At 27.4% G+C, this 288,358-nt stretch overlaps 28 protein-coding genes and 2 long non-coding RNA genes across 40 annotated transcripts in view; 24 read left to right on the top strand and 6 right to left on the bottom strand.

Moving 5' to 3' along the window:
* LOC107071670 (uncharacterized) overlaps positions 1-51,457 on the bottom strand; it is a 91,337-nt gene extending 39,880 nt beyond the window's left edge. The window contains exon 1 of the mRNA XM_015330857.2: positions 50,149-51,457. The gene's annotated coding sequence lies outside the window, so the exon portion shown is untranslated. The remainder of the gene's footprint in view (positions 1-50,148) is intronic.
* Positions 51,458-73,774: 22,317 nt separating this feature from the next.
* LOC149031198 (uncharacterized) lies at positions 73,775-76,310 on the top strand. The gene is made up of 5 exons (XR_016177875.1): positions 73,775-73,828; positions 73,916-74,629; positions 74,779-74,940; positions 75,074-75,161; positions 75,312-76,310. It is a non-coding gene; the product is annotated as an uncharacterized LOC149031198 (long non-coding RNA).
* A 23,106-nt stretch (positions 76,311-99,416) lies between these two features.
* On the bottom strand, positions 99,417-101,865 carry RfC3 (replication factor C subunit RfC3). The gene is made up of 9 exons (XM_015333889.2): positions 101,707-101,865; positions 101,572-101,636; positions 101,349-101,476; positions 101,100-101,262; positions 100,875-101,034; positions 100,577-100,788; positions 100,407-100,484; positions 100,190-100,335; positions 99,417-100,000 (listed from the first exon to the last, which is right to left on the bottom strand). The coding sequence occupies exons 1-8, from the start codon at positions 101,742-101,744 to the stop codon at positions 100,193-100,195; spliced, it is 987 nt and encodes a 328-aa protein (XP_015189375.1). The 5' UTR covers positions 101,745-101,865; the 3' UTR covers positions 99,417-100,000; positions 100,190-100,192.
* Positions 101,866-102,055: 190 nt separating this feature from the next.
* On the top strand, positions 102,056-104,471 carry LOC107073295 (26S proteasome non-ATPase regulatory subunit 6). Its single transcript, XM_015333887.2, has 2 exons — positions 102,056-103,340; positions 103,721-104,471. Exons 1-2 carry the CDS (start codon positions 102,071-102,073, stop codon positions 104,392-104,394), a joined length of 1,944 nt encoding a protein of 647 aa, XP_015189373.2. The 5' UTR covers positions 102,056-102,070; the 3' UTR covers positions 104,395-104,471.
* spd-2 (spindle defective 2) lies at positions 104,396-110,801 on the bottom strand. Of its 3 annotated transcripts, none has more exons than XM_015333884.2 (19): positions 110,223-110,801; positions 109,958-110,085; positions 109,763-109,891; positions 109,529-109,683; positions 109,124-109,440; positions 108,887-109,056; positions 108,321-108,806; positions 108,042-108,242; positions 107,743-107,951; positions 107,407-107,667; positions 107,206-107,326; positions 106,755-107,115; positions 106,484-106,654; positions 106,215-106,419; positions 105,962-106,141; positions 105,690-105,873; positions 105,263-105,603; positions 104,987-105,171; positions 104,396-104,908 (listed from the first exon to the last, which is right to left on the bottom strand). In XM_015333884.2, exons 1-19 carry the CDS (start codon positions 110,318-110,320, stop codon positions 104,548-104,550), a joined length of 4,263 nt encoding a protein of 1,420 aa, XP_015189370.2. In that variant the 5' UTR covers positions 110,321-110,801; the 3' UTR covers positions 104,396-104,547. The 3 variants fall into 3 exon arrangements, with proteins under 3 accessions (XP_015189370.2, XP_015189371.2, XP_015189372.2); XM_015333885.2 differs by having other exon boundaries at positions 109,982-110,085; XM_015333886.2 differs by lacking the exon at positions 104,396-104,908 and having other exon boundaries at positions 105,029-105,181.
* Positions 110,802-110,929: 128 nt separating this feature from the next.
* Positions 110,930-112,270, top strand: Sec13 (nuclear pore and COPII coat complex component secretory 13). Its single transcript, XM_015333883.2, has 3 exons — positions 110,930-111,302; positions 111,414-111,801; positions 111,876-112,270. The coding sequence occupies exons 1-3, from the start codon at positions 111,061-111,063 to the stop codon at positions 112,182-112,184; spliced, it is 939 nt and encodes a 312-aa protein (XP_015189369.1). The 5' UTR covers positions 110,930-111,060; the 3' UTR covers positions 112,185-112,270.
* Positions 112,271-112,484: 214 nt separating this feature from the next.
* Positions 112,485-118,710, bottom strand: tst (superkiller complex helicase subunit twister). 2 transcript variants are annotated; one of them, XM_089176574.1, is made up of 12 exons: positions 118,467-118,710; positions 117,884-117,996; positions 117,463-117,772; positions 116,739-117,396; positions 116,407-116,638; positions 115,931-116,184; positions 115,635-115,755; positions 115,239-115,517; positions 114,244-115,160; positions 113,652-114,010; positions 113,166-113,350; positions 112,485-113,048 (listed from the first exon to the last, which is right to left on the bottom strand). In XM_089176574.1, exons 2-12 carry the CDS (start codon positions 117,887-117,889, stop codon positions 112,719-112,721), a joined length of 3,651 nt encoding a protein of 1,216 aa, XP_089032700.1. In that variant the 5' UTR covers positions 117,890-117,996; positions 118,467-118,710; the 3' UTR covers positions 112,485-112,718. The 2 variants fall into 2 exon arrangements, with proteins under 2 accessions (XP_089032700.1, XP_089032701.1); XM_089176575.1 differs by lacking the exon at positions 118,467-118,710 and adding an exon at positions 118,157-118,359.
* Positions 118,711-119,689: 979 nt separating this feature from the next.
* Positions 119,690-123,464, bottom strand: LOC107073290 (uncharacterized). Its single transcript, XM_015333882.2, has 2 exons — positions 123,085-123,464; positions 119,690-122,345 (listed from the first exon to the last, which is right to left on the bottom strand). The coding sequence occupies exons 1-2, from the start codon at positions 123,307-123,309 to the stop codon at positions 121,233-121,235; spliced, it is 1,338 nt and encodes a 445-aa protein (XP_015189368.1). The 5' UTR covers positions 123,310-123,464; the 3' UTR covers positions 119,690-121,232.
* Positions 123,465-123,673: 209 nt separating this feature from the next.
* On the top strand, positions 123,674-131,570 carry LOC149031197 (uncharacterized). Its single transcript, XR_016177876.1, has 2 exons — positions 123,674-126,825; positions 126,924-131,570. It is a non-coding gene; the product is annotated as an uncharacterized LOC149031197 (long non-coding RNA).
* Positions 131,571-133,447: 1,877 nt separating this feature from the next.
* LOC107073289 (mitochondrial import inner membrane translocase subunit TIM14) lies at positions 133,448-135,072 on the top strand. 3 transcript variants are annotated; one of them, XM_015333878.2, is made up of 3 exons: positions 133,448-133,604; positions 134,301-134,435; positions 134,531-135,072. In XM_015333878.2, exons 1-3 carry the CDS (start codon positions 133,602-133,604, stop codon positions 134,741-134,743), a joined length of 351 nt encoding a protein of 116 aa, XP_015189364.1. In that variant the 5' UTR covers positions 133,448-133,601; the 3' UTR covers positions 134,744-135,072. The 3 variants fall into 3 exon arrangements, with proteins under 3 accessions (XP_015189364.1, XP_015189367.1, XP_015189365.1); XM_015333881.2 differs by lacking the exon at positions 133,448-133,604 and adding an exon at positions 133,613-133,751; XM_015333879.2 differs by lacking the exon at positions 133,448-133,604 and adding an exon at positions 134,070-134,220.
* Positions 135,073-135,159: 87 nt separating this feature from the next.
* On the bottom strand, positions 135,160-137,449 carry LOC107073288 (growth hormone-regulated TBC protein 1-A). The gene is made up of 7 exons (XM_015333877.2): positions 137,291-137,449; positions 136,666-136,867; positions 136,356-136,586; positions 136,113-136,273; positions 135,853-135,961; positions 135,580-135,765; positions 135,160-135,483 (listed from the first exon to the last, which is right to left on the bottom strand). The coding sequence occupies exons 1-7, from the start codon at positions 137,308-137,310 to the stop codon at positions 135,376-135,378; spliced, it is 1,017 nt and encodes a 338-aa protein (XP_015189363.1). The 5' UTR covers positions 137,311-137,449; the 3' UTR covers positions 135,160-135,375.
* Positions 137,450-138,092: 643 nt separating this feature from the next.
* eIF2A (eukaryotic translation initiation factor 2A) lies at positions 138,093-143,653 on the top strand. Its single transcript, XM_015333890.2, has 12 exons — positions 138,093-138,242; positions 138,789-139,052; positions 139,136-139,235; positions 140,023-140,198; positions 140,423-140,511; positions 140,584-140,728; positions 140,833-141,003; positions 141,113-141,287; positions 141,678-141,841; positions 141,927-142,025; positions 142,106-142,350; positions 142,454-143,653. Exons 1-12 carry the CDS (start codon positions 138,176-138,178, stop codon positions 142,577-142,579), a joined length of 1,821 nt encoding a protein of 606 aa, XP_015189376.2. The 5' UTR covers positions 138,093-138,175; the 3' UTR covers positions 142,580-143,653.
* A 2,164-nt stretch (positions 143,654-145,817) lies between these two features.
* Positions 145,818-164,218, top strand: faf (ubiquitin carboxyl-terminal hydrolase-like faf). Of its 2 annotated transcripts, none has more exons than XM_015333872.2 (34): positions 145,818-146,266; positions 147,922-148,134; positions 148,272-148,536; positions 148,607-148,832; positions 148,921-149,055; positions 149,136-149,292; positions 149,374-149,697; positions 149,789-150,046; positions 150,141-150,239; positions 150,316-150,587; positions 150,705-150,906; positions 151,002-151,331; positions 151,438-151,772; positions 151,858-152,113; positions 152,214-152,345; positions 152,429-152,698; positions 152,783-153,401; positions 153,492-153,772; positions 153,857-154,108; positions 154,234-154,323; positions 154,403-155,004; positions 155,102-155,275; positions 155,343-155,484; positions 155,588-155,892; positions 155,965-156,215; positions 156,658-156,833; positions 157,017-157,213; positions 157,293-157,420; positions 157,500-157,666; positions 157,758-158,008; positions 158,093-158,322; positions 158,437-158,639; positions 159,013-159,284; positions 159,549-164,218. In XM_015333872.2, the coding sequence occupies exons 2-34, from the start codon at positions 148,069-148,071 to the stop codon at positions 159,691-159,693; spliced, it is 7,812 nt and encodes a 2,603-aa protein (XP_015189358.1). In that variant the 5' UTR covers positions 145,818-146,266; positions 147,922-148,068; the 3' UTR covers positions 159,694-164,218. The 2 variants fall into 2 exon arrangements, with proteins under 2 accessions (XP_015189358.1, XP_089032639.1); XM_089176513.1 differs by lacking the exon at positions 145,818-146,266 and adding an exon at positions 146,741-146,897.
* Positions 164,219-164,369: 151 nt separating this feature from the next.
* On the top strand, positions 164,370-173,843 carry LOC107073286 (uncharacterized). Its single transcript, XM_089176515.1, has 6 exons — positions 164,370-168,420; positions 168,580-168,792; positions 169,437-170,437; positions 170,523-170,823; positions 171,459-172,070; positions 172,460-173,843. Exons 2-6 carry the CDS (start codon positions 168,598-168,600, stop codon positions 172,715-172,717), a joined length of 2,367 nt encoding a protein of 788 aa, XP_089032641.1. The 5' UTR covers positions 164,370-168,420; positions 168,580-168,597; the 3' UTR covers positions 172,718-173,843.
* An 86-nt stretch (positions 173,844-173,929) lies between these two features.
* Positions 173,930-179,871, top strand: LOC149031196 (uncharacterized). Its single transcript, XM_089176520.1, has 6 exons — positions 173,930-174,689; positions 175,175-175,377; positions 176,004-176,932; positions 177,013-177,310; positions 177,879-178,493; positions 179,229-179,871. The coding sequence occupies exons 2-6, from the start codon at positions 175,192-175,194 to the stop codon at positions 179,484-179,486; spliced, it is 2,286 nt and encodes a 761-aa protein (XP_089032646.1). The 5' UTR covers positions 173,930-174,689; positions 175,175-175,191; the 3' UTR covers positions 179,487-179,871.
* An 854-nt stretch (positions 179,872-180,725) lies between these two features.
* LOC107073285 (uncharacterized) lies at positions 180,726-186,549 on the top strand. Of its 4 annotated transcripts, none has more exons than XM_089176434.1 (7): positions 180,726-180,933; positions 181,405-181,521; positions 181,659-181,865; positions 182,041-183,035; positions 183,130-183,427; positions 184,397-185,011; positions 185,105-186,549. In XM_089176434.1, the coding sequence occupies exons 3-7, from the start codon at positions 181,677-181,679 to the stop codon at positions 185,384-185,386; spliced, it is 2,379 nt and encodes a 792-aa protein (XP_089032560.1). In that variant the 5' UTR covers positions 180,726-180,933; positions 181,405-181,521; positions 181,659-181,676; the 3' UTR covers positions 185,387-186,549. The 4 variants fall into 4 exon arrangements, with proteins under 4 accessions (XP_089032560.1, XP_089032558.1, XP_089032559.1 ...); XM_089176432.1 differs by having other exon boundaries at positions 180,726-181,031; XM_089176433.1 differs by having other exon boundaries at positions 180,726-181,035.
* Positions 186,550-187,995: 1,446 nt separating this feature from the next.
* LOC107073281 (protein toll-like) lies at positions 187,996-191,267 on the top strand. 2 transcript variants are annotated; one of them, XM_089176518.1, is made up of 3 exons: positions 187,996-188,967; positions 189,124-190,121; positions 190,211-191,267. In XM_089176518.1, the coding sequence occupies exons 2-3, from the start codon at positions 189,516-189,518 to the stop codon at positions 190,469-190,471; spliced, it is 867 nt and encodes a 288-aa protein (XP_089032644.1). In that variant the 5' UTR covers positions 187,996-188,967; positions 189,124-189,515; the 3' UTR covers positions 190,472-191,267. The 2 variants fall into 2 exon arrangements, with proteins under 2 accessions (XP_089032644.1, XP_089032643.1); XM_089176517.1 differs by having other exon boundaries at positions 187,996-190,121.
* Positions 191,268-212,145: 20,878 nt separating this feature from the next.
* LOC107073480 (uncharacterized) lies at positions 212,146-215,635 on the top strand. Its single transcript, XM_089176516.1, has one exon. The coding sequence runs from the start codon at positions 213,283-213,285 to the stop codon at positions 214,150-214,152; it is 870 nt and encodes a 289-aa protein (XP_089032642.1). The 5' UTR covers positions 212,146-213,282; the 3' UTR covers positions 214,153-215,635.
* A 2,266-nt stretch (positions 215,636-217,901) lies between these two features.
* Positions 217,902-221,015, top strand: LOC107073625 (uncharacterized). Its single transcript, XM_089176570.1, has 2 exons — positions 217,902-218,087; positions 218,222-221,015. Exons 1-2 carry the CDS (start codon positions 217,902-217,904, stop codon positions 219,218-219,220), a joined length of 1,185 nt encoding a protein of 394 aa, XP_089032696.1. The 3' UTR covers positions 219,221-221,015.
* On the top strand, positions 219,589-220,763 carry LOC149031195 (protein toll-like). Its single transcript, XM_089176569.1, has 3 exons — positions 219,589-219,675; positions 219,778-220,396; positions 220,510-220,763. Exons 1-3 carry the CDS (start codon positions 219,589-219,591, stop codon positions 220,761-220,763), a joined length of 960 nt encoding a protein of 319 aa, XP_089032695.1.
* Positions 221,016-221,882: 867 nt separating the features above from the next.
* LOC149031194 (uncharacterized) lies at positions 221,883-228,668 on the top strand. Its single transcript, XM_089176568.1, has 7 exons — positions 221,883-222,065; positions 222,195-223,189; positions 223,343-223,634; positions 223,733-224,347; positions 224,437-224,623; positions 226,545-226,741; positions 226,876-228,668. Exons 1-7 carry the CDS (start codon positions 221,883-221,885, stop codon positions 227,872-227,874), a joined length of 3,468 nt encoding a protein of 1,155 aa, XP_089032694.1. The 3' UTR covers positions 227,875-228,668.
* On the top strand, positions 228,063-229,354 carry LOC149031193 (protein toll-like). Its single transcript, XM_089176567.1, has 3 exons — positions 228,063-228,320; positions 228,418-229,036; positions 229,158-229,354. Exons 1-3 carry the CDS (start codon positions 228,063-228,065, stop codon positions 229,352-229,354), a joined length of 1,074 nt encoding a protein of 357 aa, XP_089032693.1.
* A 1,870-nt stretch (positions 229,355-231,224) lies between these two features.
* LOC149031192 (uncharacterized) lies at positions 231,225-232,672 on the top strand. The gene is made up of 2 exons (XM_089176566.1): positions 231,225-231,413; positions 231,608-232,672. Exons 1-2 carry the CDS (start codon positions 231,225-231,227, stop codon positions 232,604-232,606), a joined length of 1,188 nt encoding a protein of 395 aa, XP_089032692.1. The 3' UTR covers positions 232,607-232,672.
* A 37-nt stretch (positions 232,673-232,709) lies between these two features.
* On the top strand, positions 232,710-233,769 carry LOC107073720 (protein toll-like). The gene is made up of 2 exons (XM_015334414.2): positions 232,710-232,967; positions 233,040-233,769. The coding sequence occupies exons 1-2, from the start codon at positions 232,710-232,712 to the stop codon at positions 233,664-233,666; spliced, it is 885 nt and encodes a 294-aa protein (XP_015189900.2). The 3' UTR covers positions 233,667-233,769.
* A 1,761-nt stretch (positions 233,770-235,530) lies between these two features.
* On the top strand, positions 235,531-237,899 carry LOC107073739 (uncharacterized). Its single transcript, XM_089176565.1, has 5 exons — positions 235,531-235,980; positions 236,055-236,257; positions 236,392-237,386; positions 237,530-237,816; positions 237,892-237,899. Exons 2-5 carry the CDS (start codon positions 236,072-236,074, stop codon positions 237,897-237,899), a joined length of 1,476 nt encoding a protein of 491 aa, XP_089032691.1. The 5' UTR covers positions 235,531-235,980; positions 236,055-236,071.
* LOC149031191 (protein toll-like) lies at positions 237,355-240,298 on the top strand. Its single transcript, XM_089176519.1, has 2 exons — positions 237,355-238,506; positions 238,590-240,298. Exons 1-2 carry the CDS (start codon positions 237,925-237,927, stop codon positions 238,851-238,853), a joined length of 846 nt encoding a protein of 281 aa, XP_089032645.1. The 5' UTR covers positions 237,355-237,924; the 3' UTR covers positions 238,854-240,298.
* A 16,943-nt stretch (positions 240,299-257,241) lies between these two features.
* Positions 257,242-258,159, top strand: LOC149031190 (protein toll-like). The gene is made up of 2 exons (XM_089176541.1): positions 257,242-257,791; positions 257,881-258,159. Exons 1-2 carry the CDS (start codon positions 257,375-257,377, stop codon positions 258,127-258,129), a joined length of 666 nt encoding a protein of 221 aa, XP_089032667.1. The 5' UTR covers positions 257,242-257,374; the 3' UTR covers positions 258,130-258,159.
* Positions 258,160-261,990: 3,831 nt separating this feature from the next.
* On the top strand, positions 261,991-263,711 carry LOC149031189 (protein toll-like). The gene is made up of 3 exons (XM_089176564.1): positions 261,991-262,567; positions 262,725-263,336; positions 263,463-263,711. Exons 1-3 carry the CDS (start codon positions 262,310-262,312, stop codon positions 263,709-263,711), a joined length of 1,119 nt encoding a protein of 372 aa, XP_089032690.1. The 5' UTR covers positions 261,991-262,309.
* Positions 263,712-265,415: 1,704 nt separating this feature from the next.
* On the top strand, positions 265,416-268,247 carry LOC149031188 (uncharacterized). The gene is made up of 5 exons (XM_089176563.1): positions 265,416-265,598; positions 265,729-266,723; positions 266,863-267,160; positions 267,262-267,876; positions 267,966-268,247. The coding sequence occupies exons 1-5, from the start codon at positions 265,416-265,418 to the stop codon at positions 268,245-268,247; spliced, it is 2,373 nt and encodes a 790-aa protein (XP_089032689.1).
* Positions 268,248-271,351: 3,104 nt separating this feature from the next.
* LOC149031187 (protein toll-like) lies at positions 271,352-272,738 on the top strand. Its single transcript, XM_089176529.1, has 3 exons — positions 271,352-271,630; positions 271,731-272,345; positions 272,436-272,738. The coding sequence occupies exons 1-3, from the start codon at positions 271,373-271,375 to the stop codon at positions 272,694-272,696; spliced, it is 1,134 nt and encodes a 377-aa protein (XP_089032655.1). The 5' UTR covers positions 271,352-271,372; the 3' UTR covers positions 272,697-272,738.
* Positions 272,739-288,358: the final 15,620 nt, after the last annotated feature.

The following is a 288,358-nucleotide window of genomic DNA, read 5'->3' as shown; positions in this document are numbered from 1 at the left end:
CTCTGCGAGATGAGATTTAATCGTAAATGCGAGACACTATTTTAAATATAACCTACAATGTCGGCCATTTTGTTCATGTGGAATGCGATGCGATGCGGTGTGGTGCGGTACGGACCTTGAGTCAAAGACCGAGAATAGGAAAAACTGTACAGCTATATTCTGTCTCATTCTTTTGCAGGCTCAATACTATATGTTTGTCTCTTTTTCTCTTCTTATTTAGTATCTTAGCCGTTTCATAGACGCCCGTTACTCTGTTACATCGCCGCCTACCGCTCCGTTACATTGCCGCCTACTGCTCCGTTACATTGTTTCAAATCACACTCATTCTAAAGAAGTTTTCACTTGAAAAATAATTGAACGAATGAAAAGAATAAAACATACGTGATTTAATAATACGCGTAAAAGTAGCCATTTTCTTTTTAATTCGCCATTAAGTAACGTTTAATGAGGTTATACAATTTCTACCGATACAAGTTTTGGTTCATTTGTTTTTTTTTTTTAGACATTCGAAATGATAAAAGTATGTCTGTCGACCAATTAAAAGAATTTGTTTTTAAATTAGACTTTAACACGAGGGTGCATGTTAAGGAGCAAGTTTAAGGGTACTTTTTTTAACGATCGCATATCAAAATCAAACGAGATGGGGGTTGTGTTCGAGAAACACACGCCTGGTTGCCATCCTTGACCTGATTTCAAATCGAATTGACCAGTGCACCGATGGCGACCAAGAGAAAAAAGAGAAAGAGAGACAACACACAGAGAGAAAGAGAATTGGGATTCCAATTGGAGAGGTGCTTGCATTTACAAGTATTCCTCTTTTTCCAATGCAGCAATACCAATTGCGTAGATGAATTTTTATCTCGACTTACAAGGGAATACAACACATCGATACGAATCGATATCCGGATTTTCTTGAAAATCGTTTTGAAGTTCGAACGAAAGAGAAACACGTATAGAAAGAGAGAGAGAGAGACAGGGAGAGAGACTACTCACATACAAAGAATGAAAGAGGATTGTGCGGTTCGTTGGTGAGTTCTATCATTGTCAGGCGAAACGAAAGTGAAAAAAAAAAGAAAAGCAAAAAAAAAAACATGTGATTGGATAGGTTTGCGTCGAATTGCTTGAAACTATTGCAAACGTACAAATATTATTGACAATTCTAGGATCGTCACGAACGCGTACACGTATGTTACAATTGTTTTGCAAATTTTTTTGGTTTTGTTTTTATTTCTTTTTACTTTCTTTCTTTCTTTTTCTTTTTTTTCTTTCTTTCTTTCATTTTCAGTATTTTATTTTGATCAATATTGTCCGTAGCCAGAGCCAGGTGACTGAAAGTTCAAACATATACGGAAAAAGTATTCTTTCAAAAGAATAAACTTTATTCGGTTATACCTGGGTATATTGATTTTTGTAAATAATAAAATTGTACGTTGTTTATGTATATATATATATATATATTATTAAAATTATGATCAAAATTGATTAATAATTATAATATAAAAATTTTCATTTATTTTCTAACTAAAATAACACATTTGAAAATCTATTAAAAAAGAAATGAAATTATTTGATACAAAAAACAAAAACAAAAAAACTACATCAAAGTGTTGAATAAATTTGTTCAAACTTTGCATACTACGTTTGGCAATAACTCGCGCGAACGGTTAATATTGACCACGTATAATTAAATTAATAAAAAATATATACATATAAATATATATATATTTTATGCAGTGTATAGAAATAAAAAAACTCCCCTATAATATTATAATAATTAGATTGATCAGTAATATATGATCAATACATCAAAAAGTAATAAAAAAGAAAAAAGCAATTTATTAAAATAATGTATTTCTATATTATTAAAATATAATTATAATAAATAATAAAAATTAAACAATATACTGTTTAATAATCCGTAAAGTAACAAAAGCATTATTATTTACCTTCATCTACAATCATTTTCCATCACGTTTTCTCACATTCTCTCTCTCTCTCTCTCTCTTTCAACGTCTGTTAGTCGAACAATTGGCCCTTAATCCATTAATCGACGTTCAGATAATCGACTTCCTACCGTACTCGCGTAATCGTTTTAACGTTTGTCCTCGACAATCGAGATAAGCTATCGCGGTGACTTCGTTTCCGTGTAAACTTTCACACGAGTCTATTGACCGTACCTTATTACTTAATCAGATTCTCTCCAATGTGCTCTAGTCTGATAGGTGTAAGCTCTGTGTTATCTTGTTCGTGTGATCAGCCATTTTCCTGGTACGTGTGCCGCATACAACCAATACGAATATACACCGTACACAACATCAAAACTTTCTTCCTATGAGAGTATCATCGTTAACTAAATATAACATACACATATATGTATATATGTATTTATATTTTCATGAAAAATCAATTAAATGAATAAATTAAAAAGAAATAATAATAATAATAATAAAAAAAAAACAAAAAACAAAAAACAAAAATGAAGTAACTTTTTTTCAAAATGAAGTATTTCGAACGAATCGAAATAACAAATTAAAAACATTAAATTCAATTTGGTCGAATACTCCGGCTAAGTCGTAGAGCCCAGGGAGAGATAGAAAAAGGGGGCGGGGAGGGAGGGTAGAAAGTAGAAGTGGGTGGTTGGTAAAAGGGTGAGTTAAAGGGGTATAAAGAGAAAAACGTGAAAAGAAACACGGAAACGTTCGTGGAGTTGGTCGTTGCCATCGTAATGGCAAGAAAACTTCCGTAGTTCACGCTTCCACTGAGGAAAGTAACGAAACGAGAGACAGAGAGAGAGAATGATAAAAAACAAAGTGAAAAAACAAAAGGGAACAAAAAAAAAAAGAAAGAAGATGAAGAAGAAGAAGAAGATGAAGAAGAAAGGAAAGATAGGGTGTAAAAAAGTATATACACTAGTCGCGATTTTTTTTGTCTTTTTTTTTTTAGTGAAACAGAGACGATCAAAGGAGGACGGTTCCTTGATTTAGTATTGCGCTCGTTAAGCAAAGAAATATTTCCCGTTAGCTTAACGATCGAATAAAGTAAACCAGGAGAGAGCAGCATCAGCTTTTTCTGTGATCAAGAAAAAAAAAGAAAAGAAGAAGCTCAAAAAGAAAAATAAACAAGAAAAAAGAAGAATACGTGTAGGCTCGTGCATGTCATTTTATATACATGTGTGTTTATGTGAGAGAAAGAAAGAAAGGGAAAAAAAAAGAAAAGAGGGGAAAAAAAAATATCTTTCATGCAGCAACCTTTCATTCTCTTTCTCTCTCTTTTCCCTACTCCTGGTTTGAACGTAGAGCCACGTATGACAAAAGGTGCATAGGATGCACACCGGGGGACTGCACACAGCAGCAGCAGCAGCACGTGTGCCTGGAAGGCGTACCGCTTTTCTTTTGTACTCCTCGGCGAATCGATATTTCTCGTTATTTCGGAAGATGGAGGACAGAGCTCATCCTACCTACCTACCTACCTACCCGTTTTTCTTCTACTACTCACCCTCCTCCTTCCCTTAGCTGTTCAACTCTTTCGGCAAACTAACGTCGAGCGGGTCAGCTTCCGTTCAAGCCCGTGACACGTTTGTTCGTTGCCATCCTCAACTCCCACCTCAAGCCAAACCGTTCGGAATAATTAAGAGAAGCAAATCTGAGGACACATTGGAGAAAAGCTGAGTAATGAAGGAAGGGGGTGGGTTGTTGGGTTGGGTTGGATAAAAGATGGTGGAAGTAATAGTGGAAACGAGATATCCGATCGTACGAAACACGAAGTGTAGTCGAGTAGAATAAGTAACCTTACTTTTTTTCTTTTTTTTCTTTTCGTTTATCAGAAAGAGACTCGACTCGACTCGACTCGACTCGTTGATAGAAAATATAAAAAAAAGGAAAAAGAAAGAACGTGAAGGAAAAGGGGAACCGAGACTAGGGGTCGGTGGATTGAAGTACAACCCGAAGAAGAAGAAAGCAAGCAAGCCAGCAAAGAGGAAGAAGGTGGGGGAGGATAAAAAATATATATAAAAGAAAAGATAGAGAAAGAGAGAGAGAGAGAGAGAGAGAGAGAGAGAGGGTTGAAAGAAGAAGAAGAAGAAGAAGAAGGTAAGGGGGTTGGTCTTTGCAGAGCGTGCCAGTATATTTGCCGAGAAAGAGAGAATGGAAAAGCGCAGCGTCAGCCGTAATCGTCGTAAGCCGGATGTCGCTCTTGTTGATCCAGCGGTATACGTTAACGACGATCTACCCCTCTCCTACCCTCTCATCTTTCACATTCTCATCCAACAACAACAGCAGAAGCAGCAGCAGCAGCAGCAGCAGCAGTAGTAGCAGAAGTAGCAGTTGTAGTACAACCACCACCACCACCACTACCACTATTACCATCAGCACTCATCTACTACTCACTCACCCCCCATCTTTTGGGGGTGTCTCTAGAGAACTTTAACCCCTTACCCAAGAACTTGCTGTAGCTAGTAACAAGGCTTATTATGTGTAAGTAAGTGAAACGAGTTTCTTATGTGTTCAGACTTGTCGTGGGGTTGTCCGAGATATCTCGTTATTATTCCTTTTAACCAAGAAGTATAGTTTCCGCTAGTTTGCGATAAACCTTAGTTCATCTTATTTGAGGAAAAGGGAGGGGGAGAAAAAAAAACATACGCAAATTGAATAATTCATCCGGTGACCAAAATATGCACGTGACTGTTCGTTAATATTCCTGCTGACATCGGATTACTAAGGGTAGTTTTACTTCTTTTTCATACTCCCATCCCCTTTCTTTTTGATTTCTGGACGAATTTGGTAGCAGCCATGTTTAATCGGACAACTTTTCAATTTGAAAATGTCATTATTTTATGGATAAAATTTGCAATGTTGTAATAAGCATCTGTATTATTTGTTATTACGATTATATTATTCAGTCGACAATTGTATTTTTCTTTTTAGACCAGGTTTAATATTTCTACATATTCCTATGATTATATGTATGTATGGATGTATGCATGTATGTATGTATGAATATAGGTATTAGGTTAACGTATATAAGTTCGTATGTGGAAAACAGGGTCAATCAAGGACGATGGAATATTCGATTAACCACAAAATACGATTAAGCCCATCGGTAATCAGCTTAAGTATTGGTGCATTGAATTGCCAGTCATCGGGGCTTGTTTATTCGAAATACTTTAATGTAAAAGGGGCATCAATTTGTATGTACATATGTATTCGTAATGCATTTAGAGACATTTTTCAAAGATATTTATCAACAAACAAATTTTAATAATTTATTTCTAAAGAAAAATATATATCTATAAAATATTTTATGCATAATCCCGTATCTATTTACAATCTTTCACTGTATCCGATAAGCTTATAAAGACAACGTGCATGAATTTTGTGAAATAAAATGAAAACTGTTACTCTTCTCCGGTCGTACGTGCACGAACGTTTCATTGCAACTATTAGAGAGAGAGAGAGAGAGAGAGAGAGAGAGAGAGAGAGAGAGAGAGAGAGGAGAGAGGGAGACGAAAGTTTTGCAATTTTCGTTGCAGAATATCCCCGCTTAATAACCACCCGTCGTCCATTAAAATACGACGGCGATTCGCGACACCTGCGTGTTTAATATAATCTGCGTGCAAACCGCCGACGAGAAGATGAAGCTGCACTTTACGCCGAAAAAGATATCTCGCAACATTTGTTACAAATAAAAAAAAAAAGAAAAAAGAAAAGTTAGTTCAAATTATTCAACAATATTTTTTACCATATACGATAAATTCAATATATATTATTTATTTTATTATGTAGTTAACATATTCATTTGTAAAGACATCTGTAACGTCAAATAGTGGTTGTATGCATGCATTTATCAGATTGATCTTTAATAATTACCTGTAATGTATGTAGAATGTATTAAAATATTAAAATAATGGTTAATTAATCGAAAAGAATGTGTATTATTATTTCAAAACACCAAGTATATGATCGGAGTACTGTCTTCCTCGAAATTCACCTTCAGACTGATACGTTGACATCTGTCAAAATACTTTTATTCAATGTTGCTGTATATGACTTTCCGAACATTGCGCATGTGTACAATTGTAATAATATTTCTAATAAAGCTTTTTTGTGTTCTAATGTAATTTTTTTTATCGTGATTACTACAAGGGTTAATCCGAAATTACCCGAAGTTAGTAGACAAGTTACGCCTACTTTTATAAAAGCTAATCAGTCAGTCTGAATGTGAATCTTGAAGAGATAATAATTATTAACAATTATTTTAATACTCTAATGCACTTCTATATTTATATTAGAACAATTATTATACACGACTTATATACAAGGTGTTAAAAAAATACCCGTTCAATATTTATATGATATTATCGAACTAACAGAGCTAATCATGACTCTTTGTTAATAAACAAATAATATTGCGATTATAAATTGAGATATAAACTATCCTATCTTTCAAGTTGGACTAAACTGCACACAGTGTGTAAAATTTTGATTAAAATCGATTCAATAGTTTAAGAGTTCATTGCTAACAAACAACGTGACACATAATTTATATATATTAAGAAGATGTACACGTATCGAATAAAAATATTTTATCAAATATATAAGTCGAGAAATCAATTGTTTCTGAAATTGAAACATTTTATATTACATATATGTATATAGACGAAAAGGCAAGGTGTAAAAATGGTTGATGAAAATAAATGACCATTAATCTAAGAAGATCAATTGCAATTAAGAAACTTGCGCACTAGTGCTTGTAAAAGTTAAGGATGAAAATATAATAAGGGCAAATCTCTCGTTGACTGTCAAATGTAGATCGATGACTGAGATAGCAAAATGAAGGAAGGAATAATTAGTGTAGATGGAAAAGCAACTAGACAAGAAGAGAGATAGAGATGAGTATGAGAACTAGAATGAGAGAGAAAGAGAGAGAGGGAAGTAAAGAGGTGGAGATGTAGGATCAAAGGGCCGACAAAGAGTACTTATTTTTAATCAGATGCAACGAAGGAGACTTTCGCGCTCCATCCGGCCGTAAATTGGATACCAAACGGGGTTGCATCGAGTTTCCCGTTTGCGAGCAACTTCAGATATTGGGTAGTCGATAAATATTATCGCGATTGGGGTGGTGGTCCTACCAGTTTGAAATAATCGAGATCAACTAGTCGAAGAAATTTCAAACTTTTTTACTACGGTTTTGCGATCATTTCCCATTTCCCAGTTTTCCCCTTAACCTTCCTCCCCTAACCTTTCCTCTTCCTACCCTACTAACTTTTTTTCATTTTTCTCAATTTCGTTATTTCTTTCATTTTTCTTTTTTTTTTTTTTTTTGCTTTTCGATAGTAAAATAGAAAAGTTTTTAAATTAACCAAAATATTGTTCTTACAGTTTTCATGATTATCAATGATTTTTCATAAATTACAACATTTATTATATTATTGGAATATTTTGTAATGTTCATTGTTTGAAATTCATTTTTAACGTATGAACAATTTGTTCATTTTTTACAATTCGTATAGAAACCAAAGGAATATGTATTTTACAATTTTTTTGTGCAATATTTGCAAAAAGAAAGAGAGAGAGAGAGAGAGAGAGAGAGCAGTATTTTATTTCTTTATTCTTCGTTTATGAAATTTGGATCTGTCGACGAATAAAATTGTTCGTTGCTATGAATTACGAAGGAAAAAATTCTATAAAATTTCTATAAATGAAATATTAATAATACAATATAATATAATATATAATATAAAATATAATAAAAAAAAATTATATATATATAGATATACAGATTTATATATAAGGTATCTAACTACTATTTATCTATTTAACTATATAAATTATATTTTAGGATATAGTGAAAAATAGATATTTCCTACCTTTTTTTTTGTTAATCTCATTCCTAAGGGATAAGAATCTTTTAGACGTTCGCGAGATATAAAAAATTACGAGCAAATTCGTTGGAGAGTGGCACGGTTCCTACGATAAAATTAAGTTCGATCGTTTTGGTTCTTGGCTTGAGGCAAACCTTCTCTCTCTCTCTCTCTCTCTCTTTCTCTCTCTTCTCTTACTTGGTTCTTTCTTCCCTAGAGAACCTAGAAATACCTATACCGATTATGTATCTTCGGTTAAATCGCTCGGTATCCTGACCCAATTTTAAACTGCCTGGAAACATGTTTCAGTTATATTGTATAAGGCTTTTAAAGTCTTCTTTTTTTACTTCTCTACCTTTTCTTTCTTCTAGATGGTTAAATATCGTCAAAGAAAATCTCGTTTTCTCTCTCTCTCTCTTTCTCTCTTTTTCTCTTTTTTTTCATTTTCTCTTTTTGTCTTTTCTCTTTGACTAGTTTGCCTCGACTTCGATTATAGCTCGATTCTTTTAAACGTCGAAGTGCTTCTTCACTACGACAGAAGGTGGATGTTCCGTTCACCTGATCGATCACGAAAATCTCTTCACCAAAATTACACTCGCTCGACAATTATCGATGGAATTCTCGAATGCGGGTTTTACTCATTTTGTTTTCGAATCTGCACAGACTGACTGAGAAAAAGAGAGAGAGAGAGAGAGAGAGAGAGACAGAGAGACTTATCGAATCTTTTACTAACCATTTTAATGTTACTATCTGTGTGTGTACATCTATTTCAGTCATCTTTCTCTGATGATGGATTTTTAACTCCATGTATTACCTTAATTAATTTTTTATATTTAAGATAAGAAGTTTGATAGTTTTTTTTTATTTTTTTTATTATTATTATAATAAAAGTTGATAATAGTTAGATGTAATTAAATATATTTGAAATATATATATAAAATATTTGAAAATAGAATAATTTTAGTATTTATTTATTAAATATTTATACATTTATAATTTGATTAAAAAAGAATAAAAAAAAAAAAAAAACAATATATATTTCTTTGAAAATAATTTTTCATTAAATTTTGATAAATTATGTAAAAGCGAAAAGTGAATAGAGGATTTTATTCACGACAGTTTCAAGCTCTTTCTAAAGTATTCCTTCCATCATCTTTTAAAATGATCTAGCGAATTTTCATCCATTTTGTATAAATTATACATACATATATATATATATATATATATATATATATATATATGTATATGTGTCTGCATAAAAGGAAAATTCAAATAATTTTGAATCCGTCATGAAATTAACTTGGACGACGTCCTGAAACCTTTTAACTATTCACATAATTTAATCGTAAAATATTATATAAATTTATCTCTTTCACATATGCAAAATTTGGACTTTCTAAAGGAAATAAAGATCACCGATAATATTCGCGAGTTTCTGATTTCCGTTCTTCCATTTTCTTTCCTTTCTGAACTTCCAACACCATTTCACCATACACACACACACACATATATATATATATATATATATATATATATATCTTCGTTCTCGAAAACGCTTCGCTAAACTTTCCAGGAATTTCGTGTCGTCCACAGGATGTCCTACACCTTTTCGAGCGAGGCTGAAATTTCTCGGGACAAAAAAGAAATAAAAAAAAAAAAGAAGAGGATAATAAAAGAACGAGAAAGAGTGTGCATGTGTACGTATATATATATATATATATATATATATATATTGTTTGGCCATGTAATAGAAAAAGATAGATAGAGAAAGGTATAACGATCCATCACAAGAATGAAATTCTTTACGATTAAAAAGGACCACCATCAACCCCCTTATATATTACCTTTTATCATAATTATAATATATTAATCATGATAGAAATTGTAATACGTTGTAATAATATGATATTATATTATATCCATATTACGATAAAATATTAATTTTACCAGAGATAATGCGATAAATCATCCTACCGTGTTATATGACAAATAATTATACAACCACAAATAAATTCTAGAAACAGATCTACATATATATATATATATATATATATATCTCATCGTTATGATAGATTTGCATAAAATATCTACCGTAATGAACCAAACGTAAAGGTTCATCATGAATAATCCACGATCGTGAAATGGATCAAGAATTAAAACGAAAAGTAACATAAAAATACATAATAATAATAATATAGATAAAATAAACAAAATAGTATATAAAAATAAAAATTAACATGTGACTATGTGTGTGTGTGTGTGTGTGTTGAGTGTGCAACGTCAGTCATTAATGACAGACACCGAATTTCCAGTTAAGGCCATGTCAAGCATATATGCCTGACGTTCAACTACGTTTTGCTGCACGTGGCCTGACAAAGATTTCCGAAAGAATTCGCGTTGAGGTTCAACGTGTTAAAAATAAAGAAAGAAAGAAAATAAAAGAAAAAAGAGACCTATAAGAAGAACAGTGGTACCGGGGATATGATTGGTTGGAAAGGGTTAGAGCTAATATCCCGGAGGCGGTTGTGAGAGTTGATGCACCTGTGCGAGTATGACAGCGAGTATGCCCTTGGCATAAAGGAAGGCAGGCAGGCAGGCAACATTTAGGTCGGTGGCTTTTACAACATTGAACCACATATCGAGAATAATGTGTGGAGGATTGGTGAAAGGATTAAAAGAGAAAGAGAGAGAGAGAGAGAGAGAGAATGAGAGAGAATGAGAGGAAGAGATAGGGAAACTAGATTATAGCAAACCCTTCAAATGTCGTCTTTGTCCTGTGTTATCAACCACCCAATAACCACCCCTTTCACTCCTCCCATCAAGTCCCTTCCGTTCAGTCATTTAGCTTCTATCGCACTATATCCTTACTATCGTACTCAACACCGTTGGGCTAACGTTACATGGTCATGCATTAGTCCGTACTATTATCAGAACCATTGGCTGCCATCGGCTACGAAATTCGGGCATACGTAAGTGACGATAATTTGACGACCGTTTCCATATAGGTAGTACTACCGGGTTAGAAACACATACTCTTTACCCCACTATCCTCCCACCACCACCCACCCATCCCTACCCCAGGCCCAATAATAGTAGACTAGTATAGTACTACTTTACGTAAGTACTAATATGTGTATCCATGTATGCATACGTAGATACATACATTCAAACAGATATATGTACATATATGGATACACACATACAAACTTACATACACACACACACACATGAATATACTCGTTCATTTCATGCATCACACCTATCGTGAAATATCAAGTTGAGGAAAGCTGTCAAGTAGTAGGTACGAGCTAATGGAAGAAACTGTATTCCTGTAACGTCAGTACTCTTCTTCTCGTGGGAGAACAGGAGAAAGAGGAAGAGTTGGGGAAAGAGGAGGGAGTGGTGATGAAGGGGGAGGGAAAAGGTGAGAGTAGTCTCTCTTTCGACTCCTGTAACTTCAACCCGTCGATACACTCGGGACCAATGGGGAAATGGTTTGGTTTCGTAGATATATATATATATATATATACATGTATGTATTTTTGTGTATGTGTATGTGTGTGTGTTGATTCGTAGATGTTTCAAGTTGGAAGAAGTTTAAATCATTCTAGGATAAATCCGATCTGTTATCTCTTCGATATGCCTGTCGATAACGTGTCATTATTGAGATTGTCATAACTGTTGTTACTTTTTCATAGGTTATTCAAAAATAAAATGTATGGTTGGTATTATTATATATATATATATATATGGATGTTGATATTGATTGGTTATTTTTAGATTGTGTTCCAATAATTATTAAGATAACTTTTCTGTGAAGTTCTCAAGTGAAATAATATCGTGAAAATGTATTTCACAGTTTTTTTCTAATATAAATAAAAAAATAGATGTAAAAACAAAGTTAAACAGTTAACTGTTGTTACCAAATTGAAAAATATATATATATATATGTTTTGTCTTGAAATATATTTAAAATATCTTCAAATTTACAAAAATATATTTCGAAATAATTCTTACGATGAAATAATTTTCAAGTAACATAATAAAATAATTGTTTTATCATTGAAAATGAATATATCTATCACCTATCCTTGATAATACATTTTGAAAACAAATACAAATCAGATCTAGGAATAATCATCGAACTAAAAGACCCCATTTAAACTATCTAGTTATCTAGGAAGCAAGTAAGCTAGCGAGCTAGTTTACTAGGCACCTCGGTCGTTATCCTAATCGATAACCGTCCTCTGAAACGAAGATAGAGAGAAAGAGAGAAAGAGAGCGAGAGACAGAGGATAAGATAGAGAAAGAGAATGTCCTCTGGGATTGATATGCTCCAAGTATTTATCTCTGGTACTGCACAAAGACCATCGCATGAACGAACAAAAGGAATTCAACTGGGTAACTAGGTACTTTGTTAAATTACGAAAGAATCTCGTAACTTCTCGATAGGCCTTCTTTCTACTCTTTCACTTTTGAAGAGAGTCAAGTCAAATGAACAGGATCATCGGCAACGAATGAGAGTAAAGAAAGGTGAGATAGACATTTAAACGTTTCATTTGAACACGTATAATCACTTATACAAATTACTTTTTTGCATATGTCATTTGAAAGTTGTGAATTTTCTGAAATATTTCAAACAGAAAGTATAATAATATATCGTTGAATTATATTTCAAATATTAATATTTCTTTGACCTTTTTTTTTCTTTTATTTCTCATTAAAATTATTTCATTTTTGTTGAAGTTAAAACTTCTTTAGAATGGGTGTGATTGGAAGAAATGAAACGCGTTGATGTAGTGGGGAAAGGTAACAGACGATCTGTGATTCTAAAAATATGCATAAATTAATTACAATATTTAGAGTTCAATTTTTATCATTATTTAGAAAAATCTTTGATTTGCAAACCTTTTTTTAAAGTGTTTCATTATTTACTTTCTTTGTAATTATTATAAAAATGCGCGCCTGTAAGAATGTAACCCGCCAGACACACTTTGAAAATGTTACTTGCGAGTGCCATCTGTCGGAGCGGAATTTTTGTTCTGCCCGAAAGATAGGCAACCTGTCATACATTCGTGTATAAACAGTTTTGACTGCAAAAAAAATTCAGTCCCAGTAGATGGCGCTCGCAAGCAATATTTTCAAAGTGTGTCTGGAGGGTTGCATACGAAAAGGCGCACATTTTTAAAAATTAAATTGATAATTAAATAAATAATTACAAATTAAAAGTACAAATAATATTATATAATAAATTATCCTGAAAACAGCACACATGTTTTTCTTTTTTAAAATTATTGTATTTGAATATTGGGGAATTATCGATTATCTTATTCGATATGATGGAACATCATTTCTAACTGAATTTATTCTTCTCGAAGGAGATCGTTAAACCCTCGTAGAAGCATCACGTTGAAACTTGTTACAAGCAAGCCTTCTAACCCAGACGAAACCTGCTTGAATTAACAGCTCTGAGTTCCGCATATCTTTGAATATATATATCTATATATTATATATATACATATATATATGTATTTATATGCATGTACATTTGCAGCAGACTTTATCCAAGCTCTATGTCAGAAACAGAATCCACTAACACTCTCTTCCTAATCTTCCAACCGGTCTACTACTGCTTCTATTTCATGATTAGAAAAGTGAAGAATATATATTCACTATTTATTCCTTTTTTTTTTTTTATAGAAATGTATTTTTACAATACGATTATTTGAATAAATTAATAAAAAACGAATTGAGATCGATTATGATGTAGTATTGATTTTAATTTTTGAACAATTTTAAAACAAATTCTAGAAATAAATATTTCTAATTTTATTATTTTTTTATTCTATTATAATATTATAGTAAGATTTGTTATAAGATAAATAATTATATGATAAATAATTAACTATTAATTCACGAGATAAATGTATTTCGAAATATTTATTATGAAAATATATAATAATTATTTAAATAATAACTAAAGTTAACTATTAGGATTTCTGACAGGGGTGTGGCGTAGCAATTCGACCTATCTATTCTAATTTTGAATTTAGCCACCAGATAGCGTATTCAAGTGCTAAAAATCCCAATATTGGGGTTGGTAAATAAATAATTGTGGATTTTGTCGATAGGTGGCTTTTTAAAATCAGCATTGACTTAAGTAGTTGCCAACCCAATGTATGTGTTATAGTTTGTTACAATTTATTCATGAAAAAATATTCATAAATGATATCAGAATGTATTTTCTTTTTCTATCTTTTTATTGTAGATTTGTTTGACAAAAAGATTGTACAGGTTTTTTCTCAGACTAATAATAATAATAATAGAAAAAAAGGATATTATATAGAAATTTATTGCAAAATGAATGCGTTCGAATAATTGAAAGACTTTATATTTGAAATAAATCCAACCGTGAGACAGATAGCGAAAAAAGTTAACTTTGAGACCTGAATTCTTATTCTTTCTTTTTCTTCTTTTTCTATTCAACGTTTCTTTTATTCCACTATCTAAGTTTAAACTCATAAAATTTTTCACCATAACTCGAGGCTACTACCAGAGTCAAAGTTCTTTGATATTTTCCTGTACCTCATTAGGCTACTCTTTTCGATTATTTAGACATTTTGTTTCTAATACTTTGTGACTAAATTGTTGAAATATATTTTCTAAATTTTTACTTTTTTCTTTTTTTCACATTTTATATGAACAATTAAAATTAAGAATGATAATAATAGCTTGGAAAATGTTGTATCATGCATGAACATTTTAACATTAGATTAACCTATCAATCAAAATAATAACTATTTTTAATTTTATATATATATATATATAGTTTTTTTTTTTTAATTTTCTAAATTTAATAAAAAGAAATATTTTTCTAAACACAAATACCCAAACGATTAATTTTTCTGAAATATATTTGAAGTAGAAGTTTTTAATAGGTTATGTTATCAAGGTATTATTAAATTGATAGAAACTTTTTGACATGTTTCATACCCAAATATATTATAATAATAATAATAATAATAATAATAATGAAAATAAATCATTAATTAATAATTTACAATTCTATTCAAACGTAATTGCTTAGTGGAAAGCGCCAACACACGCAAATAACAGTAGTACATTGTTTACGCGCAGTCTACGTCAGATCTTATCATCCGGCTATATAACTTTGCAGCCAATCCCAGCATAGTTAAGAGGTTAATTAAACGCAAATTATAATCGTTCATTTTCACATCAAAAGTCACATAATGATTTTCGTTTATTATTGTTGGTTACTCAATTATCGATAAACGTTAAATATAAATAACGTTTTACGAATATTCATCGAATTTTTACAAAAAAGTACGTTTTTTCTAACCTCCCCAACAAAAAAAAACCAAGATGGCCACTTCGAAGATAGACTCAAATATCGCGTACTACGAGATTCAATGTTAATTTTCAACAAAATAATGAAATAAAAATACCAGATTTAAGACAATACACAGTATTGTTAATAACATATTACGAAAATTGTTTGTTAATTGATAGATTTACTGAATTTTCGATTGTAGATATCGATTGTATCTTTTTACAATAATAGAGAATCTAATCGATTTTCTAGTATTTTATACACAAACTGTATATTAATGATCGTGCTTTGAAGTAGTCCTCAAAGCATTAAAACCTTTCTCTGAATGGTACCCCATCTCATTTCGTTTTACTACCAATAAGCTTCAGCCGCCATATTGGTATTTAGTTGTTTCTCTTCCTACAAAATACTGTATAAAAACACACACAAACATTTGTGATAATGTAAGATACATAAAGAACTAAAAAATACTAAAAAAAAAGAAACAAAAATGAATCAAATAACAATTAGTAAAATTTTTTAATGAAAAAAAAATAATTGAGGTTAAAATATGAAATGGCGGGAAAATTTGATTGAAAAAGAAAAGATGGATGTTATCTGCTAACAGTAATCTCAGTTTTACGTATCCTTTGGAATAATAGTACTAACTTTAGAATAGTAAAAACAAGAGAAAGAGAGAAAGTAAATAGAAAGGTTCAAAGGATGTTTAAAGCAGTGGCTAGCATTGTCCGTAATCAAACCATTGCAGCTTTTGGAAGTCAATAGGTTAAGTACGCCTATTCCACCTCTATATATATATACATAGGTATATACGAAAATATACTGGGTGAATCGTAAAAAATAGAAACCACAAAGTAACTTTGGTCTAATTTCAATAAAATAATATTAAAATATTTCAATGAACAATGTAACATTTAAAAATGGTTGATATATTACAAAATAAGAATATTATTTTTGTATTTTAAAATATTAAATAAATAAATAAATATATATATATATTAAAATATTAAAAACATAGATTGAAAATATTTGTAAATAAATAATAAAATTTAATTGCATCGAATAAAAATAAAGTTTCTATCGTAACAAGTAACCAAAGATATTTACGTTTCTTGGTTTTTCTATTTATTTATCTCACCTAGTATATATATATATAAGTATATATTGCAAGAGAGCACGTAGTGCACGGCGATTTTGGCATTTCGGAGCACGAATGCCAGGAAGCGTTATCGACTTCGTGCTCTCGCCGACACTCAAAGGGTTAAATACTTTTCAATTACACGCAACTAGTCTCCCGTTGAAACCCTTTGAGTGGCAGGCCATTATGTGTACTACCTATGGCAAAATTGCCGTAGGGTTTTTCCCACCACCACCACCACCTCCTCCTCCTCCTCCTCCACCACCCCCTACCTCACTTTATTGAGCCCCGAACACACGGTTGAGACAAATTAACAAAAGCGAAGAACGAACTTTCCAAAACAAAATTGAAAGCAAAGTTTTCAATCTGTTGTTCACGTATACTATCCCCCACCCCACTCCACCCCACTCCACCCCACTCCACCCCACTCCACCCCACTCCACCCCGTTTCTATTGGTTTTCGACAATCGTAATAAACTTTACACCTATTTTTTAGTATTAAGTATTTTAGTATTTGTAAAAGATTATATTAATTACCTTAGAAATACTAATTATTATTATTATTATATATATATAATTGCTATTATATTATTTATAATTAATATTATTATTTTTAATAAGAGATTTGTGTTTTTATCGTTTAACCTTTGATACTACCAGGATGTATAGATGTTTACCTCACCAGCAGGATTCGTTTTTTCTGCTCAAGTGATAAGCAACTCTTCTCTCTCTCTCTCTCTCTCTTTCTCTGTCTCTCTCTCTCTGTCTCAACGTGTTCTCAATGTAAAGGTAGAAAACACCTTTACAACTTAGTAACATTCTCTAAAGTCTTTAGTGCCCGCATCCTTGCGTTCCAGCTTGACCGAAGGTTCTCCTTACACCCTTCTGACCCTTTATACAACCCCCTCTCTCTCTCTCTCTCTCTCTCTCTCTCTCTCTCTTTACCTTTCAAACATTCTTCCTTGCTAAGGTTTTATCGGAAAGTCGAAGGTGAAAAGTTTAAACGACTAAACTCTAAATGTTTTATCTCTAACTAACGTGTTTCCTATGATTGCCAGTAAAATTACTTTTCTTTTGTTACTTCTTTTATTTATTTATTTAATTAATTATTTAATTATTTAATTATTCATTGCTTAAATAAATATTATTCATATATAATCTCTCTCTCATTTTTTAATTATTATGTAAATAATAAATTATTATAAATATCTTAATATTTATATATATAAATTACGTGTCACGTTGTTTGTCCGCAATGGACTCCTAAACTACTGAACCGAATTTAATAAAATTTTGCACAATGTGTGCAATTTCATTCAACTTGAAAGATAGGATAGTTTATATCTCAATTTATAATTGCAATATATTATTTTACTGCGAATTATGACTTAAAGACGTGTGTATCGGACTGATTGTGAGCAACAGCAACGTGTGAAGGGACACCCCTTGTTTTATATATAAATATAAAAATAATATATCTTGATAATTGTATAAAACAAACATTTGCTTAACAATAAAAAAACAACATACATAGGTGATGTTATAATATTTTTTAAAAATATAATGCACAAAAATTGTACGTATTTTTCAAATTTTTCTATATTTTCTCGGGTATAATTTCAATTCAATTGAAAGATTATTTAATCTAATAATCTAATAATTTAATCATCGATTTTTTTTTCTTTCATTAAATGGAACATCTTAAATAAATAAAGAAAGAAAAAAAGAAAAGAGAAATGGGATAATAAAAAGTGATTATAGTTTTTGTTGTTTAAAGCTATCAGAGAAAGCTGAAAGCTTCTCTTGGACGATCAGTGCTCGTTAAATCCAATAAAAAAAAAAAAAAAAAAAAAAAACAAAAAAACAAACTAGAAAAGAAAAAAGAAAAACTCCGACCACTGAGAATGGTCGATTTCTCAATAGGGGAGAATTGGAAATATAACTCCCTAGATGATCTAGTACATATGACTGTGATTGGTAAAATCGAATCATCTCGTTTAAAGAGACAACCCGTTAGAACTGATGACAGTAAGTCTGTTCGATCAGATTGGAATTAAAGAATCAATACTTCATAATCTTCGTTTAAATAATAGAAAAAAAAAATAATAAGAAGCAATTACTTTTAACTTACAAACAAAGTTAAATAAACAAAAAAAAAGACAACAATAAATAAAATATAATATTATTAAATAATTTGTACAATATTACAATTGTTTTATTATACTATTAATAATCCTAATATAAATATATAAATTACGTGTCACGTTGTTTGTCCGCAATGGACTCCTAAACTATTGAACCGAATTTAATAAAATTTTGCACACTGTGTACAGTTTCATTCAACTTGAAAGATAGGATAGTTTATATCTCAATTTATAATTGCAATATATTATTTTATTTGCGAATTATGACTTAAGGAGACCTTCTACTCTGCAATTTAAAAAAATTTTTTTTTTTTTTTACATTTTTCGAATGTATATATATGTAGAAATATTGTGTTAAAATTTCAAAAAGATCCGATGTCTCTAACTACATTTTTGGTGCCTGAACGTAACTACCTCGGACCGTTTTCCTGAGCGTTCGGCGCCCACGGACGACTCTTATCTTGTTCAATCCCTTTCTCTTTCATTGTTTATTCAAGCAGTTTTTTTTATTGTAATCTGTATAATCCTTCGTATTGTCAGGTATATTTTTCGGGGGATCAGACATAGAGAAATATATAACTGTCTGAAGATGATGATATATAGATTATTAACCCTTTCGGCCCGAGCGGTGACTATAGTCACCCAACGCCCAACGCTCGCTCTGTACGAGCGGTGACTATAGTCACCCAACATTTGACGCTCGTTTGCCGCGGCTGCTCGGTCAGCGGGGACGGCGCGACGCAGAATGCGTCCGGACCGAAAGGGTTAAATTATGATGATGTTAATGGGCTAATAATTTGAATAAAACGTGGCCCATTGCTGGGCCCATTAATCGGCCAATGATCAACTACTATTAATGGGCCGATAATAAATGCCGGTACTGGGCCGATAATAAATGCCGGTACTGGGCCGATAATAAATGCCGGTACTGGGCCGATAATAAATGCCGGTACTGGGCCGATAATAAATGCCGGTAATGGGCCGATAATAAATGCCGGTACTGGGCCGATAATAAATGCCGGTACTGGGCCGATAATAAATGCCGGTACTGGGCCGATAATAAATGCCGGTACTGGGCCGATAATAAATGCCGGTAATGGGCCGATAATAAATGCCGGTACTGGGCCGATAATAAATGCCGGTACTGGGCCGATAATAAATGCCGGTACTGGGCCGATAATAAATGCCGGTACTGGGCCGATAATAAATGCCGGTACTGGGCCGATAATAAATGCCGGTACTGGGCCGATAATAAATGCCGGTACTGGGCCGATAATAAATGCCGGTAATGGGCCGATAATAAATGCCGGTACTGGGCCGATAATAAATGCCGGTACTGGGCCGATAATAAATGCCGGTACTGGGCCGATAATAAATGCCGGTACTGGGCCGATAATAAATGCCGGTACTGGGCCGATAATAAATGCCGGTACTGGGCCGATAATAAATGCCGGTACTGGGCCGATAATAAATGCCGGTACTGGGCCGATAATAAATGCCGGTACTGGGCCGATAATAAATGCCGGTACTGGGCCGATAATAAATGCCGGTACTGGGCCGATAATAAATGCCGGTAATGGGCCGATAATAAATGCCGGTAATGGGCCGATAATAAATGCCGGTAATGGGCCGATAATAAATGCCGGTAATGGGCCGATAATAAATTTTATTAATGGTCTTTTGAATTTCAGGTAAAAACCTGAATTTTATAATTCAGGTAAGCCATTCTCAAGTTCTGATGGAGCTACCAAAGCACTAAAGTTTTAAGGTGTTTTTTTATACTACTGTTTTTGCAATAAAAAATTAATTAAAATGAAAAAATAAAAATTCATTTATATAGTTCAAGACTCAATTTAACAAACCTAACAACTTTTAGATCGATATCTTTTATAGTTTTCTTGGAAAAAATTCGCGAAAATAGCCTTTTTTTTAGGTGCTCAGAGTAGAAGGTCCCCTTAAAGACGTGTGTATCAGACTGATTGTGAGCCACAGCAATTATATTATAAATTAAATTAATATATTTTATACAATTATCAAAAATAATTAATCTATGATATTATTTGTATGCTTATCAATTGAATTATATTTTTAATAATAATAATAATAATAATAATTATACTTTTAACTTACAAATAAAGTCATACAAAAAAAAAAAAAAAGAAATATAATTAAATATCCGATATAGAATTTAATTATCAAAAAAAAAAAAATTCAAATCTTCCAGAAATCAAAATCTATTCAATTTCAAATCACACACACACACACACACATACACATACACACACTAAAATGTAGAAATAATTTTCTTATATAATATCAATCCAATAATACTTTTTTTTTTTTTTATTGCACAAATTATTATCTATCATTATATCAATCGAAATGAACAAAATAATATTCTAATAATAAGTGTCATTTGGAATTCCACTTCTATTCTTAACACAAAAAGAGATAAAGAGAGATAAAGAAAGGGAACGAGAAAGAGAGAAAGAGAGAAAGAGAGAGAGAGAGAGAGAGATGATAGGAAGGGTAGAAAATGGCTTATTCAATAACTGTAATTCCATGGAAAATTACTCGCATCTGGTGAAGCTGGATTTACCTGCCGCGGCGCATAATTACATCCGCCCTACCGTTAGTTTCGGTAATCATTTCGGCCGGATTTAAGTTATTAATTGTCTACTTGCCATGGTGAACGCTTACGATCCAACTCTACGTTTCAACACACACTAATACACATTCCAACATATCCCTAACATATTCACACATTCAAATATCTCTTCACATATACACAAAACACATATAAACATATATAAACTTACGTTATACGTGTTATATATATATATATAACAAAGTATATACAAGTATATGCATTTACAGGTACAAATGTGTATATTTATGTGTGTATTAGTAATATATATAGAACAACTGAGCTTTACTTTATTACCATTTGATTTATACCATTCGAAAAGCGTGAAACAATGGGGGTGTGTTATGTATTATTTGAAAGAGATTGTCGCACGACGTTTATAATATGACTTTACGATCTCCTATCTTTCACGATGGTGAAAACTCGTAAAAGTATTTATAATGGAGAGTGAGAGAGAGAGAGAGAGAGAGAGAGAGAAAGAGTGGTATGCAGTATACAATGATGAGACATTCGATACTAAAGTAGAGTATAAAAAATAAACAAAAACCACCTCTCATTCCAAGGGGAAACAACAACAACAAAAAATAGGATGAAAGAACGTATGGGTTATTGGAAATCGTTAACTCTTCTACTGACAAACAAAAATGACAAAAATCAAATTACACACTGATTCTTCTCTTCTCTTCTCTTCTCTTCTCTTCGTGTTTTTTTTTTTTTTTTTTTTCATACAACTTTTTGAACCTTTCGATGATGTAAAAGTGAAAAATAATGTTTAATAGAAATTCGATACGTTTTTTTTTTTTTAATTGAAATAATTAGTTAATGTATTTTTGATAAATAAATGTAATTTGAATAGTTAAAATTAAATCTATAACGTGATATTAAATAATCGTGTTTTGTAATTTGTAAAAATTGTTTGTAAAAAAAAAAAATGTGATATAAATAAAAGGTATAATTATTTATTATTAAATAAATAAATTAGAAAAGAAGATACAAAAATAATATTATAATAATATTATTTTATAAATTATCCTACTCTCCTAATACTATGGCATTTTCGAAACTTCCTGTTTTCTTTTTTTTTTTTTTTTTTTTTTTTGAAGATTTCACTTTTAACTTGTGTGATCTTTTTTTTTAATCTTCTTTATTTCTTTTTTTTTTTTTTATTTGTAACTATCAGTCCAATTTCCAACTCAACTATGACTACGAATGGAATAAAGTTTTCGATATGTGTGCATAACTCTTTTTTTCTTGCTGTTGTTTCCTTTTTTTTTTTTTTTTGATTTTTCACACCATATATATTTTTGTTTCTTTCTCTTTCTCTCTTTTAGGACATTCCTGTTCGTTTACAGGAAACGATTGAATGATATCTCTCTCTCTCTCTCTTGTTTTAATTCTACGAACTGTTGTTGTATTTCCCTTTCAATGATTTCCTATAGGATTTTATCGAACGTTTCATTCATTTTTAATAAATCATTTTGTTTATCGAAATACTCTTACGAGTTGTGTTATTTCTGTTCAGTTGTTTTACAATTTTTCTGTCTTTTTTTTTCTAATTAAAATTTACGAGATTTACGTTATGGGAAAGTATTGATTGTAATTATACAAAATTATTGTTTTCAACATGAAGCAATTTAAAGATAAAGATTAAATTCCTATAGTTTGATTATCGTATGTGTGTGTGTGTGTATCCCTTCACCATTAATGTGAAACATTGATTTTATGTTTGTATTTTATATTACAATTATTCGTAGTAATTAAATACATTTTTTGATCAATTTGTTTTTTTAACTTTATTTACCGTTTCGTTTTGATTTACGTGCACATATTTCAATCGAAAGGTCTGATTAGTGGCTGACTTCGACTACTTTTCATCGTATCACTCATACGCTACAATTCTGAATGTTATTTAACTAATGGTTATATCGTTTAAAATTAATTAACGTTTGAGAACGATACGAAGAAATGAAAACAAAATTCGCGGATATATTTTTTTACTCTGTTTGAACTTCATTTAAAAAAAAAAAAAAAAAAGAAAAAAAGGAGAAAAAAGGATTACGAGGCTCGGTAAGCGACAAAATGGCGCGTCATAATTTCAAGTTGTTTCTTTTTCGATTTGATTTTCTTTTCTTTTTGTTTTCTCCTTTATTCTTCCCCCTCTTTTTATACATATTTTTTTTTTCGAAGGTCGTTATCGTGCATGTTGCACTATTAATCATGAACGAAATCGATTAAGCGATATTTCCACTCGCGGTTATTTATACACCTTTGTTTTTTATCTTCCGTTGTGTTGTTCTTTGCATGTTTTTTTTTTTTTTTTTTTTTTTCTATTTCAAATCTCTTGACAACCCTCTACCCTTCCAATCATATTTTATTGTTGTTGTTGTAGTTGTTGTTGTTGTTGTTACAAAAGTGCATCAATCTGCATTGATTGCTATATCCGACGACTAGTATTTACCTGTTTTACCGATAACTTATCATCAGTTCGATAAATGATACTTTTGGGGACCACCATTATTATCCGTTTTTTACAATTGTCAACTTTTGCCAATACTCGTATTTGCGTATATCATGCGTATTCACGCTTATTGTTCACCTATTTGTAATCGTCTAGCTTTATAAATCATTCGGTTGCATGAACCACTTGTATTTTGATCAATATCAACATCAAATTGTTATTTCCATTTAATTTACAACTTATATTCCAATTAATTTACAACAATATTTGAATTATCTTAACACATTTAGGTTTGATAACTAAATTTGTAATTCAAATATTATTCATGTAATTGAAATTTTCATAGTATTGATAAATCATTCAATAACTTGCTATTCAATTATTTCGTAAGGATGGTTGGAAAGTAAATAATTAATAATTATAAAAATGTGCGCCTGTAAGTATGCAACCCTCCAGATACAGTTTCAAAATGTTGCTTGCCAGCGCCATCTTTTGAAACGGAATATTTTTTCTGCCCGAAAGATAGGCAACCCGTAATACAAGCGTGTACAAACAGTTTCGACTTCAAAAAAATTCCGTCTCAGTAGATGGCGCACGCAAGCGACATTTTCAAAGTGTGTCTGGAGGGTTGCATTTCTACAGGCGTAATGTTTATTATAAATAATGATAAAAATTGAATTAGTTATACATATTTTTAGAATAATATGATTGACATTTAACTCAAGAAACGTTTAACCCTTCATTAATATAATCTTTATTATATTATATACGTATAACAAATACAATTATATTAAACGAGATACATTCGATATTGTTAATAGGTATTATGAAAATTAAACAACAAATGAAGTATATTAATCTATTCGTATTAAATTCGTATGATCAAGTTTGAATATTATCCCGTTTGCTATGACAAATAACAATCGTGTTGATTTTGATATTTGATAAATATTATTATTATTATTATTATTATTAATAAATTAATACAAATTGATCGGTTAGTTTATTAAAATATCGATTAGATCTACTTCATTTCTATCAAATTAAATTACGTCAGATTTATATTTTATTTTATTTCATTTTGATTATTTTACTTTTTTTGTTCTTAATCTAATCTGTCAAAGTACACTTTTTTGCATTTCTTTAAAAAAGAAGAAAAAAAAAAAGGAAATAAAAGGGAGGGAAAGAAAAAATTAAAAGAACATACAAAAATAAAAAAATAAAAAGGTTTAAGAATAGGTAAAGAGTAGAGGCAAGCTTGTTTCTTCGAGACAAATGACTTTATTCGTAATGCCTTAGGGCGATCAGCGAACCATCAAGAAGAAGAAAAAAAGGGGTGAGAAAGTGGGTGGTAGAATGAAGAAAGAGAGAGAGAGAGAGAGAGAGAGAGAGAGAGAGAGAGAGAGAGAAATAGAAAAGAGTAAAAGAGAAAGAAGAAGAAGAAGAAGAAGGAAAAATCGACGTGAATTGTTACGAAAATGGCTCACGGTATAACGCTTTACCTTTTTTAAATATTACAAGAGTTTGAAGTATACATAAACGACGATTAAATATCGATCGCTGTTACGTTCGAATAAGAAATAGAAATAATATGAGAAAAAAATATATTTAAAAATTAAAAAAAAAAAAGAAAAAAAAAGAAGAAAGGTGAATAATAAAAACTTGGTTTTAGTATGTCAATTGAAATATGTGATTCTTCAATATGTAATAATTATATATATATATATATATATTTTTGTTTTTTAATTGGAGAAAAATAAAACTACGACGATTTTATAATTCGAAAAAAATAAAAATAAAACTTTGATACACGAGTATTGGCCAATTATAGTACAAAGGGTTTTTAGATGTTAAATAATTTTTTTTTTTTTAATTTTTATATTTTGTTATTTAACTCGTAAAAAATAATATAAATCAAACACACAACAATTATTCGATAATTAAACTAATCCAATAATCTAATAATTTTTTCGATACCTACTTTTCGTATCTAATCTCCCAAAAAAATTCAAATATAATTAAATAAATAGTAGAATATTGGCACAGGTAGTTGAATTACTACAACTACTACTACTACTACTACTACTACTATTACTGTGTATCGTCTGACCCATTTCGATATATGGCAATTATAATAATTTTCTGGCTCCCAAAGGTACCGTTCAAACGTCCGGAGGAAGTGACACGTAACGAATTTACGAATTCGCGCTTGTCGAGAATTATAATCGAAATATACCTAATTTCGTGGCTGCCATTTAAAAGACATTAAATATATATTCTATCGATCTTTCTTTCTTTCTTTTTTTTCTCTCTCTCTCTCTCTCTCTCTCTCTCCAATTTCTCTCTCAATATTTTTATTTCTATACTTCTCTGCATCTATAAATAAATCCTATAATTAAAATTCTTCTCATAAAAGTTTCCAATAAAAAAGCAAACTAACTAAAAGAAATAAAAAAATTCAACACTCGTCAAAGTTTCGTTAAGTTTTAATCGAATTAAATCTCAAATATTCTTCCACCCTGTATTTTCTTTCACTGTCTAATAATAATAATAATAATAATAATAATAATAATAATAATAATAATAATAATAAAAATATGATCCTTTCAGAAATATTTAAATTTGGTCATATTATTTTATCCTATTCGTAGAAATTTATCAGTGAGTTTAAGTGATCAGCTATTGCAAAGTATATTAAGTTAGGTGAATATAAGTATTATCATTTTATATGAAGATAGCCGATTCCAGCTGGCTAAAACTTTCATATTATTTAATTAGAAAGGACCACCACCATGAGGGTGGAGGGGGTGGAAGGGTGGGGGGAAGGGGGCTGGAGGAGGAGGAGGAGGAAAGTTTACGTAGTCTAGCAGAGCTTCGAGGTTGGTGAGTTCGACCGAAACGGAAAAGAGACGGAAAGAGTAGGAAAAACGGGAAGTGAAGTAAAGTTGAGTAAAGGACAGAAAATGGGAAGGGGAAAAGAAGGTAAGTTTGTCGTTAACGAGAAATATATAGGGTGTCTTGGAAAAATAAGCTAGAAAAAAATAAAATTGAAATAAGAGAGAGAGAGAGAGAGAGAGAGAGAGAGAAGAGAAGAGAAAAAATTTTATGAAACATTTAAAAAATATTTAACACATTCATGTTATAACTTAAAACACACACACATATACACATACGTACACACATACATCTGACAACATATTAAAAATAAATATTTCATAATTAACACGATTATAAATATTATTTATATGTATTATAATTAAATGTACTTGGAATACAAATTTGTAATATTAAAATTAAAATAATAAAATATGATGGATTTATACATTTTTAATACGATTTGTATTTACAATTAGTATTTGTTTAACACGATTAAACAAAAATAAAACAAACAATAAAATATTACTATCCAATGAAATTTGAGAATATATATTTTTTTTTTTGTTTCAAAACATTACAATTTAAATAGCCAATGGTCATTATACGCATGACGAGTATACTCGTCAATAGAAAAATCGTACGACACTTTTTCAATGACGCGTAAACTCGTCAATAGAAAAATCGTACGACACTTCTTCAATGACGAGTAAACTCGTCAATAGAAAAATCGTACAACACTTTTTCAATAACGAATATACTCGTCAATACACAAAATCTTAACAATTTCTCAATGACGAGTATACACGTCAATACACAAAACCTTAGCAATTTCTCGATGACGAGTATACACGTGAATCATGTAGAAACAATTCTAAATACCATTTGAATTCTTACTTAATATTACTTTGTACTATTTTCTGTAAAGTTTATCATATTTATTGATAAGAAAAAGAAAGAAAGAAAGAAAGAAAAAGAAAATGAAAATAAGAAAAAAAAGGGATTCATAGACTATAATATATCCATTTGAAATTATCCTTGGAAACTCATCTTTCTTCATAGAAGTGAGAGAGAACTTTGGCTTTGGTAGCATTGAATTATAACGACGTAATAGAGATGACTGTAGAGAACCTCTCTCTCTCTGTTATTATCTCTGGATTACGTAATTGAATTGCTTGAAGTTCGCCGACTCGTACTTTGTTTTCGTCGTATCATATTGTTCCCTATCTAGTTTGAGGTTAGACTATTATATGAGAAGAAGAAATAAATAGACACTTTTGTTTAAATAACCTGATAATTAGTTAATCCCATTTTATGATCTATTCATACATATATATATATATATAGTTACCTATCTTATCCAACTATTGGATAAAATATTATTCAATTATTTTTTTTTAATAAAACAAAAAAATCAAACTATAGACTATTTAGAAATATTATATAAATATTATATAAATATTGTAATAAATATATGAAATAATAATTATATATTTATATTTATTATTATTATTATATATATACTATATATTTAATATTATATATTACTATACTATACTCTCTATATTATTATATTACTATATTACTATAGTATACATATAACATACTATATACTATAAATATTACTACACTATATATTTAATATACATATATATATTAATCTATTTTATAATTTAATTATAAAATATTATTTTATATTTAAATCTATCAAAATCTATCTATCTATATGTCTATCTATCTATCTATCTAATACTAAATAATTACTAATAATAATAATAAAAATAACATAAATACATGTACACTCCTACATATTTATTTAACAATAATTATTACATAAACTGTGTTGGTCTATATCATAATAGGTATCGGCTTTCAATTAAACGTTCGACGATCAAACGTTGATTAGCTTCCTAGCATGATTAATATCGATTAACTCTGTTTAATATCAAAGTTTCCCCAAAATACCCCATATCTGGTTACCCAACTAGACATTCTATACGACTAATAATAATAATAATAATTTAAATCGATCAAGAAAATACGAATTTATGATTTGATACGAGTCACCACAAATTACATTTCAAATTGACATTTTCACGAGAAGACGAACAATATCTAATTAAGTTTGACACGTCAATAAATTTTCTCAACTTTTCAACCTCCCCCCTCCCCACCCCTCCCCCGTCCTCCCTCCCTCCACTTTCCCCCTAGTTTCTCTCTCTCTCTCTCTCTCTCTCTTAGTTGCAATTACCATTAAAAGGTTTTTTCTATTTCGAGAGTACTGTAGAGTTTAGTGAACTCATTCGATAAAGGATTCATTTTACCTTCCTTCCTATAACTAATTTTCATACTTTTACCGTATCTGTATTTTTATCTTTTGTCTCTACTTTCTATCTCTTTTTCACACTCTTATAATATTGATCTATTTTCTTTCTGATTTGAAAATTGTATTTATTTCATTTTGTAAAAGAGACCAAAAAAAGAAAAATGCATATATCGGAAACATGCGACGTGATTTTCGATATTTGTACGATACTCTAATGGAAATTGACGATATAGTAGGGTAGATATGTATAATATAGATTTTTTTTTTGTATTTCTTCGGTATATTTCAACTTGGTGAATATACGTTTAATGAAATAAACGAGATGAAAAAAAAAAGATAGAACTAACGAAAAAGAAAGGAAGAAAATTAATACAAAAATAATATATTCGGATGATTTTTCAAGTTGAAAAAGTTTCTTTCTCTATTTTTGTTTTTTCTTTCTTTTCTTTTCTTTTTCTATTACATATTAATTCATTTCTTTGTATCTGTCAAAAGAAATAATCATCCTATAAGGTTTTATTTATACATTGAAATATATATATATAAATATTATAACAAATATATACAGTAACACAATTATATATTCTTCTATATAATACCAAAAAAAAAACACACACACACACACAAATAATTTAACATAAATAGAAAAAAAATTATTTGATTAGAAAAAGAAATAGTTTTCGTTTTCCAAATAAATAATTGATAAATAATTTTTACAACAACAAAAAACATGTACATATATATATAAAAATAACGAAATTATTATGTAAAATAATTTATATTTATATTTATTTTTAATATTTATTGAATAATTTTGATGACCAAAAAAAAAAAAATACAAAAATACACGCGTATAAAAGAATTCGTATTTTAAACCTACATATGTATAAATTTTCTCATACATCAATATAATAATAAAAACAAAACAAAACAAAAACAAGTAAAATAGAAATAAACAAAATTATCCAATTACGAAACAAAATGACTCACCTATAAAAAAAAAAAAAAAAAATTAATTATTAACAAATAACTTCTCTAACAAACTTTTACGTAATCCACATTACATCTGCGACACACGTATGTTACACGCACGCATGCACGCATGCATGCACACGCACCTATTCATACGTACAAAAATACAAATGTAATTTCAAAACTTTCCAAACGTTAACGTATAAACAATATTACCTAGATTGTTATTATTTTTTTTTTATCCAACATAGTAAACAAAAATATTGGTCCAAAAAATGTTGGTCATACGAATAAGCTCAAAAGTTATCAAGTAACCTAATCAACCTCGCATATATTCATCAAATTATAAATAAATACAAAAAATAAGCAAGAAAATGATCGACCAAAAAAATAACATTTGTTAAGAAAAGATATCAATTGTTATAAATAATTGTCTGATTAAATATAAGACGATGTATTCGTATTAAAAAAAAACAAAATTCAAAAGAGATAAAAGATACGAAACTTATCAACCAACCAAATCAACCTTGCATATGTTCATCGAATTATAAAAAACAATTAAATAAATATAGGTATATTTCTAATCAATTATAAAACAATGTACATATTATGCGTATTAAAAATTAAAAAAATAAAAAGATGAAAGAATGATATTTCCTAAAAGATGGATGAATTGATTACGAGTACAATTCGCAAGGTAGAAAACGATAATAACGGAAATAAATGTCGGTTCCTTTTATGAAGAATTTCAAAATTTTCTAATAAACCGTTTACTTAATCCACCCCCACCCCAAACCCCAACCCCAACCCCAACCCCCCAACTGCCCCTCTCTCTCTCTCTCTCTCTCTTTTATCATCATCACTTTTTGATATTCTTCCTACAATAAGCCAGAGAAACCTTCTCCTCATTTCTACGTATCATTTCTCGAATGTAGAAATGAACAGAGAAAAAAGGGGGAGGGGGGAAATGGGGAGAAAAGAGAATGAGAAAGAGTAAGAAAAAGAGAAAAAGAGAAAGAGAGAGAAAGAGAGAGAGAACTTGCATTAAAATACCACTTGCGACCTCATTTCCGCCGGTAATTGTAATAATTTCGTACCGTCCGATACGTCCGTTAGTGAAACATCCCGGAGGATATAGCATCATCCAGGAATAGTAAATATATATATATATATATCATATACATCTATATATATACATATATATATATGTGTGTGTATATGTATATGTATATAATCGAAGTTCATATCCTTCTCTCATATGCATAAACAAATACCTAATATATATATATATACGTTTAAACGTAAGCCAACTCTGCCAATCGTATTCGAGTACACGTTATATATATGTATATGTATATGTATATATATAATATGTAATGGACGTTTGACGTAAAAGCTAAATTCAAAAGTTTTATTCTTCAATGGTATATTTTCCCTGTGAGAGAGAGAGAGAGAGAGAGAGAGAGAGAGAGAGAGAGAGAGAGAGAGTATCGACGAATAAATTCCAAATCTTTTATTTTTTCTTTTTATTTTTTTGTTAAACAGTTATTTATACAATTCGTTTTTTTATGTGTGTGTGTTTTTTTTGTTCTTTCTTTCTTTTTTTTTTTTTAAATCTTTTTTTTTCTTTCTCTCTATACGAGATATGGAAACTTAATTAAAATTGAAATATAAAGTCAAATATACATGAACAGGATGTTGTATTCAAAATGAATGATAAATCTGAAAAATATAAGGTTTGCTGGTGGTGGTTTTTTTAAGAGAGATCAAATCGGATATAGAAATATTTTTAATATATTTTTTTTTCTTTTTTATTAAATACGAAATTTTTACGAGAGAAAAAGAATTTGTTAAATATATATATATATATATATTTTTTTTTTATATAGAAATGAAACAAAATTCAGGTGTTACGTCAAATTTTAAAATTCGAGTGATGTTCTATTATCACTAGATTTATAATAATTATAAAAATAATAATAGAGTAAATAATTAATATATTATTTTTATTCATTGTATTACGAAAAATTGTAAATCATTGTTTATATTCCCGTTGGTAATTCAACATTTTTGTTAATAATTCGATAATTAGAAATCAATTGGATTAACAAAGATATAAGTCGAGCGGCAAAGATCGATAAACACGAAATTATAAAAACAATAGAAAATAATTATTGATAATTAATTTTATTCTAGAGATACTTTAATATACATAATTAACTTTATACTGAATTTATATATTCAAGAATATAGATTTTATGTTGAATTTAATAATAATAATAATAATATCATGTGTGTTGTGTGTTTAACTTTCAATATTAAAAGAAAATACGCAAATCAATGAAAAATAAAATCACTAATTCAAATCATAATAAATCAATTGTAATAATAATAATAATAAAAATATAATCTAAATTAATTTCCTAATTCAAAAATTAAATTACATCTAATTTTATGTATTTTCAAATAATATTCATGGACACATAATATAATATTTAATTATTTTAATATTTGTCAATTTTGAACAAAATTGATGTCAATAAAGTATGGAATATTCGTTTAAACGAATTTTCTATAATAATAATAATAATAATATAATTAAATAAAAATAAATTGATTATTTTATTAAACTCATTAGCATGTTGACTTTTACTTTAATATGCTCGTACCTGAGGCAAATTTTAAACTAAATAATAATTCATTTACAAACTGATTTGTTAATTAGCTTTCATTTATATTTTATTTACTTTCATTATTTTTATTCTATTTTTCTGTTTTTTTTTTTTTTTTTAAATAAATAAATAATAAGTAACTACCAAACGAATGATAACATTTGTAAATTACTTTTTACATTTAAATTTTCTTTTCTTTTTAAATATATTTATTCTATTCTTCTATTAATAAATAAATAACTAAATAAATAATTAAATAAATAACTACGAAACGAATTATAACACTAAAAAAATAATAACAAAAACAAATTTAATTAATTGTTTTAATGCAAATTTCTTTTAAACTAACATAAATAACTAAATCCAGTGTACTATTTACATATATATATATATATATATTATACATGCAACGATTCAAAATAAAAATATTGATGCTAATTGATCTCTAGGAATCTTTTGACTGTTATCATCTTACGACAAAAATACACACCCTTAAAATATTTATACATATATATATATAATATATACACTCACAAACACATATAACATATGTATACTATTATACGTATACGTGAAAACGCGCGAAATTGCAAAACACGGCGTTAATTAAGAAAACAGAAGAACACAGTAACCGAGCATAGAGGAGAAACATGGTGCTTTGTTTCGCGCGTTTTTAGATGTAAAATACAACGGGTGTAAGAGAAATCCTTTCTCTCTCTCTCTATCTCTCTCTCTCTCTTACTCTCTTTTACTCTCTCTTTATCTCTCTATCTTTCTCTTCGTAACTATACAAAGAAGATACGAAACACTGACTACATATATGTATATATATACATATATACATATCTTTACTTGTACACATATATATGCATATACATATCTTTACTTGTATACATATGTATGCATTTATGCATACATATATATATATATATATGGTTGTAGCCACGTACGTTGGATGATATGAGAAACTGGAAAATATCTCATGCTCTTACCTTGAAGTACATGAAAACGAATGAAAAAATATAAAAAAAAAGAGAAAATAACAAGAAGGACAGATAGAAGAAAAAAGTAAGACAAGAAAGAAAGAGTAAACAACAACTTTAGAAAGAAAAAAAAAAGAAAAATAAAAAGACAGTGTTATAGCATCATGAACAAGTTCTTGTCCTTTACGTGTTGATAACAAAACAGTGAAGATAGGATACACATGTCCGTATAACTCTGCTGGTAATCGATCATGGAAATCATCGTAAAAAAAACACACACACACACTCTCTCTCTCACTCTCTCTCACTCTCTTTTAAAGTGTATCCAACTCATCGGTCTTCCAGTGTCAAACGGAAATTAATAGCTTGTGGCTAATGTACAATGTACTCGCGTGCAGGAGACGATGAATAAAGATGAGTCGTGCCACGAATCACTTTATCGAACGAACGAACGAGAAAGACTAAGTTAAAGAGAGAGAGAGAGAGAGAAAGAGAGGAAGAGAAAGGAGGATAAACGAAAAAAGGAAAAAAAGGAGAAAATTAATAATCGAAAAATGTCACCCACTCTCATCGACTCACTCAAATCGGGGAAGGAGGAGGAGGTGAGGTGAGGTGAGACGTTTTGCAATTCTAATCTTGATGAAAGCACTCGAGTTAGTCGATTTTATTTCTACCCTCACCCCCTTATATGCATACCCTTTTGCCAATCTCCACCCTGGTCTTTCTCTGCTACCTTATTCTTATTTTCCGATGACACGAATAACCACTATTTTTTTTTTTTTTTTTTTCAAAATATTGAAAAATTGAAAAATGAGAAAGGTATAGATTTGAACAAAAATGAAAAACAAACTGCTATTTGAATATTAAACTTTTCACAACTCTATTGCTATTTTTATTGTTCGTCATATGTAAAATATACGGCATTTTATGGAAGACCACTATAGTGGCTTGTAGTAATGAAAGGGTTAATGAAAAAAAAAAAAAAAGAAATTATACTCAAAGTAAAATATATTAGGTCGTACCAAAAATTTCTTAATTTTTCTTGATAATAAGTTTGCACAATATTGTGTGCAATATAATATTTATTCATGTTATTTTATTAAATAATATTGATTCTACTTTTATTATATATTATATTATAAATAATAACTACATTATATATTTAATTATTTATATATAATTATAAATATAATATTATAATATGTTATTATATTCAATTAATTAATGTAATTGTAATATATAATAATATATAAATAATTATATATATATATATAATAAAAATAAATTATATATATTACCTTTTTCTTTACTGTATATTTATTCAATATAAAAAATATTGTGCATGTAAAATAAAAAAATAAAATAAAATAAATAAAAACCAAAAATAAAAGAGGAAACTTTTTTGGGACGACTTAATATTTTATACATAATCAAAATGAAAGAATAGTTCGAACCAATCAATTGATAATAAATGCCTTACACGATCGATCGATTAATTAAAGCAATTAATTAGCGTATCCGAAATCGCTGTGGTTGAAATTTTTTGTTCTTTTTCTTTTATTCCAAACGATTGGCTCGTTCCTGCTTACTTATTTACGTCTCGTTAGATCGTCGAACGTTAGTTTCCGGTTCGTTATAATCAATGGATCTATATATATATATATATAGATTTTATTTGTTATTATCGCGTTTTATTTTTTTCTCTCGTCACCCCTGCCACACGCTTACCACCACCCCTACTATTTTTTTTATTTTTATTTTTATTTCCAATCCCACTAGAAACGTTGCACGACTCGTGCGATAATTTTGTTCTCTTGCGTATAAAAAAAAAATTGTTCTATAAAATTTGTTTATTTTTTTTTTTATATATCTATATATATATATATAGATATTTTATTCGAAAACAAATTTCACGAATTTAATTGTTTATTTAAATTACGTCAAATATCGAATAGGGAGAAAAATATACACTTTTCCAATTTATTCATAAATGTCTCGATAGAAATTTATGACGTGTTTTATACTCCAATGATTTTGATTTTTCTATTGATATTTCTTTTTATATTACAGTTCTTTTTCTTTTCTAAAATTCTTTCTCTTTAATTAAATTAAAAAAAAAAAATTTATTCGTAATTCTCATTATTCTTGATCTTTTAATAAAAATAAATCCAAACGAACAGTATGCACATCTTTTTCCTTTCATATTTTATTTTTTTACAAACTAACCAATAATTCTTGAACTTCTTTATTCAACACATACATACACACGTATCATATATACATAATAAATATATATATATACTCTCATACATGGGGGACACACACAATGGATTTTTGAATCGTGCAAAAGGGTAACTCGAGGTACGTTCTATTATACGAATTGCGAGTTAAAAACTTCAAACTTTCGAGAGGATACGTAAGAAAGAAAGTTACAAAAAAGAATAGAAGAATGAGAGAGGAAAAGAGAGAGAGAGAGAGAGAGTAGAAGAGAGAGGAGTTTTCACTCGGCAAAGATTTACGCCTCGCACCTGTAATTTAATATGGAATACTTCGAAGAGAGTTTCCCTCGAGTTGTTCCAACATTCTTCCGTTCGTTCCAACGCTATCCGAAACGTGAGAAGACTTTGTATTTCCTCTTCGACATACACTCCTACCCCTTTCCCCTCCTCCTCCACCCACTTCTCCCACTTCTCTTTTTCCTCTTCTAACCCACCTTCCCCCTCCTTCCCTCTAACTCACACCCTCTTTTACTCTTATATCAGCAACTCCAAAATATGGATATTCTTCGTGTCATTATTCATCGAGCTCCCGAAGATCTAATTCCAATGAAGGGGAGAACTCACGTAATCTCACCCCAATCCCCACTCCAACCTCCATACCCCTATCCCTACCACCTTCTTTATGCCCTTCACTCAACTCATTCCATCTCACAGCCCTCTTCTTCTTCTTCTTCTTCTTCTTCTACTTCATCCAATACTTCTCATCTCACCTACGATCATTTTCTGCAACGCCATTTGCTAGCAGGTTTCGCGTCGAATTGGAAAATTCGGAAACGTTGGAAACAAAACGTAAAGTTTCTTTTCTCTCAACGAATTAACGTCAAAAAAAGGGGCCATCTCATATTCTCTATCCTTTTCTATCGTATCTATATATATATATATATATATACACACATATATTGAATATCTCTCTTTCTCTCTTTGTGTGAACTTCTAACATTACCAGCAGTCATGATTTATTACCGTCACAGGGATGATGCGTTATTGTACATTACGTTGATAATTTCTTCCGCGTAACGTCCTACGATACTTTTCCATTCCCATCGATCTCCCAAGTGTCAAACTGTGAGTATATGGTATAACCGAGAATGTGTCATGGGGCAGAGACTCGAAGAACTAACGTGAGTTAAAATGAGAGTGAGAGAGAAAGATAGAGATAAGTGGAAGATTACGATTGGTGGTACTAAGTTCTAGCAAATGATAATAATTCTCATAAATATTTTATTATTTTATTATTTTATTATTTTAAATATGATTTCTCTAATTGTTTTGTTTTTTTTAAAGATATTTTTTTTATAAGACTATCTTAATAATTAAATTGTATTTTATTATAATATATAATATAAAATATTATAATATAAATATATATTAAAATATAATATACAAATATATAAATATAATATAAAATATAATATAAAATAATATAATATAATAAAATATAAATAAAATAATATAACAAAATAATTAAATTGTATTTTATTATAGTATACAATATATTATATATATAAGTATTTTATATTAATATTCAAATATAATCAATAATATAATTTAATAATATATAATCTAGATAATTCGTTCACGAGATAATACAAGAAATATGTCGTTTATTATCGGTGCAACTTTTTTATTATCGACAATCACGTCGTTTAAATTAATTAACCTTCAATTAACATAACTAAAAAAAAAAAGAACCAAACCAAACCAATATAACGCAACTTGTTATACAATTGTGTGTGTGGTCACACAAACATACACAAACACAACCTATCATGGGATTTATAGACCCTTTATAAAAAATCAACAGATAATCATTGACAACCTTAACAATGTTTTTTATTTTCTCCGATATAAAATTTGATTCATATACATTTTTAACGAAGAAAATTCTCTTTCTAAACGAGAAAAAAGAAACGAAACGAACTAAAAAGAAAAAAAAATAAATAAAAAAGAATAAAAAAGAAAAAAAAAAAGGAAGAATAAACACAACCGATTTCGAGTGATTGAAAATCTCTCGAGAAGAGATCACGTACTTTTCCAACCCCCTCTCTCTCACTCTCACTCTCACTCTCTCTCTCTTTCTGTCGTACCTAACGCTCGTCAGGATCGCTCTAAAGGATTCAGGACGTTTTTATCGAATCAGGAAGAATCGACTTCGTCGCAGCGAGATTTTCGATCCGGATGAATCCTCCTCTCGCATGTATATTTTTCCTCTGATTTTTCGAATCTTCCTACACGATGAATAGATAAAATTACGTGACCTCATTTTTCCCTTGAAAATTCGAACGTCCCACCCTTCCCCCTTCCCCCTTCCCCCTTCCCCTTCCCCCTTCCCCCTTCTCCTTCTCCACCTTCCCTCCCCCCGTCTCTCTCTCTCTGTTAACCTCTTCTCTTCAAACCCACCTCCTTCTCCTATCTTCTCCAGCTACACCACCAACTACCACCAACATGAGTTTCACACACTCGACTAAACACACAAGTGAGCTGCGTCCGAGAAAATTCCGAGCATAATCGTACACCTTCCTTCTCCCTCCCCCCATCCCATCTCCATCCCTTAACGCTATTTCCTATTTTTAGATAAACTTCATTTGCATAATAACCAACCAACCAGCCCGGTAGCCGTGAAAAAGAACGTGCGAGCTTTTGCACGATTGCACGAACTTCAGATGGTCGAATGGTCTTCTTCTACAAAGGAGAAGAACGAATCTGACTGTTTTACAATTGAATACGAGGGAAATAAAAAAATATTGATAATTAGAAAAATATGAATAGGAAGAAGAGGGATATGATAATAAGGGTTGAAGAATGAAATGAACGAAAAATAGAAAGTAACGAGACGAGATAAAGAACGTTAATAATATTGTTAACTTATTTTTTGTTTTTATTACAGGTAACTATCAGTAAAGTATTTCATTTTTTCTTTTTTTATACCTAATCCCTTACTTACGTTTGTATTCTGTGTTTGGTCGTGATTTATATTATTTTTGTTTTTGATATTTATTTTACAAACGTAAAACATTCCTTATTTTAATGATGATTCTTTTTTATTTCACATTATAATAATAATAATAATAATCATCATCATCATCATCATAATAATAATGTATGTTATAATACAATAATGGTAATAATAATATAATGTAAAGGAAAAGATTTAATTAGAATTTAAATTATTATTATTATTATTATTATTATTATTGTTAATTTGTATTATTTAAATAATATAAATACATTTGCAATGATAATAATGAAATATGGATGAAAAGAAAAAGAAACATAGGTATATATGAAGTTGAAAATATAAATTAATTGAAAGTTCATACACACACACACACACATATACATGGTTTTCTACTTAATCGTTATCATTGTCCCCCGTATTTTATTTAAAGCTTTTCGGATTAGAAAAAGACAAAAAAAAAGACGAGAGAGAGAGAGAGAGAGAGAGAGAAAAGTTTTTATAACGTTGCAGATAACGATATCACGAAACAACACGACATATGATTCGGAAAGAAATCGGATGAGAGGATTTTTGTCTATTGCTCGATTATACGTTACGTTATGGAACAAAAAAGAAAAAAGAATATTTGATCAAAGAGAATAATACACAAACTCTACCTAAAATCAACAATTTCTAAAGATAAAATAAACATTGTTTTCTATTCGAACAAAAATTTTCAATATACCTTCATCTATATATATATATATATATGAAAAAGAAAAATAATCAGAAATAACTATACAAGTAGATGAAAGAAAAGAAAAAAAAAAGGATGTTATTTAACGATACACCCTGTAGAATTATTTCAAATAATTTAATTAAAAAATATGACTTTTTTTTATCTAAAATATGGATATCCTTTATAAATAATTTTTATCCTTTCAAAATATTTTAATAAAAAAAATGTAATTTGATCAAAGAACCAAACATTCTCTCTATGATAATCAATCAATACACGTATATGATTTATTTCTCAAGAATAATCAACCAAACAATCATTGGTTACCAAACACCCTTTGTAAACCATCATCGATATTATTTACAAATATATATTTCACATCTAACTCCCCTCCACCCACCCACCCAACCTTTTCCTTTTCCTTCAACTCCATTCACGTAACACCACCACAATCATACTCAACAACACAATCACTTCATCCTAGTCGTCCTACACGCATAAACACACACGCATGTACGCATGCATGCACATACGTACTTTTGAACTAACCTATATGCATGTGAAATCGAATCCTATAGTGCAATAGACAGGTCCGACAGGAGAGAACCAAGAGAGCGTAACAATGAGAGAGAGAGAGGAAGAGAGAGGAGAAGTTGTTCATCGAGAAGCTTACACAATTTCTCTTGTTCTAACTCTAGCATGCACGCATGCGAAGTGTACACTCGCGTTCTATGCCAGGTGGGTTCTGTGATGGTGGTAGTAGACGCGCGAATGCTGCGGTTCGCTTCAGGATTTGCGGCTAAACACGTGTTTCCGCCGTATTCCCTTGTTGCGCATTTACCGCGAGCATTAACGCCCCCGCGGGGTTAACTGACCCTTCTGTTACATCTAACCACCCTCCTCCCGCGATCCCAACACCCTTTACCCCAAAAACCACCACCCCAAACCCAGTCCATTGGAGTTTCCATCTATCCCCCTCCTGCCCCTTTTCTAATCATCTCCCCCTACACCTCCCCCCCCTTCAACCCTCTCATGGCTCGTTCATTCGTTTTCACTCGCCACGCAATTGGATAATTTATTTGACGAGGGCTGGAAGACCGTTAAAGTACCGATTAACTGCAACTACGAGTTTCCTTAGGTTAGCTTAAAATTGAATGAAAATAAAAAGGGGAATTGTGAGACGGTGAACGAACGAATGAACGAGAACAATCTGTTTTATCGACGGAGATCAACCCTAATGACATTTTACGAATGCCTTTTGGTGTTGAGGGGCGGGGGGGGGGTGGAAGTGGGAGTGGGGCTGGGGGACAGGGTGGGTTCTCGCTTTTTGTTAACAGACTCTAACGAATCGATTCTCTTGGCTAGTTGTTTGTTATCGTGGGAAAACGGAAACACGGGGGAGGGTTCTTTCGATAATGAAAACTGTGAGAGAGGGTTGATCAGGTTGATGATTGGAAAAAAAGTATGCTCGGTAAAATCGATAAAATGCTAGGAGATTGTGAACAAACTTTAAACGGGGAGATTGATCTTTGTTGGTTTTTGCACTTCTTTCCTTTTTTTTTTATTTTTTTTTTTTTTTTTATTTCTTCGCTTCCTTCTTTGCTTGCTTACTTCTTTTTCGTTTTCTTATACTTCATCGTCTACTCCGATGTTTACCGTTTCTTCTAGGCGTATAGTTTTTAATTTTATGGTTGGTTGGTTTTTTTTTGTTTTTTTTCTTTTTTTTTTGTAAGTGTCTTTTTTCATCCCTCGAATTATTCCCTTTTTCTCGAAAATCATTTTCATACGATTTTTCATCGATGAATTATTCATGCAATTACAACGCAAAACGTAAGATATTTTCCATGTAAATGATTTAATCAATTTTCTGACATATATATATATATATATGTTCGTGATGTGTCAATTAACGTGTAAGAGATGAAATGAAAAAAAAAGGTAAAATAATAAATGTTAAAAGACATATTAATAAGAAACGTATTGATTTATAATAAATTCACTTGGCAATGATATAGAAAAAAGTTCGATGCTACGTTTTGAAGTTTGCGAGAAGAAGAAGAAGAAGAAGAAGAAGAAGAAGAAGAAGAAGAAGAAGACGAAGAAGCCACGGAATACTTTGGTGATACGTTCTCAAGGAGAACACAATGAATGCTTTATTATTATATTAAAGTATCTACTTTAAACGGTTATACGGTGTAGGTAGCGTTAATAAAGGATAAGCAAACTTTTACGTAGTTTCCAACTCGAAGTACTTTGGCTGTGGTAAGTATTATTCGAAAAGTTACACACGTACACATGCGCAAGGAACACGAATACACGTGTATACAATATATACATACACTTATACAAAGTTAACACGCATTCCGCCATTTTAGCAATGGAAGGAAGGAAGGAAGGAAGGAAGGCGTTAAGCAAAGCTATCTTTCAAAAAATTTCTTTTTTGAAATCGAATTTCTTCCGCAAACCAATGAAATCGATTCGTTGTTGTTCGCTACGATAGCTTTCCCTAGAATCGAAATACGAAATTGAGAAGAAGAAGAAAAAAAAAATAAGCAAATCTTTTCGATTCGATACCTACAAAAATATATTTTAACATTCTTAAATATTTACATTTGATTTTTAACGATGAGAAAAACAAATTCGCGTTTGCGTTTAAAATTGCGTTTCGTCTGAATTCGCGGAAAATGTAATTTTAGATTTAAATGAATAAATAAATTATTAATTCGGCGTTAGAAAGCTCGAAAGTTCATTGCTACTAAAAATAAATAAATAAAAAATAGAAAAATACATCGTCGTGTATTTCGAAATAATTACGAAAAAAAAAAAAAAAAAAACAACGTACGCCGTAAAATACTTGTTATATTTGCTTCGACGAATAAGACACCCCCTTTTCGTGATTGGGTAAAACGTTCTCAAAAATTAAAGTTTAATAAAATAAAATAAAGTAAAGTAAAAGCGGCAACACGGTTCAAGCAGCATCAAGCTTCGTTTCAGCTTAATTAGCAACCTCGAAGAAACGCACTATTTTCAACTCTCTCATTCTCCTGACACTTTTTCTTCTCATTCTCAAGCAACGAATGTTACAAAGAGTCAACGAAGCATAAAAAAAACCTCAAAAGGTATTAATTAAATTATTAGAAACTTTGGATGGTTTTCTACTACGACAACGACGAGTCACGGGTATTGGTGGTAGTGGTAGTGGTAAAGGAAAGTAATATAAGAGAAAAAAGAATGATGAGAAAAAAATGGAAAAGTATATTAAAAAAAAAAAAAAAAAAAGAATACGCGCCGAAAAAAAAACAAGTAAAGAAAAGAAAGAGAGAAAGAGAGAGAGAGAGAGAGAGAGAGAGAGATAGAAAGAAAAGAAAAGTCTGTTTCAGGGCTTACATATCCAACGTTTTAATAGGGCGAAAGAACGTGGCCGTCGGCAGTAAGTAGTATAAGCTACCATTAGTCCGCCGCCTTGTTTTCTCCAGTAGGAAAAACTTCTATTGAAAGCTCGACTACTTCCACCATCGCCATATCACCATTACCACCAACATACCACCACCCAACCACCCACCTACACCTACACCTACACACACACACACACACACACACATATATATATAATCCACGTTAACTTACACATTTGCCTTTAACGTAAAACGCGAACGTTTTGTTTCCGTACTCTTCTTCTACTTCTACTTCTTCTTCTTCTTCTACTTCTTCCACTTTTTCTATAATCCCTCCCATACATCCATCCCTCTCGTTTCATCCCCTTCTTCTTCATCACCTTTTCGTCTATTTCCTTCCACCAACCAACTTCTTTCTGTTTTTTTTTTCTTTCTATTTTCTTCTTCTTTTTTTGTGTGTAATATTCGTGGCAAGAGATGCAGATTTTGTGAAAGAGAGAAAAAACTTTCTACTCTACTCCTTCATTGTTCTCCATTTCGATCAACGAATGTGAGTGGGTATAGTTGGGATACTACGAGCAAGTTTTTTTTTTTTTATATTACCCATTGTTTATTGAAGTTAGTATTTAATTTTAAAGCCAATTTGGGATAATGGAGTAGAAAAAATACGAAACAACATTGTCTAAAGTTGATTAATATTGCAAAATTAAAATAAAATAACGATTTAATTTCTTATTATTTTCCCCTGTTTACTTTTTTATTATTATATTATATTATATTATATTATGTATACGAACACATATTATTATAATAATATTATATAATTGTATATAGATAATATATAATCAATAATATCAATTTTTTTCATAGATATTTTTATATTTTTTGTTCGTGCAAACGTTTAAAATCATTTACTTTGAAAGGAAATATCCTTTTTAATCGATCTATAAAACATAAATATATATATTTCAAACGACGTAGTCTAAAATCCTCATTTAATGACGCACGCAACAACCATCGTACGTATTTAAAAGCAAAACGTTTTAACGATGAGATTAAAAGTATCTCGAGGAACGATTAGTAACGAGGAAGAAGAAGAAGAAGAAGAAGAAGAAGAAACAAAATAAAAAAAGCAAAATAAAAGAAAAGCATAGAATCAACTTTAAAACAAAATATATTCGAAGTGGCGTAATTGTTAAAAGAGTTAAAAAGAATAAAAGAGTTGGTTGGTTGGGGATGAACGGGGATGGTAGAATGGGAAAAGGAAAACGAGGCTGGACGAGAATGGTAACCTAAATGCAAACAAGAGAAGCATTATTAAACGTAAGATGAATTAACGATTTCACAAACAAACCTGTTTTTTTTCCCCCCTAGATGCGACCTAAAACTCACTAACATTTTTACTAGAGATGTGCCGTTAATATAATCTTCTTCTTTTACTTCTACTTCTTCTTCATCATCATTCTCTCATCTTTTTCACGCCACGAAGGATGAGGAATTAAGGAGCTTTAAGGATGAAAATTTCGTTGCTTTCTAGCGAAAATCCACGACGTTTTAATCCAGCTCATTCGAAAAATCGGTTCACGAGTCTTAACTTCTTCTTCCTACCGTACTTCTACTCCTACTCCTTCTACTCTTCTCAACCCCAACCCCACCCTAAACCCTTCTATCTCTTTTTCTCTTTTATATATGTAGTTGTCGAAAAGAAAAAAAAAAAAAAAAAAGAAAAAGAAAAAACTACTCGAACGTTCATGTTGATGAAGGATGAAGCTCAATAGGAATTAAAGGGGGTGGGTGAGAATGTGAGAGGGTTGAAACGAGCGATTCGAGTATAACACGAGGGGTAGTACTACCCTCCTAGACGATCGATCGTTTCTCTTTCATATACATCCACATACACATATACACATATACACATACACACATGCGCAAGTAGGGGCACGGACTCGCGCGAGCAAACACAAACACACAAATACATACGTGCATACGTATATATATATATATTCTCTCTTTCTCTCTCTCTCTCTCTCTCTCTCTCTCTTATACACAGTACTGTTCCGTTAGCTTCTCACGTTCAATCCGCTTGAAAACGTTTTCGCGCATCGGCGTTTCTCTCTCGCGTGTGACTTCGGGCTCGTCGAGTCGCCCTAGCATCGCCATTTATTCGACCTAACTTTGCTAGAACTTTAAATTGTCGCCTTAATGAGTCGGTCGAAGTTACATTACTCTCCTCGTAAACTCGTGAGATTTGTTCCGCGATCTTCCTTCCCCCACTTCCCCCGTCCCCCATTTCCCTCCCCCCACTCCTTCTTCACCTTCTCCTACACCTCTTTCTACTTTTCCTTTTTCCACTCTCCTTCTATCTCTCAATCTCTATCTCGAAAATCCTATTCTTTTACCTTGCGAGAACAACGTTTTCTCCTTCTCAGTTGTTCGAAGGCGTAATTTAGAGAACACGAAGGATCCCCCACCCCACCACCATCGTAATTAAGTAGCGAATAGCTGTTTTAAGATAGTGTGTTAAACTAGGATAGAGAGATTCAAGACTTACTACTACATACATACACTTTCACGTTTCCTTCCAACCTTCCAACCTTCCTCCACCCATCATCTTCCTCTCTCTCTCTCTCTCTCTCTCTCTCTCTCTCTCTCTCTTTCTCTTTCCCATTTTCTTCAAGCTGATCGTAAAGTTCAAGAATGATATGAAGTTTCAGATCTATATGCACACTTACATACATACACACACATATCTATCTATCCTACGTGTATCTATGAACAGGATGAAGATGTCCATACATTCTTTTACGTGTAACTATATATACATATGTATTTCTGAGTGTGTGTGTGTGTGTAGATGTAAGTGTAGAAGAGATCGCTCGGACTCGTACGCTTCGATTCGCCGTAGCACTCGGGCACGTCCGAGAAACAAATTTCAAGTTTCGAATCTACTTCCTCCCCTTTTCCTGCCATCTACGGCCCTTTTCCCCCAAGCCCACCACCCTCCTCCTATCCTCCCTCGTGCACCCTTCTTTCCCGTTGGAAAATTCAAAGTCCATGATAAAACGTCACGACTCGTGATTAGAATGCCTCGCGTTACGATGGATAGAGAAAAGAAGAAAAGAAAGAAGAAGGAGAGTGAGAGAGAGAGAGAGAGAGAGAGAGAGAGAGAGAAATACGGTGATGGGTTGGAAAAGGGGTTGAACTTGTAACATACGTCTCGTACCCGTTCGAATGCGGAATATCAAATTACGACATTCTGGATTACAACGTAAAAGGAGGATTTGCATTCAACGATTTTTCTCTGTGTGTGTGTTGTATTTTGTTTTTTTTTTCTTTTTGTTTGTTTCATTTTATTCCACTCGTGTATTCCTTCTTTTTTTTTTTATTCCTTGTCCCTTTTTTTTTTTTTTATTTCCTTATTAATTTTGCATCGTCGTCAACCTTTATCGTAAACGTTAATCAATCGTTACGTTGCAATATTTGTTATTCGTCGCGTTGGTGGTTTTTTTTAAGACGAATATTAACGTTTAAATGAAATAGAAAAAAAAAGAAAAAAATAAGAGGAAACAAAACATAGAGAAAGAGAAAGAATTAAAACAATTGATCAATGTTTTTTCGATTAGAAAGATCGGGGATCAAACGGTTTTTCAAGTTTACATTTAGACCAATTTCAATGTTCGACTATCGTAAATACACCCTTGCAAATTATAGCTTTGAGTAACATCAGTCTATGGTAAATTTGACAAATTAAAGGCGTTTAAAACATTGATGGAACCGGTCTAATTAGACATTTGGACGATCTCACAGTATATGTGTGAGTAGTATGCGTGTGTATTTAAGGTATATTGGCAGAAAAATTTAGTCGAATTTGCATCTTGATAAATGGTAATCAACCAACTACTACAAGTTTTCAGAATTACACATACAATATTATTTTTTTTTTGTCATATTTCTTCTGAACATACTTCAATCAAAATTGAAATATTTTTTTATTATTCATAGCATTTAATTAAACAACGTTTGAACTTTCTTCTCTGTCCTTTCCTGTTATGTTTTTTACGTTTAAATTAAAAAAAAAATTCTCTTTATAAATTAGTGTGTGTAGATTATTTTGAGATATGATAATTATCTTAAATAAGACAAATTAGTAAAAGCGATTGCAAAAGTTTTTCGCGTGCGTTTCTGGAAAGATAAAAAAAAAAAAAATAGGAGCAAAGAAAAATTAGAAAAATAAAATAAAATAAAATAAAATAAAACGGTTGGTAAAGAAGGGAAGGAAGTAAAAAAGAAAAAAAAAACAAGCAAAAAAGTTGAAGAAGAAAGATGGAATGCAGATTATAATCGTACTTTTCAGTGAGACTCCCAACGGATCGTCGCTCATTTCTTTCAAAGGGGGAAAGCTTACTTTAAAAGGCAAAACTTTTTTCTTTTTTTTTTTCTATTTTTTTTTTTCTATTTTTTTTCAATAGTGTACCTCACTTCTCTCTCTTTACTTCTCCTATCTTTATCTTTATCTGTTCCTACGCAATCCGTTGATCCTTTGATTTTTTCTCTTTTCTTCCTTTTACGAGCTAATAATTTATCGGTTAACGTGACAAAGAGAAAAAGGAAAAGGACTCCTCCTATTACTTTGAAGTCAAAGCTCTAACCCCCTCCCTTCCTCCCTTTGCGCTCTTATTTCTTTTAATTTTATAGTATATTTTTTTTTCTTGTTTTGTATTTTTTTTTTTACTTAGTATTTTTTTCCCCTTTCCATCATCACATTTTATTAAAAGGATATCACCTCGAATCATTGCATCTTCTTATCTTCCCTTTTTCGATTCATTTTTATAAATACATTTTTTCCTTTCATCCAACACAACAATCACCACCACCAACGGCGTTTTACATTCGGTACTTAGATCTAATTAAAAATAATGCAAATAGTATGCACATTTAAAATGAAACTTGATTAAAAAAGATTTAATGTAACAAAGCAACCCTTTTAAATTGCATGTTTACGTTACCATATTTAAAATACTTCTCTTATAACTTTAAAAAAAAAATAAATAAATAAAAAAAAAGATTAAATTCAACTTAATTATATATGAAATTTTTATTTCAAATAAAAATTATTTATATGAATAATTAATCAAAGTTTCATTCATTCTCATCTTAATAATAAGTTTTCCTTATTATTATGATAGCTGTTTAGAAAAAATATCAAAACAAATGTTCAACCCTTTGTATATAACGTAACAAAATATTATACCATCTATTAGTACAACCATCAAACTAAGTAATAGTGGTGGTAACGGTAATATGTTATGAATAAGTGATCAATCAGACTTTTAGTCAGACAAAAGCAGAAATTACACAACCGAGTATATTACAATAACCGACAGACGAGTGCAAGTAAGTAAACAAGTAAATAAGTAAGCAACCAACCAACCAACCAAACAGGGACATGGACAGGTTGATGTTAGAGGTACTCGTTCAAGAGGGACTGTGAACAAATTTACGGTACGTTTTGGAATCTCGAAACTCTTCTCTCGTACACTTAACACTTGCCAGAGACAGTTGTTACCACCACCATCTATCCCTGACCTTCTTTCTTTCTGTATTTCTTTCTTTCTCTCTTTCTCTTTTCCACTATTTCACCATCTTTCTTCTCTCTCTTTCTCATTCTACAACTACCAGCACCATTTCCTTCAGTTCACCGTTGGCATCTTCCCGGTACTTTCAAGCTCGAGGAAACTCGGCCGATTACATCGAGCTCTTTCCCTGGAGCCAATCCCAGCCTCTTCGGTAGCAACCCACCCCCTCCCTCTCTGCCCTTTACTTCATCCCTATTCCCATGCACTCTTCTTACTCGACTCTTTACTTGCACACACACACACATACACACACACCCACATATATACAGTGAAAAATCAGATACAATTGAAGTAACTTATACAAAGAAGAAACTCAAGGAAATCAACCCTTGGCCTCATGGCAACAACAACGCGTTCGAGTTTACGTCCTTTTCTTTCCTTCTCATCCTCCTTTTACTATTACCTTTCCGTTCCTATTTCGTGTTTACTCGCGTGTTCGAACTCCGTCAGCGTTCGTGTGCCACGTCAAATAACCCCCAAACAAATCGATCTTCCTCCACTTCCGCGACCAACGACTCAAACATATACCTTAACCAAGATTTATTTCCAAAAAAAAAAAGAAAAGAAATAAACAACACACGTTATAACACCTTTTAACGATTATTTCGAATGTGATACTGTTTTTTATTTTTCTCCTTTGTAAGATGATATTCAAATGTATTATATATGTATATATTATACATGCATTGAAAATCTATATATATATATATACATTTGTACATTATTAAGATTAGTTTTGCCTCGTGAAAAAGTGTGTGTCGTTACCTTTGAATACTTTGATGTTGAGCAACCGTAACGTTTACCTATGCAAAGTAGACAAATTAGCCTGGTATGTGCTTAACAGGATAATTACGAATGGTAATAGTTAAGAGCTTGGGTACTGAAGGCAAAAGAGGAATAGTGGAACGAGGAGACAAGAGAGAAACGGGGGAAGAAGGGTTTAGTAGAAAGAACTGGATTAAATTAGATAATTACATTAGGCTACGGCACTTTACACGTCAAGCTCTTTTATAATTATTTAGCAAAAAAAAAAAATATTCTGTGGCAATTGTAATGAACGAAGAAGAAGACGTTGACAATGAATATTATTTTCCCTTTCCCCCCTTGCTTTTGTTTCATCTTGATTCAATAAATTGTACGGATAATAGTTCGAAAGGCGTGATAATCGAATATTCCTAAGTGTCGGACACGTTAACTAATTTTGACGATCCTAATCCCGTCGTTTTGAGTTCTAAAATGTAAATTCAGTTCCCTGTATGTATATATATGTATATATGTATACAGAGAAAGAGAGAGTGAGAAATATCTATATATACATATATATGCATATCTGGAATCAAGGTATTTCATCGGTCAGTTCTCTGTTCTAAACCATTTCTGTTAGGTATATGAAATGAAATCGAATTTAACTTTGGAAGCCGTTGTGATCCCGTAACGGTGTCCGCTTATGAATTCTATTATTATCGATTTTAAACGGGACTTTTAATAAAAAAAAAAAAAAAAAGAAGAAAAAAAAAGATTCGTTCAGCCTAACGAATCTTCCGATCGATCGATCAAAATTTAATAAGTGTCGCTAAACGAAAGTTAAAATTCATTAACGTTTACCGCAAAAGAATTTCTTTTTATTAGATCTATAAAAGTCAATTAGTAACACGACAAATGGTAAAACCAATTTTAATAGATTTAAATGGAATATTAATTAACGTTAATTATTATAACTATAAAAAATGTAACTTACATGTCCAATGATCGGCCACGTTGAACGCCTACGCTTATGTACCAACCACGTTCTTACCCACCAATCAGATAACAGCCAAGAGATTCTTCTTCACAAATACAAAAAATATCGTCATTTAAAATAATAGTTAATCAAAGTATTTATCACTCGTTTGACAACTGTATGCAATTCGATTGTTCCTAAGCGAGCTAATGTCAAGTCGAGCTTTTCTCACAGTTCACTTTACTACAACAGTAGTAGTAGGTCGTCCACTGAATTTTCAGGATCGAAATCCACTGATCCCTAAAGAACAATATCACAACAAACTACAGTTCAATTTTCACTGATTCTTCATCATATCGACAACCCCCCTCCCCTATTTTTATTAAGACAATTTTCACTAACGCTATGATTGAGTTATTGGCACTGACAAATCGTTCATTTAATCTCACACAATTATTTCAGAGATATATATAACATTGAACTAGGAAATGATAGAAAAGGAAGTAAGAATAAGAGAAAGGAAGATGATAGGTAGCATGTAGGTAAAACGGAGAGAAAGAGAAGCAAACAGGAGGCAAGCAAAGCAAGCAAGCAGGAAGGAAGGAAGGAAGGCAGGCAGGCTGGCAGGAAGGAAGGAAGGAAAATTCGGGGGAGAGAAGGGTAGTAGTAGTAGTAGTCTAAAGCGAGGAGTCGGCTCGAAGAGGGGTGGTCGAACGAAAGGGGAGAACGCTTTAGGGGGAAGGGAAGAAGGATGGTTCAAGGGGTGGCTCGCGAGCTGGATGGTTGAGATATATCTCAACGTGTATTCTCGTTGCTTTGATCCTTTGTCCTATGTATTCTTCTATTTAACTGTGTCTCTTATGTATACATACAACTCTTATGTTTTTTCTTCTTATTTTCCTCTCTCTTTCTTTCTCTCAAACACTATTTTTGTCTTATTTTTTTCTCTCTCTCTCTCTCTTTTTCTAATCTTGTTTCTATCACATAAGTTCTCCTTAAATCGAAGAGGAACAATTTCAACGTCAACTCAAACTAAAGTAAATGCGTCGGGACTACTATCGTGTGGCGTGGCAGGTGAACACGGCTCACTTCTTGACGCAACTACAGCTGCCGATGTGGTACTGGCTCCTCTCTTTCTGGATCCGTTTCTCTACCACTGCCACTGCCTCTCTCTCTCTCTCTCTCTCTCTCTCTCTCTCTCTCCCTCTTTCTCTTTCTCTCTGCACTTGCTCTTCTTGCTCTTACTCTTGCTCTTGCTCTTGCTCCACTCCGTTATGCCTGCGCAGCACCCGACCCGGCCAAACCCAGACCCGGCGTGTAGGTACCGCGGGCTCGCACTCGAGCTCCAGCTACCCTAGCTGCTTCATCCCCACCAATCCTTATTCACTCTCTTTCTCTTTCTCACCCTCTCTCTCTCTCTCTCTCTTTCTCTGTTCCGGCGACGCGCAGTGCCGAACTCACCACTATTCGCACCCCTTCTCACCTATCTCCCCACCACTTTCCATTTCTATCTCCTTTATATATAAATATATATATATGTATCTTTCTTTATCTTTTTTTTTCTTTCTTTATTTCTTTCTATCTTCCTCTCTCTCGTCTTATTTCTTATTTGATTTTATTACCTTACACCACGTCATGTCTTTTGTATCTTTCTCCTACGTTAGAATTTTCTTTTCTTCTCCTTTTAGGTTTACCTTTTTCTTATTTTTTTTGGTTTTTTTATTCTTTGCCTCCAACTCTCTTTATCTATCTATCTATCTCTGTCTTTTGTAGCTTTTTTTCCTTTTCCTTCCACGTAAACCCCCAGAATTTGTTCTATCTATTAAGTCTTGTTTCTTTCTTTTCTTTTTTTCCTCTCATTCTCCGAGGGATTTAATTTTCATCGTAAATAGCTTTCATTGTTAATACAACTTGTTCACTCATACCACCCGAATCATTTATATTCAATATTCCCTCTATTATTCGTATGATACATTTCTACGATTGTATATAATACTATAATACATATATATATATATATATTTTCGAATCCTCTTTTAATCGTTTATATTAATTATTTATATCCGTGTTTAGTAGCTTTTGTAATATTACGACTACGTATTTATAATCGTTAATTGGTAAGTTAACTTCATCAACTTTTAAGATTTTCATCTTACTTATGTTTTTTTTATTTCTTTTTTTCCTAAGAGCACAATTCTCTTTAAAAACGATAAATTCGAATTTCCATCTTTATTTCTTTTTTTTCTTCTTTATTTCTTTCCATATTCTCTTTTTTCTTTTTCTTTTTCTTTTTCTATTTCAACTGCACCCAACTCTTCTCGTCCACTCGAAAGGGCGAGTCTCTTCGACGTTTTCTTCGAACCTACCCAAAAGAATTTCGCTTATTCGCGAAAGTCCTTCCTCGATCTTTACTCTCTTTCCCACCAAACTCCTGACCGTTCGAACTTTGCTAACTCACGATTCTTGTTCTCTCTATCTCTATCTCTCTTTATTCTCTTTCTCACTCTCTCTCTCTCTCTCTTTCTTCCCATTTATTCTCTCTCATTCTCTCATCGATGCTAAAGGATTTTGGCAGAGCTCTCATTCTCTCATAGTTCTTGTTTCTTCTACTTTTTTTTTTTTTTATCTTTTTTCATCTTTTTTTCATACAAACCAACGACGGATGGTCGTTTGAGGGTCGATCCGGATCTCCCTTAAAGCGAGTATTACCGAATGATTAATCGTAGTCTCTATTTCAAGATGGTAACCCGCTTCTGTCTAAGACACTTTTCCCCAAAATATTAATTCGATTCGTGTAATATTATATTCCGATAGAAATAAATAAACCATTGGAGGATTAAATAGTTGTTCTCCATCGATTAAGTTATTAAAAAGAACTTTACAAATAATACAGGAGAGTAGTGGTAGTGGTGGTGGTGGTAGTGGTGGTGGTGGTTAGCAATAAAGGATCAAGCGATTAGTCATGATTAGAGACTCAAGTAGTTTCATCAAAATGAAAGAAAGAAAGAAAATGAAAAGGTAGAAACGATATAATTTATTAATCCCTTGAACCAACCCCCTGTGTACCTTGTGTACCTTCAGCCTCTTTACTTCATCCTCTTGTAACGTTATTAGCCTGTTTGACCATTCAGAGGGCAAATCGTCAAACTGTGTTTCGTCGACTTCACTCTAACTATGTTTCTCTACGTAGAAAGAAAGAGAGAGAACCCACATGATTGCATACACGCATAGGTGTATACATGTATATATAAATGTATACATACACATAGATACATACATACATACATACATACATAGATAGAGAGAATATCAGTTAAGCGGAACATGCAAATCACCGAATTGATCTAGTAATGATTAAAGGCAGTACTAATGGGTGCCTCTACGTAGTATGACGTCGAGGATACGACGCAGGAATGTTAATGATCTGAATATCGATGGGGAAACCTGTACACCTCTCTCTCTTTCTCTTTCTCATCTCTCTCTCTCTCTCTCTCTGTACTATAAGGTATGCGTAGAAAATCTGATGAGTCCCTCTAAGGGAATTCGACTGAAAATTACGATCGATCGACTCGATTAGTTTGCCATTAATCGATTACTACAAACCACGAATATATGTGTTTTCTCTCATTCTGTTTTATCGCCTCGTTAAAATCAACAATTTTTTTTTTTAATCCCACTTATGTGTATATTATAGAATTTTTATCATATCTTCTAACAATTTAGATGTTTGTTTTATTCATTAATAATCTTAAACGAGAAAATTATTTGTAATAACACAGAAATATATTCTATGATGTATTAATCGAATGTTTACGATTCTAAGTAGTCAGAGTCAACCATAATTCGGACTTTCCCGATTAAAACGTGTGCCAATAATTATGACGATAAATAAAGTCGAAAAATTTCGTACAAAATTTATTTATCTTACAATTTAATTTACATACATATATTATTATTTATATTATTTAAAATTATATGAAATATAATTTTAAATAATATTTTTTTCATTTAATCATCGTAATTGTTTCGAATTATTTTTCCAAGTATTTTATTTCAACATTTTAATATTTAGATTTTTATTTTTGAATACTATCTCATTCATAATATTAGTAAAAGAATTAAAAATGTTGAACGAAACGTTTGGAAAAGTCTCGTTAAATCTCGAAATGCGTAATGCGTTTTAATTCGTCATTCATTCAGACCAGAACATTCTATAAATCATTTTGATTTATACATTTCCTTTTGGTGAATATTTCTCTCTCTCTCTCTCTCTCTCTCTATCTATCTTTCTTTCTATCTCATTCACTGTCTCATTCACTCTCCCTCTCTTTTCAACAAAAGGACGAACGATGATCGTTCTATTCAAAGCCGATCCTTCCGCTAAATTACGCGAATCGTTCGACGATGGAACTAAATTCGATCAAGTGTAGAACTACTTTTTCTTCTCTTTTCATTTTTTTTTGTTTCATGTGTGTGTGTGTGTGTATAATTTTTTTATGTTATTTTAATAATATGACGTGACGCGTAACGAAGAAAAAAAAATATATATATATATATATTAGTCGTAGAATAATTAATCACCGGAATGAAAGTAAAAAATATTTTTCTATTAGGTAATATACGAAACTAGGACAAAACTTTTCAGATTTATCTAAGATTAGATTAAAAGTACGTTTCTGCGTGACAATCGAAAAATCGTTAAATAAATAATTATTACAGCTCTTTGAATATTTATTAATTATTATAAAAAAAATATATACATATATTGATATATGAATTTAATAATATTTTATTAATTTAAAGTTAAAAATTTGTTAATCGATAAATTTATGACCATTATTAAAAATTTACGTGCTATTCGCTTAAACGAAACTAATCATAAATAACAATAATAATAATAATAACCTATATATAGATATAGATATAGATATAAATTTACTATATTGTTAATCAAATAAATTCATAATCAAAGTACCATCGATATTAAATCATTAATTCAATAATACAAATATAGAAATAATGAAAAAGAACCTAATAAATATCTTCATGAGAATCTCTCGATCGTCCACTTACCGAGTACTCTGATCATTAGTAAAACACGAATAAAAAGCAACCCTCTTCCTCTCCCTTATAGCAAAGCCCTTCTCTCTTTCTTTTTTTTTTCTTTCCTTTCTCTCTCGTGTCCTCTCGTTATCGCGACCTAATAAAAAGAAAAAGAAAAAGAAAAAAAAAACAACCCAAAGTCTTCTCTCTTTCCTCGTTATAATTTCGAAGTAACTCGAAGTAATCGTTCGAATCGATACCACGAATAAATTTCTTTGTGGTTTTGTTTTTTTTTTCATTCTTTCAATCAATCTATCTATCTATTTATTTATCTATCTATCTATTTGTTTGTGCATATATTAATAATATTTAAATAATTTAATCAGTTATCTGTGGTGTCTACGTTTGAGAGCGTGCACCGTTTTCTTTCGTCAGAATCGAGCCCTAACGAGTATACTCGTCAATACACAGTTAACTGATTAATATATAGATATATAAATATTCTAGCTTTAGTTTTCAAATCTAATTTTATGTTATTTTTATAAATACTTTTCTTTTCTTTCTTTTTCTCGGTTTCTCCTGATTCTAAAGGATCTTAACGAGTATCTAAAATCCTCTGATCAAATCGAAATCTAAATATTCCTTCAATTAAAGGGATCTCGTTCCCTCGTTTACGTACTTATTCATCCACCGGCGTGAGGATTTACTGATAGTAAAGAAAATAAAGTATATACAGGAATAAAACATTCAAATGAATACATTTATAGTAAGTCTCAGATGTATTCATTTCAAATAATCAATATTATCTTGTAATACAATATTAATACCAAAAATTCTCTATAGACAGAAACATATTTCAATATTAATAAACTTGTAAATTACTATCAATTTGATATTACCAAAGAAATATTTGATCATTATTATATTAGAAATAAAATTGTAATATATAAAAAGTGTCAACTCAAAGTAATAATTAAAAAACTAATCGTTTATATTATTATTATTATTATTATAACTTACACGTAAATATTTCAATATTCTTGCAAGACAAAGAAGATTATTTTTTATTTATATAGAATTATATATTTCCCTTAACGATCAAATTTTTCTTATTCGATATACAATTCATATCAATTTAAAAGTTTAATAATACTAAAATAGATATTATATAATAATAATAATAATAATAATAATAATAATAATAATGATTTTAAAGCTTTACATTTTACAAACAAATATCAATTATTTGAAATTTACAATGGAAGCATGTACACGAATATTCCTATGACTATAACTTTGTGTGTATTTATAAAATACATATACATATATATATATATATATATATATAAAAATATATATATATAATATACATATACATGCATACATATATTCAGTTGGGATCGAACGACAGGAAGCGTTACGAGACGATAAAGTACCATGGGTCAAACGAAACGTGAATTATCGATTGCCAGAGCTCTCACAACCAACAAGGGTTCTCCTCTCTCTCTCTCTCTCTCTCTATCTCTCTTTCTCTTTCTCTCCCTTTCTTTCGTTCTCTTGTACAAATTAGGTATACCGCTACAAAGCCGGACTCTTACTTGAACATACACTAAATAATTGACATACCGTAATCGACTTCTATTGAGTCGTACACCTTTGTACTTAAGATACACGCGATTTTCAACCCTTTCGTTTCACCCCCCACCCACACCCATACCCACAACCCCCTTTTCCCACCCTAATCCACCACGCCTTTCCTATTTTCCTTCATACTCTTTTTCTTTCCACCTTTCAACTCCCGTTCAATCGACCGGAAAATATTCCTTTCATTACATCTCTTTCTAACCTTTCACTCTCTCTCTCTATCTCTCTCTCTCTCTCTCTCTCTCTCTCTGTCTGTCTGTCTCTCTCTAAGCCCTTCTATGTTTTTTTATTTCTCCCTCAGTCACCCTTTTGCAAAGTATTCAAAAGAATCAACAGTGTACACCGAGTGAATCGCTCGGACGAAAAGGACAATTGCTAGATGGAACTGTTGCAAATCTTTTGTCTTTCGATTTCAAGGTCATAACTGGTGGGCAAAAAAATAATGGAATTCAATGTTAGTTCATTCCTGTTTTAAATGAATTAATTATGTTTTTTTTATACAATTTCATTGTGTTGAATAAATTAAAATTCATGTGCAAGCAATTACTTGATCAATTAAAATATATTGTTGTTTGAAAAACTTAAACCAAGACTTTAATAGCAACATCTAAACATTAAAATTTAATTTATTTATAATAAAAATAATAATTTATTTTATATTTAATTTATTTAATTTATTTGTACTTTTTATTGTACTTTTTAATTATTATAGATTTGATTAGAAAAAAATAGATTGAACTTAATTTTGAAGAAATTCATAAAATCGAGTATTGCCATTGATATTATTTTTATTTAATAAAAAAAAATATATATATATATATATATTACTGTAAATATATAAACAAACAGATTGTAAAAAATAATGCCAATAAAAAAAGTAAATCCTTGAGAATACTATCGTATAGACGATAAGTGAATATCAAGTTATTTTTCCTTCTTTTATTCTTTCTTTCTTACTTTTCTCTCACATTGGTACTCCTAGTACAAAAACCGTTTATACTTTCCATACGAAAGAATAAAAGCGAAAATGAAGGATAAATATTGATAGGGCAAACATCGTACGTGCAGTAACCGACCTCTTGAACGGGTTCGTCCTTTTTTAAACTACTACGTTTGTATTTTTCAGACGAGATTGTAAATAAAGAGAGAAAGAAAAAGACAGATAGACAGACAGACCAGAGAGAGAGAAAGAGAGAGAGAGAGAGAGAGAGACAAACACAGAAAGAGAAAGAAGATGCATAATCCACGTTTACCTTTTTTTCCTCATTAGGGCAAATATACATTAAATTTATGTCATCGTAAAAAAAAAAAGAGCATTCTAATGAGATGAACAAATATGAAAACCAATCGATTGTCGAGTAAAAATTTCTATTAAAATTCCATTTTTGTTCTAACATATAATTATTACATATATATATATATATATATATATATATATATATATATATATATATATTTGAACAAATTTTAATTTAAAACTTTATGAAATATTTAATAGCATACGGGTATAGATAAATCTGTGATCCTTCGAAAAGTTATGATAAATAAAAAAAAGGAAAGTATAAGAAAAGTTATAAAAAAAAAAAAAAAAAAAATAGAATAAAGGGTGTTTATTTCTGCGTGAAGAAATAAAGAAAAAGATATAGAGATAGGTTTTTTTTTCTTATTCTAGAGCAAGCAAGCAAGCAAGCATCGTAGTCGTCGCATCAAGAAACGCAGAAAAATTGACCGATGACTATGTCGGAAAAATCCACAAAAATCCTCCCCTGTCGTTTCGGACTAGGGGGAGAAACGAACTAGATGAACGAGAGAACGACGTCCACGTCGTTTCGTGATTTATCGTTCGTGATTCGTACGACGCAAACGCGTTTTCTCCTGACAAACAGAGAAAAAAGACGAAATTTAGAAGAAAAAGAATGAAAGAGAGAAAGAGAGATAGAAATAGAAGAAGGTGGATTCGAGTCGAATACGAGAAGATAATGACGGTGAATTTCGCACGCGAGGAGAAAAGCGATCCTACCTTTTCATTCTTCATCCTCTTTTTCTTCTTACAACTGGCAGCAGCAGCAGCAGAAGCTGCACCAGTAGTCATCGTCTTACTAGGAATCCAACTACCACTGTTTAGTAGTCTACTAAACGTTTCCTTTTTTAGACAAGTTGAATGACCTGAATATCTTCGAGTTTTCCTTTTTTTACCATCCCTCGCAATTCGTTGAAACAACATTTCTATCATTTTATATTTTAATTCTTAAACTATTCTAGAAAATTCAACTACGATCCATTTTTTTTATATTTTTAATATTTATCCAACAAAACTATGAACAATTTTTTAATCTTTTTTATTATTTTTACGACGATCATTAGATGTCTAACAATGAATAATTTTAATCTTTATTATTCTAAAAATATGCATAACTAATTACAAAATTAAAGTTCAATTTTTATTTTTTGTGCGCCTATAAGATGCAACCTTCCAGACACACTTTGAAAATGTTGCTTGCGAGCGTCATCTGTTGAGACGGAATTTTTTTCTGCCCGAAAGATAGGCAACCCGTAATACACGTCTGTATAAACAATTTGGGCTTAATAAAAATTCCGTCCCAGTAGATGGCACTCGCAAGCAACATTTTCAAGTGTGTCTGGAGGATTGCATCTCTACAGGCGCGCATTTTTATAATTATTTTAATAAATAATTACCAAATAAAAGTAAAAATATTCTATAATAAATTACCCTACTCCTGATACTATGCACTCATCTCATTCTTTCAAAACTTGCTGTTTTTTGAAAGGTTTCACTTCTTATTTGTGTGATCTGCACACACATTTTTTTTTGTTATTTCAATTACTATCCAAGCTGAATTTTATCTACGTTCGATTGTAAACAATTGAATTTTTTTAGAGAACAAAGTTACGTTACAAATAAGTATATATAGGCTGTTGGTAAATTTAATGTTAAAGTTTGGCACACTAACAAACAATTTCTCTGTTTAAAAAAAAAATAAATAAAAAGTGTGTTCAAAAAAGAATTGAGCGTGTAATGCAGTACGCACACTAAAAAATGAAACTTCCATGTTTTTAAAATTCAATATTGAATATAAAATACAAAAAATAGAACCATTAACAGAGAGGTCAGAAAAAAAAGGAGAGAAAGAGAGAGAGAGGTTCATAGAATGTAACGATTGTAGTAAACGTATTCGTTTATCGATTTTCTTTGTAAATTCAAATGTTTAGAGAAAGCATAGTTCAAAAATTGAAAATTGTATTAGTTTAGAGAAAGCATAGTTTAAAACATAGAATTCACTTTTAACATTATACCTCATAGTTCGTTAAAATCGTTCCAAATTATCTCTCGACGATCTTGAATAAATTACTTCAATCGAAATTAAATTAAAAAAAAAAAAAAAAAATAACTCGACATTAAAAATCAACTCGTTAAAATTCGTCCTTTAAACAAAATTTTAATTCATTTTTAATGCAATCTTTTCTCGAATAATAATTTGTTAAAGAAAAACTGAATCTCATCGAATAAAAAATATATTCAAATAAGCATATTATTATAATATAAACAAAAAAATTGTTATAAGCAACATTCCTATAAAGAAGAAATAAAATGTTAATGTTTAAAATGAGATCTCGTCATCATCCACGCTCTTTTAACATGCATTCGCACGGAATGTAATTCTATCACTCGGTTATGAATACAAAGCTTTGATATTAATACTGGGGTAAAGCTTTAACTCGGAAAGTGGTTGGTATAGTTGGTGTGTAGTACGATCATCTTAACCAAGTGGCTAACTCCCATAAAATAGACATGTAGCTACTACTACAGGAAACTTCACTACTGTCTAACTCTCAAAGACGATATTACACGACGCCATGGGGTTCCTTCAATCGGATATACGATTGACTCCCTATGGATTAAGGGGGTAACTCACGTTAACCATAAATTCACATTAATACATATTATATTATTACAAGGTGAAAAAGAGACTTTAAAAAGAATATAAAATAAAAAAAAAAACAAAAAAAAAATCAGGAGAGATGGAATGAGAGGAAAAATAAACGAATATCTTCCTAATTGCGATTAGATTCGGCTTCCGTCAACGACGAGGACGAGGACGAGGACGACGAGGACGACGGAGTTTCATTTCTTAAAACGAATTGACTCGAATTAACGTCACCATCCAGTTTTTTTTCCCCTAGTACCAAGTACGTATTACAAGGTATAGCACTCGAGTTCTGCAAATGAATGCCAGAGACTATCCGAAGGAAACACTAATTTGACCTACTTTCTTTTTTAGGTATATCGGAGAAATCGATAGCTAGGTAAAGAAAATGTATGAGTCTATGTGTATGTGTGTAGATGGGCGGCTGAGCAAGTGTGGAAAAAGAGAGAAAGAGAGAATTAGTATGGTAGGTAGTTGTTAAACAATTCCGTCACGGAAACCATTAAAATAGATATGTAATTTATATATTATCTTGGATAATATTAATTTTTGTATATTTTTAATATTTTTATTCTTTCAGACAATATAACAAATACTTTTTTATATACAAGTATTTTATAGAAATTATTTTTTATTTATATATTTATCAAAAAAACGATACAATTGTAACGATATAAAAAATAAAAAAATATATACATTTACATTTATAAAATAATTATAATCTTTTCTCAAATTAGTTTTTCAATCAAAATTATTTTAATCATAAAAAAAATAAATCAAATATATGAAATACAATAGAATATAGAAAAATTTGGAGCGTACCTTAATTCGTTTATTTTTTCATTTACGAAAAAAAATGGGATTGTTGAATCGTAGAAAGATGTCATAGTGATAAATCTTAAAAGTCGTACGATTTATCGTGCATTAGATATTACATTTTCGGCATAATGTTAGAAAAGGGTATAGGGAGGAACACGTCCAGCAGTGCAAAATCCATTTTTACGATGGAGCACGCGCGACCGTGCTTTCTATCTCTCTCTTTCTCTCTTTCTATTTCACTCTCTCACGTATCTCACGTATCTCGATCGTAATGTAACGCGTACAGATTTCATGAACGATTCAAAAGTGGAACTAATGGGGCTGGGCCACTGGAAACGACGAGAAGTCGCATTCTCTCTCTCTCTCTCTTTCTCTTTAATTTTCTTTATCTATCTGTCTCACTTTTACACGTTTATTAGACACATATACACGTACATGTTTCAATTAGCCACTCAAAACCTTTGACATGAAACTTTTCGTAAAAGTCACCTAATCTTTAACGTTTCACCCTATAGCAAAGAAACCCTCCCTCCAACACCCAACCATTTAAATGTATCGTACAAAAAACAACAACAATAATTATAATCTCACGATAAAAAAAAATTATGTTCGCATTAAATGATAAACGTTTTGGTATTATTACAACAACGAATGAGAATCCACGAATCAGATTAATTGATAATGATATTTACACGTTTGGTAAATCTGATATTATTCAAGGTGTATCTTTGAGAAAGGCTCTTTAAAAAGAAACTTTAAAAAAAAGGAAATTAAGAAAGAAAGAAAGAAAATCTTAAAAAGAAGATGAGATACCAAGAAAAAAAAAAAAGAAACAAAAGAATAAAGTATATAGGTAAAACATGAAAGGAAAGATAAAAACTAAAGAGAGAAAAAAGGGGGTTGGGTTATAGGAAAGAAGAAGTTACAAGGATGGACCTTAAAAGCAAGGCAAGCAAGGAGGAGAATCGTTGTAACCCATAACAACGTACAGTTTACAAGAGTTGGCCGTGACGTAAGTGGCCGCTAGAAAATCTCTGTTCTTTCTTTCTATCTTTCTATCTATCTTTCTTCCTTCCTTTCTTTCTATCTTTCTTTTATATTTCTATTTTTTTTTCTTTTTTTTTTCTTTTTTTTATTATCCTCCCTATCTTTCTTACCTACGTCTGTCCGTTCGTACGTTAGTTTGTTCGTATATATATATATATATATATATATACATATGTTCCCTTCGAATCTCACTATAAAAGGGGTTGGGCATTTGGGGGAGACTTTTAGAGTCATTGTAGGTGATCCAAGGTGCTCGAGTATCAGCGTACGGCACTAACGGGAAGACCACCCCTCCACGACGACACCCTCTTCTAACCCTCTCTTCTCCCCCCGAGTATACTCGGTCCAACCCTTGCATTTCCCACCCACTTCAACTTCTACTACCCTTTCTATTTCACCCTCTTTCTCTTTCTATCTCTGTCTTTATCTTTTTCACTCGAGGTAGAACTACGATCAGCATCGAACCAACCCATGTACCGTACCTGTTCCTCTATTCCGGCTTGCCGTGTTCTAGCTCGATGAGTTCGTTCGAAACCCTTTACCCTCTTTTACCCTCCTTACGAGGGAACGTTTGCCTTTTCTTTTTCTACCCTCTTCTTTTTTTTCATTAACTATCTATCTCTTTTTTTCTCTTTTTCTTTCACACACCTACTTTTTTTTTATTATCTACCATCTTTTATTAATTATTTTTAACGTTATATATGTATATTTGTATTTCTTATTCATATTTAATGTAGTTGATTTTTTTTGTTTTTTTTTTGTTTTGTTTTGGATGAATTTAATTTACCGTAATGTTTATGTGTGTGTGTGTGTCTGTGTTCTTTTGTTTTCTTTTTAATTCAATTTACACTCCTTGTTCTACGTTTTTATAAAAATATTAGATAAATTTTGTCTTTAAAGTTTCATGTTATCTGCATATTATTATTCATATTTGAATATTGTATTCTTTTCGTATTTATTTCATTTTTATTTAATTAACTTTATTAAATTGATTTTAATAAATTGTATTTATATTTATTCATTACTTTCTAACAATCCTCCTTCTTCTCACTCTCTCTCTCTCTCTCTCTCTCTCTCTTTTTATTTACTTTATTATAATTATTACATTAAAATAATATTTTTCAAAGTCTTATCACGTTTGATGAATTTCACTTGTATTTTTATTTACGTTTAATATCTCTTTGTACTTTATATAACATTCTATTTACTTATTATTTAAAAAAAAAAAAAAAGATCTATTCATTTCTCTTGTTTTTTTAACCAACTCTCTCTTTCTCTTTTTCTTCTTCACTTTCTTCTATCCCTTTTGTTCTCATTTTCATTTCTCTTAATTTGCTCTCTCTTTTTGTATTATTCACGCTCACCTTTTTCTCTTTTTTTTTTTTTGTCTACCTTTACATTCCTATATAAGAGTGATCGTTGAAGAGAGAAGAAATAAAAAGAATCTACAGAAAATAAAGAAAAGAAAAAAAAAACATACAAAATAGATCCTCTTTCCAGTCTCTCTCTTTCTCTTTAACCTAATTTTTCTCTCTCTTCCACTCATCAACTCTTTTTTCCCCACCTTTCTTCTCTTTCTCATGTTCTCTTTAACACTTTTTCTATCTCCATCCTTTTTTCCCCTTATACATTTATATTTCTTTTTATTCTCTCTTTCTTATATTATTTATTTATTTTCTCTTTCATTCTCTCTCTCTCTCTCTCTCTCTCTCTTTGATCAATCCTTCAAAGCTGATTTGAAAATCTCAAACAATCGATTCCTTTTTTTTACGAGAATGTAGCAACGAATGTACACCCCTCGTGTATACACACACATACACATACTAGTATATATACATACATACATACATACATACGTATATAAATTCGAACATTTCCCCGTAGTTTGCTGATACACGCACGCACACACACGCACACACACACACACACACAACATATATACATACATTGGTGCTCGTGCGTACACGAAGTGTACCATCCTGTGAGTAGTATCCGTTTTGTCAGTGGTTTCCAACGTGATATCGTGATATCGAGATATCTGGTCTGGTACCTCCCTATTGTTTACGTATTCGAATCGTCGCGTAGTATACATAGATACTATGTCGTTAGATGATTATGCGATGCTCGTAATAGCGTTGAGAATCTAGATTACTATGGGTACCTCTGATTGCTCGAGAATATCCATATAACCGACGCGTATATAAATCGGTTTCCTGTACTTAAAAGAAAGGGAGAAAGTATAGGAGAAAGAAAAAAAATATGAGAAAAAAAAACAATTTTACTGTTATTATTATTATTATAATAGTATAGTATATATTGCTATTATTATTTTATCGTTGAATATTTAATTGAACGAGATAGCGTTAGATCGGTGCCATTCTATTGTCATTTAATAGCATAAAAAAAGAAAAAATGTGTAAAAAGAAAGAAAGAAAAACAACATGTAACAAAGAAAATTGGTTAGGTGAATACAGAAATTACGTTATTTTCACGAAAGTTCGTTAGCTTTGTTTAGCGAAGCACGTTGATATGGTTAAAAAAGAAAAGAAAAAAAAGGAGTAAAAAAAGAAGAAGAAAAAAGAAAAAATCATTAATTCGATTTTCTAGTCAACGAAGTTCTCTTTTGATTTTTTAAAAAATAACTCTTAAATATTACCTTAAACGAAAGACAATAACAAATATTTCACAGATCCCCTTCACCCACCCCCATTAATCACTATAATAATTAATAATTATTGTGAGATCAAGTATATCACGTTGGAAATAACGAAACGATGATAATACGAATAAAAAAAAAACCAAAATAAAAAAAAATAAAAAAAATTAAATTTGTCGAGTAAAGTAGTATCGATCATCAGTTTCTTTTTTGATATCCACATTTGATATGGATAAAGAAGAAAAAAGAAAAAAGAAAAAGAAGAAGATCGCTAGCTGCGATTGTACTGAATTCGAAAATTCAACGAGAATCCTTAAACGAGGAAGGAAACTCTCCCTTCTCTACCGTAGAACTTGAAAAGTTGAGCTTTACTAGTACTTTGCTAGAGATTCTAACATACCGTTAACAGACACAAAGAGTACAAAAAAGAAGAGAAATATATCTAAGAGTATACGTATATATATATAGAGAGAGAGAATTCCACGTTAAATCGATCACTTTTGAACCCCGACCCCTTTCGATTTGATAAAACTTTTCTATCATTTTTAATATCATTAAAAAACATTTTGAGAATTTTTTAGATTTTTGGCTATTATAATTCTAGAGTAGTACCTGGATGAAAGATTACATTGACTAATTTTTTCATTAACCCTTTTTCTCATTAAGTTTTGTAGCAATGATTTTTCGAATATCTTACATTTTTTTCTCATATCATAGAAGCAAACAAAATAAAATCATATCCTTTTGAGATGTCTGCTATAAATATTATAAAAATAAAAAAATAAACAAGTAGATCCATTAAAGTCTCAAATCTGAAACAGAAATGTTAATAAATTAAATATTTTATTAACAAACACATTTAAAATCTTTTGTAAACCTGTTCAAATATTCAATGTGATATTTAGTGTTTATATGTGTGCCTTCAGAAATGCATTTATACATATGTTATAAAAAGCAGGAGGAGAATCAAAAAGGTTTGTTGTTAAATCCAACGAAGATCACCTGCAACAAAAAGAAAACTATATTAATCATATAATCAAGTGATATGAAGTAGCCTAACATATGAATCGTCCAATTCGTAGATGCACTTTTCAATTGAATTCTCTATTTATTTTTATCAAATATTTATTTACCGTTGCAATGAAATTATATTTAAACGCGTGATTTTACATTTAGAAAAAATAATAAAAATAAGAAAGTAAAAGTACAAATATTAAGTTACTAGAGAAAATAATATCCATTAATTATTATGACTAATACTTTTTTTTAAAACTGTATTATATAGAGAAGAAAAAATTAGAAATTTAATAAAATACGATCACAGTTAAAAATCTTAAAGACAAAAAAAGAAAAGAGAGATTACTTTAATATTTAAAAAACGATAATTAGGGTTCAAAATAAGGAAATGTAAATTTTTTGACTCTAACTAAACACATGTGCATCTTTTTGACGATATAGACACAAATTTGGTGTCTCAAGGAGATGGAATGGTCCATCATCTCCACTTACAACTAAAAATTAATGACGAGCAAACAAGTAAACAATAAAATATAAAATATGACTAGAGAGCCATTCTCTAAAGGTTCGAACTTGCAGTTGAACCTTTGAAAATAACTCAATAGCCTCAGTAGTTGCCCTCTTGAGCCACAATTAAGTGGGGGCCTCTTCGGCATTAAGCCTCTTCTTTCTTCATTCCATGAAAACTGCATTTGGACATTTCCTACGTGCGAGCAAGATAAGATCTTTTATACTAATGTTGCAAATGAACTCGTATTTTGTTACAATTCTAATTCTCAATTATTAAAAAAATTAATTTACATTTCGCGTTCACTTTTCTAGCTCGTGGACCATCAATGAACTTAAAGTTCATTGACCATACACGAGAATATTTAATCGAATGTCCAAGCAGATAATAATTTCCCTCGATGACCTAATAACACTTCGCACTTTTAACGTTGAGTAATAAAATCGAATTGAAATAAGTAGTGCAGTAAATGTAATGCATTTTCTTGCAATACCTTCATTTCATTAATTCTTTATGTTTAGTAATATCAAATATTTGTAGTTGTAAAACGAAATCGCGATAGTGCGTAGTGCTAATCCTGAAATACTTAAAACTAAGTATCAAATGCATCAAAGAATTTGCGAATTGAATTCGATTCTATCTCGTTCGAGATAAAATCGAAGTAGAAATGAATCTTTCAAATGGTTGCAAATACCTTTGAATCATGATACATAATAAAGATCACAGAATAGTCACAAAATAAATTAACAAATCAAGCATAATATAGAATGAGATGATAAAATTTTGTAACAATTCTGTATAAACCAGGAGGCGGAATTTCCACTCCGGAGTGGAAGCAAGAAGTCTAATGCCTTTCCTGGATCCTACCTACTTAAAATTAAAGTTTTCACATTCATTCAGAGAAGTATGCTACCTGCCTGCCTATTATCCATATTTTTACCCATTTTAAGAAAAACCATACATACCCACCCACTCACTCCACGGTTCTCACACATACCACCAGGGTGCAAAAGCCTAAACTAGAGAGCATGCCCCGGGGCACCTCCGACACCCTAGTTCAACCACGTTTTCTAAACTTATATGCTAATGGGTATACGTACGTGTTGCTGTAATCGACTGCCAAGGCTAATGATTATTGCATAAAAAACTAAAGCAAAAATACAAGTATACACTAGTATATTTATATGCATACTAGTAATATACAAGTATATCAAAGTTTCCACAAATAAATGCAGTAACTCTACTATACAAACGATTATCAAAAAAATTAGAAATATTTAATATAAATATAAGAATGAAGATAGATATGTAGAAGTAATGCTTTAAATATTTAATGATGTATTAAATGAATAAAAAATATCGCGAAACGATGTACAATACACACTACCTAATACGCACACACAGGTGTAAAGTACATCGTGCAATCACTAGCACAATAACAGCCGCCAATAGGGGAAAAAACTAAAACTAAACCCACGCTAACTGTTTCTCACCCATATGTGTAACACCTGGGCACACGCATAGATGAGAACGCAGAAAGTATGGGGGGGAGAAACGGGAGATTAGTATATTAGAAGCTGAAAATCCTGATCTAAAAAATATGATTAACACATATATAAATATATCAAAAGATTTTAATAAAAATTCATCTAAACGGGCTAAGGACTCTACAAGTCATTTGGTGAATAATGACTTAAACAAGCGAATGAAAAAAAAAGTTACCCCATATGAAACAATTATAGCTTCGAGGTAAGGATGTATTAAAAGACTCTACAATAATGATGGATATTTTTTGCAAACCTCGGACGATTCTTTCACTAAATGGCTGTTCTAATGAAAGAACTGGGCTTTGAGCCACCATTTAATTGCCAGAATCTATCCGTTCGCGAATTTGGTTTGTCTTCTTGCTCATTTATTAACAATATCGAAGTATATATTATTTATTTAATATCAATAGATTATTCTCGATTAGATAAACTATGTACGAAGCAATGCATGTAAGACATTTATTACATGCTTTTAACACGTAATAAAAAAGAGAGTTCATTTATTAATTGCATTATTAATTAAATGAATTTAACCGATGAGACAAGAAAACCTATCCTAAACTAATAATAAAACATACAATAAAATATACAATTTTCATGAGTAACTCCTAAAAAGGAATTACTCATGTGCTCGTCAATAATTTATTTAAATAATTACAACCAGTAACTCGTGCCGATTTGGACCTTTCATCCTCGGCATGATTGAGCACTGGAGGGACTTTAAATAAAAACTCACGGTTTAAGAAGTTCTGCGATGGCTCCAAAACACTCCTACTTCGCAGCAAGTATTGTATCACCAAAAGTCCATCGAAGATTCATCAAAGATCCATCGAAGAATTCATTCAACATCTTTGGAAGGAAGAGAATCCATGGTTTTATCTGTAAAATAAAATAGAAAAAACGATAAGTTATCTGGAATATTATCCAAAATCATGTTAAAATAAAATCGAATAAAAATGAATACTTACAATGCATTCCAATGGGACGAAGCTCAATGGCATCACGGTGATGCACACCTCGCGTGAATCTAATAACGCGGTATAAACGAAAATAAGAAACTATAGATGAGTTTCTTATCGCGAATCCGAAATTTTATTATACGACGAACAACACTGACTCTAATTCGCGTTTGATTTTAACTTATTACTCGCCCGATCACTGATTCTAAACTGCACTAATAACTAAATAAATTCAAAGACTGCATTGCTCGCAGTCAAATGCAAGAACAAAAATTTCACTCCCGGTCACTTCACATGGGCCATTCGTGCACGATTGCAATCTGAAACTGAAATAAAAAACAATACTATTAATATCATTACTATTACAGAAAATCATTAAAATTTGTAAGGAATTATTTAATAAAAAAATATACTCACTTTAAATCTTTATTGATGAATGCACAATGAGTCTTCTATCCTTAGGATGACGATGACAATGCACAAATAATGACTATAAAACTGCATTACATGCAATTAATTCAATTAACACTAGATTTATGAACTGAGAAAATTTTATTCATTTCAAACTTTTTTTCTACACATATATATATATATATATATATAAAATAGAAATATTATTATTTTTTAAATATATGTTAATTTGTAATGCTGTAATATACATAAATATTAATTCCTTTCCTCTACCTACTTTTTCATTTAAACAATGTTTGTAAATTTTTTAAAAATAGTGAACAAATCTAGTGTTAAACGAATTTCTAAATGAATTTAATTAATAAAATGTGAATACCATTCCAATGATGATCTGAAACACAAATAAAAACAAAATAATATAAATTGTTGTTATATAAAAATTATTATAATTATTGAGAAAATGTTTAATATAAAAATTGACTTACGTTTTTTCTTCATTGATGAATGCACGATGGGTCTCCTACCCTTAGGATGACGATGAGCACATGTTTAAACCGAATAAAAGAAACTTGCGAGTTTCTTAACCGAGCAAACGAAACTTTAACATGCGACGATCAACACTGAATTTACTTGTCGACTTTTTTATATTTTATTTTAACACGATGCAACACACGAAAACCTCATTGCCTACGCGCTCGATTGCAATGATTTTCTGAAACATAACAAGAAAAGGAACAATTAATATCATTGTTGTAATAAAAATCAATTGAAATTATCATAAAAATGTTTGATAGTAAAATATACTTACTTTTAGTCTTCGTTGATGACTGCAGGATGGGTATCCTACCCTTAGGATGACGATGTATAAAATAAAATTAAATAAAAAGTCTGAAAAGCTGAAACATACTAAAAATTATATTACAATATTTCCTGTAAATCATTCCTGAAGGCAGGGCACACATTAAAACCCTTGAATATTTTTGATAAAATATTCAATGGTAAATAGAAAGAAATAATTTAATAATCTATGAGAGTTGACATAATTAAAAGTTAAAGTTATTAAATATTTGTGAAATTGAACAAAGTATGCAACTATTTGCTTGAAATATTACATATCAAGTATGTAATGTTAGTATAAATATTAATTAAAAATCTTTAAAGTTGTCTAAATAAAACAGTAATTGTATCAGCAAACTCAATTAAGAGTAACATAAAAAATAAACCAGATTTTATACCATTCAATGCAATGAAATACTTTTTAAACTATTAAAATTAAAAAGATAACGTTAGAAATAAAATAATTAAATAATTTAATACGCTTTATTTTCGTAGATGTTGTCTCGTTGAAAGATAGAAAGCTAATAGGAAGTACGTTACTACGTAACCTTAGTAGAGGAGATTTTGGGAGTGTCGAACGTTCGGCTATTATACCTGTGTTATCGGCTGTTTACGTTTTGTCGTCGGAAATTCAACGAAGAAAATTCCTCGAGAAATTCCTGGAAATAAAAATACACATTTATAATAACTTATATGTCGAGTGTATTGTTTTCTTATTCTTCTTCTCTCTCTCTCACTCCTTCTCTCTCACTCTTACTGTAGTATTTCTATATGCTTATATGCTTATATTTAAGAAAAATAATGCTCACCTCGCCGTATATGGAGAAGATAAAAAAAAGTTGCCACAAGGTTAAAATATTAGTGAATTCGTGTTATAACTCTTCCCATGTTAAGAAAACTAAAAGAAAGTAAAATATGAAAACACATATAAAAATTATGCATGTAATATGCATTTGATATATAACATTCGTTATATATCATTTAATATATAACAGGAAGGTGTACATTAAAATAATAATTGAAACAATTACCTGAAATTAACGGGATAACAAAATCCGCTGCAACAAGTATACAGATGACAAAATAAAAAAATTCGAAAGATTCGCCATATTGATGTGCATAAAACAGGCGCGTTAAACTGGCGCGAAAATAATGCATGCGCGAAAATGATGCGCAGTAGATCTTCTTTCCATCTATAATAAAGACAAATTTCGAATGATTAAAAATACGATATAGGACCACAAAAATTGTCAAAATATACTTAAAAAATCAAAATTGATCCTTACATCCTTTATATATTATAATAGGAAGATGTAAATCTTACAAAATATCTTTTAATTACCTGATCTTAACGGGACGATGACACTCCGATGTGTTCTCCACGAAAGACGCCATGAAACTGAAGAATTCGGACGAAAGCTTGGCTGTGATTGGCTAATTTCTTTTTTTGAACATGAAAAGGGTCCTCACAGCTTCTTACACGGACAGAATCTGACCTTCTTTATGACCACGCTGGTCAAACTACATATGATAATTTATTTATTAAATAAATTAAAAATCATTTCTATTTTTCTAATAAATGTACACGTAACTTAAAAATATTCTAAAAATAATGAATAGAATAAAAACAATGTAGACATTAAGAGATCTTTGTCGTTTTGCAAAAAAGAACAAAATCGTATAGAAGAGAATTATCGATAGAAAAATGTCTAATATGAAATGCACCATATGAAAGAATAAATTCCCAAAATCTGTATCGATAAAGAATCCTCACAATTGAAATACTTTCAAAGATGCATAATTGTTTTAAAAATATTTACAATAACGTTTATACACGATTCACACAAAGATTATTTCACATGATTTTCTATGCTATAAGATACTACATTCTCTTTATTCTATTCATTATTTTTAGAATAATCATAAGTAACAAGTAACAATTTAATTTGTAATCGAAAAAAGAAACATAAATTTATAAAATATAAAAATTACTTTCTATTTAATGTACCTTAAATCCTATGAAATGTTTAAACCAATGTATATGCATAGAAACAATCTGAAATGTAATTACAGTATATTAGCATAATAAAATAATTGTTAATTAAAGAATGAGAGTTTCTATTTTTATTGAAAAACTCATTACCTATTATCTATGTACCTTTCTCTTCCAAATTCACCTTTTAACTGAGGCACTTTCCTCTGTGAAAATGCTTTTATTCAATGTTGTCTATATGACTGTTTGAATGTTGTGGATGTTGGAAATGAATATAATATCCCAAATATTAAGATTATTATAAATTAAAACTATGCAACTGTATCATTTTTTCCTTTCTATGGTAATTATTTTAGGGCTCTTATGCAATTATGACATCTAGTTTTACATTGTCCTGTAAAAAAGTAGAATGTATTAGAATGATAAAATAATTCTTAAATAATTAATATAAGTGCATATTGTTATCTAAAAACTCATTACATATGATCAATGTACCTTCTTTCTCGAGATTCACCGTTAGACAGAGACATTATCTTCTAAAAAATACTTTTTTTTAATGTTGATTAGGTTATTTTTCAAATGTTGCCCATTTATGCAACCCAAAAACATTCAAAATAAAGAGAAATTTAAACTATAACTCTCTAAATTTTACACTTTTTTCACTGATACTTTATACACTTTAACTTGTAAATATAAAAATAATGAATAGAATAAAAAAAGAATGCATAATAAAAACATTATCTCATTGCATTAGAGAAAATAATCCTATAGAAGAGAAACTTTGTCGAAGAAATTTGTGAAACAATTGACAATCGTTCAATTGCCAACAGTACAAAAGTTTCTAAAACCTCTATAGATACAGTAAAAATTCGCCTTCATGATAGGGATTTATTTTTATACAGATGGCCAGTGATGGAATGTCAATTGTTTTACAAATTTCTTTGACAATGTTTCTCTTCTACACAATTGCTTTCTCGAATGCCATGAGATAATGTTAACATTTTGCATTTTTTTTACTCTATTCATTATTTTTTTAATGATTACCAGTTACATGTGCATTTAATAGACATAGTAATTACATAAAAGTGATAAGAATGTAAAAATTAGAGAGTTATAATGTGAATCTCTGTTTAATTGGAATAATTTTTGTGTTGCATACATGGACAACATTCGAAAAATAACATAACCAACATTGAATAAAAGCATTTTCACAGAGGAAAGTGCCTCAGTTAAAAGGTGAATTTGGAAGAGAAAGGTACATAGATAATAGGTAATGAGTTTTTCAATAAAAATAGAAACTCTCATTCTTTAATTAACAATTATTTTATTATGCTAATATACTGTAATTACATTTCAGATTGTTTCTATGCATATACATTGGTTTAAACATTTCATAGGATTTAAGGTACATTAAATAGAAAGTAATTTTTATATTTTATAAATTTATGTTTCTTTTTTCGATTACAAATTAAATTGTTACTTGTTACTTATGATTATTCTAAAAATAATGAATAGAATAAAGAGAATGTAGTATCTTATAGCATAGAAAATCATGTGAAATAATCTTTGTGTGAATCGTGTATAAACGTTATTGTAAATATTTTTAAAACAATTATGCATCTTTGAAAGTATTTCAATTGTGAGGATTCTTTATCGATACAGATTTTGGGAATTTATTCTTTCATATGGTGCATTTCATATTAGACATTTTTCTATCGATAATTCTCTTCTATACGATTTTGTTCTTTTTTGCAAAACGACAAAGATCTCTTAATGTCTACATTGTTTTTATTCTATTCATTATTTTTAGAATATTTTTAAGTTACGTGTACATTTATTAGAAAAATAGAAATGATTTTTAATTTATTTAATAAATAAATTATCATATGTAGTTTGACCAGCGTGGTCATAAAGAAGGTCAGATTCTGTCCGTGTAAGAAGCTGTGAGGACCCTTTTCATGTTCAAAAAAAGAAATTAGCCAATCACAGCCAAGCTTTCGTCCGAATTCTTCAGTTTCATGGCGTCTTTCGTGGAGAACACATCGGAGTGTCATCGTCCCGTTAAGATCAGGTAATTAAAAGATATTTTGTAAGATTTACATCTTCCTATTATAATATATAAAGGATGTAAGGATCAATTTTGATTTTTTAAGTATATTTTGACAATTTTTGTGGTCCTATATCGTATTTTTAATCATTCGAAATTTGTCTTTATTATAGATGGAAAGAAGATCTACTGCGCATCATTTTCGCGCATGCATTATTTTCGCGCCAGTTTAACGCGCCTGTTTTATGCACATCAATATGGCGAATCTTTCGAATTTTTTTATTTTGTCATCTGTATACTTGTTGCAGCGGATTTTGTTATCCCGTTAATTTCAGGTAATTGTTTCAATTATTATTTTAATGTACACCTTCCTGTTATATATTAAATGATATATAACGAATGTTATATATCAAATGCATATTACATGCATAATTTTTATATGTGTTTTCATATTTTACTTTCTTTTAGTTTTCTTAACATGGGAAGAGTTATAACACGAATTCACTAATATTTTAACCTTGTGGCAACTTTTTTTATCTTCTCCATATACGGCGAGGTGAGCATTATTTTTCTTAAATATAAGCATATAAGCATATAGAAATACTACAGTAAGAGTGAGAGAGAAGGAGTGAGAGAGAGAGAAGAAGAATAAGAAAACAATACACTCGACATATAAGTTATTATAAATGTGTATTTTTATTTCCAGGAATTTCTCGAGGAATTTTCTTCGTTGAATTTCCGACGACAAAACGTAAACAGCCGATAACACAGGTATAATAGCCGAACGTTCGACACTCCCAAAATCTCCTCTACTAAGGTTACGTAGTAACGTACTTCCTATTAGCTTTCTATCTTTCAACGAGACAACATCTACGAAAATAAAGCGTATTAAATTATTTAATTATTTTATTTCTAACGTTATCTTTTTAATTTTAATAGTTTAAAAAGTATTTCATTGCATTGAATGGTATAAAATCTGGTTTATTTTTTATGTTACTCTTAATTGAGTTTGCTGATACAATTACTGTTTTATTTAGACAACTTTAAAGATTTTTAATTAATATTTATACTAACATTACATACTTGATATGTAATATTTCAAGCAAATAGTTGCATACTTTGTTCAATTTCACAAATATTTAATAACTTTAACTTTTAATTATGTCAACTCTCATAGATTATTAAATTATTTCTTTCTATTTACCATTGAATATTTTATCAAAAATATTCAAGGGTTTTAATGTGTGCCCTGCCTTCAGGAATGATTTACAGGAAATATTGTAATATAATTTTTAGTATGTTTCAGCTTTTCAGACTTTTTATTTAATTTTATTTTATACATCGTCATCCTAAGGGTAGGATACCCATCCTGCAGTCATCAACGAAGACTAAAAGTAAGTATATTTTACTATCAAACATTTTTATGATAATTTCAATTGATTTTTATTACAACAATGATATTAATTGTTCCTTTTCTTGTTATGTTTCAGAAAATCATTGCAATCGAGCGCGTAGGCAATGAGGTTTTCGTGTGTTGCATCGTGTTAAAATAAAATATAAAAAAGTCGACAAGTAAATTCAGTGTTGATCGTCGCATGTTAAAGTTTCGTTTGCTCGGTTAAGAAACTCGCAAGTTTCTTTTATTCGGTTTAAACATGTGCTCATCGTCATCCTAAGGGTAGGAGACCCATCGTGCATTCATCAATGAAGAAAAACGTAAGTCAATTTTTATATTAAACATTTTCTCAATAATTATAATAATTTTTATATAACAACAATTTATATTATTTTGTTTTTATTTGTGTTTCAGATCATCATTGGAATGGTATTCACATTTTATTAATTAAATTCATTTAGAAATTCGTTTAACACTAGATTTGTTCACTATTTTTAAAAAATTTACAAACATTGTTTAAATGAAAAAGTAGGTAGAGGAAAGGAATTAATATTTATGTATATTACAGCATTACAAATTAACATATATTTAAAAAATAATAATATTTCTATTTTATATATATATATATATATATATGTGTAGAAAAAAAGTTTGAAATGAATAAAATTTTCTCAGTTCATAAATCTAGTGTTAATTGAATTAATTGCATGTAATGCAGTTTTATAGTCATTATTTGTGCATTGTCATCGTCATCCTAAGGATAGAAGACTCATTGTGCATTCATCAATAAAGATTTAAAGTGAGTATATTTTTTTATTAAATAATTCCTTACAAATTTTAATGATTTTCTGTAATAGTAATGATATTAATAGTATTGTTTTTTATTTCAGTTTCAGATTGCAATCGTGCACGAATGGCCCATGTGAAGTGACCGGGAGTGAAATTTTTGTTCTTGCATTTGACTGCGAGCAATGCAGTCTTTGAATTTATTTAGTTATTAGTGCAGTTTAGAATCAGTGATCGGGCGAGTAATAAGTTAAAATCAAACGCGAATTAGAGTCAGTGTTGTTCGTCGTATAATAAAATTTCGGATTCGCGATAAGAAACTCATCTATAGTTTCTTATTTTCGTTTATACCGCGTTATTAGATTCACGCGAGGTGTGCATCACCGTGATGCCATTGAGCTTCGTCCCATTGGAATGCATTGTAAGTATTCATTTTTATTCGATTTTATTTTAACATGATTTTGGATAATATTCCAGATAACTTATCGTTTTTTCTATTTTATTTTACAGATAAAACCATGGATTCTCTTCCTTCCAAAGATGTTGAATGAATTCTTCGATGGATCTTTGATGAATCTTCGATGGACTTTTGGTGATACAATACTTGCTGCGAAGTAGGAGTGTTTTGGAGCCATCGCAGAACTTCTTAAACCGTGAGTTTTTATTTAAAGTCCCTCCAGTGCTCAATCATGCCGAGGATGAAAGGTCCAAATCGGCACGAGTTACTGGTTGTAATTATTTAAATAAATTATTGACGAGCACATGAGTAATTCCTTTTTAGGAGTTACTCATGAAAATTGTATATTTTATTGTATGTTTTATTATTAGTTTAGGATAGGTTTTCTTGTCTCATCGGTTAAATTCATTTAATTAATAATGCAATTAATAAATGAACTCTCTTTTTTATTACGTGTTAAAAGCATGTAATAAATGTCTTACATGCATTGCTTCGTACATAGTTTATCTAATCGAGAATAATCTATTGATATTAAATAAATAATATATACTTCGATATTGTTAATAAATGAGCAAGAAGACAAACCAAATTCGCGAACGGATAGATTCTGGCAATTAAATGGTGGCTCAAAGCCCAGTTCTTTCATTAGAACAGCCATTTAGTGAAAGAATCGTCCGAGGTTTGCAAAAAATATCCATCATTATTGTAGAGTCTTTTAATACATCCTTACCTCGAAGCTATAATTGTTTCATATGGGGTAACTTTTTTTTTCATTCGCTTGTTTAAGTCATTATTCACCAAATGACTTGTAGAGTCCTTAGCCCGTTTAGATGAATTTTTATTAAAATCTTTTGATATATTTATATATGTGTTAATCATATTTTTTAGATCAGGATTTTCAGCTTCTAATATACTAATCTCCCGTTTCTCCCCCCATACTTTCTGCGTTCTCATCTATGCGTGTGCCCAGGTGTTACACATATGGGTGAGAAACAGTTAGCGTGGGTTTAGTTTTAGTTTTTTCCCCTATTGGCGGCTGTTATTGTGCTAGTGATTGCACGATGTACTTTACACCTGTGTGTGCGTATTAGGTAGTGTGTATTGTACATCGTTTCGCGATATTTTTTATTCATTTAATACATCATTAAATATTTAAAGCATTACTTCTACATATCTATCTTCATTCTTATATTTATATTAAATATTTCTAATTTTTTTGATAATCGTTTGTATAGTAGAGTTACTGCATTTATTTGTGGAAACTTTGATATACTTGTATATTACTAGTATGCATATAAATATACTAGTGTATACTTGTATTTTTGCTTTAGTTTTTTATGCAATAATCATTAGCCTTGGCAGTCGATTACAGCAACACGTACGTATACCCATTAGCATATAAGTTTAGAAAACGTGGTTGAACTAGGGTGTCGGAGGTGCCCCGGGGCATGCTCTCTAGTTTAGGCTTTTGCACCCTGGTGGTATGTGTGAGAACCGTGGAGTGAGTGGGTGGGTATGTATGGTTTTTCTTAAAATGGGTAAAAATATGGATAATAGGCAGGCAGGTAGCATACTTCTCTGAATGAATGTGAAAACTTTAATTTTAAGTAGGTAGGATCCAGGAAAGGCATTAGACTTCTTGCTTCCACTCCGGAGTGGAAATTCCGCCTCCTGGTTTATACAGAATTGTTACAAAATTTTATCATCTCATTCTATATTATGCTTGATTTGTTAATTTATTTTGTGACTATTCTGTGATCTTTATTATGTATCATGATTCAAAGGTATTTGCAACCATTTGAAAGATTCATTTCTACTTCGATTTTATCTCGAACGAGATAGAATCGAATTCAATTCGCAAATTCTTTGATGCATTTGATACTTAGTTTTAAGTATTTCAGGATTAGCACTACGCACTATCGCGATTTCGTTTTACAACTACAAATATTTGATATTACTAAACATAAAGAATTAATGAAATGAAGGTATTGCAAGAAAATGCATTACATTTACTGCACTACTTATTTCAATTCGATTTTATTACTCAACGTTAAAAGTGCGAAGTGTTATTAGGTCATCGAGGGAAATTATTATCTGCTTGGACATTCGATTAAATATTCTCGTGTATGGTCAATGAACTTTAAGTTCATTGATGGTCCACGAGCTAGAAAAGTGAACGCGAAATGTAAATTAATTTTTTTAATAATTGAGAATTAGAATTGTAACAAAATACGAGTTCATTTGCAACATTAGTATAAAAGATCTTATCTTGCTCGCACGTAGGAAATGTCCAAATGCAGTTTTCATGGAATGAAGAAAGAAGAGGCTTAATGCCGAAGAGGCCCCCACTTAATTGTGGCTCAAGAGGGCAACTACTGAGGCTATTGAGTTATTTTCAAAGGTTCAACTGCAAGTTCGAACCTTTAGAGAATGGCTCTCTAGTCATATTTTATATTTTATTGTTTACTTGTTTGCTCGTCATTAATTTTTAGTTGTAAGTGGAGATGATGGACCATTCCATCTCCTTGAGACACCAAATTTGTGTCTATATCGTCAAAAAGATGCACATGTGTTTAGTTAGAGTCAAAAAATTTACATTTCCTTATTTTGAACCCTAATTATCGTTTTTTAAATATTAAAGTAATCTCTCTTTTCTTTTTTTGTCTTTAAGATTTTTAACTGTGATCGTATTTTATTAAATTTCTAATTTTTTCTTCTCTATATAATACAGTTTTAAAAAAAGTATTAGTCATAATAATTAATGGATATTATTTTCTCTAGTAACTTAATATTTGTACTTTTACTTTCTTATTTTTATTATTTTTTCTAAATGTAAAATCACGCGTTTAAATATAATTTCATTGCAACGGTAAATAAATATTTGATAAAAATAAATAGAGAATTCAATTGAAAAGTGCATCTACGAATTGGACGATTCATATGTTAGGCTACTTCATATCACTTGATTATATGATTAATATAGTTTTCTTTTTGTTGCAGGTGATCTTCGTTGGATTTAACAACAAACCTTTTTGATTCTCCTCCTGCTTTTTATAACATATGTATAAATGCATTTCTGAAGGCACACATATAAACACTAAATATCACATTGAATATTTGAACAGGTTTACAAAAGATTTTAAATGTGTTTGTTAATAAAATATTTAATTTATTAACATTTCTGTTTCAGATTTGAGACTTTAATGGATCTACTTGTTTATTTTTTTATTTTTATAATATTTATAGCAGACATCTCAAAAGGATATGATTTTATTTTGTTTGCTTCTATGATATGAGAAAAAAATGTAAGATATTCGAAAAATCATTGCTACAAAACTTAATGAGAAAAAGGGTTAATGAAAAAATTTGCCAACGTAATCTTTCATCCAGCTACAACCCTAAATTTATAATTCGGAAAAAACCTCACTACTTTTCGGAAAATACCTCACTACTTTTCGGAAAAAACCTCACTACTTTTCGGAAAATACCTCACTACTTTTCGGTGTCTAACAAATGTCTAATTAAATGTACTAGTTGGAAAGATAATTATAAAAGTAGAGTCTTAGCCCGTGGGCCTCCGGACACAGCAACCTTCTCGCGTTGAGATCTGGATCAATATTGCTTGTGATCTATTCCAAATCTAATTATAAATTATGTAACGTATGTACTATCGGGCGAATGGCTGTGCTAAATTCAATTTAAATTCATTTACATTTTTATATTTGTATTAATTTTTTTGGTCCTTCTGACACATGATTTTTATTAAAATTAATCAAATGAATCTTTTGACATGGAATGCCGCATATACATTTATATATAAGAGACACACGCTCACATAAATACAGAATAAAAAAAAAGTGCCATCGCAAGCGAAAAGATCGAACGATAATTTGTTGCATCTGTCGTGCACGAGGAAGTTCAAGAAAGATTTACGTCACTGTTCGAGAATGCTGCAAAGATTTTCCCTAACCCCAACCTCACCCTCTTTCACCCCTTTCCTCTCTCTCTCTCTTTCTCTCGCTTGTTTTCTTTCTCTTTCGAAACTTGAAGTGCCTTAGAAAGTTCGTATATAACGCGTTGCATACGCTCGAAAGTTCCTTACGCTACTCTTTAAACGCTTTAACTTTCAAAACCGAATTCCATCCTGCAATCAAAAGCGAGTAGTACGGTAGAGCTTGCAATGCCACTGACTGTCGATGGTATTCAACGATCGACGGCATTGAAAATTTGCAAGAGCTATGGGGGTGGCGTTGAATTCGGCCCTCGTTATCGTCTCTCTAATGCGTAACAAGTGTAAAATCGTTTTCAACGTATAAATCGAGAAAGAGATTACCGCGTTTAGATCCGCGTAATATGATGATGAAAAAAAAAATAAATAAAGTAATAAAGTTTTAGCAAATTATTCTATAATCTAACAATTATTTGATTTATTTTATTTTTATTTTTATATTACATTTATTTTATATTTTTCCATCAATCAATATATTATTAATATAATAATATAACATTAATTTAGTATTTAATATTTTAATAAAAATAGAAACTACAAATAAAAAAGAACCAAGAAAAAAAAGGAACTGTAATATCCGATTTTGTCAAATATTTAAATATGTAATTACTAAAGTATAATATAACGTTTCAATATGTACAAAATAAAAAGAAAATAATAATAATTATAAGAGTCACATGTCGGTGACAGCATTATTGCTTTTAATCGTACGTATAATATTTATCAAAGTGAACTTTAATGAATCAAAGAGACGCATACTTCTATAAGTGTTATATTAGATGTTGAACGAGAGAGAGAGAGAGAGCTATACTCATCGTAACTGTATATACATATAGTAGATTCATATAATACACACACACATGTATGTGCAACACGCTGCTGCTGCTGCTGCTGCTGCTGCTATTGGTAACATGGAAAAACGCAAACACACTCATTCGTCGCACACAAATACGCATATTTCTCCTTCATGCATACGAACATTGTTCTTCCTCGAATATACTCTCTCAGGTAAAATTCGAACAATAGATCGCATTGTTTCATGCGAGCGTAAAAGCTCACCCCTTTCTCTCCCCTTTTAATCGTTCGTTCGTTCGTTTATTCGTTCGTTCATTCGTTCGTTCGTTCGTTCGTTCGTTGGTTCGTTCGTTCGTTCGTTCGTTCGCTGGTTCGTTCATTTACTTAACCGACCGGGCACATTTTCCTAATGATTTATAAACGATAAATAATTTTCTATGATATGAGTTCTTCTTTTTTATCTTTCTTTATTCCTTTTCTTTTTTTTTTTTATCTTCTTTTTCATTACAACAAAGCAACGCGTCGCACGTGAATCGCCAAAATGGCGAATTGTTGTTAAGAGTGGCCAGGGGGTGGAAGGAGGTAGCTAAAACACGTGGTTATGGCAGGTGATCGTTAATTTTATGAACAACGTTTCAACGATTATGACAAAAACGGTACCGAGAAATTATAGAAAATATATTTCATTTATTATATAGCTCACACACATACACACACACACACACACCTCACCCCTTTTAACAGCCCTTTTCCTTCCCTTTCTTTCTTTACACCAAATGCCAAATTTTCTATTTTGTCTTTTTGATTTTTGCCAATGACAACAAAAATATAATATATATCTTATTTTAATAAACTCATACGAAGGAATATTTTCATTAGAAATTTTTTCATCAATTTTTTTTTGACTATTTTGATCAAAAAAATATTACATTTTTTCGATTATTAAATTCCGTTCATCGTAAACGATTATTAAATTCAATTTCTTCGGGTATTTTTTTTTTGTCTTCAAATTATTCAATGTATATAAATTTTGATCAAATATATTTTACTATTTTACGCAATCAACAACGAAAAATTATTATTAAAATTCAATAATATCAAAATAATTAGTCAATCAAAATTGATAATCTTAGGGAAGAAGTTCTATTAAAAAATGTTTCATAAAATGCAAGGACATTATTTTTGTTATTATTGTATTCTACAAATTATTTAACAAATATATCTCTATTTTTATTTCAATGAAATATTAAATTTACCGATATAATTACACGATCACCAAAAAAAAAAAACGATTATTAAATTAAAACAACCCTCCTCTCACTCCTTGTGTTTCTGTACAGTCTACAGAAAGATCGGCATAATCGTTTGGGATAATCCTAAGAGAAATGAGTCCTTTGTAACGAGTAGAACGTTTTGATATATATTAGCCTATAAAATCATTACTAACGTAGAACCCTACAGGGAATAGGTCTCTACCGATCCTGTTTGTCTTTATGCCTACTCCTCCCGTGTCTCTCTCTCTGTAAGCAAATTCTGAACGCAAACTACGGCAAACGATGAGAACACACCGGCTACGAGATAAAGGACATAGGGTTTGGGGGAGGGGTCAGAAGGGATAGAAAGGGACAGAAGAAGGGAAGAAGAGGTGGAAGAGGAAGAGGAGTACAGAAGTGGATGTAAACAGAAGTGCTCGATGGGAGATACACAGGGAGAAGGTTGGGGGATGGGGGGGTGGTAGTGGAATAATTCATAATTTTCAGGGATGAGATCGTTAAGCTTCGTTGCTATCCAATCGGCAATCCCTTATTGTGATTCGTATTGTTCTATCCTTGACTAATATTACGTCAATCTATTCTTAATTTTCTTCTTTCTTTTTTAATTTTAATAATATATATATTGAATAATATAATATAATAAAAATAAATATGAAAATCTATCATCATTTGTCCTATATAATAAATAAAATGAATAAAAAATAAAATATGATTTATTTGTCTGAATTGAAAAAAAAAATAAATAAATAAAAAAAAATATGACACATAAAAATCTGAAATACTTTTAAAAAGGAGATAGAATAGAATAGGAGAAGGAGGAGAAGGAGGTAGGGGAAAAATAAAGACAGAAAGTGATTTTTCGAAGCATAAGGAAAAATAAAGATGATACAAAAATGTCTATGATGTTTTCAATGATATATATATACTATATATATTATTTACCTTAGGTATAAAACTAGACCACCCGTATATTCGTATCTATCTATCTTCCAGTGTGTCTTTTTAAAAGGAAGAAATATATATATTTGGAGTAAAAATATTAGATGACTCACAGAAAAAGAAAAAAAGAGATAGAGAAAGGGTGAATGAGAGAGAGAGAGAGAGAGAGAGAGAGAGAGAGAGAGAGAGAGAAAGAATGAAAGAAAGAAATAGGTGATATAGATTTTTGTGTGTACCTGTCATATCTACTTGCAAACTCATACGCTTCCACATCGGTAAGCTTTTATCGCTTTCGGTGTTCCCGATGAATTGTATCGCGGTGTGTGTCCTTTACTATCCACTCTCTCAGAATGATCTAGGAAGTCTTTCTTTCTATCAGAGAACGGGCACGACGAGATCGATGTAAACAGGGCGAAGTCTCTTAGCGGATACTTTCTTATCGAGATGGCACGTCGTGTTCACTCGATAAATCCGCTCGGATGTAACCAACAAGAGAAAACGACGCGTTTCCCACTTTCCTCTTCCTATTCCTACACCACCACCTAACTCCTCAACCTCCTCTTTTTTCTTTTCTTTTATTCTCCTTTTTTTATTTCTCTGTATTTCTCTGGTTCTTACTTTCTCAACACACTTCTCTTCATCTTTCCCATATAAAGATAACAACGACACAATGGACCACGACCCTTATTCTACCCCATAACTGTCAAAACATCGAACTAACAATAATGATAATACAATTATTATCTACTTAATAAGAATACCATAAATATTAATAATTATTTAAACAGTACAATATTGAATGTATAATTAATTGATAGAATTATATATACAATATATACAGGATATTATTTAATCATTCGTAAATTGTATTCCTTCTCATATAAATTCATATTTTTGTTACCTTTTTTTCTTTCTCTCTCTCTCTCTTTCTTTATAAATATAATTAATTAAATAATATTACAAAAACGATATTATATTAGGTATCCCTTTAAATCGGTATCGCTCGACTCAGCTCTCGGACTATAAATGATGTGCGCTGCGCGCTTTTGTATCGACTGCTGACGGCGTATGTTAAATAAAAATTCAGGCTGACTATGTTTTTTTGATTTATCCCATTATTAAAAACTTGTATACCAATTTTGAGATTTTAGAAAACTGTTGCGACATACATGGTTTTTTCACAACTTTGACGTGCTGCTGACCCGTCCCGTTACGATATTTTGAAGACTGACGGTATCCACATCATTTTTTAGTTATTTCACTATTCAGAAACCAATTTTGAGATTTGACTGACTGATGGCAAGCTATTGCTATACACCCTAAATACTACATAATATCGAAATATCAGGTTTTAGAAAATTGTTGCATTTTTTTGCCACTCACCTCTCCGACTACATCGCCGGCGCGTTTCATTTTTTTTTTTGTTGGTTCAAATCACTCTCCCTATTTTAAAGAAGTTTTCTCTTGAAAAAAAAAAATGTTATTGAAATGGAAAAGGATAAAAGAAAAAGAAAAAGAAAGAAATGAAGGAAATAAAAGAAAAAGAGAAAACTAGAAGAAAAGAAGAATAGAGTAAAGAGAGTCTCCGGGCTGTAAGAGGGAATCAAGTCGTTCGAAAGCGAATGTTAGCACTTCAGCAATCAATCGATTCTTTCGAGCACGACTTTCATAAGGTATGCGCTTCGAGAAAGAAGAAACGAATGGTTATAGGAAAAGGCTTGTTCAAACGTTCGATCCTAAGTTAAATGTATTGCGTTAAGACACCGTACTCTTCAATTCTACGTCAGATTTTTTTTTCTTTTTCTTTTTCTTTTTCTCTTTTTCTTTTTATCTCGAATTTTCAAATATTATTTATCTTTTCTATATTCGATTTATCAATCTTGTTATAATTACGAAAACCCAGAACAAACTTTGTACAACGAAAGTATCTTAACTTTTGCATATATTTAATTTAAATTGGTATGTTTTATATTTCATTGTTTTTTTTTTTTTTTTTTATTTTAAAAACACACGCTTCTCGAGCAAATAATTCAAAATTAATAAAATTGAAAGAGTGTAAAAGATTGGACAAAAAAAAAATTACGAAATTACGTATTTATGAATGATTTTATTCGTATTTGAATATCGTAGAGAGATAAATCTTTCCAATTATTATCCTTTCTAATAATATTTGTATTATAAACAATCTTCTTTTTTTTTTTAATTATTTTTTTATTCATCAATCAAAACTCACGTTTATTTGTCCGCATAGTTGGCGAAACGTAAAAATGGAATAAGCTTAAAACTTTTCAACCAACCATTGTATAACAAACGAAAAGAATTTATCAAAAAAAAAAAAAGAAGAAATAAAAATTAAATAAACAATACTATATTATTAGTAATAATCTTAAATTTAAAAAAAAAAAAAATATCAATTAAATTCGGAATATCCGCAGTTAGCAGTAAACCGCGTTATCGGGACTGATAAATGTAGATATTTTTGGTTGGATGTTTCCAAAAAAAGAAGAAAAAAAAACATTGAAATACGCATCAGTAAAGAGAGAAAGAGAGAGAAAGAGAAAAAGAGAATCGCATATGGCAGATATCGCGCTGTCAAAAAAGCATGTCACAAACTCACCCCTTCCTGTTCCAACCTGGAAACCGATCTTAGGATCTTTTTCAGAATATTTTTGTTCTTCTTTTTATTTTTTTTTGTTTTGTTTTGTTTTTATTCATCCGTCAATCGATCGATCACAACATATCAAATGGAACAGAGGAATTTGATTCCGAGTATAGTGGTGATTAAAATGGTTCCAACGTTTCAAACGTTCGACCATCTCCAATTTGATTCTTTTTAGTGTTTTTTCTCTTTGTTATGCTGAATGCTAGAAAACTATCCCGTTCATCCGAATAGTACTTCCTCCTCCTCCTCCTCCTCTTCCTCCACTTATCATATAAAATCAAAAAGAAATTACTTATAGGAAATCTTATAGATAACACAAACACATTGACACATCGATTAAAAGAAAAAAACAAAAAACATGTGTACAGATCACACGTGTTAGAAGTGAAGTCTTCAAGTAATTAAGTTTCAAGAGAATGACACGAAAGCATAAAAAAAAAGGAAACATATAAAAATCAAATTCAATAGAAATCATTTGATCATTATGAATCAAATATATTTGATGAAGAAGCAAAATAAAAATAAAATAGAAACATTTTTAAATAGAAAAAGAAATGACACTATTGGTGAAGAAAAAAAAAACAGACCACGCAGCTTCTTTCTTTATTTCGATCGTCGGTTCGTTTGTACCCTATTCTTTTGTCGCATACCTACGTGCTTATCTCTGTTTATTCCTTCTACCCTTCTATCGCTCCTACCTACAAACATTTTGAGTATGGAAATAATGTGTCCACGTTTCATAGTATGCAGTCGCACACAAACCCATACATATACAACTAGGAGCGATAACTACGAAGCAGAGCATAAAGAGGAGACCGAGAATAGAAAAAAACTGTATAGCTATATATTCTGTCTCATTCTCTAGCAGGTTCAATCCTATATGTTTGTCACTTGTTCTCTTCTTACTAAATATCGTGGCCATCATTACATCGCCGTCCGCCGCTCCGTTACCTCACCGCCGCGTTTCATTTTTTTTTTTTTTCAAATCACTCCCTTTTTTTAAGAAGTTTTCACTTCAAAAACCACTTCATCTTTCTCAACACTCAATCATTCTCACCCTCTCTCCTTAATTCTCATATTCGAATATTTGAATCTGGTCGGAGGAAGGGGGTTGAAGTATTTAACCTGAAGCAAACTAAATTCTCAGCTGTCTTGCGAGATCTGCTCGTTCGAACGCATTTCAACGTGATATTTGAAGCAACTATAATGCCTATACGTTAAAGCAAAGCTTGGTGTCTCTTCTCCCATGCTTGTATGCGTCAGTTTAAGACGGAATATGGAAAGCTGAATGCAAACAATGAGACAGAGAGAGAGAGAGAGAAATAGAAAGAGAGGAAACGTTATAGCCACCTGTAACCGCATCTATAAATTCATGTCGCGTATAACTGCACACTTCCGTAAGACTGTCACCGAATGAGACGACAGTTTATTACGGATAAAGTGTTCCAGAGAAACGGAGAGAGAGAGAGAGAGAGAGAGAGAGAGAAACACTGAAAGTAAGAGAGAAAGAGAAAGAGAATGTTTAGTCGATATAAATGAAATTCGATGTTGTTATTTGATTTTCTCCCATTAGTCAGACATTTAAAAAGGTTAAAGATCTTCTTCAGTTACTGTTAAAACGTCAAATCTGTTAATAATCAGATAAATAAATAAAAAACACATATATATATATTCGGTGTGCATAAACTCACAATCAAGTCAATGTATTTGAATATTTTTATTTGCAATCTTTGTATAGGAAAATGTGTCATTCCTATGACGAATTAACTCAACGTTAATATAACACATGACAAGCTTAACTTGTCTAGTTTGTGACATTCTCAATAGAGAAAGAGAAAGATAAAAAAAATAAATATATATATATATATGTATATATGGTATCATCGATACGAGTATCACGCTTTTGATACTTTTATGGCACAACTACGTTACGGAAAGTTCGTTCGCTTTATGCCGACACTTTTTTTTATCATTCGTTAGCGATAGCCCAAAACACCGAAATTGTTCCTGATAGCCAGTACAATAAAAAAAATAGAAAATATATTCCCTATTCTAACTGATGAGAATACAAAATACATATCTCTCTTTATATATATATATATATATATATATGTGTGTGTAAGTGTATGTATATATAATTTACTAATCGTATAACAAAATTTCCTAACTTTATTCGTGATCTATCGCCTTTAGTTAACATATATACGTATATTATATAAACTTATGTGCCTGTATGTGTATATATGTATATAGGTATTTAGGTAGTATCGTTCTTCTAACACACTATGATAAAAAAAATGTACTATTTCCCAAGTATTCACTCGAATTTAACGCTATTTCCAATGCACTAGATGAACCTTACACTCTGTGCAATAGGAGTATAAAGTGGAAAATGCATGCGGTTTAGAGAACGTCCATTGTTAAACCCCTACAGATATATATACATATACTATATATTTACATATATATATATATATACTTATATGCATGAACTTGCTTATGTGATCGTTCTAAGTCACCGACCGATAAAACATAGAACATGCTTGAAATAACGACAATACCATACTTTCTCACTTACAAACACATATGGGAGAGAGAAAGAAACTAGATTTCATATTTTACAGAGAATATGTTCTATGTAATAATAGCATCAATCCATTCTGATTCGCAATTATCTGTCTATTGTTCGAATTCATTCCGATATTCATCACTATTGATATCACTTATGTTTTACAATCGATAAATGATGACTAATTGTATGATGAAATATCATTTGTTTTTGCATTATCAATTCGAGTAAGAAATTGTGATACGATAAACGAACAATTATCAAATATTTTCTAATCAAAAAATCTTGTAAAATGAAAATGGTTTATTCTGAAATTAAAAAAAAAAAAACGTAATCCCAATTATTGCGATTAGATAATAATTCGTTTTACGTGATCAACTTGAGAATGAAAAAGAAAAAATGATCGAAGATTGAAAAATCAAAATACTAAATTTGAATATTTTAAATGTAAAAAAATTATCTCGTGGTTTTTAGATTCTAATAAAAATTGTCAAAAATATTTCATTCGTATATTTGATTTATATATTAATTCATTCCATTGATATTATTTATTTGATCAATATTTTCTATATATCCAATGAGTATTTTATCTGGATTTATTAAATAACATTAATTAACTTGAATAATAATAATAATAATCGTCAAAGAAAATAATCATTACATACTCGTTAAATCCCAGGGGATATATTTAAACTATAAAACAATTAAAACATATCTTAAAGTATTATAATATTTAATTGGAATACTAATACTAAAAATAGACAAGCACACTTGAACGTTACATTGGGAAAACGTATTTATATCCGAAAGATGCAAAATCAATGTAAATGGCGACGAATCTCACCGACACTACGAAGATACTTCAACACTCGAAACTACGACTTCTCTCTTTGACTATGTACACAAAATCATACACATACATACACAAATCCTCATATATACATGAGTGTCTGTGTGTATATGCAAAGAGTGAGAGAGAGTGAGAGAGAGAGAGAGAGAGAGAGAGAGAGAGAGAGAGAGATAGAATGAGAAAGAACGTTTGAGTACACGCATCCCCTATGAATACCACACCTCACCCCCCTTTTAACATCCCCCAACTCCTCTGTCTATTCAGGGTAGCGTCGGTATTTCAATCGACGACTGTCGAAAAGTGAGATATAGCTAATCGTCCGTGAATATACGCCCACTCTTCTCCCGTTCTCTACGTTGAACCACCCACTAACCTCCCCTTCACCAACACTACCACCATCACTATTACTATCTCACCCAAAACCTCTGAATACTCATCCCCACACCCACCACAAGCATCACCGCAACCCCTCAACCCTTGATCGAGACTAGAATGGCATCACCAACGGCAAAACGCTCGCGTTCGCGAATATATTCCGTTTGGGAAGCTTTATGTTCGTAGAAACCATCTCTTCTCCATCATCCATCGATGCTATCTTCTATGCTGAACTCGCATAACTTTCATGAGACGAATCGTTTGTTTTTAAATTAAACCGCATTCGCAATAACACAATAGTCCCATCGAATTTTTTTTTTCTTTTTTTTTGGTACTTTTATTTATTTAGAAAAACAAACGTAATTTTTTTTTAAGGTAATCTTATTTATTATTTAGGAATTATTATTATTTAAATTGTGAGTTAAATGTGAACTTTTTTATGATGATAAATTAATAGGACTATTGGTAACATTAGATAAAATTTATTTAATAAATATTAAATAATATTAATAATTAAGATATTATACTAGGGGTGCCCCGCCACGCGTTGCTGTAACTTATAATCAGTCCGATACACACGTCTTTAAGTCAGTTGCAATTATAAATTGTGATATAAATTATCCTATCTTTTAAGTTGGATAAAACTGCACTCAGTGTGCAAAATTTGATTAAAATTAGTTCAGTAGTTTAGGAGTCCATTGCGGACAAACAACGTGACACATAATTTACATATATTAAGATTATAATTATTTTAATAATTTATTTTATTGTAATTTTATGTATGGTATTTATAACATTCAAAAGTATAACATTACTAAAAATTACGAAGTGCAATTCAAAATAATTTTAAATAACTTTTCAATCAAAATACAATCCTGTAAAAATTGGAATTCGTTGAAAGGGAAAAAGAATAGTTAGAAAGATAAAAAAAAAAAAATAATCGTTTCCTACGATTTTTCACAACGTTAAAAGTACGCTATCTTTGACGCTATCATATCATATCATATTTCATTGTGAAGAAACTTATTAGAAAATTTAAATAATAAAAACGATATATTATTTTTTCAAATAATTCTTTCGTAATTGATTTAAGAAAAAAAGAAAAAAAAAAAAGAATCTATAATACTTTGAAGATAAATCGGTCGAGATCCATTCGGTAAATTTAATTTAATTTCATTTTTTTTTTTTTTTTTCAAGAGAGAAAGAGAGTGAGAGAGGGGTCATTTAAATCCCACATAATTTTCGCGTCGCGGTTAACACGAGAATTGGCCACACAAGATGGAATGGAAAGAGTGAAAAACCAAATCCAAACCAAAGAAAAGAATAGAGAAAAAAAGGAAGGTGGGGGTGTAAAGAGAGGAAAAAAAAATAAAACGGAAACGAGAAGGGTTAGAGAATTAAAAAAAAAAGAAAAAAACAATAAAAGCAACCAACGAACAAACAAACAAACAAACAAACAAAAAAAGAAAAAAAAGAGGAAGAAAAATTGTTTTCGTTCGCGAAACTTCTTTTCCCGCGTAGTATCCAGAACGGTTCTTTCGCTATTTTAAATCACTCTTCTCTTTTTCGTTTTAGTTTTCTTTCATTCTTTCTCATTCCTTTTTACATACAACGAGTTCTCGGTAGCAAAAGCTATTCTCCCGGAGATCGCAAAAAAATACTAGGATTCGTGTAACACACACACACACACACAAATACACATACACATGATGGAGGGCGTGAGGGAGGGGGGGGTCGATCGTTGTGATACAGCTTTTGTAAACGAGAGTTGAAAGCAAACTTCAAGGTGATTTTCAAAAGGGGTAAAAAATATTCGTCAGATCAACAGAACAAAATTCAACCCACCCCCCTACCCCCCTTCCCTCCCCTCACTCTCCGATCTACCTCCTGACACAACCTTTTTGAAGATACACACAAAAAATATATATATAAAAAATATCACAGAAATTAAAACGAGTGATGAAATACAACTCGAAATCATTAAAGTTTTAAACATATAAAAATCCTTTGTTTGTTTCTCCCTCTTCCTCTCTCTGTCTCTCTCTCTCTCTCTCTTTCTCTTTCTCTTTATCTTTCTCTCTCAAAGACTACATATTAATGCGAAACGATAAATTTCGAAAGGAGAACGACTATGACACTCTCAAATCCTCCTTTCACCTACCACGACAAACGCACATATTATATCTGAATTCATTTGTACGATTTCTATATACGAGAGAATAATATTCGGAACGAGAATTTCATCTATGATACTCAAAGTTTCAATCTCCTTCTACAACCCCCTTTTACTTCTACCCCTAACCCCCATCTCTCCTTTCGACTCATGACTTTCTACTCGAAATCTTATCCAATCTAAATAAATCCTATGAGAACTTATAAGTTTAGTTACTTTTTTTCTCTCTCTCTCTCTCTCTCTCTGTTTTCTTTTGTAACGTTAAAGTTATCAGGAAAATAATAAATATAATAATACTAAATAATTTTTAATTTAAAAAGAAAAATATTATATTATTGTATAATTAATATGTGATTAATTTTTTTTTAATTATAATTAATATTCTATTAATTTTATTTAATATTAGTGTTGTAAACCTAGCATAGAAACAATGATTTTTTTATCAAACAAAATGTACTTTTATTGTTCAACTTAATCTTAAAATTCTTCAAACCCACACCCTTCTATCATTTTCCATTAATTTTTACGAACACACAATGAAAAAAAAAACATGTGTGCATATTACACAAGTTAGAAATGAAATCTTCAAATAAACAAGTTTCGAAGATAATTTATTATATAATATTATTATAATATTATTTGTACTTTTAATTTGTAATTATTGATTTAATTATTCATTTAATTATAAAAATGCGCGCCTGTTCGTATGCAACCCTTCAGACACACTTTGAAAATGTTGCTTGCAAGCACCATCTACTGGGACGAAATTTTGTTTGCAGTCAAAACTGTTCATACACGAATGTATGACAGGTTGCCTATCTTTCGGGCAGAAAAAATCAAACCAGCAAAGTTTGTTTGGAGGGTTGCATTCATACAGGCGCGCATATTTATAATAATTACAAAGAAAGTAAATAATAAAACACTTTAAAAAATGTTTTCCAAATCAAAGATTTTTCTAAATAATGATAAAAATTGAACTTTAATATTGTAATTAATTTATGCATATTTTTAGAATCACACATCGCCTGTTTCGTTTTCCCACTACATCACCGCGTTTCATTTTTTCAAATCACATCCATTTTAAAGAAGTTTTCACTTCAAAAATATTATTTTAATACTATTATGAAATATTACGTTTTGTGAAATTAATTATCCTAGAAACTACAATGGTAATAGTGTTAGCATTTTTTTTTTTGTAATGATTACTTTAACGTGCATACACTCACATACACATATTAGAATATTTATTTGTATATGTAGGATCAGTTTATACGTAGGACAATTGAACCGATTCGATGGCAAGCGATCATGTAGCAGAGCTGTCAATGTGGGGAATAATTTACTATTGGAATATTCTGATGATACGTATTTCGGATATGCACCATTCGACCGCAGCGTATCGAGCTACTACTAATCGGATATTACCACGATATCCTTCGTACATTATTTCGGTATTCCGATATTTACGCGATATTAATAACAAAATTACCTGCCTGCAGGTGTATCGTTTAAAATCATACACGACAAATTCACCATAGTTACCATAAATGTATACTCTTACATATATACACACTTATACGTTTACTTATACCACTCCTTCACGTGCACGTGAAAAAAAAAACAAAGAACTCGATCAAATATTTTATCCAAAAAGCAAATTATAATAGTTAGTTTAAAAAATTAACTGTGGTTTGATATGGAAAATATTAAAACCATCATCTCTCTTTGAAATTTAAACCCCATATATTTGTAACAACCCGTATATACAAGTCAGTCACGTATCAATATCATCAATTGAATTGATCTATCAGAATAATTACAAAATCTTCAAATATACAAAGAAAATTTAATGAAATATCATTTTATATAAACATTATAAATATAATTATTAATTTAATCGTATAAAAATTTATTCAAGTATAACGTCAAATATAATAATCGTGAAATTCTATAATAATACAAAATATACGTAATACAATCACGAATGTGCAAAGACGATTTTAGAGAGTCGACACTTATGACACGACCCTTCTTCTTCTTCTTCTTCTTCTTCTTCACTATCTCTATCTTTCTCTTTATCTCTTTCTCTTTCTCTTTCTATCTTTCTCTTTCTCTCTGTTACTCTTACTCGTTTGCAAAAGCAAACGTTTTCCATCACCAGACGCTCAGACATAATTTTCTTCGTTAGATGCCTAAAGAGGTAATGTTGGATAGAAAGCGCTCGTTATACAAAGTTAAATATAAACTTAGAACTCAAGTCACGTATTACTAAATGGAAAAGGTGCTTATAACATGTAAAAAAAAAAAAAAAAAGAAACAAAAAAATGAGAAACTACAAATGAAAATCACAGTAAGATAAAGAAACCAAATCATCTTCTATTCTTTTTCTATTTTTTCTTTTTTTTTTTTTCTAACACTTTACTCGAATGAATTTATTTCTATTTGTGATTTGTCAAATTTCTCATTCCTTTCTGCTTTTGTATTTTTTCTTCTTTTTTTTTTTTTTTGGATAAATCAAATTTGATTAGAGCAATAAAAAAAAAAAGATTGTGATGTGAAATGAAAAATAAAAAAGATTAAAAAAAAAAAAAAAGAAAAAGGATTCAATTTGTAATGGTTTTAAATCAAATGAAATAATTTCATGTTTTTTTCTTTTCTTCTAATTTTCTTTTTAGTATTCCTCATTTATCCCCTGTTTTATATTTTTTTTTTGTTTTTCGTTTCTTATCTTTTCGTAGAAGGATGCAGCAAAGCTTTTCGGGGGTGAGGAGTAGTAGTGGGTACAGACGAAACGAATTTACGTGAAAGAGAAAAATGTAGGGCAGTGAAGTGGGGCGAATCACGGAACGGTTTAAGAGAATGTCGGAATATTTGAAGGACCCATTCGAGGAAACAGCAACGAGTGTGTGACGGACGATTCCTTCAACGTAGAAATATCTTTCAAAGCGTTTTACCCCAAGCTTCCTTTCTTTTCTTCTTTCCTTCTTTCCTACCTCAAACGGTCTCTTTCCTTCGCTAAAAGGATTCAACGAAAAATAAGAATAAGAATAAGAAACATTGCAGTACATTTGTTTAATTTGTTTAAATAAAAAAAAAATATATATATATATAGGAGGAATAAAACAACGAACGTTAATAATTAAGTTTGACAATTCTAATATTTCGTTCGTTAAATTTTCATTTAATTTATTATTTACTATTCCGTATTTAACTTTTTTTATTTATATATATATATGTATATATATGAAATTAAATTTTTATATTTATCTAAATATATTTTGTATATTATATAAATATATAATATTACTAGGGATGCCCCGCCACGCGTTGCTATGGCTCACAATCAGTCCGATACACACGTCTTTAAATCATAATTTGCAATAAAATAATATTGCGATTATAAATTGAGATATAAACTATTCTATCTTTCAAGTTGAATGAAACTGCACACAGTGTGCAAAATTTAATTAAAATCGGTTCAGTAGTTTAGGAGTCCATTGCGGACAAACAACGTGACACGTAATTTATATATATTAAGATATTATATTTCTCAATTAAATTTATATTATAACTATTATATATTAATATTTATATTAGTATTATTATATTTGTAAATATAATACTCGTATTCATATAATATTCAAAAATAATATTCATATAATATTAAATATATATATATATATATATTATTTATTATTATTTTTATTAGATCATCTCACAAAAGTATCTCACTTTTTCTTACCAAATTTTTCACGTCCATAATATTTCTCATATGTTTGTATTTGTTTGTATTTTTATTTATATTTATATATTTATTTTTTATTAATAAAGCAAAGTGGACGGTACCTAACTCAATAAAATAAAACCAAATAAAATAAATATTGTTCTGGTGCAATTTAATTAATACAAAAAACTAAAAAGACTTTTGAAATGACTCAATACAACAGAAACATTCTTATCAAATTTAAACAAATATAATATATTAATAATATTTTTCTAATTTTTCTCATTATATCATTTATCTATCTATCTATCTATCTATCTCTATTTCTTGTCTATCGACAAAAAAATAACTTGAATAGAAAACCACGTAGTAGCCATCAAGAGTTAATACACGTAACACGTTAAAATGTTTTCGCGGACGTCCGCATCAAAACCATCTATCGAACTTTTACTTAAACTTTGTTCTTGTTTTTTTTTTTTAATATTATTATTATTTTTTCCTACCTCTCTCTCTCTCTCTCTCTCTTCCTCATACACATACAGAAACACACACATACATCTATTCTATAGATCTCTTCTATTAATAAGAAAGTCAGTACTCTACATCGTCGAAAGGCAAGCTTAACGCACTTTACACGACCAACTTGAATGTAGAGGTGTGAAAGTCGTTGTCAGACTTATCCACCGTTGCAAAAGTGTTTCTCATCCCCCTTTCCTCTTCCTCCTCCTCCTCCTCCTCATCCTCCTCCTTCTCCTTCTCACCATCTCTTTTTCTCACACTCTCTTTATCTTTATCTCTATCTTGACTCTTTCTCACACAGAGATATCCACGGAGAATAAGAAACTGAACGTGTCCAGGTCAGAGAAGCAAAGTTTAAGAGGGATTAGCTATGTCAAAGTTAAGTCACAGAACGAGGATTACGTACACTTCGCGAACGCGTGGATGTAGTTAACCCTTACACCGGCACTGATATACTAATTGAATTAGTTATTTCGAAGCGGAAAGTTAACACGGGCACGTCTACGTGAAGTTTTCAAGCTGAAATAGCTGGCAGAATCGACGTCAGTCGCTCCATCCCCCCCTCCCCCCTCCCACTCCCCCTTTTTCTCTTCAGTTCTCTACCCCCTGCCCCCTACCTGTGCACCTGCACCTCTCTCTCTCGTTTTAAAGACTACTACTACAAGCACCTTTCGGAAAACTTCTTCTTATTAACTCGAAAGTTTGATTTGGTATCGTTCCTGAGTGTTATTTAATTACCGATTTCGACGAATACGTGACGTTGATTTAAACAAGAAAATAAAAATATACTCACGAGACTGTTAAAAATAATAAATAAGAACAAAAGAAGAAGAAGAAGAAGAAAAAAGGACCGAAAACAATTCCATTGGCAACGTTTAAATGTAAAAAAAGAAAAAAGGGATGGTGATTGTGAGTGAGAGAGGATAAATGGTTTTGAAATAAACCCTTCGATTGGGTTGGAAATCAGTTGGAATGAAACAAAATTTTTATACTAAATCGTATCGAACGAATTTTTAATTTTATGTAACTTTGAATCGTTTGCGTTTGATTTTTTATTCTATTTTATTTTATTTTATTTATTATACCTTGTTGTGTATTTTTATTTGTTTTTAATTTTTTTTTGTTTTTTGTAAATCAGCTTGCAAAAGATTTATTGTTAACTTCTCTCTTTCTCTCTTTTTATCGCGATAACACATGACAGAAAATAAATATATGAAAATATATTGTTAGTAACAAAGAACAATTTTCAATACAATGTCAGTTTCGTTACCCTTTTTGTATTATATTCAGCAACATTTATGTTTGTTTGTTTGTATTTTGTTATTTTTGATTTTATTTTTCGTAATTTTGTAAATCCTATTACAAACCTTCCTCTTCCTCTTCCTCTTCTTCCTCTTGGTTCTCTTCTTTCATCGTCATCTTTCACGATACAGCAAATCGTAGGGAGCTAAACGTACACACGTACGTACGATTACATTGAACACGTGTGTATTACTATCACATCCACAGCTTTTGCATAATCCACACGTATATAATGAAATGGACGAAAATTAGCGATAAACTTATGTCGGGTGTACTTTCATTAAAAATTCGGCGGTACTCCGAAACAGAGAGAGAGAGAGAGAGAGAGAAAGATACCACACAACAGTTGATACGACGTGAGTTTTCCAATGCAAGGGGGAGGGGTTAGAGGGTAAAGGGCAAAGGGTGAAAGTGGGTGGTTGGAGGGTAGTATCGCATCGCGTGATGAAAGTGGTGGGGAAGAGGGAGGAAGAGGGCGGATGGGAGTGTAGAAATTAATGGCTCGTCGGACCAACGCTAGGTCATTCCACTTGCCGACTTCGCATATAGGTTTACAGTGATAGTACCTAGTTTTGATGGTTTTCCAACTCTATCTGAGAGAGAGAGGGAAAGAGTATTTCTCGAATTTATGAATACTATGAATAACACGTTAACGTAGTATGTGTTTAACATTACGATAACGTCAACTTTTGTTTTTGACATTTAAGAAGTAGAATGTTAGTTCTCTATCGATCCTATGATAAATATATAAATATATGTACAGGGTAATTACAAATGATTCATCGAATTGTTTCAAGGTTCCTTCTGGGTTTTCTTATTTCTTTTCTATTTTTTTTCTTTTTTTTCTGTACGTCATTTTGTATTTGGTTATAATAATATTCTGTAAAATATAATTTTGTTAAACTCGACAAATCATTCGTTTATATTCTGTATTCAGAGGTATTCATTAAATTAGGTATTATACTTCAATAATCAATAACATTTTTATATAAATATATATGTATATATATATATGTATATTTTGCAGAGTTTATTTATACAAAAATAGAATGACAATATTTTATTCGAATTTTTTGAAGAAAGATCGTATTAGTGATAGGATTTTTGTTAAATAAATAAATAAGTTCGAATATAACAATTAGCAAATCTAACGTGTTGATCGAACTGTATTTGTCACAATGTAATCTTCAGATGGTGTATGTGTGTATAATGTTTTATATACATTGAAATTGGTGTTACAAAGGCTTATCCAACTAGAGAATGAGGTATACACTTTTCATGAAATTACCGGTACACATACGACAAGCAGACACGAATTTATAAACGATGGGAAATTAATGGTAAAAGTGACGCGATGACTATACCTATTTTAACGTTGTAGATTTTGACATTCAATTCGGGGAAAACTGAGATCCCATCTTGTTGATAAGATTCACGAAAAAATGTAATTAAATTTTTTTGTTTTTTTTTTTTTATTAAATTACTATCGTGTCACGTTGTGTAAATAAAGGCTTCTTTACTACAATTTTTATACTCTGCTGATCGATCAGTCGTTTCGTAAATATCTGTAAAAAAAAAAAAATATATCATCAGATATAGAAAAAAAAAAAAGAAAGGCCTTTATTTTTTCAATTGAAATGAATTATCTTTTATACAGTTTATGGAATGAATAAAGTTTTTAATTGAAAAAAAAATTTATGAATAAATTTGTGTGTGTATATATATATATATATATATATATATATGATTCATACTTTTCAAACATTTATCTCTCGTGCTTGATGAAAAGCTGCTACTAAAGCATTTAATTGTATTGCCTCGTTACATCCAACTGCTACCCTTTTCTCAATTTCAGCCATTTTTATAACCAAATCTATGATTATGTTATCTGGGAACTCAACTTAAACAAAAATAATCTTTACATTAAACTGCAATCTTTCTAGTACTTCCTAGTACTTAATATTAACTTACTCTTATGTACAAATAAATGCAGTTCTGTAAGAATGTCCTGCAATGCGAGTCCTTTCTTTATTTTTAGATCTTGTATTTCTAATCATGCGTTAAGAAAATTATTAAAGCAATAGAAAAAAAAAAAAAAAAAACCCAATGATAAAAATTATTCAAACATATCGAAAGGATACTACAATAGGATAATTCATAAGTTTCGTTTAACAACCAGTTAAGAATATTTCTTATATCAACTGGTAATGGATGTCCAACGCAAGAATATACATTTTCCTCTGTGACAGATCCAAAAGCTAACCAAGTACTCTGAAGTATATTTAATACTTTTCTCATATCACCATTGCATAATGTCATTAATGCTTGCTTTCCATCTTCCGTTACTTTCAAACTAATAATCATAAATATACTTATAAATTTGTATTCATAATAATAATAATAAATAAATGAATGTAAATATCAAAATGGATAAATTACTTTTCGAGTTCTATAACTTCATTTAATCTTGGTAAGATTTGTTCGGATTGCAATGGTCCAAATCTAAATTTGGTACATCTTGATTGTAAAGCTGGTATAATTTTACCAAGATAATTACATATTATGCAAAAACGTACATTTTCCGTATACTTTTCGATAACTGAAAATATCAAAATATAATATATCTTTTGTTTTCTTATAAATAATTAAATGAAATCAACTTACTTCTTCTAAGTGCATTTTGTGCATCATTGGTCATGGCGTCAGCTTCATCAAGAATAATCAATTTAAATCCAGATCTGTACATAGTACCTGTACTAGCAAAATTTAAAATTTGTCCTCTGACTATACCTATTCCTCTATCATCGGATGCATTCATTTCTAATACCTATGAGTACGTACTACAATATTACAATTATTCCTATACACTGAAGTAATATTGTTAATAAATATTAAATATAAAATAAGTAATACCATTGAATTGAATTGCTCAGGTTTGTAAAGTTTCTTAGCACAAGCTAATATAGTACTAGTTTTTCCTGTTCCTGGTGGTCCATAAAGTAGAAGATGTGGAAGTTGATTTTCATTAATGAATTTGTTAACTAAAAATATAAACGTAAAAGAATTAGTAAAGGATCAATATAAATTATACTATTTATCGATTAAATTAATAAGTATAAAAATTATTTATATATACTTGTTTTCAATATTTCTTCATGAGAAATGAGATCTTCCAATTTTTTAGGACGATATTTTTCAACCCTGAAAATAAAATAATATAAATATTGACAATCACAAGTTTTATGAAAAATGTATGTAATTATAAACTTACCATGGTAAATTAGCTGATTTTTCATTGTCAGGAGCCATAATATTATTCCAATGTTTACTGACAGTAATTAAATTTAAGGTTAGTTACAAGCCCGCGCTTTTTATATTTCATTTACTATGGCGTATTTTAAATATCTTGATTTTTTCAAATGGAGCGTTTCTATTGGTCCAGAGATCCAATCAATCAGAGTTAAGGAAACAAAAATCATATGTTATAAAAATGATATATAAATGTTTGATTAATGCATGTTATTAGAAAATTGAAAACAAGATCGCATGAAAATCTGTCAAAAGAAGACTTACTTCTGAAAAATATTTGACAAATATTTGTGAAAGATTGTTAAATTATTAATTTTATTACGATAATGACTACGACAAGTGAGATATCAACAAACAATACAGAATTACTACGTGGTCAAACACCAGAATACATGTTACTTCCTAAAATGAAATTCAAATTAAGTTTAAGCGAATTTTGGGGAGAAGAAGAATTGAAAAATTCATTTCTAGATATTATAAAGCGTAACAATATGGCACCGTATTATAAAAAAGTTTGTCAAGATTTTTATTGGGACATGGATACGAATTTATACAACGAAATGCATCAGACTAACGTAGTTACATGGGAAGAATTAGAAGCGGGAAATACGAATTTGAATCTCGACGAGGAAACTAAAGGAAATTGGAGAGAAATGCTTGAATATGCATGTAAAATTGGTGACACCGATCGTGCTACAAATATTGCAACTTCTATTTTCGAAGATATGAGTAATTCTTCCAGTATACGAGCAGAAGCAGCTTTTTGTCTCTTTCGAATAGCTTATTTCAAAAGCAATGTTAATTCAATGGGAAAATCAGTCAAAAGTATAAGCGATTTAATGGAAGGTATATATAGAAAATATAATTCAAATTTCTTGCTTTATCTGTTTATCATGATTATTCTATTAATTGAAATAATTGCATTGATTTTCTTTACAGTATCTTGCAATATGGGTAGTAATTGGTGTTGTCGAAATAAATTAAAAGCATATGAAGCACTCTATTGTTTGGCAATAAGAAATTTCCAACGTGCAGTATCACTTTTATTAGATTGCATTCCTACCTTTGAATCATACGAATTGTTGCCATTTAAGGATATAGTACAATATACTATTTTGGCTGGTATGATTTCATTATCAAGATCAGAACTTGATAAACGATTCAATAATAATGGAATATTGCAACAATCTTTAATTATCGAATGTTCAGCTTACATAGATTATTTAAATAGTTTGTATAATTGCCATTACGGTGATTTCTTTCAACATTTGGCATGGATTGAAATTGAAATGAAATTTGATCCTATTCTTCGTCCACATTATCAATATTATATTCGAGAGATGCGAATAAAGGCATATTCGCAACTTTTGCAGGCATATCGAACGCTCAGTTTAAATCGTATGGCTATTGAATTTGGTGTTACCGAAGATTTTATAGAACAGGAAATGGCACGATTTATTGCCAATGGTAGATTGCATTGTAAAATTGATAAAGTTTCTGCTACTGTGGTTACAGTTAGTTCATCTGGTTGTGACAGAGGACAATCACCCAATGCTTGTTCTGATCAAGGATTAGTTTATCAAAATACGATCAAACGTGGCGATGTATTGCTTAATCGGTTAAAAAAATTAGGACAAGTTATCGAATTTTGATAATACTGTCCTATCTTCATTCTCACGAATTTGTATTCCGCGCCGTTTGGTGTTAATCAGAATGGTATGATTTTGTTTATAATTTTTGTCTGTTTAAATTTATGTCGTTACTTGAATTAGATTATAAACATTTTTAGTTTTATTATATGAATATATATTATATATATCTATACATCATATATGTATATCATATTAATAGAAAAGATTCTATAGGTTATGTAGTTTATCTTTAACAACATAACCTATAAAATTTGTTTGTGCTTTTGATGAATGAATGAATGAATGAATAAACGAGCTCAGTAAAAAATTGTTTATAATAATCAGGCATGGCACATAGAATATTTTTAGAACGTTCTGGTATAATTCCAAAAGTAGTAACCAATGTTGCACAAAAATTTAAATACTTACTTGTAATTGATTTTGAAGCTACGTGCGATCAAAAGAAATTATTAGTGCCGCAAGAGATTATTGAATTTCCTTGTATGGTGTTAGACACAGATGATTTGAAAGTGAAAAATGTATTTCATCGATATGTAAAGCCAAGGATTAATCCTAACCTAACATCATTTTGCACTGAATTAACTGGAATATTACAAGATATGGTCGATGATGAAGATCACTTTCCAGTTGTATTTTCTCAATTCTGTACCTGGTTAAAGGATAACAATTATTTTGATCCAATTGACAAGAGTGCTTTTGTAACGTGTGGCAATTGGGATTTAAAAGTGATGTTACCTAATCAATGCGCTACGGACAATTTACAAATACCAGAAGAATTTAAACAATGGATCAACTTGAAAGAAACATTTTGCGTGTCGTGCAAATATTTTCCTCGAAGTTTAACAGATATGATCTCTCATTTGGAGCTTCCATTCAAAGGTAGATTACATTCTGGTATCAGTGATACAACAAACATGATTCAAATAATTCAAGCATTGTGCAAAAAGCATGAAGCACAATTTATAATTACAAACAAGTTGGATGAGAAGAAGATATAAATTTTGTAAAACTTCAACATTTCTGTACAGTAAAAATGTATAAAAAGCCTTTATTAACATTAAAATATTATTTTTTTTTTATAAAATACTTGTGTGTATATTTATAATTCTGTACATTAAATGTTTTAATTATAGCTAAGATAAGACACAAATTTAACGTACAACGGCTACTTTTATCTTTACATCTCGTCTGTGATTTTCAGTATATATTTCTAATGTAGCTTCCAAACTACGTTGAACTTTTTGCTTGCATTTTATTCTTAAAGGAAATCCTTTACCAGCTGGTATCATACCCTCCGCTGGAAGTATACTAAGTACATCAGTGTTAGACAAAACAGTTTCATATGGTTGTGCTACTCTGTTAGAACTTAAAATGGTCACGACTGCTTCATTTTTTATTGAAGGAATTAGGCTAACAACATCAGGAGATACCGTAAAATAATCATCGTACATATGTTGTTGTTGTTGTTGTTGTTGACATTCATCATTTATTCCATGGTCTCCTATTATTGTCCTGTAAGATATAGAAATAAGAATTATGATTAATTTAATATTAATATATTAATATAAACAAATATAAAAAAATACTTACTCCAAAGGTAAAAAGCTTTTTCCACTTGATTCATAAATATGACTGTTATCGCTACAAAGAGAATAATATAACTGTGATTCATCTGCATTATCATGCATCATAGACATTGATTCATCTGCATTGGTCTCCACAGTTAACATTATTTCATGTTGACGCACTCCATGACACAAATCGCTAAGATTGTGCTACACATAACTTGAAATGTTAATATCCAAAATAGCAAAGACAATTAATTATAAAGAAACTATATTGAACACATAATATAATAAAACTTACTATTGAATCTTTAATTAAATTTAAATCCGACATCATTTGTTCACCAGGAAATATCTTGCAGAGCGGATAAACTATATTTCTAAATGGTTCACTTTCACCACCATTTAAATCACTTGCACTTTTAATTTTACTATACAACCGACGTATTCGCCAACGTGTCGGTTCATCCCCATAGATAATATTTATAGTGCCCACATGGCATACGTTGGAACGTTGTCGCAATAGTACTAAGTCTTCCTTTTTTGGTTGAAATTGTAATGTAATCCATTGAGTTTCTTTTGGTTCCAATAACAATTCTGTTGGACTTATTTTCCAACTGGAAAGCATTGAAGGATAAATAGCTGAAAAAGAAAATTATATAAAAAATATAAAATAGAATCAAATAAAAATAAAAACAATATGATAGAGGATATAAATAACCCCATACCTTTAGGCGTTAATTTGACTTTAGCATACGAACAAAGATCACCAATATTCTCTAATTTAATATTAGCATTTAATATTCCGTCAGAATTCAATTTGCCAAGAGGCAACAACATTTTCTCACCAATATCTTTTACTATATTAGATAAAATAACTCGACTGAAACCACCATAACCATATAAAAATATCTATATAGAAATATTTTATATTAAGATTAATTATACAATAATATATTAATTAATAATTAAAGAATTTCTACACGAGTAAAATATTTACTGCTTTCGTAGGACGTGATTTATTATTTTCTTCTTTTTTAATCTCATAATGACTGAAAACAATCCTTCCAGTAGCTGCACCAATATGACGTGGACAAAATGCGACTGAAAGTGTTCTACTTTCCATGCGATGCAATAATAGCACAATATTTGGACTTGTTATTTGATGATCTTTAAGAAACTAAAATATTATATTTATTTATTATTAATTATTTAAACAAATAAATGTTATGTTATCTCTCATTTATACTTACTAGAAAACTATTATTATTATCGAATATCTGAACTTGAAGTTTTATTCTGTTCTCGCTCATATTACGAATGGTGAATTCTTTAATATTACTTTTATTTGGTTTTATAGAACCCCATACCAAAGCAGCGTGTGTTGATTTAATAGGAATTTGATCTCCAGCAACAGTTGAACCAGACACTGAACTTATTGGAGAATTTCTTCCAGATCTAATAATAGAACGATTATCATTTTATTAACTGTTATAACAAATAATGTAATTATAAAATTTACCTGCTGGATTTTACACTTTGTGGTGAATTCGGAGAGATAGCATTATACAATTGTTGTGGTGTTTCACAGCGTAAATGATTTTCGTGTTCTACTTCTGTTGGTAGATTTTGTTTTCCAATTACAGAATAATAATAAATATTATTACCAATAGTTAACTTAATTTTAACATGTCTGTAATGATTGTATTATTATATATAGATAACATTATATAAGATATTGAAAATAATGTAAACTTATTAATTTATTAATTTCATAAAAGAATAGCTTATACCTATCACGATTATCATTTTGACGTGGCTTAAACGTTATTAAAAATTTATCTGTTGCATTATGTAGTAACATTAAGCTTTCAGGTTTAACAGAAAAATCTTCAACATGATTTGAGAACTGTTCATCTTGTATTATAGATGCTGTTATTAGAATAGGCAATTTTCCTAAATTAATAATAGTAACATATTTCATTTTTTTCGTGGGAATTTCCAAAGGTAATTCTGTATCAACGAGTTGTATTTTACATTGGCCTATTTTAACAAACAGTGGTATTTCTTTGATTATTACAGTATCATCTTTTTTGTTATTTGCTTGTATTAATAGTTTTGCTTTTACACTGACCAATTGATTTTGCAATAATTCTGAAAAAAGAAAAGAAAACATTTAATAAAATTTAAATAATATAAATAATATATATATATATAATTAAACATATTTAATATTATTATTACCTGAACTTAGCAATGACGAGGTCCCTTCACATTGTACAACTGCAGTAAATTGTTCACAAGGTTTAAGTTCATGTGTCAAATCATCTTGTAAGTTATTAATGCTAAAAATTTTGGGACCATCCTATAATTGTTAAATATATTTTATAATGATGATAATAACAGTTTGATGAATGATTAACAAAAGATAAAGAAAAATCTTACGTGTACAACAGAAAGTGTTATAGGTAGAATCATATTATTTTTATTTTGTAATTTAATGGATAAAGTTTTGATAGTATTCTCAACAATGCTACCAAAGTCAAGTTCTTCATTAGGTGTTAATACATTTACTTGAAGTTCCTCTGATTCAACATAGATCATGTGTTTAATTATTGATTCTTTTCTTGTTACCATATCCGTTATTATTATATGTAATATTACTATCACAGGATTATTAGTCTTCTTTGTTACTTTTATACCAATCTAAATATTAATAAATATAGTCATTTATATTATTCAAATAATTTGTTATGTGTGTTTATTTCTATTTATGTATACCTTAATGGATCGAGTTGAATTTGGTTCTATTAGGATTTTATCTTGAGGTAAATGAAGTATTATATTTTGCTTATCTCCTTGTAATTGAAATGCACTAAATAAGCAAATAATCCATTTATCTCCTGTATTCGTTAATTCGATATCCGCTTCTCTTAACATACCAACAATACAACAACAAATTTGTTGACCATTTTTTATATGAATGATATCTACAAAATAATTTGCACAATATATGTTTTTTTTCTTTTTTTTTAATAATTAAATATAATTGTACTTTTTTTTTTACGAAATATTTCTACCTTGTAATTGAGATGTTTCTAAACTTGAACGTTCATTAGTTAATAATTGTTGAACGCTACAGTCCGCCTTAGATATATGTGAAATATTTTCTAGTTTGAATGCTTCATTTCTTTCCATTCCTGATTTATTCGATTTTATTTTAGATAGAGATAATATGTTATCTTTTAAAGTTGAGTGCATATCCTTTAATTGAATTTCATCTATAAAATAGAAAAACGATTATTTTAATATGATCACATGATAGATTTTAAATGTAATTGTTTAACTTAATTACAGACCAGTATCTAATTTCTGTTGAAGATTCGTGGAACTTTCTTCTTCCTTTTTAAATGATATTATTTGAGGAACATCTTCCAAAATATCTTTAGTATGTAAATCTAAATTAGATGTAAATGATAACATTCTTGGCAAAATTGGTTTAGTCTCAAATGTTTCGGTAATGGTTTTACTATCTAATGAAAGTTTAGATGACATATTATTGTCTTTAATTTTAAGAGTACTTGGAGTAGCAGGCATAGATCGTCTGTCTGAAGATGAAAGCATATACGTGTTGTTGTTGTTGTTGCCTTGGTCATTATTTCTTTCTAACTCTTTCCTTTTCTTTTTGGCCATTATAAGTTGATCTACTAATCGTCGTGGAGTACAACTGTCAAGGTCTTCTAATGCTTTAGCAATACTACTTAAACTCATAATACTGTGATCTTCGATACTTTGTGTCACATTTGTAGGAATTTGGTCCTTTTCTTTAAACGTCGTGGATGATCCTATAAAAATACACAAATTACAAATGTAATTTAAAAACAAAAAATAGAAATATATCATTTATATCAAATATTAAAGTTACCATCTACAATGGTTGAATCGATTAAAGGTATTAATTGTCTTTTCTTTGGAGGACTTTTAACAGGTATTCCTAAAGGTGGTTTTTCCTTATTACTGTTTGACAAGTTTCCAGTATTTTCACTTTTTCTTTTGAAAAATTCACCGATAGATACTTTACGTCCACTACTAGATCTGAACAAATATGAATAAATTAAATAAATAATAAATTTGTTGTAATATTCTTAAATAAATAACTTACTCCACGGATACATCCAATTCTCCAATAATACCAGAAAAACTTGACAAATTTAAATGATTTTTTGCCAAATTAGTTGCCAAAGGAGCACTGTAAGTACAGTTCTGTTTCCAAGAAGGTTCATCAGTTAATAATTGACTGTTTATTTGAGAGATAGAATAAAATTGTTCATCTTTAAATTGAGCTGCCTGTTGCTCCGCTAAAATTGTATCAAAACTAATTCCTCCTCCTATACTCTTTGGCGACAAAAAATATTCAGATTTATCATTTTTAGTCATCTCTGATGAACGAGCCGTTATTTCATCCAACTTAAATACAATCTGCAAATACAATCAACATATTTACATTTAATATACTCTTTCCATTATTTTTTTTTTTTTTTTAATGAAAAATATTTCCATTACTTACACTATCACTATTCGAATATTTTGAATGTAAAGTATCCTGTTGTTTTAACTTATTATCAATATTATACTTAAAAGAATTAACATCCATTTGATCTGAAGAATTAACGTAATCTCTTATAGTTTCAATATTAACATCATCCTCTTTATTTATAGAATCTAACAAATAATATCATTTATGAAAAACTGACAAATGCAATCTGTACACGTATTATTAATACTAATTTTGTGTAATTACCAGAAGAAGATATTGAACTTTTAATATTGCTACATTTTCTAAGTAACAACCTAGCGCGTTCTTGCTCAGCATCTAATTTATTGGATTCTTCTTTCACTTGATCGTTTATTTCACTTGTTTCTTCTAATACTAACAGATGAAAATAACAATATTATATTTAACTATATCACTAAGGTTCATACTGTCAATACTTACAATTTGATATATTGTTAAGAATACCTAATGAAGAATCATCTGACTTTAATAACATATTAGTCCCAGTTAAAGACGGTCTAACAAAATTCTCATCCATGTATGTCACGTCAAGATATTTCTCTTTAAGTCTACAAATACAATGTGTGTGTGTGTGCATGAAATTAATTAACTTTTTCATATGTTGATCTTATTAAATTATTATTTTGAAATTTATATGTCAATATGTAAATAAGATAAATTAATAGAAAACAAAAAAAAGACATACGTAGACTTTCTCTGTACTGTTGACGAAGCCTTTGGCAAAGGAGTGCACAATAATGTTTTATCCAATTCAGCATTAGAAGATTTTGGCGGGGTTGACATTATGAGATTATAAATTATTGTTATTAATTATTAGAATAATCTTTAATATCTTTTTATTTTTCTATATCTGAATAAGATTAAATTAAATGTTATTTTTGATGGATAATGTTATAAATAAATGAAAACAACAAACTACATCATTCGAAAGAAATTCTCTGACAGTCTATTGATTCGTTCAATGTTAACGTTCAAATTTGAAAATCTTCAAGAATTGTCATGAACATAGTGAAATAGATTGCGCTTATAAGATGGTTCAAGTCGTTGCTAAAAACTTTTCATTATTATGTTCGTGATCAAAGTTACGTACGATTAAATTTCACTTTTTTATTGATAGGTGACTATAGTATCGTGCCGATTTCAGTGCCCTCTGAGCATATGGGAACTAATATTTTAATAATTAAATTATACATTTATAGAACAGTTTTTAATATTTATTATATGCATAACTCTTTATAATTTTATAAAATTAATTAGAATTATTATAATTTATTTGCTCGTAGCAATATTAAATGTAAAATAACTTTTCCAACGAAAGATACATTTGAAAATTCAAAAAATTGGCGGCAATTCGTTGTATGTAAGATGCGCAGTAGATTTCTGCGCATGATTCCACGTAGTGACAAGCAGTGAAATAACATAACCTAAGGTTTGATCTGTAAATATTTAACTATTATAAATTTTCATTTGTTTATGGATTAAATCGTAAAGATAATTAAATAATAATAAAAAATAAATGCAAAATGGTGTCTGTTTTAAATACCGTTGATACGAATCATGAAGATATGATTCATGATGCTGAAATGGACTATTATGGTTTGAGGTTAGCTACCTGCTCAAGTGATAATTCTGTAAAGATTTTTGACTTAAAAAATGGATCGCAGAGTTTAATTGCAGATCTTAAAGGACACGTAGGTCCTGTTTGGCAAGTCGCTTGGGCACATCCCAAATTTGGAAATATTTTAGCTTCTTGTAGCTATGATAGGTTGGTTCTTATTTATTATTATTTTTTATTTACTAATTATTGTGTGTCACATATGCGAACAGTTTAAATGCAAGCACATAATAAATTAATAAATTTTTATTTCACATATAGAAAAGTTATTATTTGGAAAGAACTCGGTGAATGGACTAAAATCTATGAACACACAGGACATGATTCTTCAGTCAATTCGGTTGCTTGGGCACCACACGAATTTGGTTTGATTTTAGCCTGTGGTAGTTCAGATGGTTCTATTTCTATACTCACTAACAATGCTGATACTTGGGATACACAAAAAATAACAAATGCACATACTATTGGATGTAATGCAGTTAGTTGGTGTCCTGCGATAGATACCAGTTTTGATTCTAATAACATTCAGCAAAAGTCTGGTCCTATTAAAAGATTAGCTACTGGAGGTTGTGATAATTTAGTTAAAATATGGAAAGAAGAAGGTGACCGGTGGGTGGAAGAAAACAAATTAGAAGCTCACAGTGATTGGGTAATTTAATTTTGTATCAATTGATATATTCTTCAATTGAGAACGTTTTGTTTTAATTTGATTTTACCTACTAGGTACGTGATGTTGAATGGGCACCAGCAGTTGGACCTTCCAGAGGTACCTTAGCTTCTTGTTCTCAAGATCGTAGGGTTGTTATATGGACGTCGAATGATTACTTAAATTGGACATCTAAAGTTCTGAATATTTTTGATGATGTCATTTGGAATATTAGTTGGTCTTTAACAGGTGGTATTTTAGCAGTTAGTGGTGGAGATAATAAAGTTTCACTTTGGCGTGAAAATTCGGAAGGCCAATGGGCATGCATTTCCGAATTGAATAAAGGTCAAGGCAATCTCAATAATACAGATCAACGTGCTTTGTAATTTAACTAATAAAGTATATGCTATTTTATACATACAAAATATACGTGTATTAATAGAAATATATTGTTGGTAAAAGCTGTTTGATATATATAGCATATACGTCCTTATCAAAATTGAAGAATATATATATATATACATAAAATTTTCAAATTTACAGTAAAGTATTGTATAATTTCATTTAATTTTGAATGATTTTATTATTCCATTGTAAATTTATAGCTTTAAAAAGTATACAAATTTTTATACACTTTGTTCATCAAATGTACATATTACAAGGAAACAAACAAAACAAAAAAGAAATTAGATTAATTGACAATATTTATTACACAATATTTAATATATTATTTGAAACATTTGAATATTTCTTAAATTATCTGCTTATAAAAATATCATCAAATTTTCATCATCTTCAATCATTGTTTTTCTTAAATTTTATAATAATCAATTTTGTAATCTTTGTATTTTATAAACATCCTGATTTCTTCTTCATTTCCAACAAGAGAAAATATTAAATTTACAATAATTTCATAATAATTATTCTTGAATGTATAGGGATGCAGCAAAAACTATATCACGTTTTATTGCTGTCGATGCTTCTTCCATTTTTCCTTTTAAAACTGGATCACCAATTGCCACAGCTGCATTTTTCATATCTTGCAATGTTTCATTAAGTTGTTGAATGACTCTGACTATAATACCTTCTTGTACATCAACTTTTTGCATTATTTCAGCAAATGATTTTGCTTGTGCCCATTCATAAACAGCTTCCATCAAAGAAAAATTCAATGGTTGCAGTGTATTTAATTGATACTCTTGTTCTAATTTATGTAAATCTTGATGCAAATTATACAAAACTACAGATTCCTAAAAAGAATAAATAATTAATTGATAACAATCTAATCGTTATGTCTTTATAACTGTATAGAATTATACAGTTATATTTTCATAATAATAAACAGAAGATAATCAATGAAATCTTACTTTTGTTAAATGATTAAAACTAGGTGGTAGGGAAAATTCTTCACCCTTTTGTTGATATATCACAGCAGATAATAACGCAGCAATTTCAGCTGGTTGTAAAGGTGTTAATACATTTTTTAAAATAAGTTCTGTTAATATTAATTCATTAACTCCCATTTGTAATGCCACTCTACCTTTTAAAGCAACTGCAAATATAAATTATTAAAATATATCTTATCTTAATATATATAAATTACGCGTCACGTTGTTTGTCCGCAATGGACTCCTAAACTACTGAACCGATTTTAATCAAATTTTGCACACTGTGTGCAGTTTCATTCAACTTGAAAGATAGAATAGTTTATATCTCAATTTATAATCGCAATATTATTTTATTGCGAATTATGACTTAAAGACGTGTGTATCGGACTGATTGTGAGTTACAGCAACGCGTGGCGGGTATATATATATATATATATATATATACAATATAAAAAGATTACTGACCTCTTTCATCGTTATCTATATATCCAAGACGTTTAAGTATTGTAACCATATTTATATAATCTGGATATAAAGATAATCCTTCATCGCTGAGCTTTAATTGAAGTTTCTTTTGTTTTCTGCATAATTCCATACGATGAAATACAACTTCAAATTGTTCCTCGAAATTTGGTATATCTGTACACTTGATTTTTTCTAAAGCTTGCATTTGTTTGCGTAAATGTATAAATCTAGGATTTAAATTTTCAGGTACTTTCCATTTTATGTATGGTGACAATATGTCATTATTTTTTTTAGAATATACAGATATTGCCATTAATTCTTGAACGACTGCTTGACACGTAGGTCCAGGTTTATCATTCCTATACACAATTTAAGATTTGTAAATCGTAAATCAATTTTTAAATCGATTTATTTATTATTTGTAAAATGTGTCTTTTGTTTCTTCGGATGGGTCATCCAATCCATGTTTTGCTAACCGTGCCCACGTTGTTTAACTTTAGTGATCTGACGAAAACTAGTAATCCAACGTGGCTAGACCGTTGACTGATTTATTCATTTATTTATTTATTATTATTATTATTGTTAGACTTACCTAAATCTAAATATTTGTCTCTTTTCCCAATCTTTCAATACCATATTGCAATCGATCTTAAGGAGATGATTTGTTATTTCGATTAAATTCCACGGAGGAATAACGATTACTTCATGAGATGGTGCTCCACATGGTACAAATAAATTCTTTTTGGTTAAAGCAATAATATTATACCAATTTTCAGAATTTTCTTTATTAATTTCATTATCTGAATTGTCCGAATGTTTGTCAGTTGTAGGTTCTTGCTGATTTCCATCTTTTAATACGAATACTTGATATTGATTTCCAAAGACTTTAGATGAAATGATTCCAAGTAATATACCTAATTTTCTAAAATGATTTTTATACGATATTATTACAACTCTACCCTTGGATAAACTTTTCTTAGCTTTTTTATTTTCAAGCATAAATGGCTTCAAATAACGTAATTCTTGTAAATAATTCATAGCTATTTCATAGAAATTAGACAATTCCTTTTGTACATCGGTTAATGGTGGTAAACTTGCTAATTCTTCTTCTACTTTATTTAAATCAGTTTGATATTTATCTTCTTTTAATACTAAACATGATTCCTTAAATGATCTTCTCATCATAGATTGTACAGTAACTAATTCATTAGTTCTTCTCAAATTTAAAACCATTGAATATGTTACTTTAAATTGTGATTCCAATGTTTTCGATTCACCTTTCATCAAAGGTCTTAATTCAAGAAAATGTGGAATTTCTTTGTGACACATTATAATAACTGTACCAGTTGTGTCGTGGCCTCGACGACCAGCCCTACCTGCCATTTGAATATATTCGGTAGGAAGTAACATTCGAAATACATTGCCATCATATTTTTTGATTGAATCAAATACTACTGTTCGGGCTGGCATATTTACTCCCATAGCAAATGTTTCAGTTGCAAATAATAACTATAAGAACAAAAATGTATCTTTTATTACATTATATCTTTCAGAATATTCTATCTATATAATGTAATAATAAATTACCTTAACAACACCCATTTGGAAAAGAATTTCAACAGTTTCCTTTAAAATGGGTAATATACCACTGTGATGTATACCAATGCCTCTTTCTAAAAGATCTTGCATCATACAAACTTGTGGTAAATGTTTGTCAGTACCTTTCAAATATTTCATAGTATGCTCGAAGAATGATCTAACTTGCATTTTTTCAACATGATTAGTTAACGTAATATTTTTTAATTTATTCGCATTAGTATCGCAACGTTTTCTGGACAATGTGAATACAACGACAGGTAATTTATCCTAAAAAAAAAAACAAACAAACAAACAAAATGCATGGTATTATCCTTTAGATCAAATTTCTTAAAATAACAAAATTAATATTATTTGTATTATTTTGTGTGTGTGGATATATCGTACATTTCTGCTTAAAAAATGTACAAAATCGTATAATATTTCGTCGTAATATTTCATATCATCGAAATAATTGTTTCCATCTTTTTTGTCATGTTTTTGTAATTTTTTACTCGCTATATGCCATCTGTAAAGAAATATATATTTCTATATTAAACTTATGTTTAATTAAAATTTTATATATATAAACACAAAATTGTGGTAATAATGAATGTGAATATATATATATATATATATATATATATATATATATATATATATATATTGAAAATATAAATGAAATAAAAAATTATTACGATTACCCATTTAATAAAAATTCTTCATTTTCGTCTAGAATTGTAAATAATTCGCCACGATTTTTAGTATTATTAGGAACATACAAATAATGCTTCAACGGTACTGGTCTTTTCAATGTGCTGATTACATACATTTTCCTTTTTTTAATACGACCAACCCAATTTGCAAATATTATTGGTTTTGGCACAGTCGCTGACAACATAACTATATTCACTGTTTGTGGTAAAAGAATTACAATTTCTTCCCACACATGACCACGCTGTATATTTATAAAATATCATAATTATAAAACTTGAAATAATATTAAATAATAGATGGTAGATAATGAAAAAAAAAAATAAATAAATAAATGATTTTCTTCTAATAAAAGAATCATTTGTAAATAAATATTATATATGTAAATGAAAAAAAAAACAACAACAACAACAACAACAAATCAGTAATTCGTTGATCTTTGTAATAGTTTCAATATAATACTTACATCTTCATTATTAATGTAATGTACTTCATCAAATATTACAAATTCCAAATCTCTAAGAACTTCTGATGCACCGTATATCATTGATTTTAATATTTCTGTGGTCATAATAAGACAAGATGCGGTCTCATTGATTTGAACATCTCCTGTTATTAATCCAACGCTGTCAAATTTCTTTTTAAAATCACGGAATTTCTGATTTGATAATACTTTGATAGGAGAAGTATAAATTACCCTTGAGAATAATAAAATGACAATTTTTAAATAAATATGTTTAGTTATTTAAAAAAAAAAAAAAAACAGAAATTAGATTAAATTAGATAAGTAATATTTACTTTGTTAGATGTTTTTGAGTTAATGCAATAGCATACTCAGCAACGGTAGTTTTTCCTGCAGATGTGTGTGCAGCAACAAAAACATTACAATTTTCTTCTAACTTAAGTATTGCCTGCTTTTGAAAAGTATCTAATTCGTATTCATATGTCATTGCTGGATCTGGTATTTTTGTTTTGAAATCTGTTACTGGTACAGATACATCAATTTGTTCTGCCCATTCCATTTCATCAATTTTATTTGACTGTGATTCATTAGAAATTTTTAATACTGCTACTTCTTGCTTTTCTGATGATGGTAATTGATTATCATCCATTTTAGATATTTCTACAGTTTTCTCTACATCATTTTTCTTTTTTATTTCTTCTTTAGATTCTTCTACATTTGGCCAATTAAGATTACATTCTTCTTCCTCTTCGAGAGCCATTAAATTTATTTTCTTTGTTGTATCATCTATAACTTGTTTGTCTGTTTTTGATGCATTAACAGATTTATCTTTTTTCTTTGGTGTATTATTATCAGCTTCAAATTCTATACCAGAACTGAATCCTTCTGGTAGTGTTCTTAAATTTCTTTCAAAATCAACATCTTCTGTCGTCTCTTCCAATACAACAGGCTCATCAAAACCACCAGGCCAAAATGGTATATTAGTAATTTTACCTAAAATCGATTATATGAAATTTCATCAAACATTAATTATATTTATATCAATTTATTATTAAATACCTCTAATGTCATCTGTAACTGCTCCAGGTATACGTTTCATTGACATTGAATTTTTCGAATTTTTTCCTACTTCTTCTAACATAATTTCTTGCATTTGTGCTAGACATCCTGTTATTGGATCACGATCAAATTTTAATGTTGTACCATGTGGTGATAATTCATAAGTTAATAAAGAAACAACATCAGGTTTTCTTGGCCAATAACATTGTGCCAAATCAATTTGATGTATCGGAAGTTGTTCAGGACATTCCACATAATTCTTTAATGTGGTAATTATGTTAGGCCAAATTGGTGGAAAATCTAAGTTTTGCTACAAAGTGTACATAGAATAGAATAGATATTACACAAATATATAAAACATTAAAGAAAAATGATACAATATTTATTGTATAAACATCGTAAAATATTTGTAAAAACTTACGTCCATTTTGAAATATTTTTTTTTTTATATTTCCTATCACTTTAATAAACGCTATTAATATTTACAAAACACAGGTTGTTACTGATAAAATTTAAACAAGTATTGTACATGACCTAAAACACCAAAAATAGAAATACAATAGATGTCATGGTCAAATATAAATAGTAAAATAAAATATATTCATTTATATAATTTATTAATTGCAATGTTTTGTAAGAAAATCAATTTAATATCAATATGTTTCAGTAAGGTTTAAATGTTATATATGTTAACCTTTTATTTATTTTCAAAGATTTACTAAATAATTTACAGAACATTTTTATACACTACAAACAATTAATTCTTTATAAATTTTTATACTCGTTTCATTTGTGGTAAAAATGATAAAATAAAAACAATTAAATTACACCATAAAATAAATTAGAAATGAAACACGATTAACAATCTTTAATATGATGCACTTAATTCTTCTATGAGAAAATTGACAGTTCATAAACATATAATACTTATATCATTATTATTATTATTATTATTATTATTATTATTATTATTATTATTATTATTTTGTTATTTATATTATCACCTTGTATTATTTCTATTCCAAAGTTATTGCTAATTATTTACAGTTTCCGATAATGTATATTTTTAGCACAATCAATTAAAAAAAATTATAAATATTATATGTATAAGATGTATATAACCAAAAAAACAAACAGATTTTCTATTCTTATTTTAAGAAATGTTTAGTTTTCATAATAGAATAATCCTGAAGCAAATAGAAAATAGATACTAGCGAGAGAATAAAAGTAGCGTCATTTAACGAGTGTTGGTAAACATGATTCCATTTGAAAATATACGTGGCGCCACAGTACTAAACTCCGATTCGTCACAGAGGGAGGCACAAGCGAAAGTAGGAAATACAACTGCGCCCCCTCTGTTCCGAAGGACATTCATCATTTCCTGTTATTAGTTGGAAGGTTTGAAACAGTGCTGCCAGATCGCGGGTAAATCTTACCCTCTCCCTGTGCCAGTGGGATTGCACACAATGAAAGTTTTCCATGTTCGTGTGTTTGGGATTTCGAGGAAAGCCGAATGTAACCGAAGTTGGCGGTTGGCCACGAAGTGGCACATTATGAAAGCGACTCGTGTCCATGTGTTCGGACGACACGAGTCGCTTTCATAGTGTGCCACTCCGGCGTGCCCGCCAACTTCGGTTACACTCGACTTCTTTCGACATCCCAAACACATGGACATGGAAAACTTTCATTGTGTGCAATACCAGTGGCACAGGGAGAGGGTAAGATTTACCCACGATCTGACAGCACTGGTTTGAAAAGATAGTTTGTGAATGCAATAGCTGGTTTGTTTTACATCATAGTAGTGAATTATACGCGTACTTTATATTTCTTGTATTAATCGATCAACAGTTTGGTAAATTATATAAACTAAACTAAAGTTAGTAAAAAAGTATATAATTATATGTGAAGTGATAACAACGTATCTAAGAAACGGATTAAAGTACACCATTGTAAATATTTCTGATATAATAATAATTTTATTTCATTTTAATAAATACAGTCTAATTTCTCTGTGTAATAATATGCTTGCGCATTTACACGGTAATACTCAATAGTAGATTTAAAACAGAAATGTGAAAAAAAATGTGTTCTTTTTATTCTTTTTATAACGAAAATGCACAAAGCATTGTTCATTCATTAATGATACCGTTGCGACACCTGTTGGATTTGCCGTTAATTAAAAAGCTAACTTAAAAATGGCGCTAGAAAATATTCAACTCAAATAATATTTCTTTATAAAAACATTTATTATTATTATTATTATTATTATTTATTATAACAGAAAATTAACAACTTTCACTATAATACAACCATTTTACAATTGGCGACATTAAAAAGAATTATTATTACCTGAGATTTATGATACAAACAATTTGGAGATTATTGATTAATCGAATATCAACATTTTCTCTTTCGACTTTATCAATCTACGATAAAATATTATTATCAATTTAATTTGCCATTTATTATTTCATTTTGTTTTGCTACTATTATTATATTTTCTTTTTTCTTTTTATAATAATTTTAAATCAAATAATTTAATAAATAAATAAAGATTAGAATATTGTAAAATACACGTGTGTATATATACATATATATATATATATATATCACAGATATATCATCATCATCATCATCATTATCATTATGCAAGGAAAGGAATAATATTTTCGAAATATTTCACTTTCATAACAAAATGCAATAATTTTTTTTTTTTAAAGATTCAAATAAAATCATGAAAAATCATTCTGTTTGAAAAATCAAACAGAACAATTTTTTTGTTTCTTATAATTACCTATCAATAAATAATATTTTACATTTACAAAATTCTGAATCAACAAATACTTTAGTAAAAATAATCGAACATGCCTATATATAATAGAACTTAAAATTTATTCAAAATTTAAGCATAAAGTATCTTAATTATTATGTATGGAGATATTAATATCATTTATACATTATACATTTAAACCATAACTAATAATATTATCATTTTCTTTTTTGTTGTAGTTGTTACAACTATACAAATGCAGAAATATTTTTTCTTGTTTTTTCTTTCTTTTTTTTTTTTTTTAATTCTTGGCATATATTATCACAATCTTTGCATTATAAAATACTTTTTCTTTTTTCGTAACGTATTATTCTCAGGATAATAATTATGTATATATACAATATTTATTTTGATTATATACATTTGTATGGAATAGTGTGTAATATATGAGAGCAATTGATGAAGAAGAAGAAGAAGAAGAAAAAAAACGAAGTACACTAAATGATAAAAAATATAATCGAATTTTCGAGAATGTTCCATCATAAAATATGAATGGTAAAAATAAAGAAAGAATAATATAAAATAATAAACTGTAAAGTGATGAAATAGAATAATAAAGTTCTAATAATAACAACATAAACCCGATGCAAAAACAGATAGCAAAACTGAACTGTTTTTTTTTTTTTTTTTTTTTTTTTATAATGATAATTACTTATGTATTTTTACATATTATAATACACATATATATTGTATACATGAGGCAGTCTTAAAGAATAAAAGGAAGGTAATTTATAGATTCAAAATGTAAGTTAGATAAAAGTCTAAAATTTATAATGATCAGCATTAGAAGAAAGATAACTTGTCAGTCAATATAGATGATGTACAGAATTATTATTATTATTATTATTATTACTATTATTAATATTATTATTATTATTATTATTATTATTATTATTATTATTGTTATTATTATGTAGACTGTCTCAGCAACAAAGAAAATTTAAATCGGTAGGCCTTTCATTTTATTCAAAAGAACACATTTTTTTCTAAGAAGCCTTGAAGACAATGTTTTAAAATGACAAAGATCATGATGACAGCAATTTTTCTTAGGCTCAAAAATACAATCGACGCTACTTCTTTTACTACTACAATATTTACTTTTACAGCACGTAACTCGTTCTGGAGAAGAATCTGGATTCTTAATTGAACCACATACACTATGATTTCCAATACTTGTACTATCACTATCGCTTTCACTGTCTATGCTAGATAGAGAGCTATCATCATTCCTTTGTGCCCTTAATGCTTCATTATCTTTTTTTAATTCTTCATTTTGTTTGATTAATTCATTGATGCGCTGTTGAAATAGATCTAATTGTTTCGTTACATCCATTTCTGTAACATTTGCTTCAGTAACACATTTATTATCCTTATTATCTTTGTCTTCCGTCTGATTATTGATATTTTTAACGCGTAATCTTTTAGAGAGTAAGTCTACTTTGGCCTCTAATTGTAAATATTCTGCTAATAATTCTGCTTTGCTCAATGTGCTCAGTCTTTCCGCGTGAAGGTCTTCGTAAGCGCTACAGAAATTTTTCGATAAAAATTCTTCCTCGTCCTCTGGCGATGAAAAAAAGTAATCTTCGTCAGAATCAACGCTAAAACTGGAATCCCTAGTACGAATTGTTGGTGCTTGAGGTTTCTGAAAAGTAGTACTAGTAGTAGTAGTAGTAGTTGTAGTAGTAGTAGTAGTAGTAGTAGCAGTAGTTATTCCTAAGTCTGTAGATGTTGCTATGTTTAATTTTTGATCAATATCAGGTAAATCGCTGTGATCATTCATTAGAAATTGTGTTGTATTGTATGGCGCACGAATTTGTCTACAAAATTGTAAAACTTTTCCAAATGATTTGCAACATGGTGGTGGTTTTGATTTGAAATAGGATAATTTTTGATAATGCGATTTTAATCTTCTATACTTGGATTTTCCTCTACGAGTCTTCTTTTTCTTCGTTATTATATCTAATCCATCCTCTTGTAATCCAACATCTTGTTCTGCGCTACCGCCACTGCCACTTTCAAATTTACAAGATTTTTCAAGCAAAGATTTAGGCCACTGAAATTAAGCAGATTAATCTTTCTAAACACATTCTAAATATATGTATAACATATTTTATATTAATTTATTTTCTACTTTATCTACAAAATGTTATATATTTCGTAGATGACATTTTTATTCATGGTTATATATCAAATTATAATATTAGCTAGAGCGGATAGTAATGTCGTTTTTACAAATATCAAATTTGGTATATTTTTATCAATTTGATATTAAAAATTTTGCATATTAGATGGAAAAAGATTGTTAATTATTTTATTGATTAAAAAATATACAATTTGTTAGAAATTTATTTGTTTCAATTTAAGATTAGAAAGCGACATTATTTTTCGGTCCATCTAATAATTATAAAAAAAAAAATTTATCTTCATTTAATTATATAGAAATTTAGTTCAATTTCTTACCGTAATTTTATATAAATAATTATATTATTTAATCAACAAACAAACAAAACAAAATAAAATAACAAATTATAATACATCATTGTAATTCAAAATTTGAATAATCGATCTTTTAAAACATTTCGATAATATTAATCGATATATATTTTTCGAAATATTCAAACTCTAATGGAAATAATGATAATTTCAAAATAAAAAAATGAAATTTATAAGAAAAATATTAAATATAATATATATCTAATAAATATCATTATTTTTATTACAAAAGAAGATATTAAAAAAAAAAAATTAAAAAAAAAAAAAGTCATTTGGTTATTGTAACAGTCAATACTAACATCTTTAACGTTGTAACATGGCTGACTAGCGACATTTTCGCCGCTAGATCGCGACACTTGCTTGGGAGATAGAAGTGATGACGTCGCAGGCGTTACCTCTGTTACGCCCTTCGTATCATGTACTCCAATATCTTCAGTAGCATTGGTCGTTTTTTCTAAATTCTGATCCTCCATATTTGTTATATTTAACAAAATCAGTCGATTTCCGTTGCCACAAATACTCATCACCGTTAAAAGCACTATCTTATGCACAGCAGTCTTTCTACTATCACACTACGATCCGTACGATTTGACCGTAAACAGCGACTGAATCGCCATGTTTGATTTATCCGTGATGCTGTACGATAGCAAGGGCGACTTGCTAACGTTTCGTAGCTTGTGAAAAGAGGGCGCACGCTTTCCCCCCACTATCAAACACGTTTCTACTTGTATTCCATCGTTTTCCTCTCCTCTCTTCTCTTCCCCTCCCTACTCTATCCCTCTTCACCCTTCTCTCTCTCTCTCTCTCCTTATGTTCATATATTTGTCTTATTCCTTTCTGAATACACTATGGTGTATTTTCTGTCTCTTTCATTCTCTCTCTCTCTCTAACTATCTTCCTTCTCCTACGTTCCTTGAGAAACATGTCTTGCTATGTTTGTACGTTTCTCGTTTATACAATATACGTCTAATTTCATACCCCCTTCGAATTTATATTTGATCTATGTAGGTTAACTTTCAATAGGAATTACATTTTCATATATTTAGATTGTTTTATTTGAATAATTTTCTTTTAAATGAGGAGTGCGAAACTTTCTGATTAATAAATCGTTCAAGGTATATGTATTTATATATATATATATATATATGTTATTTGCATAATTTGAAGTCAACCTTGTCTCTTGTCTCTTTGAAATGTTTGCCAAAACTAGCTAACATAAAATATTTTAGATATATATATATGCAAATGTCAACTATTTGTGTATTTTAAGGAACATTTTGCATGTGAATTAAACCAACCCGATCGATATTTCCACGACATTGTTCCAACCAACTCTACAAGGACTCTACCAATGCAATTTTTGTTGTTATTGTTTGTATAAAAAAAAAAAAAGAAAAAAAGGCACACGAAAGATTCACAATATCATCGTACGAAAGTAAAAGTATAAAGTTGAATTCAATTTTATACTCACCATCGAGTGACGAAACATAGGACTATTTCTTTTTTTATTTTTTTTATTTTTTTTTGAATTCCCGCGTGCGCAGAACTTGTAGGAAATTTTGTCGAGAGAATTAAAATTATCATTAATGAAAAAACTATATTTAATATATATATTTCTTATATTTGTATATAATATATTTTTAATGTAAATTTATGAGATTACTTTTAAAAAGCATTATAATTGAAATATCAATGGTATTAACAAAGGAAAACTGTATAAATTGTATCCATTTTGTTATTTGTATGCGCATGTAAATATTATATGTATATATATATATATACAATTTTAATAATCACATCTATACAGAATAATATTAATTAATTAAATATTATATACGCTGTTTGGAAATTTGAATTTTTATATTTATATTTAAGATGATTGAATCTTACTAAAAAAAAAAAAAAAAAGATGATCCTTGTTTTATCTAATTAATGGAAGGAAATATCGAGAATAATTGCAATGTTCATAGTTTTAAAATAAGATACTACTACTATGTGCCGAGCATAGAATATGTCAAGCATCATAATAACTCATTGATATTTATATTCTACTAAGGAATGTATATCATCACGGATAAAAGCATTCAAAACACATTTATCCATTTCTATTATTTCTTACCAGAATATATATCATCTCATAAAGAAGAACATTTATTTGATTATTTTATTACTTTAAAATCTACGCGCATACGAATAATTATCGAATAAATGGGAATGATTATTAAATCAATTGACAATGCAATTTTCTCTCTTTGTAACATTTATTTCACAATTATTATTATTATTATTATTATTATTATTATTATTCTAGTAAATTCGATTAACATTTAAATGCATGTAAGCATGAATCATTTTACTAAAAAAAAAAAAGAAAAAAAACATTAGAAATAACTGATTTTTATGTACATAGTTACTACTTCAAGATAATGAAATTTTGTATGGGATCATGCAATAGAAAAATCTTGTTCATAAATATAATGAATAAATTAGTCATCTTATGTGTAATCACGAATAATAATTCGTGAATCATATTTGTGAAAAAAGAAAATGGAAAAGTAATCAAAATGTGTATGTATGTATGTATGTATTTATTATTCCAAGAATATGAAACTAACTTTACGGTTCATTCTTTTTATTCATATAACGAAAACATTATCACATGAATATTATATTATATAATTAATTATATCAGATAGTCTATACATATTTATGGAATTTATTTACATCGTTCAAGAACTCGCAATAAAAAAAAAGAAATAAACGATCGATAGTTTCGTTAGATATACGTTGCTAAAGTATTCTACTTTTTATCGAGAAACCTTGCTGATCTAATTTTCTTACAATTTGTTATATAAAAAAAAAAAGAATAAAATTTATTTTCATTAGCAAACGATCAAAAATGATTTATAATAAAAATAGAAAAAAAAAAATCTTTTCAGCACGAGTTACAAAAAAAAATTCATTTCTTGTACAGTCAAATTTTTCGAGATATTTTGTTAATTAATTAACAAATATAAACAATAGTTTTGAGATACGAATTTCAATAATGATAAAACATAACACATAACTTTGATAATTATCAAATTCTTTTTCATCTGAAAGTGTCAATTACAAAATTTCGCTTCCCAAAACTTTTCAGGTTTTTTTTGTCAGGAGACAAATTTTGTGCCATCTACCGACAATTAGCACAAACTTTCTGGAAAACCCAATACAATGTTATATGTAAATAATAATCAATTAATACTTAATTACCAAGCTTGTGGATTCTTTATTATGAATTATTTATAACAATTGGCTAATCAACATTGTTTAATGTATTATCTTTTTTATAATTGTATATATGTATACATCGTATATATATGTGGGATTCGTGAAAAAAATTGGACCGTTGAAACTGACTGGACCGGGATTCGAACACCACGGATCTTTCGCTTTCCGGGCGACTGGCTCTTTTTAACCAATTGAGCCTATCCAGGGCCCACCGACCAATCCTTCCCACGAATGCCCAATAAGTTTGGCATGGATGCGCGCTCGTCCCATATTCCACCCCCTTTTAACAACATTCGACCCCGAATGTTAATACCACCCAACTTTATATCTCCTCTTTTTTGTGGCGTCCTTCACCACCAACTTTCAACTTTCGTCTTTCTTCGTCTTTAATTTTTTTCTCACTAAGATTAAAACTGTGAAACGTGTTACGAAGCAGATCCTCCATCCCGGCTGAGCCCCCACGTGTGGGATTCGTGAAAAAAATTGGACCGCTGAAACTGACTGGACCGGGATTCGAACACCACGGATCTTTCGCTTTTCGGGCGACTGCTCCTTTAACACCAATTGAGCTATCCAGGGCCCACCGACCAATCCTTCCCACGAATGCCCAATAAGTTTGGCATGGAGACGCTCGTCCCACATATATAATACAGGTTTAATAAACATATACAAAGGTTAATCGTCAGCTCATTAGTTTGAATATGCATATGTCCGAATGAAAAACACGTGCGGGAAAAACTGTTAAGATAAAATATTAAAACGATCTACCGGTATGTATTTTATTTCATAAATAAAGAAGTATATTTTCATGTTTTATAAAAGAATATCAAATAATGTCTAACCTAATGTATATTTTTCTTTTCAATAGATAATTATATTTAGAGAGATAGTGGGAGTACGATTGCAAACTACACAAAAGTTTCAAATGTACGGAACTAATGTTTGAACTAACACACACGCATATATATATATATATATATATATATATATATATATATATATATATATATTGTAAAACACGAGGGATTGTATAGTTCAAAGCAAGCCCAAACAGATTAAAATCGATTTATGGAAATGATGAAATAACGTACTACAATAAATTTAGATTTCAAGGATTAACGATTTACATAAAAAGTCAGTCATTTTCTCGAATGAGTGTTTAACAAAAGTTGCAATCAATTATCTAATTAAATTCTTATTCAATTCAATTGAATTCGTTTCATTAAAATGATGCGACCTTAAACAAATAAATGTATGTACATGTACATATATATATATATATATAGGAAACCATTAGACATAATTATTGTCGGTATATTTTTTCAAAATAATTAACCAAATAAAGCTTTTGCATTTTCTTGTAGTTAACACACAAAAAAAGAAAATAACCTTTTAAAACTTACACATAGATTCCAACATATGCCCCTGATAATATATATATGTCATGTACTATACTATATGATGTAAAATAAACATATAATTGATAAAAGTTCTGTTTTATGGAGTTAAAAAAAAAAAAAAGGAAAAGAAAAAAGAGTAAGATAAACGTATGATAAAAAAAAGAAAAACTATATAAACGTGAGCGTATAACATTCATGAAAAATGTAAGTATGAATATTACATGTTCTGTTCCTCGTGGGATTGGTGGGGTAAATGGTGTGTGTGAGAGAGAGAGAGGGAGAAGAATGAGAGAGATAGAAGAGGAAGGAAAAAGACACACACAGAGAGAGAGAGAGCGAGTGAGTGAGAGAGAGAGCGAGTGAGTGAGAGAGAGAGAGAGAGAGGGAAGGAAGGAAAGATAGATAGAAAGAGAGAGAATGAGAGTTGTTGCAGTGTCGTCGAGAAACTCACTAAACGAGTCGGTTACGAAATTTAATCGCTCGGTGAGCGAGGTTATAAATGCACCGTGTATATATTGCGATGGTTGCGTGGCTTAGATGTTAGACGATGATCAAGTTAGAACAAACTTTTAAAACACGATAACACGAATATGCCGAAGATGGGTATAAGAGGGTAGGAAGGAAGGAAGGAGGGAAGGGTCACGCTAATTTGCTACCAACTGATTGTTTCGCGTGAAAGTTTATACACGTAGTAGTAATAGTAGCAATATAATAGTATAGTAATAATAATAATAATAATAGTAAAACGTATCTGGTACCAATATCGTTTCATTTCATTTCATTTCATTCGATTGATTTGTATTTTTTGTTGCTGTTGTTTGTTTGTTCTAATTTCTAATTTTTAGTTCAACACACAATTGGAGAACACATATTCCGTACATACGTACAAATATGTATTACATGTTATACTCATACTTACTTATATATACCGTTCGAAGCTTTTCATGATATTTTTTTTTCTTTTTTTTTTTTGCATGCATCATCCATTGTTCTCGAATAAGAAGTCGGCATTGAAAAAGTTAAAGGGAAGCGCTTGAAAGAAGCACCGTGTTATCGATTGCACGTATATTTGATACTTTTCAACGAGAGTTTGTTCATAAATATCAAAAGGGTTCATTTGGGATTATATTTGCTTATAATTAATTTCATTTTTTTTTTATTTTATTATTTTTTTTTTTTTGAAGTACTTTGACTTACTTGTATCTTATAATATTGTTTATATAAGACATTGTTATATGTACTTGATTAATTTCTTGTAAGATATTCTTCTAACTTAAGTATTTCATTTTGAATTAATCATAGTTTCATTTGTATGGAACAATCGATTATTATCCACTTCCGAATTGTGTTTGTATCGATTCCTCCTATCGATAGATATTGATTTATGTTTAAACAACGTTCAGTAAATACTCGTTACATCAAGTAAATGGGTCAAACGTAAATTCATTATTAATTGCATCGTGCTTCATTGAAACGCAACGCCAATTTGACCAATTACAATACGATAATATCAAATAATAATAATAATGATAATAATGCTTGTATTGTTCATCTTTACTTGAATAAGTCGAATTAATCTTGATTTAAGCTAATTAAAATAGTCACATTTTGAATTACGTTGTATGAAGATTAGCGATATCAATTGATCAATTGTAATACAACATCAAATTACATTTAAATATGAAACAACAGAAACAATAACAATAATAATAATAATAATAATAATAAATTTTGTCCCTTTATATTGTTCATCTTTATATTTGTCAAGTTCGGTTAAGATAATTAGAAAATTAATTATTACAAAGTTCTGTATTTGGGTTGCTGAATTAAACACATTGACATTTTCCATCCGATTAACACAAAATTAACGAATAGAATATTATTTTAAATATTAAATTTGTATTGTAACGAAAGGTTTTACTGATAGCTGTTAGTTATATTGGGTTGTGTTCGGACAATTTTTGCTTTGAAGTTAAACCTAAGCCTTTCGAGTGGGCATAAACAGTTGAATTTGATAAATTTAACCTCTCATTGATCACACGTGTTGTTATTTGTTAGGAAAAAACGAAATTACTTTCCGAACAACCCAATACTCTATAGGATTTGTTACTTTGTTGCTTCCTTTCGATATTATTGGGTTGTTCGGAAAGTAATTGCGTTTTTTTTTTTTGTGAAAAGGAAAGACAATTTTTCGTATAATGAATAAATATTTTATTCAATTATATATTGGCCATTCTGGTCCAATACCTTTTGCCATATTTCTGGTAGTAGCATAATTCCACGCTCATAAAATGTTTGATCTTTGCTGGCAAAAAACTGATCGAGGTTGTTTTTGACCTCGTCATTTGAAGTGAAAGTTTTATTGTCTAAAAAATGTTGCACTGACCGAAACAAATAATAATCCGAGGGTGCCAGATCTGAAGAATATGGCGTGTGTGGCATTGTATCCCATTCAAACTGTAAAAGTTTTTGGCGAATGATCAAACTTGTATGAGGTCTCGCTTGGTGAAACACTACATGTTTTCTGTTGATAATTTCTGGCCTTTTCTGTTGAAGTGCATCATTCAGTTTGTCCAACTGATGACAGTAGTCTTCTGAATTAATTGTTGTGTTATTCGGTAAAAGCTCAAAAAAAAAACGATTCCTTTAAAATCCCACCAAACAGACAGCATCACCTTTTTTAAATGGATATTAGCTTTCGAAATGCTTTGAATCGGTTCATTTTTTTTGTTCCATGATCTCTTGCGTTTGACATTGTTATATACAACCCATTTTACGTCTCCAGTAATAATGCGTTTCAAAAATGGATCATTTTTGTGACGTGTTGGGCATTAACCAAAAACTACTGTATAGAATTAATTGAACTTTTTCACAAACAAACCTTGCTGTATCAGCTCTCAAAACATACAATGATTTTACAGCTTAAGTGTAAAGTTGGGTGCAAACAAAAAAAAAAAATACAAATAAATCCTCTATCGGGAAAAAACGAAATTACTTTCCGAACAATCCAATAGATATGAACTAGAAAACTAGATCGTAGAGGACAGCACTGTACATACAAGAAAATCAAAAGAATGTTTGTAGCTAAAACTTACTACTCATCCTTATTCTTGGAATTAAAAAGAAAAAAGGATTGCTTTGAATTTGAGTTTACATTTAAAATATAAATATATATGTATATTTTAGAGTTTGTTATATTCGAAATATTTTTTTTATTTTTATTATAATTTAATTAAGATTTGATTGAAAATGTATTACTTGTTTGGTTAGTTATTAATTATTAAACATTTTGATTTGATAAACAATTATTTATAATTAATTTTAGAACGATTATTTGTGACAGTATGTATATATACGAACAATTAAATTATTAATAGAAAGATCTCGTTTAATTTTTCTCATCAATTTTGATGTTTAACGAGAAATTATTTTATTACACTTTTTCGTAAGGTTATTTACAGAAAACACATGGACGGATTTATAGAGTTAAATATCACAGAGTAAATATTCACGATAAGCGATAACACGATATAGTTTATAAAAAAATATTTGAAAAAATTATCTTGTCAAAGGATAATTCATCGTATTTCTCTTTAAAATCTACAATTTACTAGATAACAAAAAAAAAATATCATTGCAAACTAATGATAATTATCATTATGAATATGATAACACGAATAAATGAATATAATAATATAAATAAATAATGATGAAATAAAATGACGAATTAATATATTAATATTTAAAAAATAAAACGTGTCAGAAATATTACAAATAATTTTAATATATATTTGTTTGATTCTAATTTAACCTACGAATTTTGAAGAACAATTTAACATCTATAAAATTCTCGTAATACTAGAATTAATTTATACAATTTTTACAGAATGTGTGTTTGTATGTGAAATATTCAAATATATTTTGTCTATAGTACAGTTGCTTAATCATCCATCTGGCATAAATAAATAAGCCAATGATTCAACTCTTGAAAAAAAATATAATTAATTTATATACATAAATACATTCATACGAAATTTACTTATTTACATAAATACGAAACGCGTATTCAGATTATTAACATACATGCATTATATATATATATATATATATATATATATATATATATATATATATATAACAAAATGTAGATAAATATATATATGTAAAAGAGCAAAGTTGCTTGTGACTATAAATATATTTGGTCGTCCACCCAGGAGACTTCTCTTTGCACCTTGGTGCCTTTTCTTCTTATTCTTTATTTTTTCATCCGAATATACCATGTTCTCCATCTGCGTTCTTTGCCACAATGACTCTGCTTATGTATTATATACATATATATATATATATAAGTAAAGATAAACTTTTAAAAGGGAAGACTCTCAAACTAGCAGCTGCTCTTGCGACAAAATGCGAGTTAAAATTTAGATCTCCAACTCTGTTTTAGTTACGCAATTGTTTTTCTCTTTCTCTTTCTCATTCTCTTTCTATCATCACTTCTCTCTTTTCGTTACTCATCTCCTTCCTCTTATTCACTTTTATCGTCATGGCTAAACACATCTTATTTTCATGGTGAAAATTACGAGGATCTTCATCGTCATTCTTCAAAAGTAAAAACTGAGATTCATTGGATAATTTGATCAATTTTTAAATGTCATATTTCTTTCCTTTCACTTATTTAAATTTTTCGTAAACGAATTATTATATTTTAAAATTTAAACCTTGATCGTTGGAAATTCGAACGATTAATTATAGTTTTTAAGTGTTTCGATTAAACACGAATCAAAATATTTTATTCTAATAGAATTTTAAATGAAAACAGAAAATACACGCGTTTTAATTTGTCATTAAATAAACATAATATATAAATAATAATGAAGATTATTATTATATAAATAATTATATGATAGTAAATCGTAATATATTTTTTTCTTTTTTTATTTTTTACATTTTAATATTTTTCTATCATGCGATACGCACGATTGTGTAATATTTTTCCATAACTTTTTTTTTATTATCTTTACGCAAGAATCGTGTAAATATCGAATATTCTTTTATTATTATTATTATTATTATTATTATTCTAAAAAATATAGGATTCCTTAAAGCAATAGTACATATGTTAAGATAATAAACAAAAAAATTAATTAAATAAGAATTTATTATTTTATTTATAATTATATTTATAATTAAAAAAGTAAGAGAATAAGTTCAACCCTTGTATAATATTTAACTTCTTCATATTTGTCATACCGATATTAAATTTAATATTGTCGAACAAAATAACAAATTAAATTAATATATAAAATACAATATAAATTATTCAATTATAACTTTGTTTAAAAAATTAATTAAACTTTTCATTCATTTCTTTCATTTTTTTTTATAAATATTACAATTACAACGAATATATTTTTATGTTATATCCCAAATATTTAAGTATTTGTTAACTATAAAGATAATTTAATTACATAAAAAATTATTATTATTTTTTTTTATTAACAATTCTTTTGAATTTTTTCATTCGACCAATTGTTTATAAATTGACATTTTCAAAAAAAAAAGATCGAACTATCGATTTTCTTATAAATAAACAGTAATCGATTATTTAACAAGTGCTTCCCTCTGTCAATGGTAATAATAACTATTAACTGAGATCAGTGAAGCCAGATCGCGGAACATTTTTACCCCTTCTCTCGAGCCCAGCACACCTCGCACACAACAAAATTTACGTGTCGGTGTGTCGGAGAACCGAAAAAAGCCGAGGGAAGCCGAGATAGCTGCGCGACAGAGGAGAAATAATACCCCCACCACCATATTGTTTTACACATTGTTCAAATATGATTGTGTCCATGTATTTCTCCGCGGCGCGTGGTGGGGGTACTATTTCTCCTTGTCGCGCAACTAACCTCGGCTTCCGTCGGCTTCTTTCGGTTTCCCGACACACCGACACGTAACAATCCGTTGTGTGCGAGGCGTGCTGGGCTCGAGGGAAGGGGTAAAAATATTCTACTATCTGGCTTCACTGACTGAGATAAGTTAGTTCCGTGAAATTAAACCAGGTGGCCAGGTCAGTTCGACCGCAAATTACGAATGAACGAAATCCTAGATCGTGACAAGGTCCACCTTGTTTCTAAATCTTTAGTAAAATGGTAAGAATAATAAAAAAAAGTTTAGTTGAATACACAATTAACATTTGTATTATTATTTATTTATTCGATTATCAATTGACAATATACATTCCTAAAGTTATTAAATAAAATTTAACTTTGATGATCACATGATGTTAAGAAACAAAGGTATTAATGACGTATTTTTATATATTTCTTCGAAATTGAACATGTTTTCTGTATAAAAAATATCAATTTTTTATTCATTTAAATAATTACGTATATATAAAAATCATTTATTATTATTTTTTATAAGAATTTCAAAAAATTCATTCTGACGTATAGGTTAGGTTTGTGCATTGTATTTATAGTTTTAAAGTGAAATTTATCTGTTGCAACATTGTGTAATAATTTCATATATTGTAATAGTGAAAAAATAACTAATGAAATAAATACTTCTTACTAATAATAATAATAATAATAATAGTAATTTTTAAATAATTAAATAGAAATTATTTTTTCTATAGCTATCAGATAATTTATAACCTAAATTTATATTAAAATTAATTACTTAATTAATTTATTAATTAAATATAACTGTAACTAGTGATACAATCAAGCAGGGAATGATTCCAAATTAAAAAACAAAGTTAAAAATGTAGATTAAAATATTCTGTACATTTACAATTTACTTTGTTTTCAATTTTGTTTATATTAATGGTTAATATATTATTTCAGGCTACTTCGATGATAGTAGCAGGTTTAAGCATAGCTGCTGTAGGTTATGCTGGACGTTATGTGCTTAGAAAAATGCCAGTTTTATCACAAACCATGGCTGAAGCTATGAAAAATATGCCCAAATTGAATTCTCAAGTATTTATTTAATGATTTCTTTATTTTCACTCATATCATATAAGAATGAATTTAATTTAGTTTGCTACATTGTATGTTTTGATTTTTTATGTTAGGCATTAGCAAACAGCAGATATTATAAAGGCGGTTTTGAATCAAAGATGACCAAACGAGAAGCTAGTTTGATATTAGGAGTTCCAACGACTGCAAGTAAAGCAAAAGTTAAAGAAAATTTTAAAAAAATAATGTCCGTTAATCATCCTGATCGTGGTGGTTCTCCTTATATTGCAGCAAAGATCAATGAGGCTAAAGATTTATTAGAGAAATAATTTTTAATATAATTTTGTAAATTATATTAGCAAAATTTTCTTTTGAAAAAAAAAAAGAAAAAAAGAAAAAAAAACCAAGACAAAATTTCAGCGTGTATATATTACTTGTAGAAATATAAACTATGTATTACAAATAATTTAATGTCTATTAAATAAATTCTTCATATTGTACATTCATAGCGAGGTTACATTACAATTAAACATTATATACATTTAAGAGATAAAGTATATATAATAAAAATTGATAATTCTTAGAATATATATTTATATGTCTAATTACAACTGTAAAATAAATGATAATATAAAATGAAAGAAACTACAAAATTGTAGACCATACGTGTTGTATGATTATTTGTATTGCATAATATATATCATACGTTCTTGTTGTTTATCATAATTGTTTGAAAATAAAATAATTTAAATCTTCGATCAAAAAATCAATCAATTCAAACTATATATTACAATGCAATCTTATAATATACTATAATTTTGAATTTATATTTACAACATTACTAAGTGCTTATATTAAAATAATAATAATAATACAAGTTTACTTTTATTATATTAATTTTGAAACATGAATTAAAGGACTAGATTATTTCGGTGGATATTGAAGTATCCTTTTCTAGATACTATCGTCTTAACTTATTATCTTTTTGTTCCATTCGTTGTTGTGTAACTTTTGTTCGTAATTTGATTATTGTGCTACCAGGCAGTGACCCAGGTACTTTAAAAATACTCTAAAGAAAATTTACAAATAAATTAATTAATTAATATATACAATTCGTATAATTATATTGACATAAATATTTAGAAAAACAAAATAAATATCTTACCTGCATAAAATCATGACATTGTAAAACAATACTATCTTTCGTAATTTCTTTAAAACATTCAGCCAATAAAGTAAAATCTTGACAAGCTAATAAATTATCTTTGTTTCGTTTGATGAGAGTCAATGCTACACGAAATATTATTTTCGTACCTTCATAAAATAAACAATCCCATATACGTAATGTTGTCTGCAAAATTATAAATAATTAAATGATGATTTGTTTATTATTCAAAATGAAAGATATATTTAATAAAAAGAAAATTTGTATTCTTACCTCAATTGGTAAAACTTCAGCAAATAAACACACGAACCATTTAGTTGTAATCACCGGCCAGGGTAATCCTAAATTTGTTACATGTTGATAGATGTCCGGCATTTTTATTCTAGAGTGAGATTATAAATGTAGAATATCCCAATGTGTTGGCCAATAGTCTAGTTTTATACAATTCATAGAAACAAATTCTTATTCGGATTTAGAAAGAATGATGACTATGAATTTGAATGACTTTAAATAAATTCATGTTTTTATCTTACCTAACTAATTCTGCCAGTACATCAATATCAGTAAGCAATCCATCCATCGTTGGAGTGTAGTAATCAGGTAAAATCTTATCTATCAATACTTTTAATAACCAAAATGCTGTTTCCTCACTTTTAGTTACTAATAAAAGCAATCCTGCAATGTAATTGAGACCCTGATGAAAGAAAAACGTAAGATTATTAATTAACATTTCTTTTTGTTTTGTTATATTGAAATATACAAGTTAACAAACTTACTTGACAATATCCCACAGTTTTATTTTGATGAGCGAATGCCAACAAAATATTGTACAATTGGTGTTGTTGATTTTCAGTATTATTAAAAAAAATATTATCAGGAAATGTTCGTGGTAGATCAGTTTTAATAACAGATGCAATTTCTGCATTGTGCGGAGGTTGTAATAATTTTTCATAAAGATCTGGTGCTGCATGTTTCATCTCGTCTCCACCGCTAATAGAAAGCCATACCTAATCAAAAATAACACAGTAATTAATAATTCAAGTTTTTTACATTTCTATGAAATCAATTTGATAATAAATTATTTACCTGGCCTCTGTATTCTCCAGGAATACCTTTGCGAACATATCTTTTTATCATAATACATCGTTGTAAGGATTTCCCTTCGCCAATGATTTCTGCCCATTTTTTGGCACGTTTTGCAAGAACTTTAAGATATTCGGACATAAATTCCTCGTATGTTTCATAATCAAAATTTTGAGGTCGTTCAAAGCCATACTCGTCCACGTTACTGTAAACACATAAAAAAAAAATTGCATTTTTAATGTGACAAATAAAATCATGAACATACACATTGAAACAAATATATCATCCTACTAAATTGAACTAAAATATCATTAAATTGTTGAATACACTTAAACTTGATTAATGTATAATTAAACCTACTTTATTTCTTAATAATATAATTAAAATATTAACGAGTAATGAAACATAATAAAAATGCAATGTTAATTCACACACTTTAATTTAACAAACCACTAGTATAACAAATATAACCTCAATAAGTGCAGATAAATATAATGTGGAGAGTATTAAGTAAGAAGAGAGTTTAAAACTGACAGTGTATTGATTAATTAAATATATATATATATGAAAAAACAAATGTAAAACGATATTAAACAATTAATAAACACTGAGTTTTAGCAACACTCACCTAAAACATGAACTTGCCATACCCTAAGTACGACGACGATATATAGGTGTCAATTTACAGCTGTAAAATATGTGTATATACTATATATATATACCCATACAAATGCACACTGAACTATGACCAGGAACGTTTGTACACTTTGTAGAGCCCTGTGTAAAATAGAAAATTTGTGAAAGTTAGTAATTCATGTATTCTGTCAATAGCACGGGAGCCCTGTGCCATTGAACATCCATATATACGGCCCTGTTATTAGATGTATCATTCTGCACACTTACATATCAGTATTAGATAAATTCTAAAATCAAAGTGCATAGATAAAAATGCATTTTAGAAAAATATTACTCATTAAGAAATCATAGAACTATGGTTTTTCGATTTATCGATAATTTATCAAAATAAACAAGTTTTTTCAAATAATAATTATATTATTCTGTAATATATAATTTTATTGTTTGAAATTATCAAAAAAACAAAAAAATGAAAAATAAATATAATAAATTATCGTATTAAACAAATGTGTTAATATTAAAATCATAGATAATAAAGATTTTTCAAAGTGTAATATTTGATAAACATAATAAATGACTTTTGAACTTTGCATTATGATTAATATAATATATTGCAATTATTAACATGAATCATAACGTTTTAGAATTACAAAATAAGTATTTCATTTGATTAATAATTAATTCAATTGAGTAATTGTATTTAATGATATACACACACACATATATATATATGTATATATATATTTATTATAAAATAATTATGTTAATAATGAATTAATAGTATATAAATATATTGGAAAAAAAGAAAATAAAATAAAATAGATATAAATCGATTGTAAAGTCAAATATAAATCGTTTACAATCGTGAGTTGTGTCGATGTTCGATATTATGATACCACATGGTAACGGAGGTAAAATGGCGTTAACTGTCCCCTGCGTTGCTGGTAAGCAATTTCTCAATGTTTTTCATAATAATTCATATTTCATTCAAATTAAAATGATTAACATTTAATTAATCATTTAAGAATGATTATTTTTTCATAATATACTTGCATTATTTATTCTATTTCATTCTCAATTACGCGACATCTCGCAATTCATGCTTCCAAAATGCATCATGCGGTATTAATTTACTCAAATTATTCTACGACAATTATCTTTATTATTTATTATCTTTAACGATAAATGTGACATCTGAGAAAGAATTTGTTCCTTTTTTTTTATTTATTATTTCAAATAAATATTAGAAATATTTTCATTTATCTACTAATGCATTGAATACGAGTTACATATGTATAACCTTGCTTTTTTTTTAACTATTTTTAAGTAGTTTCTTTCTGTATCATTAGTTTAACCTAATTCATTCATTGAAAGTATATACATAATAATTGAGTTTAATTAAATTTGTAAATAGTTTCTAATATTAAATATATCTGTGTATATATATATAAGTATTATAAATAAATATTAATTAATATTTGAAACTTTAGTACGAGGTTCAACTGGTATCAGTTTGGGGCAAGGGCCACCTTCTTACGAGCCAGTGACGACATTTCCTAAAGATGATAGTAAATTATGCAGGGTTATGTTATTTAGTCCAGATGGACGTTACTTCGCATGGACCAATGGAACTTGTGTTAAAATCGTTCTGTGTAACACATGGAAAGTTATCACAGAAATTAAAAAGCCCAAAGTTAGTGCTATACGATTCTCCAGTAAGGGGACATATTTTATGACATGGGAACCGTACACTGGTATTTTATACAATATTTTAAATATCTTTTACTCAATTTCTTTATTAAATTACAATATTTAATATTTCTTAATGAATTTTCAGCAACATTAAACAATCCTCAAAGATCACCTAATCTTCACATATGGAAAACTGAAACTAATGAATTAGTGAAGAGTTTTGTACAAAAAAAACAGAGTGATTGGTAACGTATCAACGTCTTTCAACATTTGATATGCATATAATAGTATAATTAGTATTTCTTTTTTTTTTTTCATTATCGTATACCTATTTTTAAGATAAGTTTTTCAAGAAAACGTTTGTATTAACACGTCCTTCGCCACGTCAGTCATATATCGGTAACGGATATGGATCCAGGGGGTTCCTGTCATCCTGACATTACGTTTGTAACGCACCTATTGTCAGATTTGGTCTTCGCGAGAAATTCAATCGAATCACGATGGGCGACGAACGTGTTAAAGAGACATTTTTGTTAAGCATGACGTATAATACATTGCATTTATAATTTTGGTATATATCTTCATTTAACGATATATTTTCTTCAATAGCGATCGCTACGAAAATTTTAGAACTTCTTTTGTTTTGTTATCTTAGTAGCATAGCGCTATACGAGTAATATACGTAGGTTGGAACTTAAATAGGTTAAATAAGGTTGGAACTTTGCTAACGGGTTCTAAACAACGCTAGTGACTACTTTGAAGGACAGTAACAGGTGCAAACATGTAACTCTTTTGTATCGATTGTGAATAAAATAGTTGCCACTATTTAAGTTCGAACCTACATAAATCATATGCAAAATATATGTACGTCTTTCAGTAATAACGTTTAGCTAAAATTATTGTTGTACATTATCATATGATAAAAAAAAAAAAAAAAAAAGAAAAGAAACAAACATTTGCTTTAGGATGATATATATTATTTCACATTTCATATTTACTTGCAATTTCTTCATTTGTGTTGCATCCACTTAGGGAGCCTCAATGGTCAAGCGATGAGAAAATCTGTGGAATATTGATGGGTGCAGATGTCATGTTTTATGAAGATGCCAATTTTGAAAAAATTGTACACAGGATAAACATAGCAACAGTTGCTAAATTTAGTATAGCGCCCAATAATGCTCCGTACCACATCCTTTGCTATGTGCCTGGTAATTCATGTCATGCTGATGTAACATTAATACATAGGTTATATATTAAATTCAAGCAATATAATTCATTTTTAATACAAGCAAGAGTAATTTTCATGTTATGATTCATTTCTTATTTTTGTATTTAGAATTGTTTTATTTTAACAATCATCTAGATTTCCATTGTTTACATTTATTTCAAATCATTCATTTAGATGAATTGAGTTTTTTTTTTCTTTTTTTAGGAAAATCTGGTCAACCTTCGCTCGGTAGACTATTTCAGTATCCAAAGTTTCAATCAACGCAAGCTTTGGCAAATAAAAGTTTCTTCCAGGTAATATCATGAGATTATTATATTGTATCTGATGTAAAAATGTTTTAGATTAACATAATTTTGTATTACTAGGCTGATAGGGTAGATATTTATTGGAATCAAAAAGGAACGAGTGCTTTATTAATGACCAGCACGGAAATGGATAAATCTTCCTATTATGGAAAACAAACTTTACATTACCTTAATACAAAAAGTGAAACTGCAATGGTCATGTTCAGTGAGTTACATTTAAAATATTATATAGAGTTTATTGTATCATTAATCATACAAGTTTAATGCATACAACAATTTCTCATTAAATATAATTTATTTTGAATACAGGTAAAGAAGGTCCTATTTATTCAGTGCAATGGTCTCCAAAAAATACTGAATTCTGTGTTGTTTATGGTTTTATGCCTGCTAAAGCTACACTGTTTAATCTTAAATGTGAACCAATATTTGAATTTGGTGCACTGCATAGGAACAGTATATATTATAATCCCCATGGAAATAATATCCTTTTTTTTACTTAAGAATTTCTATTTTATAGATTGAAATGAATTGATTAGTAAAAAAGTAGGAACTATTTTATTATATTATATTATCCTTAACTACAGTGCACTTCTGATCTTAGCTGGTTTCGGTAACCTTTCTGGTATTATTCAACTGTGGGATGTTGTTAATAGAAAACTTATTGCTGAAATCTCTGCATCTGATACTACTTTATTAGAATGGTCACCAGATGGTGAACATTTTATGACAGCTACTACGACACCTAGATTGCGAATGGGAAATGGGTGAGTAGTGGTATTTAAATATAATTGTTTCATTCATTAAATAAGCTAATAGTTATGTATTTTATTGGAGCACGGCATGGCTCAGTCGGCAGAGCGCTCGACTCCCACCCGGAGTTCGCGGGTTTGAGTCCCCTTTCTCTGATATCGAACAAGGGAGAGCGCATGCCTCCTCGTCGTCGTGGCTTTGGGCTCGCGGGCGTCAGAAATGATGTCCTTGGGACCACCGCCAACATTCGACCTGGTGGTCTTGGGGGCGACCGGACTGCTGCGCTTCGCATGGTGGACGGGGCTGCCCGCGGGACCGCCACGATGATAGAGGTGTTTCCCCGCAAGGGGCCCGGGCACAAAAACCCCACGAAAAAAAAAAATGTATTTTATTAATAATTATAGGTTTAAGATATGGCACTATAGTGGAACATTATTATACGAACGACCATGGAATAAACAAGAAGAATTATGGGAAGTTCTTTGGCAAACATTTCCACCTGATACATTTAAAGAAAAACCGATTAGCTATAAAGCTGTGGAAGGAATTGCACCGAGTCAACCTCAAGGTAATTTTATTATTATTTTATTAATATATATATATATATATATATTTGAATTAATTATTTATTTTCAAATGTTATATTTATACAGCTTCAAAACAAGTGTACAGACCACCTTCTGCTAGAGGACAAACTATAACTTTCAAGTTACACGATGATGAAGAGTTTGGAATAAAACCAACTACAGATTGTAAGAAAAAAAAAAATCTTGTTTAATTTTATTCGTTTCTTTATTTGTTTGTATAAATAATATTATATACAAATTTACAGCTAATCCATCGAAAGCTGCATTAAAGGCTAAAAAGAAACGCGAAGCAAAGAAAGCTAAAAAAGAGTTGGAATTACAAACGAATGTAAACTCAACTAGCAGTGGGGTATTGTCTCACACAAGTAATCCAACTACCAATGGTCAGGTCTCAAATAATTCATCAAAAATACAAAGTAACGCTGTTACATCTGATTCAGATCTTACGGAAGATCCTGAAAAACAAAAGAAAATCAAGAAACTTAAGAACGTAAGTAATTTATATCTATATCTATAAGAAATCTAATAAAAAGTAATGAGAGAGAATAAATATATATTTCGATTGTAATGTATGTTTGTTTTTGTTACTTTAGAAATTAGACCAAATATCAAAATTGAAAGAACAGTTATCAGCAGGAAAACAATTAGAAATCAATCAATTAGAAAAGATCAAAAAGGAAGCAGAGTTAGTTAAAGAACTGGAAGAACTTATTTTGTGATGAATTGCTGATATATTTCCAGAAAGACAGAGACAGATTTAAATAATATATTTACTTGCAAAATACTTCTCTCACAAAGAAGAGAGAAACAATCTTGATATTTGTTTCACACTACTACGCTATCTAAGAGACACGATTAAGTCAAGTAAAATCGGTTTCTCTGCAAAATGGAGTAATGGGAACAATTTCAAATTGACTTGGTGGAACTCTTAAGAGTCAGTTACAAATTATTGTGATTTCTCTAAATGTGAAACACAAATTGCATTTGTGAATGATATATATATATATATATACACACATATTATATACATACACAAAGTTGTATCAATTCATGACGATTCGGAGAAGTTTTGCTTCTCTTTGATCAGATTTTTTTAATTATGATATTACTGATGCGAAAAGAAAAACAAAACAAAACAAACAATTTGAAATCTAGTGCCAGTTTATAATATTGATAGTAATCAAGCTTCCTTTAAATGTATTATGTAAGTTAATATAAAAATCAAAAGAAAAAAAAAAAAAAAGAAAAAAGAAAAAAAGAAGAAAAAAAGAAGAAAAATACAAAGAAAAAGAAAAAAGAAAAAGTACGAAATACTTCGAAGTAACTTGGCACGTATAATAATAAATAATATAATAATACACGCGTTACACACACACACACACACACACACACATACATACATATATACATACACACGAATTTGACGAAGTAAGATCGAAGTAAATGGAACATTTACTTAAATACCAACATTAACTTTGGTGTTATATATATGATAAATAGAAAAACTTATATATATATATATATATATATATATATATATATATAAACGTAAATATTTGCATGAAAAAACTTGTAAGATCGAGTACAATGTAGGCACGACTATAAAAATATACAAATATGTTCCTTATATGATAGGTGCTATTCTTTGAGAAAAGTCGTGTTTTCAAATGCCGATTGCTTACCAAGGATCAAAAGTATTATTATTTTTGTCTTCTTTATGAATTTTTGCATTTTCTATACAATATATTAAATAAATAAATAAAGAAATAAATCAATCAATCAATCAATCAATCAATCTAAAAAAAAAGAAAATTGAAATTTAACGATACAATAAAAATGTCGTCGTCGTCAACGATAATACATAATTAATTCACAATTAAATTGATCATTAAACAAAATAAATGTATTAACGATAAATATTATCAATTGTATAAAAATCTTCAATGTGAAACAAAAAACGAAAAAAACAAAAAAAATGTCAATTCGTGTTATTAAAACGCGCGATTGATTATTTTCCATAGTCCTTGCTCTTAATGATCCTTAGAGAAATTTTCTTAGAAATGTTTTCTATATGGCAAACATTGAAATTAATCAAGAAAAAAGGTACTGCCAATAACATGCTCTTCTTATGCTTTATGACATTAAAATACATTTTCAAGTAAGAATAGGATACTTCCATTATTATATTTACTATTCCGAATTATATATATATATATATATATATATATATATGATACATAATTCGTTCATATATTGCTTACACACATACTGTACTTAAGAAGGGATATATTTCTGTTTAATAATGTTTTTTTTTTTTTTTTTTTTTTTTAAACAAATCCGTTAATAAATATTGATTTTGTTCTTTTAATTATGAAGAACAGGATGATGATGTGTGCAAAATAATTGTTTTAAATATTACTTTGTTTTTGTTTTTTGTTTTGTTTTTTTTTACTTTTTTGTTCCTTTTTTTTTTAATCAATATTATTTTGTAAATTAATGTCCTATTATTTTTTATTTTTCTTTCTTAATAACAACATATGAAACATCCGTACCGTTCACACACGCACTGAATATATTTATCCTAACAGTGTTGGAAGACTATGAGCGTAGTTTGAATTAGAAAGAAATTTTATTCTAATACGATTATCAAGATGGCACAATAGAATTCTAAGAATTGATGGTATTAAATGAATAAAAACGACTGTACAAATCAGATGATAATTAAATGTATGCAAAGTTGAGAAATATTGTTTATTTTTTTTATTTTTATTATTACTTTTTTCTGGTAAAAAAAAAGAATAATCTATTAATTTTTAATTGAAAATATTATTTATATAATCTTAAAAAAAAAAATTAAATGACGAATTTATTTAATCATTTATTTATTTAAAATAATATATTTCTTATTTTTTTTTTTTTTTTTGGAAAATAAATAATCGTTGTACATGTTTGTCGTATATAAAAATTATTATTATTATTACACAAAAAGAAGATAAATGTTTTTTCCAAAAATCAATCTGACTCGATCAATATTATTGTGTACAGTGTGCGAAAAAACAAGTGTATAAAATAATTATCAAATAAGTAATATAGGATATATATATATATATAATAATAATAATTTAAAAAATAAGTAATAACAAATATTTTTTTCTTTCTTTTTATAACTCGTGCTAAGAAAAAAAAAAAAGACAAAAAAATGAAGAAAAATAAATCAAAATTATTTCAAGAATAATAATTCCTTTTATGCAAAACAAATTTATCATTACATACAAACGTTATTAATTGAGTGTATATGAAAGAAGAAAATAAACGTTAATGATTAACAAAATCATTAAAATCATTTTAATCAAAAGACAATAATAAAAATGACGTTTTTTTTGAAGAAAAAAAAAGAAACAAAAAATGTCTACCATATTAAATATAATTGTCTCATCGAGATGAAACATGTAATGTTAGATATATATATATAAATACAATTATAAGAAATATAAACATAAGATAAAAATAATTACAAAAAAGAAAAAACATAAATTATATAACCAGCGCTTTATTTGTGTGTGTGTAAATGTAAAACATTGACATGTCACGTTCTAATATCTTTTTGATTTTTATTTCGTGACATCGAGAGAAAATCTGTTTAATTTCATTTAAATACTTGAATATAATATTGTTTAAAAAAAAAAAAGAAAAACTCTTGATAGGGTAGATTTTTTGTTTGTTTTACAAAAAAAGAAAAAAATTTACTTCATCTAATTAATAATCAATAAATTATATAAAAAAGAAAAAAACTAAATAAAAATGATTTTAAGAAGATAATTATAAAAAGAAAAAAGAAAAAGAATGCTAAACATTGTGATAATTGCTAAATATTGTAAAAATAATGATTGAAAGATGTAAAGTGGTGTTGTTGTGGGAGGGGACGGGGGTGGTGTGTGAGTTTTTGAGATTAAAATTTAGCGGGTTAATCATAGATGTCGCTAATGACGACATCTATGAGGACGGCGCTTTAATAGAACGAATTTCAAGCGACGGACGCAAGGCAACGTTAGCGCCACGAGACTGTGAGAGTCGTGTTTACAGATTCGCGTAGTGAGCTCCATAACGTCACGTCAAAAAGTGCAAGAGACTAAATTTCTATTTACCCTTTACTATGTAAAGGTGCGTTAGACGTTAAAGATCAAGAACGGACAAAAATCTAACTTATTAACGGTTAGATACGATAATAACGATTTAAATCAACGTGATATCGTTAATTCGAGAGGAACGTCGTTAAACTGATATATATACGGGAGTCTCATTCGTTTTAATATACCGTAGTGGCAATCGTTAGGATGGTAGCCATTTTGTCCGGAGGTGGCCCGGTCGAGTGAACGGGCGAAAATAGGTGCTCCCTGGAGCGGGAGGTTTGTCTAAATACTTTTAACTGATCTTTAGATCTAACGATCACACATTTAAGACAACCTTACTTCTTTATAAGAACAATTAGGGGGGTGTTAAGTAAACGTTAAGAAGGGGGAGGGGATTTTAACTCTTTAAAACGTCGTACGGGTAGTTAGACTTCCATCATCATCGTCTCTTTCTTTCTCATATTTCCTCTCTCTCTCTCTCTTTCATTCTTTCTTTCTTTCTTTCTTTCTTTCTCTTTCTATATTTCTATCTCACTCGTAAGTATCAACGTTTCATACGTAATTCTCGCAACAGATACATAAAGTTGAATTTTCAATAGAAAACTCTCATGAGAAAGGGAAGCTAATTCATTTTCCTTTTTTCTCTCCTGGCACTTCCCCTTACCATCAAATTTCCTCCCCTTGATCGTTCCCTCCCCCTCGTCCTCTCTTTCTCTTTCTTTCTTTCTTTCTCTCCTACCACCCTCCTAGAAGGTCGGCCAAAGAACCGGCTCGTCGTCGGCGAGTTCCATCTTCCTTGCTAAAGTTCCGTTGACAGTTCGGCAATTTGGTGATTACACCCCGCCTAAAGAGGGATTAATTCATTATCGAAACACGACATCGTTTTTGTTTAAGTCATATTTAAGAAGTAAGTCTTTCTTTATATTTTTTTTCTTTTTCCTTTTTTTCACATTTTTTTCTGCCACTCTCTCTCTCTCTCTCATCTATCTATCTATCTATCTATCTATCTATCTATCTATCTATCTATCTATCTCTCTTGCTCTTTCTATATATCTTATACTTGTCTTCTTCTTTCCTATTCGATTCTGTCGTTCGTCTTCGTAATATCTCGTGCATCTTCCACACGCACGCACGCACTCACGCATTCACGCATTCACGCACGTACACACACACACACACACACACACACACACACACACGCACACACACATTGCATCCATTCGTCTCTACAAATATACTCGAGAACGACAATTATTTTATTTTGATTATTTTTCTTTTTATTTTTCCTTTCTTCGTTTGATCCAACTTTTCTTTTTCCAATTTCATTTCTTTTTTTTCTTTTTTTTTTTTTTTTGGGTCGAAATTCTATTAGGTTTTTTTTCTCTTTACTTTTTGTCCTACGTGTCCGGACTATCTCTTTTTATTCTATGTGTTTTATGTATGACGATAAATTTACAGTTTCTATTCAATTTATGGATGTGTATCTTTCTTGATTACTATTTTGTAATATTCTTTATTATTATTATTATTATTATTATTAGTATTACGTTTATAGAAGTTTATTTAGTAATAATTTTGTACAAGACTGTACAATTATTTATTATCCAATTTTCTGGTTATATCTTTTTGTAATTTTATTTTGGAAAGAATTACTTACATAACATTATTTTCAAGATTTTTGTTTTGTTTTGGTTATTAATATTCAAGGAAGTGATATTTTCAAATTATTGCACTTTACATGCAATTCATTATCTTTCATTGTACAACTTGATTGTAGATCTTTTTAAATATGTTAGATCCAAAGGTCTTGCATGTTTTATGAAGAAGAATTTCTATTATTGATCTAAATGATTTAGATTACTTTTTTTTCTTTTCTAGTTATAAATATGAATATAAGAATGTGTCTTTCTTGATATCAATTTTTGTTACAGATAATGTAGGTATTCTTTATCGAATCAAGGCCTTTAGGATATAATTATATTTAATGTCAGTACATGAATCGAGTGCTTGTTATTGGTGGTGCAATCGTTGGACCAAGAATTATTAAAATAATTGGAGCCTAGTGAACAGCAACAAAAATGACAATTGCTACAAGGGGCCAGGGGGTAGGAATAGATCCTCCCGATAGCCAGCAAAGTTCACAGGTATTTTTTTTGTTTATATAATTTAATAACATATCAAAACTATCAATATTATAATGTCACTGATAATTGTAAAAATATGTATTGTTTTATTTACAAGTTTTATATTTAAATTTATGTTTGTGTATAAACTTTGACAGATGCATAGTCCACCTGGTTCACAACAATTAGCTGATTCAATGTCAGGTCTTCACCTCGCAGAAAATGTGGTACAAACTGAGTGCGTCAACGATGCTATAACTTCTGTAGATGACAGTAATCAGCACCTTAGAGAACCCGATTTTCCTATCTCTAAACTAAACATACTTCATGAAAAAATATCTAGTTCACGATGGGTTGTACCAGTCCTACCTGAACAAGAGTTAGAGTGCCTCTTACAAGCTAGCATTGAGCTTTGTAAAAAGGGTTAGTAGTAATAATTCATAAATTGCGAAGTTTCAATTATCATTACATATTGACATTGAATTTGATTTAGGAATTGATGTACAAAGCGAAGCGTGCCAGCGTTTCTTTCGTGAAGGGCTTACAATTTCTTTTACCAAAATATTGACAGACGATGCGGTAAATAGTTGGAAATCGCACATTCACAATTATATCAATGCGAATTGTGAACACTTAGTGGAACTATGTGTTTTGAAATTAGATGAAGATTGGTTTCCATTACTTGATTTATTAGCAATGGTTTTTGATCCAAGTAACAAGTAAGTTTTATCAAAGTGTTATCCTTATGTTATAAAGATTGTTTATTTATTATTAAATGTGTCTATAATATATTCAAATCTTTCACAGATTTCATACATTTAATGCAGCAAGAGCATCTGAAACTGTTCCTCCTGGAAGTAATATTCCAGATGAGGAACTTTATGCACGTCCACCTATCGAGTCGAGAACACCTCGTGGGTGGCTCGTAGATCTAATAAATAGGTATTTTGAAATCATTTAAATAATCTCGTAGTTAACAAAATGATGATCATTATTTTTATCTTTATTTTCATGTGTTTTAGATTTGGAAAGTTGAAGGGATTTGAAATACTTTTATCAAGATTTCAAAGTCGTCGTAATTTAACTGTGCCAGTTATCTATGCCCTGATTAGGCCTTTCGGTTTATGTTATGAATTACTGACTGTCCATACAATAATTAAATATCATATGCCCATTGTGGTAAATATCATTATTATTCTTAATGAATCTTTATTTTTAATAATATACAAATATTTCATTTGATTTCATTTGTTAACGTAGGAAATGATACCCGTTATTTTGGACAATTTAACTGATGATGAATTAAAGAAAGAGGCTAAAAATGAAGCCAAAAATGATGCCATATCAGCCATAATTAAAGCTGCTAAATGTTTGGTATCAAGAGTACCACATCAAGAAGAAATGATTAAAAACCTGGAAATACTGAGATTAAAAATGATATTGAGACTATTACAAATATCATCCTTTAATGGAAAAATGAATGCATTAAATGAAGTTAATAAAGTTATTACAAGTGTGAATTACTATCAGCATCGTAATACTGCTGTCGAGGAAGAAGAATGGTTGACTGCTGAACGTATGGCAGTATGTATTTCAATTATTTCTTCATTTTATTGTTGTTGTATATAAACATTTAATTCTTATCTACAAATTGATTTGTTTTTCAATATTATAGAAGTGGATTAAAGATAACGGAGTTTTGGAAATAGTTTTGAGAGATTCGTTACATCAGCCACAATACGTAGAAAAATTGGAAAAAATTTTACGATTTATCATTAAAGTACGAGCCCTCACGTTAGAAGACTTAGATAACATATGGGCAGCTCAAGCTGGCAAACATGAAGCTATTGTAAAGAATGTTCATGATTTGTTGGCTAAATTAGCCTGGGACTTTAGTCCCGAACAACTCGACCATCTATTCGAATGTTTTCAAGTATTATTATTTTTATTATTGCTATCTATTGAAATATTATTTCTATTAAATATCATGATTAATAAACTCAACTATCTTGTCATTGATATTTCAGGCAAGTTGGAAAACTGCTAATAAAAAACAACGAGAAAAATTATTAGAATTAATAAGAAGACTTGCAGAAGATGATAAAGATGGAGTTATGGCTCATAAGGTTCGTTGAATTATCATCATTAAATAGATCATGTTGTTTTAATAATGATTAACATTTTAATTGACATATTTATTAGGTGTTAACACTTTTTTGGAATTTGGCTCATTCGGATGAAGTTCCCACTGAAATAATGGATCAAGCATTGAATGCGCATGTTAAAATTTTAGATTATTCATGTTCGCAAGAAAGAGATGCACAAAAAACCATTTGGTTAGACAAATGTGTGGAAGAATTAAAAAGTGGAGATAAATGGGCTTTACCTGCTCTTAAACAAATCCGAGAGATTTGTCTGTTATACGAAGCAAATTCTAATCCAGCTCATCAACGTAGCCATAATTTACATTATAGGTATTTAAAGAGTAGATTTTGTTACTGTTGTTATTATTATTGTTATTGTTGTTGTTGTTGTTGTTGTTGAGTATTTTGATTGGAGAGTGATTTATTTATTTTTAATTATTTTTTCAGACAGGATGTTATAGAACGTTTACAGCAGGACCATTTAGTTGTAGTACTTGTAACTAACAGTTTAACAAGTTATATGGACAAAGTGCGTCAATTGGTAAAGGAGAATCCAGACCTTGATCCAAATACCTTTGTGCCTGATGGTCGATACAATCATATTATGCAAGTGCACGAAAGACTTAATTTTTTGCGTTTTCTATTAAGAGTATGTTGTGCTCATATGTCTTCTTATTTGCTTTAAATTGAATTTATTTAAATACATCAACGATATTAAATATTATTTCATTTTATCTTACTTAGGATGGTCAGTTATGGTTGTGTGCAGAACAAGCCAATCAAATTTGGCAATGTTTAGCCGAACAAGGTGTATTTGTATCAGATCGGGAGGCTTGTTTCAAATGGTTTTCTAAACTAATGGGAGAAGAACAGGATCTAGATCCAGGAATAACTATGACCTTTTTTGAAAATAATATACTGCGATTAGATCCAACGTTACTTACTGAAAGTGGTATAAAGTGTTATGAGAGATTTTTTAAAACTGTTAATTCTAAACAAGGAAAGTTGATACTAAAGAAAAGAACATTACTTATGGATGATGTTGATTTAATTGGAACTGATTATTTGTGGCGGGTATGTAAATTAGTTTAACATCCATATATGTAACCATTAATAATTTATTTGATCTTTTTTTTTAAAAAAAACACACACTTTCATATTTGAAAAAAACATTTAACAGGTGGTAACAAATAGTCCTGAAGAAATTGCTAATCGTGCTATAGAACTTTTAAAAGAAGTAAATACTAATTTAGGACCACGTTTGCAATCATCCGCATTAGAATTTCACGATGATTACATAGCAGAATGTATGGATAGATTAAAAACTCATTATGATACTGTGTCTGCCTTAAGTAAGGTTTATCTTGGAAAAAAAGAAGAAAGGGATGAGCAAATGTCAAATAAAATCAAAATGGAGGCTATTAAAATGTGTCGTGTAATGAAAGTTTTACAGGAATATATTAACGAATGTGACTCTGCATTTCCAGAAGAAAGAAAAATATTACCATTGCATAGGTAAAACATTATTATGTATATTCTATTTAGAAATCATTTCTATTTCATTGATATTTACATATATTGTGTTTTTATTTGATTACAGAGCAGCTCGTGGAAAACATTTGTCTCTTATAATTAGATTTCCAAATCATATTCGTAATACCGATGATATTGAGATATATACTCACAGCAATGACACATTGGCATCATTGAAACGACAAATATTACGTCGATTGAAAGGGAGAGAGATGAGAGAGATTGGGACTAACGTGAAACTCGATTTATTCATTAATGGCGAAGGCTTGGAACAAGCGGATGATAGAAAATTATTATCTCAAATTCCACTTAGAGATAAAATGGTTTGTATTTATGGTATTGTATTTATGTTTTCTGGTATTATTATTTTTATTATTATTATTATTATTATAAATTACAAAATCATATGATTTCAATTTTCAGCTATTATCTGCAAGATTAAGTCAGATAAATAGTAATCTGCCTAGTTCTCCAGATAGTAGTTCAGATAGTTCTACTAGTTCTCCTCATCATCCTTACGATGGGCCCAATGTTGAGAACAGTTTACCCGGAGTGGTGAGTTATTTTATTTTTATAAAAAGAATTGACTCTCCCTCATGAATAATCTTTTTTTTCTTATTATTAAAAATATTTTACAGGTTATGTCGCAGAGGCCACAATGTGTGAATTTTTTCTTCCAATTAGCGGATCTTGGTTGTACATTACAACATGCTCAATTACGTGACGGTGCTCGAAATCTTTTGCAATTGGTACCACCTGATAATTTGACAGTGTCAAGATTACAATGGCTATTTGGTCATTATGAAGATGATGAAACTTCACAAAATCCTCATTGTAATGAACACAATACTACAGTAGATTCTTTATTTTTTACTGCAAGTCCTAGCGAAGTTTTATATAATTTAGAGGTTAGTAATATTCTAATAAAAATCAAATAATTGTTTAACATATTTTATATAAATATTAAATAATATATATATTTTTATTTTTAGGTGTTATATGCATTGTTAATGCCAACCCTTGATGCTTTATCAGATAGAGCACTCAAATTTCAATTTAATTTTATTAAAAGTGGCGAAGTAGGAGTCATACTTGATATGTTAACGAAAAACAAATTTTTACCAAATGCAGATGAGACTACCAAACGATCTGCATATTTGATAGTGTTTAAACTCTGCAAATTTTTATTAACAGTAGTTGGAAATGTAATGGCGTGCGTATTGGATACAGTTCAAGCTGGTCATTCAGAAAATCATAACAATCATATACAAGATAATCAAGATCCAGTGACAGTTTTAAAACAAGCTTTACAAAGCATACCTAATCAAACCACGGAATTTATGTTAAGAAGTATCGCTACACGTTTAGTTAAACCATTGTCACTAAGAATGTTTTCTAGTGGAACGGATTCTGATAGATGTCATCAGCTTTTTATGCTAGCATTGTCACGAGATTTACCTGATGTGGCCACCATTCGTGCCATAATTAGATTAGCTTGGGCTGCATCAACTGGAAATTTGAACAACATTAATGCATCCATTGAGAGTCTTCATGCGATGCATGAACTCAATCAGAAGGAACAAAGATGTCCTGATAATAATGATGTACTAGGTAAGATAAAATGCAAACAAAGTTCACAATTTTAAAGGAAGAAGAGTAAATAAACAAATGTTTGTTAATACATGAATATTTTGTTTACAGTTTGTAAAGAAGCATTGGAAGTTTTAACAATAGCTTTAGCGCTTAATTCAGCAGCATTCGATGTTCTATTGAGAGAAAAAATGTGGCAAATGTTTTTAATCGATCTTGTATTACTTAGTACATCGAGAGCTATCAGAATTGTAGCAGCAGAGCAATTTTTCCTAGTATCGACATGGTGCCGCAGTGGAAATCCACCAGTGTTATTTACTATTACATTACTCTTTAATGTTTTAAATACTACAGTTATGGAAAATTCTAAACAATGTCATGAATATTTTCAGGTAATAATAATTCAATTGTAATATTTTATTGTGATATCGTTTGATAGAAATAATATTCATTTGTTACATTTGTATACATTTCAGCTCTTATGTAGATTATTAAATTTTGCACATACGTCAGGATGTTCTTTCTTAGCTGTAGAAAACTTATTAAATATTGAAATAGCTTGGTTAAAACAAGTAAGAGATAGAGTTAAAGAATCAGGGGAAAGTCACGTGGACGAAGCTGTTCTTGAAGGTCATCTTAGTTTAACTAAGGAATTAGTAGCCTTTTTGCCTGCTAGTAAAAAGTACGAAATAGGATCTGATGAAAAAATTGGAATCAATTCAATAAAGGTAGTAATAGAAATAAAGTTATCATAAAATATTGAATAGTAATAACGATATTAATTTATAAACAACAAATGTATGATTTTTAATTAATATATTTCTTTATATTCATTTATCTATGATCATTGTAGGAGTCAACTAAGGAATTTGTAGCTTTCTTGTCTACTAATAAAAAATACGAAATTGGATTTGAGGAGAAACATGGAATCAATTTAATAAAGGTAGAAATATCAAAGTTATCATAAAATATTGAATAGATGTAAATAATGTATGATATTTATTTATTTATGATAATTGTAGGAATTGGTAGAAGATTTTGTCTTCCCAGCATCACGTTTAATGCTGCAATTACGTAGTACCGGAGAATTAAGTTCATCTCAAGCTTGTCCAGTGTGTACTACACCTCAGTCAACCAGTGCAGCTTTTGATTTACTTGTAGCTCTTTGTACAGGCTGCGTACCCAATATGAAACTTCTAGTCACGATGCTCACTGACATGTTTTACTCTGAAAGAGATGAGCCATTAATTGAATGGGACTATTTACCACCGGTTGGACTTAGGCCACATAAAGGTTTCGTAGGTTTGAAGAATGCTGGAGCTACATGTTATATGAACTCAGTATTACAACAATTATACATGGTTGAAAGTATTAGAGTTGGACTATTAGCTGCTGAAGGTGCGGCAACCGATTTAAACGAAGATTTTTCTGGAGAAGAAAGAATCGAAGGAGAACAAACAATAGAAGCTAACGATAATGATACCAATGAAGAAAAATGTGGAGTTGACGAGTCAAGAAAAGAATACAATATTGGCATTTTAAAACAGGTTCAAGCTATATTTGGACATTTGGCTTACAGTAAATTACAATATTATATACCAAGAGGTCTTTGGAAGCATTTTAAGTAAGCAAAACTATTTGATCAAATATAATTCATCTCTCATATATATTTTGTTCAAATGTCTTTTCATAAATGATAACCCTGAATTTATGATTTACAGACTACAGGGTGAACCTGTTAATCTTAGGGAACAACAAGATGCAGTGGAATTTTTTATGAGCTTGGTCGAAAGTTTAGACGAAGCACTCAAAGCTTTGGGGCATGAGCAAATAATGAGTAAAATACTTGGTGGCTCATACAGTGATCAAAAAATCTGCAAAGGTTGCCCTCATAGGTACCTTTTTAATTCTTATATTCTTCTATTTTCGGTAGACTATAATACCACGTTGTATTATCTTCAGATATTCCAAAGAAGAGCCGTTCAGTGTGATTAGTGTGGATATAAGAAATCATAGTAATCTATTGGATTCTCTTGAACAATATGTGAAAGGTGAATTATTGGAAGGAGCTGATGCTTATCATTGTGATAAGTGTAACAAAAAAGTATATCATTTTTTCAATTTATGAATATATATATATATATATATATATATATATATATAATGTATAAATCTTTGAATGAACTTATTAACATGTATTCTTTTAGGTAGTAACTGTGAAAAGGTTATGTGTGAAAAAACTGCCACCTATTTTAGCGATACAACTAAAAAGGTTTGAATATGACTATGAACGAGTTTGTGCTATTAAATTTAATGATTATTTCGAGTTCCCAAGAGATCTGGATATGGAACCTTATACAGTCTCTGGGTTAGCTGAGTTAGAAGGTGAAGTCATAGATTGCGATTACGAGGAATCTATAAAAGGAACTTGTACGAAGTATCAATTAACTGGTATTGTAGTACACAGTGGCCAGGCTAGTGGTGGCCATTATTATTCATATATTTTGCATAGGTTTGTATTATAAATATATAATTTATTTATAAATCATTAAGATCAATGAATATTTCTGTATTATTATTACAGACAAACTGATGGTACTGCTAAATGGTATAAATTTGATGACGGTGATGTAACGGAATGTAAAATGGAAGAAGAAGAAGAAATGAAATCACAATGTTTCGGTGGTGATTATTTGGGGGAAGTATTTGATCATATATCGAAACGAGTGAGTTATCGTAAACAAAAACGATGGTGGAATGCATATATGCTTTTTTATACCAGATTAGATATAGAAGAAAATTCTTTAATGAAAAGTTTCAATGAATTGTCATTATGTAAGTATTCATTTTTATATTAACCTTTGCTTATACCACACTTGGGTCCAAAGGACCCGGCCGAGAAAAATCGTTATAAAAAAGAAACTATTGCATAGATTTACTTCAACATTTTTTTTGAGACTTCTTTAATACTTACTTAAAAAGACTATATAAATTTTAAAGCTTTAAATTAAATTTAAATATGTTTAAAAAATGACCAAAGTTTGAACAATTGAGAAAAATGACTCAGGTTGCAAAAAAGATCGTTTGGGTCCTTTGGACCAAGTGTAGTAAGCAAAGGTTAAGATAGATTTTATATTTATTAATATAAATATATTTCAATTCTCTTGTGATATATTATTATTGAGACACACGAGATTGTTTTATACATGTGTATACACATAATTACTAATAATAGTATCGTTATACAGTAATACATTATTATTAATTATCTTTACAGATACTAAACTAGGTGTAATGAAAATGCCGCAAGCTATCGAATACAGCGTGAGAAAGCAGAATATTAAATTTATGCATAATCGAAATCAATTTAGTGCTGAATATTTTCAATTTATTAAAAAATTAGTCTCTCCTGATAATCATAATATTAACAGACAATATCTTAGCGAAAAACCCGTAAGTTTGTCTTCTCTCTCTCTCTCTCTCTCTCTCTCTCTTTATTTTTATATCCAAGAATTTTAATTGATTACAATAAATAATAAATCTCTCTGATGGGTGTATCCGTCCAATAGAAAAATATATAAAAAGAATTAAATTGAAATATTAATGTTAATTAAAAAAGAAACAATTGATTTACAGAGCCCAGAAGCAGAAGAGTTGTCAATGTTGGCAGTACAATTAGCTTCAAGATTTTTGTTTTTTACCGGTTTTCATACTAAGAAAACTTTACGTGGTGCAGCTACAGAGTGGAATGATATTTTATGTCATCATCTTTGTAGTAGTAAAGCAGTACGTTCTTGGTTTGCTCATAATGTTCTTCTCAATCATCCACATAGGTACATAACTTAATTATCAAAATATATATTTATCTTTTGAATGATTTTTAATACTAATAGGTAATTTTATTATCCTTAGATTTTGTGAATATCTATTAAGCTGTCCTACTACCGAAGTACGAACAGCTTTCGTTAAAATTGTGGTGTGTCTTGCACATTTTTCATTACACGATGGCCCATCAATGCCTTCTAGTATAAATTCACCAAGTAAGTATTTATGAAAATTTCCAAATATCATTTTTAACATTGTTTCATTTAACATACTGTTTTGTTTTTTTTTTTACAGATATACTTGTGGAACCTACTACAAGACTGAGCGATCATTTAATGCATGCAGTACTTTCGTTACTCCAAAGAGAAATTTCCGATCATGGTCGACATCTTCCACATTATTTTTCATTATTTCATATGTATGCTAATTTAGGAGTGCAAGAGAAGATGCAATTGCTAACGGTAAATCAATTTAATGATATACTTTATAATAAATGATATGATACAACAACCCTTGAAGAAAATGATTAATTGAATATTTTCTTGATTTCAGCTTAACGTTCCAGTTACGTTTATGTCAGTCGCAATTGATGAAGGACCTGGGCCAGCAATAAAATATCAATATCCCGAATTGACTAAACTTCATCAAGTTGTTAGCATGTTGATACGTTGTTGCGACGTATCTTCAAGAACAACAACGAAAGATACACCTTTACCAAATCCATATGGTGACCCGTCGTGTCAGTCAGGTTATTTAATGCCTATTCAACCGCAGGCTGCTGAACTTCTTTTTGTTGAGAATAAGTAATTGCTCATTTCTAATGATTAATATAAAACATTAACACACTAACTGTTTTACTTTATTTATTTTTATTGTATTATTAACAGTTACATGAAAAAGTTAATAGAAGATGCTAATGTTACCGAAGATACTACCAAGTTATTACAATTTTGTTGTTGGGAAAATATAACTTTATCACGGACAGTAATTAGCGAATTACTTCTCCAAATAAGTTTTGTTTACGCCCATGAATTAAGGCATCACACGGATCTTCTTCTTGCTATATTACTTATGGAAGATAATTTACAGCATAATCGTATTTGTACAGCTCTTCAAGGTAACTAAATATATATATATATATATATATATATATATATATATATATATATATATATATATAAATAATATAATACTTAATACAATGATATATTTATCAATTATCATTTAACAGGTTTATTCGAAGAAAGAGAAGGATTATTTGACATCATTCAGAAATATAAAAATCAACAACAGAAACGAGCATACCAATGTATAAAATGTATGGTACAATTGTTTAGCAAATGTAGAGCCGCACATCGATATTTGTGTCATTCGACTGATTTAAAACGAAAATGGATGCACGCGGTTGAATGGCTTCACGATGAGTTAGATAAAGTAAGTATAACATTCATTATAATTATGCTGTGTGGCTCACAATCAGTCCGATACACACGTCTTCTTTAAGTCAACGAATTACCTTATACCGCCATCTGTTAGAATATTATCGAATTAACAGAGATAATCATGACTCTTTGTTAATAAACAAATAATATTGCGATTATAAATTGAGATATAAACTATCCTATCTTTCAAGTTGAATGAAATTGCACACAGTGTGCAAAATTTGATTAAAATCGGTTAAGTAGTTTAGGAGTCCATTGCGGACAAACAACGTGACGTGACGTAATTTATATATATTAAGATAAGATAATTAATAAACATATGAATAAATTATATTTATTTATCATTGATCATTCATTATTTTTAGAGACCATATCCACCAACAGCACCTTATACATTACCATACAATAATTGGTCTCCTCCAGCACAGTCCAATGACTCAACGAATGGATTTGGATTAGAACGTAGCAACAGTGCTAAAAAGACTTTGGAAAAAGCAGTAGTTTATTGTTCTGATATGGAACCAGAAATTGAAGATACCAGGGAAGATTGCGTAGAAGAAGCAGTTAACTACCAGTCTCAACCGAGAGACTTGTTACGCTCTGGTCGTAGCGTAGTTTGGGGATCTGCGTCTATAGGGTAAAATATATTTACATAAATGTGTATTTGAACAATTCACCGACCGCTAGAGTTCTAACAACATATGCACGTCTGATCGACAGTTTAGTCGCAGTTCATGTAATGATAGTACAGATAATTACAAATTATTGTTCATGTAATCTTTAAGTGATCTTTAAGTGTCGGTAACAAAAAAAACAAAACCCTATCAATAGACTAGCGGTCGTTAAAGTGTTAATATGTTGATAATTTATTGACATTATTTGAATGTGTCATTTATTTTAGTTATCCCGAAGTTTCCGTAATACAACAAATGCAAGAAGATCAACCACAGCCTGGACCATCTCCAGTTCACACACCTCTTTTAGCACATCAAATTCGCACTCCACATAATTGTGAGTCATCCCAAAGTACAAGCCAGGATCCATAATGAATACTAAATATCGACCTCCTATTGAGTTGCTGCCTCAGAAAAATCATGTCACAATCTTTTAATTATTACTGTGCCAGCAGCAGCTTGGTGTGTTAATGGAAAACGTATGTACAGATATAATATACTTGAAAAAATTGTTTCTTGTGATTGGACTACGCGAACTACTATTATTAATCTGTCAGTTTCACTGTGGGCAGTTACTTTACATTCGTATATATATATATATATATATGATACGTCATCATATTTTGCACTGCAAGAAATTAGGAAGACGATTTCGTTTGAAGACAGAATATATGCATGTTAATTGAGGTAAAAACACTCTACTACAATTGATATCTATATTATTTTCAGTTCATATGATTATTCCACATTTTTTATGTGTCTCTCCTCCTCTCTCTACATACATACATACATACATACATACACTCGCACACATACACACATACACACATGTATGTACACGTAAACAAAACATGTACACATTTACACGCACACCCCAATGCCGTGGAAAAATAAATTTCATACAAACGACGTTTTTTTTTTTTTTCTTTTTTTTTTTTTTTTCTTTTTAATCGATTCTCGAAAACAAAAACAAAAAAACAAAAGCCGTATGTATATTATTTAAAACTTATTATGTATATTGTGTTTTATATAAAAAGGAAAAAAAAACAAAAAATGGGAAAAAAAAGAAAAATATCAAACCAAACCAAAAAAAAACAAAAACAAAAACAAAACAAAAAAAACACGAGGAAAAAAGCAAACAATTTTATTCACATTCAAAAATTAAAAAACGCGATCGCAAAGTGTAGCGCCCAAAATTCATTTTGTTAGAAATAATAATAATAATAATAATAATAATAATAATAATAATAATAATTACTACTACTACTATTACTACTACTACTACTACTACTACTACTAATAATAATAATAATAATAATAATAATAATAATAATAATAATAATAATAATAATAATAATAGTAATAATAATAATTATAATAATTATAATAATAATATTAACAATAATAACGACACAACAATAACAACACAACACGGTGTGTTGTACAAAGAAAAATTCAAAGTTTTATGAATTCGATTTGCCTCAATGAAAAAAAAAAAAAAGCAAAAAGAAAAAAGAAAAAAAAATACATGCGAATTCAAATTTAGGAAATATACACACGGATAAGATTGTATAAATGTATAGCGAATAGTGTTATGGGATTTATTCTGTCTCTATCGACATATTACAAGAAGAAGACAAAAAAAATAATAATAAACAAATAAATAAACAAACAAACAAACAAACAAACGATAAATAATAGTAGATATCACGATTTATTTTCGTGCGCGGGGCTGCTGCGTCAGTGGTGGATTGTTAATAAAATTAAATAGGAAATAATTTTTGTTTATAAAACAACGCGCTTTTGTCACTTATATTTAAAAACAAAAGATTTATCGTGAAAAGTAAAAAAAAAAAAAAAAAAAAATGAGAAAAAAAAAGAGAAAAATATTAGAACAACAAGAAAAGAAAAGAAAAGAAAAGAAAAAAGAAAAAAGAAAAGGAAAAATAATACAAAACCATTTTTTGCAAATTTTTTCTCAACACATCTCGACGTATATAAAATAAAATTAAAAAAAAAAACAAAAAAAACGATTTTAACGCTCTGAAAAATTTGAAGAAAACAAAAAAAAAACAAAAACAAAAACCATACATTTCGTATAATATTTTCGTTGTTTTCATCATGGAGAAGAGTCTTTTCGGGTATCCAACAATGAAGAACAGATTTTTTGTACTTAATATATTATCATCTTCAAAGAATAAAACAATGTCAAAAAAAAGGTTTAAATGATTAACAACCAAAATTATATATATATATATATAAAATGCATAAAATATTATCACGCTGATAATCGTCGTCGTCGTCGTCGTCGTTGTCGTCGTCGTCCCCCCTTCTATTTGCGCTTTTTTTATTATTATTATTATTATTTCAGTTAAATCGATTTCAAAAAAAAAAAAAAAAAAGAGTTGTGCCTTGAATTATACAACCGTACGACTCCATCGTATTTTTTTAGGATAGTAGACTTATAAGAAATATCGAATTATAACAATTTTTAAGCGTTTCACATTGGTTATTATTATTATTATTACATTTTTCTGTAAATCGAATTGAATCGAAACGAAACCAAAACTAAAATTAAAACTACAACTAAAACTAAAACTAAAAAAAAAAGAGGGAAAGTAAAAGATTATAAAGAAAAGAAAGAAAAAAAAATATAAAATAAAATGACAAAACGTAAAAAAAAAATTAAATAAATAAATAAATAAATAAATAAGAGAGAGATTGCAACGAGGAAAAAGAAATCTGATCAAAAAAAGAAAAAAAAATAGAAAACACGACGGGGGTGGGGGGGTTGTTTGAGAGGCGGGGAATAATAAAAAAATAAAAAAAAATAAGAAATATCGTCTTTATCAATTTGTAATAAATAAATAAATAAATAAATAAATAAAATGTGCACTTGCAGCAGCTGACAGCTACTTAGGACAGGATCAAACAAAATATAATAAAACATTTAAAAAAAATATATGACTCAACAAATTTTCAATACGACGTTTAAAATGTTTAAACGATGATGATGATGTAAAAAAAAAAAAAAACTTCAAATTGACCACAGTGTTAATTGAACAATTCTTTCCTTATTTTGTTATTATTATTATTATTATTATTATTATTGTTGTTGTTGTTTTGTTTTTTTCTTTTCTTTTAATATATACCGTATTTCATTTTCTTTTTCTTTTTTTTTTTTTTTTTTATTTAAAAGATACGAAAATAAATAATAATAATAATAATATTCGACGGTAGAGACAGTGGGGTGTATGCGAGAATCGATCATTTATTAATTTATACTGTTCCAACATATATATATATATATGTAATATATACATACATGTATGTATAAACAATGTTTTCTAAGCAGTTTTAATTAATTATCATTGTCTATTACATGTTTTTAATTGTCTATTGCAAATCTTGATTAATGAAAAAAGAAACAAACAAACAAACGAACGAACGAATGAACGAAATCAATAAATAAATAAATAAATAAATTAATTAATTAATAAACAATTATTCAACAATTTAGGTAATTTGATTATATAAATCGTATTAGAATTAAATAATAGAATTTCAAAATAAAAGAAATCAATAAAACTACATAAACATCGAGAGTAGTTGGAAAGAAATGATGAAATGATATTATTAAAATGCAAAGAAGAAAATAAAAATAAAATAAAATGAAACAAACAAACAAATAAACAAACAATTTTGATTTTACACACCACGCCATGGCCAATAGCTCTGATGAACTTTGTTTAAGCAACACTTGTTATATAGATATTATATAAATAATATTTAAAAAAATAAAAATTAACAAAAAAATCAATTAAATAAATAAATAAATTAATTAATTAATTAAGGAAGAACTAAATAAAATGTCATGTAACGAGGATGAGAAATAGGAATTAAAAAAAAAACAAAAACAAATATGGCGTATGTATACATAGGAATTTTGTGGGTAAGAAATACAGTAAAATGGGGAGTATGTTGAGATACCAGAAAATAATAATAATAATAATAATAATAATAATAATAATAATAATAATAATAATAATAATAATAAAAACAAGAATACTAGACAAAAACACGACATATATATATATATATATTTAAAATAATCCTCTCGTATTTATCAATTGTCCAAGAATTAAATAAAACAACACACACACAGCGTATTAAATTACGTACTAGCTTCTATCGGTTAATAAATAAATAAATAAATAAATAAATAAATAAAATAAAATAAAATAAAATAAAATAAATAAATAATGGTACCTAATCTTACTCAGATATGTACATATACAAACTGCTTTTTATATGTGATAAACGATGAAAAGAAAACAAAAAAAAAAACAAAAAAGAAAAGAAACAAACAACAAATTTATTATATTCCTAATTATACATTGAAGATTAGAAAAAAACCGCTATTGTTGTAAATCCTGGTTTTTGTACACAGAGAGACTTGTATTGCTAAGTTCTTTTTTTTTTGTTTGTTAATGAAAACAAATGTAGTTTATAATTATTTAATATTTAATTGTATTATTAAATAAGAGCGTTAACCACACATGCATTATTATTATACAACACGTACAACACATACACAAAACACACAAAACACACATGCATCATCTCTTGTATCATATGTAATAGAATTAATTTTGAAAATTGTCAAATGAATAAGATGGGTTGAACTGAAAAGAAAAAGAAGAAACAAACAAACAAACAAACCAAACAAAACAAAGAAACATTTTTGTGTCATCGGATACAATACGTACACATACACAAACACACATGCATCATCTCTTGTATCATATATAATAGAATTAATTTTTCGAATTGTCAAATGATGAATAGATGGGTTGAACTGAAAAAAAAATAGAACAAACAAACAAACAAAGAAACATTTTTGTGTCATCGGATACACACGAGAGATTGTACCACCCATTTTTCTTATATTGTACGCGTTTAATTATTGTGTAATAAGAGTATGTGAGAGAAAGACACGAAAAACAATTGTATAAGAAAAGCGAAACAGATTTTAAAAACAAAACAATACATCTGTACACACTAATATACACATCATACAATCCATGCGTATATATTTATATACACAGAACACATTCATGTGTGCGCATATACACTGAATAATTAGAAAAAAAAAGAAAAAAAAAAGAAAAAACAACTCATACAATACAATTTTTGAGGTCGATAATAATGAATTATTATTGTGAAGAGAAACAAAAGAAAATGGAAAAAGAAACCGCCAATATTATTTAATTAATTCATTAATTTAACAAACAAACAAAATATACCTTTCCATCGAATGAGAAAAAAAAATTAGAATAACAAGAAACAAAATTACACTTAACAACTTAACATTAATACTATTCTATACAGACACAACACACAAACATACATACATACACACATAAGTATACATATTATATATATATATATATAAAACGGACAAATGTGTGTCGAAGAACGCGCGCGTGTTTTTAGTTTATCGTGAATGAAAAATAACAAAACAAAAAAAAACAAAAAAAAAAACAAGTTGACTTCGATCGTCTAACGATCAAGGACAAGAATTATTATTATATAACAAAAATATCCCCTCTTTTTTATTAAACAAAACAAAAATGATAATAATAATAATATAATTAAATTTGAATTTGAAATGAAATGAAATGAAATGAAGAAAAAGAAGATGGTGGAAAGAAGAAGAAGAAGGAAGAAGAAGAAGAAGAGCAAACAAAACGAAACGAAACAAAAAATAATGAAGAAAACATTATCGTATGTGTACGAAAAAAAAAAAGAAAGAAAAAAATCTTAGAATAATTTAAACAAACAAAAACAAAAAAAATTTTACGGAAAACTTTATATAATAATAATAATAATAATTATTATTATAATTAATTAATTAAAATTAATTCGTAATCACCGAGGTCGAAATAATAATTAAACCCAAGTCAAATTATGACAATTTTTTTCTCGTATTTAAAACGAAACGAAACAAATAAACAAATATAAATAAATAAATAAATAAAGATAGGCGTCATAAACAAAAACAAAAAAATTGTTCGAAAAATCAAAGGCAAATGCGTATATGGATGTGGGGGGGGGGTGGTGGAGAGGAATAAAATGTTTTTCTTAAAAATGAAACAAACGAAACGAAACAAAACAAAACAAAAAAACAAACCAAAATATTGGATATCAATGAATTTAACTTGAGTGTAACGAAAAAGATAAACAAACAAACAAACAAACAAACAAACATAACAAATGAAAAGATGAAAAACAATTGTTGAACGATCAAAATAATTTCTCTTTCTCGAAATATTATTATACTCAAGTTTTTCATTCTTTTTGTTTTCTTTTTTTATTCATTTATTTATTTAAATATTTGTTGTTGAATGATAAAATCTTTCATCATTCCTGTATTTTTAAACCAATCACATTTATTGGTTCTTATCACTCTTTCTCTCATTTTCTTTCTCTCTTTCTCTTTCTTTTTTATTCATTGTTCTTATCGACGATTTTTTTTTTTTAGTTTTAATTTAATTTAATAACATTATTATTATTATTATTATTATTATTATTATTATTATAATTATTATTATAATTATTATAATTATTATTATTATAATTATTATTAATATTATTATTATTAATATTATAATTAATATTATTATATTATTACTATTATTATAAAATTATTATTATTATTATTATTATTATATTATTGATATGAACTCGTTAACTCGGTCGACTTTCTCTAGTCAGTAAAAGTTAAATAAAAATGAATGAGCGGTTAAACAAAACCAAATAAAATTCTTTTACTAGCGTTTAGAGATTCGTTTAATACGCGTGGCGAACTTTTAAATATTTTTGGTTTTTTTTTTTTTTTTTGTTTTTTGTTAATTTATTCTTTATTTTAAGTAACATCAACGATGGTTAAATTATATTACTCTCCTTTCGTTGTATCATTGTTGTCTTCATCAATTTTTTTGTTCTTTTTGGTCAACAGTTGAAACAGTCCCTAGGAGTATATCAACACAACTGTTCTAATTGTTTTATACAATTTTAATTATTTTTATTCAATTTTAAAGAATTCAATTTCTCACAGAGTGTACAAGTCATTGCATTTGAAACAATTTACAATATTTTTATTGATTCAGTTTACTTTAATTACTTTTATTTATTTTTTTTTTATTTTTCATAATTGTTTGAAAAATCAGATTGAAATTCTGTGATTACTTTCACAAAAAAAAAACCCTTTTAATTCTCCCTATTTTTTTTTTTTTTAATATTATTCGTCAATTTTCTATGGGATGTATTTTTGATTATCGTGATTTCATTTCTCATTTGCCTTTGAAGTGTCGTTTTTAATATTTTTGAATAATACAAGACCCATTTTACGAAAGGAAATGAGAGAGGGTAAATCATAAAACTACCTCGTATTTAGTATACTATTAGTATTTACATCTTTTACGTGACTGTAAATATATACATTGATTTCTCTCTTCTTTTCCTATCCTCCATTTTTCTAATCAACCATCTAAACTATCAATTAATTAAACCTACGATTCTTTGTTTAACATATTTTTACATTTGTTACGTTCCAACACTAGTCTGCTCTGCACATTTTGATTTTATTCAAAACTAGAAATACAGGAACTTTTTACAGTGAAAAAAAAAAAAAAGAAAACGTTCTGTCAACATCAAATTTGATATATTTTTTTAATGAATACTTAGGACAAATATTTGTTGCATTTATTATTTCAAATTATTCATCACAAAGCAAACAATGTTTTACAGAATGTTTAAGTATTCATAATTAGGGTAATTTATATTTTTTGTTTTTGTTTTTATTGTCAACGTCAATTCAAAGTAAATAAAAAATGAGACAGGAGTACATGAGAGGGGGTTTGACAAGTTTTTAGTAAAGAAAAATATACTTTTTCATTTTGTTTGAGTTTTATCAGAAATAAAACAATGCATGAAATAGGAAACAAAAATCATTGTTTACAAACAATGTGACAAATAGTGAAAGAAGAATGAAGAATAATGAAAAGGCCTATTAACATTGAACTAACAATCTTCGTCAGATCATTAAACTTAAAAAGTTTAGAAACAGTTAGTGAAATGGATGGGTTAGTTTGTACAAAACAAAACAAAAATCAGGTACAGTTGACTCACAAGATAAATGAAGTGTGGATCATTGCCATATTTTAGTTTGATTTTTGGATTTATTCAATTATCGTATAAATAAAATATTTTTCAGAAAGATGGTACTTTTAACTAATGAAATCATTTTTGCATTTTATTGTATATGCGTGAAAGTGATAGTAATTTATTATTTGTATATAAATTCGGGTATCCTTTCTTGATCATTCGGTAAGGATTATCATCAGGCACATCTATTTGTATACTGTGTCAATCATTCCTACCTAAATATATTTGATTATCAAATAAAAAGTTGTTTACAAGTTGTGAGCCAATGAACAGTGATTGTATCTAACACGTAGAGTCGTTAATTTAGGTTTTTCTCAAACGTATTTCAACTTATATATGTAGAAATTATTTCCCTAATTCTCTAATATTCATCGAGTTTACATAGAAGTAGGTAAGTGTTTGCAAAATCGTTACATTGATCTAACATTTTAAATTAAAAAGAACAACAAGATCTTATTTGTATTTTAATTTAATTATATAGTAAGATTGTTTTAATTTAACTGTATATGTTTCTTAAGATTCCAATAGTAAGATACTTTTATTTATTTTAATTCAATTTAATCTTCAGTTGATCATTATTTTAACTATTATGAAATTTTCTATTGGTTTGTAACTTTAACGAAGCTTTTCTTGTTTCTCACTTTGTATTTAAATCTTCAATTTCTTTTCACCATAATTGAAAATATAATCTTTTTGTCTTTTTTTTTTTTTTAATTCAAAAGTTCATATAACTTAAAACATAATTGTGGTTTATTAATTATTATCAAAGGAATGGAATCATCTAATAAATAATAGAATCATTAAAGACAAGAAGTAGAAGCTGCAGCATAGTATTTGCAACCATTTTCAATTTTTCATCAATGATCTTAGGTAAGTATAGAAACATAAACAAGGAAAAGAAAAAATTAGAAGATTTATCAAATGTATCCTCAAAGTTACAAATCACAAATATTCAAAAGAAAATATTGTTTATAATTATCACAATAACTTTCTCTCTTAAATGATGTTAGTTGTATTTTTATCTTTTAGTGGACTTGCTAACAAACAATGGCTACCACAATTTTAGTGATATTTCTTTTTATCTTTACAATAATCAAAGATTCTGAAAATGTTGTATATCCTTGCGTGGTAGATCCAAAATGTCAATGTTTGACAAGTGATTTAAGTCAAGTAAGAATTTATTACAATATAAGTGAAAATTGGAACATAGCTGTAAAAGCTAGATCATGGTCAGATTTACAGGTATATATATTTATATATACTCAGTAGCTTTTTTTTTTATTTATTTATATTTAATTAAATACAATTTAATTATGACAGAACTTACATTGCAATATTTATTATAAAATTATAAACAAAAAAACCAGACTTTATCCTAGTAGCACAAAATATTGAAAAATATTGAATACATGTGTATTTAATATTAAAAAGATATTCAATGTACAGATGTATTAAATAATTTATGCTACTAAGACAATTAAAAAGCTTCATTCTCGACATAATATTTAAATAAGACATTGAATATCATTTTAATATTAAATACACATGTGTATTCAATATTTTGTGCTATTAGGGCAATTAATAAGCTTCATTCTGGACATAATGTTAGATGGTTCAGAAAGTCGTTTCAGTTTTCTTTTGTAAAAATGAAGAAAGGTTAAACCTAAACCTTTCAAGTGGTCATCAATAGTTGAATTTGATAAATTGAATCTCTCATTGATTTCATGTGTTACTATTTGTCAGTTTGCATCAACTAATGCCATTATTGTGTTAGCAAAAAACGAAATGACTTTTCGAATCACCTAATATTTGATATTTGGTTAAATATAAATAAACTTTTGTATTTTCTTATTATACATATAATTACATAAATGACTATTTATCAGATTGATTGTCAAGAAATGGGAGTATTGAATAAATTGAATTACTTTAGTAATCAATCGGAAAAAATGCTCAATTCGTTAGAATTTATAAATTGTAAACTTCCAAAAGTTGGTTCATTAAGAGATGTGTCCAAAATTTTTGGTATTGAAGGAACAAAAAGACTCTACTTTCGATCTTTCAAATATCTTGGCGATAGACTGAAAAAAGGACACTTAGAAGGATTTTCAAATGTGACTAAATTAGTTTTGGCCCATAATAGTTTTAATCATTTACCGAAAGATATTTTTTTGAATTTTCTCAAATTGGAGCACCTTGATTTATCTGACAATGAACTTGGAATACTATCCAAAGGAACTTTTCGAGCAATACCAAATCTTAAACATCTTCAATTAAATCATAATTTTTTGGAAGAATTCGTCCCGAAAATATTTCACGAATTACCAAAGCTGAAATATTTAGATCTTAAAGAAAATTTATTAGAAAAACTTAATAATGATTTATTTGACAATCTAACGAAATTAAGATATTTGAATTTAAAAACAAATGCGTTGTCAGAGTTACCGCCATTGATTTTTCATAAATTAAAATTATTAAGAAGAATTGATTTGTCTTTTAATACATTTCGAGTACTTCCAACGGAATTATTTTCTCGAAATAAAAAATTGCGTCAAGTAATATTGCATAATAATAAAGTACCTTTATCAACATTGCCAGATAATTTATTATCAGAGTTACCACATCTCGTAAAAGTTAGTTTGATCAAAAATGGAATAAAAGAATTGTCAGATCGTATTTTTCGCAGTTCAACATCGTTAAGATATATTTTTTTGGATGATAATTCTCTTAGATCATTACCTCTGTTTATTTTCTTTAATTTAAAAAATTTAAAAATACTTTCAATTAAAAACAACAGAATTTCGCGACTGCCAGATGAAATTTTTTATGATTTGGAAAATCTAAGAATACTTGATTTGTCCTTCAATCGTCTTCCCGTTTTATTAAGGTACATGAAATTAATCAAATGATTTATTTCTAATTTATTATTGCTTGATATGAAATATCAATTTTAATAATATTTTTTATTTTAGGAAACACTTTGAACATTTGGTATCATTGAAAAAACTCTATTTGAATAATAATCGTTTAAAATATTTCGAATCAGGAACATTTTACAACTTAAACAATCTAACCGTTGCTAGATTGTCAATGAATAAGTTAACGTTAACAAATAGTATCTTAGAAAAAGATTCTCCATTTATTTATAATTCTATTCTCAAGGAATTGGATTTATCTAAGAATAGAATAGCCAATTTTATTTTCGATTGGTTGGTACATAACAATAACTTAACAATATTAGATTTAACTGACAATAATATAAAAGAATTAAAGGTAAATGTTAAATTTCATTATTCATACATAATATATTATTATTATTATTAACTGGCATTAGGAATTCGAAAGTTCATTGCCGCAAATACCAAATCCCGCCATTGTTTCCGTCCCTGAGCGTAATCCTTCCATTCGGGGTCTTTGTATCCTATTTCTTTCAGACCCCTTCTAATATTATCCTCCCATCTACGTCTTGTTCTACCTAATGGTCTTTTCCCATTTGGTATACCAACCAATATTTTGTGCACTGTTCGATCCTCCCCCATGCACTGTGCCACGTGACCAGCCCATCTGAATCGGCGTGATTTTACGACGTTGATAATGTCCAGTTTGTTATACAATCGATGTACTTCAACGTTATGGAGGTTTTTTCTCCATTCGCCCATTTCCTCATCCCGTTTTACACCGAACATTTTACGAACAACAATTGTGTTGTTGTCCCGTTCAATTGTAGACCATCTTTACTTTTCTGCAGTTCTCTTTGACAGCGAATTCCAGTACTAAATTGAACAAAAGGGATGACAATGCGTCCCCTTGTTATTATTATGATTAACCCTCCCGCTTCCTTAATTATTATTATAATTAAATGAATTCATTGTAATTCTTGTTTTTAATGTTCTTTTTTTCTTTCATAGGATTCTAACTTTGTTCATATGCCGGATAATATTTTAGTCGATTTAAGATTTAATAAAATAGAAAGAATTTGGTTAAATGATATCGAAGATTTGTCAGTGCATTGTAATGAAAGACGTTACGTTGATATTAGGATTGAAAAAAATCCATTAATATGCAATTGTTATCTGTATGATCTTTTGCGTTATTTAAAAGATGATTTGTCATTTAAAGTTTATAATTTTGTTGATATAAATCTGGAATATGTAAAATGTAAATATCCTAATGAAACGGATTGGACAGAAATTAAAGAGCTTGATTTTAGAACTTATGTATGTCCAGAAGAAGAATACTTTAACATTAAAAAGTGTCCAAATAGTTGTAACTGTAATATAAGACTTTATGATGGAACAAGAATTTTAGATTGTTCAGATAGATTAAAGAGTGAATTTAAGATTCAAAAGACTGAAATCAATTATGCGGGAAAGAATCCATTAATAGCAAATTTCACTTACAACTTTTTAACAGAAATACCATCACTTGAAGCTTTACAAACAATAAACGTAACAGATTTATTGTTATCTCATAATTGGATTACACACGTGAACGTTGAAAGAATACCAGAAACTGTCACAGTAAGTCCATTTCTTATTACATTATTTTTACAAAAATTATATAAATAATTATAATTATTAAAATAAATAATGTTAGGTGTATAACTTTGCTTCCTTGATTTTCCTACAGTTGACTTACAGGCAAACAATGGCTGAAACAAAGTTGCACATCTATTAATACATAATAATAATAAAATAATGCAATAAATAATATTAATAATTAATTTAAAAATGATAGAAATATATATAATAATAATATTAAGTGTATAACTTTGCTTCCTTAATTTTCCTACAGTTGACTTACAGACAAACAATGGCTGAAACAAAGTTGCACACCTACTAATATATAATAACAATAATATCATGTAATAATTAAATAATTGCTTTTTTTTTTACTTTTGTGTTTTTAGATACTACATTTAGATAATAATTATATATACACTGTTGATGGAAACCTAATTAATTTCTTGACACTTAATCCTCTCAAAGAGTTTACTTTACATGGGAATTTAATGGAGTGTGATTGCTCTCTTGCACCTTTTTTGACATTTGTTAAATTACAACGACATTATTATAAAGATCTAAATAATGTCAAATGTAAGGAATCTCGTTTACATGTATATAAACTATCAATGGAATACATATGTCCATTGACCCTAGATTACTAAAAGAGAAAAATTCAATGAAACAAAAACAAACATTAGGGTAGAATTCTAAAGAGTTTAATATTACAAGTATAATGATTTTTATTAGATTTTTTTTTTTAGATAATCATGTTTATATCGTTTTAGAAAACAATATAAAACGATTAGGATTAAGTATTGTTATTTTTTTAATGAAAAATTATATTAACATTATTTATTGTCATTTAATGATTGTAAATATTATACATTTATATTTGAATTGACGATGTTAGGAACAACAATTATAGTAGAAGATGTTTTTTTTTACAGATTTTGAAAATTTGTTAATTATCATCTTTCTACTATTTTAAATAGGAAAAAAAAAGAAATGTTCCAGTATAACTAATAAGTAGAGATAAAATAATTCAAGTGGAATTAGATTATATTTCTGAAAATAATATAACAAATATTATTTTAATTAGAAGAATTTTAATAATTAGAATTCAATTTCTATTTGAAATAAAATATTAAATTTAAGTAAAACAAAACAAAACAAAAAAAAAAAAGAAGAAGAAGGACGATATTAAGACATGTAAAAGTGAATTTTTAGTAAATATTTAATATTTAACAATTCACAGTTTGGAAATAAAATTGTGAAAACGATTTACATAATGTAAAATGAAATTCAATTTAAATTCGCAATAATTAACAAATATATCTTGTTGAATAATCGAATTTTTGATTGAGAAATATCATTCAAATTAAAACACTTTTTAAATATTATTTTAAATTATTTGAAGTACTTAAAATAAATATATTTTTTTTTATTTGAAAATATTACTTCTCGAAGAATGAAATATTTAATTTTTAAAACTTTAGAAATATTGGATTATTAAAAATTGTAATATTTTCGAAAGTATTATTTTTCGAAGAAACAAAAATATATTATTTTTCGTAATGACATTCGTAAGAAAAAAAAATAAAAAAATAAAAAAATATATTATTTTTAGAAGTATCACTTTTGCAACACATATATAGAGGAAATGTTATTTTTAAAAATAAATGTATAATATATAAATGAAATTATTTATTAACAATTTGTTATGTAAAACAGCATTACAATTAGCTCTGAATTTCGATATTATTTTACGATTTATATCATATATATATATATATATATATATTTTCATTAATTTTTATTGTATAAAATATTTAAATGCTATATTCATAAATTTATATTAATATTAAAAACTTGTATGGATATTAGGGAATAAGATATTAATACATAATAATTTTATTCAATTCAAATTCTGTTATTATTTCCAAAAACCCTTTTAATTCTTATTTCTCTTTAATACTATTATTGTATATATTTACAATAGTATATTTGTATACTGTGTCATTCATTCCCACCTAAATATATTTGATTATCAAATAAAAAGTTGTTTACAAGTTGTGAGCCAATGATCAGTGATTGTATCTAACACGTAGAGTCGTTAATTTAGGTTTTTCTCAAACGTATTTCAACTTATATATGTAGAAATTAATTCTCTAATTCTCTAATATTCATCGAGTTTACATAGAAGTAGGTAAGTGTTTGCAAAATCGTTACATTGATCTAACATTTTAAATTGAAAAGAACAACAAGATCTTATTTGTATTTTAATTTAATTATATAGTAAGATTGTTTTAATTTAACTGTGTATGTTTCTTAAGATTCCAATAGTAAGATACTTTTATTTATTTTAATTCAATTTAATCTTCAGTTGATCATTATTTAAACTATTATGAAATTTTCTATTGGCTTGTAACTTTAACGAAGCTTTTCTTGTTTCTCACTTTGTATTTAAATCTTTCATTTCTTTTTAACATAATTGATATTCTGTCTTTGTTTTTTTTTTTTTTTTAATTCAAAAGCTCATAACAAGAGCAAGGAGACAAGGAGTAGAAACTTCATCATAGTATTGGCAGTTTAACAAAATTGTTCAACCATTGAATTTTTCATCAATGATCTTAGGTAAGTACAAAAACATAAGCAAACAAGAAAAACATGTGTACATATCATACAAGTTAGAAGTGAAACCTTCAAATAAACAACTTTCGAGGAAATACAAATAATATCATTTGTACTTTTTCCCAGGTTCTTTCCAAAAATTAGAGAGGTTTGTTTCGAAAAGTAGTGAGGTTTTTACTAGACTAACAGAGGTTGTTTTTTTTTCATGCATTTTTAAGTTACTAGAAGCAACTCGTTTCATTTCTTTGAATTGAGAACTTGCTTACTGTGTAATATGTTATCTATTTATATATGTTTTCAATAAAACGTATAATTATTTTTGAATGTATTAACAATAATATAATAATAATATTATAACAAATAAACCCAATAATTATCCTACTCCTGATATTCTGCAGTCGTCTCTTTCTCTCGAAACTTAGTTTTTCGAAGGTTTCACTTCTAACACGTGTGATCTGCCTACATGATATTTTTTATTTATTTTCTAGTCGACTGCTGACAAACAATGGCCACTACAATTTTATCAATATTTTTTCTTATCTTCACAACAACATACGCTTTTGATCCTCCATGCATGTATAATCAATTTTGTAGATGTTTGTCATATGATATTGACGATATAAAAGTTATGCACACTGATCTGAAAGGGCTAAGGTTTCGCATAAAAGTTAAATCATTGGCAGATTTACAGGTATTTATATTCAATAGTTTTTTTTTTTTTTTTTTTTAATTCATTATTCATATTCAGTTCAATAGAAATTTCATTCTGATAGAATTTATATTTGTAATAATATTCACAAATTTCCAAATCTTATTCCAAACATTTCTAGCAACACAAAATATTGACAAATATTGAATACATGGGTATTTAATAATTGAAAAGACATTTAATCTTTTTTTTTAATATTAAATACACATGTATTAAATATTTTTCAATATTTTGTGCTACTAGGGTATGTTATATTATACTTGATTAATTAACCCTTAAAGTGCACACTTGGTAAAAGTTAGTTAAAGTGCATTGTGGATGTTTGACACCCCAACGTGTTCGAACGCATCTCCTGAAGCAGCTATTTAATATTTAAATCTCGCAATTTTTTTTAAAAGTAGTTAAAAAAAATAGAATAGGTTTTATACTCATCTCAATTAACACTAGATGGCAGTATCCATTTTTTCGAATTCAGTACCGTTTTCGAGAGATCAAAAATTTGACTTTGGGGTGTCAAACACCCCATGTGCACTTTAAAGGGTTAAATAAACAACATCATATTTTTTTTTCTATAAATAAATAAATAAATAAAATAACAAATTTACTAGATTGTATGTAAAGATATGCAAGAATGGCAAAACTTAAACGTCACGACCAAACAATTCCATAAACAACTCGATTTGTTGGAATTTACACATTGTCCATTACCAACTGAAACTTCATTAAAAGATGCGATGGAAAATTTTGGAATTGAAACAACAAAGACACTCATCTTTCGATCTTTCAAAGATCTTGATTTAACATTGAATAAAGAACATTTTCAAGGATTTTCAAATATGACAAAATTAGTTTTGTCCGATAACAGTTTAAATGATATACCAGCTCATTGTTTGGATGATCTTTCCAAATTGACGTATCTTGATTTATCTAAAAATGAATTAACAGTGCTTGGCATTGGAATATTTGATACTTTGGAGAATTTAAAATATTTAAATCTTTTGGGAAATACATTGGAAGAACTTAATGAACAAATATTTATGAATCAACCGTTTTTAAGATATTTGATTTTATCATTCAATTCATTATCAGAATTACCGCAATTAATTTTTCACAGTTTAATCAATTTAGAGATAATTGATTTGTCCAGTAATAATTTCATCGATTTTCCATCAAATTTATTTGAAAAAAATCAATATTTGAAACAAGTAATAATGAATGATAATAAAATGAAATTATTACAATTGCCAGATTACTTTTTAGGAAATTTATTAAATCTCAATACAGTGTATTTAATCAAAAATGGAATGAGAAGATTACCAGAAAATCTATTTTGGGGTTCAGTAAATTTAGAAAAAATTTATTTGAGTAATAATTTACTCGATACTATACCACTGAATTTCTTCAAAAATTTATCCAAAGTCAAAGAACTTAATTTACAAAACAACAATCTATTATTTCTACCTGATGGAGTTTTTCAAGATTTGGAACAATTAAAAGTACTCAATTTGGCTCAGAATAAACTTATGGAAGTACGAAGGTACATGAAATACAATGAAATTTAAACAAAGTATTTATTTGTAATCAATTCATTTTTGTCAACTATGAATATTTTTACAGAAATCTATTAGATGGTTTGACATCTTTGCAAGTAATAAACATGGATTATAATCAATTAACATATATTGATCCAGAAGCTTTATCTAAACTTGTAAATCTAAGAACTGCTAAGTTTTCTAATAATATGTTAGAGTTTGGTTCACCAAACAATCATCCTTCTCCATTTTACAATAACTCTCTTATTAAACATTTGTATTTGTCGAACAATCAAATATGTAATTTTTTTCCCGATTGGGCGATTACTTCAAATGACTTAAGAATTTTAGATTTGAGTAACAACAGAATAAATATATTAGTGGTAAATATCTAATTTTATTATCCATATTTTATTTTAAATATATATATATATATACTATCATTAACCTTTTGCACACCTATGTCGAGTGTGATTGGACATCAGTTTTTATCTCAAAAGATATCATAACTTTGAAAATTACAAAATATAACATTATGAAAATAAAATGGACATTTTATTTAATATATTTCTTTTTTTACAATATAATTTAAATTACTATATTTTTTAAATAAAGTAAATTTTAAATAAAATATTGAAAAGCATTGGAATCTGGTGAAAACAAGATTGAAATATAATTTGGAGTGCACAAGGTTAAATATTATTATTTTACATAAATATGTTAATAATATTAATAATAATATATAAATAATATAATAAATATAATAATATATATAAATAATAATATTATATATATTATTATATATACTATTATTAAATATTATTATTTAACATATTTATGATAGTATTTTTATATATATATATATATATATATATTATTGAAATGAATAAAAATGAACTTGTTTTATTTGAATTTGATATTTGTTTTTTTTTGTTCTTTTTTTTTTTATAGATAAAAGATTTATTTTTTTCATCAGATAGTGTTGTAGTCGATTTGAGATATAACTTAATAGAAACTATTTTTCTGAATGACTTGACAAGATTAGCAATGCATCATACCAAAGAACGTGACGTTATTGTTGACGTAGAACACAATCCAATATCATGCGATTGTTTTTTGTATGATTTTTTGCGTTATTGTCAAGATGGTTATCCCATTTCGGTTTATAATTATATTGAATTAAAAGAGGGAGATTTAGCGTGTCTTTATAAGAATGGAACGAAAGGGCCCAAAATTAAAGAGATTGATTATAAAACCTATCAATGTTCCGAGGATGAATACTTTTCCACGAAAATGTATTGTCCAATTAATTGCACTTGTGGAATTAGAATGGATGATAAAGTTCGTATTTTTGATTGTTCTAATAAAAATATGGAAAGATTCACGATCTATAAAGATACTAAGAGTTTTGGTGACAGATATCCTTTAATAGTAAATTTAACCGGAAATCGATTAAAAGAATTACCAATAATTCAAGATTTACATTTTGTTAACGTAATATCATTATTGTTATCTAATAACAATATTTCTAAAATATCATATGAAAGATTACCAAAGGATCTCAAAGTACGTTTATTTTTATTTTATTATTTTTACTTTTTTTTCTTTTTTAAGTGTTTTCATTAAGAGGGGTGTGGGGTAAGGTTAATTGGTAGAAAAACAAGGCATGTTTTTGTGAATTTTTGGTGACGATACAGTTAAAATTTCTTTATTAAAACCAATGGTACATTAAAGTATGACATTCGAAGAATATTGTATAAAATTTTCACGAAAATATATTTAAAAATATGGCAATGGCGGCAATTATTCGGAAAACGTGTCTCAGGAAAAAAGTAGAATTGCGGTGCCTCTTATAACTTGGTGCTGGATCATTTGAAATAAAAAAATCGAGGTTCATTCGTTAGATAATAGTTTTCCCCAGGTAACGTTGGGAGGGTTTTTTCGAAATTTCAATTTTTGCACTTTTTTAGAACACTTTGATGGGAAAAACGCGATTTTTTGCGATAAAAAATCGGCTTATAAGGGGCACCGCAATTTTAATTTTATCCTGAGACACGTTTTCCGAATAATTGCCGCCATTGTCGTATTTTGAAATATTTCTTCGTGAAAATTTTATACAATATTCTTCGAAAGTCATACTTCAATGTACCATTGGTTTTAATAAAGAAATTCTAACTGTATCGTCATCAAAAATTCACAAAAACATGCCTTTTTTTTCTACGAATTAACCTTACCCCACATCCCTTAAGGTTATTTCATCATTTATTCTTTTTATTTTTTATCTTCTTTTAACGTTTTTAGGTATTAGAATTACATAATAATAATATAGCAAGAATTGATGCAATTGTAATAAGAAATTGGAAAGTTACAACTTTCAAAGAACTTACTTTAAGTGGGAATCCATTTATATGTGATTGTGAAACTAACTTTTTACTTAGATTACTTCAGAAAAAACGATTTTTTCATATAGATTTAGAAAATGTCAAATGTAAGGACAAAAGTATTCCTTTAGTTAGAATGACCGTTAGTCAATTGTGTTCGGAAAAGAATTCATATTAAAAGTTTGTTAAAAAAAAAATTGTGAAATACAAATGAAACGAACGTAGAGGTTAGGATAGAATATACGTAGAGTTTAAATATTACGAGTATAGTAATTTTTGTTATCGGAAGACATTTTGTTTTTTTTTTTCATTGCAATCATGTTTATATTATTTTAGTAAATATACTAAAACAATATAAAGAGGATTAATGTTAAATATTGTCATTTTTAATGTAAAATTCAATTAGCATAATATTATTATGTTTTAATTGTTATATATTTATAATATTATTATAGTTTTATATTAAAATTGACGATGTGTTAGGAACAACGATAGTAAAAGTATGTTTTTTTTGTTTGTTTGTTTCAACTATTATCTTTGATACGAAGGTAATATTATTTTTTTTTTTTAAATAATGGAAGAGAGAGAGAAAAAAAAAGAAAGATTTCTGTATAAATAATAAATTGAGATTAAATATAGTTCAAGATGAATTAAGATATATTTCTGAAAATAATATTTCGAAAAAAAAAACAACTATTTTAAATAGATGATTTTTTTTCTTTTTTTACAATTTAAATTAATATTTTTATTTTACAAATAATAACAAATTCAAAAGAAAAAAAAAAAAAGAAATTAAATGAAAATTCACAATATTTGTATATCTTGTTAAATATTTTAGGTTTTGATAGAGAAAATTATCCTTCAAATAAAAAAAAAAACATATTTTAAATATTATATCAAATAATTCATAAATACTAATAAAATATATTTTATTTATTTTTTTTTTTTAAATACAATAAATATAACTTCTCGAAGAATAAAATATTTATTTAAAAAAATTTTTAATATTTTCAACAATTGAAATATTTTATTCTAAAGAGTTTTATTTTTTGAAAGAAATAAAATATATCAAAATATAATATATATTATTTTCAGAAATATCGATCACTTTATGAACATATAAGATATGTTTTTTTATTATTATTATAATGTATAAATGTATGACAAAAATCAAGTTATTTATTTACTATTTATTATGTAATACAACATTATAAGTAGCTGTAAACATCGATATTTTTTTTTTTTTAAGGATTTTTTATATCATATATCAAAATTAATTAATATTTTGTCAAAAGTTCTAATGTGTGTCTTACGTTAAATTATATTATTATTAAAAAATTTGTATGGATTTTGGAAAACATATTAATACATTAAAGTTTTGATTAATTAAAATCCTGTAATTATTTTCAAAAAAAAACCCTTTAACACGTTCGTCGCCATGGCACCACCGTATACAGGAGACGGGCATGCATCCCCAAAGGCCAAATTCAATATTTTTCAATATTTTCTGCTATTAAGGAATATTTGTATACTGTGTCACACATTCCGACCGAAATATATTTGATTTTCAATTAGAAAGTTGTTTACAAGTTGCGGACCAATGAACAGGGATTTGTATCTAACAGGTAGATTCGTTAGGTTAGGTTTTTCTCAAACGTTTACCAACTTATATTAGTCAAAATTCATTCCTTAATTCTCTAATGTTCATCGTGTTTACAAAGAAGTGAGTAAGTGTTTGTAAAATCGTTACATTGACCTAACATTTTTGAATTGAAAAGAACAAAAAGACTGTATTTGTATTTAAATTGAATTATAATAAGTGTGTTTTAATTTAACTGTGTATGTTTCTTGTCATTTCAATACTCTCAGATACTTTCATTTATTTTTATTCAATTTAATCTGATCATTATTCAAATTATTCTCAAATTTTATATTACATAGTTTGTAATGTTAACGAAGCTTCTTTTGTTTCTTACTTTGTATTTAAATCTTCAATTTTTTTTTTCACTGTAATTGATATTCTGTCTTTTTTTTTTTTTAATTCAAAAGCTCATATAACTTGAAACATAATTGTGGTTTATTAATTATTATCAAAGGAATGGAATAATCTAATAAATAATAGAATCATTGAAGACAAGAAGCAAAAGCAGTATCATAGTATTGGCAGTTTAACAAAATTGTTCAACCCTTGAATTTTTTATCAATGATCTCAGGTAAGTTTATAAAAACGTACAAATATAAAAGAAAAACAAATTCACATACCTTAAAGAAATTTAATATGAAATTGTTTTATAATTATTATAGTATAACGTTTCTCTTAAAAGTTACTTAATTATATTTTCTATTGAAGTGGTCTGGAAATAAAAAAATGGCTACTACAATAGCAGTCATATTTTGTCTTATCTTCACAACAACTTATGCTTATAATCCTACAACATGCGGCAAGATTGAAAATTGTCAATGTTCGACAAATATAACTGGAGAGATAAAGTTTATTAACATTTCTGACAAAGATGTAGATTTTGGAATAAAAGTGAAATCATGGGTAGATTTACAGGTATACATATATATATTTAGTAACATTTCAATTTAAACTATACAAAAAAAAGTTTCAAATTAAAAAGCTTAATTCTAGACATGATGTGTTATATATATATGTGATTTAATAAATAAATAATATTTTTATTTATTTTCTTTTTTGATTAAATATATATTAAATTAAAATTCGACAGCTTGATTGTAACAATCTTGATTGGGATGAATTTGATATTAAGAGAATAAATTTTGAAGATCTAATCGATTTGGTGGAATTTAAAAATTGCAAATTACCAAGAGAATTTACATTGAAACAAATTGTCCAAATGTTTGGAATTAAAGAAACAAATGGAGTAAGCTTTCAATCTTACAACGATCTGAGTAATGCACTAAAAAAAGAGCATCTTCAAGGATTTCCAAATGTGTCCAAATTGATTTTATCTCATAATGGTTTAAATGAGATATCACCTGATTGGTTTAACAGTTTTCCTTATTTGGAATCCCTTGATTTATCTGAAAATCCTCTTGTTTTATATAAAGATATTTTTAATGAAACTTTAAATCTGAAGGAACTTGATTTAAGTGGAATTGAAATAAAACAGCTACCGGCTTATTTGTTTACTAAATTAAAGCGTATAGAAATTCTAAATCTTGAAAGAATGTCAATGGAAGTATTTCATGATCCAACATTTGAAAGATTAAAGACATTAAAATATTTAAACTTAGGATCAAACTTGTTGACGAATTTACAGGATTATCTATTTTTTGGTTTAATGAAGTTAGAAACAATTGATTTGTCAAATAATACTTTCAATGAGTTTTCACCAGAATTGTTTAGTCAAAATAAAAAATTGAAAAAAGTATTGTTAAACAATAATAAAGGAGAATTAACAACGTTGCCGGATAAACTTTTTATGCAATTAACAAATCTTGAAGAAGTTCAATTGAGAAATAATGGATTGAAGAGTCTACCAGTGAATCTTTTTCGGGGTTCAACATCTTTAAAATACATCGATTTGAGTGAGAATTTTCTTCAAGAAATACCCGAACTTATCTTTCGAGATCTACAAAACGTTAAAAAACTCTCAATACGTTACAATATGATTGAGAGACTTCCTGATTTAATTTTTAGATATGTAACAAATGTAACTAATCTCGATTTGTCTTTTAATCGTATTGATTATGTACAAAGGTAAAATTATTCTACAATTTATACAAGATTTATTTTACAATTAATAAGTGTACACCAAATATTGTTTTTTAAATATAAATATTTTTTTTTATAGATATTTGTTTAATGGTTTGAAATTGTTAAAAGAACTTAACATGGAAGGAAATGGCTTGAAATATATCAATAACGATGCTTTTAAAACCAATATAGAATTATCCATTGCTAAGTTCTCAAATAATCAGCTACAGTTTAATTATGCACATTCAAAGTCATCACCATTTTGTGAAAATTTTCATCTTACGGAATTGCATTTGGCGAACAATCAAATAAAAGATTTTCTGTGGGATTTTAATCTTGGTCAACGAACTTTACAATTATTAAATCTGAGTCACAACGACATAAGTAAAATATCGGTAAATATTAAATTTTACTATCAATAAATAACACACCATGGGCTGAAAAGTTACAGGACCTCACACATATATGGCTTTATTAGGATTAAATTCATATGATTTTTTTTGTTAGTATTTAACCTTCAAAAGATATTTGTATAAATTTCTCAACTGTCGAATAATTGGTTCGTGAGATGTAACATTTTGAGTGAAGCAGCATTTGTTATTTTCAAAAAAATGCAGAAGAAACATAGATTTTCGTGTGTTAATAAAACATTGCTTTTTATTGAAAACAAAAAATACTGTTTAAGCTAAGGCTTGGCTTGATCAACATTATTTGGACTCTGCATCAGGAAAATCAACCGTTGAGAAGTGGTTTGCTAAGTTTAAACAAGGTGAAATGAACGTCGAAGATAATGGACGACTGAAAACATTAAGAAAGTACACAAAATAATTTTGAATGACCGTAAAGTAAAGTTGATTGAGTTAACTGAGATTCTAAAGATATCAAAGGAATATGTAGGATATATAATACATGAATACTTGGACATGCGAAAGTTGTGTGCACAGTGGATGCCGCACGTGCATACAATCGATCAAAAAAACGATAGCAAAGTTGTATGAATTGGGCTTCGAATTGTTTACCCATCTACCATATTCTCCAGATCTGGCCTTCAGTGACTTTCCTGTTTACAGATCTCAAAAGAATGGAAAAATTTTCAGCACTGATGAAAAGGTTATCGTTGAAATTGAGTCCTATTTTGAGGCAAAAGATTAAATCGTTCTACAAAAGTGATATTGAAATGTTAGAGCAGCCCTGGAATGATTGTGTTGCTCTTGATGGAGATTATATTGAGGAATAAAGCCAATTTTGAATGATACAAAAAATCGTGTTTTCTTTGTTAAGTCCGAGACTTTTCAGCCCATGTGTTGTATTAAAAATATTATTATTGAAATGATTGAAAAAATAAATTTGTTTTTATTTTATAGGCAGTTAATTTAATTTTTGCATCGGACGATATTGTTGTCGATCTGAGATATAACAAAATACGTCATATTTTGTTAAATGAAATTGATAAGTACTCATACCATAATAAAAAGGAAAGTAACATTATTGTTCACGTTGAAAACAATCCTGTATTATGCGATTGTGACCTATATGACCTTGTGCGTTATGTTAACAAAGATATGCCCTATACTGCTTATAATTTCGTCAAACTTAGATTGGGAAATTTAAGGTGTCTTCAACCTAATGGAACAGAAGGGCCACAAATAGATCAGCTGAATTTTAAAACCTACAAATGTCTAGAGACTCAATACTTTAAACTTCCAGATAACTGTCAATATAAGTGTACTTGTCATGTAAGACCTCGTGACCTGAGACGAGTTTTAGATTGTTCGCACAAAAATCTATTTGTATTCAAACCCGACATGGACAAAATTTATCTTGTTGGAATACATACATTAATAGTGGATCTTAGATGGAATAATTTAAGGAAAATAGATTCATTTAAACCTTTAGAAATGGCAGCTATAGAAAGATTATATTTATCTAATAACAAGATATTTCAATTATCGGCAGACACTTTACCAGAAAAGCTCAATGTAAGTAATTTATTATTTTATTATTTTTTCCTTTCATTCATTAGAGATATGTTATCAAATTTTTCCTTTTCTTTTTCCTTTTTTTTTTTTTAGGTACTAGAATTACATAATAATAAATTATCAAGATTGGATAAATCAGTAATTGACTTCTTCAAACGACAAAATTTCAGAAGATTTACTTTAAGCGGAAATCCATTTAAATGTGATTGCAATACTACATATTTACTTAATTTCATTGAAGAACAGCAACATATTCATAAAGATTTAAAAAATGTGAAATGTAAGAAAAAGAATGTTCCTTTAGTTAATATGACCGTTGAACAATTGTGTCGATCTAAAGTTCCAACTCAACAATTAAACACAAATGTGGAATAAAATGAAACGGATACAGAGCTTGAGGTAATATTTATATATATATATATATATAGAGAGAGAGAGAGAGAGAGAGAGAAAGAGAGAGTTAAGTATTACATATATATTGATTTTTAACAGAAGACGTGTTTATTTCGTTGCAAACAAATTTATATTGTTTTAGAAAACATACAAAAAAAAAAATATAAACTGATCAGTGTTAGTACTGTTATTTTTAACGTAAAATTATATAATTATATTTTTATTGTCTGTTAATTATTATTTATAATACACTTTTATATTTGAATGAATGATGTTATGAAAAAAAATTAGGAGAAGCATTTTTCCACATATCAGGACAATTTGCCAACTATTATCACACACACTAAAATACTTTGCAAATGAGTAAAAGAAAAAAATGTTTTTGCATAAGTAAGAAGTATTGATAAAATATTTTAGAAAGTGATACTTAATATTTTTGAAAATAATATATTTCAAATAATATATAAAATGGTAGATTACTTAAGACAAATATAATAGTTTACTGTTAGTAATAATTATATGTTTAGTAATCTTTAGTTTGAAGTAAATTGTGAAAATGGTTTACATAATAGAAAACCAAATTAAATTAAAATTCACAATATTTGCCCAAATATTTTGTTAAATATTTTAATTTTTAGTTTAGAAATATCTATCAAATGGGACACTACTTAAATAATATTTTATTAAAATATTACTACTAATAAAAATATATTTCATTATTTTTAAAATATAACTTCTTGCAGAATAAAATATTTCTTTTTAAAAAAATTAAACATTTTTAAAAGAATATTTTACATGTGAAAGTATTATTTTCCAAATGAAATAAAATATATTATTTTGGGTAATAACATTAGTAGAAAATATAAAATATATTATTTTCACAAGGAGTATCACTTTTTGAACATATAACATATGTCATAGTTAAAAATAAATGTATGACATAAATCAAATTATTTATTTACTATTTGTTATGTATTACAAAATTATAAGTAGTTATTGACTTCGGTATTTTTTCAAGATTTATATCATATATTACATTTTTTTTTACTGTGTAAAAAATGTCTTACATAAAATTATTCTCCTATTAAAAATTTGTATGGATTTAAGAAAAGATGTTAATACATTATAGTTTTATTCAATAAAAATCTTGTAATTATTTTCATAAACCATTTAATTCGTATTTTTCTCTAATACTGTTACTGTATATATTTACAATTCTATATTTGTATACATTGTCAATCATTCCGACCGAAACTTATTTGATTTCCAAATAGAAAGTTGTTTGCAAATAGCGGACCAATGAACAGTGATTGTATCTGGCACAAAGATTCGTTTAGTTAGGTTTTTCTCAAACGTTTACCAAATTATATATGTTAAAATTCTTTCCTTAAGTATTCAACTTATAGATGTAAAAATTAATTCTCTAAATCTCTAATATTCATCGAGTTTACACAAAAGTAGGTAAGTGTTTGCTAATCGTTACATTTACCTAACAATTTGAATTGAAAATGACAAAAAGACATTGTTTGAATTTTAATTTAATTTTTGTGAGGATTAATTTAATTAACTGAGAATGTTTCTTATCATTCCAATAGAAAGATACTTTTATTTATTTCTATTCAATTTATTCTTCAGTTGATCATTATTCAAACTATTATAAAATTTACATTGGTTTGTAACTTTAACGAAGATTTGCTTGTTTCTTTCTTTGTATTTAAATCTTTAATTTCTGTTTACTATAACTGATATTCTGTCTTTCTGTTTTTTTTTTATTTAAAAGCTTATATTACTGAAACATAATTGTGAATTATTAATTATACTTATCTAAGGAATAGAATCATCTAATAAATAATAGAATCATTGAGACAAGAAGTAGAAGCTGCATCAAAGTATTGGCAGTTTAACAAAATTGTTCAACCCTTGAATTTTTCATCAATGATCTTAGGTAGGTACAGAAACATGAGATAAGAAAGAAAAAAACGTGTAAAAACGTCTGTTTCCTTTCCCCACTTAAAAAAAACAGAAATTAGAAGATTTCCCAAAAGTATCAAAGTTACATATTAAATATCCCTTAAAGAAATGCAAAAGATTAATTGTTTATAATTATCACAAAAACTTTTCACCTTAAATTATGTTAGTTATATTTTTATCTTCTAGTGGACTGCTAACAAAAAATGGATACCACAATTTTATTGATAACTTTTCTTGTCTTTACAACAATTTATGCTTCTAATCCTGAATGCGAGAATGTTTCATATTGTAAATGCTCGGCAAATGTAATGGGGAATATAAATTATATTTTAATTTCAAAACCAAGTTTTACATTAAAAATATGTGTAGAAACATGGTCAAATTTACAGGTATATATACTTAGTAGCTTTTCAATCTTTTTATATTCAGTTAAATACAAATCTTATTCTGACAGAATTTATATTGCAATTGATTTTATTCAGATATAAAAAAAGTCTTGAAATTAAACGCTGAATTCTAGACATGATATGCTATATGCGATTTGATAATTAAAATTTTGTTATTTTCTTTAAATATATTAAATTAAAATTCAACAGGTCGATTGTAATAATCTTGGTTGGAATGAATTACATATTGTGAGAAGAGAATTCGCAGATGTAGTCGATTTAGTGAAGTTTAAAAATTGCTATTTACCAAGAGAATTTACATTAAAACAAATTGTCGAAAGATTTGGAATTAAAGAAACAAATGGACTAAGCTTTCAATCTTATAGCGAGCTCAGTACAGAACTTAAAAGAGAGGATCTTGAAGGATTTGAAGATTTGATTAAATTAGTTTTATCCTATAATAGTTTAACTAATATATCATCTGATTTGTTTAGCAATTTTTCTGAATTGGAGTTACTTGATTTATCTGATAATACTCTTGTTTTGAGCAAAGATACTTTTAATGAAACTGTGAATCTTAAGCAACTGGATTTAAATGGAAATGATATAACACAGCTTCCCCCTAAATTATTTGATAATTTAAAATATTTAGAAATTCTAGATCTTGAAAGAAATTTATTGAATGACCTTGATGGTGAAACATTTAAGGAACTAACGTCATTAAAATATTTAAACCTAAGAACAAATTTTTTGTCTGATTTACCAGAATTTATTTTATCTAATTTACAGAATTTAGAAACAATTGATTTGTCCGATAATTATTTCAAGAGTTTTCGATCAAATTTGTTTAGTGAGAATAAAAAAATTAAAGAAAGTATTGTTAAATGGTAATAGAGGAGAATTAAAAACATTGCCGAGTAAATTTTTAAATGATAAAAAATATCTTGAGGAGGTTGAATTAAGAAGAAGTCATTTGAGTAGTATACCAGAAAACCTTTTCTGGTATTCAACATCTTTAAAATATATCGATTTGAGTCAGAATTATCTTACAAGATTACCAGAATATATCTTTAGAGATCAACAAAATGTTGAAAAGATCTCATTAAGTACGAATTTGATTCGGACGCCACCTGATGTGATGTTTGCATATGTAAAAAAATTAAAAGTACTCGACTTGTCTGTTAATAATATTACTTATATATCAAGGTAAATTATTATAAAATTTATAGTAAAAGATATATTTTCAATCTAATAAGTGTCCAACTAAGTTTCCTCTATTTTTTCTCCAAGTCATCTGTATAAAAATCTCGAAAGCAAAGTTGTACACCAAATATTGTTTTTCAAATATAAATATTTTTATAGAGATTTATTTCATGGTTTGAGATCGTTAGAAGAACTTTACATGAATGGAAATGGCTTGAAATTTATCCATAGTGAAGCATTTTCAACCAATGAACGTTTATCCATCGCTCATTTCTCAAATAATTTACTATCCTTTAGTCATTACAATAAAGTGATGTCACCTTTTTATAATAATCGTTTTCTTAAGGAATTGCATTTAGCGCGCAATGAAATAAACCATTTTTTTTACGATTGGAATGTAAATAAAAAAAGGTTAAGATTATTAGATTTGAGTTATAACAAAATAAGTTTAATAACGGTAAATATCAAATTTTACAATATGTAAGTACATCAAATACTATTATTGAAATGATTAAAAGTGAATTTGTTTTATTTTATAGGACTATAATTTAATGTTTTCGTCGAAGGAAATCGTAGTTGATCTAAGATATAACAACATAAGTAATATTTTATTAAATAATTTTGCCTTTTTAGCAGACCATTATACCGAGAAAAGTAACGTTGTTATTTACGTCGATAACAATCCGATATTATGTGATTGTAATCTATATTCTCTTTTGCGATATTGTAAAAATTGTGTGAACAGAAATGTATATACTTTCGTTAAACTTGATTTTGGAAACGTTCAGTGTCTTCAACCAAATGGAACGGAAGGGCCACAAATTAATCAAATAGATTTTACGACCTTCCAATGTCTCGAACATGAATACTTTAAATGGAATGAAAAAAACTGTCAAAGGGGTTGTTCTTGTGAAATAAGACCTTATGACAGTACACGTGTTATAGATTGTTCGAACAGAAATTTTATGGAATTCACGTTTAGAAAGAGACATGTTAATATTTTTGGAAAGTATCCATTAATATTGAATCTTAGATCGAATAATATGGTGATGATACGTTCACTTAAAGGTTTAGAATCACTTAACGTAACAGAATTATTGTTATCTAATAACCAGATTTCTGAAATATCGTCAGACATATTACCAAAAACTCTCAAAGTACGTAAATAACTTGTTTTATTATCTTTCCTTTTTTTTCGTTAGGGTTATTTATTAATTTTCACTTTCAATTTCTTTTACGTTTTCAGGTATTAGAATTACATAATAATAATCTAACAAACTTGAATTATGAAGTAATTGACTTCTTGTATCGTCAAGACTTCAAAGTACTTACTTTAAGGGGGAATCCATTTATATGTGATTGCGATGCTAGATTTTTATATTTATTAGTTATAGAAAACCAAGATTCTTATAAAGATCTAAAAAATGTGCAATGTAAGGATCACAATATCCCTTTCGTTAATATGACTGTTGAGCAATTCTGTCCATCTAATTTTTCACTTATATAATTCGTCAAACATGTGGAATCAAATGAAATGGACATGTGGTTTGGGAAGATTTAGCTGAAAACAAAAACAATTAAATCCGATCAATGTTTAGTATTGCCATTTTTATATTTATATTTTTATAGTCTCTTAATAATTATTTATAATACATTTTTTTTATTGTAATCAATAATGTTATGAACAACATTAGCAGAAGCATTTTTTCACATATCAGGACAATTTGCCAACTATTATCATTGTAGTGTGGGTAAATATGTTTTCAAAAAAGAGAATAACACATACACACTAAAATACTTTGCAAATGAGAAAAAGAAGAAAAATGTTTCTGCATAAGTAAGAAGTATAGATAAAATATTTTAAAAAGTGATACTTAATATTCCTGAAAATAATAAATCTCAAATAATATGTAAAATGGTAGATTATTTAAGACAAATATAATAGTGTACTATTACTCACTATTATATGTTTAACAATCTTTAGTTTGAAGTAAATTGTGAAAATGATTTACATAATAAAAAACAAAATTAAATTAAAATTCACAATATTTGCATAAATGTTTTGTTGAATATTTTAATTTTTAGTTGAGAAATATCTATCAAATTGAAAACTACCTAGATAATATTGTAATAAAATATTATTACTAATAAAAATATATTTCATTATTTTTAAAATATAACTTCTTGCAGAATAAAATATTTCTTTTTAAAAAACTTAAACATTTTTAAAAGAATATTTTACTTGTGAGAGTATTATTTTTCGAATGAAATAAAATATATTATTTTAGGTAATAACATTAGTAGAAAATATATAATATATTATTTTCACAAGAAGTATCACTTTTTGAACATATAACATATGTCATAGTTAAAAATAAATGTATGACATAAATCAAATTATTTATTTACTATTTATTATGTATTGCAACATTATAAGTAGTTATTGACTTCGATATTTTTTCAAGATTTATATCATATATTATCTTTTTTTTACTGTGTAAAAAATGTCTTACATAAAATTATTCTCCTATTAAAAATTTGTATGGATTTTAGGAAAGATGTAAATACATTATAGTTTTATTCAATTAAAATCTTGTAATTATTTTTATAAACCATTTAATTCGTATTTTTCTCTAATACTGGTACTGTATATATTTACAATTCTATATTTGTATACATTGTCAATCATTCCGACCGAAACTTATTTGATTTCCAAATAGAAAGTTGTTTGCAAATAGCGGACCAATGAACAGTGATTGTATCTGGCACGAAGATTCGTTTAGTTAGGTTTTTCTCAAACGTTTATCAACTTATATATGTCAAAATTCTTTCCTTACGTATTCAACTTATATTTTCCAAATGTAATTCAACTTATATATGTAAAAATTAATTCTCTAAGTCTCTAATATTCATCGAGTTTACATAAAAGTAGGTAAGTGTTTGTTAATCGTTACATTTACCTAACATTTTGAATTGAAAATGACAAAAAGACATTGTTTGAATTTTAATTTAATTTTTGTGAGGATAAATTGAATTAACTGAGAATGTTTCTTATCATTCCAATAGTAAGATACTTTTATTTATTTCTATTCAATTTATTCTTCAGTTGATCATTATTCAAACTATTATGAAATTTACATTGGTTTGTAACTTTAACGAAGATTTGCTTGTTTCTTTCTTTGTATTTAAATCTTTAATTTATGTTTATATAACTGATATTCTGTCTTTTTGTTTTACTTATTCAAAAGTTTATATAACTGAAACATAATTGTGTATTATTAATTATTCTTATCTAAGGAATGGAATCATCTAATAAATAATAGAATAATTGAGACAAGAAGTAGAAGCTGCATCAAAGTATTGGCAGTTTAACACAATTGTTCAATCCTTGAATTTTTCATCAATGATCTTAGGTAAGTACAGAAACATGAGATAAGAAAGAAAAAAACGTGTAAAAACGTCTGATTTCTTTCCACACTACATCATTTTTATCCCCTCCACTACATTTTTATCTTCTAGTGGACTGCTAACAAAAAATGGATACCACAGTTTTATTGATACTTTTTCTCGTCTTTACAACAATTTATGCTTCTAATCCTAAATGCAAGAATGTTCCATATTGTGAATGTTTGGCAGATGTAATGGGGAATATAGACTCTATTTCAATTTCAAACAACAGTTTTACATTTACAATAAGTGTAGCAACATGGTCAAATTTACAGGTATATATACTTAGTAGCTTTTCAATCTTTTTATATTCAGTTAAATACAAATCTTATTCTGACAGAATTTATATTCTATTTAATATCATTAAGATATAAAAAAAAGTTTTAAAATAAAAAGCTGAACTCTAGACATGATATGTTATATGCGATTTGATGAATGAAATTTTTATTTTTTTTAAATATATTAAATTAAAATTCAACAGGTCGATTGTAATAATCTTGGTTGGAATGAAATAAATGTTATAAGAAAAGAATTCGCAGATGTAGTCGATTTGGTAAAGTTTAAAAATTGCCATTTTCCAAGAGAATTTACATTAAAACAAATTGTCGAAAGATTTGGAATTAAAGAAACAAATGGACTAAGTTTTCAATCTTATAACGAGCGCAATACAGAACTGAAAAGAGAGGATCTTGAAGGATTTTCAGATGTGATCAAATTAGTTTTATCCCATAATAGTTTAACTAATATATCATCTGATTTGTTTAGCAATTTTTCTGCATTGGAGTTTCTTGATTTATCTGAAAATTCTCTTGTTTTGAGCAAAGATACATTTAATGAAACTTTGAATCTTAAGCAACTTGATTTAAATGGAAATGATATAAGACAGCTTCCCCCTAAATTATTTGATAATTTAAATAATTTAGAAATTCTAGATATGGAAAGAAATTTATTGGAAGACCTTGATAGTGAAACATTTAAAGAACTAACGTCATTAAAATATTTAAATCTAAGATCAAATTTTTTGTCTGAATTACCGGAATTTATTTTTTCTGATTTACAAAATTTAGAAACAATTGATTTGTCCGATAATTATTTTAAGAGTTTTCCATCAAGTTTGTTTACTAAAAATAATAAATTAAAAAAAGTATTGTTAAATAATAATGAAGGAGAAAATTATATATTGCCGGATAAATTCTTAAATGTTAAAGAATATCTTGAGGAGGTTGAATTAAGAAGAAGTCATTTGAGTAGTATACCAGAAAACCTTTTCTGGTATTCAACATCTTTAAAATATATCGATTTGAGTCAGAATTATCTTACAAGATTACCAGAATATATCTTTAAAGATCTACCAAATGTTGAAAAGATCTTATTAAGTACAAATTTGATTAGGACGCTTCCTGATGTGATTTTTGCAGATGTAAAAAAATTAAAAGTACTCGACTTGTCTTTTAATAGTATTAGTTATATACCAAGGTAAATTAATATAAAATTTATAGTAAAAGATATATTTACAATCTTATAAGTGTCCAACTAAGCTTCCGCTATTTTTTCTTCAATTAATTTGTATAAAAATCTCGGAAGCAAAGTTGTTCACCAAATATTGTTCTTCAAATATAAATATTTTTATAGATTTGTATTTCATGGTTTGAAATTGTTAGAAGAACTATACATGGATGGAAATGGTTTGAAATTTATCCATATTTCGGCATTTTTATCCAATGAACAATTATCCATCGCACATTTCTCAAATAATTTTCTATCCTTTAATTATAAGAATGAAGTGAAGTCACCTTTTTATAATAATCGTCATCTTAAGGAATTGCATTTAGCGAGCAATGAAATAGATCATTTTTTTTACGATTGGAATATAAATAAACAAAGGTTAAGATTATTAGATTTGAGTTATAACAAAATAAGTTTAATAACGGTAAATATCAAATTTTACAATCTGTAAATATAATAAATACTATTATTGAAATGATTGAAAGTGAATTTGTTTTATTTTATAGGAATATAATTTAATGTTTTCGTCGGAAGAAATCGTAGTTGATCTAAGATATAACAATATAAGTAATATTTTACTAAATAATTTTGCATTATTGGCAGAACATTATACCGAGAAAAGTAACGTTGTTGTTTACGTCGATAACAATCCGATATTATGTGATTGTAATCTATATTCTCTTTTGCGATATTGTAAAAATTGTGTGAACATAAATGTATATAGTTTCGTTAAACTTGATTTTGGAAACGTTCAGTGTCTTCAACCAAATGGAATAGTAGGGCCACGAATTAATCAACTAGATTTTAAAACCTACCAATGTCCCGAGGATGAATACTTTAAAATTGGAAAAAAATGTCAAGTGGGTTGTTCTTGTGAAATAAGACCTTATGACAGAACACGAGTTATAGATTGTTCGAACAGAAATTTTTTTTTATTCGCGATTGAAGAGACACATATTAATTTTTTTGGAGAGTATCCATTTGCATTGAATCTTAGATCGAATAATATGGAGATGATACCTTCACTTAAAGGTTTAGAATCACTTAATGTAACAGAATTATTGTTATCTAATAACCAGTTTTCTGAAATACCGTTAGACAAATTACCAAAAACTCTCAAAGTATGTAAATATCTTATTTTATTTTTTTTCCTTTTTTTTTCTATTAGGGTTACTTATTAATTTTAACTTTTATTTTCTTTTACATTTTTAGGTATTAGAATTACATAATAATAATCTAGTAAAGTTGAGTGATGAAGTATGTGACTTCTTGCTTCTTCATGACTTCAGAGTACTTACTTTAAGTGGGAATCCATTTGTCTGTGATTGCGATGCTAGATTTTTATATGGATTAGTTTCACAAAAGCAACATTTTTATACAGATTTTAAAAATGTTAAATGTGAGGACAAAGATATTCCTTTACTTGATATGACCTATGAAAAATTGTGTCCATCCTCCTTTTTACATTAACAATTTGTCAAAAATGTGGAATCAAATGAAATTGACATAAAGGTTTGGGCAGATTTGGTAGAAAACAAAAACAATTTAATCCGATCAATGTTTACTATTGTCATTTTTGTATTTATATTTTTATAGTCTTTTAATAGTTATTTATAATACATATTTTTATTGTAATCAATAATGTTATGAACAACATTAGCAGAAGCATTTTTTCACATATCAGGACAATTTGCCAACTATTATCATTGTAGTGTGGGTAAATATGTTTTCAAAAAAGAGAATAACACACACACACTAAAATACTTTGCAAATGAGAAAAAGAAAAAAAATGTTTCTGCATAAGTAAGAAGTATAGATAAAATATTTTAAAAAGTAATACTTAATATTTCTGAAAATAATATATCTCAAATAATATGTAGAATGATAGATTACTTAAGACAAATATAATAGTTTACTGTTAGTAATAATTATATGTTTAACAATCTTTAGTTTGAAGTAAATAGTGAAAATGATTTACATTATAAAAAACAAAATTAAATTAAAATTCACAATATTTGCATAAATATTTTGTTGAATATTTTAATTTTTAGTTGAGAAATATCTATCAAATTGAAAACTACCTAAATAATATTGTAATAAAATATTATTACTAATAAAAATATATTTCATTTTTTTTTAAATATAACTTCTTGCAGAATAAAATATTTCTTTTTAAAAAACTTAAACATTTTTAAAAGAATATTTTACTTGTGAGAGTATTATTTTTCGAATGAAATAAAATATATTATTTTAGGTAATAACATTAGTAGAAAATATAAAATATATTATTTTCACAGGAAGTATCACTTTTTGAACGTATAACATATGTCATAGTTAAAAATAAATGTATGACATAAATGAAATTATTTATTTACTATTTATTATGTAAAACAACATTATAAGTAGTTATTGACATTGGTATTTTTTCAAGATTTATATCATATATTACATTTTTTTCTACTGTGTAAACAATGTCTTACATAAAATTATTCTCCTATTAAAAATTTGTATGGATTTAAGAAAAGATATTATTATATAATAGTTTTATTCAATTAAAATCTTGTAATTATTTTCATAAGCCCTTTAATTTGAATTTTTCTCTAATACTGTTACTGTATACATTTACAATTCCATATTTGTATACAGTGTTATTCATTCCGACCGAAATTTATTTGATTTCAAAATAAAAAGTTGTTTACAAATAGCGGACCAATGAACACTGATTGTATCTGGCTCGAATATTCGTTTAGTTAGGTTTTTCTCAAACGTTTATCAACTTATATTTGTCAAAATTCTTTCTTTACGAATTCAACTTATATATGTAAAAATTAATTCTCTAAGTCTGTAATATTCATCGAGTTTACACAAAAGTAGGTAAGTGTTTTTTAATCGTTACATTTACCTAACAATTTGAATTGAAAATGACAAAAAGACATTGTTTGAATTTTAATTTAATTTTTGTAAAGATTAATTTAATTTAACTGAGAATGTTTCTTATCATTCTAATAATAAGATATTTTTATTTATTTCTATTCAATTTATTCTTCAGTTGATCATTATTCAAACTATTTTGATATTTACATTGGTTTGTAACTTTAACGAGGATTTGCTTGTTTCTTTCTTTGTATTTGAATCTTTAATTTTTGTTTACTATAACTGATATTCTGTCTTTCTGTTTTTTTTATTCAAAAGCTTATATTACTGAAACATAATTGTGAATTATTAATTATACTTATCTAAGGAATGAAATCATCCAATAAATAATAGAATAATTGAGACAAAACGTAGAAACTGCATCAAAGTATTGGCAGTTTAACAAAATTGTTAAACCATTGAATTTTTCATCAATGATCTTAGGTATGTACAGAAACATGAGATAAGAAAGAAAAAAACGTTTAAAAACGTCTGTTTTTTTTCCCCCACTACATTTTTATCTTCTAGTGGACTGCTAACAAAAAATGGATACCACAATTTTATTGATACTTTTTCTTGTCTTTACAACAATTTATGCTTCTAATCCTGAATGCGAGAATGTTTCATATTGTGAATGTTCGGCAAATGTAACGGGGGATATAAATTCTATTTTAATTTCAAATAACAATTTGACATTTAAAATAGGTGTAGCAACATGGACAGATTTACAGGTATATATACTCAGTAGAATCGTAATCTATGTATATTCAGTAAAATACAAATCTTATTCTGACAGAATTTATATTGCATTTAATATTATTAAGATATAAAAAAAAGTTTAAAAATAAAAAGCCGAATTCTAGACGTGATGTCTTATATACGATTTGATGAATGAAATTTTTATTTTTTTAAATATATTAAATTAAAATTCAACAGGTCGATTGTAATAATCTTGGTTGGTATGAATTTAACAATATGACAAAAGAATTCGCAGACGTTGTCAATTTGGTGAAGTTTAAAAATTGCCACTTACCAAGAGAATCTTCATTAAAACAAATATTCGAAATATTTGGAATTAGAGAAACAAATGGACTAAGCTTTCAATCTTATAAAGAGCTCAGCACAGAACTTAAAAGAGAGCATTTTGAAGGATTTTCAGATTTGATCAAATTAGATTTATCCCATAATAGTTTAACTAATATATCATCTGATTTGTTTAGCAATTTTTCTAAATTGGAGTTTCTTGATTTATCTAATAATACTCTTGTTTTGAGCAAAGATACTTTTAATGAAACTTTGCATCTTAAGCAACTTAATTTAAGTGGAAATGATATAAGACAGCTTCCCCCTAAATTATTTGATAATTTAAAATATTTAGAAATTCTAGATCTTGAAAGAAATTTATTGAAAGACCTTGATAGTGAAACATTTAAAGAACTAACGTCATTAAAATATTTAAATCTAAGATCAAATTTTTTGTCTGAATTACCGGAATTTATTTTATCTAATTTACAGAATTTAGAAGCAATTGATTTGTCCAAAAATTATTTCAAAATTTTTCGATCAAATCTGTTTAGTAAAAATAAAAAATTGAAAAAAGTATTGATAAATGGTAATAAAGAAGAATTAAAAATATTGCCGAATAGATTTTTAAGTGATAAAGAAAATCTTGAGGAGGTTGAATTAAGAAGAAGTCATGTGCAGAGTATACCAGAAAACCTTTTCTGGTATTCAACATCTTTAAAATATATCGATTTGAGTTGGAATTATATTAGAAGATTACCAGAATCTATCTTTAAAGATCTACAAAATGTTGAACAGATCTCATTAAGTACGAATTTGATTAGGACGCTTCCTGATAGGATTTTTGCATATGTAAAAAAATTAAAAATACTCGACTTGTCTGTTAATAACATTAGTTATATACCAAGGTAAATTATTATAAAATTTAGTTATTATTTTATTATTTTTATTTAAAAGATATATTTTCAATCTAATAAGTGTATAACTAAGCTTTCGCTATTTTTTCTCCAATTAATCTGTATAAAAATCTCGGAAGCAATGTTGTACATCAAATATTGTTCTTCAATTACAAATATTTTTATAGCAATGTATTTCATGGTTTGAAATCGTTAGAAGAAATTTACATGGATGGAAATGGCTTGAAATTTATCCACAGTGAAGCATTTTCAACGAATCAAAATTTATCCATCGCTCATTTCACAAATAATCTTCTATCCTTTAGTAATAAGAATGAAGCAATGTCACCTTTTTATAATAATCGTCTTCTTAAGGAATTGCATTTAGCGTACAATCAAATAACAGATTTTTGTTACGATTGGAATGTAAATAAACAAAGCTTAAAAGTATTAGATTTGAGATTTAACAAAATAAGTACAATAACGGTAAATATCAAATTTTACAATATGTAAGTATATTAAATACTATTATTGAAATGATTGAAAGTGAATTTGTTTTATTTTATAGGACTATAATTTAATGTTTTCGTCGGAAGAAATCGAAGTTGATCTAAGCTTTAACAACATAAGAAATATTTTACTTAATAATTTTGCATTATTGGCAGAACATTATACCGAGAAAAGTAACGTTGTTGTTTACGTCGATTACAATCCGATAAAATGCGATTGTAATCTATATTCTCTTTTGCGATATTGTAATAATTGTGTGAACAGAAATGTTTATAATTTCGTTAAACTTGAATTGGGAAGCCTTCAGTGTCTTCAACCAAATGGAATGGATGAGCCACAAATTAATCAACTAGATTTTACGACCTTCCAATGTCTCGAGGATGAATACTTTAAATGGAATGGAAAAAACTGTCAAAAGGGTTGTTCTTGTGAAATAAGACCTTATGACAGTACACGAGTTATAGATTGTTCTAACAGATATATTTTAGAATTCACGTTTAAAATGAGACATGTTAATATTTTTGGAAAGTATCCATTTATATTGAATCTTAGATCGAATAATATGTTGATGATACGTTCACTTAAAGGTTTAGAATTACTTAACGTAACAGAATTATTGTTATCTAATAACCAGATTTCTGAAATATCGTTAGACATATTACCAAAAACTCTCAAAGTACGTAAATAACTTGTTTTATTATCTTTCCTTTTTTTTTCGTTAGGGTTATTTATTAGTTTTCACTTATATTTTCTTTTACGTTTTTAGGTATTAGAATTACATAATAATAATATAGTAATGCTGAGTTATGAAGTATGTGACTTCTTGTATCGTCAAGACTTCAAAGTACTTACTTTAAGTGGGAATCCATTTATATGTGATTGCGATGCTAGATTTTTATATATATTAGTTTCACAAAAGCATCATTTTCATACAGATTTTAAAAATGTTAAATGTGAGGACACGGATATTCCTTTATTTAATATAACCTATGAACAATTGTGTCCATCTATGGTTTTACCTTAACAATTTGTCCAAAATGTGGAATCAAATGAAATGAATATAAAGGTTTAGGCAGATTTAGCAGAAAACAAAAATAATTTAATCCGATCAATGTTTAGTATTGTCATTTTTGTATTTATATTTTTATTGTCTGTTAATTATTATTTATAATACACTTTTATATTTGAATGAATGATGTTATGAAAAAAAATTAGGAGAAGCATTTTTCCACATATCAGGACAATTTGCCAACTATTATCACACACACTAAAATACTTTGCAAATGAGAAAAAGAAAAAAATGTTTCTGCATAAGTAAGAAGTATAGATAAAATATTTTAAAAAGTGATACTTAATATTTTTGAAAATAATATATTTCAAATAATATATAAAATAGTAGATTACTTAATACAAATATAATAGTTTACTGTTAGTAATAATTATATGTTTAGTAATCTTTAGTTTGAAGTAAATTGTGAAAATGGTTTATATAATAGAAAACCAAATTAAATTAAAATTCACAATATTTGCCCAAATATTTTGTTAAATATTTTAATTTTTAGTTTAGAAATATCTATCAAGTGGGACACTACTTAAATAATATTTTAATTAAATTTTATTACTAATAAAATATATTTCTTTTTTTTAAAATATAACTTCTTGCAGAATAAAATATTTCTTTTTAAAAAACTTAAACATTTTTAAAAGAATATTTTACTTGTGAAAGTATTATTTTCCAAATGAAATAAAATATATTATTTTGGGTAATAACATTAGTAGAAAATATAAAATATATTATTTTCACAAGAAGTATCACTTTTTGAACATATAACATATGTCATAGTTAAAAATAAATGTATGACAAAAATCAAATTATTTATTTACTATTTGTTATGTATTACAAAATTATAAGCAGTTATTGACTTCTGTATTTGTTTAAGATTTATATCATATATTACATTTTTTTCTACTGTGTAAAAAATGTCTTACATAAAATTATTCTCCTATTAAAAATTTGTATGGATTTTAGGAAAGATGTTAATACATAATAGTTTTATTCAATTAAAATCTTGTAATTATTTTTATAAACCATTTAATTCGTATTTTTCTTCAATACAGTTACTGTATGTATTTACAATTCTATATTTGTATATAGTGTCAATCATTTTAAACGAAATTTATTTGATTTTCAAATAAAAAGTTGTTTACAAATAGCGGACCAATGAACATGAATATTAACTAACACGTAGAGTCGTTAGTTTAGGTTTTTCTCAAACGTATTTCAACTTATGTATGTAGAAATTAATTCTCTAATTCTCTAATATTCATCGAGTATACACAGAAGTAGGTAAGTGTTTGTTAACCGTTTCATTTACCTAACATTTTGAATTAAAAAGAACGAAGAGACTCTATTTGTATTTTAATTTAATTATTGTAAGGATAAATTTAATTTAACTAATTATGTTTCTTCACATTTCAATAGTCAGTTACTTTTATTTATTTTTTTTCAATTTATTCTTCAGCTGATCATTATTCAAATTATTATGAAATTTTATATTGGTTTGTAGCTGTAACAAAGTTTTTCTTGTTTCTTTTTGAGCACTTAAATCTACAATTTCTTTTCACCATAATTGATAATAATCTTTTTGTTATTTTTGTATTCAAAAGTTAATATAACTAAACAAGATTGTGAACTATTAATTATACTTATCTAAGGAATGGAATCCTCTAATAAATAATAGAATCATTGAGAAAAGAAGTAGGAGCTGCATCAAAGTATTGGCAGTTTAACAAAATTGTTCAACCTTTGAATTTTTCATTAATGATCTTAGGTAGGTACAGAAACATGAGATAAGAAACATTAAAACGTGTAAAAACGTCTGTTTTCTTTCCCTACTTAAAAAAAAACAGAAATTAGAAGATTTATCAAAAGTATTAAGGTTACATCTTAAATATCTCTTAAGGAAATGCAAAAGATTAATTGTTTATAATTATTAAAAAAACTTTTTCCCTTAACCCTTTCGCTACGGTGGGCCTCGCCGCGGAGTACCTCGTCTAGAACGGAGCGCCGTACCGAAAGTGGGAACATTAAGCGCGCGCAGTCTTTAGCATTCGGAGCCTTTTGTCTCAAAAACGACTTTGTGACATTACTTTTAGAAACAAAATGATTTGTGTTCATAATTTTTCCATGGATATATTTTTAATTCAACAATACAATTAATAATACACGAAGCAATACCATTTATCTTAACATTTGGTTCCATTTTTGGAGCGGGTGATTATAGTCACCCGTCGTGTATAGGTGGCATCGTGTGACGGGTGACTATAGTCACCCGTCGTGTGCGGGTGTCGTTTTGTGGCGGGTGACTATAGTCACCCGTAGTAGTGAAAGGGTTAAATTATGTGAGTTATATTTTTATCTTCTAGTGGACTGCTAACAAAAAATGGATACCACAGTTTTATTGATACTTTTTCTTGTCTTTACAACAATTTATGCTTCTAATCCTGAATGCGAGAATGTTCCATATTGTGAATGCTCGGCAAATGTAACGGGGGATGTAAATTCTATTTTAATTTCAAACAACAGTTTTACATTTACAATATGTGTAGCAACATGGTCAAATTTACAGGTATATATACTTAGTAGCTTTTCAATCTTTTTATATTCAGTTAAATACAAATCTTATTCTGACAGAATTTATATTGCAATTGATATTATTAAAATATAAAAAAATTTAAAATTTAAAAGCCGAGTTCTAGACGTGATGTCTTATATACGATTTGATGAATGAAATTTTTATTTTTTTTTAAATATATTAAATTAAAATTCAACAGGTCGATTGTAATAATCTTGGTTGGAATGAAATAAATATTATAAGAAAAGAATTCGCAGATGTAGTCGATTTGGTAAAGTTTAAAAATTGCCATTTACCAAGAGAATTTACATTAAAACAAATTGTCGAAAGATTTGGAATTAAAAAAACAAATGGGCTAAGTTTTCAATCTTATAACAAGCTCAGCACAGAACTTAAAAAAGAGCAGCTTGAAGGATTTTCAGATGTGATCAAATTAGTTTTATCCCATAATAGTTTAACTAATATATCATCTGATTTGTTTAGCAATTTTTCTAAATTGGAGTTTCTTGATTTATCTAATAATACTTTTGTTTTGAGCAAAGATACTTTTAATAAAACTTTGTATCTTAAGCAACTTAATTTAAGTGGAAATGATATAAGACAGCTCCCCCCTAAATTATTTGATAATTTAAATAATTTAGAAATTCTAGATCTTGAAAGAAATTTATTGGAAGACCTTGATGTTGAAATATTTAAAGAACTAACGTCATTAAAATATTTAAACCTAAGAACAAACTTTTTGTCTGATTTACCAGAATTTTTTTATCTAATTTACAGAATTTAGAAACAATTGATTTGTCCGATAATTATTTCAAGAGTTTTCGATCAAATTTGTTTAGTAAAAATAAAAAATTGAAAAAAGTATTGATAAATGGTAATAAAGAAGAATTAAAAATATTGCCGAGTAAATTTTTAAATGATAAAGAAAATCTTGAGGAGGTTGAATTAAGAAGAAGTCATTTGGAGAGTATACCAGAAAACCTTTTCTGGTATTCAACATCTTTAAAATATATCGATTTGAGTTGGAATTATATTACAAGATTACCAGAATCTATCTTTAAAAATCTACACAATGTTGAACAGATCTTATTAAGTACGAATTTGATTAGGACGCTTCCTGATATGATTTTTGCAGATGCAAAAAAATTAAAAGTACTTGACTTGTCTATTAATAATATTAATTATATATCAAGGTAAATTATTATAAAATTTATAGTAAAAGATATATTTTCAATCTAATAAGTGTCGAACTAAGTTTCCTCTATTTTTTCTCCAATTAATCTGTATAAAAATCTCGGAAGCAATGTTGTACATTAAATATTGTTCTTCAATTACAAATATTTTTATAGCAATGTATTTCATGGTTTGAAATCGTTAGAAGAAATTTACATGGATGGAAATGGCTTGAAATTTATCCACATTGATGCATTCTCAACGAATGAACAATTATCCATCGCTCATTTCACAAATAACCTTCTATCCTTTAGTAATAAGAGTGAAGCAATGTCACCTTTTTATAATAATCGTCTTCTTAAGGAATTGCATTTAGCGCGCAATGAAATAAACCATTTTTTTTACGACTGGAATGTAAATAAACAAAGGTTAAAATTATTAGATTTGAGATTTAACAAAATAAGTACAATAACGGTAAATATCAAATTTTACAATCTGTAATTATATTAAATACTATTATTGAAATGATTGAAAGTGAATTTGTTTTATTTTATAGGACTATAATTTAATGTTTTCGTCGGAAGAAATCATAGTTGATCTAAAATATAACAACATACGAAATATTTTACTTAATAATTTTGCATTATTGGCAGAACATTATACCGAGAAAAGTAACGTTGTTATTTACGTCGATTACAATCCGATATTATGTGATTGTAATCTATATTCTCTTTTGCGATATTGTAAAAATTGTGTGAACAGAAATGTATATACTTTCGTTAAACTTGAATTGGGAAACCTTCAGTGTCTTCAACCAAATGGAACGGAAGGGCCACAAATTAATCAACTAGATTTTACAACCTTCCAATGTCTCGAGGATGAATACTTTAAATGGAATGGAAAAAACTGTCAAATGGGTTGTTCTTGTGAAATAAGACCTTATGACAGTACACGAGTTATAGATTGTTCGAACAGATATATTATAGAATTCACGTTTAAAATGAGACATGTTAATATTTTTGGAAAGTATCCATTTATATTGAATCTTAGATCGAATAATATGTTGATGATACGTTCACTTAAAGGTTTAGAATTACTTAACGTAACAGAATTATTGTTATCTAATAACCAGATTTCTGAAATATCGTCAGACATATTACCAAAAACTCTCAAAGTACGTAAATAACTTGTTTTATTATCTTTCCTTTTTTTTTCGTTAGGGTTATTTATTAGTTTTCACCTTTATTTTCTTTTACGTTTTTAGGTATTAGAATTACATAATAATATTCTAATAAACTTGAATTACGCAGTAAGTGACTTCTTGTTTCGTCAAGACTTCAAAGTACTTACTTTAAGTGGGAATCCATTTATATGTGATTGCGATGCTAGATTTTTATATATATTAGTTTTACAAAAGCAACATTCTTATACAGATTTTAAAAATGTTAAATGTAAGAACACGGATATTTCTTTACTTAATATAACCTTTGAACAATTGTGTCCATCCTTCTTTCCACATTAACAATTTGTCAAAAATGTGGAATCAAATGAAATGGACATAAAGGTTTGAGCAGATTTAGCAGAAAACAAAAACAATTTAATCCGTTCAATGTTTAGTATTGTCATTTTTATATTTATATTTTTATAGTCTTATAATAATTATTTTTAATACACTTTATTATTGTAATTAATAATGTTATGATGAACATTAGCAGAAGCATTTTTTCACATATCAGGTCAATTTGCCAACTATTATCATTGTAGTGTTAGTAAATATGTTTTCAAAAAAGAGAATAATACATACACACTAAAATACTTTGCAAATAAATAAAAGAATCAAAATGTTTCTGCATAAGTAAGAAGTATTGATAAAATATTTTAAAAAGTGATACTTAATATTTCTGAAAATAATATATCTCAAATAATATATAAAATGGTAGATTACTTAAGACAAATATAATAGTGTACTGTTAGTAACTATTATATGCTTAACAATCTTTAGTTTGAAATAAATTGTGAAAATGATTTACATAATATAAAACAGAATTATAAATCAAAATTCACAATATTCGCATAAATATTTTGTTCAATATTCTTATTTTTAGTTGAGAAATATCTATCAAATGGAACACTACTTAAATAATATTTTAATTAAATATTATTACCAATAAAATATATGTTTTTTTTTCAAAATATTACTTCTTGCAGAAAAAAAACATTTGTTTTTAAAAACTTACACATTTTTAAAGGAATGCAATGTTTTATTTGCGGTAGTATTATTTTTCGAAGAAATAAAATATATTATTTTGTGTAATAACATTAGTAGAAAATATAAAATATATTATTTTCACAGGAAGTATCACTTTTTAAACGTATAACATATGTCATAGTTAAAAATAAATGTATGACATAAATCAAGGTTTTTATTTACTATTTATTATGTAATAGAACATTATAAGTAGATATGGACTTCGATATTTTTTAAAGATTTATATCATATATTACATTTTTTTCTAATGTTTAAAAAATGTCTTACATAAAATTATTCTCCTATTAAAAATTTGTATGGATTTAAGGAGAGATGTTAATATATATTAGTTTTATTCCATTAAAATCTTGTAATTATTATCATTAGTCCTTTATTTCTTATTTTTCCTCAATACAGTTACTGTATATATTTACAATTCTATATTTGTATACAGTGTCAATCATTTTGAACGAAATTTATTTGATTTTCAAATAAAAAGTTGTTTACAAATAGCGGACCAATGAACATGAATATTAACTAACACGTAGAGTCGTTAGTTTAGGTTTTTCTCAAACGTATTTCAACTTATGTATGTAGAAATTAATTCTCTAATTCTCTAATATTCATCGAGTATACACAGAAGTAGGTAAGTGTTTGTTAACCGTTACATTTACCTAACATTTTGAATTAAAAAGAACGAAGAGACTCTATTTGTATTTTAATTTAATTATTGTAAGAATAAATTTAATTTAACTGATTATGTTTCTTCACATTTCAATAGTCAATTACTTTTATTTATTTTTTTCAATTTATTTTTCAGCTGATCATAATTCAAATTATTATGAAATTTTATATTGGTTTGTAGCTGTAACAAAGTTTTTCTTGTTTCTTTTTTAGCACTTAAATCTACCATTTCTTTTCACCATAATTGATAATAATCTTTATGTTATTTTTGTATTCAAAACTTAATATAACTGAAACATAATTGTGAATTATTAATTATACTTATCTAAGGAATGGAATCATCTAATAAATAATAGAATCATTGAGACAAGAAGTAGGAGCTGCATCAAAGTATTGGCAGTTTAACAAAATTGTTCAATCCTTGAATTTTTCATCAATGATCTTAGGTAAGTACAGAAACATGAGATAAGAAAGAAATTAACGTGTAATGACGTCTGTTTTCTTTCCACATTACATCATTTTTATCCCCTCCACTACATTTTTATCTTCTAGTGGACTGCTAACAAAAAATGGATACAACAGTTTTATTGATATTTTTTCTTGTCTTTACAACAATTTATGCTTCTAATCCTGAATGCGAGAATGTTCCATATTGTGAATGCTCGGCAAATGAAACGGGGGATATAAATTCTATTTTAATTTCAAATAACAATTTGACATTTAAAATAGGTGTAGCTTCATGGTCAGATTTCCAGGTATATTTACTCATTATCTTTTCAATTTATTTATATTCAGTTAAATACAAATCTTATTCTGGCAGAATTTATATTGCATTTAATATCGTTAAGATATAAAAAAAAGTTTCAAAATAAAAAGCTGAACTCTAGACATGATATGTTATATGCGATTTGATGAATGAAATTTGTATTTTATTTAAATATATTAAATTAAAATTCAACAGGTCGATTGTAATAATCTTGGTTGGAATGAATTAAATATTACGAGAAAAGAATTCGCAGATGTAATCGATTCTGTGAAGTTTATAAATTGCCACTTACCAAGAAAATCTACATTTAAACGAATTGTCGAAAGATTTGGAATTAAAGAAACAAATGGACTGAGCTTTCAATCTTATAACAAGCTCAGCACAGAACTTAAAAAAGAGCAGCTTGAAGGATTTTCAGATTTGATCAAATTAGTTTTATCCCATAATAGTTTAACTAATATATCATCTGATTTGTTTAGCAGTTTTTCTGAATTGGAGTTTCTTGATTTATCTGAAAATACTCTTCTTTTGAGCAAAGATACATTTAATGAAACATTGAATCTTAAGCAACTTAATTTATATGGAAATGATATAACAAAGCTTCCCCCTAAATTATTTGATAATTTAAAATCTTTAGAAATTCTAAATCTTGGAAGAAATTTATTGGAAGACCTTGATAGTGAAACATTTAAAGAACTAACGTCATTAAAATATTTATACCTAAGATCAAATTTTTTGTCTGATTTACCGGAATTTATTTTTTATGAATTACAGAATTTAGAATTAATTGATTTGTCTGATAATTATTTCAAGAGTTTTCCATCAAATTTGTTTAGTAAAAATTATAAATTGAAAAAAGTATTGTTAAATGGTAATGAAGGAGAATTAAAAATATTGCCGAATAGATTTTTAAGTGATAAAGAAAATCTTGAGGAAGTTGAATTAAAAAGAAATCATTTGAATCGTATACCAGAAAACCTTTTTTGGTATTCAACATCTTTAAAATATATCGATTTGAGTCAGAATGTTCTTAGAAGATTACCAGAATCTATCTTTAAAGATTTACAAAATATTGAAAAGATCTCAATAAGTAAGAATTTTATTAGGACTCTTCCTGATATGATTTTTGCAGATGCAAAAAAATTAAAAGTACTTGACTTGTCTATTAATAATATTAATTATATATCAAGGTAAATTATTATAAAATTTATAGTAAAAGATATATTTTCAATCTAATAAGTGTCCAACTAAGCTTCCGCTATTTTTACTTCAATTCTTCTGTATAAAAATCTCGGAAGCAAAGTTGTACAACAAATATTATTCTTCAAATATAAATATTTTTATAGAGATTTATTTAACGGTTTGAAATTGTTAGAAGAACTTTACATGAATGGAAATGGCTTGAAATTTATCCATATTTCGGCATTTTTATCCAATGAACGTTTATCCATCGCACATTTCTCAAATAATTTTCTATCCTTTAAGTATAAGAATGAATTGATGTCACCTTTTTATAATAATCTTCTTCTTAAGGAATTGCATTTAGCGCGCAATGAAATAGATCATTTTTTTTACGACTGGAATGTAAATAAACAAAGGTTAAAATTCTTAGATTTGAGATTTAACAAAATAAGTACAATAACGGTAAATATCAAATTTTACAATCTGTAAATATAATAAATATTATTATTGAAATGATTGAAAGTGATTTTGTTTTATTTTATAGGACTATAATTTAATGTTTTCGTCGGAAGAAATCATAGTTGATCTAAGAAATAACAACATAAATAATATTTCACTAAATAATTTTGCATTATTGGCAGAACATTATACCGAGAAAAGTAACGTTGTTGTTTACGTCAATAACAATCCGATATTATGCGATTGTAATCTATATTCTCTTTTGCGATATTGTAAAAATTGTGTGAACAAAAATGTATATAGTTTCGTTAAACTTGATTTTGGAAATCTTCAGTGTCTTCAACCAAATGGAATAGTAGGGCCACGAATTAATCAACTAGATTTTACGACGTACCAATGTCTCGAGAATGAATACTTTAAAATTGGAAAAAAATGTCGAGAGGGTTGTTCTTGTAAAATAAGACCTTATGACAGAACACGAGTTATAGATTGTTCGAACAGAAATTTTGTGTCATTCGCGATTAAAGAGAAACATATGAATTATTTTGGAAAGTATCCATTTGCATTGAATCTTAGATCGAATAATATGGAGATGATACGTACATTGAAAGGTTTAGTATCACTTAACGTAACAGAATTATTGTTATCTAATAACCAGTTTTCTGAAATACCGTTGGACAAATTACCAACAACTCTCAAAGTACGTAAATATCTTATTTTATTATTATTGTTATTTTTCCTTTAATTTTCACTTTTATTTTCTTTTACGTTTTTAGGTATTAGAATTACATAATAATAATCTAGTAATGTTGAGTTATGAAGCATGTGACTTCTTGTATCTTCAAGACTTCAAAGTACTTACTTTAAGTGGGAATCCATTTGTATGTGATTGCGAAGCTAGATTTTTATATAGATTAGTTTCACAAAAGCAACATCTTTATGCAGATTTTAAAAATGTTAAATGTGAGGACAAAAATATTCCTTTACTTAATATGTCCTATGAAAAATTGTGTCCATCCTACTTTCTACATTAACAATTTGTCAAAAATGTGGAATCAAATGAAATGGACATAAAGGTTTGGACAGATTTAGCAGAAAACAAAAACAATTTAATCCGATTAATGTTTAGTATTGTCAATTTTATATTTATATTTTTATAGTCTCTTAATAATTATTTATAATACATTTTTTTTATTGTAATCAATAATGTTATGAACAACATTAGCAGAAGCATTTTTTCACATATCAGGACAATTTGCCAACTATTATCATTGTAGTGTTAGTAAATATGTTTTCAAAAAAGAGAATAACACACACACACTAAAATACTTTGCAAGTGAGAAAAAGAATAAAAATGTTTCTGCATAAGTAAGAAGTATAGATAAAATATTTTAAAAAGTGATACTTAATATTTCTGAAAATAATATATCTCAAATAATATATAAAATGGTAGATTATTTAAGACAAATATAATAGTGTACTGTTAGTAATAATTATATGTTTAACAATCTTTAGTTTGAAGTAAATTGTGAAAATGATTTACATAATATAAAACAAAATTAAATTAAAATTCACAATATTTGCATAAATATTTTGTTAAATATTCTTATTTTTAGTTGAGAAATATCTATCAAATGGAACACTACTTAAATAATATTTTAATTAAATATTATTACCAATAAAATATATTTCTTTTTTTCAAAATATTACTTCTTGCAGAAAAAAAACATTTGTTTTTAAAAACTTACACATTTTTAAAGGAATGCAATGTTTTACTTGCGGAAGTATTATTTTTCGAAGAAATAAAATATATTATTTTGTGTAATAACATTAGTAGAAAATATAAAATATATTATTTTCACAAGAAGTATCACTTTTTGAACATATAACATATGTCATAGTTAAAAATAAATGTATGACATAAATCAAGGTTTTTATTTACTATTTATTATGTATTGCAACATTATAAGTAGTTATTGACTTCTGTATTTGTTTAAGATTTATATCATATATTACATTTTTTTCTACTGTGTAGAAAATGTCTTACATAAAATTATTCTCCTATTACAAATTTGTATGGATTTTAGGAAAGATGTTAATACATAATAGTTTTATTCCATTAAAATCTTGTAATTATTATCATTAGTCCTTTATTTCTTATTTTTCCTCAATACAGTTACTGTATATATTTACAATTCTATATTTGTATACAGTGTCAATCATTTTGAACGAAATTTATTTGATTTTTCAATAAAAAGTTGTTTACAAATAGCGGACCAATGAACATGAATATTAACTAACACGTAGAGTCGTTAATTTAGATTTTTCTCAAACGTATTTCAACTTACGTATGTAGAAATTAATTCCCTAATTCTCTAATATTCATCGAGTCTACATAGAAGTAGATAAGTGTTTGCAAAGTCGTTACATTGACACATCATTTTAAATTAAAAAGAAAAAAGGAGAAGTTATTTGTATCTTAATTTAATTATTGTAAAAGTGATTTAGTTTAACTGTGTATTTTCTTTATCATTTTAAAAGTAAGATACTTTTAATTATTTTTATTTAATTTAATCTTTTATTGATATTATACAAATTATTATAAAACTTTATATTCGTTTGTAGCTGTAACAAAGTTTTTCTTCTTTCTTTCTTAGCACTTAAATCTTCAATTTCTTTTCACCATAATTGATAATAACTTTTTTGTTTTTTTGTATTCCAAAACTCATATAACTGAAACATAATTGTGAATTAGTAATTATACTTATCTAAGGAATGGAATCATCTAATAAATAACAGAATCATTTAGATAAGAAGTAGAAACTGCATCAAAGTATTGGCAGTTTAACAAAATTGTTCAACCATTAAATTTTTTATCAATGATCTTAGGTAAGTACAGAAACATAAGCAAAAAAGAAAAACATGTATACATATCACACAAGTTAGAAGTGTAACCTTCAAGTAAACAAGTTTCGATGATTATCTATTATACAATAATATTATAATATTATTTGTACTTTTAATTTGTAGCTATTTATTTAATGACAAAATTGAATTTTAATATTGTATTTAATTTATACATATTTGTAGAATCACACATCATCTGTTTTCATTCCCCACTACATCACAGTTTTGTTTTCTCATTTTATCATCGCATTTCATTTTTTCAAATCACACCCATTCTAAAGAAGTATTTACTTTAAAAAGAACAAAAATTGAAAGATTTATCAAACGTATCAAAGTTACATCACAAATACTCAAAAGAAAATTGTGTTTATAAATATCTCAATTACTTTCTCCCTTAAATTATGTTACATGTATTTCTATTTTCTAGTGGACTGCTAAAAAACAATGTCTATCATAATTTTATTGATACTCGTTCTTGCCTCTAAAACAATTAGTGCTTCTAATCCTGAATGCGAGAATATTACATATTGTGAATGCTCGGAAAATCAATTAGGGGATATAAGCTCTATTTTAATTTCAAATAACAATTTGACATTTACAATAGGTGTAGCTTCATGGTCAAATTTACAGGTATATATACTTAGTAGCTTTTCAATCTTTTTATATTCAGTTAAATACAAATCATATTCTGGCAGAATTTATATTGCATTTAATATCATTAGGATATAAAAAAAAGTTTCAAAATAAAAAGCTGAATTCTAGACATGATATGTTATATGCGATTTGATAATTAAAATTTTGTTATTTTCTTTAAATTAAAATTAAATTAAAATTCAACAGGTCGATTGTAATAATCTTGGTTGGTATGAATTTAATATTATCAGAAAAGAATTCGCAGATGTTGTTGATTTGGTGAAGTTTAAAAATTGCCATTTACCAAGAGAATTTACATTAAAACAAATTGTTCAAATGTTTGGAATTGAAGAAACAAATGGTCTAAGCTTTCAATCTTATTGGGATCTCAGAAAAGAATTGAAAAGAGAGCATCTTGAAGGATTTCCAAATTTGACCAAATTGGTTTTATCCAATAACGGTTTAACTAATATTTCGTCAGATTTTCTTAGCAATTTCGCTGAATTGGAGTTTCTTGATTTATCTGAAAATAATCTTGTTTTGAGCAAAGATAATTTTAAAGAAACTTTGAATCTTAAGCAACTTGATGTAAATGGAAATGATATAAGACAGCTTCCCCCTAAATTATTTGATAATTTAAATTATTTAGAAATTCTAAATGTTGAAAGAAATTTTTTGGAAGACCTTGATGGTGAAGCATTTAAAGAACTAACATCATTAAAATATTTAAACCTAAGAACAAATTTTTTGTCTGATTTACCGGAATTTGTTTTTTCTGGTTTACAGAATTTAGAAACAATTGATTTGTCCAATAATAATTTCAAAGGTTTTCCATCAAATTTGTTTAGTAAGAATAACAAATTGAAAAAAATATTGTTAAATGAGAATAGAGGAGAATTAAAAACATTGTCGAATAAATTTTTAAATGATCTAGAACATCTTGAGGAAGTTGAATTAAGAAGAAATTATTTGAATAATATACCAGAAAATCTTTTCTGGTATTCAACATCTTTAAAATACATCGATTTAAGTGAGAATAATTTTAGAATATTACCAGAATCTATCTTTAGAAATTTACAAAATATTGAAAAGATCTTAATAAGTAAGAATTTGATTGAGATTCTTCCTGATATCATTTTTACATCTGTAAGAAAATTAAAAGTACTCGACTTGTCTTTTAATCGTATTTCTATTGTACAAAGGTAAATGATTATAAAATTTATAGTAAAAGATTTATTTTTAATCTAATAAGTGTACAACTTAGTTTCCGCTATTTTTTTTAACAAATCTCAGAAGCTAGGTTGTACAGTAAATATTGTTTTTCAAAAAAATATTTTTTAGAAATTTGTTCAATGGTTTGACATCGTTAGAAGAACTTAACATGGAAGGAAATGGCTTGAAATATATCCATAGTAAAGCATTTTCAACCAATGAACAATTATCCATAGCTAAGTTCTCAGATAATCGTCTACAGTTTAGTAATCCATTCAATATGTTGTCACCTTTTTATAATAATCATCTTCTTAAAGAATTGCATTTATCAAACAATAAAATTAAATATTTTTATTCTGATTGGACTACAAATAAACTAGAGTTAGAATTATTGGATCTGCGTCACAACGACATAAGTACAATATCGGTGCATATCAAATTTTATTATCCATAAATACATTAAATATTATCATTGAAATGATTAAAAATGAACTTATTTTATTTATATTGTTTTTTCCTTTACAGGCGAATGATTTTATTTTTTCTTCGGATAACGTTCTAGTAGATTTAAGATATAACAACATAAGTAATATTTTACTGACTAATATCGAAAAGTTGGCACTATATAATACTGAAAAACGTAATGTTACTGTCCACGTTGAAAACAATCCCTTATTATGCGATTGTCACCTATATAACCTTTTGCGTTATTACAACGGTGATATGCCCATTACTGTTTACAATTTCTTTGAACTTAAATTGGGAAACTTAACGTGTGTGAAAAATTATTTAAAGGAAAGGCCACAAATTAATCAACTAGATTTTAAAACCTATCAGTGTCTCGAGTATGACTACTTTCAAGTTGTAGATAGGCATCTAAGTTTATGCACTTCTAACATAAGACCGTATGATCAATCACGAATTATAGATTGTTCGAACAAATTGAAGGTTGAATTCAAAATCAACAAGAATACAATAAATTTGAAGGGAAATTATCCATTAATATTGAATTTCACAGGGAATTCTTTAAGGGAAATACCATCACTTGATTATATAAAACCACTTAACATAACACATTTATTGTTATCTAATAATGAGATTTCTGAAATATCGCTGGACAGATTACCAAAAACTATCCAAGTATGTAAATAACTTATTTTATTATTTTTTCTTTTCTTTCTTTTGAGTTATTTCATAATTGTGTCTTTTATTTTCTTTTACGTTTTTAGGTATTAGAATTACATAATAATAATCTAATAAACTTGAATTACGCAGTAAGTGACTTCTTGTTTCGTCAAGACTTCAAAGTATTTACTTTAAGTGGTAATCCATTTATATGTGATTGCGATGCTAGATTATTATATGTAATAGTTTTGGAAAAGTCAGATTCTTCTAAAGATTTAAGAAATGTGAAATGTAAGGACCAAAATATTCCTTTAGTTGATATGACCGTTAGGCAATTGTGTCCATCCAATGATCCACCTGAAAAATTCTTAGAAACTGAATAAAATGAAATGGAGATAAAGGTTTGTGCGTTAAGAGCAGAAAACTTTTTTATTTTATTGCCATCACGTTTATATTTTTTTAGAAATCATATAAAAACAATATGGGCTGATCAGTGTTTAGTATTGTTACTTTTTATTTAAAATTATATAATTATATTTATTGTCTTTTAATTATTATTTATAATACACTTTTATATTTAAAGCAATGATTTTATGAACAACGATAGCGGTAGTTGAATTGTGGATTAATATCTTTTAAAAAAAGGAAATAACACACATACTAAAATACTTTGCAAATAGGAAAAAGGAAGAAATGTTTCTGCATAAATAAGAATTATAGATAAAATAATGTAGAAAGTGTTACTTCATATTTCTGAAAATAATATTTCTCAAATACTATATCAAATAGTAGATTCTTTTAAGTGCATTGAAAAAATTTGATTTTAAATATAAAATCAAAATTCATGTATATAAAGTATAATATTGACACATATAACAGTAAATTACCAGAAAGAGTTATATGTTTACTCATTCTTAGTTTAAAATAAATTGCGAAAACGATTTAAATAAAGTAAAACAAAATTCAATTTAAATTCACAATATTTGCATAAATATATTGACAAATATTGTAAATTTTAGTTGAGAAATATCATTGAAAATATAAAACGCTATTTAGACATTACTTTGATTAATTTCTATTACGAATAAAATATATTTATTTTTTTTCAAAATATTACTACTTGCAGAAGAAAATATTTGTTTTTAAAAACCTAAACATTTTTAAAAGAATGCAATGTTTTACCTGCGGAAGTATTATTTTTCGAAGAAATAAAATATATTCATTTGTGTAATAACATTAGTAGAAAATATAAAATATATTATTTTCACAGGAAGTATCACTTTTTAAACGTATAACATATGTCATAGTTAAAAATAAATGTATGACATAAATCAAGTTATTTATTTACTATTTATTATGTATTACAACATTATAAGTAGTTATTGACTTCGGTATTTGTTTAAGATTTATATCATATATTAATTGATTTCTATTGTGTTAAAAGTTCTAATGCATTACGTAAAATTATTCTAATATTAAAAATTTGTATAGATTTAAGGAAAGATATAATTACATAATAGTTTTGATTAATTAACATCCTGTAATTATTTCTAAAAACCTTTTAAAGCTTATTTCTTCATCCTATTCCTCAAGTGCGCTTTCTGTCCTCCATTCTTTTTGAACACATAGCCCAGATACTTGAATTCCTTCACCTCCTCTATCCTTTTCCTCTTCCAATTCCACTCTAATTCTCTATTTCTCCCTCCTCCTCTCCTAAATCTTAATATCTTTATTTTCTCCTTGTTTACCTCTAATTTTTTCCTGTCGCAATACTCCTCCATCCTCCTCAGCATGCCCACCACTTTTAATGCTTAATTTCTTTCACAATTCTATTATTGTATATATTTACATATCTATATTTGTATACTATTCATTTCGATTGAGATGTATTTGATTTCCAAACAAAAAGTTGTTTACAATTAACCAACCAATGAACAGGGACATTAACTAACACATAAAGTCGTTAGCTTAGGTTATTCTCCAACGTTTTTCAATCTATATATGAAGAGATTAATTCTCTTAATTCTCTAATGTTCATCGAGTTTACATAGAAGTAGGTAAGTGTTTGCAAAATCCTTACATTGATCTAACACTTTGAATTAAAAAGAACAAAAAGACTTTATTTGTATTTAAATTTAATTATAGTAAGATTGTTTTAATGTAACTGTGTATGTTTTTTTATCATTCCAATAGTAAGATACTTTTACATATTTTTATTCAATTTAATCTTCACTTGATCATTATTTAAACTATTATGAAATTTTATATTAGCTTGTAACTTTAACAAAGCATTTCTTGTTTCATTCTTTCTATTTAAATCTTTCATTTCTTTTTACCATCATTAAAATTCTGTCTTTTTGTTTTTATATTTAAAAGCTCATGTATAACTTAAAACTTAATTCTGATTTATTAATTATACTAATTAAAGGAATTGAATCATTTAATAAATAATAGAATTACTGAGACAAGAAATTGAAGCCTCATCATTGTATTGGTATTTAACCAAATCATTTACCTATTGGTCTATGGTAAGTACATAAAAATGTGCAAAGATAAAAGTCGAGTTATCAAACTTATCTTAATTAATTTCCTTTTTTGAAGTGGACTAGTAACATACAATGGCTACGATCATTCTAGTGATACTTTTTGTTATCTTTGCAAATATTTTCGCTAATAATCCTGAATGCGAGAAGAAATCGTATTGTGAATGCTGGAAATATAACACTAATGTATCAAATATTGTTTACGTAAACAACAAAAATGTGACGTTTAGAATAAACGTGAAATCGTGGTCAAATATTCAGGTACATACTAAGTAGCTTTTTTATTTATTTATATTCAGTTAAATACACATTTCATTCTAGACATGATATATTATACGTAATTTATTAAATAAAATTTGTATTTTCTTGAAATACATAAAATTCCAATTTAACAGATCGAGTGTGGAGATATTAGTTGGAATGATTTTAATTTCACGCAAATAAAAACCAGAGGAATCCTCGATTTGATAGTGTTTAAGAATTGCACATTACCAGAAGAAACTAGATTACAATATATTGTCAGAAAATTAGGAATTAAAGAAACAAGTGGACTAGGCTTTCAATCTTATAGAAATCTTAGCAACAGTCTAAAAAAGAATCATTTTCTAGGATTTCGATTTTTGAACAAATTAGATTTATCCCATAACGGTTTAACTAATATATCATCTGATTTGTTTAGCAATTTACCTAATTTGGAGTCGCTAGATTTATCGGAAAATTCTCTCGTTTTAAGAAAAGATTTTTTTAATGAGACTTTGAATCTTAAGCAACTTGATTTAAATGGAAATGGAATAACAGAGCTTGCCAATGATTTATTTTATAATCTAAAGCATTTAGAAACTCTAAATCTTCAAAGAAATTTATTGAAAAACCTTGATGAAATAATATTTTACAAATTAGGGTTGTTAAAAAATTTAAATCTATCATCAAATTTGTTGTGGGATTTACCGCAAAAAATTTTTCATAATTCAAAGGAATTAGAAACAATTGATTTGTCTAATAATTATTTTATCAGTCTTCCATTACAATTGTTTAATCAAAATAAAAAATTATTAAAAGTAGTCCTTAACGATAATAAAGGAAGATTAACAACATTGACGGATGAACTTTTAATGAATTTAGAAAATCTTGAAGAGGTTTCTTTCAGAAGAAATGAATTTAATAATATACCAGAAAAACTTTTCGGGGGTTCAACATCGTTAAAATACATTGATTTCAGTGAGAATTTTATTAAAGAATTACCCGAATACATCTTTATAGAATTAGAAAATACTGAACGTCTCTTTTTAAGTCACAATTTGATTCAGACGCTTCCTGATACAATTTTTAAATATTTGCAATATTTAGAAGTACTCGATTTGTCATTTAATCGTATTAGTTATGTACCAAGGTAAATTATTATCAAATTTATAATAAATGACATATTTTCAATCTAATATAAGTGTACAACTAAGCTTCCGTTATTTTTTCTACAAGTCATATCTGTATGAAAATTTCGGAAAGCAAAGTTTTACACCAAATATTGTTCTTCAAATATAAATATTTTTTTAGTACACTATTTAACAGTTTGACATCGTTAAAAGAACTTAACATGGAAGGAAACCATATGAGATATATCGAAAAAATGGCATTTTTTACCAATAAACAACTATCCATTGCTAAGTTCTCAAATAATCTTCTAGAGTTTAATTATTTAAATAAAACAACGTCACCTTTTTTTAATAATCATCTCCTTAAGGAATTGCATTTATCGAACAATCTAATGAAACATCTTTTTTCTGATTGGACTACAAATAAATTAGAGTTAGAATTATTAGATCTGAGTTACAACTACATAAGTAAAATAACGGTACATATCAAATTTTACTATCCATAAATACATTACATAATCTAATTGAAATGATTAAAGATGAATTTATTTAATTTATTTTTTTTTGTTTTTCTTTTATAGGTGAATGACTTTGTTTTTACGTCGGATAAAGTTCTAGTAGATCTAAGTTATAACAACATAAGTAGAATTTTACTGAGTAATATCGAAAAGTTGGTAATATATAATAGAGAAAAACGTAATGTTATTGTTCACGTTGAAAACAATCCCTTAATATGCGATTGCAGTTTATACGACATTGTACGTTATTCTAACGGTGATATGGCCAGTACTGTTTATAATTTCTTTGAACTTAGATTAGGAAACTTAACGTGTGTGAAACCTAATGGAACACAAGGGCCACAAATTAATCAGTTGGATTTTAAAACCTACCAATGTCTCGAGGATGACTACTTTCAAAGTGAAAAAATGTGTCAAACTAGGTGTACTTGTTATATAAGACCGTATGATACAACGCGAATTTTAGATTGTTCGTACAATAAGTTTTCTCTATTCAGAATCGACAAGAATAAAATAAAATTGAAGGAAAGTTTTCCATTAATGTTAGATCTTACAGGGAATTTTTTAATGCAAATACCATTAGTCGATGATTTAGAAACAATTATCTTAACGGGATTATTGTTATCTAATAACAAAATTTCTGAATTATCAGTGTATAGATTACCAACAACTCTCAAAGTACGTAAATAACTTATTTTATTATTTTTTCTTTTCATTCATTTGAATTATTTCATAACTTTCACTTTTATTTTCTTTTATGTTTTTAGGTATTAGAATTACATAATAATAATCTAGTAAAGTTGAGTTACGACGTAATTCACTACTTGTATTATCAAGATTTGAAAGAATTAACTTTGAGCGGGAATCCATTTAAATGTGATTGCGATTCAAGATTTTTATATTTATTAGTTTTGAAATTGCAAGATACTTATAAAGATTTAAAAAATGTGAAATGTAAGGACCATAATATTACTTTAGTTGATATGACTATTAAGCAATTGTGTCCATCCAATGTTACACCTGAAAAAATCATCAAAACTGTGGAATAAAATGAAACTTACATAAAGGTTTGAGCGTTTTTAGCAAAAGACATTTTTATTTCTTTGCAATCAAGTGTTTAGTATTGTCATTTTTAATGTAAAATTGTATAATTATATTTATTGTCTTTTAATTATTAATATATTTGAATCAATGATGTTATGGAAAACGATAGTAGAAGCATTTTTTCACATATCAGGACAATTTGCCAACTATTATTTTTGTAAAGTGTTTTTATTTACTATTTATTATGTATTACAACATTATAAGTAGTTATTGACTTCGGTATTTGTTTAAGATTTATATCATATGTTACATTGATTTCTATTGTATAAAAAGTTTTAATGCATTACATAAAATAATTCTAATATTAAAAATTTGTATAGATTTAAGGAAAGATATTAATACATAATAGTTTTGATTAATTAAAATCCTGTAATTATTTCTAAATAACTTTTTATTCTTATTTTCCTTCAGTACTATTATTGTATATATTTATAATACTATATTTGTTATTACTGTGTCACTTATTCCAACTGAAATCTGTTTGATTTTTAAATAAAAAATTGTTTACAATTTTCGAACCAATAAACTAAGGAATAAACTAACACATGAAGTCGTTAGTTTCGGTTTTCCTCAAATGTTTTTCAACTTATATTTGTATATATAATTTTATAAATTCTCTCATATTGTTTATATTTACAAGGAAGTAAGTACGTGTTTGAAAATCGTTACTTTGACCTAACATTTTGGATTGAAAAGAACAAAGAGACCTTATTTGTATTTTAATTTGATTATTGAAAGACTGACTTAATTTAACTGTCAATGCTTATTCATCAATCGAAAAGTTAGAAGAAGAAGCTACATCATACAGCAATTAAACAAAATCATTAAACAAATACATTTTTGTATCAACGATCGTAGGTAAGTTCATAACAATGCATAATAGAAAAAACTAGAACATTTGGAATATATTAGAACTAAAAGCAAAGTTACATCACAAATTCCCTTTATTAAATCTGCATACCTTAAAGAAGTGAATTTAAAAATTGTTTTCTAATTATTACAGTAACGTTTCTCTTTAAAGTATTCTAATTATTTTCTTTTTTGAAGTAGACTGGTAACTAACAATGGCTAAGATCATTTTCGTGGTAATTTTTCTTATCTTTACAAATATTTTCGCTGATAATCCTGAATGCGAGAAAGAATCGTTTTGTGAATGCTCGAGAAATGAAGATAATAAATATGCTTATTACATTTCAAACAACGGTGTGAAGTTTGGAATAAACGTGAAAACATGGATACCTAGTGAGGTATATATACTCAATAGCTTTTCAATTTATTTATATTCAGTCAAATCTCATTCTGACATGATATGTTATATGTGATTTAATAAATAAGATCTATATTCTCTTTAAATACATAAAATTATAATTCAACAGATCAAGTTTGAAAATGTTAATTGGAAAGATTTTAATTTTATAAGAGAAAAAGACAGCGATAAAATCGATTCAGTGAATTTTCAAAATTGCCTGTTACCAGAAGAAACTACATTAAAAGATATTGTAACAAAATTAGGAATAATTAAAATAAATAGACTAAGCTTTCAGTCTCATAAAAATCTTAGCAGAAGTCTAACAAAGGAACATTTTCGAGGATTTTCAAATGTGACCGAATTAGTTTTATCCAATAATGGTTTAACTAATATATCATCTGATTTCTTAATAATTTTTCCTAATTTAAGATCTCTTGATTTGTCTGAAAATTCTCTTGTTTTAAGCAAAAATAGTTTTAATACAGCTTGGAATCTTGAGAAACTTGATTTACATGGAAATGGAATAACAGAACTTCCCTTTGGTATATTTCATGATCTACAGAATTTAAGAACTCTAAATCTTGAAAAAAATTCATTAAAAACACTTAATGAGGGAGTATTTGATAAATTATATTTTTTAAAATATTTAAACCTATCATCAAATTTGTTGTCGAGTTTACTGAAAAATATTTTTAAAAATTTAGTGATATTAGAAACAATTGATTTGTCAAATAATAATTTTTGGTATCTTCCATCAGAATTGTTTACTTTAAATAAAAATTTGAAAAAAATATTAATACAAGATAATAAAGATAATTTAACATCATTGCATGATGTCTTTATAACGGATTTAAAGAATCTTGAAGAAGTTCATATGAGAAACAGTAAATTACAGTTTATACCAGACAAATTTTTCACGGGTACAACATCTGTAAAATTCATCGATTGGAGTGAGAATATTTTTGAAAAAATAAAAGAAACGACCTTTGTAGATGTATTTAATACTATATATCTTAACATTAGTCATAATAGGATAAAGGAGCTTCCTGATTTAGTTTTTCAATATTTTCAAAATTTAGAAGTACTCGACTTGTCTTTTAATCGCATATATCGCGTACAAAGGTAGATTATTATAAGATTTATAAAATATATACTTTTAATCTAATAGGTGTACAACTAAGCTTCCGCTATTTTTTATCCAAGTCATCTGTACGAAAATCGCGGAAGCAAAGTTGTACACCAAATATTTTTTTTCAAATAAAAGTATTTTTTTAGGAAACTATTTAACGGTTTGAAATCGTTAAAAGAACTTAACATGGAAGGAAACATTTTGTTTTATATTCATTTTGAAGCATTTTTAACCAATGAACAACTATCCATCGCTAAGTTCTCAGATAATGATCTAGAGTTTGAATTGAATAAGATGTCACCTTTTTTTAATAATCATCTTCTTAAAGAGTTGCACTTATCGAAAAATACAATTAAACATTTTTACTCTGATTGGACTACAAATAAACTAGAGTTAGAATTATTGGATCTGCGTCACAACGACATAAGTACAATATCGGTGCATATCAAATTTTATTATTCATAAATACATTAAATATTATCATTGATATGATTAAAAATGAACTTATTTTATTTATATTGTTTTTTCCTTTACAGACGAATGATTTTATTTTTTCGTCGGATAACGTTCTAGTAGATTTAAGATATAACAAGATAAAAAATATTTTACTAACTAATATCGAAAAGTTAGCACTATATAATACTGAAAAACGTAATGTTACTGTCCACGTTGAAAACAATCTCTTATTATGCGATTGTCACCTATATAACCTTTTGCGTTATTATAACGGTGATATGCCCATTACTGTTTACAATTTCTTTGAACTTAAATTGGGAAACTTAACGTGTGTGAAACCTTATGTAAAAGAAAGGCCACAAATTAATCAGCTAGATTTTAAAACCTATCAGTGTCTCGAGAATGACTACTTTCAAGTTGTAGATAGGCATCTAAGTTTATGTACTTCTAAGATAAGACCGTATGATCAAACACGAATTATAGATTGTTCGAACAAATTGAAGGTTGAATTCAAAATCAACAAGAATACAATAAATATGAAGGGAAATTATCCATTAATATTGAATTTCACAGGGAATTCTTTAAGGGAAATACCATCACTTGATTATATAAAACCACTTAACATAACACATTTATTGTTATCTAATAATGAGATTTCTGAAATATCGCTGGACAGATTACCAAAAACTATCCAAGTATGTAAATAACTTATTTTATTATTTTTTCTTTTCTTTCTTTTGAGTTATTTCATAATTGTGTCTTTTATCTTCTTTTACGTTTTAAGGTATTAGAATTACATAATAATAATATAACAAGATTGGATTACAACGTAAGTAATTTCTTGTCTTATCAAGATTTCAAAGAATTAACTTTGAGTGGGAATCCATTTATATGTGATTGCGATGCTAGATTATTATATGTAATAGTTTTGGGAAAGTCAGATTCTTCTAAAGATTTAAGAAATGTGAAATGTAAGGACCAAAATATTCCTTTTGTTGATTTGACCGTTAGGCAATTGTGTCCATCCAATGATCCACCTGAAAAATTCTTAGAAATTGAATAAAATGAAATGGAGATAAAGGTTTGTGCGTTAAGAGCAGAAAAGTTTTTTATTGTATTGCCATCACGTTTATATTTTTTTAGAAATCATATAAAAACAATATGGGCCGATCAGTGTTTAGTATTGTTACTTTTTATTTAAAATTATATAATTATATTTATTGTCCTTTAATTATTATTTATAATACACTTTTATATTTAAATCAATGATGTTATGAACAACGACAGCGTTAGTTGAATTGTGGATTAATATCTTTTAAAAAAAGGGAATAACACACATACTAAAATACTTTGCAAATAGGAAAAAGGAAGAAATGTTTCTGCATAAATAAGAATTATAGATAAAATAATGTAGAAAGTGTTACTTCATATTTCTGAAAATAATATTTCTCAAATACTATATCAAATAGTAGATTCTTTTAAGTGCATTGAAAAAATTTGATTTTAAATATAAAATCAAATTCATGTAAATAAAGTATAATATTGACACATATAACAGTAAATAACAAGAAAAAGTTATATGTTTACTTATTCTTAGATTAAAATAAATTGTGATAACGATTTAAATAAAGTAAAACAAAATTCAATTTAATTTCACAATATTTGCATAAATATATTGACAAATATTGTAAATTTTAGTTGAGAAATATCATTGAAAATATAAAATGCTATTTAGACATTACTTTGATTAATTTCTATTACGAATAAAATATATTTATTTTTTTCAAAATATTACTACTTGCAGAAGAAAATATTTGTTTTTAAAAACCTAAACATTTTTAAAATAATGCAATGTTTTACCTGCGGAAGTATTATTTTTCGAAGAAATAAAATATATTCATTTGTGTAATAACATTAGTAGAAAATATAAAATATATTATTTTCAGAAATATCACTTTATGAACATATAAGATGTTTTTTTAAAAATAAATGTATGACATAAATCAAGTTATTTATTTAATATTTATTATGTATTACAACATTATAAGTAGTTATTGACTTCGGTATTTGTTTAAGATTTATATCATATATTAATTGATTTCTATTGTGTTAAAAGTTCTAATGTATTACGTAAAACTATTCTAATATTAAAAATTTGTATATATTTAAGGAAAGATATTAATACATAATAGTTTTGATTAATTAACATCCTGTAATTATTTCTAAATACCTTTTTATTCTTATTTTCCTTCAGTACTATTATTGTATATATTTATAATACTATATCAGTTAATACTGTGCTACTTATTCCAACTGAAATATATTTGATTTTTAAATAAAAAGTTGTTTACAAATTGTAAACCAATGAACAGGCATATTAACTATCACATAAAGTCGTTAAGTATGGTTTTTCTCAAATGTGTTTCAACTTATATATGTATAAATAATTCTCTAATTCTCTAATATTCATCAAGTTTACATAAAAGTAGATAAGTGTTTGTATAATTGTTACTTTGTCCTAAAATTTTGGATTGAAAGGAACAAAGAGACCTTATTTGTATTTTAATTTGATTATTGAAAGATTGACTTAATTTTAAAATAAAAGTTTATTCATCAATCGAAAAGTTAGAAGAAGAAGCTACATCATACAGCAATTAAACAAAATCACTAAACAAATACATTTTCGTATCAACGATCGTAGGTGAGTTCATAAAAACCATAAACAAAAAAACAAGAACATTTGGAATATATTAGAACTAAAAGCAAAGTTACATCACAAATTCCCTTTATAAAATCCGCATACCGTAAAGAAATGAATTGGAAAATTGTTTTTTAATTATTCCAGTAACGTTCTTATTTAAGTATACTAATTATTTTCTTTTTTTAAAGTAGACTGGAAACTAACAATGCCTAAGATCATTTTCGTGGTTATTTTTCTTATCTTTACAAATATTTTCGCTGATAATCCTGAATGCGAGAAAGAATCGTTTTGTGAATGCTCGAGAAATGAAAATAGTAAACATGCCTATTACATTTCAAACAAAGGTGTGCAGTTTGGAATAAACGTTAAATCATGGTCAAAGATTAAGGTACTTACTTAGTAGCTTTTCAATTCATTTATATTCAGTTAAATACAAATTTCACTCTAGACATAATATGTTATACGTAATTAAATAAATAAAATTTGTATTATCTTTAAATACATAAAATTACAATTCAACAGATCAAGTGTGAAAATGTTAGTGGGAAAGATTTTAATTTTACGAAAAAACAAAACATCTATAAAGTGGATTCAGTTAATTTTGAAAGTTGCCTGTTACCAGAAGAAACTACATTAAAAGATATTGTAACAAAATTAGGAATGATTGAAATAAATAGACTAAGCTTTCAATCTCATAAAAATCTTAGCAAAAGTCTAACAAAGGAACATTTTCAAGGATTTTCAAATGTGATCGAATTAGTTTTATCCTATAACGGTTTAACTAATATATCATCTGATTTCTTTACAATTTTTCCTAATTTGAGATGTCTTGATTTGTCTGAAAATTCTCTTGTTTTAAGCAAAAATACTTTTAAGGAAACTTTGAATCTTGAGAAACTTGATTTACATGGAAATGGAATAACAGAACTTCCCTTTGGTATATTTCATGACCTACAGAATTTAAGAACTTTACATCTGGAAAAAAATTCATTAAAAACACTTGATGAGGGAATATTTGATAAATTAAATTCATTACGATATTTGAACCTATCATCGAATTTGTTGTCGAGTTTACTGAAAAAAATTTTTATAAATTTAGAGGACTTAGAAACAATTGATTTGTCCAATAATAAATTCTGGTATCTTCCATCACAATTGTTTACTTTAAATAAAAATTTGAAAAAAATAATAATACAAGATAATAAAGAAAATTTAACATCATTGCATGATGTCTTTATAACGGATTTAAAGAATCTTGAAGAAGTTCATATGAGAAACAGTAAATTACAGTATATAGCAGACAAATTTTTCACGGGTACAACATCTGTAAAATTCATCGATTGGAGTGAGAATATTTGTGAAGAAATAAGCGAAAGGGCCTTCGTAGATGTATTTAGTACTAAATATCTAAACATTAGTCATAATATGATAAAGGAGCTTCCTGATTTAGTTTTTCAATATTTTCAAAATTTAGAAGTACTCGACTTGTCTTACAATCGTCTTGATAACGTACAAAGGTAGATTATTATAAAATTTATAAAATATATACTATTAATCTAATAGGTGTACAACTAAGCTTCCGCTATTTTTTATCCAAGTCATCTGTATAAAAATCGCGGAAGCAAACTTGTATACTATAAATTGTTCTTCAAGTATTATTTTTTTTTAGTAAACTATTTAAGGGTTTGACATCGCTAAAAGAACTTAACATGGAAGGAAATGTTTTGTATTATATCCAAAGTAAAGCATTTTCAACCAATGAACAACTATCTATCGCTAAGTTCTCAGATAATCGTCTAAATTTTGGTACTCCATTCAATATGATGTCACCTTTTTTTAATAATCGTCTTCTTAAAGAATTGCATTTATCAAACAATAAAATTAATCATTTTTATTCTGATTGGACTACAAATAAACTAGAGTTAGAATTATTGGATCTGCGTCACAACGACATAAGTACAATATCGGTGCATATCAAATTTTATTATCCATAAATACATTAAATATTATCATTGAAATGATTAAAAATGAATTTATTTGATTTATATTTTTTTTCTTTTATAGGCGAGCGATTTTGTTTTTTCGTCGGATAATGTTCTAGTAGATTTAAGATATAACAACATAAAAAGTATTTTACTAACTAATATCGAAAATTTGGCAATATATAATACTGAAAAACGTAATGTTACTGTCCACGTTGAAAACAATCCCTTATTATGCGATTGTCACGTATATAACCTTTTGCGTTATTCTAACGGTGATATGCCCATTACTGTTTATAATTTGTTTGAACTTAAATTGGGAAACTTAACGTGTGTGAAACCTTATGTAAAGGATAGGCTACAAATTAATCAGCTAGATTTTAAAACCTTCCCGTGTCTCGAGGATGACTACTTTCAAATTGTAGATAGGCATCCAAGTTTATGTACTTCTGAGATAAGACCGTATGATCACACACGAATTATAGATTGTTCGAACAAATTGAAGGTTGAATTAAAAATTAACAGCAATACTATAAATTTGAAGGGAAATTATCCATTAATATTGAATCTCACAGGGAATTATTTAAGGGAAATACCATCACTCGATTACATAAAACCTCTTAACTTAATACATTTATTGTTATCCAACAACAATATTTCTGAAATATCGCCGGACAGATTACCAAAAACTATCCAAGTATGTAAATAACTTTTTTTCTTTTTATTCATTTGAGTTATTTCATAATTGTCTCTTTTATCTTCTTTTACGTTTTTAGGTATTAGAATTACATAATAATAATCTATTAAGCTTGAGTAACGAAGTAATTGAATTCCTTGATGTTCAAAATTACAAAGAATTAACTTTGAGTGGGAATCCATTTATATGTGATTGCGATGCTAGATTTTTATATGCATTTGTTGTGGATAACCAAGATTATTATAAAGATCTAAAAAAGTTGAAGTGTCAAGGCTATGACACTCCTTTAGTTAATATTAGAGCTTATGCATTGTGTCTCTGACCGATCATTTTTAATGTTAAATTATATAATTATATTTATTGTCTTTTAATTATTATTTATAATACACTTTTATATTTAAAGCAATGATTTTATGAACAACGATAGCGGTAGTTGAATTGTGGATTAATATCTTTTAAAAAAAGGGAATAACACACACACTAAAATACTTTGCAGATGTGAAAAAGAAAAAGGTTTCTACATAAATAAGTAGTATAGATAAAATAATTTGCAAAGTAATACTTAATATTTCTGAAAATAATATTTCTCAAATACTATATCAAATAGTAGATTCTTTTAAGTGCATTGAAAAAATTTGATTTTAAATATAAAATCAAATTCATGTAAATAAAGTATAATATTGACACATATAACAGTAAAAACCAAGAAAAAGTTATATGTTTACTCATTCTTAGATTAAAATAAATTGCGAAAACGATTTAAATAAAGTAAAACAAAATTCAATTTAAATTCACAATATTTGCATAAATATATTGACAAATATTGTAATTTTTAGTTGAGATATATCATTGAAAATATAAAACGCTATTTAGACATTACTTTGATTAATTTCTATTACGAATAAAATATATTTATTTTTTTCAAAATATTACTACTTGCAGAAGAAAATATTTGTTTTTAAAAACCTAAACATTTTTAAAAGAATGCAATGTTTTACCTGCGGAAGTATTATTTTTCGAAGAAATAAAATATATTCATTTGTGTAATAACATTAGTAGAAAAAATAATATATATTATTTTCAGAAGTATCACTTTACGAACATACAAGATATGTTTTTTTTTAAATAAATGTATGACATAAATCAAGTTATTTATTTACTATTTATTATGTATTACAACATTATAGGTAGTTATTGACTTCGGTATTTGTTTAAGATTTATATCATATATTACATTGATTTCTATTGTGTAAAAAGTTCTAATGCATTACGTAGAATTATTCTAATATTAAAAATTTGTATAGATTTAAGGAAAGATATTAATACATAATAGTTTTGATTAATTAAAATCCTGTAATTATTTCTAAATACCTTTTTATTCTTATTTTCCTTCAGTACTATTATTGTCTATATTTATAATACTATATCAGTTAATACTGTGCTACTTATTCTAACTGAAATATATTTGATTTTTAAATAAAAAGTTGTTTACAAATTGTAAACCAATGAACAGGCATATTAACAATCACATAAAGTCGTTAAGTATGGTTTTTCTCAAATGTGTTTCAACTTATATATGTATAAATAATTCTCTAATTCTCTAATATTCATCAAGTTTACATAGAAGTAAGTAAGTGTTTGTATAATTGTTACGTTGTCCCAAAATTTTGAATTGAAAAGAAGAACAAACAGTCGTTATTTGTATTTTAATTTAATTATTGTAAAATTGATTTAGTTTAACTGTGTATTTTCTTTATCATTCCAAAAGTAAGATATTTTTATTTATTTCTTTGTAATTCAATCTTTTATTGATCATTATACAAATTATTATTAAATTTTATATTGGTTTGTAATTTTAACAAAGATTTTCTTGTTTCATTCTTTGTATTTAAATCTTTAATTTCTTTTCACCATCATTGATAATCATCTTTTTGTTTTTATATTCAAAAGCTCATGTATAACTTGAAACTTAATTATGATTTATTATTTATACTAATTAAAGGAATTGAATCATTTAATAAATAAGAGAATTACTGAGACAAGAAATTGAAGCTTTATCATTGTATTGGCATTTAACAAAATCATTTAACTATTGATCTTTGGTGAGTACATAAAAACGTGCAAATATAAAAGTCGAGTTATCAAATTTATCTTAATTAATATTTTTTTTTGAAATTGATTAGTAACAAGCAATGGCTACGATCATTCTAGTGGTACTTTTTAGTATCTTAGCAAATATTTTTGCTTATAATCCTGAATGCGAGAATAAATCGTATTGTGAATGCCTGATGCAAAATGAAACTACAGATGCACAATTTTTTCACATTTCCCACGAAGGTGTGAGTTTCGGAATAAAAGTGAGATCATGGTCACGTTTACAGGTATATATATATATATATATACTTAGTAGCTTTTCAATTTATTTATATTCAGTTAAATACAAATTACTTTTTAATAGAACAAATATTTCAATAAATATTATTAAGTTATAAATAAAAGTTGCAAAATTTAAAATTGAAATCTAGATCTAATATGTGTTATATCTGGTTTAATGAATAAAATTACAATTTAACAGATTGATTGTCATAATAAGGGTTGGAACACTCTTTATTTAACGGGAAAAAAATTTGGAAGACGAGTCGATTTGGTGGAGTTTTATAATTGTATATTACCAGAAAGAACTACATTGAAAAATATTGTCAAAAGTTTAGGAATTAATGAAATAAATGGACTAAGCATTCAATCTTTCCGGAATCTTAGTACAACACTCAAAAATTACCATATTGAAGAATTTTCAAATGTGACCAAATTAATTTTATCCAATAACGGATTAACTCGTATATCATCTAGATTGTTAAAAGATTTTTCTAGATTGGAGTCCCTTGATTTATCTGAAAATCCTCTTGTTATAAGTAAACATACTTTTAGGGGAACTTCGAACCTTAAGGAACTGTATTTAGATGAAAGTAAAATAACAGAGATTGATTCTGATTTATTTCATTATATAAAAGATTTAGAAATTCTAAGTCTTGAAAGAAATTTATTGAAAGAATTTCATGTTGGAACATTTGACAAACTAACGTCATTAAAATATTTAAACCTAAGATCAAATGTGTTGTCGTATTTACCGGAATTAATTTTTTCTGGTTTAAAAAATTTAGAAACAATTGATTTGTCCAATAATTATTTCAATAGTCTTCCGATACTATTATTTATTGGAAATACAAAATTGCAAAAAGTATTATTAAACGATAATAAAAGAGAATTAAAAATATTACCTGATGAATTTTTCATGGATTTACAAAATCTTGAAGAAGTTCAATTGAAAAAAAATGCATTAAGGAGTCTACCAGAAAATATTTTCTGGGGTTCAACATCGTTAAAATACATCGATTGCAGTGTAAATTTTATTAAAATATTACCCGAACATATTTTCAAAAATTTACAAAATGTTCAATATCTCGTATTAAGTTACAATTCGATTAAGGAGCTTCCTGATTTGGTTTTTAGATATATTAAAAACTTAAAAGTACTCGACTTGTCTTTTAATCGTATTTCTAATATACAAAGGTAAATTATTATCAAATTTAGAAACAAATTTCTTTTCAATCTAATAAATGTTTCAAATATTTTGTAGAAATCTGTTTCAAGATTTGACATCGTTGTTAGAAATCAACATGGAAGGAAATCATTTAAAATATATCGATAAATCAGCATTTTCATCCAATGAACAACTATCCATTGCTAAATTCTCAAATAATATGCTACAGTTTGATTCTTCAAACGAAACGTTGTCACCTTTTTACAATAATCGTCTTCTTACGGAATTGCATTTAGCGAACAATCGAATAAAACATTTTTTTCGCGATTGGGCTGCGAATAAAGTAGAATTAGAATTATTAGATCTGAGTTACAACAATATAAGTACAATAACGGTAAATATGAAATATGAAATTTTATCGATTAATATTTGTCATAGATTTAATATTTATTTTGTTCTTTTATAGACGGATGACTTTGTTTTTTGGAAACATATAGTTATAGTCAATCTAAGAAACAACAACATAAAAAAGATTTTTCTAAATAACATCGAATCATCGGCTAAGCGAAATTATGGCAATCGTCATTTTGTTATTGACGTTAAAAACAATCCGTTATCATGCGATTGCAGTTTATATGACATTGTGCGTTATTTTAACGGTGATATGCCTGTTACTGTTTATAATTTCATTGAACTTATATTGGGAAATTTAACGTGTGTACAACCTGATGGAACACAAGGGCCACTAATAAATCAGCTGGATTTTAAAACCTACAAGTGTCAAGAAGATGCATTTTTTGAACTTCACAAAAATTGTCAAACTAGGTGTACTTGCTATGTACGACCGTATGACAAAGCTCGAATTTTGGATTGTTCATACAAAAATATACCTATATTCAGAATCGACAAGAGTAAAGTTCATTTTGTGAGCATGCATGCATTAGTATTGAATTTCACAGGAAATCATTTAAAGAGAATACCATCACTCGATGATTTACAAGAATTTAACTTAATAGAATTATTTTTGTCTAATAACCAGATTTCTAAAGTATCATTGGACAATTTTCCAACAACTCTCAAAGTACGTAAATAATTTATTTGATTAGTTTTTCTTTACATTCATTTGAGTTATCTCATAATTTTCTTGTTAATCTTATATTTTATGTTTTTAGATATTAGAATTACATAATAATAATATAGCAAGATTGGATTACAACGTAAGTAACTTTTTGTTTCGTCAAGACTTTCAAGTATTTACTTTAAGTGGCAATCCATTTATATGTGATTGCGATAATAGATTTTTATATAGATTAGTATTAGGAAAGCAACATATTCATAAAGATTTAAAAAATGTTAAATGTAAGGACAGGAATATTCCTTTACTTAATATGACCCATGAACAATTGTGTCCATCCATGGTTCGACATTAACAATTTGTTAAAAATGTCGAATCAAATGAAATGGACATAAAGGTTTGGGCAGATTAAGCAACAGACATTTTTATTTCATTGCAATTAAGTTTATATTGTTTCAGAAGACATACAAAAACAATATAATCCGATCAGTGTTTAGTATTGTCTTGTTTAATGTTAAATTATAGAATTATATTTATTATCTTTTAATTATTATTTATAATAGACTTTTATATTTGAATCAATGATGATAGAAACAACGATAGCAGATGCATTTTTTCACATATAACATAAATTTGACAACTATTATCTTTGTAATGTGGGTTAATGTCTTTGAAAAAAGAAAAAAAAAAAAAAGGGAATAACACACACACTAAAATACTTTGCAAATAGGAAAAAGGAAGAAATGTTTCTGCATAAATAAGAAGTACACGATAAAATAATTTATAAAAGTGTTACTTAATAGTTCTGAAAATAATATATCTCAAATACTATCTAAAGTAGTAGATTCTTTAAAATGCAAAGACAAATTTTGATCTTAAATATAACATCAAATAAAGTATTATATTGACCCATATAATAGTGTACTGTTAATAACTATTATATGTTTAACAATCTTCAGTTGAAAATAAATTGTGAACATGATTTACATAATATAACACTAAATTATATTAAAATTCACAATATTTGCATATTTATCTTGTTAAGTATTCTTATTTTTAACTGAGAAGTATCTATCAAATGGAACACTACTTAAATAATATTTTAATTAAATATTAATACTAATAAAAGTATATTTATTTTCTTCAAAATTATTACTTTTTGCAATATAAAATATTTCTTTTTAAAAACTTAAACATTTTTAATAGAATGCAATGTTTTATTTGCGATAGTATTATTTTTACGAAGAAATAAAATATATTATTTTTTGTAATAACATTAGTAGAAAATATCAAATATATATTATTTTCAAGAAGTATCACTTTTCGTACATACAAGATATATTATTTGTAAATATAAATGTATGACATAAATCAAATTATTTATTTACTATTTATTATGTATTACAACATTATAAGTAGCTATGGACTTGGATATTTATTTAAGATTTATATCATATGTTACATTGATTTCTATTGTGTAAAATGTTTTAATGCATTACGTCAAATAATTTTAATATTATAAATTTGTAGATTTAAGGAATAATATTAATATATAATGAGAATTTAGTCAACTATAAAATTTTGTACTTATTTTCATAAACCCTTTAAATTATCATTTTTCTTCAATACTATTATTGTTTATATTTACAATTCTATATTTGTGTATAATTTGCCACTTATTCCAACTGAAATATATTTGATTGTTAAATAAAAAGTTGTTTACAAGCTGTGAACCAATGAACAGGGATATTAACTGACACATAATGTCGTTGGTTTAGGTTTTTCTCAAACGTATATTTAACTTATATATGTAGTAATCATTCCTTAATTCTGTATAATTCATCGAGTTTACATAGAAGTTGGTAAGTGTTTGCTAAATTATTACATTGACCTAACATTTTGAATTGAAAAGAACAAATAGATCTTATTTGTATTTTAATTTGATTATTGCAAGGTTCATTTAATTTAACTGTGTATGGTTCTTATCATTTCAATAGTCAAATACTTTTATTTATTTTTATTCAATTTAATGTTCACTTGATCATTATTTAAACTATTATGAAATTTTATATTAGTTTGTAACTTTAACAAAGCATTTCTTGTTTCATTCTTTCTATTTAAATCTTTCATTTCTTTCTACCATCATTGATATTCTGTCTTTTTGTTTTTATATTTAAAAGCTCATGTATAACTTAAAACTTAATTCTGATTTATTAATTATACTAATTAAAGGAATTGAATCATTTAATAAATAATAGAATTACTGAGACAAGAAATTGAAGCCTCATCATTGTATTGGTATTTAACCAAATCATTTAACTATTGGTCTATGGTAAGTACATAAAAATGTGCAAAGATAAAAGTCGAGTTATCAAACTTATCTTAATTAATTTCCTTTTTTCGAAGTGGACTAGTAACAAACAATGGCTACGATTATTCTTGTGGTACTTTTTGTTATCTTTGCAAATATTTTTGCTTATAATCCTGAGTGCGAGAAGGAATTGTATTGTGAATGCTTGAAATATAACACTAGTTTATCAAATATTGTTAATGTACACAACAAAAATGTGACGTTTAGTATAAACGTGAAATCATGGTCAAATATTCAGGTACATACTTTGTAGCTATTCTATTTATTTATATTCAATTAAATACAAATTTCATTCTAGACATGATATATTATACGTAATTTATTAAATAAAATTTGTATTTTCTTTAAATACATCAAATTCCAATTTAACAGATCGAGTGTGGAGATATTAGTTGGAATGCTTTTTATTTAAGACAAATAAAAAACGAAGGAGTTCTCGATTTGATAGTGTTTAAGAATTGCACATTACCAGAAGAAACTAGATTACAATATTTTGTCAGAAAATTAGGAATTAAAGAAACAAATGGACTAGGCTTTCAATCTTATAGAAATCTTAGCAACAGTCTAAAAAAGAATCATTTTCTAGGATTTCGATTTTTGAACAAATTGGATTTATCTCATAACGGTTTAACTGATATATCATCTGATTTGTTTAGCAATTTACCTAATTTGGAGTTCCTAGATTTATCGGAAAATTCTCTGGTTTTAAGAAAAGATTTTTTTAATGAGACTTTGAATCTTAAGCAACTTGATTTAAATGGAAATGGAATAACAGAGCTTGCCGCTGATTCATTTGATAATCTACAGGGTTTAGAAATTCTAAATCTTGAAAGAAATTTATTGAAAGAATTGGATGATGTAACATTTGATAAACTATCGTCATTAAAATATTTAAACCTAAGATCAAATGTGTTGTCGTATTTACCGGAATTAATTTTTTCTAGTTTAAAGAATTTAGAAACAATTGATTTGTCCAATAATAATTTCAGTAGTTTTCCGGTACTATTGTTTATTGGAAATAAAAAATTGCAAAAAATAATAATAAACGATAATAAAGCAAGATTAACAACAATGACGGATGAACTTTTAAACGATTTAAAAAATCTTGAAGAAGTTTATTTAAATAGAAATGGATTTGATAGTCTACCAGAAAACCTTTTTCTGAATTCAACATCGTTAAAATACATCGATTTCAGTGACAATTTGATTACAAAATTACCCGAAAATATTTTCAAAGATTTACAAAATGTTGAAAAAATCTCAATGTGTAAGAATTTGATTACGACGCTTCCTGATAAGATTTTTGCATATGTAAAAAAATTAAAAATACTCGACTTGTCTTTTAATCGTATTTCTAATGTACAAAGGTAAATTATTCGAAAATTTAGAAAAGATTTATTTTTAATCTAATAAGTATACAACTTAGCTTTCGCCATTTTTTTTTGAACAAATATCAGAAGCTAAGTTGTACACTAAATATTGTTTTTCAAAAAAAAAAAATATTTTATAGAAATCTATTTAATGGCTTGACATTGTTGAGAGTACTTAACATGGAAGGAAATGACTTAACAAATATCAATAGAGCTGCATTTTCAACCAATAAAGTATTATCCATTGCTAAATTCTCAAATAATATGCTACAGTTTGATTCTTCAAACGAAACGTTGTCACCTTTTTACAATAATCGTCTTCTTACGGAATTGCATTTAGCGAACAATCGAATAAAAGATTTCTTTCGCGATTGGAGTATGAATAAAGCAGAATTAGAATTATTAGATCTGAGTTACAACAACATTAGTATAATATCGGTAAATATGAAATTTTATCAATTAATATTTGTCATAAATTTTTTATTTATTTTTTCTTTTATAGACGGATGATTTTGTTTTTTGGAAACATAAAGTTATGGTCAATCTAAGTAACAACAACATAAGTAAGATTTTTCTAAATAACATCGAATCATCGGCTAAGCGCAATTTGGAGAATCGTCATTTTGTTATTGACGTTAAAAACAATCCGTTGTTATGCGATTGTAATCTATTTGATCTTTTACGTTATTGTAATAATAATATGTCCATTACTGTTTATAATTTTGTGGAACTTAGATTGGGAAACTTAACGTGTGTACAACCTGATGGAACACAAGGGCCACAAATAAATCAGCTGAATTTGAAAACCTACAAATGTCTAGATAATGAATTCTTTAAAAGTGACAAAAATTGTCAAACTAAGTGTACTTGTTATATAAGACCTTATGACAAAGTTCGAATTTTAGATTGTTCATACAAAAATATATCTGTATTTCATATCGACAGAAATGAAATTAATTTTTCACAAAGGTATCCATTAATATTGAATTTCACCGGGAATAACTTAACGGAGTTACCAGATATTAATACTTCAATAGCATTAAACGTAAAAGGTTTATTGTTATCTGATAACAAAATTTCGGAATTATCAGTATATAGTTTACCAGAAAGTCTTACAGTAAGTAATCTCACATTTTATTATTTTTTCTTTTCATTCATTTGAGTTATTTCATAATTGTCTCTTTTTTTTTATGTTTTTAGATATTAGAATTACATAATAATAATATATCAAGCTTGAATCAAATTGTAACTTCCTATTTGACGCATCTACCTTTAACAGAACTTACTTTAAGTGGGAATCCTATTATATGTGATTGCTATGCTAAACATCTACTTAGATTAATTTTAGCATTGCAACATTCTCATAAAGATTTAGAAAATGTTAAATGTAGGAACACTGATATAGCTTTACGTAGTATTACCTCTATTGATTTGTGTATACACACGTCAATAGTGTTAGACTAAACAATAGACATAAAGGTTTAGGCAGAATATATATATACATATATATATATATAGAGCTAAATATTACAAGTATAGTGATTTTTAGCAGAAGACATTTTTATTTCATTGCAATCAAGTTTATGTTGTTTTCAAAAACATATTAAAACAATATAAACTGGGTCAGTGTTTAGTATTGTCATTTTTAATGTAAAATTGTATAATTATATTTACTGTCTTTTAATTATTAATATATTTGAATGAATGATGTTATGGAAAACGATAGTAGAAGCATTTTTTCACATATCAAGACAATTTGCTAACTATTATTTTTGTAAAGTGTTTTTATTTACTATTTATTATGTATTACAACATTATAAGTAGTTATTGACTTCGGTATTTCTTTAAGATTTATATCATATATTGCATTGATTTCTATTGTGTAAAAAGTTCTAATGCATAATATAAAATAATTCTAATATTAAAAATTGCTATGGATTTTAGGTGAATAGATTAATTTTGTAATTGTTATTGTATATTTTATTAACATTAAAAACTTCTCAATTTCATAATAATTTTGTTATATTGAAAAATTTATTATCATTAATTGGCATTAAGAACTCAAAAGTTCATTGCAGCAAATACCAATCCCCACCAGTGTTCTCGTCCCTGAGTTTGACCTTACCATTCGTGGTCTTCGTAGCCTATTTCTTTAAGACCCAGAAATAATATTGTCATCCCATCTACGTCTGGGTCTACCCAGTGGTCTTTTCCCGTTCAGTATACCGACCAGTGTGTTTTATTTATGAGTCTATTTATCCCCACGTACATACCATGGACTTTTGAAGTGAAAACTTCTTTAGAATGGGGATGCTTTGAAAAAAGCACATTTTCTATGGCAAATTCTATACGATTTAGCCTAAGAGGAAATAAGATAGAAGACAGTATGCATTTGTTTCTTATTTTAATTTACGAGTCTACGAAAAGTTCAGTCAATGCTCATTGACCATTGACGAATTCCTTCGAAGATTCATCGAACTTTTTTGAAAATCAAATTTTGAATAATAATAGATGTCATTTTAAGCGTAAACTTATATTAACTCAATCCACATATTTAAAAATATAAGTTAGTTTTTAGAATAGCCACTAGACTATCCACTTTTCATACAAGCAAAGCTGTTTTTTTTTTTATTTTAAATAAATAAATCCTACAATTATCTTATTCCTGATACTCAGCATTTGACTCATTCTTTCAAAGCTTGGTTTTAACTCCTTCTCGTGCTTCAACGAGTCTGACTCGTGTTGAAGATTTTGACCCAAACATGAATATCACGAGCTAGGAACGTTTGACGCCTCTAACACTTGGCCCAAAGTTTTGTCAAGCTAAATGGCATTGGAAAGGGTTAAGAAAGTTTCACTTCTAACACGTGTAAAAGTAACAGTAATTTATTATTTGTATTCTAATTTGAGGATCCTTTCTTGATCATTGGAGTGATTCAGTAAATATTTCATCAAAAACATGTGACACTTATTCCAACCGAATATATTTGATTTTAAAATAGAAAGTTGTTTACAATTAGCGAACCAATGAACAGGGACATTAACTCACACATAAAGTCGTTAACTTTGGTTTTTCTCAAATGTTTTTACACCTATATATGTAGAAATTATATCCCTAATTTTGTAATATTGTTCGTGTTTACAAAGAAATAAGTACGTGTTTGCAAAATCGTTACTTTGACCTAACATTTTGAATTATAAAGAAAAAAGAGATCTTACTTGTATCTTAATTTGATTATTGAAAGATTGATTTAATTTAACTGTCGATGTTAATTCATCGTTCGAAAAGTTAGAAGAAGAAGCTACATCATACAACAAATTAAAAAAATCATTAAACCAATACATTTTTGTATCAACGATCGTAGGTAAGTTCATAAAAATGCATAAACAAAAAAACAAGAACATTTAAAATATATTAGAACTAAAAGAAAAGTTTCATAGCAAATTCCCTTTATTAAATCCGCATACCTTAAAGAAGTGAATTTAAAAATTGCTTTTTAATTATTACAGTAACGTTCCTCTTTAAAGTATTCTAATTATTTTCTTTTTTGAAGTAGACTGATAACCAACAATGGCTACGATCATTATCGTGGTAATTTTTCTTATCTTTACAAATATTTTCGCTGATAATCCTGAATGCGAGAAAGAATCGTTTTGTGAATGCTCTAAAAATGAAAACAATACACATGCTTATTACATTTCAAACAAAGGTTTGAAGTTTAGAATAAACGTGAAATCATGGTCAAAGATTAAGGTACTTACTTAGTAGCTTTTCAATTTATTTATATTCAGATAAATACAAATTTCACTCTAGACATAATATGTTATACGTAATTAAATAAATAAAATTTGTATTATCTTTAAATACATAAAATTACAATTCAACAGATCGAGTGTGAAAATATTAGTTGGAAAGATTTTAATTTTACGAAAGAACAAAGCATCTATAAAGTCGATTTAGTTAATTTCGAAAATTGCCTATTACCAGAAGAAACTACATTAAAAGATATTGCAACAAAATTAGGAATAATAAAAATAAATAGACTAAGCTTTCAGTCTCATAGAAATCTTAGCAAAAGTCTAACAAAGGAACATTTTCAAGGATTTTCAAATGTGATCGAATTAGTTTTATCCTATAACGGTTTAACTAATATATCATCTGATTTCTTAATAATTTTTCCTTATTTAAGATCTCTTGATTTATCTGAAAATTCTCTTGTTTTAAGCCAAAATACTTTTAATATAGCTTGGATTCTTCAGAAACTTGATTTACATGGAAATGGAATAACAGAACTTCCCTTTAATATATTTCATGATCTACAGGATTTAAGAACTCTAAATCTTGAAAAAAATTCATTAAAAACACTTGATGTGAGAATATTTGATGAATTATATTCATTAAAATATTTAAACCTATCATCAAACTTGTTATCGAGTTTACTGAAAGATATTTTTAAAAATTTAGAGAAATTAGAAATAATTGATTTGTCAAATAATAATTTTTGGTATCTTCCATCAGAATTGTTTGCTTTAAATAAAAATTTGAAAAAAATAATAATACAAGATAATAAAGATAATTTAACATCATTGCATGAGGACTTTATAACGGATTTAAAAAATCTTGAAGAAGTTCATGTGAGAAACAGTAAATTAAAGTTTATAGCTGACAAACTTTTCACGGGTACAACATCTTTAAAATTCATCGATTGGAGTGAGAATATTTGTGAAAAAATAAGCGAAAGGGCCTTCGTAGATGTATTTACTACTAAATATCTAAACATTAGTCATAATAGGATAAAGGAGCTTCCTGATTTAGTTTTTCAATATTTTCAAAATTTAGAAGTACTCGACTTGTCTTTTAATCGCATATATCGCGTACAAAGGTAGATTATTATAAGATTTATAAAATATATACTTTTAATCTAATAGGTGTACAACTAACCTTCCGCTATTTTTTATCCAAGTCATCTGTACGAAAATCGCGGAAGCAAAGTTGTACACCAAATATTTTTCTTCAAATAAAAGTATTTTTTTAGGAAACTATTTAACGGTTTGACATCGTTAAAAGAACTTAACATGGAAGGAAACATTTTGTTTCATATTCATTTTGATGCATTTTCAACCAATGAACAACTATCCATCGCTAAGTTCTCAGATAATGATCTAGAGTTTGATACTCCATTGAATATGATGTCACCTTTTTTTAATAATCATCTTCTTAAAGAATTGCATTTATCGAACAATAAAATTAAATATTTTTATTCTGATTGGACTACAAATAAACTAGAGTTAGAATTATTGGATCTGCGTCACAACGACATAAGTAAAATATCGGTGCATATCAAATTTTATTATCCATAAATACATTAAATATTATCATTGAAATGATTAAAAATGAACTTATTTTATATATATTGTTTTTTCCTTTACAGGCGAATGATTTTATTTTTTCGTCGGAAAATATTCTAGTAGATTTAAGATATAACAACATAAGTAATATTTTACTAACTAATATCGAAAAGTTGGCACTATATAATACTGAAAAACGTAATATTACTGTCCACGTTGAAAACAATCCCGTATTATGTGATTGTCATCTATATAACCTTTTGCGTTATTATAATGGTGATATGCCCATTAATGTTTATAATTTCTTTGAGCTTAGATTGGGAAACTTAACGTGTGTGAAACCTAATGTAAAGAACGGTCTGCAATTTAATCTCATGTATTTTAAAACCTACCATTGTCTCGAGACAGACTACTTTCAAGTTGTAGATAGACATCTAAGTTTATGTACTTCTAACATAAGACCGTATGATCAAACACGAATTATAGATTGTTCGAACAAATTGAAGGTTGAATTAAAAATCAACAAGAATACTATAAATTTGAAGGGAAATTATCCATTAATATTGAATCTCACAGGGAATTATTTAAGGGAAATACCATCACTCGATTACATAAAACCTCTTAACTTAACACATTTATTGTTATCCAACAACAATATTTCTGAATTATCGCTGGGCAGATTACCAAAAACTATCCAAGTATGTAAATAGCTTATTTTATTACTTTTTCTTTTCATTCTTTTGAGTTATTTCATAATTGTCTCTTTTATCTTCTTTTACGTTTTTAGGTATTAGAATTACATAATAATAATCTATTAAGCATGAGTTACAACGTAAGTGAATTCTTATTTCAACAAAATTACAAAAAATTAACTTTAAGTGGGAATCAATTTATATGTGGTTGTGATGATAGATTTATATATGTATTAGTTTTACAATTGCAATCTATTCATGAAGATCTAAAAAATGTGAAGTGTCAAGGCTACGACACTTCTTTAAGTAGTATGACCATTGATGAATTGTGTTTATTCACTGATCCAAGTTAGAAAACGTCAAAAATGTAAAATAAAATAAAACAAAAAAATAATGGTTTCGGCAGAATGTTTAAAGAGATAAGTATTATATGTACAGCGATTTTTAACAGAAAAAATTTCTATATTTTAGAGAATATACTAATACAATATAAACCGGTTAGTGTCTATTATTGTCTTTATTAATGTTAAATTATAGAATTTTATTTATTGTCTTTTAATTATTATTATATTTGAATCAATTAAGTTATGGAAAACGATATTAAAAGCATTTTTTCACATATCAGAAAAATATGCCAGCTAAAATGCTTTGCAAATATGAAAAAGAAAGTAATTTTTTTGCACAAGAAAGAAGTAAAGATAAAAATAATTCAAGAAATATTAGTTATTATTTTCGAAAATAATATATCACAAATACTATATAAAATGGTAATTTAATTTATTAAAATAAATGAATTAAATTTATTGACTTTTAAATATAATTTCGATTAAATAATGGTACTAATAAAATATATTTTTTTTCTTTAAAATATTACTTCTGGCAAAATGAAATATTTATTTTTAAAAACTTAAACACTTTTAAAAAATTTAAATATTTTATTTTAAAAAGTAATAATTTTTTGAAGAAATAAAATATATTATTTTTTGTAATAGCAATAGTAGAAAAAATAAAAAATATTATTTTCAGAAGTATAACTTTTTGAATGTGTAAAATATATTATCTCTAAAAATAAATGTATGACATAAATAATATAATTTATTTACATTTATTATGAAAAACAGCATCATAAGTAGCTATGAACTACAATATTTTTTTATAATTTATATTATATGTTACATTTATTTTTATTGTTTAGAAAATTCGTGTGTATTATAAAAAAGATAATTATTGTGTAATTCATATTAGATTATTGAGTTACTTTAAAAACTACTCATTTCACAATAGTTTTATTAAACAAAGTTCCTGTAATTTTTTCCAAAAACACTTTAATTCTTTTCTTTATTAATACTCTTAGCGAATTTTTTATGTATTTTAAAATTATTCCATAACTTATTTGTCTATTAAATTATATTTTGCATTTCATTTTATAAGCGTGAAATCGATAGTAATTTATTATTTATATACTGTGTATCTTCATTTGATTTAAATATATATGATTTTTAAATAAAAAATTGTTTACTATTTTCGAACCAATGAACTGAGGAATTAACTAACACATGAAGTCGTTAGTTTCGGTTTTCCTTAAATGTTTTTCAACCTATATAGGTATAAGTTATTTTTCAAATTTTCTAATATTGTTTATGTTTACAAGAAAGTAAGCAAGTGTTTGCTAAATCGTTAATTTGACCTAACATTTTGAATTGAAGAGAACAAAGATACCTTATTTGTATTTTAATTTGATTATTGAAAGATTGATTTAATTTGACTGTGTATGTCTATTCATCATTTGAAAAGTTAGAAGAAGAAGCTACATTATACAGCAATTTAACAAAAATCATTAAACCAAAACATTTTTGTATCAACGATTGTAGGTAAGTTGATATTAATGCATAAACCAAAAAAGTAGAACATTTGAAATATATTAGAACTAAAAGCAAAGTTTCATTACAAATTCACTTTATGAAATCCGCATACCGTAAAGAAATGAATTGGAAAATTGTCTTTTAATTATTCCAGTAACGTTCTTCTTTTAAGTATACTAATTATTTTCTTTTTTAAAGTAGACTGGAAACTAACAATGCCTAAGATCATTTTCGTGGTTATTTTTCTTATCTTTACAAATATTTTCGCTGATAATCCTGAATGCGAGAAAGAATCGTTTTGTGAATGCTCGGAAAATGAAAATAATACACATGATTATTACATTTTAAACGAAGGTGTAAAGTTTGGAATAAACGTGAAATCATGGTCAAAGATTAAGGTACTTACTTAGTAGCTTTTCAATTCATTTATATTCAGTTAAATACAAATTTCACTCTAGACATAATATGTTATACGTAATTAAATAAATAAAATTTGTATTATCTTTATATACTTAAAATTACAATTCAACAGATCGAGTGTGAAAATATTAGTTGGAAAGATTTTAATTTTACAAGAGAACAAAACAACAGCTATAAGGTCTATTCATTGAATTTCGAAAGTTGCCTGTTACCAGAAGAAACCACATTAAGAGATATTGTAACAAAATTAGGAATAATTGAAAAACATAGACTTAGCTTTCAGTCTCATAGAAATCTTAGCCAAAGTCTAACAAAGGAACATTTCCAAGGATTTTCAAATGTAACCGAATTAGGTTTATCCTATAATGGTTTAACTAATATATCATCTGATTTTTTTACAATTTTTTCTAATTTGAGATGTCTTGATTTGTCTGAAAATTCTCTTGTTTTAAGCAAAAATAATTTTGATAATACTTTGAATCTTAAGAAACTTGATTTACATGGAAATGGAATGACAGAACTTCCCTTTGGTATATTTCATTATCTACAGAATTTAAGAACTCTAAATCTGGAAAGAAATTCATTAAAAACACTTGATGAGGGAATATTTGATAAATTAAATTCATTACGATATTTAAACCTATCATCGAATTTGTTGTTGAGTTTACTGAAAGATATTTTTAAAAATTTAGAGAAATTAGAAATAATTGATTTGTCAAATAATAATTTCTGGTATCTTCCATCAGAATTGTTTGCTTTAAATAAAAATTTAAAAAAAATAATAATACAAGATAATAAAGATAATTTAACATCATTGCATGATGTCTTTATAACGAATTTAAAGAATCTTGAAGAAGTTCGTATGAGAAACAGTAAATTACAGTATATAGCAGACAAATTTTTCACGGGTACAACATCTTTAAAATTCATCGATTGGAGTGAGAATATTTTTGAAAATATAAGCGAAACGACCTTCGTTGATGTATTTAATACTACATATTTTAACATTAGTCACAATAGGATAATAAAGCTTCCTGATTTAGTTTTTCAAAATTTTCAAAATTTAGAAGTACTCGACTTGTCTTTTAATCGAATTTTAGACGTACAGAGGTAGATTATTATAAAATTTCTAAAATATATACTTTTAATCTAATAGGTGTACAACTAAGCTTCCGCTATTTTTTATCCAAGTCATCTGTATAAAAATCTCGGAAGCAAAGTTGTACAGCAAATATTTTTCTTCAAACAAAAGTATTTTTTTAGGAAACTATTTAACGGTTTGACATCGTTAAAAGAACTTAACATGGAAGGAAATAATTTGTATTATATCGAAAATAAAGCATTTTCAACCAATGAACAACTATCCATCGCAAAGTTCTCCGATAATCGTCTAGAGTTTTATAATCCATTCAATATGTTATCACCTTTTTTTAATAATCATCATCTTAAAGAATTGCATTTATCAAACAATAAAATTAATCATTTTTATTCTGATTGGACTACAAATAAACTAGAGTTAGAATTATTGGATCTGCGTCACAACGACATAAGTACAATATCGGTGCATATCAAATTTTACTATCCATAAATACATTAAATATTATCATTGACATGATTCAAAATGAATTGATTTGATTTATATTTTTTTTCTTTTATAGGCGAGTGATTTTGTTTTTTCGTCGGATAATGTTCTAGTAGATCTAAGATATAACAACATAAGTAATATTTTGCTTAATGATATCGAAAATTTGGTATTATTTGATACTGAAAAACGTAATGTTACTGTCCACGTTGAAAACAATCCCTTATTATGCGATTGTCACGTATATAACCTTTTGCGTTATTATAACGGTGATATGCCCAATACTGTTTATAATTTGTTTGAACTTAAATTGGGAAACTTAACGTGTGTGAAACCTTATGTAAAGGAAAGTCTACAAATTAATCAGCTAGATTTTAAAACTTACCAGTGTCCCGAGGATGACTACTTTCAAATTGTAGATAGGCATCCAAGTTTATGTACTTCTGAGATAAGACCGTATGATCAAACACGAATTATAGATTGTTCGAACAAATTGAAGGTTGAATTCAAAATCAACAAGAATACTATAAATTTGAAGGGAAATTATCCATTAATATTGAATCTCACAGGGAATTATTTAAGGGAAATACCATCACTTGATTACATAAAACCTCTTAACTTAACACATTTATTGTTATCTAACAACAATATTTCTGAAATATCGTTGGACAGATTACCAACAACTCTCAAAGTACGTAAATAACTTATTTTATTATTTATTCTTTTCATTCATTCATTTGAGTTATTTCATAATTGTCTCTTCTATCTAATTTTACGTTTTTAGGTATTAGAATTACATAATAATCATTTATTAAGCTTGAGTGACGAAGTATGTCAATTCTTTTTTGATCAATATTACATAGATTTAACTTTGAGTGGGAATCCATTTATATGTGAGTGCAATGTTAGATTTTTATATTCATTTGTTTTGAATAACCAAGCTTATTATAAAGATCTAAAAAATGTGAAGTGTCAAGGCTACGACACTCCTTTAAGTGATATTAGAGTTTTTACATTTTGTTTTTAAACTGATCAAAATAACAATACGTCAAAAATGTAAAATTAAATAAAACAAAAATAATGGTTTCGGCAGAATATATAAAGAGATAAATATTACATGTATAGCGTTTTTTAGCAAAAAACATTTTTATTTCATAGCAATCAAGTTTATATTGTTTTAGAGTAGATATTTTCGATACATGTGTGCAAAGTGAGGCATTTCAGTGCTCAAAAATTGAAACACGAGCCTAAGAAACGACGTGTTTACAACGGGGCCTAGGACACAGATTACCCCTGGTAAGCTAACTCGGTTTCGTCGTAAACGCCTTGTTTCTTCTGGCAAGTGTCCTAATTAAGCCCTGTGAATGCCTCAGTTAGGACATACTTATCGAACAATATTTTTTATAACGACTGCTTTCAAAGTTCAATAGAGAGAAATTATTCATTTACAAAGAATTGTTGTAATTAGCTTAACTATATTAGTTATCAGAAAATTTTAATCAATCCATAATATGGTTACATTTTAAATAAAGTTGTCATATGTAACATTTTTAGCAGCAGATACTAGGTCTGAAGGCGTACAAGGTCTCGTTAATTCATTCATTGTATACGTAGATTTTAAACAACTTTTTTTTTTTAATTTTAATTAAAGTGATAGATAATTTTTATTCCCGCACGGTCAATCAGTTGGAAAGTACTACTTTCCTGCACGCTACTATAGTAACAACTATAGTTACTACATAGTTACAACCATCACGGGAATATGCGACTTTACGGATGCTAAACAAGACTAAAAAATTGAACTTTAAAAGCAGGAGTTAGAAAAAATATACTAAAAGAATATAAACCGGTTAGTGTTTAGTATTGTCTATTTTATAATTACATTTATAATCTTTTAATTATTATTTATATTACAATATTATATTTGAATCAACGATGTTATGGAAAACGATAGTAGAAGCATTTTTTCAACATATTAGGAAAATATGCCAACGAAATTGCTTTGCGAATATGAAAAAAAAGAAATCTTTTTTTGCACAAAAAAGAAGTAAAGATAAAAATAATTCAAGAAGTATTAGTTATTATTTCTGAAAATATTATATCTCAAATACTATATGAAATGGTTATTTAATTTATTAAAATTAACTAATTAAATTTATGGACTTTTAAATATAATTTTAATTAAATAATGGTACTAAAATAAGGTATATTTTTTTTCTTCAAAATATTACTTCTAGCAGAATAAAATATTTGTTTTTACCAACTTAAACACTTTTAAAGAATTTCAATATTTTATTTTAAAAAGTTATACATTTGAAAAAATAAAATATATATTTTGTTTTTGTAATACCAATAGTAGAAAAAATAAAATATATTATTTTTAGAAGTATAACTTTTTTAACATATAAAATATATTATTTCTAAAAATAAATGTACGACATAAATAATACTATTTATTTTCTATTTATTATGTAAAACAGCATCATAAGTAGCTACGAACTTTAATATTTTTTTTTTTATAATTTATATTATATGTTACATTTATTTTTATTGTTTAGAAAATTCGTGTGTATTATAAAAAAGATAATTATTGTGTTATTGCCATTATATCATTGAGTTACTTTAAAAACTACACATTTCACAATAGTTTTATTAAACTGAATTCCTGCAATTATTTCCGAAAAAACTGTAATTCTTTTCTTTATTAATATTCTTCGCGAATTTTTTATGTATTTCAAATTATTCCATAACTTATTTGTCTATTAAATTATATTTTGCATTTTATGTTTTATGCGTGAAAGCGATAGTAATTTATTATTTATATACTGTGTATCTTCATTTGATTTAAATATATATGATTTTTAAATAAAAAATTGTTTACTATTTTCGAACCAATGAACAGTGATATTAACTAACACATAAAGTCGTAAGTTTCGGTTTTCTTCAAATGTTTTTCAACTTATATTTGTATATATTATTTTCTAAATTCTCTTCTATTGTTTATGTTTACAAGGAAGTCAGTACGTGTTTGCTAAATCGTTATTTTGACCTAACATTTTGAATTGAAAAGAACAAAGAGACGTTATTGGTATTTTAATTTGATTATTGAAAGATTGATTTAATTTGACTGTGTATGTCTATTCATCATTTGAAAAGTTAGAAGAAGAAGCTACATTATACAGCAACTTAATAAAATCATTAAACCAATACATTTTTGTATCAACGATCGTAGGTAAGTTCATATAAATGCATAAACAAAAAAACAAGAACGTTTGGAATATATTAAAACTATAAGCCAAATTAAATCACAAATTCTCTTTATAAAATACACATACGTTAAAGAAATGTATTGCAAAATTGTTTTTTAATTATTACAGTAACAATCCTCTTTAAAGTATTCTAATTATTTTATTTTTTAAAGTAGTCTGTTAACCAACAATGGCTAAGATCATTTTCGTGGTAATTTTTCTTATCTTTACAAATATTTTCGCTGATAATCCTGAATTCGATAAAGAAGAGAATTGTGAATGCTCGGAAAATAAAAATAATACACATGATTATTTCATTTCAAACAAAGGTGTGGAGTTTGGAATAAACGTGAAATTATTGTCGACTAGTCAGGTATATATACTCAGTAACTTTTCAATTTATTTATATTCAGTCAAATTTCATTTTAGACATAATATGTTATATGTAATTTAATAAATAAAATCTATATTTTCTTCAAATACATAAAATTACATTTCAACAGATCAAGTGTGAAAATGTTAGTTGGAAAGATTTTAATTTTACGAAAGAACAAAACATCTATAAAGTCGATTCAGTTAATATCGAAAATTGCCTGTTACCAGAAGAAACTACATTAAAAGATATTCTAACAAAATTAGGAGTAATAGAAATAAATAGACTAAGCTTTCAGTCTCATAAAAATCTTAGCAAAAGTTTAACAAAGGAACATTTTCAAGGATTTGCAAATGTGAAAAAATTAATTTTATCCTATAACGGTTTAACTAATATATCATCTGATTTCTTTATAAATTTTCCTAAATTGAGATCCCTTGATTTGTCTGAAAATTCTCTTGTTTTAAGCAAAAAACAATTTAATGAAACTTTGATTCTTAGGAAACTTGATTTACATGGAAATGGAATAACAGAACTTCCCTTTGGTATATTTCATGATCTACAAAATTTAAGAGCTCTAAATCTGGAAAGAAATTCATTAAAAACACTTGATGAGGGAATTTTTGATAACTTAAATTCATTACGATATTTAAACCTAGCATCAAATTTGTTATCGAGCTTACTGGAAAATACTTTTAAAAATTTAGAGAAATTAGAAACAATTGATTTGTCAAATAATAATTTTTGGTATCTTCCATCAGAATTGTTTACTTTAAATAAACATTTGAAAAAAATAATAATACAAGATAATAAAGATAATTTAACATCATTGCATGATGTATTTATAACGGATTTAAAAAATCTTGAAGAAGTTCATGTGAGAAACAGTAAATTAAAGTATATAGCAGACAAACTTTTCACGGGTACAACATCTGTAAAATTCATCGATTGGAGTGAGAATATTTGTGAAGAAATAAGCGAGAGGGCCTTCGTAGATGTATTTAATACTAAATATCTAAACATTAGTCATAATATGATAAAGGAGCTTCCTGATTTAGTTTTTCAATATTTTAAAAATTTAGAAGTACTCGACTTGTCTTATAATCGTATTGATAACGTACAAAGGTAGATTATTATAAAATTTATAAAATATATACTATTAATCTCATAGGTGTACAACTAAGCTTCCGCTATTTTTTATCCAATTCATCTGTATAAAAATCTGGGAAGCAAACTTGTATACCATAAATTGTTCATCAAATATTAATTTTTTTTAGATTTTTATTACATGGTTTGACATCGTTAAAAAAACTTAACATGGAAGGAAATAGCTTGATAAATATCAATTTTGAAGCATTTTCAACCAATGAACAACTATCCATCGCAAAGTTTTCCTATAATCGTCTACAGTTTAGTAATTCATTCAATATATTTTCACCTTTTTATAGTAACCATCTTCTTAAGGAATTGCATTTATCGAACAATACAATAAAACATTTTTATTCTGATTGGACTACAAATAAACAAAAATTAGAATTATTGGATCTGCGTCACAACGACATAAGTACAATATCGGTGCATATCAAATTTTACTATTCATAAATACATTAAATTTTATAATTGAAATGATTTCTAAATTAATTTATTATAATTTTATTTTTGTTTTATTTTTTAGGCGAATAATTTTATTTTTTCGTCTAATAAAGTTCTAGTAGATCTAAGATATAACAACATAAGTAATATTTTACTAACAAATATCGAAAAGTTGGTAACATATAATACTGTAAAACGTAATGTTATTGTTCGCGTCGAGAACAATCCTGTATTATGCGATTGTCACCTATATAACCTTTTGCGTTATTATAACGGTGATATGCCCATTAATGTTTATAATTTGTTTGAACTTAAATTGGGAAACTTAACGTGTGTGAAACCTAATGAAAAGGACGGTCTGCAATTTAATCTGATGTATTTTAAAACTTACCAGTGTCCCGAGGATGAATACTTTCAAATTGTAGATAGGCATCCAAGTTTATGTACTTCTATGATAAGACCGTATGATCAAACACGAATTATAGATTGTTCGAACAAATTGAAGCCTGAATTAAAAATCAACAAGAATACAATAAATTTGGAGGGAAATTATCCATTAATATTGAATCTCACAGGGAATTATTTAAGGGAAATGCCATCACTCGATTACATAGAATCTCTTAACCTAACACATTTATTGTTATCTAACAACTATATTTTTGAAATATCGCCGAACAGATTACCAAAAACTATCCAAGTATGTAAATAACTTATTTTATTATTTTTTCTTTTCATTCTTTTGAGTTATTTCATAATTGTCTCTTTTATCTTCTTTTACGTTTTTAGGTATTAGAATTACATAATAATAATCTATTAAGTATGAGTTACAACGTAAGTGAATTCTTGTTTCATCAAAATTACAAAAAATTAACTTTAAGTGGGAATCCATTTGTATGTGGTTGTGATGATAGATTTATATATGTATTTGTTTTACAATTGCAATCTATTCATGAAGATCTAAAAAATGTGAAGTGTCAAGCCTACGACACTCCTTTAGGTAGTATGACCGTTGATGAATTGTGTTTATTCAATGATCCAAGTTAGAATACGTCAAAAATGTAAAATAAAATAAAACAACAACAATGGTTTTGGCAGAATATATAAAGAGATAAATATTACAGGTATAGCGATTTATAGCAGAAAAAATATCTATTTCATATTTTTATTTTATTTTTATTTTCAATAAAGTTTATATTGTTTTAGAAAATATACTAAAACAATATAAACCGGTTAGTGTATTGTATTGTCATTTTTAATGGTAAATTATGGAATTATATTTATTGTCTTTTAATTATTTTTATATTTGAATCAATGATGTTATGAAAAACGATAGTAGAAACATTTTTTTCACATATCAGGAAAAAATTCCAACTGAAATGCTTTGCGAATATGAAAAAGAAAGAAATGTTTTTGCACAAATAAGAATTAATGATAAAAATAATTTAGGAAATGTTAGTTAATATTTCTGAAAATAATATATCACAAATACTATATTAAATGGTAATTTAATTTATTAAAATGAATGAATTAAATTTATTGATTTTTAAATATTATTTTAATTAAATGATTGTACGAATAAAATATATTTTTTTTTCTTTAAAAAATTACTTCTGGCAGAGTAAAATATTTATTTTTAAAAACTTAAACACTTTTAAAGAATTTAAATATTTTATTCTAAAAAGTCAAATTTTTTGAAGAAATAAAATATATAATTTTTTGTAATAACATTCAGACAAATAATAAAATATATTATTTTTAGAAGTATAACTTTTTTAACATATAAAATAAATTTTTTGTAAAAAAAGATATATGACATAAATCAAATTATTTATTTACTATTTATTATGTAAAACAGCATCATAAGTAGCTACGAACTTTAATATTTTTTTTTATAATTTATATTATATGTTACATTTATTTTTATTGTTTAGAAAATTCGTGTGTATTATAAAAAAGAGAATTATTGTGTTATTGCCATTATATCATTGAGTTACTTTAAAAACTACTCATTTCACAATAGTTTTATTAAACTGAATTCCTGCAATTATTTCCGAAAACACTTTAATTCTTTTCTTTATTAATATTCTTCGCGAATTTTTTATGTATTTTAAATTATTCCATAACTTATTTGTCTATTAAATTGTATTTTGCATTTTATTTTTTATGCGTGAAAGCGATAGTAATTTATTATTTGTATGCTGTGTATCTTGCTTTGATTTAAATATACATGATTTTTAAATAAATGTTGTTCACAATTTTCGAACCAATGAACAATGATATTAACTAACACATAAAGTCGTTAGTTTCGGGTTTCCTCAAATGTTTTTCAACCTATATATGTATCAATGATTTTTCAAATTCTCTGATATTGTTTATGTTTACACGCAAGAAAGTACGTGTTTGGATATCGTTACTTTGATCTAACATTTTGAATTGAAAAGAACAAAGATACCTTATTTGTATTTTAATTTGATTATTGAAAGATTGATTTAATTTAACTGTGTATGTCTATTCATCATTCGAAAAGTTAGAAGAAGAAGCTACATTATACAGCAACTTAATAAAATCATTAAACCAATACATTTTTGTATCAACGATCGTAGGTAAGTTCATATAAATGCATAAACAAAAAAAATACAAAATTCGGAATAAATTAGAACTGTAAGTTAAGTTACATCATAAATTCTCTTTATAAAATCCGCATACCTTAAAGAAATGTATTTTATAATTGTTTTTTAATTATCACAGTAATAATCCTCTTTAAAGTATTCTAATTATTTTATTTTTTAAAGTAGTTTGGTAACCAACAATGGGTAAGATTATTTTCGTGGTAATTTTTCTTATCTTTAAAAATATTTTCGCTGATAATCCTGAATTCGATAAAGAAGAGTATTGTGAATGCGCGGAAAATGAAAAAAATACACATGATTATTACATTTTAAACAAAGGTGTGGAGTTTGGAATAAACGTGAAATTATTGTTGACTAGTCAGGTATATATACTCAGTAGCTTTTCAATTTATTTATATTCAGTCAAATCTCATTCTAGACGTGATATGTTATATGTAATTTAATAAATAAAATCTATATTTTCTTGAAATACATAAAATTACAATTCAACAGATCAAGTGTGAAAATGTTAGTTGGAAAGATTTTGATTTTACGAAAGAACAAAACATCTATAAAGTCGATTCAGTTGATTTTGAAAATTGCCTGTTACCAGAAGAAACTACATTAAAAGATATAGCAACAAAATTAGGAATAATAGAAATAAAAAAACTAAGCTTTCAGTCTCATAAAAATCTTAGCACAAGTCTAACAAAGGAACATTTTCAAGGATTTTCAAATGTGACCGAATTAGTTTTATCCAATAATGGTTTAACTAATATATCATCTGAATTCTTTACAATTTTTCCTAATTTGAGATGTCTTGATTTGTCTGAAAATTCTCTTGTTTTAAGCAAAAATATTTTTAAGGAAACTTTGAATCTTAAGAAACTTGATTTACATGGAAATGGAATAAAAGAACTTCCCTTTGGTATATTTCGTGATCTACAGGATTTAAGAACTCTAAATCTTGAAAAAAATTCATTAAAAACACTTGATGTGAGAATATTTGATGAATTATATTCATTAAAATATTTAAACCTATCATCAAACTTGTTATCGAGTTTACTGGAAAATACTTTTAAAAATTTAGAGGACTTAGAAACAATTGATCTGTCAAATAATAATTTTTGGTATCTTCCATCACAATTGTTTACTTTAAATAAAAATTTGAAAAAAATAATAATACAAGATAATAAAGATAATTTAACATCATTTCATGATGACTTTATAACGGATTTAAAAAATCTTGAAGAAGTTCATGTGAGAAACAGTAAATTAATGTATATAGCAGACAAACTTTTCACGGGTACAAAATCTGTAAAATTCATCGATTGGAGTGAGAATATTTGTGAAAAAATAAGCGAAACGACCTTTGTAGATGTATTTAATACTTTATATCTTAACATTAGTCATAATAGGATAAAGGAGCTTCCTGATTTAGTTTTTCAATATTTTCAAAATTTAGAAGTACTCGACTTGTCTTATAATCGTCTTGATAACGTACAAAGGTAGATTATTATAAAATGTATAAAATATATACTATTAATCTTATAGGTGTACAACTAAGCTTCCGCTATTTTTTATCCAAGTCATCTGTATAAAAATTTTGGAAGCAAACTTGTATACCATGAATTGTTCTTCAAATATAAATTTTTTTTTAGAATGGTATTACATGGTTTGACATCGTTAAAAGAACTTTACATGGAAGGAAATTTTTTAAATTATATCCATTTTGAAGCATTTTCAACCAATGAACAACTATCCATCGCAAAGTTCTCCTATAATCGTCTACAGTTTGGTGCTCCCTTCAATAAGTTGTCACCTTTTTTAAATAATCATCTTCTTAAGGAATTGCATTTATCAAACAATAAAATTAATCATTTTTTTTCTGATTGGACTACAAATAAACAAGAGTTAGAATTATTGGATCTGCGTCACAACGACATAAGTACAATATCGGTGCATATCGAATTTTACTATTCATAAATACATTAAATTTTATAATTGAAATGATTTCTAAATTAATTTATTATAATTTTATTTTTGTTTTATTTTTTAGGCGAATAATTTTATTTTTTCGTCCAATAAACTTCTAGTAGATCTAAGATATAACAACATAAGTAATATTTTACTAACAAATATCGAAAAGTTGGTAACATATAATACTGTAAAACGTAATGTTATTGTTCGCGTCGAGAACAATTCTGTATTATGCGATTGTCACCTATTTAACCTTCTGCGTTATTCTAACGGTGATATGCCCATTACTGTTTATAATTTCTTTGAACTTAGATTGGAAAACTTAACGTGTGTGAAACCTAATGTAAAGGAAAGTCTACAAATTAATCAGCTAGATTTTAAAACTTACCAGTGTCGCGAGGATGAATACTTTCAAATTATAGATAAGCATCCAAGTTTATGTACTTCGAAGATAAGACCGTATGATCAAACACGAATTATAGATTGTTCGAACAAATTGAAGGTTGAATTCAAAATCAACAAGAATACAATAAATTTGGAAGGAAATTATCCATTAATATTGAATCTCACAGGGAATTATTTAAGGGAAATACCATCACTCGATTACATAAAATCTCTTAACTTAACACATTTATTGTTATCTAACAACAATATTTCTGAAATATTTTTGGACAGATTACCAAAAACTATCCAAGTATGTAAATAACTTATTTTATTATTTTTTCTTTTCATTCATTTGATGTCTTTCATAGCTTTCTTTTTTATCATCTTATACATTTCTAGGTTTTAGAATTACATAATAATCATCTATTAGGCTTGAGTCACGAAGTAAGTCAATTCATTTCTCGTCAAAATTACAAAGAATTAACTTTAAGTGGGAATCCATTTAAATGTGCTTGTAACGCAAATATATATTTATTAGTTATAAAATTGCAATCTATTCATGAAGATCTAAAAAATGTGAAGTGTCAAGGCTACGACACTCCTTTAGGTAATATGACATTTTTTGAATTGTGTTTTGTAACCGATTAAAGTAACAATACGTCAAATATGTAAAATAAAATAAAACAAAAATAATGGTTTCGGCCAAATATATAAAGAGATAAATATTACATGTATAGCGGTTTTTAGCAGAAAAAATTTCTATGTTTTAGAAAATATACTAAAACAATATAAATAGGTTAGTGTTTAGTAATGTCTTTATTAATATGAAATTATAGAATTTTATTTATTGTCTTTTAATTATTAATATATTTAAATCAATGATGTTATGGAAAACGTTAGTAGAAGTATTTTTTCACATATCAGAAAAATATGCCAACTAAAATGTTTTGCGAATATGAAGAAGAAAGAAATGTTTTTGCACAAATAGGAAGTAAAGATAAAAATGATTCGCGAAATGTTAGTCAATATTCCAGAAAATAATATATTTTAAATACTATATTAAATAGTAATTTAATATATTAAAATTAATTAATTAAATTTATCGACTTCTAAATATTATTTCAATTAAATGATAGTACTAATAAAATATATTTTTTTTCTTCAAAATATTACTTCTGGCAGAGTAAAATATTTATTTTTAAAAACTTAAACACTTTTCAAAAATTCAAATATTTTATTCTAAAATGTTATATATTTGAAGAAATAAAATATATTATTTTCGGAAGTATAACTTTTTGTACATATAAAATATATTATTTGTAAAAAAAGATGTATGACATAAATCAAATTAATTATTTACTATTTATTATGTAAAACAGCATCGTAAGTAGCTATGAACTTCAACATTTATTTATAATTTATATTATATGTGTTACATTTATTTTTATTGTGTAGAAAATTCGTGTGTATTATAAAAAAGATAATTATTGTGTAATTCATATTAGATTATTGAGTTATTTTAAAAACTACTCATTTCACAATAGTTTTATTAAACTAAGTTCCTGTAATTATTTCCAAAAACACTGTAATTCTTTTCTTTATTAATATTCTTCGCGAATTTTTTATGTATTTTAAATTATTCCATAACTTATTTGTCTATTAAATTGTATTTTGCATTTTATTTTTTATGCGTGAAAGCGATAGTAATTTATTATTTGTATACTGTGTATCTTCATTTGATTTAAATATATATAATTTATAAATAAAAAGTTGTTTACAATTTTCGAACCAATGAACAGTGATATTAACTAACACATAAAGTCGTTAGTTTCGGTTTTACTCAAATGTTTTTCAACCTATATATGTTTATATTATTTTCTAAATTCTTTAATATTGTTTATGTCTACAAGGTAGTACGTACGTGTTTGGAAATCGTTACTTTGATTTAACATTTTGAATTGAAAAGAACAAAGAGACCTTATTTGTATTTTAATTTGATTATTGAAAGATTGATTTAATTTAACTGTGTATGTCTCTTAACATTCCAAAAGTAAGGTAAAGTACATAAAAACGTGCAAAGATAAAAGAAAAAGGAATTTAAAGGAATTATCATATTTTTCCTAAGTAATCTCTTTTTTGAAGTAGACTGGTAACAAGCGATGGCTACGATCATTTTCATGGTAATTCTTCTTATCATTACAAATATTTTCGCCGATATTCCTAAATGCGAGAAGAAATCTTATTGTGAATGCGACAAAAAGAGAAGTAATGTTACACGTACTTTTCACATTTTTAACAAAGGTGTGAAGTTTGCAATAAATGTGAAAACATGGTCAAATATACAGGTATATATACTTAGTAGCTTTTCAATTTATTTATATTCAGTTAAATACGTACGTTGGAACGTAAATAGTGGCAATTATGTATTTACAACCGATACAAAAGAGTTACATGTTTGCATCATGTTACTGTCCTACAAAGTAGTCACCAGCGTTGTGTAGAACCCGTTAGCAGAGTTTGTTCTGTTGATGGTGCGAATGTAGCGGTCTACTGCCTGTCGAATCTCTGGAACAGTTCTGAAGCGAATGCCACGAAATGGAAATGGTGGAGTCACCATAAATTTCACCATACTGGGGTTCTGACGCACTTTCAACTATTAAGTCGTCCCATATTGACGCCTTTCATTGGATTGGCGTTTAAGTTTTGGTTCCAGTGATTCGACAGGCAGTAGACCGCTACATTCGCACCATCAACAGAACAAACTCTGCTAACGGGTTCTACACAACGCTGGTGACTACTTTGTAGGACAGTAACAGTTGCAAACATGTAACTCTTTTGTATCGGTTGTGAATAAATAATTGACATTATTTAAGTTCTAACTTACGTACAAATTTCATTCTGACAGAATGTATATTGTAATAAATATTATGAAGATATAAAAAAGTTTCAATATAAATGTTGAACTGGTTTTCCTTTTGTACATAAAATTACAATTCAACAGATCGATTGTAATCATAATGATTGGATGGTTTTATATTTAAAAAATAAAAAATTTGGAAAAATAGTCGAGTCGGTGAAGTTGAAAAATTGTCCATCACCAGAAAATAGTACAATAAAAGAAATGGTCAAAGAGTTACAAATTGAAGAAATAAAAACATTAAGCTTTCAATCTTATGACAATCTTAGCAATAAACTAAGATCAAAGCATCTTCAAGGATTTTCAAATGTGGTCAATTTAATTTTATCCCATAACGGTTTAACTCATATATCATTTAGATTGTTTAGAGATTTTCCTTTTTTGGAGTTTCTTGATTTATCAGACAATTCTCTTGTTTTAAACAAAGAAATTTTCATTAAAGCTTTACATCTTAAGCAATTTGATTTAAATGGAAATAAAATAACAGAACTCGCCATTGATTTATTTGATAATCTACGGGGTTTAGAAACTCTAAATCTTGAAAGAAATTTATTGGAAAAATTGAATGATAAATGCTTTAACAAATTATCATTATTAAAAAATTTAAGCCTAAAATCAAATTTATTATCGAGTTTACCGGAAACAATTTTTTATAATTTAGAAAATTTAGAAACAATTGATTTGTCTAGTAATTATTTCAGTATTCTTCCATCAGAATTGTTTAATGAAAATGAAAAATTGAAAAAAGTATTGTTAAACAATAATAAAGGAAATTTAACAACATTGCCAGATAAATTTTTCAAACATATCATTTATCTTGAAGAAGTTCAATTTAGAAATAATAAATTTAAGAGTATACCGGAAAATCTTTTCTGGTATTCAACATCATTAAAATACATCGATTTCAGTAAAAATTTTCTTCAAAAATTACCCGAATTTGTCTTCGTAGATGTACAAAAAACTGAATATATTTTCATGAGTAACAATATGTTTGAGACTCTTCCTGATTTAATTTTTAAAAATTTAACTCAATTAAAAGTACTCGACTTGTCTTTTAATCGTATTAGTTCATTACAGAGGTAAATTATTAGAATAATATATTATGCAATTAGTGCGTAAAGTTGTCAATTACGCACAAGAGCGAAGTTGAGCGTACGAGCGAAGCTCATTGGGCCGCTCATTTGCTCGAGTGGGCAATCGACAATTGCGCACTAGTTGCATATACTATTTTTTATTACGAATGCGGGGACATATTTGGTACATAATTTTGGGGTCTAGGGGCGAAGCTCCGGCGGGATCCAGGGATAGAACCCCGGCGAGGGTTGGGGGGCGGAGTCCCCCCTCTCCACAAAACAATACTGAAAAAGTTAAACAATTTTAAGTCAATTTATTTGCATAACGAAACTTCGTTTTTTTTTTTTAAACAACGGAATATCGTTTCCCTCCAATTTTTGAATGAAGTTTCCTTTCACCAAGATCGATAGCGTATTCAAACAGGAAATAAAATAAATGAACAACTAAATATTAATCTTATCGCTTACAATATTGACACTTTGATTGTGTTCTTTGTATCGTCAATTTTCGTGCTGTAAGTAAAATTTGGATGCGACAAGTAAACTTTCCGCACTCAAATTGACATTTATTTAACTTAAAACGCGTGTTGTAATTGTAAAGTATGTAAGCAGCGTCTTTCCAACCCCAATAGCGACTAAAAAGATAGTACTTTCCACGCATGAGTAATAAAAAATTGATAAAATATTTATTTTCAATCTAATAGTTGTACAACTAATCTTCCGCAATTTTTTGTACAAACCTCGGAAGCTAAGTTGTACAATCAAATATTGTTTTTCAAACATAAATATTTTTTTTAGAAATCTGTTATATAATTTGACAGAGTTGTCAAAACTCAACATGGCTGAAAATGGCTTGAAATATATCGATAGAGATGCATTTGCAACTAATCATAAGCTAACCATTGCTAAATTCTTAAATAATCAGCTACACTTGAGTTATTTAAATGAAACGACGTCACTTTTTTTTAATAATCGTCTTCTTAAGGAATTGGATTTAGGGGAAAATCATATAAAACATTTCTCATCCGATTGGATTATAAATAAAGAACAGTTAGAATACTTAAATCTGCGTCACAACAGCATCAGTACAATATTGGTACATATCAAATTTTACTATCCATAAATACGTAGGTTGAAGAAACTTAATTAGTTGCAACTATTTAAGTTCCAATCTACGTACATTAAATATTATAATTGAAATGATTTAAAATGAATTTGTTTTATTTCTATATATATATTTTTTTCTGTTACAGCCAAATCAATTTGTTTTTTCGTCGGATAAAGTTAAAGTCGATCTAAGATATAACAACATAAGTAATATTTTGCTAAATGATATTGAAGAATTAGCAACATATGAAACTGAGAAACGTCGAGTTGTTATTCGTTTCAGAAACAATCCGATATTATGCGATTGTAATCTGTATCAACTTTTGCGTTATTATAACAAAGATATGCCCAATACTGTTTATAATTTTTTGCAACTTAAATTCGGAGACTTAAGGTGTGTGCAACCTAATGGAATGCAAGGGCCGCAAGTTAATAAAGTGGATTTTAAAACCTACCAATGTCTCGAGAATCAATACTTTCAAATTGAAAAAAGTTGTCCACCTAAGTGTACTTGTAACATAAGATTGAATGACGCAACACGAATTTTGGATTGTTCGTACAAAATAATAACTGATTTCAAAATAAACGAGAGAAATTTTCATTTTATTGGAAAGTATCCATTAATATTGAATCTCACAGGGAATAAATTAGAACAAATACCATTACTCAATTATTTAAAATCAATTAACTTAAGCTTATTGTTATCTAATAACAATATTTCTGATATATCCGTGGAAAGATTACCAACAACTCTCAAAGTACGTAAATAACTTATTTTATTATTTTTTCTTTTTATTCATTCATTTGAGTTATTTCATAATTGTCTCTTCTATCTAATTTTACGTTTTTAGGTATTACAATTACATAATAATAAATTATTAAAGTTGAATTACGACGTAAGTCATTTCTTGTATTATCAAGATTTCAAAGAATTAACTTTGAGTGGGAATCCATTTATATGTGATTGCGATGCTAGATTTTTATATGTATTAGTTATAGAAAAGTACAAGTCTTATAAAGATCTAAAAAAAGTGAAATGTAAGGACAAGAATATTCCTTTATTTAAAATGAAGATTGATCAATTGTGTTTGTCCAATGTATTACCAAAAAAATTCGTCAAAAATGTGGAATAAAATAAAACGTACGTAAAGGTTTGGGCAGATTTAGCAGAAGACATTTTTATTTCATTGCAATGAAGTTTATATTGTTTTAGAAAACATACTAAAACAATATAAACCGATTAGTATTAGTATTGTTATTTTTAACGTAAAATTATATTTCTATATTTATTTTCTTTCAATTATTATATATAATACACTTTAATATTTGAAGCAATGATATTATGAAAAACAATATTAGAAGCATTTTTTCACATAGCAAGAATATTTGCAAACTATTATCTTTGTAATGTAGGTTAATGTCTTTAAAAAAAAATAGAATATCACAAACACAAAATACTTTGCGAATACAGAAAAAGAAAGCAATGTTTTTGTATAAATAATAAGTAAAGATAAGAATATAATTCAATAAGTGTTAATTAATATTTCGGAAAATAATATCTACCAAATATTATATCAAATAGTAATTTGATTTATTGAATTTAATTAATTAAATTTATTAAATTTTAAATATTATTTGAATTGAATGATGGTATTAATAAAATATATTTATTTTTTTCAAAATATTACTTCTTTAAGAATAAAATATTTATTTTTAAAAACCTATTAAAGAAATCAAATATTTTATTCTAAAAAGGTATATTTTTTGAAGAAAAAAAAATATTATTTTTTGTAATAACATTGGTAAAAAATATAAAATATATTATTTTCAGAAGTATAACTTTTTCAACATATAAAAGATATTATTTGTAAAATTAACATATGACATAATTCAGATTATCTATTTACTATTTATTATGTAAAACAGCACCATAAGTAGCTATGAACTTCAATATTTTTTTCTAATTTATATTATATGTGTTACATTTATTTTTATTGTGTAAAAAATTCGTATGTATTATAAAAAAGATATTATATGTGGTATTAATATTGGATCATTGATTTATTTTAAAAACTATTTATTTCACAATAGTTTTATTCAATACAATTACCGAATTTTTTATGCGACGTATAATAAAATTATTCCATAACTCATTTGTCTATTAAATTATATTTTGCATTTTATTTTATATTCGTAAAAGTGATAATAATTAATTATTTGTAACCTGTGTATCTTGTTCTGATTTAAATATATATAATTTATAAATAAAAAATTGTTTACAATTTGCGAATCAATGAACTGTGATATTAACTAACACATAAAGTTGTTAGTTTCGGTTTTCCTCAAATGTTTTTCTACCCATATATGTATATATTATCTTTCAAATTCTCTAATATTGTTTATGTTTACAAGGAAGTAAGCAAATGTTTGCTAATTCGTTACTTTCACCTAACATTTTGAACTGAGGAGGACAAATAGACCTTATTTGTATTTAAATTTAATTATAGTAAGATTGATTGAATTTAAGTGTGTGTGTCTGTTCATCATTTGAAAAGTTAGAAGAAGAAGCTACATCATACAGCAACTTAACAAAATCATTAAACCAATACATTTTTGTATCAACGATCGTAGGTAAGTTCATAAAAATGCATAATAGAAAAAACTAGAAAATTTGGAATATATTAGAACTAAAAGCAAAGTTTCATAGCAAATTCACTTTATGAAATCCGCATACCGTAAAGAAATGAATTGGAAAATTGTTTTTTAATTATCACAGTAACAATCCTCTTTAAAGTATTCTAATTATGTTCTTTTTTGATGTAGACTGATAACGAACAATGGCTAAGATCATTTTCGTGGTAATTTTTCTTATCTTTACAAATATTTTCGCTGATAATCCTGAATGCGAGAAAGAATCGTTTTGTGAATGCTCGGAAAATGAAAATAATACACATGCTTATTACATTTCAAACAAAGGTGTGAAGTTTGGAATAAACGTGAAAAAATGGTCATATGCTCAGGTATTTATACTCAATAGCTTATCAATTGATTTATATTCAGTCATATTTTATTCTCGAAATGGAATGTTATATGTGATTTAATAAAAAAGATTTGTTTTTTCTTTAAATACATAAAATTATAATTCAACAGATTGAGTGTGAAAATATTAGTTGGAAAGATGTTAATTTAACGAGAGAACAAAAAAGCTATAGAGTCGATTCAGTTGAATTTCTTGAATGCCCGCTACCAGAAGAAACTTCATTAAAAGATATTGTAACAAAATTAGGAATAATTGAAATAAATAGACTAAGCTTTCGATCTCATATAAAGATTAGGAAAAGTCTAACAAAGGAACATTTTCAAGGATTTCCAAGTGTGACCGAATTAGTTTTATGCTTTTACACTTACACTAATATATCATATGATTTCTTTAAAAATTTTCCTAATTTGAGATCCCTTGAATTGCCTGAAAATTATCTTGTTTTAAGCAATAATACTTTTAATGAAACTTTGAATCTTGAGAAACTTGATTTACAACGAAATTTAATAAAAGAACTTCCCTTTGATATATTTCATGATCTACAGAATTTAAGAACTCTAAATCTTAGAGGAAATTTTTTGACAAAACTTCATGAGAAATTATTTGAAAAATTAACTTCATTAAAAGATTTAGACCTATCAAATAATAATTTGCTAGATTTACAGCAAACAATTTTTTACAATTTAAAGGAATTAGAAACAATTAATTTGTCAACTAATAAATTCATTAGTCTTCCATTAAAATTGTTTAAAAAGAATCAAAAATTGAAAAAAGTATCATATGATAATAATAAAGAATTACCAACAACATTGCCGGTTGATTTTTTAACCGATTTAGAAAATCTTCAAGAAATTGAATTGAGAAATAATGGATTTAGTAGTCTACCAGAAAAGCTTTTCTGGGGTTCAACATCTTTAAAATTCATCGATTTAACCTGGAATTCTTTAAAAGAACTTCCCAAATTAATCTTCTTTGACCTAGTACATATTGAAGAAATCTGGTTAAGTAACAATCTAATTGAAATGCTTCCTGATGCAATTTTTACAAATTTAAAATCTTTAAAAGTACTCGACCTGTCTTATAATCGTATTGTTCGTGTTCAGAGGTAAATTATTCTAAAATTTATACAACATTAATATTCAATCTAATAGTTGTACAACTGAGCATCCACCATTTTTTTCTACAAATGTCGGAAGCAAAGTTGTACACCAAGTGTTGTTCGTCAAATATAAATTTTTTTTCAGAATGTTATTTCATGGTTTGAAATCATTAAGAGAACTTAACATGGAAGGAAATGGCTTGACATATATTCATAGAGAAGCATTTTCAACCAATGAACAACTATTCTCTGCAAGATTCTCAAGTAATCTGCTAACCTTAGGATATGAAAATGGAGAGTATTCACCTTTTTACAATAATCATGGTCTTAGGGAATTGTATTTAAGTAGTAATCTACTAAAACATTTTTATTCTGATTGGACTGTAAATAAAATAGAATTAGTATTTTTAGATCTGCGTTACAACAACATAAAAGTACTATCGGTAAATACTCAAATTTAACTATCCATCAATACATTGAATATTATAATTGAAATGATTAAAAATGAATATATATTATATTGATATATTTTTTTCTTTTATAGGCGAATAACTTTGTTTTTACGTCGGACAATTTATTCGTCGATCTAAGGTATAACAGCATAAAAAATATTTTACTAACTAATATCGAAATGTTGGCAATATATAATACTGAAAAACGTGATGTTTATGTTCTCGTCGAATACAATCCGATATTATGCAATTGTCTACTATACGACCTTGTGCGTTATTATAACGGTGATATGCCCATTACTGTTTATAATTTCATTCAACTTAGATTGGGAAACTTAAAGTGTGTGAATCCTAATGGAATACAAGGGCCACAAATTAATCAGTTGGATTTTAAAACCTACCAATGTCCCGAGAATGAATTCTTTCAAATTGAAGAAAAGTGTCAAACTATGTGTACCTGTACTATACGACCGTATGATAGAATGCGTGTATTAGATTGCTCGTACAATTCGATTTCTGTATTCAAAATCGACAAGAATAATATATATTTGGAGGGAAGTTATCCATTAACATTGAATCTCACAGGGAATAATTTAAAATTAATACCACAATTCGATGATTTAGAATCAATTAATTTAAAACATTTATTGTTATCTAATAATAAGATTTCTGAAATATCGTTGGACAGATTACCGAAAACTATTGAAGTATGTAAATAATATATTTTATTATTTTTTCTTTTCATTCATTTGAATTATTTCATAATTGTCTCTTGTAACTTCTTCTACATTTTTAGGTATTAGAATTACATAATAATCATCTATCAAGCATAAGTCCCAGAGTGAGTGAGTTTTTGCTTAATCATATTTACAAAAAATTAACTTTAAGCGGGAATCCATTTATATGTGATTGCAATGCTAGATATTTATATGCATTAGTGTTGAAAATGCAAGATACTTATACAGATCTAAAAAATGTAAAATGTAAGGACCAGAATATTCCTTTAGTTGATATGACTGTTAAGCAAGTGTGTCCATCCAATGAACCACCTGAAAAAATCATCAAAACTATGGAATAATATTATAATAAATATTATTTAATTTAAAATATATAATAAACGTACATAAAGGTTTTGGCGTTTTTAGCAAAAGACATTTTTATTTGATTGCCATCAAGTCTATATATTGTTTTAGAAAACATATAAAAACAATATAATCCGATCAGTGTTTAGTATTGCCATTTTTTATAATTATATTTACAATCTTTTAAATATTATTTATATTACATTTTTATATTTGAATCAATGATGTTATGAACAATATCAGTTGAAGCATTTCTTCACACATCAGGATAATTTGCAAGCTATTATATTTGTAATGTGGAGTAAAATCTTTCAAAGTAAAAGAAGAACACACATTAAAATAATTTGCGAATACAAAAAAGGTAGCAATGTTTATGCACAAATAAGAAGTAAAAATAAGAATCATTCAGATAATGTTAGGTAATATTTCTGACAATGATATATTTTAAATATTATATCAAATAGAAGTTGAAATTATTGAAATTAATTTATTAATTTTATTGAATTTTAAATATTATTTTAATTAAACGAAGGTACTAACAACATATATATATATTTTTTTAAAAATATTACTTCTTAAAGAATAAAATATTAATTTTTAAAAACTTAAACACTTTTAAGTAATTCAAATATTTTATTCTAAAAAGTTGTATTTTTTGAGAAATAAAATATATTATTTTCAGAAGTATAACTTTTTCAACATATAACATATGTTCTAGTTTAAAAATAAATGTATGACATAAATCATGTTATTTATTTGCTATTTATTATGTAAAACAGCATCGTAAGTAGCTATGAACTACAATATTTTTTTGTAATTTATATTATATGTTATATTTATTTTTATTGTGTAGAAAATTCGTATGTATTATAAAAAAGATAATTATTGTGTTATTGCTATTAGATCATTGATTTACTTTAAAAACTACTCATTTCACAATATTTATATATTGCAAATTTATATTTGCCAAATTATATTTTACATTTTATTTTATAAGCGTGAAAGTGATAATAATTTATTATTTGTAAACTGTGTATCTTGTCTTAATTTAAATAAATATGATTTATAAATAAACAATTGTTTACAATTTTCAAACCAATGAACTGTGGAATTAACTAACACATGAAGTCGTTAGTTTCGGTTTTCCTCAAATGTAATTCAACCTATATATGTATAAATTATTTTTCAAATTTTCTAATATTGTTTATGTTTACAAGGAAGTAAGTAAGTGTTTGATAATTCGTTACTTTGACCTAACATTTTGAATTGAAGAGGACAAAGAGATCTTATTTCTATTTTAATTTGATTATTGATAGATTGATTGAATTTAACTGTGTATGTCTGTTCATCATTTGAAAAGTTTGAAGAAGAAGCTACATCATACAGCAACTTAAGAAAATCATTAATCAAATACATTTTTGTATCAACGATCGTAGGTAAGTTCATAAAAATGTATAAACAAAAAAACTAGAACATTTAGAATATATTAAAACTATAAGCAAATGTAAATCATAAATTCCTGTAATTAAATCCACATAACTTAAAGAAAAGAATTTTTTTAATTATCACAGTAACAATCCTCTTTAGAGTATTCTAATTATTTTCTTTTTTGATGTAGATTGATAACCAACAATGGCTACGATCATTTTCGTGGTAATTTTTCTTTTCTTTAGAAATATTTTCGCATATGATCCTGAATGCGAGAGAGAATCGTTTTGTAAATGCTCAGAAAAGGAACTTTATAGACATGATTTTTTCATTTTAAACAAAGGTGTGAAGTTTGGAATAAACGTGAAAAAATGGTCATATGTTCAGGTATTTATACTCAATAGCTTATCAATTTATTTATATTCAGTCAAATTTTATTCTCGAAATGGAATGTTATATGTGATTTAATAAAAAACATTTGTATTTTCTTTAAATACATAAAATTACAATTTAACAGATTGAGTGTGAAGATATTAATTGGAAAGATGTTAATCTTACGAGAGAAGAAAAAAGCTATAAAGTCGATTCAGTGATATTTCTTGAATGCCCGCTACCAGAAGAAATTTCATTAAAAGATATTGTAACAGAATTAGGAATAATTGAAAAAAAAAGTCTAAGCTTTCACTCTAATAAAAATCTCAGCCAAATTCTAAGAAAAGAACATTTTGAAGGATTTTCAAATGTGACCGAATTAGTTTTATCCTTTAACGCTTTAACTAATATATCATATGATTTCTTTACAAATTTTCCTAATTTAAGATTTCTTGATTTGTCTGAAAATTTTCTTGTATTAAGCAACGATACTTTTAATGAGACTTTAAATCTTAAGCAACTTGATTTACAAAATAATAACTTAACAGAGCTTCCTCTTTATATATTTCATAATCTACAGAATTTAATAACTTTAAATCTTAGAGGAAATTTATTGACAGAACTTAATGAGAAAATATTTGAAAAATTATCTTCATTAAAACATTTATACCTATCATTTAATTTGTTGCAAGATTTACAGAAAACAATTTTTTACAATTTAGAAAATTTAGAAGCAATTGATTTGTCAAATAATAATTTCAGTAGTCTTCCATTAGGATTGTTTAAAAAGAATCAAAAATTAAAAGAAGTAGCATTTAATGATAATAATGAAGCATTACTAACAACATTGCCGGTTGATCTTTTAACCGATTTACAAAATCTTGAAAAAATTCAATTGAGAAATAATGGAATTAGTAGTCTACCCGAAAAGCTTTTTTGGGGTTCAACATCTTTAAAATACATCGATTTAAGTTTGAATTCTTTTGAAGAATTACCCGAATTAATCTTCTTTGACCTAATACATATTGAAGAACTATATTTAAGTAACAATCTAATTGAAATGCTTCCTGATGCAATTTTTAAATATTTAAAATATTTAAAAGTACTCGACTTGTCTTATAATCGTATCGTTTACGTTCAAAGGTAAATTATTCTACAATTTATACAAGATTCATATTTAATCTAATACTTGTACAACTGAGCATCCACCATTTCTTCTACAAATCTCGAAAGCAAAGTTGTACACGAAATATTGTTCTTTAAATATAAATATTTTTTTAGCACTCTGTTAGAAGGTTTGAAATCTTTAAGAGAACTTTACATGGAAGGAAATGACATGATATATATTGATATTGAAGCATTTTCAACCAATGAGCAACTATACATTGCTAACTTCTCAAGTAATTTGCTAACCTTTAAATATGAAAATGGAGAGAAGTCACCTTTTTACAATAATCGTCATCTTAAGGAACTGCATTTAGCGCACAATATATTAAATCATTTTCATGAAGATTGGACAGTAACTAAAATAGAATTACAATTTTTAGATTTGAGTGACAACAACATAGGAGTACTATCGGTAAATATCAAATTTTACTATCCACCAATACATTGAATGTTATCATTGAAATGATTAAAAATGAATTTTTTATATTAATATTTGTTTTTTTCTTTTATAGGCGGATGACTTTGTTTTTTCGTCGAATAAACTTGTAGTCAATCTAAGGAATAACAACATACACCATATTTTACTAAGTAATATCAAAAAGTATATATCATATGTTACTGTAAAACGTGATGTTACTATTTACCTCAGAAATAATCCGATATTATGCGATTGTCAACTATACGACCTTGTGCGTTATGCTAACGGTGATATGCCTATTACTGTTTATAATTTCTTTCAACTTAGATTGGCAAACTTAAAGTGTGTGCATCCTAATGGAATAAAAGGGCCACAAATTAATCAGTTGGATTTTAAAACCTACCAATGTTTCGAGGATGAATACTTTAGAGTTAAAATTAAGTGTCATCCTATGTGTAGCTGTAATATACGACCGTATGATAAAATGCGTGTATTAGATTGCTCGTACAATTCTATTTCTGTATTCAGAATCGACAAGAATAATATGAATTTGGAGGGAAATTATCCATTAACATTGAATCTCACAGGAAATAATTTAAGATTTATGCCAATACTCGATGATTTAGAATCAATTAATGTAACAGAATTATTGTTATCTAATAATAAGATTTCTGATATATTGTTGGACAGATTACCAAAAACTATCCAAGTATGTAGATAACTTATTTTATTATTTTTTCTTTTCATTCATTTGAATTATTTCATAATTGTCACTTTTATCTTCTTTTAACATTTTTAGGTATTAGAATTACATAATAATGAAATAATAGGCATGACTACGGACGTAAGTGAATACTTGTTGAAACAAAATTACAAAAAGTTAACTTTGAGCGGCAATCCATTTGTATGTGATTGCTATACTAGATATTTATATGAATTAGTTTCGAAAATGCAAGATATTTCTAAAGATCTAAAAAATGTGAAATGTAAGGACCAGAATATTCCTTTAGTTAATATGACCGTTGATCAATTGTGTCCTTCCAATGTTCCGCCTCATTAATTCGTCAACAATGTGGAATCAAATGAAACGTACATAAAGGTTTGGCCGTTTTTAGAAAAGTATATTTTTATTTCGTTGTAATCAAGTCTATATATTGTTTTAGAAAACATATAAAAACAATATAATTCGATCAGTGTTTTTAGTATTGTCAATTTTTATAATTATATTTATAATCTTTTAATTATTATTTATATTACATATTTATATTTGAATCAATGATGTTATGAACAACATTAGCAGAAGCATTTCTTCACACATCAGTATAATTTGCAAACTATTATATTTGTAATGTGAAGTAAAATCTTTCAAAGTAAGCGAAGAAAACACATTAAAATAATTTGCGTATACAAAAAAGAACAAACGATTTTTTTGTATAAAATAATAAGTAAAGTTAAGAATAATTCAGGAAGTGTTAGTAGATATTTCGGAAAATAATATATCTCAAATACTATACCAAATAGTAGTTTGATTTAGGGAGTTGAATTAATTAAAATTATTAAATTTTAAATATTATTTTAATTAAGTGATGGTACTAATGAAATATATTTTTTTCTTCAAAATATTACTTTTGGCAGAATAAAAAATTGATTGTTAAAAACTTAAACATTTTTAAGAAAATCAAATATTTTATTCTAAAAAGTTTCATTTTTTGAAGAAATTAAATATATATATATATATTTTTCTCTAATAAGATTCGTAGAATAAATAAAATATATTATTTTCTGAAGTATAACTTTTTGAACATATAACATATGTTATAGTTAAAAATAAATGTATGACATAAATTTGGTTATTTATTTACTATTTATTATGTAAAACAGCATTGTAAGTGGCTATAAACTTTGATAGTTTTTTTTTTTAGAATTTATATCCTATGTTACATTTATTTTTATTGTGTAAAAAAATCGTATGTATTATAAAAAATATTTATTGTGTTATTGTCATTAGATCATTGATTTACTTTAAAAACTACTCATTTTACAATATTTATATATTTGCCAAATTTATATTTGCCAAATTATATTTTACATTTTATTTTATAAGCGTAAAATTGATAATAATTTATTATTTGTAAACTGTGTATCTTCATTTGATTTAAATAAATATGATTTATAAATAAAAAATTGTTTACTATTTTCAAACCAATGAACTGTGGATTTAACGTTCACATGAAGTCGTTAGTTTCGGTTTTCCTCAAATGTTTTTCAACCTATATATGTATAAATTATTTTTCAAATTCTCTAATATTGTTTATGTTTACAAGAAAGTAAGCAAGTGTTTGCTAAATCGTTATTTTGACCTAACATTTTGAATTGAAAAGAACAAAGAGACGTTATTGGTATTTTAATTTGATAATTAAAAGGTTGATTTAATTTAACTGTCAATGTTTATTCATCATTCGAAAAGTTAGAAGAAGAAGCTACATCATACAGCAACTTAACAAAATCATTAAACCAATACATTTTTGTATCAACGATCGTAGGTAAGTTCATAAAAATGCAAAAACAAAAAAAGTAGAATCTTTGAAATATATTAGAGCTATAAGAAAAGTTAAATCGCAAATTCTCTTTACTAAATCCGCATACCTTAAAGAAATGAATTGGAAAATTGTTTTTCTATTATTACAGTAACGTTCCTCTTTAAAGTTTTCTATTTATTTTCTTTTTTTGATGTAGACTGATAACCACCAATGGCTACGATCATTTTCGTGGTACTTTTTCTTAGCTTTACAAATATTTTCGCATATAATCCCGAATGCGAGAAGGAATCGTTTTGTGAATGCTCAGAAAAGGAAATTTATAGACATGATTTTTTCATTTCAAACAAAGGTGTAAAGTTTGGAATAAACGTGAAACAATGGTCAGATGTTAAGGTATTTATACTCAATAGCTATATGTGATTTAATAAATAAAATTTGTATTATGTTTGAATACATGAAATTACAATTGAACAGATCAGGTGTGAAGATATTAGTTGGAAAGATGTTAATTTTACGAGAGAACAAAAAAGCTATAAAGTCGATTCAGTGCATTTTTTAAATTGCTCGTTACCAGAAGAAACAACATTAAAAGATATTGTAACAAAATTAGGAATAATTGAAAAAAAGAGACTAAGCTTTATATCTTTTAGAAATCTCAGCGAAAGTCTAAGAAAGGAACATTTTCAAGGATTTTCAAATGTGACCGAATTAGTTTTATCCTTTAACTATTTAATTAATATATCATATGATTTCTTTAGAAATTTTCCTAATTTAAGATTCCTTGATTTATCTGAAAATTTTCTTGTTTTAAGCAATGATACTTTTAATGAGACTTTGAATCTTAAGCAACTTGATTTACATAATAGTGAAATAACAGAGCTTCCTTTTTATGTATTTCATAATCTACAGAATTTAAGAACTTTAAATCTTAGAGGAAATTTATTGACAAACCTTAATGAGAAAATATTTGAAAAATTATATTCATTAAAACATTTAGATCTATCATTTAATTTGTTGTCGAATTTACAGCCAAAAATTTTTAAAAATTTAGAAATATTAAAAACAATTGATCTCTCCGATAATTATTTTAATAGTCTTCCATTAGAATTGTTTAAAAAGAATAAAAAATTGAAAGAAGTATCATTTTATAATAATAAAGCATTACTAACAACATTGCCGGGTGATCTTTTAACCGATTTAGAAAATCTTGAAAAAATTCAATTGAGATATAATGGACTTAGGAGTCTACCAGATAATATTTTCTGGGGTTCAACATCTTTAAAATACATCGATTTAAGTAAGAATTATCTTGAAGAATTACCCGAATTAATCTTCTTTGACCTAGTACATATTGAACGTCTCTATTTAAGTAACAATCTAATTGAATTGCTTCCTGATGAAATTTTTAAACATTTTAAATATTTAAAAGTACTCGACTTGTCTTATAATCGTATTGCTCGTGTTCAAAGGTAAATTATTCTAACATTTATACAAGAATCATATTTAATCTAATAGTTGTACAACTGAGCATCCACCATTTTTTCTACAAATCTCGAAAGCAAAGTTGTACACCAAATATTGTTCTGCAAATATAAATATTTTTTTTAGCACTTTGTTAGAAGGTTTGAAAACATTGACAGAACTCAACATGGAAGGAAATGGCTTGATATATATTCATAGTGAAGCATTTTCAACCAATGAACAACTATCGATTGCTAAATTCTCCAATAATTCGTTAGCCTTTAGTTATAAAAATGAAGTGATGTCACCTTTTTATAATAATCGTCGTCTTAAGGAATTGCATTTAGCGAACAATGGAATTAGACATTTTTATTCTGATTGGACAGTAAATAAAATAGAGTTAGAAATATTAGATCTGAGTCACAACGTCATAAGTGCAATATCGGTATATATCAAATTTTACTATCCATAAATACATTACATAATCTAATTGAAATGATTAAAAATCAATTGTTTATATTTATACTTGTTTTTTCTTTTATAGGCGAATGATTTTGTTTTTACGTCGAACAAATTTGTAGTTGATCTAAGGCATAACAACATAACAAAAATTTTACTAACTAATATCGAAATGTTGGTAACATATAATACTGTAAAACGTAATGTTATTCTTCACGTCGAATACAATCCGATATTATGCGATTGTCATCTATACGACCTTGTGCGTTATTCTAATGGTTATATGCCTAGTATGGTTTATAATTTCTTTGATCTTCGATTGGGAAACCTAAATTGTGTGAAACCTAATGGAATACAAGGGCCGAAAATTAGAAAGTTGGATTTTAAAACCTATCAATGTCCCGAGGATGACTATTTTCAAATTGAGAAAAATTGTCAAACTATGTGTAGCTGTAATATACGACCGTATGATAGAATGCGTGTTTTAGATTGTTCGTACAGAAAGATTTCTGTATTCAGATTCGACAAGAACAAAATGAATTTGAAAGGAAATTATCCATTAACATTGAATCTCACAGGGAATAATTTAAAATTCACACCACATGTAGAATATTTTAAACCATTTAATTTAACACATTTATTGTTATCGAATAATCAAATTACTCAATTATCAGTGTATACATTACCAAAAACTATCCAAGTATGTAAATAACTTATTTTATTATTTTTTCTTTTCATTCATTTGAGTTATTTCATAATTGTCTCTTTTATCTTCTTCTACATTTGTAGGTATTAGAATTACATAATAATCATCTAGTAAAGTTGAGTTACGACATAATTTACTACTTGTATGATCATAGTTACAAAGAATTAACTTTGAGCGGGAATCCATTTATGTGTGATTGCGATGCTAGATTTTTATATGTATTAATTTTGAAAATGCAAGATACTTATAAAGATCTTAAAAATGTAAAATGTAAGGGCCAGAATATTCCTTTAGTTAAAATGACCGTTCAGCAATTGTGTCCATCCAACGAACCAATTGAAAGATTTTACAAAATTGTATAAAATGAAACGTAGATAAAGGTTTGGGCGTTTTAAGCAAAAGACATTTTTATTTCATTGCAATCAAGTTTATATTGTTTTAGAAAACATATATAAACAATATAATCCGATCAGTGTTTTTAGTATTGTCATTTTTATAATTATATTAATAATCTTTTAATTATTATTTATATTTTATTTTTATATTTGAATCAATGATGTTATGAACAACATTAGTTGAAGCATTTCTTCACACATTAGGATAATTTGCAAACTATTATATTTGTTATGTGGAGTAAAATCTTTCAAAGCAAAAGAAGAACACACATTAAAATAATTTGCGAATACTACAAAGATAGCAATGTTTATGCACAAATAAGAAGTAAAAATAAAAATCATTCAGATAATGTTAGTTAATATTTCTAAAAATAATATATTTTTAATATTATATCAAATATTAATTAAAATTATGAAAATTATTTAATTAATTTTATTTAGTTTTAAATATTATTTTAATTAAGTGATGGTACTCATAAAATATTTTTTTTTTCAAAATATTACTTCTTGTAGAATAAAATATTTATTTTTTAAAACTTAAACACTTTTAAATAATTCAAATATTTTATTCTAAAAAGTTTTATTTATTGAAAAAATAAAATATATTATTTTTTTAATAACATTCATAGAAATAGACAAAATATATTATTTTCAGAAGTATCACTTTATGAACATATAGGACATCTTTCTTCAAAAATAAATGTATGACATAAATCAAATTATTTATTTACTATTTATTATGTAAAACAGCATCATAAGTAGTTATTGACTTTATTAATTTTTTTATAATTTATATTATATGTTACATTTATTTTTATTGTGTAGAAAATTCGTATTATAAAAAAGATAATTATTGTGTTATTGATATTGGATTATTGAATTACTTTAAAAATACTCATTTCACAATAGTTTTATTAAACTAAGTTCCTGTAATTATTTCCAAAAGCACTGTAATTCTTTTCTTTATTAATACGCTTCGCGAATTTTTTTATGTATTTTAAATTATTCCATAACTTATTTGTCTGATAAATTATATTTTGCATTTTATTTTTCATGTGTGAAAACGATAGTAATTTATTATTTGTATACTGTGTATCTTGTTCTGATTTAAATATATATGAATTTTAAATAAAAAGGTGTTTACAATTTTCAAACCAATAAACACGAATAATTACTAACACCTAAAGTCGTTAGTTTCGGTTTTCTTCAAATGTTTTTCAACTTATATATGTATGAATTATTTTCCAAATTCTCTAATATTGTTTATATTTACAAGAAGGTATGTACGCGTTTGCAAAATCGTTACTTTGATCTAACATTTTAAATTGAAAAGAACATCAAGATCTTATTCGTATTTTAATTTGATTACTGCAAAGTTGATTTAATTTAACTGTGGGTGTTTCTTATCATTCTAAAAGTAAGATAAGGTACATACAAACGTGCAAAGATAAAAGAATAAAGAATTGAAAGACTTAAAAAATTTATCTTCATTAATTTCCTTTTTTTGAATCGGACTGGAAACAAACAATGGCTACGATCGTTTTCATGTTACTTTTTTTTATCTTTACAAATATTTTCGCCGATAATCCTAAATGCGAGAAAGAATCGTTTTGTGAATGCTCAGAAAATCATATTAATACACATGATTTTTACATTTCAAAGAAAGGTGTGAAGTTTGGAATAACCGTGAAATCATGGTCAAAGGTTCAGGTACATACTTAGTAACTTTTCTTAATTTATTTATATTCAGTTAAATACAAATTTCATTCTAGACATGATATGTTATACGTAATTCAATAAATAGATTTATATTTTCTTTAAATACATTAAATTACAATTTAACAGATCAAATGTGAAAATAATAATTGGAACGATTTTACTTTTACGAGAATACCAAGAAGCGATGAAGTCGATTTAGTGAAGTTTGAAAATTGTTCGCTACCAAAAGAAACTTCATTAAAAAATATTGTAACACAATTAGGAATAATTGAAAAAAATAGACTAAGCTTTCAGTCTTATAAAAATCTAAGCAATAGTCTAAAAAAGGAACACTTTGAAGGATTTTCAAATGTGAAAAAATTAATTTTATCCCATAACGGTTTAACTAATATATCATCTGATTTCTTTAGAAATTTTCCTAATTTGCGATTCCTTGATTTGTCTGAAAATTATCTAGTTTTAAGCAAAGATACTTTTAATGAAACTTGGAATCTTGATAAACTCTATTTACATGGAAATGGATTAACAGAGCTTCCTCTTTTTATATTTCAAAACCTACTGAATTTAAGAGTTCTAACGCTTCAAAGAAATTCTTTGAAATATCTTACTAAGGTGTTATTTGAGAAACTAGAGTCCTTACAATATTTAGACCTATCATCAAATTTGTTGTCACGTTTTTCAAATTCAATTTTTCAATATTTATGTAATTTAAAAATACTTGATTTCTCCAATAATTATTTCAATAGTCTTCCATTAGAATTGTTTCAAAATAATAAAAAATTGAAAAGAGTATCATTTACCAATAATAAAGCATTATTACCAACATTGACGGGTGATCTTTTAACCGATCTAGAAAATCTTGAAATAATACATTTAGAAGGAAATAGATTTAGGAGTCTACCAGAAAATCTTTTCTGGGGTTCAACATCATTAAAATACATCGATTTAAATGAGAATTCTCTTGAAGAATTACCCGAATTAATCTTCTTTGAGCTAATAGAAATTGAATATCTCTTATTAAGTCGCAATCTGATTAAGATGCTTCCCGATGAAATTTTTAAATATCTTAAATATTTAGAAGTACTCGACTTGTCTTATAATCGAATCGTTTACGTTCAAAGGTAAATTATTCTACAATTTATACAAGATTCATATTCAATCTAATAGTTGTACAACTGAGCATCCACCATTTTTTCTACAAATCTCGGATGCAAAGTTGTACACACAATATTGTTCTTCAAATATAAATATTTTTTTAGAATTTTATTAGAAGGTTTGACATCGTTAAGAGAACTTAACATGGAAGGAAATAGATTGATATATATTCATAGTGAAGCATTTGTAACCAATGAACAACTATCGATTGCTAAGTTCTCAAATAATCAGCTACAGTTTAATTATTTTAAAAAAAGGTTGTCACCTTTTTTTAATAATACTCTTCTTAAGGAATTGCATTTAGCGAACAATCGAATAAAAACTTTTTGTTTAGATTGGACAATAAATAAAGTAGAGTTAGAATTCTTAGATTTGAGTTACAATAACATAAGTTTAATATCGGTAAATACTCAAATATTACTATCCATAAATACATTATAGTATATTACTCCCTTAGGGAGTTAAATTAAGAAATGTCTCAAAGCACATGAAATTAGTAACCTAAAGGAAGCCGAGGTCAACAAACATGTGATCTTAGGCTTTCTTATTTACTGCCCATGGTGAGAATACATGTTTTCTTCCCTCAGGACAAAAAGCGTCAACTTTTCTCCCGCTGTTCAAAACGAAGTTGCCGCTTTACGCCTACGTCGATTAGAAAAAATGTATACTCACCGTAGGCAGTAAATAAGAAAGCCTAAGATCACATGTTTCTTGACCTTGGCTTCGTCTCAGCCACCAATTACATGTACTCTTAGACATTTCTTAATTTACCTCCCTAGGGTGAGTAATATACTATTATTTTATTTATATTTTTTGTTTGTCTTTTATAGGCGGATGACTTTGTTTTTACGTCGAACAATTTTGTAGCTGATCTAAGGCATAACAATATAAAAAAATTTTTACTAACGAATATCGAAGAGTTGGCAATATATATTACTGAAAAACGTCATGTCATTGTTCACGTTGAAAACAACCCGTTATCATGCGATTGCAGTTTATATGACGTTGTGCGTTATTTGAACGATGATATGCCTATTACTGTTTATAATTTCTTGGAAATTACATTGGGAAACTTAAAGTGTGTGAAACCTAATGGAATACTAGGGCCGAGAATTAGAAAGTTGGATTTTAAAAAATACCCATGTCCCGAGGATGAATTCTTTAAAATTGACAAAAAGTGTCAAACTATGTGTATCTGTACTATACGACCGTATGATAGAATGCGTGTATTAGATTGCTCGTACAATAAGATGTCTGTATTCAGATTCGACAAGAAGAAAATGAATTGGAAGGGAAATTATCCATTAACATTGGATCTCACAGGAAATTATTTAAAATTTATACCACTACTCGATGATTTGAAATCATTTAATTTAACACATTTATTGTTATCTAATAATAAGATTTATGAAATATTGTTGGACAGATTACCAAAAACTATCCAAGTATGTAAAGAACTTATTTTGTTATTTTTTCTTTTCATTCATTTGAGTTACTTAATAATTGTCTCTTTTATCTTCTTTTACATTTTTAGGTATTAGAATTACATAATAATCGTCTATCAAGAATGAGTCCCAGAGTGAGTGAATTTTTGCTTAATCAAAATTACAAAGAATTAACTTTGAGCGGGAATCCATTTATATGTGATTGCAATGCTAAATTTTTATATGCATTAGTTTTGAAAAAGCAAGATACTTATAAAGATCTACAAAATGTAAAATGTAAGGGCCAGAATATTACTTTAGTTGATATGACTATTAAGCAATTGTGTCCATCCAATGTTTCACCTGAAAAAATCATCAAAACTGTGGAATAAAATGAAACTTACATAAAGGTTTGAGCGTTTTTAGCAGAAGACATTTTTATTTCTTTGCAATCAAGTTTATATTGTTTTAGAAATTATATAAAAACAATATAAGCCGATCAGTGTTTAGTATTGTCTTTTTTATTATTATATTTATAATCTTTTAATTATTTTTTATATTAAATATTTATATTTGATTCAATGATGTTAGGAACAACATTAGTTGAAGCATATCTTCATATATCAGAATAATTTGCAAACTATTATATTTGTAATGTGGAGTATCATCTTTCAAAGTAAAAGAAGAACACATTAAAATAATTTGCGAATACAAAAAAGGTAGCAATTTTTATGCACAAATAAAAAGTAGAAATAAAAATCATTCAGATAATGTTAGTTAATTCTTCTGAAAATAATATCGTTTAAATATTATATCAAATAGTAATTTAAATTATTGAAATAATTTAATTTATTTTAATAAATTTTAAATATTATTTTAAATAAATGATGGTACTAAAATAAGATATATTTTGTTTTCTTCAAAATATTACTTCTAGCAGAATAAAATATTTATTTTTAAAAACTTAAACACTTTTAAATAATTCAAATATTTTATTCTAAAAAGTTATATTTTTTGAAGAAATAAAATATATTATTTTCAGAAGTATAACTTTTTGAGTGTATAAAATATATTATTTATAAAAATAAATGTATGACATAAATCAGGTTATTTATTTACTATTTATTATGTAAAACAGCATCATAAGTAGCTACGAACTTTAATATTTTTTTTTATAATTTATATTATATGTTACATTTATTTTTATTGTTTAGAAAATTCCTGTGTATTATAAAAAAAGATAATTATTGTGTTATTGATATTGGATTATTAATTTACTTTAAAAACTTCTCATTTTACAATAGGTTTTTTTAAACTGAATTCCTGTAATTATTTCCAAAAACACATTAATTCTTTTATTTATTAATATTCTTCTCGAATTTTTTATGTGTTTTAAATTATTTCATAACTTATTTGTCTATTAAATTATATTTTGCATTTTATTTTTTATGCGTGAAAACGATAGTAGATTATTATTTGTATACTGTGTATCTTCATTTGATTTAAATATATATGATTTATAAATTAAATATTGTTTACAATTTGCGAGCTAAAGAACAAGGTTATTAACAAACTCATAAAGTCGTTAGTTTCGGTTGTCTTCAAATGTTTTTCACACACAAAACCTATGTATGTATAAATTATTTTCCAAATTCTCTAATATTGTTTATGTTTACAAAGAGGTAAGTACGAGTTTGGAAATCGTTATTTTGACCTAATATTTTGAACTGATAAGAACAAAGAGAGACATTGCTTGTATTTTAATTTGATTATTGCAAAGTTGATTTAATTTAACTGTGTGTGTTTTATTATCATTCTAAAATTAAGATAAGGTATATATAAACGTGCAAAGATAAAAGAATAAAGAATTGAAAGAGTTACAAAATTTATCTTTATTTATTTTTTGAAGTTGACTGGAATCAAACAATGGCTAAGATCATTTTCATGTTACTTTTTTTTATCGTTACAAATATTTCCGCTTATAATCCTAAATTCAAGAACAAATCGTTTTGTGAATGCTCAGAAAATCATATGAATAGACATGATTTTTACATTTCAAAGAAAGGTGTGAAGTTTGGAATAACCGTAAAAACATGGTCAAAGGTTCAGGTACATGCTTAGTAACTTTTCTTAATTTATTTATATTCAGTTAAATACAAATTTCATTCTAGACATGATATGTTATACGTAATTCAATAAATAGATTTATATTTTCTTTAAATACATTAAATTACAATTTAACAGATCAAATGTGAAGATAATAATTGGAACGATTTTACTTTTACGAGAATACCAAAAAGCGATGAAGTCGATTTAATGAAGTTTGAAAATTGTTCGCTACCAGAAGAAACTTCATTAAAAAATATTGTACTAAAATTAGGAATAATTGAAAAAAATAGACTAAGCTTTCAGTCTTATAAAAATCTAAGCAATAGTCTAAAAAAGGAACACTTTGAAGGATTTTCAAATGTGAAAAAATTAATTTTATCTTATAACGGCTTAACTAATATATCATCTGATTTCTTTAGAAATTTTCCTAATTTGAGATTACTTGATTTGTCTGAAAATTCTCTTGTTTTAAGCAAAGATAATTTTAATGAAACTTCGAATCTTGATAAACTGTATTTACATCGAAATGGATTAACAGAGTTTCCTCTTTATATATTTCATAACCTACTGAATTTAAGAGCTCTAAAGCTTCAAAGAAATTCATTACAATATCTTCCAAAGTTGTTATTTGAGAAACTAGAGTCCTTACAGTATTTAGACCTATCATCAAACTTGTTGTCTCATTTTTCAAATTCAATTTTTAAATATGTATATCAATTAAGAACACTTGATTTCTCCAATAATTATTTCAATAGTCTTCCATTAGAATTGTTTCAAAATAATAAAAAATTAAAGAGATTATCATTTACCAATAATAAAGCATTATTACCAACATTGACGGGTGATCTTTTAACCGATTTAGAAAATCTTGAAATAATCCATTTAAAAGGAAATGGATTTAGGAGTCTAACAGAAAATCTTTTCTGGGGTTCAACATCGTTAAAATACATCGATTTAAATGAGAATTCTCTTGAAGAATTACCTGAATTAATATTCTTTGAGCTAATAGAAATTGAATATCTCTTATTAAGTCGCAATCTAATTGAGATACTTCCCGATGAAATTTTTAAATATCTTAAATATTTAGAAGTACTCGACTTGTCTTATAATCGTATCGTTTACGTTCCAAGGTAAATTATTCTACAATTAATACAAGATTCATATTCAATCTAATATTTGTTTAACTGGGCATCCACCATTTTTTCTGCAAACTCGGAAGCAAAGTTGTACACCAAATATTGTTCTTTAAATATAAATATTTTTTTAGAATTTTATTAAAAGGTTTGACATCGTTAAGAGAACTTTACATGGAAGGAAATAGGTTGATATACATCAATAGTGAAGCATTTTCAACCAATAAACAACTATCGATTGCTAAGTTCTCAAATAATCTGCTAACCTTTAGTTATGAAGTTGGAGAGATGTCACCTTTTTACAATAATCGTCGTCTTAAGGAATTGCATTTAGGGAACAATCGAATTCAATATTATTTTTTTGATTGGACAATAAATAAAGGAGAGTTAGAAATCTTAGATTTGAGTTACAACAACATAAGTGTAATATCGGTAAATATAAAATATTACTATCCATAAATACATTACATAATATAATTGAAATGATAAAAGATTAATATATTTAATTTGTATTTTTTGTTTTTCTTTTATAGGCGAATTACTTTGTTTTTACGTCGAACAAATTTGTAGTTGATCTAAGGCATAACAACATAAACAATATTTTACTAACTAATATCGAAAATTTGGCAATATATTATTATGCAAAACGTGATGTTATTGTTTACGTCGAAAACAACCCGTTATCATGCAATTGCAGTTTATATGACGTTGTGCGTTATTTAAACGGTGATATGCCTATTACTGTATATAATTTCTTTGAACTTAGATTGGGAAACTTAACGTGTGTGAAACCCAATGGAATACAAGGGCCACAAATTAATCAGTTGGATTTTAAAACCTACCAATGTCCCGAGGATGACTATTTTCAAATTGAGAAAAATTGTCAAACTATGTGTAGCTGTAATATACGACCGTATGATAAAATGCGTGTTTTAGATTGTTCGTACAATAAGATTTCTGTATTTTATATCGACAAGAATAAATTGAATATGAAAGGAAACTATCCATTAACATTGAATCTCACAGGGAATAATTTAAAATTTATACCATCTCTAAAAGATTTAGAATCATTTAATTTAACACATTTATTGTTATCAAATAACAAAATTGCTCACTTTGCAGTTTATAGATTACCAAAAACTATCGAAGTATGTAAATAACTTTTTTTATTATTTTTTCTTTTCATTCATTTGAATTATTTCATAACTTTCACTTTTATCTTCTTTTACGTTTTTAGGTATTAGAATTACATAATAATAATCTAGTAAAGTTGAATTTCGACGCAATTCACTACTTGTATTATCAAGATTTCAAAGAATTTACTTTGAGCGGCAATCCATTTATATGTGATTGCGCTTCTAAATATTTACATGAATTAGTATCAAAAAAGCAAGATTATTATAAAGATCTAAAAAATGTGAAATGTAAGGACCAGAATATTACTTTAGTTAAAATGACCGTTAAGCAATTGTGTCCATCCAATGATACACCAGAAAAAATCATCAAAACTATGGAATATAATGAAACGTTCATAAAGGTTTAAGCGTTTTTAGCAGAAGACATTTTTATTTCATTGCAATTAAGTTTATATTGTCTTGGAAAACATATAATAACAATATAATCCGATCAGTGTTTTTAGTATTGTCATTTTTAAAATTATATTAATAATCTTTTAATTATTATATATAATACACTTTTATATTGGAATCAATGATTTTATGGAAAACGATAGTAGTATTATTTTTTCACATATCAGGAAAATATGCCAACTATTACATTTGTAATGTGACGTAATATCGTTTAATTTAATACAATAACATACATTAATAAATACATTGCGAATACGCAAAAAAAAGAAAGAAATGCTTCTGCATATATAAATAAGGATGTATATATAAAATAATTTAGAAAGTTGAACCTAATATTTCTGAAAATCATATATCTTAAATACTATATAAAATATTAATTTAATTTATTGAAATCAATTAATTAAATTTATTGACTTTTAAATATCATTTCAATTAAATTATGGTACTAATAAAATATATTATTTTTTTCTTCAAAATATTATCTCTGGCAGAATAAAATATTTATTATTAAAAACTTTAACACTTTTAAATAATTCAAATATTTTATTCTAAAAAGTAATATTTTTTGAAGAAATAAAATATATTATTTATTGTTATACCAATAGTAGAAAACATAAAATATATTATTTTCAGAAGTATCACTTTATGAACATATAGGACATCTTTGTTTAAAAATAAATGTATGACATAAATCAAATTATTTATTTACTATTTATTATGTAAAACAGCATCATAAGTACCTATAAATTTCAATATTTTTGTTATAATTTATATTATATGTTACATTTATTTTTATTTTGTAGAAAATTCGTATGTATTATAAAAAAGATATTAATTGTGTTATTGCCATTAGATCATTGGTTTACTTTAAAAACTTATCATCTTACAATAGTTTTATTAAACTGAATTTCTGTAATTATTTCCAAAAACACTTTAATTCTTTTCTTTATTAATATTCTTCCCGAATTTTGTATGTATTTTAAATTATTTCATAACTTATTTGTGTATTAAATTATATTTGGCATTTTATTTTATATTCGTAAAAGTGATAATAATTTATTATTTGTATACTGTGTATCTTCATTTGATTTAAATATATATGAATTTTAAATAAAAAGGTGTTTACAATTTTCAAACCAATAAACAGGAATAATTACTAAAACCTAAAGTCGTTAGTTTCGGTTTTCTTCAAATGTTTTTCAACTTATATATGTATGAATTATTTTCCAAATTCTCTAATATTGTTTATGTTTACAAGAAGGTATGTACGTGTTTGCAAAATCGTTGCTTTGATCTAACATTTTAAATTGAAAAGAACATCAAGATCTTATTCGTATTTTAATTTGATTACTGCAAAGTTGATTTAATTTAACTGTGTGTGTTTCTTATCATTCTAAAAGTAAGATAAGGTACATATAAACGTGCAAAGATAAAAGAATAAAGAATTGAAAGAGTTACAAAATTTATCTTTATTTATTTTTTGAAGTGGACTGGAAACAAACAATGGCTACGATCATTTTAGTGGTATTATTTTATATCATTACAAATATTTTCGCTGATAATCCTAAATTCGAGAACAAATCGTTTTGTGAATGCTCAGAAAATTATATGAATAGACATGATTTTTACATTTCAAACAATGGTGTGAAGTTTGGAATAACCGTAAAATCATGGTCAATGGTTAAGGTACATACTTAGTAGCTTTTCTATATAATTATTTATATTCAGTTAAATACAAATTTCATTCTAGACATGGTATGTTTTACGTAATTTAATAAATCAAATTTATATTTTCTTTAAATACATTAAATTACAATTCAACAGATCAAATGTGAAGATAATAATTGGAACGATTTTACTTTTATGAGAATACCAAAAAGCAATGAAGTCGATTTAGTGAAGTTTAAAAATTGTTCGCTACCAGAGAAAACTTCATTAAAAAATATTGCACTAAAATTAGGAATAATTGAAAAAAATAGACTTAGCTTTCAGTCTTATAAAAATCTAAGCAAAACTCTAAAGAAGAATCATT

The sequence above is a fragment of the Polistes dominula genome, unplaced genomic scaffold (genome assembly GCF_049000335.1).
Source record: "Polistes dominula isolate Pdom_NZ unplaced genomic scaffold, Pdom_raw_medaka contig_25, whole genome shotgun sequence".
NCBI lineage: Eukaryota > Metazoa > Arthropoda > Insecta > Hymenoptera > Vespidae > Polistes > Polistes dominula.
Note: the sequence above shows the minus strand (reverse complement) of the source record. Positions and strands in the feature narration are given on the sequence as shown.

Bases quoted from the DNA above. Each gene is read 5' to 3' on its own strand.
- LOC149031195 (XM_089176569.1), top strand. From the start codon at position 219,589: ATGAAACATCTTTTTTCTGATTGGACTACAAATAAATTAGAGTTAGAA. The intron at 219,676-219,777 runs GTACATATCAAA...TTTCTTTTATAG, and splicing joins ACTACATAAGTAAAATAACG to GTGAATGACTTTGTTTTTAC. The intron at 220,397-220,509 runs GTAAATAACTTA...ATAATAATCTAG, and splicing joins ACCAACAACTCTCAAAGTAC to TAAAGTTGAGTTACGACGTA.
- LOC149031187 (XM_089176529.1), top strand. From the start codon at position 271,373: ATGGAAGGAAATGACATGATATATATTGATATTGAAGCATTTTCAACC. The intron at 271,631-271,730 runs GTAAATATCAAA...TTTCTTTTATAG, and splicing joins ACAACATAGGAGTACTATCG to GCGGATGACTTTGTTTTTTC. The intron at 272,346-272,435 runs GTATGTAGATAA...TAACATTTTTAG, and splicing joins GATTACCAAAAACTATCCAA to GTATTAGAATTACATAATAA.
- LOC107073739 (XM_089176565.1), top strand. From the start codon at position 236,072: ATGGCTACGATTATTCTTGTGGTACTTTTTGTTATCTTTGCAAATATT. The intron at 236,258-236,391 runs GTACATACTTTG...CCAATTTAACAG, and splicing joins AATCATGGTCAAATATTCAG to ATCGAGTGTGGAGATATTAG. The intron at 237,387-237,529 runs GTAAATTATTCG...AATATTTTATAG, and splicing joins CGTATTTCTAATGTACAAAG to AAATCTATTTAATGGCTTGA.
- LOC107073295 (XM_015333887.2), top strand. From the start codon at position 102,071: ATGACTACGACAAGTGAGATATCAACAAACAATACAGAATTACTACGT. The intron at 103,341-103,720 runs GTGGCGATGTAT...TATAATAATCAG, and splicing joins TTATCAAAATACGATCAAAC to GCATGGCACATAGAATATTT.
- LOC107073480 (XM_089176516.1), top strand. From the start codon at position 213,283: ATGTTTGGAATTGAAGAAACAAATGGTCTAAGCTTTCAATCTTATTGG.
- LOC107073288 (XM_015333877.2), bottom strand. From the start codon at position 137,310: ATGGCAAGTTCATGTTTTAG. The intron at 136,587-136,665 runs GTAAATAATTTA...ATTTTTGATTAG, and splicing joins CTGGAGAATACAGAGGCCAG to GTATGGCTTTCTATTAGCGG. The intron at 135,766-135,852 runs GTAAGAATACAA...ATAATTTTGCAG, and splicing joins CTGAAGTTTTACCAATTGAG to ACAACATTACGTATATGGGA.
- LOC149031191 (XM_089176519.1), top strand. From the start codon at position 237,925: ATGGTCAATCTAAGTAACAACAACATAAGTAAGATTTTTCTAAATAAC. The intron at 238,507-238,589 runs GTAAGTAATCTC...TTATGTTTTTAG, and splicing joins GTTTACCAGAAAGTCTTACA to ATATTAGAATTACATAATAA.
- spd-2 (XM_015333884.2), bottom strand. From the start codon at position 110,320: ATGTCAACCCCGCCAAAATCTTCTAATGCTGAATTGGATAAAACATTA. The intron at 108,243-108,320 runs GTCTGTAATTAA...TCTATTTTATAG, and splicing joins TCAACAGAAATTAGATACTG to ATGAAATTCAATTAAAGGAT. The intron at 106,142-106,214 runs GTAAGTATAAAT...ATAATATTTTAG, and splicing joins ATAATAATAATAGTTTTCTA to TTTCTTAAAGATCATCAAAT.
- LOC149031196 (XM_089176520.1), top strand. From the start codon at position 175,192: ATGGCCACTACAATTTTATCAATATTTTTTCTTATCTTCACAACAACA. The intron at 175,378-176,003 runs GTATTTATATTC...CAAATTTACTAG, and splicing joins AATCATTGGCAGATTTACAG to ATTGTATGTAAAGATATGCA. The intron at 176,933-177,012 runs GTACATGAAATA...ATATTTTTACAG, and splicing joins AAACTTATGGAAGTACGAAG to AAATCTATTAGATGGTTTGA.
- LOC149031192 (XM_089176566.1), top strand. From the start codon at position 231,225: ATGGCTACGATCATTCTAGTGGTACTTTTTAGTATCTTAGCAAATATT. The intron at 231,414-231,607 runs GTATATATATAT...ACAATTTAACAG, and splicing joins GATCATGGTCACGTTTACAG to ATTGATTGTCATAATAAGGG.
- LOC107073286 (XM_089176515.1), top strand. From the start codon at position 168,598: ATGGCTACCACAATTTTAGTGATATTTCTTTTTATCTTTACAATAATC. The intron at 170,438-170,522 runs GTACATGAAATT...TTTTTATTTTAG, and splicing joins CGTCTTCCCGTTTTATTAAG to GAAACACTTTGAACATTTGG. The intron at 172,071-172,459 runs GTAAGTCCATTT...TTGTGTTTTTAG, and splicing joins GAATACCAGAAACTGTCACA to ATACTACATTTAGATAATAA.
- RfC3 (XM_015333889.2), bottom strand. From the start codon at position 101,744: ATGGCTCCTGACAATGAAAAATCAGCTAATTTACCATG. The intron at 101,477-101,571 runs GTATATATAAAT...TTATATTTTTAG, and splicing joins TGAAGAAATATTGAAAACAA to TTAACAAATTCATTAATGAA. The intron at 101,263-101,348 runs GTATTACTTATT...ACGTACTCATAG, and splicing joins CTGAGCAATTCAATTCAATG to GTATTAGAAATGAATGCATC.
- eIF2A (XM_015333890.2), top strand. From the start codon at position 138,176: ATGTTCGATATTATGATACCACATGGTAACGGAGGTAAAATGGCGTTA. The intron at 139,236-140,022 runs GTAACGTATCAA...GCATCCACTTAG, and splicing joins CAAAAAAAACAGAGTGATTG to GGAGCCTCAATGGTCAAGCG. The intron at 142,026-142,105 runs GTAAGAAAAAAA...ACAAATTTACAG, and splicing joins AATAAAACCAACTACAGATT to CTAATCCATCGAAAGCTGCA.
- tst (XM_089176574.1), bottom strand. The intron at 116,639-116,738 runs GTAAATATTACT...ATTATTCTCAAG, and splicing joins ACTCAAAAACATCTAACAAA to GGTAATTTATACTTCTCCTA. The intron at 115,161-115,238 runs GTAATTTATTAT...TTGTTCTTATAG, and splicing joins TCCAAATGGGTGTTGTTAAG to TTATTATTTGCAACTGAAAC.
- LOC107073285 (XM_015333873.2), top strand. From the start codon at position 181,677: ATGGCTACTACAATAGCAGTCATATTTTGTCTTATCTTCACAACAACT. The intron at 183,036-183,129 runs GTAAAATTATTC...TTTTTTTTATAG, and splicing joins CGTATTGATTATGTACAAAG to ATATTTGTTTAATGGTTTGA. The intron at 183,428-184,396 runs GTAAATATTAAA...TTTATTTTATAG, and splicing joins ACGACATAAGTAAAATATCG to GCAGTTAATTTAATTTTTGC.
- LOC107073290 (XM_015333882.2), bottom strand. From the start codon at position 123,309: ATGAGTATTTGTGGCAACGGAAATCGACTGATTTTGTTAAATATAACA. The intron at 122,346-123,084 runs GTTAGTATTGAC...GCTTAATTTCAG, and splicing joins CATGTTACAACGTTAAAGAT to TGGCCTAAATCTTTGCTTGA.
- LOC149031194 (XM_089176568.1), top strand. From the start codon at position 221,883: ATGGCTAAGATCATTTTCGTGGTAATTTTTCTTATCTTTACAAATATT. The intron at 223,635-223,732 runs GTGCATATCAAA...TTTCCTTTACAG, and splicing joins ACGACATAAGTACAATATCG to ACGAATGATTTTATTTTTTC. The intron at 224,348-224,436 runs GTATGTAAATAA...TTACGTTTTAAG, and splicing joins GATTACCAAAAACTATCCAA to GTATTAGAATTACATAATAA.
- LOC107073625 (XM_089176570.1), top strand. From the start codon at position 217,902: ATGGCTACGATCATTCTAGTGATACTTTTTGTTATCTTTGCAAATATT. The intron at 218,088-218,221 runs GTACATACTAAG...CCAATTTAACAG, and splicing joins AATCGTGGTCAAATATTCAG to ATCGAGTGTGGAGATATTAG.
- LOC149031188 (XM_089176563.1), top strand. From the start codon at position 265,416: ATGGCTAAGATCATTTTCGTGGTAATTTTTCTTATCTTTACAAATATT. The intron at 267,161-267,261 runs GTAAATACTCAA...TTTCTTTTATAG, and splicing joins ACAACATAAAAGTACTATCG to GCGAATAACTTTGTTTTTAC. The intron at 267,877-267,965 runs GTATGTAAATAA...CTACATTTTTAG, and splicing joins GATTACCGAAAACTATTGAA to GTATTAGAATTACATAATAA.
- LOC107073720 (XM_015334414.2), top strand. From the start codon at position 232,710: ATGGAAGGAAATCATTTAAAATATATCGATAAATCAGCATTTTCATCC. The intron at 232,968-233,039 runs GTAAATATGAAA...GTTCTTTTATAG, and splicing joins ACAATATAAGTACAATAACG to ACGGATGACTTTGTTTTTTG.
- LOC107073289 (XM_015333878.2), top strand. The intron at 134,436-134,530 runs GTATTTATTTAA...TTTTTATGTTAG, and splicing joins TGCCCAAATTGAATTCTCAA to GCATTAGCAAACAGCAGATA.
- Sec13 (XM_015333883.2), top strand. From the start codon at position 111,061: ATGGTGTCTGTTTTAAATACCGTTGATACGAATCATGAAGATATGATT. The intron at 111,303-111,413 runs GTTGGTTCTTAT...TTTCACATATAG, and splicing joins GCTTCTTGTAGCTATGATAG to AAAAGTTATTATTTGGAAAG. The intron at 111,802-111,875 runs GTAATTTAATTT...TTTACCTACTAG, and splicing joins TAGAAGCTCACAGTGATTGG to GTACGTGATGTTGAATGGGC.
- faf (XM_015333872.2), top strand. From the start codon at position 148,069: ATGACAATTGCTACAAGGGGCCAGGGGGTAGGAATAGATCCTCCCGAT. The intron at 148,537-148,606 runs GTTAGTAGTAAT...AATTTGATTTAG, and splicing joins CATTGAGCTTTGTAAAAAGG to GAATTGATGTACAAAGCGAA. The intron at 154,324-154,402 runs GTAGAAATATCA...TGATAATTGTAG, and splicing joins ATGGAATCAATTTAATAAAG to GAATTGGTAGAAGATTTTGT.
- LOC149031189 (XM_089176564.1), top strand. From the start codon at position 262,310: ATGGCTGAAAATGGCTTGAAATATATCGATAGAGATGCATTTGCAACT. The intron at 262,568-262,724 runs GTACATATCAAA...TTTCTGTTACAG, and splicing joins ACAGCATCAGTACAATATTG to CCAAATCAATTTGTTTTTTC. The intron at 263,337-263,462 runs GTACGTAAATAA...AAATTATTAAAG, and splicing joins GATTACCAACAACTCTCAAA to TTGAATTACGACGTAAGTCA.
- LOC149031193 (XM_089176567.1), top strand. From the start codon at position 228,063: ATGGAAGGAAATGTTTTGTATTATATCCAAAGTAAAGCATTTTCAACC. The intron at 228,321-228,417 runs GTGCATATCAAA...TTTCTTTTATAG, and splicing joins ACGACATAAGTACAATATCG to GCGAGCGATTTTGTTTTTTC. The intron at 229,037-229,157 runs GTAAATAACTTT...TGAGTAACGAAG, and splicing joins ACCAAAAACTATCCAAGTAT to TAATTGAATTCCTTGATGTT.
- LOC107073281 (XM_089176518.1), top strand. From the start codon at position 189,516: ATGTTTTCGTCGAAGGAAATCGTAGTTGATCTAAGATATAACAACATA. The intron at 190,122-190,210 runs GTACGTAAATAA...TTACGTTTTCAG, and splicing joins TATTACCAAAAACTCTCAAA to GTATTAGAATTACATAATAA.
- LOC149031190 (XM_089176541.1), top strand. From the start codon at position 257,375: ATGCCCATTACTGTTTATAATTTCTTTGAACTTAGATTGGAAAACTTA. The intron at 257,792-257,880 runs GTATGTAAATAA...ATACATTTCTAG, and splicing joins GATTACCAAAAACTATCCAA to GTTTTAGAATTACATAATAA.